Source organism: Molossus molossus, unplaced genomic scaffold (assembly GCF_014108415.1).
Source record: "Molossus molossus isolate mMolMol1 unplaced genomic scaffold, mMolMol1.p scaffold_m16_p_4, whole genome shotgun sequence".
In the NCBI taxonomy this organism is placed as follows: domain Eukaryota; kingdom Metazoa; phylum Chordata; class Mammalia; order Chiroptera; family Molossidae; genus Molossus; species Molossus molossus.
Window position 1 is genome coordinate 86,702,734 of NW_023425377.1, and position 248,485 is coordinate 86,951,218.

General features: G+C 35.3%; 2 protein-coding genes across 3 annotated transcripts; both read left to right on the top strand.

Annotated features, from left to right (window-relative positions):
* Positions 1-81,619: 81,619 nt before the first annotated feature.
* GLRA3 (glycine receptor alpha 3) lies at positions 81,620-230,569 on the top strand. Of its 2 annotated transcripts, XM_036240971.1 has the most exons (10): positions 81,620-81,738; positions 112,443-112,570; positions 126,060-126,127; positions 148,562-148,785; positions 164,232-164,314; positions 189,762-189,899; positions 194,965-195,179; positions 212,436-212,579; positions 215,019-215,063; positions 230,297-230,569. In XM_036240971.1, the coding sequence occupies exons 1-10, from the start codon at positions 81,668-81,670 to the stop codon at positions 230,567-230,569; spliced, it is 1,389 nt and encodes a 462-aa protein (XP_036096864.1). In that variant the 5' UTR covers positions 81,620-81,667. The 2 variants fall into 2 exon arrangements, with proteins under 2 accessions (XP_036096864.1, XP_036096865.1); XM_036240972.1 differs by lacking the exon at positions 215,019-215,063 and having other exon boundaries at positions 81,668-81,738.
* LOC118615768 (small nuclear ribonucleoprotein G-like) lies at positions 170,277-170,454 on the top strand. Its single transcript, XM_036240973.1, has one exon. The coding sequence runs from the start codon at positions 170,281-170,283 to the stop codon at positions 170,452-170,454; it is 174 nt and encodes a 57-aa protein (XP_036096866.1). The 5' UTR covers positions 170,277-170,280.
* Positions 230,570-248,485: the final 17,916 nt, after the last annotated feature.

Consider the following 248,485-nt stretch of genomic DNA (forward strand, 5'->3'; position numbering starts at 1 on the left):
ATGATCTACAAAATATGTTTTTTAAAAAACCTTGAACAGGAAATAATTTGCTAAATAAATGGATTTGAAGCGAAGCTGTTTTTGTTACAGTGTTTATTTGAAGCAGTGTTTCTATTGTGATTCCTAATCATTAGAAACATCTTTGCCTACATGCTTTGCATCCATTTCTCTTTCAGTAAGCAAGAAAAACAAAAAATACTATGAATTTCTAGCTTTTTTTTTCTAAGCTTTTAATTATTGTTTTGCTTTCTCTTTTCCTGATTTTATTTTTGTGTGTGTTTTTTTTCTTTTAACTTTATTTTTATTGTTTACAGTATTACAGTTGTCCCCATCCCCACCCCCTTTGCACCCAGCTCTTGCTCCCCTCTCCCGATCTTCATCACACTGTTGTCTGTGTTCATCGGTCATGCATATATGTTCTTTGGCTAATCCCTTCATCTTCTTTCTTCCAGTCTTACTATCCTCCTCCCCTCTGATGTCAGTCTGTTCCATGTATCCATGCCTCTGTTTCTACTTTCTTCATCAATTTATTCTGTTCACAAGATTCCACATGAAAGTGAGATAATGTGGTATTTGTCTTTCTCTTACTGGCTTATTTCACTTAAGCATAATATTCTCCAGGTACAACCATGCTGTCGTTTATACTGGTGAATGGTGTTCCACTGTGTAAATAAGTGTACCACAGCTTTTTCATCCACTCATCTACTGATGGACACTTGGGCTGTTTTGAGATCTTGAGTATTGTAAGTAACACTGCTATGAACATAGGGATGCATATATTCTTTTGAACTGGAGTTTTGGTATTCTCAGGATATATTCCCAGAAGTGGGTCAAAAGGAAATTTGTGGAAATTCCAAACTGTTTTCCACAGTGGCTACACCAGTCTGCATTCCCAGCACCAGTGCACTAGGGTTTTCTTTTCTCCACATCTTCACCAGCACTTGTTTGTTGATTTATTGATGGCAGCCAATCTGGTAGGTGTGAGGTGATATTTCATTATAGTTTTGATTTGTGTCTCTGATAATTAGTGATGTTGAGCAATTTTTCTTTGGAAAAATGTCTATTCAGGTCATTTGCCCATTTTTTAAATGGATTGTCTTTGTGGTGTTGAGTCGTATAAGTTTTTGACATATTTTGGAAATTAACCCCTTATCAGATGTATCGTTGGCCAATATGTTTTTCCACACAGTGGGATCTCTTTACATTTTGTTGATGGTTTCTTGTGCTGTGCAGAAACTTTTTAGTTTGAAGTAGTCCCATTTGCTTATTTTTCTTCTTTTGTTTTCCTTGCCTGAGGAGATACATCAGAAAAATATATTCCTATGAGAAATGTCCAATATTTACTTCCTATGTTTACTTATAGGATTTTTATGGTTTTGAGTCTAACATTTAAGTCTTGAATCCATTTTGAGTTTATTATTATGTATGGTGTAAGGAGGTGGTCTAGTTTTATTTACTTTTGCACATATCTCCATTTTTTCAACATCATTTATTAAAAACTATCTTTAACCCATTTTTTTTGTTCTTACCTTCCTTGCCAAATATTAATTGATCATAAAGGCATGGGTTTGTTTCTGAGCTCTCTCTTCTGTTTCATTGATTGATATTTCTATTTTTATGCCTGTACCATGCTGTTTTGATTATGATGGGTTTGTAGTATAGTTTGATATCAGGTAGTATGATTCCTCTAACTTTGTTCTTCTTTCTCAAGATTGCTGTGGCCATTTGGGGTCTTTTATGGTTCCCTATAAAGTTTTGGAATATTTGTTCTAGTTCTGTAAAATATGCCATTGGTATCTTTATAGGAAGTGCATTGAATCTATAGATTGCTTTGTGTAGTGTGGACAATTTTTTTATTATTGTGAATTATGCCTTTATTAATACATTTATCTGTATCTTTGTTTGAATTTCTGCCTACTCCCTAGAAAGAAAATTGCTGGGTCAAAGATTGTTAATATATTTTAAGGTCTTGTTATATATAAGACAACTGGTTTCCAGAAAGCTATTTTTAACACATTAAAATTGTTTTTAATAATTAAAATATATTAAATTCAAACATAGTCTAAAAAAAAAAATTTCAAAATCCCTCCCTTGTCAAAATACAGATTACACGCACTCGGATGGCATAATATTACCAGTCATGTACCAAGAATATAAATTCTTAAAAGTGCTTAACAAAAAATGCCAAAACTTCACAACTTCTAAACTAACAAGCAAACCCTAAACAATAACTTCTTTAAGAAGTAACACTCTAAAGGGTTAAACCTGTTAAATAAAGACGGAAATTTTTTAGTAAAAAAAAAAGAAAGAACTTACACTTTACTATGCTGTAAACTTGAAATCAATATAATATATATATATATTTTTTTTAATCCTCACCCGAGGATATTTTTCCATTTTTTGTACAGATAGAGTGGGAGGGAGAGAGGGGAAGGGAGAGAGAGAGAGAAACATCGACGTGAAGGGACACATCGAGTGGCTGCCACCCGCACAACCAACCAGGGCCGGGGACAAACTGCAACCGAAGTGCGTGCCCTTAGCGGGAACCGAACCCGGGTCTCTCCGGACTGCAGGCCGACGCTCTAACCGCTGAGCCAAACTGGCCAGGGCGAAATCAATATAATATTGAAAGTCAACTGTAATTTTAAAAATTTGAAAAAACATAACTCTCAGGTTTTCAGGGTTTAGTGTTGGCTGTGAGTTGGTCATGTATGGCCTTTGTTGTGTTCAGTGATGTTTCCTTTTTCCCCACTCTTCTGAGAGTTCTTGTTGTGAGTGGTAGTTGGATTTTGTCGAATGCTTTTTCTGCATCTAATGATGTGTTCATGTGATTTTGGTCCTTTATTTTGTTTGTATGAAATGTAATGGTTGATTTGTGAATGTTGGGCCAACCTTACATCATGGAAATAAATTTCACTTGATCATGGGAACAAAAAAAGTAGTAGCACTCCCAATCTTAATGTATCACAAGTTGCAGTTCTAACTGAATGTTAGTAAAATTTTTGACACTTTTACTTTCAATAAAGATATTTTTGTATACATTTTCATCAGCAACACCACAACCTTATATAATATGAAAGATTATTGATCAATAATCAGTATTATAAATTACAAAGTTGTAAGAAACTAGATCATAATTGTTCCCATCACAAGAAAGGATAATTATGTGATGTATAGAGGCATTAGCTCCTGCTATGATGATAATTATCTTTAAATATAGAAATATGTCAAAACAAAACATTGTACACCTTAAACTTAAACAATGTTAAATGTCATTAATATATTAATGTTTTTTTATTTTTTTATTGTTGAAAGTATTACAGATATCTCCCCTTTATTCCCCCATTGACCCCCCCCTCCCTGCTCCCACACCCCTCCTGCTTTCCCTAAACTAACATCTGTACCCATTGATTGTGCATATATGCATATAAGGTCTTTGGTTTATTTCTTCCCATCTTCCCCACCCCCATCCCTCTGAGGCTTGTGAATCTGTTCCATGCTTCCATGCCCTTGGGTCCATTTTGATCAACAGCTTATTTTGTTCATGATATTCCATAAATAAATGAAATCATGTGGTATTTGTCTTTCTCTGACTGGCTTATTTTGCTCAGCATAATCTCCCCAGGTCCCTCCATGTTGTCTCAAAGGGTAAGAGATCTTTCTTACAGCTAAATAGTATTTCATTTGAAATGTGATAATGAGGCTTTACGTTTCTTCTATATTTATTTGCATTTTAATGTCTTTTTCTAATTATTCTATTATTATAGTTTTTCAATTTCATGCAATTCTTTATCCATTAAAATTAAATATGCTTGTCACATGTACTGCACATCCTTTCCCAGTGTGTTATGCTGTGGCCATGTACAGAATAAATTATTGTTTTACTTTTCTTCTTTTAATTTCTTTAAAAGACATAAGACTCTTAAAAGGATACATCATAATATGGCATTGTGCTTTTTTTTTGTTGATATATGTAGCTATAGTATACATAATAAGAATCCTACAAAGTACAGGTAGGGTAAAAGGAACAATACTTTTGCAGTGTTCCTATATTTAATGTGTAGTAGTGTAATACTAACTCTAGATTGTGATAAGTTAAAGCTACACATTGTAGTCTCTAAAACAACTAGTAAAAATAAATAAAATAATTTTAAGTGTTTAATTTAAAAAGTTAATAAAGAAATAAAAATGTAATGCTTTAAAAATTCATTAACCCCAGAGAAAAGAGAAAAGGAGGAACACATTAGGTAAATAGAAGCAAATAAAAGGGCAGACATATATTCTACCATAGAAACAATGATCTTAAATTTAGATGGACTAAACATTCCAGTTAGAATGTAGAGCTTATCAGACTTGCTTAGAAAGGAAGAAAAACATATGCGGTCTTAGTGACAATTAAAATACAAACACAGAAATGGAAAGAAAATAAAAAGATGACAAATATATACCATGCAAGCACTATCTATGTGATGATTGCCGTGGCTATATTTAAATAAACCAAACCAAAATAGACATTAAAACAAGAATTATTACTGGAGATAAGGATTGAAATTTCAACAGAATTGGTCTATACAGCAGAAAAACATAAAAATTGTGGGTGTTGCTTAATTACACTACTCTTAAAAATATCAGCAAAAACCGATTTAGAGGGAGAAACAGACAAATCCACCAACATTTACATATTTAACACCACTGTTAGAAATTAATAGCTAAACTTGTCCTGGCCGGTTTGGCTCAGCGGTTAGAGCATCGGCCTGCGGTCCTGAGAGACCCAGGTTCGGTTCCCGCTAAGGGCGCGTACCTCGGTTGCAGTTTGTCCCCGGCCCTGGTTGGGTTGTGCGGGTGGCAGCCACTCGATGTGTCTCTTTCACATCGATGTTTCTCTCTCTCTCTGTGTTCCTCTCTCTCCCTCCCACTCTACCTGAACAAAAAATGGAAAAATGTCCTCAGGTGAGGATAAAAAAAAAAAAAAAGAAAGAAAAAAAAGAAATTAATAGCTAAACTAATACAGCAACAGTAAAGATATAGAAGATCTGAATGACATTGTCAAACACCTTTAACTGACATTGATAGAATACCTTGCCCAGTCTCTTAAAATGCACATTTCTTTCAAGTGTGTATGGAACATTCACTCACACATACTAAACACAGGATCACTCACTAAGACAATATATTTCAAAATATTAGAAAAGTTTAAAATATGTTATCTCACCATAACAAAATCAAATTCGAAGTTAATAATAAAATATCTAGAGAAAGACTTTAACATTTTAAAGTGAGCAGTATACTCTCAATTAATCCATGTGTCAATGACACCTCAAGAGAAATTTTTAAAATTATTTAAAAATAAATAGCAATAAGTAGCCCTGGCTGGTTTGGCTCAGTGGTTAGAACGTCGGCCTGTGGTCCAGAAAGACCTGGGTTTGGTTCCCATGAAGGGCATGTACCTTGGTTGCAGTTTGTCCCTGGCCCTGGTTGGGTCGTGCGGGTGGCAACCACTCGATGTGTCCTTTTCACATCGATGTTTCTCTCTCTCTCCCACTCTATCTGAACAAAAAATGAAAAAATGTCCTTGGGTGAGGATAAAAAAATAGTAATAAGTATTAAAACATATCTAAAATCTGTAAAATAGATCTATAACAATGTTATTATTAGTGAAACTAAACGCTATTATAAAAATATTTTTAGATATGATCAAGAAAAAAGAGTAAAACTTAAAGCAGGAAGAGAAAGGAAATAATAAAGAACAGAATAAAAAAATAGAAAATTAACTAAGCTAAAGTTTCTTCTTTGGAAAAATTAATAAAAATTATAAAACTCTAATGAAAAATAATCAAGAAATAAAAGCCAAAGCATACAATACCAATTTCAGGAATGAAAAATGTGTTATCACTTCAGATCTTACAAACATCAAAAAGATAAAAAGAGATACTATGAATCACTTCATGAAATAGATAATTTTCTTGAAAACATAGAATTTATTAAAAGTACTGTAAGATTATACTAAAAAACTCAATTTTCACGAATCTATCAAAGAAATTAAATTTATCCAAAACTTCTACACAAAAAAACTTCAGACTCAGAAGATTTCAATGTTGTATTCTAAAATCATTTCAGGAAGAAATAATACTAATAAAATTCCTTAAGCACAAGAGAGATGGAATTACTCTTATTTGTTTTATGAGGTAAGTTTAACTCTGATATCAAAACTTATCAAAAATAATAGAAAAAATTGGAAGAAGATGGTGGCGGGCAGGACTGGAGGGAGGGTGAGTGTGTGAGAGAGTGAGCTAGTGTGTGAGAAAGTGTGAGTGGACATGAAGGTGGATGACCAAACTCCTGCTATGCAGAGACAAGAAACAGAAGGTTCCTGTGCTGTGGATGGAGCAGCCGGATACCCTGGTAAGCAGCTCTTCAGGGTGCTTCTCCCTGCGCCATGGGGAGGTCCCACCATTTTGGAAGATCCCAGGTCTTCCCTGGGAAGAGGCAGTATGATCAGCTAGGGCCCAGCAAACTTAGCCCACCAGTGCATCTGACACCATCAGGCCAGTGGACACTGTGTCAACACAGCACAGTAGTGGAGCTCCCAAGGTGCTGGTTGCAGAAGCCATGGACAGCAGGGAGCCCAGCACCATTCCCCATGGTAGCACCCTGATCAGAGTTGAGATATACCCCCAGAAACAGAGGCTGGGGAGCAGACATCCATCCCCAGGCAACAGAAGCACAGACCAGCAGCTGAGACATATCCCCCAACACTACAGCAAAAGCTGAGCAGGAGTTGAGCCCCATGGGGCAGCAGCACTCTCCAGCCACCAGCAGCAGGACCTGGGGCTCCACAGAGACCTGTATGGACCAGCAGGTCACCAGAGCAGTGGGAAGCCGGAGCCCCAGAAAGACTGGTGCTATCCAGCTGCCCGCCTGCGGGAACTTCTGGGTGCAGGGGCACCAGAGAGGCCTGTGCAACCCAGCAGGGACTGTGCAATCCAGTTATCCATGGGAACTGCGGGATGCTGAAGCACCAGAGATGCCTGTGTGACCCAGCAGCCCATAAGATAGGCATAGAGCCGGGTCCCCAAAGGGACTGTGCAGGGTGCTGGGGCACCAGAGAGGCCTGTGCGACCCAGCTGCACATAAGATAGGCATAGAGGATGTGAAAATGGAGGCAGAGTGAATGGAAGCTACACAGATGATCTCTCAGGACCAAATGGGACTTACGACTAAAATAAAGACAAATCCTTGGAAAAAAGCAACAGAAAAGCAGCAGGAGAGGACAATATAACCAGGTATACTGGAAGGATCTGCAGAGGCATGAGAGGGTGGCAGGATGGGAGCCCAGGGACAGCAGCAGACTTAGCTGTGAGCAGCGCCCATAGGGAATAAAGACCAAACCCGCTACACAGTGCAGAGAGCCGGGACAGAGTGCTAAAATCGCCACAGCCACTCACCTGGGGGCTACGCCAGAGGGAGGGCAAACTGGACTGGAACTCTGTGGGGACACCCAGGAGAGTTTCTGCTGAGTTGTGGCCACAAAGGATAGTGGCCAGTGTGCTTCTTCCCAGAGCTGTGGGGAAAAGCTGCAGCCCCTTCCTTCTCGGAGATTCAGCCTTTCCCAGGTGAGGCAAAAAATGCAAATTGAGGCTCATTAACAACTAGCATCTATCCTACCCTCTGGAAATTCTCTTATACAGAACACCAGGGCTACATTACAAGGCATTGAGTAACTGAGACTACTAGCCACCAGGAAAAGGCTAGAGGATAATTAAACCTTGCTGGGCTTGCAAATCTACCCAGGAAAGTAAGACTTGACAATGGTGTTTAACGTGGGCCCATCCAGGCACATCCAAACTGAGTAGAGGGAGCCATAAACAGCAGAACAGCAACACACACAGAGAAAATGTGGCAGAACTCTATCGAAGATGAGATCAATGAAATGCAGTTAAGCAAATTATCAGAGGTAGAGTTCCCAGCAATGATCTTGAGGAAGCTCAACAGCATGAGTAAGGACATCAGCATCATGAGTGAAGATATAGAAACATTGAAAACCAACCAAGTGGAAATGAAGAATGACATAGCAGAAATTGAGAACACATTGGAAGGACTAACCAGCAGAGTAGAGGCAGCTGAGGACCGGATCAGTGAATTAGAAGACAGGGTGGAAAAAAATTAGCCAATCAGTAAACAAAAAGAAAAAACAATTAAAAAACAGGAAGACAGCTTAAGAGAACTGTGAGACAACTGGAAACGTAATAACATTTGAATCATAGTAGTCCCCGAAGAGGAAGAAAATAGGCAAGTGTTAAAAAATATATTTGAAGAAATAGTGACAGAAACCTTTCCTAACTTGGTGAAGAAAGAAGGCATTCAAGTTCAAGAAGCACAGAGAGCCCCAAGTAACAAGAACCCAAACAGGCCCACACCAAGACACATAATAATTAAAATTAAAGACAAAGAGAGGATCCTAAAAGCAGCAAGAGATAAACAACAGGTTACCTACAAAGAAAACCCCATAAAGCTCTCAGCTGTCTTCTCAACAAAAACACTACAGGCCAGAAGGCAATGTCATGAAGTAATCAAGGTCATGAAAAACAAGGATCTGAATCCAAGACAACTCTATCCAGCAAGGCTATCATTCAAAATAGAAGGTCAAGTAAAGAGCTTTCCAGACAAAAAAAAAAAAAGGCAAAGGGTATATATCAATACCAAACCAGCACTGCAAGATAAGAGGACTGCTGTAATTAGTACAAGAAATAGAAAGAAAAATAGAACCACACTAAACAAAAATGGCAATAAATAAGTACATATCAATTATCACCTTAAATGTGAATGATTTGAATGCTCTGATAAAAAGACGCAGAGTAGATGACTGGATAAGAAAGCATGACTCACATATATGTTGTTTACAAGAGACCCATCTCACAACAAAAAACTCACATAGGTTGACAGTGAAGGGATGGAAGAAACCTTTCAAGCAAACAGAAAGCAAAATAAAGCTGGGGTAGCAATACTCATATCTGCTGAAGTAGATTTCAAAATGAAGACCATAACTAGAGCCAAAAAGGCCACTACATAATATTGAAAGGATCTATCCAACAGGAAGATATAACCTTGGTAAACATATATGCACCCAATATAGGAGCACCAACATATATTAAAAATCATCTGGAGGACTTCAAAGGAGAAATCAAGAGCAATACAATCATAGCAGGGGACTTTAACACCCTGCTGACATGACTGGATAGATTCTCTAGACAAAAAATTAACAAGGAAACACTCTAAATGAAGAGTAGATCAAATAGATTTAATAGATATCTACAAAGAATTACACACCCAAACTGAAGAATTCACATTCTTCTCAAGTGCACATGAAACATTCTAAAAAATAGACCACATGTTAGTGCACAAACTAAGTCTCTGCAAGTTCAAGAAGATTGAAATCATATCAAGCATCGTCTCAGATCACAATGGCATGAAACTAGAAATCAATTGCAACAAGAACATGCAAAGACATTTGAAAACATGGAGGCTAAATAGCATGTTATTGAACAATGAATGGGTTACCATGAAGATCAAGGAAGAAATTAAAAAATTCCTAAAAACCAATGAAAATAAACACACAACAGCATAAAATCTATGGGATGCAGCGAAAGCAGTTCTGAGAGGGAAGTTCATAGCACTACAGGTCTACCTCAAGAAGCAAGAAAAATTTCTAATAGACTATCAAATTCACAACTTAAATAACTAGAAAGCAAACAAAAAGAAAACTCTAGAGTAAGTAGAAGAAAGGAAATAGTAACGATCAGAGCAGAAATAAATGACATGGAGACAAAACAACAACAACAACGACAAAAAAAAAAAAATACAAAGGATCAATGAAACAAACAGCTTGTTCTTTGAAAAGATAAACAAGATTGATGGACCTTTAACTAGACTCAACAAAAAACAAAGCGAGACAACCCAATACACAAAATCAGAAATAAAAAAGGAGAAATAATAACTGACACCACAGAAATACCAAGGATCGTTAACAAATATTATGAACAATTATACAGCAACAAATTTGACAATCTAAGTGAAATGGACAAATTTCTAGAAACACATAGTCTCCCAAAACTAAATCAAGAAGAGATAGAAAACTTTAACAGACCAATAACAATAGAAATTGAATATGTAATCAAGACTTTCCCAGCAAACAAAAGCCCAGGCCCAGACGGCTTCACGGGGGAATTTTACTGAACATTCAAAGAAGAACTAATACCAATTTTCCTCAAACTATTTCTAAAAATTCATGAAGAAGGAAGACTTCCAAACTCGTTTTATGTGGCCAGCATAATTCTAATACCAAAACCAGAAAAAGACACTACAAAGAAAGAAAACTACAGGCCAATATCCCTGATGAACATAGATGCCAAAATCCTGAACAAAATACAAGCAAATCAAATCCAGCAATGCATCAAAAAAATTATTAACCATGACCAAGTGGAATTCATCCCAGGAATGCAAGGCTGGTACAATATTCACAAATCAATAAATGTGATACACCACATAAACAAAATGAAAGATAAACATCATGTGATCATATCAATAGATGCTGTAAAAGTATTTGACAAAATCCAGCACCCATTTCTGATAAAAACGCTCAGCAATGTGAGAATAGAGGGATCATATATTGACATAATAAAAGCCATATATGAAAGACCTACAGCCAACATCAAAGTCAATGGGCAAAAAATAAAAGCATTTCCCTTAAGAACAGGAACAATACAAGGATGCCCACACTCACCACTCTTATTTAACATAGTACTGAAAGTCTTAGCCATAGCAATCAGACAGGAAGAAAAAATATAAGGGATACAAATTGAAAAGGAGAAAGTGAAACTGTCATTATTCACAGATGACATGCTACTATAAGTAGAAAACCCCAAAGACTCCATCAAAAATTTACTAAACTTAATAAATAAATTTGACAAAGTATCAAGACACAAAATTAATGTCAAGAACTCGTATTCTTATATACCAATGATGAACTCACAGAAAGAAAAACTAAAAAAAAAATCCCATATACCATCGCAGCAAAAAATTAAGATACCTAGGAATAAACTTGACCAAAGAAATAAAGACCCTATTCGCAGAAAACTACAGGTCATTGAAAAAAGAAATAGAGGAAGATATAAAAAAGTGGAAGCACATAACTTGTTCGTGGATTGGAAGAATTAACATCATTAAAATGTCCATACTACCCAAAGCAATCTATAGACTCAATGCAATCCCCAGCAAAATGCCTACAACATACTTCACAGAACTAGAACAAATACTTCAAAAGTTCATATGGAACCAAAAAAGACCCCGAATAGGCACAGCAATTTTAAAAAAGAAGGACAAAGTTGGAGGGATCACATTACCAGATTTCAGGTTATACTACAAAGCGACTGTAATCAAAACAGCCTGGTACTGGCAAAAAAACAGGCACATAGATCAATGAAATAGAAGAGAGAACCCAGAAATGGACCCAAGACAATATGCTCAATTAACATTTGACAAAGGGGATAAGAGCATACAGTGGAGTAAAGACAGTCTTTTTAATAAATGGTTGTTGGAAAAATTGGACAGCAACATGCAAAAAAATGAAACTAGACCATCAACTTACACCATACAAGAGAATAAACTCAAAATGGATAAAAGACTTAAATGTGACTCATGAATCCATATAAATCCTAGAAGAAAATGTAGGCAACAAAATTTCAGACATCACACAAAGCAGAATTTTCATTGATACATCACCTAAGGCAACAGAAACAAAAGAGAAAATGAACACATGGGACTACATCAAACCCAAAAGTTTCTGCACAGCAAAAAAACAACCACCAAAATGGAAAGGCAATCCAATCTATGGGAGAGCATAATTGCCAATGATACATCAGATAAGGGGTTAATTTCTAATATATAGAGAGTTCTCATACAGCTCAACAAAAGGAACACAAAGAACCCAATTAAAAAAATGGGCAGAGGAACTCAATAGACACCTCTCCAAACAGTACATACAAAAATGGCTAAGAGACATATGAAGAAATGCTCAACATCACTAATCATCAGAGAGATGCAAATTAAAACAACAATGAGGTATCACTCACACCTGTCAGAATGGCTGCCATCAACAAATCATCAAACAACAAGTGTTGGCGAGGTTGTGGAGAAAAGGGGACTCTAGTACACTTCTTGTGAGAATGCAGAGTGGTGCAACCACTATGGAAAACATGGTGCTACTTCAATAAGTTAAAAATTGAACTTCCATTTGACCCAGTGATCCCACTTCTAGGAATATACTCTAAGAAACCTGAAACACCAATCAGAAAGAATATATGTACCCCCATGTTCATAGCAGCACTATTACAATAGCTAAGATCTGGAAACTGCCCAAATGTCCATCAGTAGATAATGGATAAAAAAGCAGTGGTACATATACACAATGGAGTACTATGCAGCTATAAGAAAGAAAGATCTCTTATCCTTTGAGATGACATGGAGGGACCTGGAGAGTATTATCCTAAGCGAAACAAGCCAAGCAGAGAAAGACAAATATCACATAATCTCACTTATCTGTGGAATATAATGAACATAACAGTTTGAAGAATGGGGTAGTCCCAGAGACGTGGAAGTGGGTTACAGACTGACAATCCCCAGAAGAGGGGGTTAGGGGGGAGAGATAAACCACAGCATTTATATGCATGTATGCATGAACAATGGACAGACAACAAAGCTGGGGACAGGGCAGGGAGGGTGGAGTAGGGGGCTATCAGTGGGGGAAAAAGGAGAAACATCTGTAACAAAAATAAATAAATTAATTAAATAAAAAAAACAACTAAAAATACTCCAACTGAAAAATAAATGTTTATAAATTAGAAGATGCAATATTGCAAAGATGTAAATTTTTCTAAATTGATCCATAGGTTTAATACAACTACAATCAAAATCCTAAAAAAAAAAATTCTAATCATGTACATATGCAGAATACGCCTTCAGATTAGGTGTTGATATGTATTTTCATATTTCCTTTATATAAAGTATGCACCTGTGTGTGTAATTGTGGGTGAATTGTAACAGAATTGGACTTCAATTTATTTAACTGACTCTTATTCTGAGAGTGGAAACTGATGGGCCAAATGGATGCTAGGTGATGTCCTTGGCTTCTGTCCTTAAGACAGGATCAATTTAACACTGTAATATTACATATCTGTCCAGTGTTTGGATAACGGCTAGTAGGCTTTTGTACTGCCAACTGAATATCAGTTGTTGGGGGCCACCCAATGATCTACTTTTGGTCAAAATGCCTTCATGGGTTTGTCAAATAGAATTACAAATTTTGGGCACCACTCATCAATAACAGTCAATAAAATTTGTTTCCTCACTAATGTTGATTGAATACAGTGTCCACTTTGTTCTAGATGTGTGGGCAATATAAAAAATTTTTCAAGATTTCATTTGAAGCCACAAGCAGCCACCCTAAGTGTGAAAGACATTATTCCCATGCAATAAATGCCTTTTCCTGCTTCTGGAATAAAAAACTTGCATTGTATAATATTTCATAATATTCTCTTTGAACTTCTTTGATACTGATGATACTGGTGTCTATCAATATCGTGAGAATTGGGATCATAGTGAGGACACCCTGCTTGGAACAATGATCACCCAGAGCTTTTCCTTTTGCTTTGATATCTTTGAATGGGCTTCTATCTTGAAAATAGCCAATTGCTTAGAGACTATTAGAGTTATTAAAATGCCTCTTATCTGTGGACAATTCTAAATTAGGGGTCCTACTTAGGTTAAGTAACTCGATTTTCTCTAAAGCTTTCAGAAGTAATAGATATTCTATTATTACTGTATATGTAAATCTTTTTATTTAGACATGAAACCATTGGGATCACTACAAATTCTATAATCTGGGTAGATATTTGCCTCTGAAAAGGAGTCATATTCTAATGGTGAGTTGAGATCTGTTATAATGTATCCTGCATGATTTTTTTCTGGTTTCATTCTGAAAGTATGACTTATAAGCAGACAAGATTAAACCTAGATTTCTAGACATGTTTTAATAAATTTATTAGGGGTATTTTAATGAGTTTATTAGATTTTTTTTAACACATGGCAGTTAGAGAGTCATGAACTTCCCTTCTCCTAAGAAAGAAGGGAGGTAGGATTTAAAGTGTTATAACATGAATAGAAATGCAGAAGGGAGAAAGAAGTAAGATTTCATAGGAAGTAAGCCTTCTTACTGGGAAATATTTCATATTTTCAGTGGGCAGCTAAAATTGGCAACATAAAGGACCATTAAAGGACCATAAAGTTTAAGAAAGACCCTAAAAGAAATTATGTTAATAGAAGCCTCCAAGTTGGCAACTGCTGCTATCAGCTTTAGAACTGTGGTACTGGGTCAATAGAAAAAGAGTTGCATGATACTGATCAGTGATGATTCCATAAAGTTGACTTGGAATGTCAAGCGCTTGTTCAAATCTCTTAGATATGAATAGATATCAAGTTTTATGATGAGGTAGGATCATAGTGAGAGGTTTCTAAGGAGCTAATTGTTAAAGGACAAAATTGCTATGCATGCTTAAATAATCAAGTAAGAGATTTGGTTAAGAAAGACCAGCTAAGTCATACAGTTTTGGGCCAATTTCTGAAAATCAGTGTGATAGTCAAAATGTTAAAATCACCCCCTAAATTCCCTGATGTGCATACCCTTGTATAATTCCCTCCCCTTATATATAGGTGGATCTTTAGACATGATAAATGTCACGTTTGTGGTTAGATTTTGTTGTTATATTACATAAAAATATTTTTCAGTTGTAATTGAGGTCCTTAATTAGTTGACTTTGAATTATTCAAAAGGGGCATTAATCTGGGTGGGACTGGCCTAATAAAGTACAAGCCATAAAAGCAAGAGGACTCTTCTGTTAACTTCACAGAGAAAGAAACAGCTACATTAAAAACTGCCAGTGGCGAGCAAAAGTGGCTGCCTCTAGAAGCTGAGAATCTCAATGCTATAATCACAAGGAACTAAATTATATCAATAACCTAATGAGCTTGGGAGAGGACCTCAAGCTCCAGAAGAGACCTTCAGTGTGGCTAACACCTTGATATCAGTTTGTAAAACCCTGAGCAGGGGGTTTATCTGAGCTGTACCTGAACTCCTGACCAAGGAGCACTGTGACATAATAAATGTATGTTGTTTTAAGCACCTAAGTTGGTGCTAATTTTCTGTGTAGCAAATGGGAATAAATACCTCTGGGAACCTCTTTTATGTTATAGTCAATGAGACCCAGGAATCATCTGTGTGAACTCTTAGTTACTAACCTAGGAAAATTCTGAATTTTTGTAATTTCTCAGGAGTATGAAATTTACCTTCTTGGGATAAATTATATCCCAAGAAATCACTTTACTTGGACAACACTTTTACTTCTATGCAGAAAGTATTAGAGATAAAACAGTAACAAGATAGATTGAGTCAGTTACAGAGCTCAAATGAAATTTAGAGTAGAATAAAAGATGGTCAATGTATAAGATAAAAATAAAATATAGGAAAAGGTAAGAGTCTTCAGAATCCTACTTAAGGACTTTATTGATTTCCCCAGGAGAAACAAAGAAATGACTCTTTGACTATAAAAGACGCAAAAAACAAAAACAAAAACAGGAAATAGATTTATAGCTGTAAAACATTCAGCTTCATGGTCTATCAAAGATCAAAGAATATTTGGATTTGGTAGGGAATAACTATTAGATTTCTACTTCTGAGATTTTGAACTAATTTCTATCCCTGCCTTTGGATATTTTTTCTTCTTTTAACTTGCAGAATAAAAGTATTACAAAGAAGAACATTTCTGTATGAGATTTTTATCTTATTGATATTAGTACTTTTCTTGGTTCTGGTTTTAGCGGGTATGGTATAAGTTTGGGTAGACATTTGGAGGATTCAGTATTAAACTAACAGGTTTAGACCCTGGCTGGGTGGCTCCATTGGTTAGAACATCGTTGTGACACAATAAGGTTTCTGGTTCAATCTCCACTCAGGGTACATACAAGAATCAACCAATGAATGCATAAATAAGTAGAACAACAAATCAATGGTTCCTTTTCTCTTTTTCCCTTCCTCTCTCTCTTTAAAATCAATAAATAAAAAATTGAAACTGATATGTTCAGACCAGATAATATTGGAAAACAGCATAATTTATGCCTAGAGGTAGGTTACTTCTTAGACCTTCAACTTCTATTAAGAGTATAGGTAAATCAATGTTTATATATGACCTAATTATGCTTCTTAGACCTTCAACTTCTATTAAGAGTATAGGTAAATCAATGTTTATATATGACCTGATTATGATCAAGGTATCCTCAGGAATGTCCAGGAATAGCCCATCAGGAGAGCATATTTTAAAATAAATCCCCATACCACCCCATGTAGTTAGTGGAAGTGATGTCACAAAGAGAAAAGAATGTTTCTCAGTAAAAAGTCTGCAGGTGACATTGGGCTGAGCCATGCAAAGTGTTTGAAGGTTATCAAAGCCACAGGACAGCTGTTGGTTCCCAGGGAGAGGGTAAATAGGCATGTCAGGATATATGACAATGTCATAGGGCCTGTAAATAAAGAAAACTTACAAGAAAAATTGGCTTTTTATTGAATTTAGAGAAAATCATAAAGAGAAATTGGTCACTTGGTTTCTCCTTGGTGAAACTTCATTAATTTTTCTGCTTTATTGTTTTCCTTTTAGTTTCTCAGCTAAAACAGTGCAAGTATTTTCCCAATACTCTTTTTTTTTCAAGATATAATTCTTTCATTTATTTTTATTTATTTTTGTTACAGATATTTCTCTTTTTTCCCCCATTGACACCCTCTACCCCGTCCCTCCCTCCCTGTCCCCAGCTTTGTTATCCATGTCCATTGGTTATGAGTATATAAGTTCTGTGGTTTATCTCTATTCCCTCCATTCCCTCTTCTGGGGATTGTCAGTCTCTACCTTACTTCACATCTCTGGGACTACCCTGTTCTTCAGACTCTTATGTTCATTATATTCCACAAATAAGTGAGATCATATGATACTTGTCTTTCTCTGCTTGGCTTGTTTCACTTAGGGTAATACTATCTAGGTCCCTCCTTGTCGTCTCAAAGGGTAAGAGATCTTTCTTTCTTACAGCTGCATAGAACACCATTGTGTATATGTACCACTACTTTTTTTTTTTTAATCCTCACCCAAGGACATTTTTCCATTTTTTGTTTGGTAGTGGGAGGGAGAGAGAGGAACAGAGAGAGAGAGAGAGCAACATTGATGTGAAAGGAACACATCGAGTGGCTGCCACCCGCACAACCGACCAGGGCCGGGGACAAACTGCAATCGAGGTACGCGCCCTTAGTGGGAACCGAACCCGGGTCTCTCAGGACCGCAGGCCGATGCTCTAACCGCTGAGCCAAACTGGCCAGGCTGTACCACTACTTTTTTATCCATTCGTCTACTGATGGACACTTGGGCTGTTACCAGATCTTAGCTATTGTAAATAGTGCTGCTGCGAACATGGGGGTACATACATTCTTTCTGATTGGTGTTTCAGGCTTCTTAGGGTATATTCCTAGAAGTGGGATCACTGGGTCAAATGGAAGTTCAATTTTTAATTTTTTTGACGTAACACCATATTGTTTTCCATAGTGGCTGCACCACTCTGCATTCCCACCAGCAGTGCACTAGAGTCCTTTTTCTCCACACCCTCACCAACGCTTGTTGTTTGAAGATTCGTTAATGGTGGCCATTCTGACATGTATGAGTGATACCTCATTGTTGTTTTAATTTGCATCTCTCTGATGATTAGTGATGTTGAGCATTTCTTCATATGTCTCTTAGCCATTTTTGTATGTCCTGTTTGGAGAGGTGCCTATTGAGTTCCTCTGCCCATTTTTTTAATTGGGTTCTTTGTCTTCCTTTTGTTGAGCTGTATGAGCACTCTGTATATATTGGAAATTAACCCCTTATCTGATGTATTATTGGCAATGATGCTCTCCCATACAGTGGGTTACCTTTCCATTTTGGTGGTTGTTTTGTTTGCTGTACAGAAGCTTTTGGGTTTGATGTAGTCCCATGTGTTCATTTTTTTCTTTGTTTCTGTTGCCTTAGATGACGTATTAGTGAAAATTCTGCTGTGTATGATGTCTGAAATCTTCCTATTAGATAGATCCTTTCAATATTATCTAGTGGCCTTCTTTGTCTCTAGTTGTTGCCTTCATTTGAAATCTAATTTATCAGTTATGAATATTGCTATCCAGGTTTTTTTTTTTTTTTTTCCTTTCCATTTGCTTGGAAGAATTTTTTCCATCCCTTCACTTTCAACCTATGTGAGTCTTTTGTTGTGAGGTGGGCCTCTTGTAAAAAACATATATATTTGAGTCATGCTTTCTTATCCAGTCAGCTACTCTTGTTTTTTGTTGTTGTTTTTTTTGTTTTTTTTTTTATCAGAGCATTCAAACCTTTTACATTTAAGGTGATTATTATTTTTTTTTCTTTTTTTTTTATCCTCACCCGAGGATATTTTTCCATTTTTTGTACAGATAGAGTGGGAACGAGAGAGAGGAAGGAGAGAGAGAGAGAGAGAAACATCAACGTGAAGGGACACATCGAGTGGCTGCCACCCGCATGACCAACCAGGGCCGGGGACAAACTGCAACCGAGGTACACGCCCTTAGCGGGAACCGAACCCGGGTCTCTCCAGACCGCAGGTCGATGCTCTAACCGCTGAGCCAAACTGGCCAGGGCTTAAGGTGATTATTAATATGTACTTATTTATTGCCATTTTTGTTTGGTTCTATTTTTTTTTTCCTATTTCTTCTACTAATTACAGGCAGTCCTTTTAACATTTCTTACAGTGCTGATTTGGTGCTAATATATTCCCTTAGCCTTTTTTTTTTTTTTTTTTTTTGTCTGGGAAGCTCTTTATTTGACCTTCTATTTTGAATGACAGCCTTGCTGGATAGAGTAGTCTTGGATTCAGATTCCATGACCTTGATTACTTCATGCCATTCTCTTCTTGCCTGTAGTGTTTCTGTTGAGAAGTCAGATGATAGGCTTATAGGGGTTCCTTTGTAGGTAACCTGTTGCTTATCTCTAGCTACCTTTAGGATTCTCTCTTCATCTTTAATTTTTGGCATTTTAATTATTATGTGTCTTGGTGTGGGCCTGTTTGGGTTCTTCTTACTTGGGTTCCCCGTGCTTCTTGAACTTGAATGCCTTCTTTCTTCACCAAGTTAGGAAAGGTTTCTGTCACTATTTCTTCAAATATATTCTCTAACCCTTGCTCATTTACTTCTTCAGGGACTTCTATAATGCTAATGTTATTATTTTTCCATTTGTCCCGTAGTTCTCTTAAGCTGTCTTCCTGTTTTTCAATTGTTTTTTTCTTTTTTTATCCTCACCCGAGGATATTTTTTATAGTTTGTTCAGATAGAGTGGGAGGGAGGGAGGGAGGGAGAGAGAGAGAGAGAGAGAGAGAGAGAGAGAGATCAATGTGAAAGGGACACATCGAGTGGTTGCCACCCGCAAGACCCAATCAGCGCCCGGAACAAAGTGCAACCGAGGTACGCGCCCTTAGCGGGAACTGAACCCCAGGTATTTCCAGACTGCAGGCTAACGCTCTAACTGCTGAGCCAAACTGGCCAGGGTTCTTTTGTTTTTTTGATTGGTTGATTTTTTCTACACTGTCTTCTAATTCACTGATTTGGTCCTAAGCTTCCTCTACTCTGCTGGTTAGTCCTTCCAATGTGTTCTTTATTCCTGCTCTGTCTTTCTTCATTTTTACTTGGTTGGTTTTCAGTGTTTCTATATCTTCACTCATGGTGCTGATGTCCTTACTCATGCTGTTGAGCTTCCTCAAGATCATTGCTTGGAACTCTACCTCTGATAATTTGCTTAACTGCATTTCATTGATCTCATCTTCGATAGAATTCTCTTGTTCTTTTATTTGGGATTTGTTTCTTTGTTTCACCACTTTGGCTATCTCAGTCGGTTTTGGAGCCTGCCAAATTTTCCCTTTGGGTTTTGGTGTTCTGTTTTTGGCTCCCTCCACTGGGTTTGGATGAGTGTGGAAGGGCCCATGTTAAACACTACTGTCAAGTCTTGCTTTCCTGGGTAGATTTGCAAGCCCAGGAAAGGTTCAGTTATCCTCTAGTTTTTTGCCTGGAGACTATTAGTCTCAGTTACTCAGGCCTTTGGTATGTAGCCCTGGTGTTCTGCGTAAGAGGATTTCCAGAGGGTGGGACAGATGCTGATTGTTAATGAGCCTCAATTTGCATTTCTTTGCCTCACCTGAAAGGGGCTGAATCTCTGAGGAAGGGTCTGCTGCTTTTCCCCACAGCTCTGGGAAGGAGCAAGCTGGCCACCATCCTTTGTGGCTGCGACTCAGTAAAAACTCTGAGGACCCTCCAAATCCCGGGTGTCCCCACAGAGTTCCAGTCCAGTCCACCCTCCCTCTGCTGGAGCCCCAGGTGAGTGACTGTAGCCAATTCAGTGCTCTGTTCCGGCCCTCTGCACTGTGGAGCAGGCTTGGTATTTTATCCCCACGGGCGCTGCTCATAGCTATGACTGCTGCTGTCCGAGGGCTCCCAGCCTGCCACCTTCTCGTGCCTCTGCAGATCCTACCAGTGTCCCTGGTTATATGGTCCTGTCCCACTGCTTTTCTGTTTGTTTGTTTTTTTTCCCTACAATTTGTTTTTATTTTAGTTGTAATTCCCATTTGGTCCTGGGATATCTTCTGTGTAGCTTCCATTCACTCTGCTGCCATTTTTTCCAATACTCTTTCTGTTCAGTGTGTAAAATTGAGGAATTAAGGAAGAGTCTATAAAATAGATTTTGCAGGACAGTTCCCTGTTGTGGCTAAGTAGGATTCAACCTCGCTTTAAATTGGCTTTACTGTCAAACATCGATGTAAGAAACAGCCAATCTGTTGCCTCCATCTAGCACACGCCTTGACCGGAGATTGAATCCACAACATGGGTTTGTGCCCTGATCTGGAATTTAATTGCCATCCCTTGGTGTATGGGACGATGCTCCAAGCAACTGAGCCACACTGGCCAGAGCACTGTTGTGGTCAGTTTTAGTTTTACTCTTTCTTTATATGAAATTTCATATTTTATCCTTCGCTTTGTGCTGAAAGGATCTCTCTCAGCTATATTTCACTTTTCTTTTTACTCAAATCTTGTGGGTATGGTGGTTGGAAACCAGAGAGGAGAGGTCATTCTCTGAAGTCTGCTTAAGCTGCAGTCTTAGGCAGGTACTGCAAACATCGGTTGCAGATATGCAGCCTTCAGTAATGTCCTTGAACCTCCTCCTCAGGTAATACTGGGTTTTACAGGCGTTCTGCCCTTTCCAAGGGGTAGGTTTTTTCTTTTTTTCTTTTTCTTGTTCATCTCTCACAATTACAGTGTGTTCCCGTCTGTGCCCTGGAGCACTGGGTTTTGATGACTTTGCATATTAAGGGTTTATTTTTATAGGGCAAGTAGAGATGATGAGACTGGTGGATATTAGGCAGTGGACGATGTTTCACTCCCCAGACAGCACCAGGAGAGAATCTTTCTTAGGGCTTTTCTCCAATCTTTCCTGGAGGAAAAGCTTGCAAAAGGGTGCAAACTGACATTTGTCCATGTCTCCATGTGGCTTCCAGTTTCCAGCTTCCACGTTTACCCACATTCAGACTTTAGCAATTAGATAAAATCTTCTAGTGAATTCTTCTTACCAGTGTATGTGCCACTTAGCATCTTCTGTCTCAGGGAGGCAAATTCGTGGACCTGTCTTTCCTTAAGTGTACTTTTCACATTCTCAATTTTATTTTAATTTTTATCCACTGCAATATTTATTGTCTAATCAGATCCATCATTACATTGAATTAAAATTTTTTTCTTGTTGTAAGGCAGAGGGAAACACTGTCTAGTTCTCCATATCTTTGAGATGAGGTCAGAACCCAGCAGCTGGTTTTTATGCAATTCCTCTACCATTTTAGTTGAAGTAAATCTAAAGTATTGTCCAATACTGTGTTTTAAAGCCATTTTCTCTGGAAAGTCAGCTGACCACTAGCTGTGTAAAATAGTGAGAAGATTATAATGAATCATAAAATAAATTTGAAAATAATGCTGAATTCTAAGCTTCTGTTTCCATTTTTGCATGGTATTGTAATCAATTTCTGTGAACAAGGATGCTTATAAATAAACATAATAACTTGTCCTATTTTTTTGTTGTTCTTGTTAAACCTCACTGAAGATATTTTTCCATTGATTTTTAGAGAGAGTGGAAGGGAGGGAAGAGGGGGAGAGAGAGAGTGGGAGTCAAGGATGTGAGAGATCCTGAATGATCCTGACAGGGAGCTGGGGATCAAACCTGCAACCCAGGTATGTGCCTGTGACTGGAAATTGAGCCCCTGACCCTTTAGTCTGCAGGTTTATGCTCCAGCTACTGAGCCAAACTGGCTGGGGCTCATCCTATTTATTAATTATATGACTCATGACACTAATTTCAAAAACAATAAATTTATTTACATGAAATTAACAATTTTATGTTCCATATTTGATAGTAGGTAATTTGTCAACAATAATTCTATTTATAAGAATATCAAACCAGCCCGGGCCAGTTTGGCTCAGCAGTTAAAGCATCAGCCCATACACCAAAGATTCGCAGACTCGATTTTGGTCAAGGACATGGACCTTGCTTGCATTTTGGACCCCGGCCCTGGTCAGGGTCATGCAGGAGGCAACCAGTTGATGTATCTCTCTCACATTGATGTTTCTCTCTCTCTCTCACTCCCACTCTATCTAAAGATAAATGGAAAAATATCCTTGGGTGAGAATTTAAAAAAAAATATATATGTATAAAACCATATAATAAACCAACCTTTAAAATTAATAACATTATAAAAATCATAGTTTGACTAAAATCCCAACCTCAATAACATATGTTCGTATCAGAGGGGGAAATTTCATTTTAGGTTGAAATCATTGGTAATACACTGAGAAATATTCCCACTGATTCCAACACTGGATTACATTTATATATACATCTGTATATATATAAATATCTATAGATCTATATGTCAATCCATATATCTGGTTAATTTTTATAAATTAATCTCAGATTGAACATATAATAATCCAAATAGTTTTATATTTCCCTTTTTTAAAAAAATTCAAAGAAAAATATCTCTTTTATTTTACTTCTCAAATTTGACTAGCCCACAAGCTTTTCTGAAACATCAAAGGGAGCCTGTCTGGTGGGCCCAAGAGCACTGTCCCACGGACTGAGAGGTCCTAGCTTGATTCTGGTTATAGCACATGCCCGGGTTCAGGCTTGATCCCCAGTAGAAGGTGTGTGGGAGGCAGCTGATGGATGTTTCTCACATCAATGTTTCTTTCTCTCTCTCCCTTCCTCTCTAGAAAAAAAAAAAAACATATTAAAAAAAAACAGTCAAGCTCGGCCATTGTGGCTTACTGGTTGAGCATTGTCGAGCCATGCACCAAGATGTTACCAGTTCAATTCCCAGTCAGGGCACATGCTCAGGTTGTGGGACAAATCCCCAGTGGGGGGCATGCAGGAGGCGGCCAATTGATGTTCCCACTCATCAATATTTCTAACTCTTTCTCCCTCTCCCTTTCTTTCGCTCTAAAATCAATAAAGAAAAACTTTTTTAAAAAAATAGTCAAAGGGAAACAGATATGTGTGTGTGATATCTTTCTTAAATTATCAAGCCATGTCCAATATTGGTTTATGAGGTTGGGGAATGTTTAAGTGGAAAAATATCACTTTAGTTGATGCTGTTATGATATTAAAAGATATGGTTTATAAAAAGTTTGTTCCTTATTAAAATATGTGGCCCAGAGTAACACTGAATACAGTGAGCAGCACTGTTTATTTAAATGCATATGATGTATTATCCAACTCACTTAAAATAAATCCTCATTTAAATTTCAGAAGAAACATATTGTGTTAAATTTTTTTTCTTGTTAAAAATTCATAAATGTTTATCCTACAAGGAAGGATGAGTAAGAAGCACTTCATAGAAATACATTTTTGTTGTCACAATGCAATTAATGCATCGGATATAAGTTATCATTATTCTGACAAATTAAAAAAAGCCTATTGTCTCATTGCTATAGCTGAAAGTTATCCTAAACATCTAAACATTTAAAACATTCAAATCCCTTGTCTGGCTAGTGTAGCTCAGTGGTTGAGCATTGACCCATGCATCAAGAGGTAGCTGGTTCGATTCTTGGTCAGGACACATGCCCAATTTGTGAGCCCAATTCCCAGTGGGGGGCATGCAGGAGGCAGCCAAACGAAGTTCTCTCTCATTGATGTTTCTAGCTCTTTTTCTCGCTTCCTCTCTCTCTCTAAAAAAATCAATAAAGGGAAAATAAATAAATAAATAAATAAATAAAATAAAACATTTAAATCCCTAAAAAAAAAAAAGAAAGCATAAATGCCCAAGATCATCACAAGCACAATGACAAGGCTTATGGTGAGGGGTACATCACTTATTCATTAGCAGTCGCAACAATTAATTCTTGTGACCCAACTTAACATTTTCTCTCTCAATCTCTGTCTAGACTAATTTTTTAAAAAATTTCTATAGAGTTTAATAAAGAAATGAGGGTGAAAATATTCCTCCAAATTCCTGTATAGTATTATATATATATACATATATATATATAAATTTTTTATTATTATTATTTTTTTGTTACAGATGTTTCTTCTGTTTCACTCCATTGATACCACCCTCCCCATCCCCCCACCCCGTCCCTGGCTTTGTTGTCCATGTCCATTGGTTATGCATACATGCAAATAAGATCTGTGGTTTATCTCTTCCCACTCCTCCCACCCCCTCTTCTGAGGGATGTCAGTATGTGCTCTACTTCCATGTTTCTGGGTCTACCGTATTCCTCAGACTGTTATATTCATTATATTCTGTATATAAGTGAGATCATGTGGTATCTGTCTTTTTCTGCCTGGCTTATTTCACTTAGGATAATACTTTCCAGGTCCTTCCATGTCGTCTCAAAGGATAAGAGATCTTTCTTTCTTACAGCTGCATAGTACTTCATTGTGTATATGTACCACTACATTTTTATCCATTCGTCTACTGAAGGACACTTGGGCTGTTTCCAGATCTTAGCTATTGTAAATAGTGCTGCTACGACCATGGGGGTACATATATTCTTCTTGATTGGTGTTTCAGGCTTCTTAGGGTATATTCCTAGAAGTGGGATCACTGGGTCAAATGGAAGTTAAATTTTTAACTTTTTGAGGTAACCCCATATTGTTTTTCATAGTGGCTACACCAGTCTGCATTCCCACCAGCAGTGTACTAGAGTCCCCTTTTCTCCACATCCTCACCAGCACTTGTTTGATGATTTGTTGATGGCGGCCATTCTGACAGGTGTGAGGTGATACCTCATTATTGTTTTAATTTGCATCTTTCTGATGATTAGTGATGTTAAGCATTTCTTCATATGTCTCTTGGCCATTTGCATGTCCTGTTTGGAGAGGCGTGGATTCAGCTCCTCTGCCCATTTTTTAATTGGGTTCTTTGTCTTCCTTTTGTTGAGTTGTATGAGCACTCTATATATATGGGAAATTAACCCCTTATCTGATGTATCATTGGCAATGATATTCTCCCATACAGTGGGTTGCCTTTCCATTTTGATGGTTGTTTCTTTTGCCATGCAGAAGCTTTTTAGTTTGATGTAGTCCCATGTGTTCATTTTTCCTTTGTTTCTATTGCATTAGGTGATGTATCAGTAAAAATTCTGCTGCGTATGGTGTCCGAAATTTTGATGCCTACCTTCTCTTCTAGAATTATTATGGATTCACGGGTCATATTTAAGTCTTTTATCCATTTTGAGTTTATTTTTGTGTATGGTGTAAGTTGATGGTTTAGTTTCATTTTTTTTGCATGTAGCTGTCCAATTTTTCCGACACCATTTATTAAAGAGGCTGTCTTTACTCTACTGTATGCTCTTGCCACCTTTGTCAAATATTAATTAGGCACATTGCCTTGGGTCCATTTCTGGATTCTCAGTTCTGTTCCATTGGTCTGTATGCCTGTTCTTGTGCCAGTACCAGGCTGTTTTGATTACAGTGGCTTTGTAGTTTAACCTGATATCTGGTATTGTGATCCCACCTACTTTGTCCTTTTTTTTTTTTTTTAATTGCTGTAGCTATTCGGGGACTTTTTTGGTTCCATATGAACTTTTGAAGTATTTGTTCTAGTTCTGTGAAGTATGTTGTAGTTATTTTGCTGGGGATTGCATTGAATCTATAGATTGCTTTGGGTAGTATGGACATTTTAATGATGTTAATTCTTCCAATCCATGAACAAGTTATGTGCTTCTACTTTTTTGTATCTTCCTCCATTTGTCTAGACTAATGTTTATCAGCTGATTTCTAAGTTTAATATTTAACAAAATTATTTTTCACAGGTCAGTTGAGATTCTACTTTATGGATAAGTAAGATGGTTATAGCCACAATTAATATTAAGATTTTTTACTTTTAAAACATTTTTGATGGCCAAGAGACATATGAAGAAATGCTCAACATCACTAATCATCAGAAAGATGCAAATTAAAACAACAATGAGGTATCACCTTACACCTGTCAGAATGGCCGCCATCAACAAATCATCAAACAACAAGTGTTGGTGAGGGTGTGGAGAAAAGGTACACTAGTACACTGCTGGTGGGAATGCAGAGTGGTGCAGCCACTATGGAAAACAATATGGTATTACCTCAAAAAGTTAAAATTGAACTGCCATTTGACCCAGTGATCCTACTTCTAGGAATATACATTAAGAAGCCTGAAACACCAATCAGGAAGAATATATGTACCCCCATGTTCATAGCAGCACTATTTACAATAGCTAAGATCTGGTAACAGCCCAAGTGTCCTTCAGTAGACGAATGGATCAAAAAGCAGTCGTACATATACACAATGGAGTACTATGCAACTGTAAGAAAGAAAGATCTCTTATCCTTTGAGACGACATGGAAGGACCTGGAAAGTATTATCCTAAGTGAAATAAGCCAAGCAGAAAAAGACAAATACCACATGATCTCACTTAAATACAGAATATAATGAACATAACAGTTGGAGGAATGGGGTAGACCCAGAAACATGGAAGTAGGGTACAGACTAACAACCCTCAGAAGAGGGGGTTGTGGGGAGAGCGAAGAGATAAACCACAGAACTTATATGCATGTATGCATAACCAGTGGACATGGACAACAAAGCCGGTGATGGGGTTGGGGGGGATAGGGAGGAGGGTGTCAATGGAGTAAAAAAGGAGAAACATCTGTAACAAAAATAAAATTTAAAAAAAACCCACAAAAAATATCTTTGAGCATTCGAAAATGAGGACTTCAACTGAAGAAGGAGGGAAATAAAATTAAAACTTAGAGGCGGTATTACATGTAGCATCTAACCTGGCCTAAATGGCCCCTGGAGCAGAAAACTTTCGTTACTATCAGGGAACTGCCAAGTCTTGAGCATATTCATTATTGAAGATTAAACAAAATATGGTGGCCAACACTCTGTTTTTACAGATTTTTCTTGGTCAATCAAAGCATGCCCCGTTTTATCTTGGGAGAGCTACTACATATGGGTTACTTTTTCTTTTTGGTTTAAAGTGTAGGTTTTATAAGAACTACTTTCTGTATATTGAACATCCAATGTAACAACTTTCTCTTCTGTGTTGATAACTACACATGAATAGTTGAAATAATACATCTCAGTCATAGTTTCTAAGTGGCAGAAAGCAAGGCCTTGATCCCAGAGAATTAAGTGGGAGATAGGACAAGGGACTCAAGGTCTGGGCAGTTCATTATTTTTTTCCTAATGATACAATCTAGCACAGTGTTTTGTAGGTGTAGCTGTAAACAGGATGAGTTGATAGGAACTCAACTGGATCATTGTGGCCAACCACAGAGAAGAAATCAACATGTAATTGACCATATAGTGTATATAAGCAACGGCTAAGCCTCTCTTCCAGGAAGCAGAGCTTTAGATATTAATCCCCAGTCTCCTTTACTTGCTGCAAGTAAATAAAACTACATTTTGACAACTGCATCTTGTTTTTGAATAGAGCACCCCAAGTGGTGAACCCCTTGAGTTTGGTAACAGGATTATGGAGCTACGCCCAAACATGACTTGATAGTACTAACCTGGCCTATTACTTGTGATTTAAGTCAACATGTTGGCAATTATATATATATATTCCCAATTCTCAATCAAACTATAAATTTTAAGTTACAAATATATAGTGAAATAACGAAAATATTTTGGTCCTTATAATAGAGGATCTCAATAAGTATTTCATGAACATAACCAAAATTTTGCTATCATGAATATTGTGGCAGTTATTATTATAAAAATATTTTTATTTGTACCTGTAAGAGATAAGGTTGTAAAAGTTAATTAAAGGTTATTATGATGAAGTCGAGTAATTATAAATTTACAATATGAAAGAGTAGCATCTATTGTCACTTTATTTTCTTATCTTTAATTCCTTAACTGTAGTGGTTCAATAGTTTGTGATGTATTGCAGAGTAATAACTTATGTTATTTGGAATAATTTTAATGTTTAAGAAATATGTTTAAAATTTTAATTTAAAAAAATATATTTTCTTGACTTACATTTTATGAGAAAATAATAGCTCAAACATCAAAGTGCTAAATAGCTATTATAAGAAAAATATAATGACCTTTGTCTGTACTTTTGTGTTATTTAATTTTATTACTATGTAAAAAATAAATGCATCCTAATGCAGTGATAAACGATTTTTAGTTACAAGATAAGCAATAATGTTAACATGATGCAATACCTTATTTAATGTGTTATCTATTGAATTTGTGAATTTTTAGCCTAACATTTGTACCACAAAGTATTTTATTCATACACCATGTGATCACTGTTTCACTGAGAAGATGAACAATACCAGGATTTAGAAAGATTTCTTTTTTTAAACAAAAACCTTTGAAAGATAATTATTTCAATCAAATTATTTGACTTCAGCAAAGTTCCTCTCTTTGAAGAAATGTTCAAGTTAGCATGCTTCCAAGCAAAATATTTAATATTGAACAGTGTTTGGTTTTCAATGACATTAAGTCTGTGATGCCTTTGTTCATTTCTCAATTTGTTTTTTTATAGACTTTCACAGAAACAAAGGAAATGGTTGAGTGCGGTTGCTCCAACTCTTCAGTGAGGTGTTGTCTAAACAAATGCCCTAATATCCAAGTCATGTAACTAAAGGGAAGCACTGAAAGATTACCAACCAAAATATTTTCTAATCTAAACAAAATAAAAAGCAATTTTAGATACGCAAAATATTGCTTCAATTTTGATATTCAATATTGTTTTGTAGTGTTACATTATATAACAGTAGCACATGTGTTTTTTTAATTAATAAAATTATTTTTAGTTAAAATTATAAACTGTAAATAATATATATCAGATAAAAATAGAAAACAGCATTATATTAAGAGAGCAAAAATAAAAAAACTACATAAAAATAAAAATATTAAAAATGTTTAGCTTTTGAGCATCTCTCATGCACCAGGCACTCTTCTTTGTACTTGCTCCGAGCCAAACAGATAACCCCTGCCCTTGTAATGCCTAATCTCTAATGGAATAACAAAATTATCCCTTCGATATTCTCAGATTACTTTATGATTGCATTTCTCGTATTTATTATAGAAAGTTGGTTATGTGTGTCTCTACTGGATAGCAAGGACCAGTAATATTTTCTTTTCAGTTTTTATCAGCATCGCTCAGCACATTGCCTTGCACCATGGCATAAGGGAAGAGGCAAATCATACTTTACAGTTTGGGAGTTCCCTGTTATATTGAATTTGCTCAATATTTGTGTTTGGGTTATATATTGTTGCTTAAGAACATAACCTAAAACTTAGTCACTTAAAGTAATGCTTATATTTTGCTCACAATTTGTAAATCAGAAATTTGGAAAAAGCTCAGCAGGATACTGCATCTCTTAGCCACATGGCTTCAGCTACAGCTTTTTGGTATCTTGCAGCCTGCCTCTCTCTCTGTCTCTTTCTGTCTCTCTCTCTCTGTCTCTCTATCTCTCTCTCTCTCTCTAACCCGCTCTCTCTCTCTCTCCCCACATAAGGTCTCATCTCATCCTTCAGGGCCTGTCCATAAGGTATGGCTTCTACAGCATGGTGGTGTCAAGATAACTAGCCTTCTTACATGGTAAGTGGTTCTAACAGGCAGAAAGCAGAAACTGCCAGGCCAGTTAAGGGCTACACCAGGAACTGGCGGTGGTGTGTCACTTCTACCACATTCTAATGGTCAACACAACTGTACCCTTGATCCTTGGGCCAATTTTAGAAGTTTCCCAAACAATCCCAATAGGAACACAAAGCCTAAGCCCACATCCCCTCATTTTCTAGACTCTTTTCATAGGACAGTATATTATAGGCACTGATTGTTTTCCCCACTGACTTGCAATCAATTAGGGGACTCAAATATTTATTTAAAGAAAAACTTTACACATAGTAGAAGGCTAAATAATGGTGTTTTCTGGCATATTGTGAGTGCGTATATTCAGTTGTGGTTTGGTAAATGTATTCATATTTGTGGTGTTGTAGTGTATATTATCAACTTTGTATTATCATTATACAGCAAATTGTTCATTGCTCTCTGCCCTCTATCAATGTTATATTATTTATAAAATATTACTTCATATTAAAATCAATGTCTACTTGCAAAAAAAAAAAAAAATGTTTCAGTATTTTAAAAAGATATTATCTCAGAATGAAATCCGTAAAATTCACAAAAGATAGCAAACCAACCAACCAACCAATTAATTACAGTTTTAGAAAGTTAAATTTTCCTGAGTTCATAAATTTCAATGAATAGACAAAACTGTTAAGAAACAGAAATAAAAAAAAACACATCAGATTCCTTTAACCTTTTATCATTGTGTTATGCTTGATGGGAGATATCATAATGTATCTATTTTTATAGGAAAATTCATCAGAAATTCACAGAATTAAACGCACTGTAGTTAGCAAGACTCCAAATACCCAGTGAATGCTCACTAAATGGCACATGGTAATCACCACAATCAACAATCATACTGAATAATAACACAGCCTGATACATGTTTATAGTATATATTTAAATACTAATTTAAATACATTCATATTTGAAACTAGAACTTTCCTGTTTTCAGAATAAAATATTGCCTTAGCAGTTGCCTATTAGTGGAGTTATAATGAAAATAATAGGGTTAAGCGATGATTAAATCTAATGTTTTGCTCTGAGTATAGCTTAGTGTCGATACCAAACAATCGTAACATAGAATAAAGACACTTTTCAGAAATGATTTCAACTCCCAATGCCTGTAAATTTTCAAAGTTCTCAATGTTTTTCTCTCTAGTCTGTCAAAAATAATATACAGTGATACCTCGGTTCTCGAACATAATTCGTTCCAGGAGGACGGTCGAGAACCAAATTGTTCGAGAACCGAAGCAATGAAACCCAATAGGAAATAATGGAAACTGGATTAATTCGTTCCAAGCCCCAGAAAATGCCTATTTACTGGCCTAATTTGTATATAATATGTAGAAAAACATAAGTCTCAACAAGAAATAAAAGTGTACAGTATGTCTAAGGGTTAAATTCAGTGTAAAGCGTGACTCTCTCCACAAAGCGTGACTCTCTCTCTGCACTCACACTGATGACGCAAGCAAGGCGTGCTGGGCCGAATGAACGCCATTCGGCTCAACTCGGCTCATCTCGGAAGTTCGAGTTCCAAATATTTGTTCGGATTCCAAGACAAAAGTTTCTCGAATCTCCTGGTCGAATACCGATTTGGTCGAAAGTCAAGGCGGTCGAGAACCGAGGTATCACTGTAACTGAAAAGGGACCTGTGCCTGAAGTGGTTCTGCCTTGGGCTGGACTGTAGTGTGTGGGTTCTTGACCTCCCACAGAAAGATTTCCTAGTACAAGTCCAGGTGATTTTGAGAGAACATTTATTAAAGCTGGGGACAGTTTAACAAAGAAGGACCCAGGACAGAAGAAGCCACAGGAGAGAGCCAAGACCAGGCTGCTGTCAGCTCGCTGGAGGGTCAGAGAAACAGGGCCTTGGAAACTAGTTCAGCGTTAGCCCAGGATGAACTTCAGCTGCCCAATGCGCCCTGGTTGCAAGTCTCATGGGAACCATTAGAGTTCAGGAGAGAGAGAAAAAAGTACTCCGAAAGCAGATTAGCATTTTACGAGCTGTTCAAAGGTGGGGATTTTAGGAGAGGTCTCAGGGGAGGATCTCCATAAAATATTCATCAGCTTTTTTCAGGTGTATCTTTTCAGGGTTGTGGTCTGCACTGATTGGTCAGCACCAGGGCAGGGGGGTCATTAGTCATTGCAGCTGGTCCTGGTATTGCCCGCTTAATTTTGCTGCTTTTCTGGACCTGGAGCTGAAATACAGCTGAGGCCTAGATGTTATCTCTAGGGAAGAAACTTCAGGACAAGCAATATGAAAGGTCAGGAGGTCCAAACTGCATGACCAGGGATATGCCAGGGGAGGAAAGGCTACCCTGGGGGCTAGGTCCAGTGCCAGTTTTGCCCTTTGCTAGGCACCTGGGGCTTTCTGCCCTGGTGATCTTCTGTATCTGGCTATAAATTGTTCAACTATCTGTTTCAGTTTCCGCATTACATTTGCCAAGGAATTTTTCTAGCTTCTCATTTTCTGGCCTCAGATATACACAAAGATACTAATAATATTCTAATGGTGAAAAATAACATAAATGGAGGCACTTTAAAATGGAGTCGAAGCTGCCATCCCAAAATTGCCATCCCAGAACTGCCTTGCAGGCCTTCCTCTTAAACCTTGGGAATGTTAAAACAGGACAAAGTAACCTTTACACTGGGCCTAAAGCAACATCGTATCCCAAACAACTATTTGCAAAGATAACAAGAAAGCAGATAAGAAAGCAGATATTATGACTACTGGACTGGAAACTAAAGCATTCTTTAGAACTAGCATCAGCTATGTTAGCTTACCTGCACCTATAGGGATTCCTTCCTCCTACTGATGTTATTGTTTCCCTTCCCTTTCTTATATAAATACTCTTTGCCTTCATCTCCTAATTGGAACATTATTTGGGTTTCAGCCTGACTCACTGCTTCCTGAATAGATATTCTTTTTTTTTTTAAATCCTCACCTGAGGATATATTTTCCCCCATTTATCTTCAGATAGAGTGGTAGGGAGGGAGAGTGAGACAGAGAGAGATTGAGAGAGAAACATCAATGTGAGAGAGACATCAACTGGTTGCCTCCTGCACAACCCTGACCAGGGTCTGAGACTGAACTGCAACTGAGGCATGTGCCCTTTACTGGAATCAAACCATAGACTCTTTGGTCCCAGGGCAAACACTCTAATTGCTGAGCCAAACCAGCCAGGGCTGAATAGCTATTCTTTTTGGATTTCAAATAAAGGCTTTTTGCCTCTCACTTTGGCTTTTATTTTGACTTAATGGTATGTTTGGTATAAAGAAGATCAAACAATTATGTAAACATCCTTATATTTTAGTTTTGTTTTTTCCCTGATACTTTCCATCACTTTGATACAGTGATTATAAATTGTTCAGCTAATGTGTCTCCACTATGCATATAGGTGCTTTTGAGAGAGAATAAAATAATGGTAAACCTGATGATTAGTACCCCCAGGTTTGGCATTATTATTTGCTATTTTTATAGTATCTATCTTAATAAAAACATTCATATATATATATGTATATCTCACATTTGGCTATTTCATGCATAGTTATTTCAAATTCTATGACCTATCCAAAAAATGTCATATTGTTCCCTTTCCAGTATGTTGATACTGAAACCAAGGGTCCTCATAATTTTAGTCTGATTTAAACTGTAGTTTTAAAACAAATCTTTTTCTGCCTTTTCTCTCTCTCAGAGGAAGAAAGAGAGAGAGAGAAATATCAATCAAACCAAGACCTCTCAGTCCATGGGACATTGTTCAATCCACTGAGCTACACTGGCTGGGCTATTTTATTGTTCTTGATGAAGTAAGAAAGTCTGCATATAATGAATGAGTGGGGTGATGCATTAGAAGCTATGAGAGTGTAGGGGTTCAGGATAAGTTAGTCCAAGATGTACCTCAGTGGTATGTGAATTATTTTGAATTAAAGGCATCCAAGACACAGTCAGATCAAGAGAAACTTCTGCTCCATCCCCTTTAACTATCTAGAAGAATTTAAATTAGAGGCCTGGTCCATGATAAGAATTATCACCAGAAATAACTTTTTACCTACCTATATGGCAGGGCAAACTAATAATTACCAAACATGTGATCTCACTGCCATTACCCTCTGAAGCCCCAAGGTGCCTTACTCCATCCTTAGCTCAGAATGCCATGTAATACATCAATTTCCCTTTGTGTCTCTGAACCTCTCATGCATGTGGGGTTCTCATAGACATGTGTGTAAATTTGATTTTTCTCTTGTTAATCTATTTTACGTCTATATGGTTATTAGACCAGCTGAAAGAACCTTGAGAGTAGAGGGAAGTTTACCCCCCCACCCCCACAAAGGCTACTTCATATAATCAATACTTAATATTTCTGAGTTTCCAGGACACCTCTGATTTTTACATGTGTGATGTGATTAATGGATCTCACTGGAAAACTCAAAATTCTAGTTTGGTTTTGTTTTATTTTGCTATTTTGTATTTCAGCAATGTCATTTCCAAAGGACAATTTCTTTTATACAACATACAGACTTTCAGAGACAGATAAGTGAATTTTGTTGTTGTTGTTGTTTTTATTTCTATAAACATCTGAAACAATAGCCACTGCTATGGTCCAAAAGTAATTAAAATATCTCTTTCTCTCTCTCTCTCACACACACACACACACACACACACACACACACACACACACACCAAAACACAGAGTGCCAGATCCATTTTGGTTATTTTAACAAAAATTTTTTATAACACATGTTTAGTTCATTGGAGGGAATATTATAAATACTTGCTAATTGTATAAAATGTGCACTAGTTTTCTATTTCTGCTTAGAAAATTGCCACAAACTAAGTGTCTTAACAATTTTATTTTCTTCCCTTTTTTTTTTTTTTTTTTGTATTAGGAATCCATGCATTGATTATCCGAGTCCTCTGCTCATGGTCTCTTTAGACTGAAATCAAGGTGTTTGCCAGGACTGGGATCTCAGCTGACCTAGAGGTCCTTATCAAAAGTCATCCAGGTTTTCACAGTTGTAGGACTGAGGTTTCTTTTTCTTTCTTGCTGTTGGCCAGGGGTTGCTCTTAGTTCCTAGAAGCTGCTGCCCTCAAGTTCCTCATAGACCCTCTCATACTTCCAGTTTATCTGACTTCAGAAAGGTCCCAGCTCAGCTGAATAGATCAAGCTCACCCAGATAATCTCCTTTTTGATTAACTCGAAGTTAACTGATTTGTAACCTAATCACAAGAATAAAGTCCCATCATATTTACAGGTTCTGCTCATACTCAAGGTGAGGGAATTATACAAGTGAATATAACAGAGGGCAGGAATCTTAGGGACGAACTTAGGATTCCTCCCATAACAATGCACATCATTAATAATATGTTCTATTTCACTAATGCTTGTATAGAGAAATATCTCTTGCCAAAAGCAGGTATACCTCCTTCTCAGAAATGTTATTAACAGAGTTTGAAAGGCAAATCAGGTCCTTAGTTTGAAGAACCTGATACTATAGCAAGTGCATATATAGGAGCTATTCCCTCAGTCTGTCCCCAAATAGCCTATATTCAATATTTAAAGCAGTGGTTCTCAACCTTCCCAATGCCGCGACCCTTTAATACAGTTCCTCATGTTGTATGTAGTCATATCTGCATGTGAGCAGACCCGCCTGGAGACAGATAGAGGACCTGTCTGTTGGTTTCTAAGACCATCAGAAATATATGTTTTCCGATGGTCTTAGGTGACCCCTGTGAAAGGGTCATTCAACCCCCAAAGGGGTCGCGACCCACAGGTTGAGAACCGCTGATTTAAAGTAACTATATTATAGAAAGAAATTTGCAGATCTTACTAGAGCTTTCAGAAATAGATAGATAAATAAATAAATAAAGCATCATCATTGTTGTAACTCAGGAGATCGACCACACTCAGACTCAATTTTTCAGTTTTTGGGGTTGTTTTATTACCTGCGCAGGGACTGCAGCCAACCTACAAAGAGGAGAACTGCAGCCCCGAGCTCAGGGGGAGGGCTGCTTATATAGGGCAGGGGTCATTCAAGAGTTTAGCAGAGCAAGCAAGCTGCTTGTACAGAAGCGGAGGCAGTTAGCGATAAGCAGGAGGGAATGGAGGTGGGAGGGAGCTGAGGCGAAAGGGAACTGGGTGAACTGGGTCAGCATACATCTGTCCTGCTATTCATTCCATTATCCAAGTTTTAAAAACTAACAAATTCGAAACGGATATCAGCAGTCAGTCAGGTGCAATACACACATGTTTAACAGTTACAGTTTTATGGGGTAAAGGGAGCTTCAGTTTCTCCCTATCAGTTTCTTTACAGAGCATGCAGGACACTCTGGCCTTGGGGCCGTTTCTGTCCTCCCTTTTCTTGAAGGATGTTGCTTTTCAAATTCCCAGTGGAGGTCAAACTCTGGTTAATTTTTATGGGGCTAAAGCCCTCTATAACATTCCCTATTGTTCATCTTGCTGTCTCTGAGGTTGTTAATTAGGGCAGCTTAAAGACAAGTTGGATTCTAAGGACAGTGAGCTACAACAATCATCATAACCCATCTGTTACAGTGGGCTGAAGGTAAAGATACCATATGACAGACTCCTGGACCAAGTCCATCTATAGTGGACCCAACAGACCCATCCGTCCCCTCTGTGGTCATTTGCATAGTTCCCGATTATGCTAGCATGAATATACTTAGCATTTAACAGAACCCTCACAGTGGTTCCCTGCTCTGTGGAATGAGAACCATTAATTGTAGAAAAGAATAAACAGAAATCTCTGATACTACCCATTTTTCCTTGCCCGAACAGTGAATCAAAAGCACTATTGCATTTCAAGTCAAATAGTAGAAATTGATACCACACCCAAAGACTTGAAAAAAATTAAGTTTTGTGATTCTCATTTATATCCTCATCGAATTCACCAATAACAACCTGTAAGAAAACTTAGGTAGATCATAGCAGATGAGGGTGGTTTCATGTATTTAACCAGATGGCAGACCCATTCTCACAGTTGATGTGCCAAATGTGGTACATTTCCTAGAACAGAGAGAGCAACGTAGACTTTTCACTTGATATGTAGTAGTGGAAGGCACAATAAGGGTCCTACAAACATGTATATGTCCTAATCTCCAGAATCTGTGAAGATGGTAGGTTACATGGCATGGGAGAATTAAGGGTGCAGATAGAATTAAGGTTGCTAATCAGCTGACTTTAAAATTGGGGGTTTATCTTGAACTATCCAGGTGGGCCCAATGTGATTACAAGAGTCCTCAAAAGTGGAAGAGAAAGAGAAAGAACTGGCAGTGTGAGAAGGACTTGGCCCAACAGTGCTGGCTCTAACTATGGAGAGAGGGTGCAATGTGCCAAGGAGTGTGGGCAGAATCTAGAAACTGATAAAGGCAAGGTAAACCAATCTTCTCCAGTACCTGCAGAAAAAAATGCCCCAACCTGACATCTTAATCTTAGCCCAGTGAAGTCTCTGTTTTACAGAACTGTTGTTTGTGTTAATTCAAGGCACTAAGTTTGTATTAATTAGTCACAGCAGCAATAGATAATTAAGACAGTCATTACTAATCTAATGAATGCATTTCATTTCATTCTCCATCACGAAAAAAACTCAAAGGCATTCATTGAGATGGACAGTACGTAGTGCATGACCTTGCCCTAGGACGATGTTAATTGTGTTACATTCTGTAATAGTATAGTCTAAGAGGCCATGGTTATCTGGAAATTCTTTGAATTTTTTGTTGTTGGTGAGAACTAAGTAAGCAAGAAATAGCAAATACAGTACACCCTTGATTTTGCAGACCTTGATTTAATAGACTTTGGATTTTGTCCCTTGGACAAAATTTCTGGTCTGTATGTCATATGTGAAAATTAACACTCCGTTAATTTTGAAATGCTTTTAACCAAGATTTGCTTATAATTAAATTAACAGGTTATTTCTTATTAGTTCACCTTTATTTTTAACAAATTTTACTGAATAGGCCATATATTGGAAAAATCACTGCAGTAATTTCGCTGACATAAATATTACATATCTACAACTATAGTCTACATATTGAAATCCAAGAGTCACTGCTTGTAAACAATGTTCATCGAATGATTAGCACAAGATCACACCACATCACATGCAGTGATTGGTTCTGTTGTTGAGTGATGTGACTTTTTGCAGCAGTTTTAACTCCTGCCAGTGATGTTCCCGTGTGCTAAACCATGCCCCAGCCTTGTGTATTTGTTTACTCCTGGTGACGGGTGAATGCACCCATTTACTTGACCTATTCAGTATAAATGTAAAATGACTATAATACATATAGAAAATTTTTCTGTGAAATTAAACTTTTCATACATAATTTTAATTAAACAAATGCGTTTACATAAGTAAAAGCAGGTAAAGTAACTAATTTGTCAAAAATTTTTTTTTTTTTTCGTGGTTTATGCCCCTTGCAGGAACTGAACCTGGGACTCTCTGGTTTACAGGCCGACACTCAATTGCTGAGCCAAACTGGCCAGGGCAATTTGTCAATTTTTTAACATATGCATTCGGAAAACCTACTTTATTATATAACAGACTTCCGGTTTTAATGGACACCCCCTCGCCCAAATCAGTCCATTAGATCGTGGTTTTACTGTGCTCTGTATACCTTATTAAGCTGACAGCTTGCTAGAGTGAAGGGCCTGCCTTTTATGAAACTTAATGATGTGGTGCCTGCTGGGACTTTCTGCGACCAAGAAGGAGACACAGTGCTTGACAGACATTTTTGGATTTCTGGAAGACATATCCATAATGAGGAATATTGCTCTGATTCACTTATCAGATGACTTAGAAGGCTGACAATTTCAAGTGGCATCCAGAACAGAGAGCTCAGCATCAGGTATGAGCTGCAGTACAAACAGCTCTGCCACTTGGGCCATATAACCTAGCAGAGCTGATGATGCTTTAGAACCGGAGTCAGCAAGCAGATTCTGCAAATGGCTAGGTGGTGTATATTTTCAGCTTTGAGGGCCATAGGATCTCCACTGCCACTACTAAACTCTGCTGACGTAGTGCAACTGTTCAGTCCTGCCATTATAGCCAAACGACCGAACTCCCTTCCTGTAGTGCAAACACAGTCTCAGATAACACATAAGCAAGTGAGTATGGCTGAGTTCCAACAAAATTTTAATTACAAACAGAGTCCCTGAGTCAGGTTTGGCCCATGTATAGTTTGCTAAGCCTGCTATAGAAAAGAACATTGTATGGAGTCCTGGGAATACTCCAATAAGAGAATCATAGCACAGACCACTAGGGTTTTGGAATAAGACCTTTCCAACTTCGGCAGAGAACTGTACACCACTGCGGTATAATTTCTGGATTCAGGGCCTTAGTGTAAACTGAGTGTCTGATTGTGAAACATCAAATGACTATGTGAATTGAAACTGTCCAACCAGTGTTGATTACTGTTAGACCCATCATGCCATAAATTCCTGCCACATTAGCAACAAACCACTATAAACTGTGAAGGGTATCAGAATATGCCACCTCAAAAAAAAAAAAAAAAAAAAAAGGACCACTTTGGCACATGAGTTATTTTGAGCGGATCATTTTTGAGAATCTGCACACACAAGGAAAGCTGCAGAAGCAAAAGTAGACATTACCCGCCCCCCCTTTTTTTGTAAGGAAAATTCATATTTTTAAAGAAAATCTCTGTTGGTAAGGGCATCTCTTTCTCTGTACACGGAAGAGAAGGGTGACTTTAAATCACCTGAAACTCTTTATCAATGGAGAAAGCACCGACTTAACTATGTAACAAACCTTGCCCTTGTTTACCTTGCTTTTCCTGGTAATCTTCCATAAGTGCCCCTTTCACATGCCCTCTGGTGTGAATGAATCAAAACTATACCTATTGTTTTTTGTCAAGTCGCCAAGAGATGAAAAAGATTGAAAATTGGTTATTGAGGGCATTCTCAACTGGAGCAATAGCGCCCTCAAGGGTACAAAATTGGTTCTGGGTCGGGAAGGAGGGTGAATATGTGCAAAGCACATAAACAGATACAGATTACTCTATGGTGTTATAATTTAATTGGAGGGGAGTAATTAAGAAAAAATGTCACAAAAAGACCTTTTAGGGGCTAAAAGTGAATATAAGTTTGAGAATCACCAACTTAGGCTTACACTAGTCCTAAAAGAAATTTCTAATTTTAGTGGCTTAACATAATAGAATTATATTTCTCATGAATTGTATACATGTGAATCTTGCTTTCCTTTCTCATGATTCAGACACTCAAACTGCTTCTAAACTTTGGCCTAGACAGTCCCCAAGGCCTCAGAGACCTCATGCTCTGGGCTCAAAATTTAGAAACTTGCTATCATATGGTATATTGTCAGTGTCCTGTGTCCTCTTACCTAGAAGATGATGATATGCCCTGAACCCCTCATCTATCCATTGTACAGTTATGGAGCAGGGACCAGATATCCATAATAAAATGTATCTGACATTCATAGAAGAAAAGCACGTGAAAGAATAAAACCGAAGATGTGATCCTGTGGGAGGGTACTGTGAACACTTGCTCTGGCAGCTGCAGAATTACTTGACTAGACCCCAGCTCTACTCACTGAAACTAACGACCCAAAACAGTTCTCTATAAACCTGGACTGTACTGTGCATAGTCTTCCCTAGTTCGTGCTCCTGTACAGTCACAGGTGAGGTAGATATTAGTGCTATACACTCGGTGATGGCTTTGGCAGCCTGCTTAGGCAAGTTTTGGGATCTGATTACCGTTTAAGAAACAAAGGTCAAAGGTTTTCTATGCCAGGGATTTTATTTCTTTGGCAATAAAATCCTTTACAACTTGGAGAGGTTTTTGCTTTTAGCCAGTACTAGGTACCAGGAACCATACCAAAGCCCTTTCTTAAAAATAGTTTTTAAGTCTGTCTTATCTCTTGGTTCATTCCCCTTACACCCTTCACTTTCAGTTTAATGGTGGCTATCTTGAGGCCATCTCAAACAATAGTTTTAAAAAGAAAAGTTAGTCTTTACCATTTTTGGCTTTATGATTGAGTCGCTTATATTAACTGAAACATCTTTTTTTAATTAAAAATTTTATTTTATTTTTATTTTTTATTGTTGAAAGTATTATAGATGTCCCTCTTTTTCCCCATTGACCACCTCCTCCTCACTCTCACGCCCCGCCTGCTTTCCGCAACCTAATGACTGTGTCCATGGGTTGTGCATATATGCATATGTTTTTTGGTTTATCTCTTCCCACTCCTCCCACTCCCCATCCTTCTGAGGTTTGTTAGTCTGTTCCTTGCTTCCATGACTCTGGATCTTCTTTGGTCATCAGCTTACTTTGTTCATGATATTCCCTAAATAAGTAAGATTATGTGGTACTTGCTTTTTTCCTATTATCTTATTTTGCTCAGCATGATATTCTCCAGGTCCCTCCATGTTGTCTGAAAGGGTAAGAGATCTTTCTTTCTCACAGCTGCGTAGTATTCCATTGTGTAAATGTACCACAGCTTTATTACCCAAGTATCTACTGATGGACACTTGGGTTGTTTCCAGATTTTAGCTATAGTAAATAGCATTGCTCAGAACATGGGGGTACATATATTCTTTCTGATTGGTGTTTCAGGATTCTTAGGATATATTCCTAGAAGTGGAATCATTGGGTCAAATTGCAATTCCATTTTTAATTTTTTTGAGGAAGCACCAAATTCTTTTCCATAGTGGCTGTACCAGTCTTCATTCCCACCAACAGTGTACTAGAGTACCCTTTTCTCCACATCCTTGCCAGCACTTGTTTGAGGATTTGTGATGGCTAATTGTGGCAGGTGTGAGGTGATAACTCATAGTCATTTTAATTTGCATCTCTCTGATGAGCATTTTTTCATATGTCTCTTGGCTATTTGTATGTAATGTTTGGAGAGGTGTCTGTTCAGGTCTTCTGCCCATTTTTTAATTGGGTTCTTTGTCTTCCTTTTGTTGAGTTGTATGAGTATGCTATATATTTTGGATATTAACCCCTTGTCCAATGTAAATTGGCAAACATGCCCTCCCAGAGAGTGGGTTCCCTTTTCATTTTGAAGCTGGTTTCCTTTGTTGTGCAGAAACATTTTAGTTTCTTTTTTTCTTTTTTTTATCCTCACCCAAAGACATTTTTTGATATTTTGTTCAGATAGAGAGAGAGGGAGGGAGGGACAGAGAGAGAGAGAGAGATAAAGAGAGAGAGAGAGAGAGAGAAACATCGATGTGAAAGGGACACATCCAGTGGCTGCCACCCACATGACCCAACCAGGGCTGAGGACAAACTGCAACCGAGGTACATGCCCCTAGTGGGAACCGAACCCAGGTATCTCCAGACCGCAGGCCTACACTCTAACTGCTGAGACAAACCGGCCAGGGCTAGTTTTTAAATTTATTAATTTAACCTTTGTTTCTCTTGTAGTAGGCGATGTATCAGTGAAAATTTTATTACGTATGATGTGTGAGATTTTCCTGCCTACATTTTTTCTTTTAGGATTTTTATGGTTTCATGACTTACATTTAAGTCTTTTATCCATTTTGAGTTTATCTTGTCATGGTATAAGTTGGTAGTATAGTTTCATATTTTTTCATGTAGCTGTCCAATTTCCCAACACCTTTTACTGAAGAGACTGTCTTTTCCCCATTGTATGCTCTTATCACTTTTGTTGAATATTAATTGTGCATACTGTCTTGGGTCGATTTCTGGGTTCTCTGTTTTGTTCCATTGATCTATACTCCTGTTCTTGTGACAGTATGAGGCTGTTTTGATTACCATGGCTTTGTAGTATAACTTAATATCTGGTATTGTTATCCCTTTCACTTTGTTCTTTTTTTTCTAGATTGCTGTGGCCATTCACGGTCTTCTATATTTCCACATAAACTTTTGGAGTATTTGTTCTAGAACTGTGAAATATGCTGTTGGTACTTTAATAGGGATTGCATTGAATCTGTAGATTGCTTTGGGTAGTATGGACATTTTAATGATGCTGATTTTTTTCAATACATGAACACGGTATATGTTTCCACTTTTTTGTATCTTCCTCTATTTTTATTTTTCAATGTCCTGTAGTTTTCTGAGAACAGATATTTTACCCTTTGGTTAAGTTTATTTCTTGGTATTTTATTTATTTTTTTTGTTACAATAATAAATGAGATTTTTTTTCTAGTTTCTCTTTCTGAGTATTCATTATTGGTGTATAAGAATGCCATCGACATCTGGATGCTAATTTTATATCCTGCTACTTTGCCAAATTCATTTATTAAATTTAGTAGATTTTTTACAGCATCTTTAGAATTTTCTATGTACAATATCATGTCATATGCAAATAATAAGTTTCACTTTCTCCTTTCCAGTTTGGATCCCTTTTATTTTTTTCTTCATATCTAATTGCTGTGGCTAAGACTTCCAGTACTATGTTAAATAAGAGTGGTGAAAGTGGGCATCCCTGTCTTGTTCCTGTTCTTAAGGGAAATGCTTTTAGTTTTTGACCATTGAATATGATATTGTCTGTGAGGTTTTCATATATGGCATTTATTGTGTTGAAATATGATTCCTCTATTCCCACATTGCTGAGCATTTTTATCAGAAATGGGTGCTGGATTCTGTCAAATACTTTTTCAGCATATATTGATATGATCATATGATATTTATCTTTCATTTTGTTTATATGGCATATCACATTTATTGACTTGTGAATATTGTGCCAGCCTTGTATCCTGGGATGACTCCCACTTGGTAATGGTGAGTACTTTTTCTAATATATTACTGGATCTAATTTGCTGATATTTTGTTGAGGATTTTAGCATTTATGTTCATCAGGGATATTGGCCTATTTGTTCCTGTGTAGTTTCTTTATCTAGTTTTGGAATTAGAATTATGCTGGTCACATAAAGAGGGCTTGGAAGGCGTCCTTCCGCCTAAATTTTTTGGAGTAGTTTCAGGAGAATGGGTGTTAGTTTGCCTTTGCATGTTCGCTAAAACTCCCCAGTGGAGCCATCTGGACTGGGGCTTTTGTTTGCTGGGTTTTTATTGATTACAGCTTCAATTTCCTTAGTTGTTATTGGTCTGTTCAAGTTTTCTGACTCTTCTCAGTTCAGTTTTGGGAGACTATGTGATTCCAGAAAATTTTTAAAAATTTTTGCCTATGTTATCTAATTTGTTGGCATATAATTGTTCATAGTATTTTCTAATAATCGTTTGTATTCCTATAATGTCAGTTGTTACTTCTCCTCTTTCATTTCTGATTTTGTTTATTTGGGTCCTCTCTTTTTGTTTCTTGGTGAGTCTGGCTAAAGGTCCATCAATCTTGTTTATCCTTTCAAAGAACCAGCTCTTTGTTTCATTGACCTTTTGGTTTTTTAGTCTCTATATCTTTTGTTTCTGCTCTGACCTTTACTACTTCTTTCCTTCTACTTGCTTGAGGTTTTTCTTTTTGTTTACTTTCTAGTTTTTTAAGTTGTAGCATTAGATAATCTATTAGAAATATTTCTTGTTTCTTAAGGTAGGCCTGTAATGCTATGAACTTCCCTCTTAAGACTACTTTCACTGCATCCCATAGATTTTGTGTTGTTATGTGTTCATTTTCACTGATTTCTAGGAATGTTTTTATTTCTTTCTTGATCTCCTTGGTAAACCATTTATTGTTTAATAGCATGCTATTTAGCCTCTATGTGTTTGAGTGTTTTTATTGTAATAATTTCTAGGTTCATGCCATTGTGATCTGAGAAGATGCTTGATATGATTTCAATCTTCTTGAACTTGTAAAGACTTACTTTGTGTCCTAACATGAGGTCTATCTTTGAGAATGTCCCTTGTGCACTTGAGAAGAGTATGGATTCTGCAGTTTTGGGCTGTAGTTCTCTGTAGATATCTATTAAATCCATTTCATTTAGAGTATCATTTTGGGTCTCTGTTTTCTTGTTAATTTTTTGTCTAGAGAATCTATCTAGTGATGTCAGCAGGGTGTTGAAGTCCCCTGCTATGATTGTATTGCTGTCCATTTCTCCTTTGAAGTCCTCCAGAAGATTTTTAATATATTCTGGGGCTCCTATATTGGGTGCATATATGTTTATCAAGGTTATATCCTCATGTTGAATAGTCTCTTCCAATATCATGTAGTGGCCTTTTTGTCTCTTGTTATGACCTTCATTTTGAGGTTTGTTTTTATCAGATATAGGATTGCTACCCCAGCTTTTTTTCATTTCTATTTGCTTGGAAAATTCTTTTCCATCTTTTCACTTTCAACCTGTGTGAGTCTTTTGTTGTGAGGTGGGTCTCTTGTAAACAACATATATATGAATCATGCTTTCTTATCCATTCATTTACTCTGTGTCTTTTGATTAGAGCATTTAAGACATTTACATTTAAGGTTAATATTGGTATACACTTATTTATTGCCATATTTATTTATTATGGATATGTTTTTCTCTCTCTTCTTTTCTGCTTATGACAGCAGTCCCTTTATCATTTCTTGCAGTGCTGGTTTGGTTCTAATATATTCCCTTAGCCTTTTTTTTTTTTTTTTTTTGGTCTGGGAAGCTTTCTATTTCACCTTTTGTTTTGAATGATAACTTTGATAGATAGAGTAGTCTTGGATTGAGATCTTTGTTTTTATGAACTTGGATACTTCATGCCATTCCCTTCAGGCCTGTAGTGTTTCTGTTGAGAAATCAGCTGATAGCCTATGGGGGCTCCTTTGTAGGTAACCTGTTGCTTTTCTCTTGCTGCCTTTAAGATTCTCTCTTTGTCTTTAATTTTTGGCATTTTAACTTTGATGTGTCTTGGTGAGAACCTCTTTGGATTCTTCTTACTTGGGGCTCTCAGTGCTTCCAGAACTTATTTGCCTTTTTCCTTCACACAGTTTTCTTTACTATTTCTTCAAATATATTCTCTAAACCTTGTTCACTTTCTTTTTGTACTCCTATGATGTGGATGTTGTTATGTTTTATATTGTCTCACAGTTCTTATAAGCTGTCCTTCTGTTTTTTAATTTTTTTTTTTTCTTTTTGGTTTTCTGATTGAGTGATTTTTTTTTCCTACCCTGTCTTCTAATTTGATAATCTGATCCTTGGCTTCCTCTATTCTGCTGATTATTCCTTCCAATGTGTTCTTTATTTCTGCCATGTCATTCTTCATTTCTTCTTGGTGGTTTTTCATTTCTAATTGGTTGAATTTCATGTTTCTATATCTTTACCCATGCTATTGAGCTTCCTCATAATCATTATGCTGAACTCTATATCTGATAACTTGCTTAACTCCATTTCATTTAGCCCTTCTTCTGTTGAAATCTCTTGTTCTTTTATTTGGTGTTTGTTTCTTTGTTTCACCATTTTGCTGTCTCAGCAGGGTTTGGAGCCTGCCGAATTTTCCCTATGAGTGTCCATGTTCTGCTCATTTTGGCTCTCTCTGCCTGCTGTGGATGAGTACAGAAGGGACTATTCTGGACCCCAATGTCTAGTCTTAGAATCACAGGCCAAGCAATGATTCAATTATGCCAGAGCTTTTGCCTGCAGGCTGACTATTAGCCTCAGTTACTTAATGAGCCTCAGGTTGTAGCCGTCAGCTGAATGAAAAATCCCACAGGTGGGCAGCATAAGAGTATTTCCAGTGGGTGGGGCAATTGCTTTACCCTGGGCTAATGCTGCTTTGAGCAGAAAGTTGTTTTTGCAGTGTGGGATAATGGCTCAACACAGAAACCCAGGCCTCAACCTTCACAGTTCAGTCCCCAGAGACACGACACCCAACACCAAGAGCCTAAGCTCAAAGGTTTCAGAAGTTATTCTCTGTCTACTGGCTGACAGGTAGACTCTGGCTGTAAATGAGCCTCAGGTTGCACTTCTCTCGGGGTGATGGTGTTAAATTCTTGAGGAAGGGTTAGTTGCTTCTGCCCTGGGCTAAAGGTGCTCTGATGTGAAGGGGTGTCTTGAAGAATATGGTTACTGCTGCATAGGGGAGTGACTCAGCATAGAGCTCCTGGTGGCCTCCTTCCCAGCTCTCTCCCCAGTGCTATGAACCCCTGACTTTCCTCACATAGCTTCAGTCCAGTCCACCTTCCCTTTGCTGGAGCCCCAGGTAAGTAGTCGTAGCTATAATTTAGTGCACTGGCCCTTCAGGGAAGTGCCAGTATTCCCAGCACCTTTCCCTGACTGACAGAACCTCTGCTTGGTGATTTTCTCAGCCAGATGGTATATGGGCACCTTTCCCTGTTTTGCTGTTCTGTGCTGGGGAGTCAGCGTAGGGTTTAAACTCCCAACTTCTCAGAGGGAGCTTCTCACCACTAAGATAGCCCTCAGCTGCTGCCCGTGGGCATCCAGCCATCCTTTTAGTGCCTCTGCAGCTCAGATTGGGGTCCTCTTTATGTCCCTGGTTTATAAGGTCTCCAGCTGCTTTTCAGTTGGTTTCTCTAGATGACTTGTCTATTTTAGTTTTAATTCCAGTTTGGTCCTGGGAGATGGTCTGTGTAACTTACATTCGCTCCATGCCATTTTCCCTCTCACTGAAAAATCTTAATAGGGTGTATTTGTTGCCTAGTCTTGTTCTTGTTGTCTATAGTTTTTCCAAATTCCAAAATTTCTTTATTCTCTCCCCTTTTTGCTATTAAAACAGATAATTCCTGCACAAATGAAGTTATTTCTTAGAATGGTATTTTAAAGGCAGATAAAATGAAGCCAGCAACATCAAGGCTTTTACCTTTAGAATCAATATTTCCAAGAGCTTCAGGCACAATAAAACTTTGGTCTAGTTTTCCATATTTATGGCAGGTGATGATTTTAGTAAATACTTGTCGCATAACAACCCAGTTATCTAACAATGCTATCCTGAAATATTGTTTCTTAGTCTGTGGCTCACCACTAATAAATCGCCACATATCTACAATTAGTTGCTGTTACCTCTCGCCCAGTACTATTTTTATGTTGAATAGAGTAATTCTAAAGATGCATTAAGTAATAAATGAACAAAGGTGAATGCCTGGACATCACATAAACTAGAACAGCAGGAATAACATTTTCTAGGGGAAACACAATCAATGATAGATAAGCAAGTCCTTCATTGCTCATCACGTTCTAGAATAATGCTCAGGGATCTAGCAAGATGCCAAACTTCAGGAGAAATTTGGGGGCTGTGGGACTTTTAAGCCTTGAAATTGCAGCTTATAACTTGGCAGATGAATAAAAGGAATGATCTCTTCTGCTGCCTATTAAGATGAACTGCTTGAAACAGTCATCTCTAGCTGGTTGCCACAAATATTTTCAGGAGGGTTTACATGTGTGCTATCTCATTTGTTAGTTTGTCATTCTTGGTCAAATTACACATACCTCCTACTACTGTAACAAATAAACACCAACATTTTAAGTAAGTTAACATACTACAAAATTATCTCACTCTTATCAACAGAACAATCAGTTTTTACTATTATGCAGAGGCTGTCTTCCATGAAGTAATTCAGAGAAACAGTTTCTTTCATTGTTGATAGAAGTTAGAAAAGGGGGTGGGGGGAACAGAGCATGGATATAATTTCTCTTATCTTGGCCCAGAAGTAGCACTTATCACCTTGTCATGAAAGGTCTGAGAGTTTACCTTACACACAAGTTAACAAGTTAAACTGCCACAACTTCATGGATGCTGGCAGAAGACATGAGACTCCTGAATCAGAAACAAAGGACAGTTTATTACTTCAGTAGCAGCCATCAGAGTATCAACATATATTTTGTTCCTATTCTCTGAGTCCTCATTCCCAAATGGTGACACCAAGAGGGCCAGATAGTACCTGAACATATAGTGGGTTGTATTCCCTAGGAGAGAAACCCTGAGTTTTGGGAAGCTGAGTCTTTAATGGGCTGCAAGTATGCATACTATTTGCTCCAGTGGTATATACCACCTCTATGTAAACATTCCTGAGAAGATAGTGCAGAAGCAAAAGTCAGTGCCTCTGCTTGTAAAACATGGAGACATGAGAGATCCATAGATAATTGTCTACCTAGACACCCACCCCCACCCCCTTTCAACATCATTCTGGTTTCTAGAAAATTTTCCTATTCACTTGTGCCACTTCTCTATCTACTCTGAAAAAAAAAAATCTGACCAAAGCCTTCATTTTCTTATATAGCATTTAACAAAGGCTATTATCAATTAGGACTCCAAGCAACTAGATGTGGTCAACTGCAATATGACCTCAATCATGTATTTCAAGGTCCCAGCAGAACAAATCTCAGAAACCAATAGTCTATAATAGAAAGTCAGGGGGGTTTCTTAAATTTCTGCATTGAAATTGGCCCAATGCATTAATTCAGCAGGATATATTTTCAATTATAAGACTAATCCTTGGTTCTTAATGATAAAGTCAAAGGCAATCCCCGCCAGATCATTGAGGCTGGCCTGAATGCCTTCCAAGGCTCCGATGAGATGATTGATGACGTCAGCTGAAGTGGGCACATATTTTGTATCATCTTTGCTAAATGGATAATTCCCATTGTAGAGAAACATCCCACAGGGTGTACCTAATTAATAAGGCAGTTACATATCCAGGAATTTTCCCTGAGTAAACAAGAGCTGCCTCATTTGGAAAGATCTCTGCAGTTGTCTTATAGCTACCTGATCTCCTGGTATTGTTCCCCAAAACACTTGGAAGTTCCCTAATAATCACCATTTAAATTTAAGTAAACATATGTTTGGGTGAAAGGCAAATTAACACTATCTTCCATACAAGAAGTGAAGTCAGGGCACAAATTGTGACCCTAAAATTAGAGAGTTTTTAACAAATATTCTGCTTTAACAAAAACTCAGGGATCCCTCTACTATGTGGGCGGTCTATGTTTCTCAGGAGGCCGAGCTTCACAGGGCCTCCAACATGGCTTTCTGGATTGCTATTAAGCTTTAGAACTTCTTATTTATTTTGAATAATTGAGTCTAGTCATAGATTTTGAAGGGATTACTTAAGAGCAGTTAGTTCAACCTGTTCTGTTGTCCATGTCACTAGTTATATGCAATCATCTGTCTCATGGAATGACTGAGTTCCCACTGTGGTAATGAGGTTTGGAAAGGTATTCAGAAGTGATAACAATTGCTTAGTATGGGAAATAGAAAAGCTAGAGTCATCTTCTGCTGTTCCAATTGAATTATCAATGAGATTGGTAATCAAATTATGTTTGAGCCTTCTGTTGTTAAATTGTAGACCCAGCTGTCAATAAAATTTAAGATGCTTGCAACATTCTGTGACAGCATATATTAGGCAGTGTTCTCCAAAGAAACATAACATGTAAGAAGAGATTTATTATGAGAGATTGGCTTATGTAGTTATGAGGCTGAGAAGTTCTACAATCTGCCATCTCCAACCTAGAAGCCCAGGAAAATAAATGGTGTAAGTCCCAGTCCAAGTCCAATGGCTAGAGAGCCAGGATCAATGATGTCCAGTGGTAGGAGATGATGGATGATGTTTCAGCTCAAGCAAAGAGGATGACTTTGGTCTTTATTAACCTTCTGTGCTACTCAAATCCTCAACAGGGTTGAGGTTGAACCTCAACAGGTTGAACAATGCTCACCTGCATTTGTGAGGGCAATCATTCTATATTCAGTTTACCAATTCAAATATCTATATCATCCAGAGATACCTCTCATAGCCCAGTCAGGATGACACATAAAATTAACCATCACACAGTACATCAGGGCATTTTTCTTCATAAGGAAGGCTCCTTGTATAGTTAGAAATACTTAATGTAATTTCTTCTTATATCCTGGAGCCCAAGATGTTCCTTTTAAAGTGCTGAGGCTTCCCTCCTTCTACCACCCCTGTATTAGGTTTCTATGCTATGTAACAAATTATCACACATTTAGCAGCTTAACACAACTGCCATTTATTATTTCACAGTTTCTGTAGGTCTGGAGGCAGGGCACAACTTAACTGGACCTTCTGCTCAGGCTTCATCAGTTGAAATCAGATGTTAGTTTGGTCTATGGTCTTAGCAGGGGCTTCGCAAAGGGAAAATCTGCATCCAAGATCTCTCAGGTTATTGGCAGAATTTATTTCTTTGTGACTGCAGGACTAAGATTTTAATTTCTTACTGAAGACTACCTCAGCAACTAGAAGCCATCCACAGTTCTTGAAACCTCCACCCCTTGCTACACCGTAGCTTGCTTCTTCAAGGCCAGAAACACATGGCCTTGTAATCACCTGATGACATCCCATCACCTTTGCTATACAAGGCTATAAGGTAATATGGGAGTTAGGTAATTATGGGAGTTTGATCACCTTTGCTATCATAGGTCATGCCCACAATTAATGGAAAGGAATTATACAAGGGAGAATACACCAGAAGGAAGGTATTATGAAGTGCCACCTTATAGGCTATCCCCCACAGTTTATTATCTGGCCTCCAATGATTCAGGCTGTTTTTATATGCAACATACATTCACTGCCTCTCAAGGTTCTCAAAGATGTCACTTATTCATCAAGCCCAAAATCCAAAATCTTATCATCTAAATATCTTATCATCTAAATAAGGTCCAGTGCAAATAAGATTCCTGGCTGTAATCTGTTAAGTGCAGTTCCTAGGACACAATTCTTTACCTGTGCACTTGTAAAACTAAAGAGAAAGCCATCAGCAATATAAAATGGCGAGACTAACAAGATGACAACTATAGACAGAGTAAAGGAGAAAAAATTATTTTTCATTTAATCTTCTTATTTTTTTGCAGAGATTTTCCCCTGTAATAAAAGACAGATTAATAAGAGGAAAAAAAACATTTTATTAACATCTATCTATACCTCATATATACATGGGAGATACCCAAGAAAACCAAGTAACTGTCTGAAATGGCCCAAGCCACCACCTTAAATGTCATCTTTAGCTAAAGATAAAATGTTGAGGGAAGGTGGGGCAAGTCAGGGAAGGTGAGTGGAGAAAATGTTTGGAAAACAAAGGTTGCCTTGCCATTTACATGAGCATCTAGGGCAAAGAACTTCTCTCTGATAATAGATCTCTTCCTGGTACAGTCTCCCTTTCTAAAGTAAATGTAGAGTTTCTTTATAAAAAGGTAACTTCTACTCTGTTTTTGGAGCTTCTCCTGTGTCTGTAGTTTCTCAAAATAATCAATTCAAAATGGTTTTTGCCCCAAAGAGGCACATTTTCGGGTGGTATATTCTGCCACCCTTCAACAATCCCAGTAGAAAAAGGAGGTATATTGGAAGGTACAAAGTGTTCACTGGTTCATTAGATCTGAAATACATTTGGGCAAATGTTTGGCATTTCTTGATTAGTTTTTAAAATCTGAGAACAACCCTCCATATTATTGAACTCCACCCTCTGTGTTCTTTTTATTTTTTAAGAAAGGGAGGGAGGGAGAGAGAAACATGATGTAACAGACATACATTGATTTGGTTGCCTCCAAATGTGTCCTGATGGAATTATACCCGCAACCTAGGTATGTGCCCTTGACTGGGAATCGAACCTATGACCTTCTGGTACACAGGTTGATGATCCAACTAACTGAGCTATACCTGCCATGGCTGATTTCTTTCTTTTTTAAGGACACGTCTGAAGCTGAATAATTTTAGTAGTCTGATTTCTACCAGTAGAATTTTTGAGATCTGACAACTTCATTTCATTTTGTACTCTCTGTCCCTTCCATTCCAATAAACAGTGGGTTGGTTTTTGTTTGTTTGTTTTTAAATAAACTTCTCAAAAACTTTGTAGGTCTCCCTTGGATTACAATGAGGTTAACTCCACTTGACAAAATCCAACTCCACAGATCTTTCAAAATTAATCCCTTCCATTTTAGCTTCATGCTGAGCTGGATAAAGGTCAATGCCACAAAGCACCCTGCAGTTCCATGGTTGGGCTAAGAATATCTTTGAGGCACACGCTCAATCTATTCAAAGGGTCCTTTGTGTAAATGAATACTGCTTTTTCCTGAAGTTTTAGCAAAGTTGCATCTTCAGCTTTTTCTCTATGTCAAGATTTCAGAAGTGATATGTAAATTTTAGCATCTTTTGCTACCTTAATATGGTGAAAATTTTCCAAATTGATCAAGTCCTGGTTCCCTTTTTCTTACCTGTTTACACTCAATTTCTCTCCCTTGTATTTTACTGTAAGCAGAGAGAAAGAAACCAAGTGGCACCTTCAACACTTTGCTTCAAAATCTCCTTAGTTAATCAAACAAGTTCATCACGTACAAGTTCTACTTTCCAGTAACATCAGGAAACAATATTGCTAAGCTTTTTTATGCCATATACATGAAGAGATGAAAGTTCTGGGAAGCCCCTATGTTTGTCTGCTACAAACCCCAAATCCCTTTCCAGTACTATAGCTACATCTCTCCCTCCCCAACCCTGACCCCTATCATCCTCTACTCACACCCAAACCTTTTGTCTGAAAAATTCAGGTAGAAGAGGTACAAGGAAATTTTTATAAAACTTGCAGTAACCCACTACAACACCTAAAAGGGCACACATGGGCCACTATAAGAGGGCTCAGCAAACAAGTGTCATTTCATTATGACCTATGTAGGGGAGGAAGAAGCTTTTCTCTACCCTCAAAGTTCTTTCAGCTGGTCTAGTAATCAAATAGATTTGAGATGGATTAGCAAGAGAAAATAACCAAATACATATGTATGGTGAGACCAGCCAGTAAGCCAGGACAAGTGGAATAGGAAAACTGAGACAGATAGCTGAACAAACTGGCAGAGCAATTTACAGCCAATACAGAAGGTCACCTCCCCAGAAATAACGTCTAGGCCTCGGTTGTGTTTCAGCTCTAGACCCAAAAAGCAGCAAAACCAGGTGGGTGACACCAGGTACAGCTGCAATGAATAATGACCCCTGCCCTGACACTGACCAATCGGTGAGGACCACGACCCTGAAGGAGCACACCTAGAAAACTGATGAGTATTCTTTTGAAATCCTCCCTGAGACCTCCCCTAAGATTCTTGCCCACAAGAGAGAAATAAAAGCCTCAAGAGGAATGACTCCAGTGCATGATCTCCTCCCCAGGAGCATGCTGCCCAACCCCCCACCCCCAACTCCCTCCACACACACTTTCTTTCCAGACAGGAATGCATTTCCTAAACTTTAAGAGACTCCATGAGGCTTGCAACCAGGGCAGCAATGGGCAGCAGTAGTTCATCCCAAACAAACCCTCTGACCTGTCCCCAAGGCCCCTTTTCTCTGACTTCTTAGTGAGCCAAAGCAAACCAGCCTCAGCTCATTGGCCCAGCCCTTCGTAGTTTCACTGTCCCCAGATTTAATAAACATATTCTACATATACCTGTCCAATTTTCTCAACACCAGTTACTGAAGAGGCTTTCTTTTAGGCATTGTATGTTCTTGCCTTTAAAAATGAAACTAGACCAACAACTTACACCATACACAAGAATAAACTCAAAATGGATAAAAGACTTACATTTAAGTTGTGAAACAATAAAAATCCTAGAAAAAAATGTAGGCATCAAAATCTCAGACATCACACGTAACAGAATTTTCACCAATACATCATCTAGGGCAAGAGAAACAGAGGAAAAAATGAATAAGTGAGAGTACATCAAACTAAGAAGCTTTTGCACAGCAAAAGAAACCAGCATCAAAATGAAAATGGAACCCACTCTCCAGGAGAACATATTTGCCAATGATACATCACATAAGGGGTTAATTTCCAAAATATACAAAGTACTCAAAGAACTCAATTAAAGGAAGACAAACAATTCAACTAAAAAATGGGCAGAAGACCTGAAGAGACACTTCTCCAAACAGGACATACAAATGGCCAAGAGACATGAAAAAATGCTCAACATCACTATTCATCAGAGAGATAGATGCAAATTAAAATGACTATGAGGTATCACCTCACACCTGCCAGAATGGCTAATATCAACAAATTATCAAACAACAAGTGCTGACGAGGGTGTGGAGAAAAGGGAACTCTAGTACACTACTAGTGGGAATGCAGAGCGGTGCAGCCACTATGGAAAACAATATGGTGTTTCCTCAAAAAGTTAAAAATGGAACTGCCATTTGACCCAGTGATTCCACTTCTAGGAATATATTCTCAGAAGTCTGAAACACCAATCAGAAAGAATATATGTACCCCTGTGTTCATAGCAGTGCTATTTATACAATAGCTAAGATCTGGAAACAGCCCAAGTATCTATCAGTAGATTAGTGGATAAAAAAGCTGTGCTACATTTACACAATGGAATACTATGCAAGTGTAAGAAAAAAAGATTTTTTTACCCTTTGAGATGACATGGTGGGATCTGGAGAGTATTACGCTAAGTGAAATAAGCCAGTCAGAGAAAGACAAGTATCACATGATCTCACTTATTTGTGGAATATAGTGAACAAAATAAATTTATGAACAAAAAAGATCCAGAGACAGGAAAGTAGGGAACAGACTGACAAACCTCAGAGGGAAGAGGGGTGGGGGTGTGGCAGGAAGAGATAAACCAAAAAACTGATATGCATATATGCATAAGCAATGGACACAGACAACAGTGCAGTGAAGGCAGGAGGGGGGGTGGGAGTGGGGCTGGGGAGGGAGTCAATGGGGGAAAAAAGAAAGGACATCTGTAATACTTTAAACAATTAAGATACATTAAAGCAAACAAACAAACAAACATCCTCTAAAGTTCGCCTGGACTTGTGTTGTGAAATTTTTCCAGCACAATGTAAAAAAACCCCACACTACCAGCTGACTCTAGGCCGACCTATTCAGGGTCAGGACCCCTTTCCAGTAACAATGTGAATCACACATACATGAGAGAGTCAGAGACCTGATGCTTGAGAGTTTCAAAGACAGAAAGGAAAATGACATATATGACATTCTGAGCTAGGAATGAGATAAGGCACCTTGGGGCTTTAGAAGGTAATTTCAGGGAGAGCACATGTTCTGTAATTATTAATTAGCCCTCCCATATTTCTGGTTATAACTCCTACCATGGACCAGGTTTCTAATTTTCTAATATTCTTCTAGATAGTTAACGGGGAGTATGAAAGAGTCATCAAATACCTTGTCCATAAGCCCATTGTTGATTCTAGTTGGTATCAGAAAATAGGCCCTTACTACTAACATTTACGTGGGTGAAGTAGGGAATCTAAACAGCAGTGGCAGTTTATTTTATTAACCTAAATTGTTAGGAGGCAATGATGTAGCAAAGAACAAGAAAAGCGTTTGTTTGGGACCAAAGAATGTAATTCAGGGCAAACAGATTTGGGTGGCAACCCAAACAGTGTCCCACTAGGATGCAAAAGTCAGTGATTTTAAGTGGCAAAGAGAAAGCTTTGCATAGGTCATTCACAAATAATTTTAATTGGCACTGAGTGGCAGAAAGCTAACCTTGACTAAACATTATCAATTGCTAAGGCTATCGTTAAATCCATCACTGTAACAATTTGCAAGTGTTCTTGCAGTATTCTCAGAATATTTATGGTTCGGCCCAGTTCCAAAGTTTATGTTCTGTCAGATGAGGATATGCATAAGAACCATTTTTAATGGCCTCCTAGCTCCATTTTGTTATTATTTTTTTCTATTTTTGATGATGGACTCTAATCCTCAGAACTCTGTAAAACCAGTCAATTGTGTTTATGATTGACCAGCCAAGGCAATCAAAACATCCACTTTTGAAATGAAAATTTATTAGCAGCATAGTTCTTACAGCTTGACTATCTATCTATAGGCTATCATAAACATTAAATATAATTTTAAAACAGAAAGAAAAGTTAAACCCAAAGTAAACTCTAAAATATATTCAGATGTAGGGCAATGCAAAGCAATAAGAAATAAGGTTATGTTTTTTTATCCCACCATTCACAGATAGGTAAGATTTAATTAACATTCCATACACAAAAATCAGTGTGATGTTAAAAATATGGCCTTTGGAGTCAGACAGGCATGAGGCTGATTCAGATCTGCTCTCTGATGTTTGACCATAAACAAGTTACATAATCTCTTTGTTAAAAACAAAACAAAATTCAACTGAATACATTTTAAAGATCTTATTGACTTTATTCAATGATTCATGAATTGGGCAGCATCCAATCTGGCTGATAAAAAGGAGGTCCAAGGAGCTATACAAAATGAAAGACTTATAGTCAGAAGGGAGTGGTAATAAGAAAGTTATACTTGGCAAAAGAGCAGGTTGGTTATTGTAAGGTTACTTTCCTTTAGGGCATGGCCAGGGTCTCTTAGAAAGATTACCTAATGCTGATTAGGTAATTCCTGATTGACTGGTTTAAGTTTTCCACTGAAGCCCAAACAGTAATTACTTCTGAGTTTGGTGACTTGGATTTTAGCATAAATGACTCCATTTTGGTCCTGTTGTCTTGTTACTAACATCTCTAAGTTTCATTTTTCTCTTCTATATCATGGAGATCATATTGGTGACTCTCTCGTGAGTTCTTAACAGAGTAACATGAGATAGGTATGTGAAATTTTAACCTGGTGCCTGAAACATGGTAAGCAAACAATTAATGTTTGCTCTTATTTTTATAGTTTATCTAGTACATGTCAAGATTATGATGCTACCTACCATGATGTAAATGCCATACTTTTATATTAGCTAGTGCATATGCCTTTCAAAACTAAAAAGTATAGTTTTCTTATTTTTAAAAAAACATCCTAGAGAAAAAAACTGAAGTCAGTCATACACTGCACCAGTGGATTAAACTACTAGAATCCAAAGGCAGTTCTAATCTAAGTATCCTAAATGCAGATTCATGCAAAAAATACTGGAAGAACATGGGAACACACTATGCATTAGTCAGCTTAAACTGCTATGTCAAAATAGTATAGATTAGGTTGCTTAAAAAATTTATGTCTAACAGTTCTCAAGACTGGGAAGTCCAAAATTAAGGTGCTGGCAAATTCAGTTCCTGGTGAGGACCTTCTTCCTGGTTTGTAGATGGCCTCCTTCTGGCTGTGTCCTTACAGGGTAGAAGGAGAGAGCTCTTGTCTGTCTTCCTTTTCTTATGAGGGCACTAATCCCATCAAGGGCATCCCATCCTCAAGACTTCATCTAAACCCAATTACATCCCTAAGGCCCCACCTCCAAAATCATCACAGCATAGGTTAGGACTTCAACATATGCATTTTGGTGGTGGGGTAGGGAGTGGGGGTGATACAAACATTTTGTCTAAACACACGCTCTTGTAGCTTACATTTTCTATTTAACAAATTGTCATGAACATTTTTCCTTGTTGATAATTGTTCTCTGAAAACATGAAAAAAGTAATCTGGAGAAAGACATGGCTCAGGTAGTAGAGTAAAAAAGTCTGGAGGTACCTAATCAAATTTATTGTACAGGGGGACATGGTTAGGGCTGCATTTTAAATGGCTTGAGGCAATTCAACTGGTTTGAAATTTTTGATCAAATTGTTGTTTTAACAAGGAACAGCACTGGGAGCCAAAATCAAGAAGCTCTGGCAGAAAGTCAAGCAGGCAGGACACCTACTGTACAGTGTAGGTATAACAACTAAAGCACAGTGTTTATGTGAACACATTTTGGGGCTAAAATGATCCCAAACACAGGTCACGGGAGTGATAGACTTTTATTAGCAAGGGCCCATCAAGGGGAAGGAGACCCTGGCTTGCTGCTGTTCAGTGTTCTCCTTAGTTGAGGACTGGTTATGCTGAAACCTCCACTTGAGTCAAGTACTCTCAGGCAGATAGTACACTTACTATGAAAACAGGATCTGTCCAAGCTTCCAACTCCAGAAGCAAGGCATACAGGCACACTTTCCAATTTGTGTTTCACATTTCTTTTCAGATCCATCACTTTCTGTTGATTGAGGAGAAAAAATATTACATTTCTTTCAGATTGTTAAGAAAGCAGTTGTTACTGTCAATGCCCATATATCACCATCTTCAGATTCAAATGGCTCTAAAAGAGTATATAATCAACTACTTACATTTGTATGATGACTATTCTATTATCCTAAAAGATGTGGCTATGCACATGAATAGTAATTCACTTATTTGTTATGATAGTTATACTGTATTGTCCTCATATTCATAATATTATGCTACTGTATTTGCTCCAAAAGTTGAGAGCATTAATATATTATTAGCTTTTACTAAAAACTTTAAATAATTTTTCTTTATTGATTTTTTTTTTTTTTTTTTTTAGAGAGAGGAAGGTAGAGGGATAGAGAGATAGAAACATTGATGAGAAAGAACATCAATTGGCCTCCTCCTGCATGCTCCTCACTGGGAATTTTGCCCACAATCTGGTCATGTGCCCTGACCGGGAATCGAACCGGCGACCTCTTAGTGTATGGGTCAACATTCAACCAGTGAGCCACACTGGTCAGGCCTTTTACTAAAAACTTTAAAGAAAAGTTAAATAAGCTTAAAGATTCATATTTTAATGTGAGTATAATTGAAAAGGAAGTAAATAAATATTAAAGTGTCTGCTATATATGCAATTTATGACATCTTTTGGATAAAAATATTAGTTTTTAGGTCTTCTTATAGATTTATAAATATTACATTTATTTTCTAGATATAGAAAAACCTATTCTTGCAGTTTTATAAGAATATGCAATATATAATATCGTTGACTGGAGAGAATCCAGTAATAACAATAATATGCATCTGTTTTACCCAGAACAGCAATGGGAAAAAGAAAATGGCTAAAAAATGTAAAAAACATCATCTTTGTTTTGACCCTCAAATCTCATTTCTAATTTCAGAAATGCCCTTTAGCTATTTCTAAATTGAAGTAGCTCTTGGATAAATGTCAACATTTAGCAATACATTTGACTTTAATGTTCATCTATAAACATAAAGTATACTTTTACTTGAAAAATTTTAAAGGTTTTATCAGCCTGTAAATGTTCTAAAAAACATGCAATTTTAAAACAACCTGTAAGACTTCAATGAGAAGTCATGGTTCAATTTTATGTGATCCTATGCCTAAAAGGTAATATACATGAACTTCAAATACTGTTGAAGTAATTAATTTCAGAGAGAAATGGTAGATCATACTAACTATATTAAAGTCATTGTGAGACAGAATATCTTCTATATGCTATAGATTAGAATAAGACATGAGAAAACTCATGTCATTACTCACCACAAGTACTTACACAATGTAAGAAGCAAAAATTCAAGAGCACCGACTAAGATGGACTTACTCAGCATTTATTTTTGAAAATCTGTGGCCAACCTGAGACCTTTTTCTCACAAGTATAAAAAACTAGTGTACAAATAATGTAAGTAACTACCAGTAGTCCATTGTCTAGGGGAGAAGACAACAAAAGCAATGCCAAAGTTTACAGCCAGGGATGAGTTTGTATTGCTACAAATTTTACTCTATGCTACAGAAAAGTTAAGACACTCAAGGAAGTTTTTATAAGTGCTTTTCCATTGGTGAAAAAATTATGTGACATGACTGGAATATGCAGAAATTTGGAAAAGTGAGAGAATAATATTTTCCATGAATTTTTTTCTACAAGTAAACATTGGAGAACTTGGCTTTGAACTCAAGGTACTTGGAAAAATAATTAATATACATAAATTCTAAAATCTATATTACTTTTCCTAAATTATATGGCTAAAAATAGAGAACTACTTGCTTTTGATTTTTCTGCTCCCTTGTGTACAGAATATCCTCAGATGTAGGTGGTAATTTTTTGTTCTAGTTTCCTGATTTCTCTCTCAAAGGGGGAAAGAAATAAACTTAATTATTTGCAGAAGGAAATCTTTTTTTTCCCCCACAGGTCTCATTAGTCTGGCAATGAAAGAGTAAAAACAAGTGAACAAAGAAAATTCTCTAGCAATGCATGATTTTATTTATTCTTTAGGAATTCTAGCCTCTCTCAGTTTCTTCTTAGGTAATTTTGTGAGGATCCTGAAAGTGTCATGCACAATGCTTTAAGACACTAGTTGTCTTCATGACTACTGCATGTATTTTAGCACTTTCTCTTCTTTTGCTCACTGAATATCCCAATTATTGCTATTCCCCAAATGTCAACCATGTTGTCAGAACCCACTAGAGACACAGCTGCATCTGCCGCTGCCACAGATTCAAACATCTAACCCAGGGACTGAACTTGGTGCCAATATTTGACCTAATTATTGTCGACCGATAATACTGAGGACTCCACCAACTATGTCAGGAATGCTGCCAAATTTAACCTCCTTGTCTCCATCAATCAACACAAATGTTGTCTCTGATCTGTGTTGTCAAATTTTCAATATCTCACATTATAGAAAAACACTTACTCCTTCTCCCTCTGTCTCCCTCCTCTATTTCTCTCTTCCTCCCTCCCCTCTCTTATTTCTGTATTTTTCATTCTGTCTTTCTTTCATCTTAAGACACAGGAAACTGCAAGTGGAAAGCCAAAGAGGGTATTTATTTCTTGGACCTAAACTTAGGGGAGGAAAGACAGAAAGTAAATAAATAAATAAATAAATAAATAAATAAATAAATAAATAATCATTACCTATGAAGTAAAGAAAGTGGGTGGTGTTATAGAAAGCAATAGGTATGGTGGCTGCTTTACATGGGATGTGTCAGGGAAGCCTTCTCTGGGGAGTTTTTAACCTGAGACATAAAAGACAAGAGGAGTTAACCATGCAAAGAGTCAAATATTCCATTTAGAGGCAAGAAGCAAATTTAAAACTTTTAAGCAAAAGAGAGGTAAGTATTAATTAAGTATATTGAGTAACTGAAAGTTAGTTTATCATTTAATTTATATGACTTGACTCTACTCACTTCTACAGCGTACTTAGACCCTACTGTCATCTTGAAATGTTGTAAATATGCCTACATCTTAAAACAAACATGATTTAGGCTCAAGTGAGGTCCTCTTTACAGACCAAAATTTGCAGTAATTATAAAGGCCAAGAAATTTCTCAAAGCTGTGAAAATCCCCAAAATCTAAGATTAGTTTAGGCTTCTAAAATACTTTAAAGCAGAACCATAAAAAACTTCAGGTGTTTAGTCCAGCAGGTAAGAAGCTTACAAGTTGCAACTCCATCCTAGCAACAGGTGAAAAACTGAGCAACAGAAAAATCAACTCTTCTCAGATCCCAGAGAGAGGAGTGATGTTAAAGGGCAAACTGATGCCCCTACCCATGCCCCCACCCCCAAATTGAAGAGATCAACAGGTAAATACAGAGAATCACAACCTACTAGAGCAGAAACTCACCAGCAGAAACACCATGGGAACCAGCACCAGGGAAGGGAACTTGAACTGTAAATGATGAATTGTGGAGGCTCTGAGTGGATAAGCCTGAGAGATTAAAAACTCCAGGGGACCCAGAGTTATAGGAGGGACACACTCTTCTGTGAGTTTTACTTCCTAGAGCTCTACCAGGTTCTTATGGTGAATGTTAGAGAAAAATCCCCATGTGCTTATAGCAGGGGGAGAGGGGAAAGGAACTGTGTTGAAACACACCAGGTATTCTATTCTTAACTAGGTTTTCCCTCAGGAGAAACCATTTAACCAGAACCTAAGTTTCTGGGGTTTTAGCAAAATTTAACTGACCTGGAGAAATAAAAATATTAAACTCCAGCTCATTCTGGTCATCCTGTACAACCTAAGGGGTGAGAACAACAAAAAAAGAGAGATACACTTGTGAAATTCACAGTTCACCTAATCACAGGTCTATGAAATGCTTCCTCACCTCCTACCATCTCACCACTACATTACCAACAGCCTATTTATAGCAGTTTTACTATTACAAGTGAATACACTATTATGGTTGGAGACTTCGACACACTTCTATTAGAAATGGATAGATTCAACAGGGAGAAAATCAGTAAAGGCACAATTGAATTCAACAATACTGTAAAACAACTGGATATAATGGACATCTATAGTCTACTTTATTCGACATTAAGCAGTTCACGGGGAGGAATCCCTAAAATAGACCATTCTGGCCATGAAACACACCTTGACAAATTTAAAAGAGTTGAAATCATACAATATCTGCTCTCAGAGCATACTGGAATTAAACTAGAAATCAGTGATAGAAAGATAACTGAAAAATACCCCAATACATAGAAATTTTTCCTACCATGGAATTAGGATGATTTTTTTCTATTCATTCATTTATTTATTTTTATTACTTTATTTTTGTTACAGATGTTTCTCCTTTTCCCCCCATTGGCACCCTCCTCCCAATCCTGCCCTCCACCCCATCTCCAGCATTGTTGTATATGTCTATTGGTTATGCATACATGCATATAAGTTCTGTGGTTTATTTCTTCCCTCCCACCAAACCCCCTCTTCTGAGGTTTGTCAGTCTGTACTTTACTTCTATGTCTCTAGTTCTATTTTGTTCATCAGTTTGTTTTGTTCATTATATTCTACAAATAAGTGAGATCATGTGATATTTGTCTTTCTCTGATTGGCTTGTTTTGCTTAGGAAAATACTCTTCAGGTCCCTCAATGTCCTCTCAAAGGATTAGAGATTTTTTTTTCTTATAGCTGCATAGTATTCTGTTGTGTATATGTACCACAGCTTTTTTTTTATCCTCACCCATGCCCATTTTTGTTTTCATTTTTTGTTCAGATAGAGTGGGAGGGAGAGAGAGGAAGAGAGAGAGAGAAACATCAACGTGAAAGGGACACATCGAGTGGTTGCCCCCCACAAGACCAACCAGGGCCGGGGACAAACTGCAACTGAGGTACGTGCCCTTAGCGGGAACTGAACCGGGTCTCTCTAGACTGTAGGCCGATGATCCAACCGCTGAACCAAACCAGACAGGGCAATGAACCACAGCTTTTTTATCCATTCATCTATTGATGGACACTTGGGCTGTTCCCAGATCTTAGCGATTGTAAATAGTGCTGCTATGAACATAGGAGTACATATATTCTTTCTGATTGGTATTTCAGGCTTCTTGGGGTATATTCCTAGAAGTGGGATCACTGGGTCAAATGGAAGTTCAATTTTTATTTTTTGAGGTAACACCATATTGTTTTCCATAGTAGCTGCATCTGTCCGCATTTCCACCAGCAGTGTACTAGAGTCCCCTTTTCTTCACACCCTCGCCAGCACTTGTTGTTTGATGATTTGTTGATGGCAGCCATTCTGACAGGTGTGAGGTGATACCTCGTTGTTGTTTTAATTTGCATCTCCCTGATAATTAGTGACCTTGATCATTTTTTCATGTCTCTTGGACATTTGTATGTCCTGATTGGAGAGGTGTCTCTTTAGGTCCTCTGCCCATTTTCTAATTGGGTTTGTTGTCTTCCTTTTGTTGAGTTGTATGAGTACTCTATATATTTTGGAAATTAACCCCTTATCTGATGTATCGTTGGCAATTATGCTCTACCATATAGTGGATTCCTTTTGCATTTTGATGGTTATTTCTTGTGCTGTGCAGAAGCATTTTAGTTTGATATAGTGCCATGTGTTTATTTTTTCCTTTGTTTCTCTTCCCTTAGGCATTGTATCAGTGAAAATTCTGCTGCATGTGATGTCCAAGATTTTTATGCCTACATTTTATTCTAGTATTTTTATTGATTCATGAGTCACATTTAAGTCTTTTATCCATTTTGAGTTTATTCTTTTATATGGTGTAAGTTGGTGGTCTAGCTTCATTTTCTTGAATGTAGCTGTCCAATTTTCCCACCAACATTTATTGAAGAGGCTGTCTTGACTCTACTGTATGCTCTTGCCATCTTTGTCAAATACTAATTGAGCATATTGTCTTGGGTCCATTTCTGGGTTCTCTGTTCTGTTCCATTAATCTATATGCCTGTTCTTGTGCCAGTACCAGGCTGTTTTGATTACAGTAGCTTTGTAGTATAACCTAATATCTGGTATTGTGATCCCTCCTACTTTGTTCTTTTTTTTCAAGTTTGTGTGGGTATTTGGAGTCTTATTTGATTCCATATAAACTTTTGGAGTATTTTCTCTAGTTCTGTGAAGTATGTCGTTGGTATTTTGATGGGGATTGCATTGAATCTATAGATTGCTTCGGGTGGTATGGACATTTTAATGACGTTAATTCTTCCAATCCATGAACAAGGTATGTGCTTCCACTTTTTTATATCTTCCTCTATTTCTTTTTCCAATGACCTGTAGTTTTCTGTCAAGAGGTCCTTCAGTTTTTGGTTAAGTTTATTCCTAGGTATGTTAATTTTTTTGCTGCAATGGTAAATGGGATTGTTTTTTTAGTTTCCCTTTCTGTGAGTTAATTCTTATACAAGAATGCCGTCAATTTTTTGAAATTAATTTTGTATCCTGCTTCTTCGCCAAATTCATTTATTAAATCAAGTAGATTTTTATGGAGTCTTTACGGTCTTACATGTACAGTATTATGTCATCTGCAAATAATGATAGTTTTACTTTCTCTTTTCCAATTTGGATCCCTTTTATTTTTTCTTTATGTCTAATTGCTGTGGCTAAGATTTTCAATGTTTTGTTAAATAAGAGTTGCAAAAGTGGGAATCTCTGTCTTGTTCTTGTTCTTAAGGGAAATGTTTTAGTTTTTGCCCATTGAGTATGATGTTGGCTGTAGGTTTTTTATATATGGCCTTTGTCATATAAAGATATGATCCCTCTATTCCCACATTCCTGAGTGTTTTTATCAGAAACGGGTGGTGGATTTTGTCAAATGCTTTTTCATCATCTATTGATAAGATTACATGGTTTTTATCTTTCATTTTGTTCATGTGGTGTATCACATTTATTGATTTGAAAATATTGTACCATCTATGCATCCCTGAGATGAATCCCTCTTGGTCATGATGAATACTTTTTTGATGTATTGCTGGATCTGATTTACTAATATTTTGTTAAAGATTTTGGCATCTGGGTTCATCAGGGATATTGACCTGTAGTTTTCTTTCTTTGTAGTGTCTTTATCTGGTTTTGGAATTAGGCCTCATAAAATGTTTTTGGAAGTGTTTCATGTTCTTGGATTTTTTGGAATAGTTTGAGGAGAATGGGTGTTAGGTCTTCTTTGAATGTTCAGTAAAATTCCCTAGTGAAGCCGTCCGGGCCTGTGCTTTTTTTTGCTGGAAGTTGACTGATTACATCTTCAATATCCTTAGTTGTTATTGGTCTGTTCAAGTTTTCTGTCTTTCTGGTTCAGTTTTGGAAGATTGTGTGTTTCTAGAAATTTTTCCATTTTGCCTAGATCAGTGGTTCTCAACCTTCCTAATACCAGAACCCTTTAATACAGTTCCTCATTTTGCAGTGAACCTCAACCATAAAATATTCTTGTTGCTACTTCATAACTGTAATTTTGCTACTGTTCTGAATTGTAATGTAAATATTTGATATGCAGGATGTATTTTCATTGTTACAAATTGAACAGAATTAAAGCATAGTGATTAATCACAAAAACAATATGTAATTTTATATTGTAAAATATTTATTTCTAATTACAAATAAATAAAATTTTGCTTTGATGCAAGGTGTAGCATGGGTAAAAGTCTTAATATAACAACAGTAAACTACATTGCTACATTTTGTGACAGTATGTGTAAAAAGTCAACGTCAGTGCAAAGGTTGAGATTGCTTCTTTCTCACCAGATCAGAAATTCCCGGGACTGTGTTTTCAAGAGTACAATAAAAATCGTCTTCCACAATAAGCCTACTTCTGTATTTAGACTTGATAACCAACAAGCTGGAAAACCATGTTTCACAAAGATATCTTGTTGGAAATGGAATAAGAAGGCTCAACAGGATATAACTGCAAATACTTGATCCAGAATTTTGTAACTGGTATTGTAGAGAAATCAGTTCTTGCTGCATCGCTTTGAGTTCAATGAACTCCTCTTGTGCTGTCTCAGGAACATCTTCAACTGTGAACTGTGAATGGGCTTCTGGTAAGTGCAAATGGGGTGTCAGGTAGATTTGGGAAGTACAATGAAATTTTGTCTGCAAGCATGTGTATGTGTTCTTTCACAGAAATTTTCATCATAATCCTTTTGTCTGGTTCAATGTCATGTTCCTCAAAGGGAGCAGATAAGGTAGGCAACATGTAAATTTTATTTTCATCCATTTTTTTTTTTTTTTTGGCCAATGCTAAAGTTTCATTTGGAATGATCAGATCTTTTCAGATAAATCGAGGCATGTTTCATTTGGTCCTTGCATTGATACATTTAACTCATTCAAGATGGCAAAGATGTCAACCAAGTAAGCTATTTTCTGCAGTTCACTTTTAATGCTGAAAAGTGCTTCAAACTGCAGTCTTGCTTTCTGACTAAAGAATGTTTTGAGTTCATAATGAAGCTCAAAAACACGTTTTAAAACTTTTCCTATTGAGAACAATCTCACTTCAGTGTGAAATAGCAGAGCATTGTTTGGCGCATCCAACTTGTTGCATAGTTGTGAAAATAGTCCACTGTTTAAAGTGCTTGCCTTTACAAAATTGACAGAACTTATGACACTTTTACTCACCTTTTGTAACTCTTGTGGCAGCATATTTGTTGCTAATATTTGCTGATGAATCATATAATGAGTTCCGACGACTTCTGATGACTCATTCAGTACCAAGCATTGAAATCCAGATTGACATCATAGCATACCTGGAGCACCATCTGTGCAAACACCACAAACCTTTTCCCAAGAGATCTTATGCTCTTTCAGAAATGAACCAACTGTGTCAAATACATCATGTGCAGTAGTTGTCATTTCAAGTGGTTTGCAAAAAAGAAACTCATCTTTAAAGTTGCCATCATTAATATACCTCATGTAAACCAGTAACTGTGAACAGTTTGCAAAGTCTGCAGATTCATCAAGCTGGATGCTAAATATTGGAAGTGGAGCAGATTTAATTTTCTGGATTACCTGATCAAGAATATCAGCAGACATGTCATTTATTCTTCTGCAGACAGTGTCATTAGATAAGGAAATTGTACTCAATTTTGTAACAAATTCATCTCCAATCATAACTCAAACAATGTCTTTGGCCAATGACAACAGTAAATCCTCAGCAATGGTATGAGGGTTTATAGCTCTGGTGATTCTAAGTGCCACCAAATATGAAACTTCAATGGCTGCTATGTTTTGTTTGTGGTACTTGCCACCATTGTCAAGTCTGGCTTTCTTGAGTCCATCAGCTTTGCTCCTAAAATAGTTGGTATCCTTGCCATCAAAGCTTGGATGCTTGCTATCAAAATGGCATTTTAGTTTGTTCGGCTTCATAGATTTGGCTGATAGAACTTCACAACAAATAACACATTATGTTTTCTCAATTCCTGCTGCAATTTTTTAGGTAAAACCATACTGTTAAAAATCCTCACTATATATGTATTTTTTTCTTAACGTTCTTCTCTACACAATCCATTGTCATGAGATGGTTTGTTAATGAAAATAATATATAGCAATAGCTTTAATAGTACAAAAGAGGATACCTGGCATAGTTTAGTCAATACAGTTCATTAAAGTTTTCTATGATTTACCATTCTGTGTTGTTTTTTTTCTACATATATGTTACTATCACTAGGGGGCAGTATTCACATCAACCACAGCTGAATATAAAAAGACCAGTCAGCATCCACATTAAGTTCCCTTGGTACAGATATTATTATTATTTTTTTTTGCAGTAGTTGACAATTTTACAGTACATGATTTTACATTTACCCAGTAATTATAATTCATGAAGTGTCATTTTACCTCCAATACTGCTGCTTTCAACACATTAGCTGCTTTCAACAGAGTAGCTGCCTTCTACGCAGTAGCTGCTCTCTACACATGTGTGACTGGTCCACATAAGTACATTATGGTGCCAACCCTGTCACATACACCTGTATTTGTATGGGGTGTATGTGATGGGGTTGGCACGATGATGTCATCCTGCCGGATACTCGTATGTGGACGTATCAGTATGTGGGCGTATCTGCATATAGGCAGATCTGCCTGGAGATGGATAGAGGAATGGTGTCTTGGTTCCTAAGACCATGAGAAATATGTGTTTTCTGGTGGTCTTAGGCAACCCCTGTGAAAGGGTTGTTCCACCCCCAAAGGGGTTGCAACCCACAAGTTGAGAACCACTGCCTAGATTGTCCAATTTGTTGGCGTATAATTGTTCATAAAATGCTTTGATGATCCTTTGTATTTTTGTAGTGTCAGTTGTTACTGCTCCTCTTTCACTTCTGATTTTGTTTATTTGAGTCCTCTTTTTGTTTCTTGGTGAGTCTGGCTAAAGGTCCATCAATCTTGTTTAGCTTTTCAAAGAAACACCTCTTTGTTTCATTGATCTTTTGGATCTTTTTATTTTTTTTAGCCTCTATGTCATTTATTTCTGCTCTGACTTTTACTATTTCTTTCCTTCTACTTGCTCTCAGTTTTTCTCCTTTTTTGCTTTCTAGTTCTTTAAGTTGTAAGGTTAGAAAGTCAATTATAAATTTTTGTTGTTTCTTGAGGTAGGCCTGTAAGTGCTATGAACTTCCCTCTAAGGACTGCTTTCACTGAGTCCCATAGATTTTGTGTTGTTATGTGTTCCTTTTCATTGGTTTCCAGGAAATTTTTAATTTCTTCCTTGATCTCCTTGGTAACCCATTCATTGTTTAATAACATGCTATTTAGCCTCCAAGTGTTTGAATGTTTTTGTTGTAATTGATTTCTAGTTACATGCCATTGTGATTTGAGAAGATGCCTAATATGATTTCAATGTTCTTGAATTTGTAGAGACTTAGTTTGTGTCCTAACATGTGGTCTATCTTTGAGAATGTCCCATGTGCACTTGAGAAGAATGTATGTTCTGCAGCTTTGGGGAGACATGTTCTGTAAATATCAATTAAGTCCACCTTATCTAGTTAGTCATTTAAGGACTCTGTGTCCTTGTTAATTTTTTTGTCTAGAAGACCTATCCAGTGGTGTCAGTAAAGTATTAAAGTCACCCACTATGATTGTATTGCTATTGATCTCTTCCTTGAACTCCTCTAGAAGTTTTAAAATATATTTTGGTGCTTCAGTATTTGGTGCATATATGTTTACCAGGGTTATAGTCTCTTGTTGGATTAATACTTTAAATATTATGTGATGACCTTCTTTGTCTCTTATTATGGCACTCATTTTCAAATTTATCTTATCAGATATTAGTATTGCTAAACCAGCTTTTTTTTTTTTTTTTTAGTTTTTTTTAAATTTTGTTTTTGTTACAGATGTTTCTCCTTTTTTACCCCATTGAAACCTTCCTCCCCCACCACCTGCCCCATCCCCGGCTTTGTTGTCCATGTCCATTGGTTATACATATATGCATATAAGTTCTGTGGTTTATCTCTTCCCACTCCTCACCACCCCCTCTTCTGAGGGTTGTCAGTCTGTACCTTACATCCGTGTTTCTGGGTCTACCCTATTCCCCAGACTGTTATACTAATTATATTCCATATATAAGTGAGATCATGTGGTATTTGTCTTTTAATGCTTTGCTTGTTTCACTTAGGATAATAGTTTCCAGGTCCCTCCATGTTGTCTCAAAGGATAAGAGATCTTTCTTACAGCTGCATAGTACTCCATTGTATATATGTACCACTGCTTTTTTATCCATTCGTCTACTGATGGACACTTGGGCTGTTTCCAGATCTTAGCTATTTTAAATAGTGCTGCTATGAACATGGGGGTACATATATTCTTTCTGATTAGTGTTTCAGGCTTCTTATGGTATATTCCTAGAAGTGGGATCACTGGGTCAAATGGCAGTTCAATTTTTAACTTTTTGAGGTAATACCATATTGTTTTCCATAGTGGCTGCACCAGTCTGCATTCCCACCAGCAGTGCACTAGAATCCCCTTTTCTCCCCACCCTCGCCAACACTTGTTGTTTGATGATTTGTTGATGGTGGCCATTTTGACAGGTGTGAGGTGATACCTCATTATTGTTTTAATTTGCATCTTTCTGATGATTAGTGATGTTCAGAAACAAAGGAAAAAATGAACACATGGGACTACATCAAAGTAAAAAGCTTCTGCACAGTAAAAGAAACAACCATCAAAATTGAATGGCAACCCACTGTATGGGAGAACATCATTGCCAATGATACATCAGCTAAGTGGTTAATTTCCAAAATATATAGAGTACGGATACAACTCAACAAAAGGGAGACAAAGAACCCCATTAGAAAATGGACAGAGGAGCTGAATAGACACTTCTCCAAACAGGACATACAAATGGCCAACAGACATATGAAGAGAAGCTTTTTTTCATTTCCATTTGTTTTGAAATATTTTTTCCATTCCTTCACATTCATTCTGTGTGAGTCTTTTGTGAGGTGGGTCTCTTGTAGACAGCATATATATGGGTCATGTTTTCTTATGCAATCAACTACCCTATGTCTTTTGATTGGAACATTTAAGCCATTTATATATAAAGTTATTATTGATACATACTTATTAGTTCTCATTTTAATTTTATGCCCGTGTCCCTCTCTCTCTTTCTTCTTTTTCTTACAACAGTCCCTTCAGAATTTCTTGCAGTGCTGGTTTGGTAGTGGTAAATTCTTTTAGTTTTTTTGTTTGTTTGTTTTTTTGTTTTTATCTGTGAAGCTCTTTATTTCTCCTTCAATTTTGAATGATAGCTTTGCTGGATAGAGTAGTCTTGGAGTCAGACCCTTGCCTTGCATTACTTTGTACACTTCATGCCATTCCCTTCTGGTCTGCAGTGTTTCTGTTGAGAAATCAGCTGACAGTCTAATTGTCTCTCTCTTGCTTCTTTTAAGATTCTTTCTTTGTCTTTAATGTTTGCCATTTTTATTATGATGTGTCTAGCTGTTGGTCTTTGGGGTTCACCTTGCATGGGACTCTGTGTTTCCTGGACTTGTGTGACTTTTTTTTCCCACCAGTTTAGAGAAGTTTTCTGTTATTATTTCTTCAAATGATTCTCTATTCCTTTCTCTGATTCTTCTCCTACCAGTACCCTTATAATGCTAATGTTGTTACATTTTGCATTGTTCCAAACCTCCCTTAAACTCTCTTCCTGCTATTCAATATTTTTTTCTCATTTGTTGCTCTATTTGGGTGTTGTTGTTGTTTTCCTACCTTGTCTTCTAACTCACTGATTCTGTCTTCAACTTCTTCTAATCTACTATTGAATTCTTCTAAGGTATTTTCTTTCTTTTTTTTTTAATAACAGCTATGTCATTCTTTATTGTCTCTTGATTTTTATTCATAGCTTCTACCTCTTTTTTTAAGCTAATGTAGTCTTCACTGAGCTCTTCATAATTCTTATTAAGTTGCTTGTAGTTCTCACTAAATTGCTTGAGCACGCTTAAAATCATTGCTTTGAATTTTTATCTGACAAATTGCTTTTTCCATTTCCTGTAGTTCCTTCTCTGGTGATTCCTCCTTTTCTTACATTTGGGTGTTGTTTCTTTGTCTCACCATTTTAGCAATCTGGTAGTTCTATGCCCAGTGAGAGATATTGGAATGTGTAGGCAGGTTGGCATGTATCAAAATAAGGCTGCTATGCCTCCCAGATGTTTCGGTTTATGGTGCCTCTTGCCTGCTGTGGGTCCTGGAGAATTGACAACTGGTGTATGGTATTGGTCTGTTGTGCAGGTCTCAGCTCATCAATTCTTGCTGCATCTTGGGCTGGGGCACCATTCCTGATCAGGCTCTGCAGCTGCCACCGGGGATGGGTCCCAGCTGCAGATATGTGCTGTTGCTGCCTGGGGTGTGTGGGTCCAGCTGGTGCACTGCTGAGGTATGTGTGTTCCACTGGCACGTTTCTGGGGTTTGTGGGTCCTGCTGGTATGCTTCTAGTCTGCAAGGGTCCAGTCTGTGTGCTGCTGCAGTGTGTGGGTCCTGCTGGTGTGCTGCTGGGGTACACTGCTGTCTGGTGGGGTTCAGCTCCTGATCAGTTGCTGCTGGGCCCAAATGTCAGCTCCCAGTTTGCATTGCTACTGTGCTCTCAGCTCCCAATTTTCTGCTGCTGTTGGGGCCTGGGGATGCTCTGCTTCTTGGACTTTGCTGCTGCTGAGGGAGAAGCTCCACTCCAAATCTGCTGCTGCAGTTATTAGGGGCAGGTCTTGGCTGCCCTAGTCTTGCTGCTGCTTGGTCTGGGGCACCGCTCCTGATCAGCCTCTGCTGATGCCACTGGGGATGAGTCTCAGCTGTCAATCTGTACTGCTGCTGCCTGGGGATAGATGTTCTCTCCCAAGCCTCTGCTGCTGGGGTGGTCTCAGCTCCTGAGTCTCATCTGCTGTTGGGGATGGGGTTCCCAGTCATTGCTGCTGTGGAAGATGGTGCTAGGCTCCAGGGCTGGTTTCAGCTACTGCAGCAGGCACCTGGAAAGTGCCACTACTGTGGGCTGGTCCTTGTTGACACAGTGGGGTCAACTGGTCCAATGGTGCAAGGTGCTCTGGTAGACTGAGGTTGCTCAGCCCTAGCTGCTCCCCACTTTGTCTTCCCAGAGAAGACCAGGGATCTTCCAAAATGGTGGGGCCTCCTGGCCCTTCAGGGAGAAGCTAGCTGAGGAGCCACTTAACTGCGGTAGCTAGCTGCTTTTCATCCACAGCACAGGAAACTTCTGCCCCACATTTCTGCACTGCTCAAAGTTGGTCATCCACACCCACGTTCACTCACACTCTCTCTCATACTTGCTCATATTCTAACACACTCACCCTCACTCTGGTCCTGCCTGCCACCATCTTATCCTCAATACATGGAAATTAAACAACATGCTCCTAAATAGCACATGGAGCAAAGAAGAAATCTCAAGAGAAATAAAAAAGTATTTTGAACTAAATAAAAAACACAATTAAAATTTTGGGATGTAGTAAAAGCAGTGCTCATAGAAAAAATTATCATATTGAATTAATATATTAAAACAAAGAAAGCTATAAAATCAATACTCTAAACTTCCTGCTTAGGACACTAGAAAAATAAGAGCAAATTAAATTCAAAGTAAACAAAACAAAAGCAATAATAAAAATTAGAGTATAAATCAATACAATTGAAATGTTTGATGAATAGATAAACTATGGTACAGCCAGACAACAGACTATTATTCAGTGCTAAAACAAAATGAGCTATAAAGCCATAAAAATACAAGGAATAAACTTAAGTGCGTATTACTAAGTGGAAGAAGCCAATCTGAAGAGGCCGCATACTGTAGGATTCTAATCATATGACATTCTGGAAAAGGCAAAACTATAAACAGTGAGAAGTCAGTGGTCACCAAGGACTGGGAGGCAAAAAAGGATGGGTGAATAGGTGGAGAACAAAAAAATTTTTAGGGCAGTAAAACAATTCTGAATGATTCCATAATGGTGGATACATGTCCTTATACATTTGTTCAAACTCATAAAATGTAGACTGAAAGTGAACCCTAATGTAAATATGGACTTTGGGTGATAATGGTGTTCAAATGTAGACTCATCAATTGTAATAATGTACCAGTCTGGGAATGTTGATAGTGGGGAAGGCTCTGTATGTGTAGGGGGAGGGGGCATATGGAAAATCTCCATACCTTCTGCTCAATTTTGCTGTGAACCTAAAGCTGATCTAAAAAATACAGTCTATTACATTTTTTAAAAATTAGCATTTATGTTTGCTAGACATAAAACTAACTTAAAAAATCAGGGTCAATGCACTACACCAAATCTAGAAAACATCATATTAACAAAGAAAAATTAGTCTCAAAAGCTCACATATTGTATAATTCCATTAATGTAAAATGTTAAGAATAGGCCAATCCATGGGGACAGAATATAGATTAGTGATTACCAGGGAGTGGACACAGGGCAAAAAGGCAAGTGACTGTAAATGGATATGGGGTGTGTGAGTGTGTGTGTGTTTAAAATGTTCTAAACTCAGATTCTGGTAGTGGTTTCTCACTTATATGAATATACTTTAAAAAGCACTATGTACATTTTTAAAGAGTAAATTTTTATGGTACAAGTTTAAATATATATAAATTAAGCTATTGTGTTAAAAGTAAATTAATATAAGTCTCTTGATACAAACAGTTTTATAAGTGTGTAAAAATACAATAGTAATAGAGTTATAAGATTTTTAGTTAATAACAGTGGAAGTGACGAGAGGAATTCTAAAGAAGCCATATATTTTTGGAGGAACTAAAGAGTTAAAGAAAAATATATGAAACAGATTATAACTTTTATTTTCAAGATAAGCAGCTAAAGCTAAGTTAGAACAAGTACTTTGCCCAAGGTAGCAAGGAGATTAAGTGCCAATGTGGGACTTAAATTCAGGTCAGTCATATCCAATGCTAAAAATCTTGGCGTCTCAGCAAATAAACATATCTCTTATATTAAATCATATTTCTAGAACAAAAATTTAAAAATCTGTAAGGTGTTAAAATTAATCCTTTAAAAATATTTACACTTCTAACATTTTTCCTTCAGGGCATTGGAAAGGGAAAATGCATATTAAATATTCCGGATATTTAGAATTTCAAAAACATCCAGAAAATGTCTAATCAAAAATTCTTTGTAAACAAATAGAATACTAATCATTGTAACTACAGATTTTGAAACTGTTACTGTGAAACACTTGTTTGTATATGTAGCATCAAAGCTCTGATTCATTTGTTTTGGGCATCTAATTCAGGAACATCTGTTTCAATAGTACCTGTTTACTATGAAAAATAATCTTTGGTTTGAAAATAAGCAAATATGTAAATCATTCATTAGTTCTGTCACTATTAAATGAAAGTAAATTCACTGCCCTGGGTAAAAATAAACTACACAAATATTACCACTCAAATTCCTACTTTTTCCTGCTTCTATGCTTTTAAAGACTTTTTATCCTCCTCTTCCTATGAAGATTTCTGCTCTAATTTCCACACAGTCAAATTCTACAAGTGAACTGTGAACTGATTTCAAAGCTTTGTTAAATACCTCCTACTCTATGAACATTTTTGAATCTTAACATGCTTTCCATTTGGAAGTAATACATTTGAATTCCCATTGCATTTCTTACTGTTTCCTTTAATATTTACATTCTATGAGATACTATGAATATTCCTTTACATCTCATATATATAGATTGTACTTCCTCTAGGACAAGACTTGTTTCTTATTCACATGTGTATCCCAATAAGTACCTAAATTGTGCATATTATAAACTCTATATTTGTTGATGAATAAACTGTTTGAGAAAATAATTTGGAGGTACTCATACAATTTGTGACAATTTGATATAAAACATACAAAAATAGAGTGAAATAGTCAATTAAGTGCTCCAAATATTCCACTATTGAGGGAATTATGAGAAATTATCATCACAATTTAGAGAAAAATGATAGTCTAAGAGTTAAAATAGTAATACAATAAAAATAAATGGTAAAATAGTAATATAATCATAATAAATGATAAATAGTAAAAATCACAATATAATGGATAACATTAATCTTATTTATTAATAAGTTGTTCTCCAGGTGAACTGAGGGAACAAATAAACTCAAAGGTTGCTTTTAGTTGGTCAAGAAATGTGTCTAATTTGAAAAGAACACTATATGAAGAATGGGTTAAAAGTGATTAGTTAGGATGGAGTCTAGAAAAGGAACTAAAGAGCAGAGAATGTTTATGAATTTGTTCATTCATTCAACCAATATTTCCTAATTACTATGTGCCAGGCACTGTTGTGCATACAGATGTACATTGCCACTGCCTAACGAGGATATTCAAACAAAGGCAAACATCAAGTTATAATTTAATCTATGAAAGAAATTCATACTGATTTAGTGGTAAATGGGAAGATTTTGTTAGAGAGAGAGAAGGAGGGAGAGGAAGAGGAAGAGGAGGAGGAGGGGGAGGAGGAAAAGAAGAAGAAGGAGAAGGAGAAGGAGAAAAGAAAGAAAAAAGAGGAGAGATATTTATAATGCTGGAAAGATCTAGACACAGGAAACCCAAGAGGAAGAGCAGAGAATATATGAAATAAAAAAAACAGCTCATGTGACTGATACATAGTGAGAAAAAAGGGAGTAGTAAACAATGAGGCTGAGGAGACTGTCAATGGAAAATCAAAATTTTCTCAGCCCAACCTATCCAACATATGTTATTACTTAGTTCCTTTTCCCCCCAACCTATCCAACATATGTTATTACTTAGTTTGTTGATGATAACCATTCTAACAGGTGTGAGGTGGTATCTCCTTGTAGTTTTGATTTGTATTTCCCTAATAGCTTGTGAAGTTGAGCATCTTTCCTTTCATTGATGATTGGATAAAGAAGAGGTACATATATACAATAGAATACTACCCGGCCATAGAAAAGATAAAATACTGCCATTTGTGACAATATGAATGGAATTTGAGAATATCATGCTAAGCAAAATAAGTCAGAAAGAAAAAGTTAAGGACCATATGATTTCACTCCTGTGTGGGGTATAAAACTGAAAGCAACAAATGAATAAATGACAAATTAATAAACAAAAACTCATAGACTCAGACAAAAGTATGGTGGTTTCCAGAGGAAAGGGGGTGGGGGTAGTAAAGAATAAAGAGGGTCAAATATATAGCAACCAAAGATGATTTCACTTTGGGTGGTGGGCATGCAAGCAATATACAGATCATTTATCATAAAAATTTACATTTGAAACCTATGTAATCTTATTAGTCAATGTCACCCCAACAAATTTGATTTAAAAAAAGTGGTGTCATCTGATTTATTGAAAACAAACACACAAAACCATTAATATTCACAAGGGAAAATTAATCAAGGGCAATGGAAAAGCAAGCAGGAGAAACAACAGGAGGTTGTTGCTGAGATCTATGTGAGAAATTTTGTAGCCTGAACAAGGAAGTAGAGATAAATTACTGGATATTTCTACCACTATTCCCAAAAGATGGTCACCTGACAGCTAAATATCATTATTATTGTAATCCATTCAGTAGGTAGAGCACTATACAAAATATAAATTCACTAGCCTCACATACTTGATGATAATATCACTGACATAGAATTAATTCTTCTCCATCTGATTTATATTGAACAAGTGAGTTTTTGATTGTTTCCTAAATTAAAACTTTCAACCTTCCAGAGTGTTAATTCAAACATGTTAATATTCTAATTATTCCAAAGTGACATTACTTTTGGTAAATATTCAAACTGGCATTTTGATTTATACATAAGCTTTTGATGAGATGGCTAGAATGATCCAATGTTACTGAGCCTGATCAATGCTCAGTATACTATTACTAACATGATACTGCACTGACTTCAGACAAGTAAATAAGTCCTCTATAAATAGCAAATCAATTTAGCAATATGTACAAAATATTGTATGTTTAAGATCATTGGTAGTAACAACTGAGCATATAAACAAACTTTATCATTAGATTGAAATTGATTTACTTTTCTATAGTTAATATGTATTTTTTTTTATTGATTTTAGAGAGCGAGAAGAAGGGAAGGAGGGAGGCAGGGAGAGAGAGAGAGAGATTTCTTGTTCTACTTACTTATGCAGGCATTGGTTGATTCTTGTATGTGCCCTGACCAGGACAGAACCTGCAACTTGGCATATCAGGACAATGCTCTAACCAACTGAGCCACGTGGCCAGTGAATATGCATATGTTTTTGATACAATAGTAGAAACATACCAATAAAGATAACTCTATTGTAGTGGACATAATACTACACAATAATCCAGAAGCAGGAAATTCAAATTTGATACCTTTAACTTGTTGAATACAAGGGGTTGTAGCTATCACTTAGCCACATTATGCTACAATTGCTTCTTCTGTAATAGGAGAGCTTTACATATGATGAAAATTAACATCCCAAACAGCTCTGAAGTCCCACATCTTGGAAAATGTAAAATATCCACTAGTGCAAGAAAGAAATAACAAAGGATACAAGGAGAAGAACAGAGATTTAGTCATATAAGAATCTAGCTTAATTTGACACGAATGAGCTAGTCAGTTAGTGATTACCCATAGAATAGTCTTTTTTCCAAAAACACATTAATTTACCTACTAATCCAATCAGGACTATTATTCTTGGAAGAGTAAAATTTACAAGAATAGAGACCACAAATTTGTAGATGCGTGAATTCACTTGACTCTATATGCTAGGTTCTATGCTAAATAATGGCCATCATCCTCATTGTAGTGAAGTCAAACAAATAAATGAGGAGGATGGTAGCTTGTCACAAGTAATTTGAAAAAATAATCATAGTGCTATGAAAAATGGGTAACATAGGGATTCTAGTCATCTTCTAAGAAACTGATCGACTGATATATCTTAATTCGATAAAGTATAATATTCCTGTTTTCATATTAATGAGAAGAAATAGCTAAAATCATCCTTCCTGTTAAGCTATTATGTAACATAACTATCCAGATTAATGTAAACACAGAACTTTAAATATTATCCATAAATTTGCTTACTTAAGTAAGCATTCATTGATTGATTGTTTCCTTTGGGCCAGAGGATGAATCTCAAAGGTCACTTAGTTCAATTCCCTCAATAAGTATATATTTTAAAGATATATTAAATAAAAAATATTTTTATAAAGTAGATTACTTTTCCAAAAACATCCAGTTAATTGTGAAACAAGGCATGTAATCCAGGCCTTCTTGAAATAAAGTATGTGTTGTTTTTTGATTATTTGTGGTTTTTAAAACAATACTATTCAAAGAATGACCAACTAAAAAGCATTTGTACTTCATGAGTTTTCAAAGAATTCACTGCAATACTGAGTTAAAATTGTATGAACTTTCTCATGATGCAAATATTCATGGGCAGAATCAATGATATATTTTATGGGCTTCTGGAAGTTTGTGATTTAAATAAAAAATATGTAAAAAGAGTAATAGTGTAGTAATAAATATATAGAAATATATACTTTTTTTTTTTTCACTGAATGTAAATAAGCTTGTCTGCTAAGGAGTAAAGAGAAGAGAGTTTTGTTTCCACAGTCCTCATTTAAGAGGGTTGGAAGGTAATGACTTCTACTCTTCTAGTTAAATAGAGATTTACAGGATAATTAATATGTTAATTGCTGTTGAAATTTAATTAAAAAGAAAATGTTTGTGAGAAAGAGTAAGAAGCATTCTTGGCATATAGTTTAGTCATGGAAAAAGTTATGAGTTTAAAGTAGGGCTTTCAAAATAAATATTTGCAGGAGTTTTGGGAAAAAGTTAAGATTCAAGGAGTGAATATTTTGACCCTTGATGATAGCAATTAAAGCTACTGTAAAGATAGAATAGGTTTTAATTTCTTGAAATTCCATTATTTTGAGATATGTAAATAGCACACACACACATAATTTTCTTTTCCAGTCTTCCAATCCACATCCTCAAGTAAATTGTCACTGGGGTGGGGGGATGAAGAGAAAGAGCAAGTAGAGAGATGGATGACGGAAGAAAAGATGTATCAAATAAACCAGTTGTCTTTATTTGAACTTATTGTTAAGTTATGGAAAACGTGTAGGAGGAAACGGTGGGTAGCTTGTGCCTCTCAGTAGCCATTTCTTTAGATTTTCCACCTTCATCTTTTTAGAACCCTTATTATGATGGACGGAAACTCAACTCACTCCAGTCAACAATTCTTCCAGGCCAGAAGCTGGCCAGGGTTATGACAGGATTCTAGATGCAGCTGGTTCTCCTGTCCGCTGCTGTCCATGCACCCCATTCTCTGCTCTTCCCTAGTCCTTTCCATGGGCTTAATGCTTTCTGTTACATTTCCGTGTAAGGTCACAGACAAGGGGGTCACATCCGAAAAGACCTTTCGTTACTAAATTTACTTTTTCCCAGACGCGAACATTGGAGGTTTCCTCCAAATCGATTCTGCTACCTAATCCACAAAAGTCTCTGACTCTCCCAGCCTTAGCCCTGAAGTTTCCTTCCTCCAACCCACTCCAGTAGCCCTTTGGGCTCTGCATCAGGTACTCGCTGCTTTTTAAGAGGGTTGAAATGCTAAGCACCGCCTATCGTCAGGAGCGGCTTGTCACTCTGTCCCGCTGTGCAGTTGTGATTTGCGGGCAAGACCGCGTCGTCTGGCCCCGCCCCGCTTCCCTTTGCCGCGCTGTCTCGGGTTTTACCCAAAGGTGGAGAGGGGGATTCCAGCGGCGGCGCTTGGAGCAGGTGAAGAAGCATCTTCGTTCTGGCTGTTGCTGCTGTTCTTTCTCCAAACGTGGGTCTGAGACAGGAAAGGACAGCATTCTTCCTTTGCCGCTAGAACTCCAGTGAACTGTTGCCCAGAACCTAGGCACTTCATACATTTCATCTCATCCATTATTCCGCTTTCACTGTGTAAATCACCTGCACATTTGTAACCCTGTTAATGTCCCTCTGCTCAATGCTCAGAAGGGGTCGAAAGGGAATTTCAAGGGTTTGAAAGGCTGCCAGGGCCTCCGCCGACCGCGGGGAGCTGTCTGTGGTGCTGAAGCTTTCTGGGCGTTTGCCTCTCCACCACCACACCGAGTTAGCACATTCTCATTCCTGGCTTTCTCGTTGCCCCATGCCTTGGATAAGACCAATTTCAGGATCGTGAATATCTCTCCGTATCATGGCCCACGTGAGACACTTTCGGACATTAGTTTCGGGATTTTATTTCTGGGAAGCAGCACTGCTACTCAGGTGAGTCCACTTGTATTTAACAGTTGGAGAACTTATTAAAGCTTTCGTGCTAGGATGCAACCACTTGTTATTGAGGAGACCACGAATGCAATTAGTAGTTGCCTTGTTGAGAGCACTCCTTAAATTGTATTGTTTCATGTCTAAAGCATGTAGCAGTCTATCTATTGAGACCTCTAAAAACATGTATCTTTGCGCTATTTTCAGAAATTAATGCATTTTAGTAACTGGCATTTTATATTAATAACAGCTGAAATTATCCTAGAAAAGTTCTTTCCAAAGCCAAGTTTTCTTTCTTGAATTGCTATTTGAGCTTCCTTTTTCTAAGTAAATTATAAGTTCTGGATGTTACTCTCTTTTGGGGGGAATTAAAAGCATTTAGCAATTAGAAATGGAACATTACTAACTTTTTAAACCTATACTAATCAGAAATATTCTGAGCATTGTTGATATATCCAGAGGTTAAGTTAAATGAATAAAAATAAAGACCTTGAAGTGCTATTTTCTAATGAACTTAGCTCAGGTATCATAAATAAATCATTAGATATGTTGTATGTCAAGAATAATCTTTTTTGAGAATGTAGTATAATAAACCCATAGAATAATAATATTGTTCTGTGGCATGTCTTTTTCCTATCATGTCCAGTTATATTTGGTAGGCCTTATTTTTCCTTATAATTAATTTAAAGAGGAAAAGAGAGATTAGAAAAAAAAATTAGATAATTTAACCTCTGTTTTTAATTAAACAATGTATAAGCAAGATACTGCTCATATAGATTTTTGAACTATCAATATAAATTTTATTTTGCTATTATAATTATCATATTATAATTTCCATTTTATGGCTCAGAAGCTTTCAAGAGGATGAAATAAAATAACTAGAGTAAGTTATCTTTATACTGATTTCTATTTAAAGTATGTATTCTTTTCTGGGTTGCTAGGTCAAATTTTTTATCTTTGAGCACCTTAGAAAAGCATAGTGTATTTCATAAAAACTACCTTACAGAAAGTTACATTATTTTGAAAAGCCTGTAATAACAGGAACTAGTTATGAAGGTTATTATATTTCTGAAAATGTTGACTTTTTATTAATGGGCTGAACCATTGTAAACCAGAATATTTTCAGTGAAAATATCCTAATAAGACAGTACATTTAAAAAATTATATTTTTATTGATTTTTTAGAGAGAGAGAGAAAGGGAGATAGAGACAGAAATATCAATGTGAGAAAGAAACATTCATAGGCTGTCTCTTCCACACCCCCCACTGGGAATTGAGCCTGCAACACAGGCATGTGCCCTGACCAGGAATCTAACTGGAACCTCTCAGTCCATGGGACCACACTCAGTCCACTGAGCCACAGTGGCCAGGCAAGACAGTACATTTTTTAACTTTACAATTTTCATCAATTTTATATGTAGTGATCAAAGCAAAGAGTGTAAAGCTTTTTTACATTTATGGAAACTTCATGGAAAGGAGTTTATGTTATAAGAGACACTGGTCATTTTACTGTAATTACTTGTTAGTATTTTAGATAATAATAAGCATATTTATTTTTTCAAAAAATCATAAAATCTTAGTTAATAGATATTCAGATTTAGGAAGCTTGATGTTGCTAACTAAAATGTTTTGGTCAATATGGCCAAATCTATATCATTACAATTCACCATATTTGTTATAATATATTCTTAGATATGTAATCTTCATCACTAGAGCCTCTGATTTTTGTCTAGTTTTATTGAAATTCACAAAAATTGTATTTCAAACTCACAATCATGATTATAAGAATTTACTTTCATTAATATTAAATACTTTTTTAAAAATGTTTTTATGAATAATCCAAAAATATAATCCCTTGAAAAAGACATACCCAATATAGAAGTTTATATGATACATGTAGTTTTCATCAAGTTTTCTTCTTCTTTCATAAATTGAATAAAATTTTTCTCTATCTTAGACTAGTCTTAGATGAGAAATAGCTCATCACTCTGTGAAGAGCTTTAATCACATTCAAAAAAATAAATATCTTTATTTTCAGTGATGATCCTTGAAAGAAAATTTTCTATAGTAAAGAAAATGAAATTCCCTCAACTGGAAATCTTTTATAAAATAAATATCTTTATGGAAACTATATTTTGTTAACTAAGTCTATTTGTGATGTATTGAGCAAAAAGGACACATGTAAAGAAAAAAAAGGAAAAAATATTTAATAAAAATTTATAAATATATATTTTCAATTTAAAAATAGTCTTTCTGGGGTGATTTGGAGGCAAAAAAAAAACATATAGAAACCATCAATATTTATAATTAAATAATTTATGAGTACAAGCTTTTTTCATAGGTTTTTAAATATTTTTAAAATTTTTATTGAGATACAACATACATACAGAAAAGTGTACAAATGACAAGTTCCATATAAAGTTTCGCAAAGATAACACACTCATGTAATGAGACCATGACCAAGAAGTAGCACTGTCAACATCACAGAAACCCTCACTCTGCCCTCTTCTATCACCATATCCTTTCCCAGGCACTTCTTTGCCCAAAGATAATCACAATCCTGACTTATGCAACAATAAATATGTTTTTCCTGCTTTTGAACTTTATATAAATACTCATTTGAGTCTGCTTTATTTTTATGAGCATTATGTTTATGTGTTTATCCATATTGTTGCATGTAGCAATTGTTTCTTCTCATTGTTATATGGTCTTCCACTATAGGAAGACATCACAATTTATCTATTGTTGTATTATGAATGTTTGAGTATTTTTTAGGTTTTGGCTAGTGCTGCGATGATGTCTTTTGTGAATACATTCATTTTGGGGATTGTATGGGTTGGGTCCAATTCTTTCTCTTGAACAAGAATGGTTGGATCAAGGGGTGATTTAGTAGATACTGCATAGGTTTAACTGCAAGTTTTCCAAAGTAGTTGTACCTATATATACTCCTGCAAGAAATGTTTGAGAGTTTCTGTTGCTATTACTACTATAAAATTTGATCAGTGCAATATTATTATAAAAATTTCTAACATTTTCTTAGACTATTATTGCAAGCCCACAGATGATATCTTAGTTATCTTAATTAACTAGAATATCTTGATATTCTAGTTATCTTAATTTAGCATAATTTCTACTTTTCAGTAAATTATATTAAGCTAAAAACATCAAAACAAAAATATTTACTACAATAATATGATTAGAAGTATTAATTACCAGAATAACTCTGGTATAAGAAATACAATTATAAAAGAGGATTATTTAAAAATAAACAGTTCTTTTAAGAAAAAATAAGTGAGAAAATTTTATAAACGGACATAAGAAATCTGAATTTCTTATTAGGGAAATTTTTAAAAGTTTCACACTTTGCTCAGATATTGCTCCTTTTTTGACGCAATTCTTCTATGGCTTTTGGGTTCTAGTTCTCATATTAATAAAATAAAGAACAAAACACCAGTGTTCAGCTTTCTTTGAAATGTAGATAAGTGATGATTATGAAGAGTTTGAAGAAAAAATTCCAAAAGTAGGGGAACTGCCAACATTTTTTTGTTTAAATTAACTATTTTCATCACATACAATTTTGATTTTCATTTTTACAGTTTGATACCAACACATCCTTGCTATATGAATAAATTATGTTACATTATGTTAAGAGCCAAATGTGTGAATTTCAGACTTCATGACAATCACAAATAAAATATTTTATTGGTTTATTGCAAAGTCTAAGAAAAACATTTTAGCATAGAATTTCTTGTTTTTGATTTTGCTATGTTTTACAGGATAGAGAGAACCACCTTTAATGTTGGCTCTATTTTCTTATGTAAGATAGCAAAGAAAAATATACTTTAAGGAATAAACTTTTCTTACTATGATTTCTTATATTCAGGTGCAGTAGCAGTATTCTATATAGTTTTTAAAATATCATGCTACATATGATATATGCTTCTTTCCTTTGTGTCTCTAAATAGTGATACATTTTCCCAAGTATAGAAGGACCATGACCCAGTTTTCTAGTCAATGCCTCAAGCAGTTTTCCCTACAGATTCAGAAAACAGCTTATAAACTATTCCTCTTCTATATATCTTTTTTCTCTGTTGATCACACAAATATGTACTGAGGGAACTCAATCAACAAATGTGTGCTTCATATGTAATGTTAAGCAATTCAACAAGATTTCTTTACCAGAATCACTACACAAATATCTGTGCTGGGTGCAATTTGGCTAGGAATAATTGGGAAATTACCATCTTTCCCAACATGAAACTTAGAATCGAGCAAGGAAGAAAACACAAAGAGCCAAGTGAAAAAAGCTAAACACAACAATGTTGGGGGAGTGTGAGATGGGGAAGCTATTCAGAGGGATTGATACTTGTCCTAGATCTTCTAAGATACTTGTTCCATGGACAGATATAAAATATCAAGAAAGTATTTTATGCACAGAAATGATAGGCCTATAATATGCTTAGGGAATGGTGATGGTCAAATTCAGTTGGAATTCCAATTTATGGTTTAAAATTATATTTTAATGGCAACAACTATTGAGATGGCTTCAATAATAAACCTGCAGAAATATGGAGGAGTCACCACTTCCTTTCACAGTGCAATATTGGTAAAATTTAGAAGCAAATAATTTAATTATGACTGGATAGTTATTATTACAGGAATGGTCTTGTAACTTGACTCAGAAAATTTCTATAAGCTCCTCTCTTTCAGAGGTATAACTTACTTCAAAATTATAATTAATCATAAGATAGCTAATAGTGCTTAATAATAGTAAGAACTATGTAAACAAACAACAATGACAAAACTACAAGAAGAAATAATAATCTGCTTGTTTTAGAATTTGGAGACCATGTTTGAATCTTTTATTCAAAATATGATCTTTTATTTTATTATAGTTATTTATTTATTTCCTTATTCCTTTAACTCTATTATATAGATCTTATTTTCTAATAATTTTGCAAAAACAATTAAAACAAAATAGTTGGTGGACTACCCAAAGATGGCCTTCATGACCTTTTAGAAAAGTTATTAGATCAGCTAATTATTTATTTTTCAATATTAGTTACAGTCGATGTTATTTCATATTAGTTTCAGGTGTACAGTAAAGTAGTCAATCATACGCTTTACCAAGTGATTCCCCCCATATTTCCAGTACCCATCTGAGATCACATATAGTTATTTTAATGTTATTGAATATATTCCCTATGCTGTAATTTATACCTCAGTGACTATTCTGTAACTCTCAATTCATACTTCTTAATCCCTTTACCTTTTTTCACCCAGTCCCCCAAACCCCCTCCCTGCTGGCAACTGTCAGTTTTTTCTCTGTTATCTATGAGTCTGTTTTTATTTTGTTTGTTTGTTTATACTGTTCTTTGGATTTCACATATAAGTGAAATCATATGGTATTTGTCTTTCTCTGCCTGACTTATTTCACTTAGCATAATACCCTTTAGGTCTATCCATGCTCTTGCAAAAAGTAAGATTTCATTCTTTTATATAGACAAGTATTATTCCATTGTGTATATGTACCACATCTTTTCCCACTCATCTATTGATAGGTACTTGATTGGTTCCATATCTTGGCTATTGTAAATAATGCTGCAATGAACATGGGTGTGTATATATTCTTTCAAATTAGTGTTTTGGGTTTCTTCAGATATATACCCAGAAATGGAATCACTGGGTCATAAGGCAGTTCCATTTTCAATTTTTTGAGGAAATTCCGTACTGTTTTCCACAGTGGCTTCACCAATCTACATTAACATCAACAGTGCATGAGGGTTCTCTTTTCTTCACATCCTCACCAACACTTGTTGTTCATTGATATATTGAAGATAGACATTCTGATATGTATGAGGTAATCTCTCACTGTGGTTTTAATTTGTATTTCTCTGATGATTAGTGATGCTGAACATATTTATCTATATCTATTGACCATCTGTATGTCCTCTTTGGAGGAGTGTCTATTCAGGTCCATATTTGCCCATTTTTTAATTGGGTGGTTTGTGGGTTTTTGTTGTTGTTGTTGTTGTTGAGTTGTATGACTATATATTTTGGAAATCAACCTCTTATCAAATATATCATTGGCGAATATCTTCTTCCATTCAGTAGGTTGTCATTTTGTTTTGTTCTTTTTTTTTTGCTGTGCAAAACTCTTTAGTTTGATGTAGAAAATATGGTCTTTTTAAAGAAATAAAATCAGAGGATTTGAATTGTTGAAGAAAAGAGGACATTGAACTTGGTCTGGGGTGTTTTGAGATGCTAGCAGCAGATCCTGATATCCTGCTACCAGCTGGAATGCAGAAACAATGTTTGAATGGTAGATGAACAGTCACAGTATATGAAGGTGACCATACTTGTGTAAAGAAAAGAGAACAGAGAAAATAGTTTTATATAACAAAGATAGAACATTTAGAGAAGGGCACAGAGATGAGGTACTCGGGAGCTCTGAGCTAAACTGTGGAGGTGAGATTGATCATAACAAAATGACAAGGTCACAGATTTATTGGTTTTATCCTGTTGATGCCAAGAATGTGCTCTTATTCAATAGCATATATCTTTCTATCACTTTTCTGTAAACACTTCCAATGGTCTAATTTCAACTAATCTCCTAAACTAGTCCACCATGGATAATACATTTTATTCACTTAAATGTTTCTAGGTGATTTCTAGGGAATTATTTTGGAGGACATACATTATTTTCTTTTCCTTACTTCATGGAGCATGTATAGTGGATCCTCCTTGATTTCCCCACCAAAACTGTTTCTTATCTTTGTCCATACGTTCATCTTTTTACTTGGATTAACAGTAGTTATTGAAAATAAACTTATATGTAGATAAATGCTATGTGGAAATGTGGGTTGTTTGTCATTCCACACTAGGAAAATGGTATAGCTGTAGCTTTTCCTTGCTTGGGGGAGTGTATCAGGAAGAGAGACAAATGAGTAACCTTCAGAGAACAGGTTCTAGAGTGAAGGTAAGCATTCCAAGACAGGATTGCCTGTTTAGCCACAAACAGAAAGTGTGTGAATAGCTGTTCAGCCACACAAAACAGAGCTATTCTACCAACTGCACGGCAACCCCACATATTTTAAGTTTTAAATCCTCAGATGTTGTCAGAAGAGGAAACAATGTTTTTAAAAAAGAAGAAGCAATTTCATCACAGTAAAGTTCTTAAATTCTTTCAGAATCTCCATACTAGAAATGTTTTTAGGAGGAAGTATATTATCAGCACCTCTCAGACAATTTAATGCACAGTAGTAGCTTTAGTGTTACAAATAAGAATAGTGTAAAATATTAAAATTATTAAAATCCTCTGTAAAGAGTTTATTGAATGGAACAACTTCCAATGCAAATGGTGAAGAATTTTCTATGATTGCATACAAACATTTCCCATCACAGTTGGGAATTCAGGCTAGACCCTGAGATAGTCCTTATACCATTATACAATAATTACTAACATAGGATGACTAAATTTGAGAATCTCTCAAAAATATCTCTAACGTGGTCATCTCATAAACTTTATTTTCTAATAATAAAGACCTTTTTATCTCAGATGGAAAACATTTATCAAATAATTTCATCAATAAAAACTAAAACACCATATATATATTCCTCAAAAATATTTGTCTTTGTATATTTTATTTTATTTTATTTTATTTTATGTTTGCATCTTCACTTAAAATGACCCTTCTGCTGGTGGAAAGTGTGTTTTCATTTGAGACATGATTTGAGTCGATAACCTTTTCCATCTAGCTACTCCATGCGCGAAGCTTGATTGCTCCAGTTTCAGAGTTCCTACAGCATTCTACCTGAATTTCTCTATTAGAAATGACTATATTCCAGGCAGTGTGCAGAGTATACGTGGGAAACAGAACCTCAACTTTTAACAGTAAGCCACTGTAGAAGGAAAACAGGGCTTTATTATGTTCAAACATGTATTTTAGATTTTCATGCAAATCTTCTCTCTTCCTCTTAACTGCAAGTCTCATGAGGATAGGATTGTTTCTAACTTTTGTTTTACCTTCATAATATTTCATTCAATGTCATGCATGGAATGGAATATATATATGTTTTATAAATGAGAAGATTTTATACCCCAATATAAGATAAAACTTTCTCTCACCCCTCTGGGGTGCTATCACCCCTGATGAGAATACAAGGTATAATGGTTGATACCTTTTCATGATGCTACCTAGACTAGAGTTGTATAGTTTTACCATTTAGGATCATGACCTAAAAATAAAGAAAGTATTTACTTGTTTTGGATTTTATTAGAGCTTTGCAACTTTATAAAATAAACAAATAGTTGTCATCATTTATCTATTGACATTCTTTAAGATAAACTAATTCTAAAGGCATTAGAGAACTTTGCAACATATTTTTTTCATAAATATGTATGGTTCCCAGAAAGCACTGGGCATTCTATCAATTAATTTCAAATCACTACTGCCCCCATTAACATCAGTTTTAGAAGATATTCATAATTTTACACAACTATTTTTAAAAAGAATCTTGGAGATGGTATCATTATAGCTTATTTATTTATTTTCTTTGATGTTTGCCTTGTTTTGTTTTAGCTTGGTTTGGTTCTGATTGATCATACAGTTCTTAAGGTGGGGACCTGGGAGAAGATAAGAGGTTTGAACCTCAGTGAAACGACCACTCAAATGCCTTGTATCCAATGACTGGGAGGAAAATGTGAATTCCATCTGTCTAATTTCTACTCAACTCACTTTACCTTCTCAAAAATCCTTATCTGATCCTCCCCAAGTCTAGGTGGGGATATCTAGTTTTTCTTTCTTGCTGGCTTTCTTTTTTTCCTTCTTTCTTTTATTATATTTATTGTTGAAAGTATAACAGATGTCCCCCTTTTTTCCCCTCATTGACCCCCCTAGTCCCTGTTCCCACCCACCTCCTGCTTTCCCCAAACTGTTGTCTGTGTCCATTAGTTATGTATATACACATACAAGATCTTTGGTTTATTTTGTCCCAACGCCTCCTCTGCGTTTCCAAGTACCTCGTGCCTTTATTATTGCACATATCCAAGGGGTGTGGTAATTGCCAGAGTACTACCTCTAGTTAAAATTGTGACATCCTTGAGGGCAGGGACAGTAACATATTTCTAGTTCTATTCCCAGAGCTTAAAAGAGTGTCTAGTACACTAAAAGGGCTCACTAATTTTGGAATAAAGCATTGTTATTTGTTCCCCAAAAGCAGATTGACAACTTCTAATAAGTAACACTCTTTAGGCATAACTAAAAACCACTATACTGTCTTTCTCTGCTTCTAGCATTCAAGAGGTAATTTGGTACTTCATATCTTCTTTACTCCTAATTTTGTTTGTGGTAAGGTATTTACCATTTGCTTGTTATCTCTCTTTGAGTTCACTGAAAAATTCTAGGAAAGAAAGCTACATTTTTCTCATTTCCTCCCTCCTTACCTATGCCTCACTTGTTTCTGTTTGGGAACTATACCCACCTCTCCTAAAGGGACCAGTGCTGAGCTGTCATCCTGTGAGAGCTGATTCTTTCTTTTCTTTTAAAATATTTTTTTATGAATTTTTTAGAGAGAGAGGAATGGAGAGAGAAAGATAGAAACATTGATGTGAAAGAGAAACATTGATTGGCTGCCTCCTGCACACCTCCTACTGGAGATCAAACCCACAACCCAGGCACGTGTCCTGACCAGGAATTGAATTGGGACCTCTCAGTTCATGGGACAACGTTCAATCCACTGAGCCACACCAGCTGAGAATGAGAGCTTATTCTTTTTGAAATATTGAAAAAATGGAAATAACATTTCATATAATAATTGTTGTAGCAAATAACTATTAAGTATATATATCAAATATTTTATATACATATATAAAACTATATCTTTAAATCAATATATAATTTTAATTATCTATTTTTTATAAGATTTATACAACAGAAAGAGAACACATAATTTAATGACCATCCTAAATAATAAATATATAATGCATAGTCTCAATGGATTCTGTTTGAATTTCTATTATTGTACCTATCACAGTTCTGGGATCATAATCACTAATGAGTTTTTGATTCTTTAGATAAATTGAGAACCACTGATATCACAGAATATTTGTTTTTCTCTTTTAACTTGTTTATTCACATACATTTATTTTTTAGGCCCAAGAGATTTTAGAAAGAGTGGTTAAATAAGTATTTCTTTTTTGTTGGCAATTTTAAAATGTAGTCATAAAGAACTACCACAGATAATAACAATGATAATATTGAGGGAAAAAACAAACATATTTTTAGGAATGGAAAGGAGTGTAAATTCTCTACAAGGAAGAAGGAAATGTAAATGGGTCTTAAACAGTGGGTAGAACTTGAGAGGGGAGAAAAGAGGGAAGAGTATTTCGAGCAGGAAAAGGATGGTTAGCAGAAAGAACAGACCAGTTTCCATGTGAAATGGGGGTGACAGCAAGTTTCATAGCAACATTGCTATCAAGGGACCCCACATTTTTTTCTAATTAATTCATAATTTACATTATTATACGACTAACTTCCAAAGAAAAAAATATATGACTATTGTAGGGTGTTAGAAAAAAATCACCAAATGTTTATTAAGATAACTGGAATTTGAGGCCTGAAACTTAGTTATTGATATATTGAATAAAACAAAAATCCAAGAAAAGAAGATTTATGACTTTTCATAGTTTTATAAACAAAGTTACATCTGTCATAAGGGAAAAAGGAATGAAATATGTAATGAAATGTTGACTTCCCCAAACTTAGAAGCAATCTATCTCTATAAATTATGAGTATGAATGAACCTCCTGTGTCCTTGACTTGCCTCGTATTTTAATTATTGAAAATAATAGAGTTAAAAGAGGATTATATGGATAAAACTACTAGAAATCTTTCTGCTTTTGGTTGTTTCTTTGTAATGACATGGAAAAACTTTAAAAGGTTATGATATCCTTTCTCCCCCTTTAAATCCTTGAAATTTAGGGTATCTCTTTCTTCCTGAAAATCTTTTTTTTTTTTTAATTATTATTATTTTCTTTATTGAATTTAGGGAGAGAGGAAGGGAGAGAGAGAGACAGAAACGTCAATGAGAGAAAATATTGATTGGCTGCCTCCTGCATGCCCCCAAATGAGGATTGGGCCCAAACCTAGGCATGCACCCTAGGTTTGAGTCCTGAATTGAACGAGCGACCTCTTTGTGCATGGGTCGACCCTCAAACACTGAGTCACACCATCCGGGCTCTTCCTGCAATTCTTAAAGTGAGAACCGTCAAAGACACTGACTCTGCTGCAGACCTTAGCTCATGTCTCCTGAAACTATGGCAAAGAATTAGGTTTTTTTGTGAGCCAAAATATTGTCACTTAAACAATAGCAAGTGAACTTCAAATTTTGCTCTGTGTGTATATGTACAATTATTTATGTTAATGTACAGCAACGATTACACTGGAAAGAATAATTGATATAAAAAATTTAAATTTCTAGAGGAAATAAAACTTCAAGCTCAAAAAGATAGTAAAAATAAGATGAGATTTACACCTGTATAGGAGACAGCTAGTGTATTTCACAGTTTTCTTAGTTATTCTTGCATTCTGTCCCTCTGTGCATGCATTTATGTGCACATGTGAAACAAGAAAGAATTTGGAGAAAGAAGACTCAGGATCGCGTCTCAGTTTGCCTTTGAAGAGCTGGGTGACCTTTCTATAGACTGAGTGACTATATTTAATATGCCACTTAATAACTATAATGAGCAGAGCTGTATCCATCTAGATAGCATTTTTTTGTAACTAACAGTCAGAAATGTGATCATCTCTCTTTTACAAAAAATATGTACTTAACATTAAGCTATAATTTCTCACTTCATTTAATATCAGTAGTCCTTATTCCAAAAACCTATTTTTTTTCTAAAATCCATTACAATGGTAGATGTGTGAGGTGTTAAGTGGCAAGAAAATAAACAAGGGATGAACAAACTAACCCTTTATTGCTGTGTTAGTTCAGAATAGGTTCATTTGTGAGTGATGGAAAGCACACAAAAATATTGGTTTAAGAAAGATTTATTTTCCTTTCAAAAGTAAAAAAGAGAGAAAAGGAAGAGGAGGAGAAAGAAAGTAGAGAGAAAGAAAAAAGAAAGGAAGGAAGGAAGGAAGGAAGGAAGGAAGGAAGGAAGGAAGGAAGGAAGGAAGGAACCAAATCTGGAATGGGTGTTTACAAATCCTTTCAATTTTTTTATTTTATTTTTTTAAGAAATCTAAATTTTTTTTATTGATTTTTTTTTTTTTTTTGAGAGAGAGACTAAACATCAATTTGTTCCGCTTATTTATACATTCATTGGTTGATTCTTGTATGTGCTGTGACTGGGGATCGAACCTGCAACCTTGACATATCAGGATAAGGATATAACCAACTGAACTACCTGGCCAAGGCACCAATCCTTTCATCTTATTGCTTTGCCACCCTTAATGTGGTGATCCAAGAGAAATGCTTGGACTCCAGTCAGCACAGCTGCCTTTCAGCCTCCAAAAAAAGAGGAAAAGTCTTCTCTTTAAAGGCACTTCCAAGAGGCTGAAGATTTTTCAGTTTCCCTAGCAGCTTTGTGTGTCCATGTGGCCAAGTTCTGGCCACTGAGTGGTAAACAGAAGTGGCAAGTATAACTGCTTGGAAGTGCCTTCAAAGGGAGGCCCAGAAGCTCCAGGTTATGTTTTATATTCCATACTGTGGAAATCAGTGTAACTGAGACAGAAAAGGAACTATTCTCAGTAAGAAAATATCATGAGCAGATTATGTTTTAGAAATATCACTAAAGAAATAATGTGGAGAAATTAGAAGAAAATATGTTGATGATGGGGAGGGGCAGAACAGGCATCAGGGAAAGAAGCGCATAGTCAACTCAATAGGACCTCCCAAAACTAGAGGGAAGGGAGCAGATATGAGAAACAAAACGAAACAAACACAAAGCTGTTCTTTTAATTGGAGGTGAGAGACAAAGAGAAAAATGTCTAGGATATTCCTCATAATTATACCTTTAGTAACCTGGTGAATAATAGGACCATAACAAGAATAGAACATAAGAGGGACAATTATGTAGAAAAGTATCATAAGTTAAGTTCCAGATATGTGTAGTGAAGCTGACACCTATGAGATGTCTAGTTAATGAAAAACTTCAAAATGGAGGTGGGATGACAGGACCTGGGAATGGATGAGATTGTTGGCTAGAATTCTGGGGCAGGGTTTTCTGACATTGTGTTACACTTGAGCATACATGGCTATTTTATCCCACCTGGGGTAAGCAAAAAAGCCTGGTGATTTACAGAGTCATCAAACCTGGCTCTAGCTGCCCCAGGCCCTATTTCACTGAGGGCTAAGGTATGGATAACACAGCACACCTGTTATCACTGCAGCCTGCAGATGCAGAAAGTCCTCCCCCACTCTGAGGGCATTGCTACTCAAAACGTGGTTTTTGTACCCTGGCCGGTTTGGCTCAGCAGTTAGAGCGTTGGCCCATGGACCAGAGAGACCCCTGTTTGGTTCCCACTGAGGGCACGTTCCTTGGTTGCAGTTTGTCCCTGGCCCTGTTGGGGTTGTGTGTGGTGACGGGTTGATGTTTCTTTCTCTCTCTTCCTCCCTCTATCCCTCCCGCTTTATCTGAGGATAAATGCAAAAATGTCCTCGAGTGAGAATTTAAAAAAAAAAATGTGGTTCTTTTTTTTTTTTTTTTTTTTTGCGGGTATAAGTGTATTGTTTATTTTATGAACGCATCAATAAAAATGCATTTAATAACAGGCATAGATATTGTTCAAAAATAAATGGAGAAAGTTAAAAATTAAATCCACCCATTTCTTTCTTCTGAGACTTTAATGTAAAAAAAAAATCAGAAACACAGATGGAACATTAAAGTGCACTCTTACACTCAAAGATGATATGGTTGTAACTTACAACATTTTAACATACACATTGAAAATTTAATAGCTTAAATAATAATATTGAGATTTTTTCAAAGGAGATTCACAGATATCATCTTCTATTTCATAATACAAATAAACTATGAATTACTGCAAGTATTATCCCTAATTTAAAATGCACAATTTGAAGTTTAAATTGTTTAATATTGTTACCCAAGATTGTTCACAGTTGGGATTTATACCCTAATTTTTTGGTTCTAAATTCTGGGTTCTCCCCCTACAATGTCATAATAGAACATCTAAATGTTGCCTCTTCTCAAACCATTTTTAAAAAACTATTCTTTTGAAATTTCCTTCAGAATCAATTTATGAGTCATGAAAGAAAACTAACTTATGATAATGTACCAAAGATCTCTAAGATTTTTCTGAGAAGTAACTATTTTTTATTTCCAAAAAGCCTTGAGAATATAAAAATGGATAAATTATTGATGACAGAAAAATTCCCTGGTCACAGAGAAAGGTAGCTTTCTCTTTTTATCCAGTTACCTAGTCAGTAATTCAATGAGTATTTATTGTTTTGCCTACTCTGTACAAAACACTGCATATAGTAATAATTAGGAGGGACAAAAGTTACCTCACTGAGTTTACAATGAGTGCAATGGCAGATAAGAACAAAAATAAGCAATTAAAATAAAATGTGATAAGAAATCTAACAGACATGATACTGTTTCTAGAAGATAATATTGCAAGTGCTTTCAAACTATGGAAAGAATAAGTGTGTCTTTCCAGCCATATATAGTGCAACAAAAGAGTAGAGAGTCTAAGCATATAGGTATTGAAGTTATATTCCTTGGACTTCAATATCTTTTTTTTTATTTTTTATTTTATTTTTGTTACAAAAGTTTCTCCTTTTTTACCCCATTGACACCCTCCTCTCCCTCCCCCCTGCCCCCGTCCCCAGCTTTGTTGTCCATGTCCATTGGTTATGCATACATGCATATAAGTTCTATGGTTTATCTCTTCCCACCCCCATCCCCCCTCTCATGAGGGTTGTCCGTCTGTACCCTACTTCCATGTTTCTGGGTCTACCCTATTCCTCAGACTGTTATATTCATTATATTCCATATATAAGTGAGATCATGTGATATTTCTCTTTTCCTGCTTGGCTTGTTTCACTTAGGATAATACTTTCCAGGTCCCTCCATGTCATCTCAAAGGATAAGAGATCTTTCTTTCTTATAGCTACATAGTACTCCATTGTGTATATGTACCACTGCTTTTTTATCCATTCTTTTAGTGATGACACATGGGCTGTTTCCAGATCTTAGCTATTGTAAATAGTGCTGCTACAAACATGGGGGTACATATATTCTTTCTGATTGGTGTTTCAGGCTTCTTAGGGTGTATTCCTAGAAGCGGGATCACTGGATCAAATGGCAATTCAACTTTTAATTTTTTGAGTTAACACCATATTGTTTTTCATAGTGGCTGCACCAGTCTGCATTCCCACCAGCAGTGCACTAGAGTCTCCTTTTCTCCACACCCTCGCCAACACTTGTTTGATGATTTGTTGATGGCGGCCATTCTGACAGGTGTGAGGTGATACCTCATTATTGTTTTAATTTGCATCTCTCTGATGCTTAGTGATGTTGAGCATTTCTTCATATGTCCCTTAGCCATTGTATGTCCTGTTTGGAGGGGTGTCTATTTAGTTCCTCTGCCCATTTTTTAATTGGGTTCTTTGTCTTCCTTTTGTGGAGTTGTATGAGCACTCTATGTATATTGGAAATTAACCCCTTATCTGATGTATCATTGGCAACCCATACAGTGGGTTGCCTTTCCATTTTGATGGTTGTTTCTTTTCCTGTGCAGAAGCTTTTGAGTTTGATGTAGTCCCATGTGTTCATTTTTTTCCTTTGTTTCTGTTGCCTTAGATGATGTATCAGTGAAAATTCTGCTGTGTGTGATGTCTGAAATTTTGGTGCCTAGATTTTCTTCTAGAACTTTTATGGATTCACGGTCACATTTAAGTCTTTTATCCATTTTGAGTTTATTTTTGTGTATGGTGTAAGTTGATGGTCTAGTTTCATTTTTCTGCATGTAGCTGTCCAATTTTCCCAACACAATTTATTAAAGAGGCTGTCTTTACTCCACTATATGCTCTTGTCACCTTTGTCAAATATTAATTGAGCATATTGCCTTGGGTCCATTTCTGGGTTCTCTGTTCTGTTCCACTGGTCTATATGCCTGTTCTAGGGCCATACCAGGCTGTTTTGATTACAGTTGCTTTGTAGTATAACCTGATATCTGATATTGTGATCCCACCTACTTTTTCCTTCTTTTTCAAAATTGCTGTGGCTATTCGGGGTCTTTTTTGGTTCCATATGAACTTTTGAAGTATTTGTTCTAGTTCTGTGAAATATATTGTTGGTATTTTGATGGGGATTGCATTGAATCTATAGATTGCTTTGGGTAATATGGACATTTTAATGATGTCAATTCTTCCAATCCATGAACAGGGTATGTGCTTCTGCTTTTTTATATCTTTCTCTATTTCTTTTTTCAATGTCCTGTAGTTTTCTGCAAATTGGTCCATTACTTCTTTGGTTAAGTTTACTCCTAGGTATCTTAATTTTTTTGCTGCGATGGTAAATGGGATTGTTTTTTCAGTTTCTCTTTCTGTGAGTTCATCATTTGTGTATAAGAATGCTGTTGACTTTTTGACGTTAATTTTGTATCCTGCTACTTTGCCAAATTCATTTATTAAGTCTAGTAGATTTTTGTTGGAGTCTTTAGGGTTTTCTAAGTATAATATTATGTCATCTGCAAATAATGACAGTTTCACTTCCTTTTTTCCAATTTGGATCCCTTTTATTTTTTCTTCATGTCTGACTGTTGTGGCTAAGACTTCCAGTACAATGTTAAATAAGAGCGGCGAAAGTGGACATCTCTGTCTTGTTCATTTTCTTAAGGGAAATGTTTTTACTTTCTGCCCATTGAGTATGATGTTGGCTGAAGGTCTTTCATATATGGCCTTTATTATGTCGAGATATCATCCCTCTATTCCCACATTGCTGAGCATTTTTATCAGAAATGGGTGCTGGATTTTGTCGAGTGCTTTTTCAGCATCTATTGATATGATCATGTGGTTTTTATTCTTCATTTAGTTTATGTGGTGTATTACATTTATCGATTTGCGAATATTGTACCAGCCTTGCCTCCCTGGGATGAATCCTACTTGGTCATGGTGAATAATTTTTTTGATGTATTGCTGGATCCAATTTGCTAGTATTTTCGCATCTATGTTCGTCAGGGATATTGGCCTGTAGTTTTCTTTCTTTTTTGTGTCTTTTTCTGGTTTTGGAATTAGAATTATGCTGGCCTCATAGAATGTGTTTGGAAGTCTTCCTTCTTCTTGAATTTTTGAAATAGTTTGTGGAGAATGGGTGTTAGTTCTTTTTGAATGTTCGGTAAAACTCACCCATGAAGCCATTTGGGCCTGGGCTTTTGTTTGCTGGGAGAGTCTTGATTACCTCTTCAATTTCCTTAGTTGTTTTTGGTCTGTTCAAGTTTTCTTTCTCTTCCCGGTCCAGTTTTGGGAGACTGTGTGTTTCTAGAAATTTGTCTATTTCGCTTAGATTGTTGCATTTGTGCCATATAGTTGTTCATAGTAGCTGTTAACGATCTTTTGTATTTCTGTGGTGTTGGTTGTTACTTCTCCTCTTTCATTTCTGATTTTGTGTATTTGGGTTCTCTCTCTTTGTTTCTTGGTGAGTCTAGCTAAGGGTCCATCAATCTTGTTTATCTTTTCGAAAAACCAGCTCTTTGTTTCATTGATCCTGTGAATTGTTTTTTTAGTCTCTATGTCATTTATTTCTGCTCTGATCTTTACTATTTCCTTCCTTCTACTTGCTCTGGGGTTTTCTTTTTGTTTGCTTTCTAATTCTTTAAGTTGTGAGGTTAGACAGTCAATTAGAAATTTTTCTTGTTTCTTGAGGTAGGCCTGTAGTGCTCTGGACTTCCCTCTCAGAACTACTTTTGCTGCATTCCATAGATTTTGTGTTGTGTGTTCATTTTCATTGGTTTCCAGGAAGTTTTTAATTTCTTCCTTGATCTCCTCGGTGACCCATTCATTGTTTAATAACATGCTATTTAGCCTCCTAGTCAGTATCCTTGGTTATATGGTCCTCGCAAGCTGCTTTTCTGTTACTTTTTCCCGCCGATTTGTCTGTGTTTTAATTGTAATTTTAGTTTGGTCCTGGGAGACTGTCTGTGTAGCTTCCATTCAGTCTGCCACCATTTTGGAATCCTTCAAAAATGTGGCTCTTGAACCAGCCAATAATCATCATCTGGGAGGTTATTAGAAATACCCAATACATTAAAAATATATATATTTTTTAAGAAGAGTAAATGTGGACTCTGAATTCCACCTCCTACTTTCTGAACCTGAATCTGCATTTTTTCAAACCCTGCAGATAATTCGTTAGCACATTCAGGCTTGAAAAGCACTGTTTTAAGAACATTGACTTCTAAGGGATGAGCAGAATAAGAGGTGCTGGAAAAATAAAGAGAGAAGTTATGATAAGTGAAAAAGGCAAACATGGAGTATGTCACAGAACCTAAAAGAAGAGTTTTGGAAATGAAAGAATGATCAGTATTGTCAAATGCCGTAAAAACAGAAAGAAATACGGAAGATTATTTGTAGCCTTCTCAAGTGCATTTTGGTATAAAAATACATTTACAAATATGTTAGCATAACATTGAATGGTGAGTTAAAGAAAAAGAACAAATATAGGTTCCCTTTTTCCAAGAGGCTACCAGAAGGGGAAGTAATGGTGGACGCAAGAGATAGGCAGCTTTTGATTTGTTTGTTTAGTTTAGTTTTTAAAGTGGGTTTAAGCTTGTTTATAGCCTGCAGGAAAGAAGTCAATGAATTAGGAAATGTTTTGGAAGAGACATGATAGGTACAAAGAGAAAGGGCAGCATCACTGATAAGATAGCTTTTGAACCAGAAGAGAGTGCTCAGTCTTTCTCTGGGACTAGATAGGAGGTTAGAATAGATGCAGAATATGGTAAGCTATAGACATATGAGTTGTGATTTCAGAACTGCAGTTGAATGCTCAATTATCTCCGTGAAGAAGGAGGCAAGGTCGCCTTCTGAGATAAAGATAACAAGGAAGCAGACAAGTTTAGTCTGACTCAACACTTAAAATCACAGAACTACACCATTGCAGGCTGCGCTCCTAGTCCATTAGGGGATTCAGTCCAGCCCCCACCGCAGCAGATGCCCATCACTCTGCATGGGAGGAGAATAAAGTCTAGAGACCTGATCTTTATTCAGGCTTCACTAATTCAGGTGGCAAAGCCAGAGCAGAGGTAGAATCCATATCACCTAATTCAAATCCATGGCTTATTTTTTACAAACAAGCACCTTTAAAAGGTGAAATGTGATCTATTACAATCACAGTAAGATTTTTTAAATTAATGTTTTTATTGAAAAATAGATAAGTGAGATCCACTTTCAAAATGTTACTCTTTGTTCTCACCCATGAGCAAGTTTGGCAGCGTTGACATACATTTTGTACTCTCACTGTGAACCCTTTTTTTTTTACATCTTGAAGCTGGCTAGCCTTTTCTTACAAAACATTGTTTTTAGAGGTTTTGTTATGCATGATGAAAGGAAATGACTTCTATAATCTAGAGGATATTAAAATGGTTTTGTATACTGGGAAACGATAAACATTTCCCCCCAAATAACTTAAGCATATACAAAGAATGAAGGAAAAAAGAGGGGAGAAAAGAAACAGAGGTGCTGAGCAGAGGGCAAAAAGGGGAGAAGAGTCTCAGTGAGTAACCTCAGCTAAATATTAGCTTTAAGTATAATGTTAATACCAGGAAATACATTTTGGTGACCTCTTCTCTCTCTTAATTTCTAGAAAGAGTATAGTCCTATAAAAACCTTGATGTATAACGTAATTTTCACTAGAGGGAAACTGAGTAACACCATACTTATTGCTATATTTACCTTTCCTTACTACTACCAATTATAATAAAATTTTTTTTGGTTTATTGTTTGATTCCTGCCTTTGTTCTACTCCATTTATCCCTTTTTTTTTTAATTGATTTTTTTTTTTTGAGAGAGAGAGAGAGAGGAAGGGAGAGAGAGATAGAAACATTGATGTGAGAGAGAAACATTGATTGGGTATCTCCTGCATGCCCCCTACTCAGAATGGAACCAGAAACCCAGGCATGTGCCCTGACTGGGAATCGAACCAAGACTTCTCAGTCCATGGGACAACGCTCAGTCCACTGAGCCACACCAGCTGGGCTTCCTTCTTAAAGGAATATAATAGTCAGGCAAATATGGACTTCCTGCACCTCAGGAAGAAAAAGGTCTGACCTGTCTTGAATAAACTTAAGCCAGAACATTGAAAGGTGACAGTTATAGTCACACAAATGGAAATATCTACCATAATCAGAATGAGTCCGTGCTGTGCAGGTTCAATATTATTTAGGAAAAAAAAAAAAGCTTAGTTTGACTCCATTTTAATATTCTGTGTACATCCCTTTGCAGATTCTGAGACTCCAGAGATTGGTGCTTTACAATGTCATGCTTTTATATCCTGAGTCTTATTGATCTGGAGATTTCTAAAAATTTATTTCATTAACAGGCACTGATGCAAACACAATTAATTGAAAATAGAAAGTAAAGAGTTCAGAATAAAGTAATAGTATTTTTGCTGTAGTTTTTTGTTTGTTTGTAAATATTGGCAGTTAAAATTGTAAGTGAAAGGATGATTTCTGTATCATTAATCTCTGGGTGGTGGATTAAGGTGCCATTTCCCTTATTTTACTGTATTTCTATATCTTTTGTACAATGTACATATATTAGATTAAAATAAGAGTGTTTTTTTTTTTTTTTTTTCCCCACCCTGGCTGGTGTGGGTGAGTTGGTTGAGCATCGTCCTGTGCCGGAGAGGTCCCAGGTTGAATTCCCAGTCAGGGGTTGCAGGCTCAATCCCAGTAGGCAGTGTGCAGAAGGCAGCTGATCAACGTTTCTCTCCCTCTCCATTCTCCCCTCTCTGAAAATCAATAAAAACATAATTTTAAAAAACAAATACAATAACATTAGGGTGCTTTTTTAAAAATCAGCTTTGTGTATATGTTAAAGCTCTGTGAGATGTTTTACTTTAAACGTTATGCAACAGTTGAGTTCTGTAAGACTGAATGCCTGCGTAGAAGTTATTTAAGGAAGAGCAGTGAACAATTAAGGCCTCTACAACCACACATTTGCAATGTGACTTTCAACCTCTCTTAATGAAGTAGTTTCAGCCACAAGTTAAATCCATAAACGGGGATGGGTCAATCAGATTACTTTTCTTCCATGGTACTTAGTCTTCCTTGATGTTTGTCTATATTTTCTACACTTGGGTTTCATGAGATACTACCATAACCACTCAGGGCACATCTACATAAATTAGCTTCAGTGAATTTCTCTTTATTTCACTTTAAAATATCCCTGATCAAAAGAGTCATGGTATCAAATGCAAAATCCCAACACTGGCATAAGAGGTTGGTTGGCATTTTTTGAAACATGTGTGTAGATTATGATTTGGTTTACTAAACTTATCTGTGTCAAGGGTGTGCCCCTTTAAATCTCCATTTTTATATTGGCAAAATAATTTATGGCTTTCCCAAGGCGAAACAACTAGTTCACGACGAAACTTGAACAAAATGACTTCCATTTAATTATCTTGAGCGTTCAGCACACAACCGGAACTGTTTAGTCCATTGTAAGTAATTTTCAATGTATCTGAAATACTTAATTAGTTTTTTTTAAAAGACATGTCATTAAGAAGCTACAAATCAGTGAGTTAATTAGCTCTGTTACAGCTGTTTAGTTCTTTTAGTTGAAATAAGGTGATGCCGAAACTATGAACTATTACCCATGAGAATAGAGTTTGCTTAGAAGTTAATAAAAGTTTCCATAGAGTTATAACAATTACCATGAAATTTGAGCACAGCATTTTGAAAGTGTTTACTAAAAATAAGCGATTTTTATGATAAAAATATGTTTTGTAGGTAATACAAAAAAATTGTATAAAAATAAGGTTAAGAAATCTCACATGACTGCATTAACTAATCCTTTGTAATCTGTTTTTACTATTGAATGGAGTCTTCCCCTAAACCAATAACAATATATTAACCCTTCACATACAAACAATATGTAATTTATCACTGATGACTAGCAAGCACTGAGCACAGACACCTCTAGTAAGCACTAATGTGTATAATCACTAAATGTCAACATCACTGTAACATTGGCTAAAAAAGCAGATATAGACCTAGCCCTATGTATTCTTCATCTAGCTGTTCATTTGTATCCTTTATATATTCTTTGTAATAAATCAGTAATCTAGTAAGTAACAAAAAAAGGCACCCATGACAGTGCAATTTACAACTCTGCATTTGATAGATAATGATTTTCTGACATATATAATTTTGATGATTTAACTTATACTCTCAGATTTTTATATATCTTTACTTTTTCTACTTCTAAATACTTGTTCTATGATCTGCCCTGATTATTCATTAGCATCCTCCTAACTTAAAAGGACAGAAGGAGAGAGACACTGGACCCTCTCTAGTATTAAACATATACTCTAAGCATGATTATTGCTATATTCTGATGTTTGACCTCTCCATCATTATATTTAGATAATTTGTTTCAAAAGTATTTATTCTTTAGTTACTCTGGATGCTCTAGATTACTTCTGGGGCCATTAAAACAAACCAAACAGTCATTATATTTGCTTAAACAGTAGACCTTACAAATTAAGAGATAAACACTGATTGATTCATTCAGTTAAAAGTGACCATTTCAATTGTAACAAATGCTACCAATGAGACATACAAACTTGAGAAATATTTTACAAAATCAGAGAAAATAGCCATGACTTCCTGAGGAAATGATGCTCAATCTAGATTTAAAAAAAAGTAAGTAGAAGTTAACCAGGTGAATAGAGAACCAATGAGCATTCCAGGTAAAGGTAATGGCTAGTGGTAGGTTGTACCAGAGAAGCTGAAGAGACATGATAAGATGTGGTTGGATTATGGATCCAAAATAGAAGGTAGTACAAGTCAGATGGATATAATATGATAAATAAAAAGAGGAGTCAAGGGTTATCAAAGATTGTCATCCTGAGAAATGGAAAGATGGAGTTGCCATTATCCAAATTCAGAAAGAATGAGGAAGGAACAGGTTAGTGTGACAATAGAAGGAGTTCGATTTATGTTTGCTTTTGTTGGAGCACTAAATTGCTAGCGATCTGTGATTATTTTATTCTAGTTTCAAAAACTGAGATGATTCTAAGCTATGCTTAACTTTCTCCTAAGGCTTCTATATTTCTGATTCATTCTTACTCGAAAGTTGTAATTATTTGTGATCTCAACCAGCTTAGAGGAGTTCACCTCTTTGGTTAGTCCTTGATTACAATTTCTATCCCTTTAAATCTGTAAAGCTTTCAAACCTTGTGCACAGATTAACCACTCAGCTACTATGAAGTTTATTATCACCCCTAAGGAAAATGCTGATCTAAATACTTGGCTCACTTCTTCGAGATTTTTAGCCATGTGATTTTTCACTGACTTTAAGTCTCCAATGCAGATTTAAAGGAAAGAAAATAAATCTTGTCTAGCTGCTTTTAGTGGAAAGTTTGATTTGACTTAAAAATCGGCTTATATATTTAGTATCTGAATGCCTTGGGGGCACTTACCTGGGCCCCAGAGAGCTTACCTCAGTCATTTCCTTTTCTTAAACAAGTGTTACAACTGAACCAACATTTTCAGTTCTTACTGTGATTGCAGGATGCCCTTCAATAATAACTATCAGGAAACTGTGAAAAAATATAGGTTTATTACTTATGAGATCTGGAAATTACATAACACACCTGGGGTCACACAGAGAGGTCACAGGTAGAGAGAGAGAGAGAAAAAGAGAGAGAAGTGGCTGAAGTTCTGATTTTATTTGGGTCCAGGGTGAATGCCTAGGGTTTGGTGGGCTCACTATTTACTGGTGAATTTAAAACACAAGAGGGAGATTTTAAAGCATGGGAAGAGAAAACAAGCAAGTAGCCCAAAGGGTCGGTTATTGAAATCAAGCAAGGTCTCCAACACAAAGGAGCCTCTCTTTCTAGCTGTGTGGCTGGCAAAGTGCTCATTCCAGATACTCTTTGAAGTGGATTCCTCTTTGAAATGGACATCCTAGCAATCAAACCTTAAATCAAGCAGTTGGATTACCAGAAGGGAAAAAAGAGCATGTCAGGGATCACACAACACCCCATCAAACTACAGGTAGAAATGAGATCACTTTATAAAATGATAATCGTGTTTCATAGGCACACTGCTTGCAGTGGCAAGAATCAAATCTTTGTACCCTGAGGATTTCTAGTTCATTTTTGGTTATTTCTCTGAGTCTCCAGAGATATTCTAGAATGATCCGTTTATAATTTTCCACTTTGACCTCCTTTTAAAATAATTAATATCACACAATCAACTTGAAGCCTGTTTTGCTGCACATGTCTTGTGGCCAACGAGGGTCCCTTTTCCAAGGTCAAAGTGTTTTCATGTGAAATGCTCAAAACCTCACCTATTCCCAGGTATTTCTGTTTCTTTCTCTTCAGTTCCCCTTAAAGAGACTGAAGACATAAAAAAAAAAGGGGGGGGCGATGTTCATCTTGTGTTTTATTTTTCAAACAGGGGCTAGAAATATAAATTGCTGGTATGCCTGCAGCTCAAACATTTCCAAATAATAACTGAATTTTTTTTCCACAAGGAATTGTAACCCTACAGTTGGGCTGGTTTATGGAGCTATAAAATACATGGTAAACTGTTTTTTCTCTATCATAGCCCAAACCTTCTCTGCCTCAGGAGTCTGGGCACTGACTTACTACCTACAGGTCACCCTTTCTTCTGCGAAAATCAACTCATGAAAATAAGTGCATGGAGATGTGTGGCCGCATGTCCCAAGGCTGTTCTCAAACTCATATTGAGTTTCCCAGCTACAACTTGCACATTTTCTCTCGATTTCAAGGTACATTTAGCAAAGGTAAATAGGTACTGACAATTATATTAAATTTATCTTAAAAACATCTATATTTAGTGGTTGTTTCTGTCCTCCATAAGCAAATTTATTTTACCTCCTTGTCATTGAAGAGGAAAGGAGGGAAGAGGGGTGAGGAAAGGACTTACCTTTTTTGATGAATTTTGATGTTTCATTTCAATGCTTAAGAAAATAGTTTTTTTTCCAGTCTCTCAGGAATTGAAGTCTCTGAACTTTCAAGTAGCATGTCTTTATAAAAATAAGAATATGTAAAATACTTACATGAAAAAATATTCATTGATGGGAATGTGTTTAAGCCCACACACAGTTTCCAAAAAAAGTTAATAGTAAATTCAGTACTTGGTACAGCATAGAAGAGCCAAGTGTAGGAGGCAGGCAAATTATCACAGATTTGGAGATTTTCATAAATAAAAGACTTTAAAACAATTTAAATCTGCTTCTTTCAAAAGCAACCTGCTATAAATTTGACAATTTTGTTAAAACTGGGAGGTTTAGCTAAAAAATGGACTTGATGGTAAAATTTCTTATCCAAATTCATTCTAAATTAATCCTACATTTCTCCCCACTGCCTCCTACTGGCCTGAATTTTAACAACTTAACACACAATACCATGTATAGATGATGTGTTGTAGAATTGTGTACCTGAAACCTGTAACTTTGTTAACCAGTGTCACCCCAATATATTTAATAAAAAGAAAATAAATAAAACAATGTGTTTGAATGTGTATGTCCAGATGAATTTAAAAATTAGAATAAGATTCCAGGTTAGTCATACATAGAGCCTTATGTACAAATTATTCTGAGCTCTCTTAAATCACTATGCTTCTCTGTAGACTGTTTTCTAGTAATGTTCATTTGATGCAAAATCAGATAATACAGTAACAGGAAGAAAGTTCTAGGAGAAATATACCAAAGCAGGAGTTGTAGGTGATGGAAAGTGTTTCCATATGCACAGCCTCCACCTCTTTCAGAAAAAGAAGGGATAGACTATGTAGAAATGCTTTTAGCCAATTAATTACTCAATATTGTTTTGCTGACAGTACTTCCTTTCGAGTCAAAATTGTAAGTCTTTAGAAATAAAATCAATTGTCCAGAAGCAATTGGATGACTCTTGTGCCAATGAAGGAAATGTAACTAGTAAAGAAAATTGGAATAGTTCTCTGGTCAGGGTTTTCTCATTTATAATAGGTATTCTGCAGAGCTTGGTGGTGAATCCCTCTTATAAAACGTGAAGATTTTGCTCATAGTGATAGAAAGAAAGGAGCAAGCCAATTTTTATCTTTACTGTAATCTCACTTTCCAGCTTCTGCTCATAGATACTTCTGTAGACCCCAGATGAGACTACACAGAGTAATCTACTGAACCGTGACCACATGAAAGTTTCAGATTGTGTCCTGTATGCCTCAGCATAGTGCTTTGCTCCTAATAAATTATATGAGAACTCAAAATTTATTGTTTTTTTAACTTTATTTTTATTAACTTTGTTTTTATTGTTGACACCATTACAGATTTTCCCATTTCTCTCCAAATCTTTGCCCTCCTCCGCCCAGCCCCCATCTCTCCCCCTATCCCTCTGGCCCTCACCACACTGTTGTCTATGTCTAAAGGTATTTACATATATGTTCTTTGGCTAGTCTCTTCACCTTAATTTATTGTTTCAACATTTAACAGATATTTAAATGCATTTTGACGTAAGAAAGGATAATTTTATGGAATAGAAAAGCACTACGATTTTTTAGCGAACTTTTCTCAGTTCATAAAAGGCTTATAAAAGCTTATGTATTGTATTTTAAAAAATAATGTTACCTATCCTCATTCCATCCCAGTTCAGTATGTATTTTATGCACTCCTCCCAACTCAATAATCAAATTATAGTTGTGATTTTATTAATTTTTTTTTATCCTCACCCGAGGACTTTTTTTTTTTTTTTTCATTTTATCTTCAGATAGAGTGGGAGGGAGAGAGGCAGAAAGAGAGAGAGAGAAACATCAACTGAAACCGAAGTACATGCCCTTAGCGGGAACCAAACCCAGGACTCTTTGGTCCGCAAGCTGACGCTCCAATGGCTGAGCCAAACCGGCCAGGGTGTAATTTTATTAATTTTTAAGTACTATGTATCAAAAGAACCATAAATTCTTATTTAGTATAAATTTACAGTAATTTTTTCATTTTTAGCATTAAAAATAAAAGGTAATACTATATTTGACTCTAAAATATGTAACATTTATTATAGAAAGTACATGATTTTAATAGATTTTGTTGTGTGAGATGAAATGGCTTGCCTTCCTAAGATTATTTAATGGTGATATATATCTTTTATCTTAGACTATGGTAGTGATAAGAGGTGTTGTGTTTGCTTTCTATCAGCTTATTTTAATTATTAATTGCATAAACAATGAAAATTTATTTTTTAGTGGAAACTATTTCAAAGCATTAAAAGGCTTTATAATAACCTTTAAAAAGTTATTTAATATTTATTTAACCTTTAATAAGGTTAAATACTGAAGGTATGTTATATATATAATTCCTTTCTTTTTTCAAACTATTATAGGCATGAGTCCAGGCTCTTTGGAGGCATTAATAATAGTTGTTAAATAAATAAATGAATGAGCTTATGAATAATAAGATTCTAGCCCCCTATAAAATTAATTTTTACATATTCCTATTTCTGGTGAATCAGTGTCATGATCTTTGCATAATATATTTGAAAATATATTTTTGGCACTAAAAGCATATTTCAAATGGAATTTTAAAAGTACTAATGTCTAACTCATAGATACAGAGAACAGACTGATGGTTGCCAGAGGGGCAGGGGGTGGGGTGTTGAAGATCTGAGTAAAAAAGGTGAAAGAATTAAGAAGTACAATTTGGCCGTTACAAAACAGTCATGGGGATGTAAAGTACAGCGTAAGGAATATAGTTAATAATATTGTAACTATATATGGTGTTAGGTGAGTACCAGACTTATTGAGGGATTACATCATAAATTATATAAATGTCTAACTACTATACTGTACACCTAAAGGTAATATAATATAGAATGTCAACTGTAACTGAAAAATACATATAAATTTTTAAGTACCAATGTCAAATAAAATTTCAGGAGGGCATGATTATTGTATTAGTTCCATTATTGTTTTTTAAATATGTCAAAAGAAATAAAGATTAAAAAGATTGATAGCAATAAATTATTAACCTTAAAAGATCAAGAATTATTTAATCTTATTGAAACAATAATAAACTTGTTTTTGTTATATAGTTATTCAAATAATTTGAGATATTAAAGCAAACAAAAAGTGCTTGGTAATAGGCTTTGAAATATTTGGAACAATGCAAAGATAATGTGTGTGTGTGTGTGTGTGTGTGTGTGTGTGTGTGTATGTGTGTGTGTTTGATGGCAGAGGCTCATTACTCATTAATGATGCAGAGAGATGATATTGGATGGTCTTGCTTCCACTCAGGCGCTTGGCATATCCCTAAGAAACAGGTAGAACACAGCACACAGTTTCTGCTCTATCTTCAAAATATTAAAAAATCAAGTGCAGAACTATCCATTGGTAGGATCACATCACATTAACCACAGAACATCTCTTTATATGTTGATTGTATAACGCTGTGACCTTCCTGTAGGTGTCCAGAATTCCAGAGGTCCTTCAGTAACATGAGGACACATTACAGAAAGTACAAGCCGCATATTCTACCAGCACGCCTGTTCCTACCACTGCTGGAGTGTGTGGCAATAATAAAAGAAAGAGCGTATACAGAGGCCCTCTCCATCTCCACTGCTGGAAAACATTCAGTACTTTATTCCTCACATTAGTTCAAATATTAAACTTTTATAACGGCTTATTACAATGGATACAGTGGTTTCTTGATAGGAGATGAAAGTTGTAATTTTTTTACAATATTTTTTATTCCATTGTAAGATTAATGTTTGAACACTTAAAAAATATTTTAAAATCAGTTTAATAAAAGCTATTAGGAAAAGACAGATGTTTTGGAAGGTAGGTATTATATGAGTGCAAGAAATTATTATTAAAATTTAGCTTTTGTACAGGGTAGAGCAAAAGTAGGTTTACAGTTGTTCATATGAAAAATTATACAATTAAATAATAATACAAGGATAAACTCTGTTTTACATACCACTATAAACTTACTTTTGTCCCAACCTGTAACCTAAAATATGGACATGCAGCAGAAATTTTGATTTTATGTGCTGTCCTTCATTAAGGTATCTGATACCATGGGAGTAAATGATACAGTTAGTTATCCAGACAGAGAGAAGAGGAGCAGCCCCAGAATGGCACTGAGAAGTGTGGATCTTTAAAGCACAGATACAATAAAACAAATGTAAAAAGGAGTTTAGGAAGACACTATTTGAGCAGTGATGTAGTTAACACAGTGGCCTCTAGAACAGGGCAATAATTAATATGTACTGTTAGTTGTGATATTATGCTTTCAGAAATATCATACTTCATTATCATTGATATTGAATTTTAAATTTGTGCCCATGAATTCCTAAATATATGTGTGTGGTAGACAATTTAATGGTGATAGCTCTAAGTCCCATTGTCACGACTTATTAGAAATACTGACCTGAAACCTATATAATTTTATTAACCATTGTCACCCCAATAAATTCAATAAAAAATACACTCTTAAAATATATAAACTAATTCTGGCAGGAGAAATTTAATAACTTGATACTGCTGAGATCAGGTAGTGACCACTAAGTTTCAGGGTTTGCCAATGCTCTGAGTTGAGTGACAGGGCTGGGAGGATGTGGTGACTGACAATCTGCAGGAAGTACCATCGGTTTAAATATATCATTTCAAATACGTGTGATTGGAAAGTTGGCTTCACTTCCTTAAACAAAGAGTAGATGAAAAGAGTCATTTTATGTTAGTAAGAAGCCCCAGACCTTCTGTGGACCAACCTAGATAAATGAAGAATCAGATGGGGGTGCAGCTACATGTTTAGGCTTCTAGGATCAGCAGTTGCATAAAAAGGAAAATGAGTGAAAAAATATAGTAACCTGGACACGGGTTCTCATTGTGTAGTAATCCAGGTGCGTATACCACAACTATGGTCATTTATCAATCTTGATGAACAAATGTTAGATCTGAACAAAATGTACAGTAGATGAATGACACAAAGTGAAAGAATATATTTAACAGGGTATGTTACTAATATAAGAGGCAATTTAAAGAAAAGAACATGCTTGTTGAATCTACCAAACAGAAGTTTTATTACTGTTGACAAAAATTTACAGAACCTAAAAGAAATGTTTTTCCCTCAATAAGAGCAATAAGAATTGTATTTCACAGTTGAATTTTTATATTTTCTTATGCCTGAATCATTGAAGATACTTTAGCTAAAAACTACAATCAGAAATCAAGTTCGGGTACATGCAAATTTTGAAAGCCTACTCATTTGTCTTTGTTTCCAGACTTAACAGAAAATAATATTAACTCTGACCCTTGGGCAAAAAACTTATGAAACCTTGTAACACTGACTGTAAACCCATAAAATACGTACCTGTCATTATCACATTCACTGTATAGCATGTAAAGTTTTTCTTTTTGTTTTCAGAGGTATTTTTTGCTTAGCATATTAATTTCATATTTGTAGGTAACAATGGTTAGGAAGACTTTTTTGGTAAAATCTCTGTTTTTTTGTCATTTGTAGTTTGGTTGCAACAAAAGAAACAGATAGTGCAAGATCTCGAAATGCTCCAATGTCACCTTCTGATTTTCTGGATAAATTAATGGGGAGGACATCAGGGTATGATGCAAGAATCAGACCCAATTTTAAAGGTAATTGTTCTGCTTTCTACTATATATGACATCTGTTTTAAATATGATTAAGCAAGATACATTTTAAAAATTGATTCCACCAAAAATTCTGATGCTTATTTCAGAACATTATATATTCAGAATATTTTATATATATATATATACACATACACGTGCGTGTGTATATAGTCTCACTAACTACAATGGAATAGTCTCACTAACTGGAATGAAAGCTTCTTTATAGCTGACAATAAACCTCCCCATATTTTAAATCCTCCATAGAAGGACTTTCTCATATTGTGGAGAATCAAATACCTGTTGAATTTATGTACTGGAGAAGGGTATGGATAACTAAAAGCCACTGATAACATTTAAGAAACTATTCTACCTACCCAATGTTTTACTTAAATTTATAGGAAAGAGTGTAATTATCAACTTGAATAGTCTTTATTATTTTTCTGTTTAGTATAGTAATATGTGGATACAAGTTATTTGTGGATAATCCAGAATGGAAATATGTCCTGCAATTGAATCTATGGTGAAAGAATCTATATCCCTACTTATTTAATATCTCTTAAATATTACTGTGTTTAATTAAATATAATTAAGTTATAAGAATACACACTTTTTCATGGAATTCAGTTATTTATACTCCTAAAAAAATCAATATTCTCTACAATAATTAATTTTCCTAAATTTATCTCATAGGATTAAAAAGATGATTGCTTAACAGTGGTATAAGAATTAATTAGAGAGGATTAATAAATACTAAGAATGGGTTGCAGGAGAAAAAATAGGAGTAAAATTTGTTGATAATTTATGAATAGAAAATTATGAATTGCTTCAATTTACAAATGAGTTCAACATTTAAATTATGGTTTGCAAGTATTTATTTGTTTTTAAAAATTTTGATCAGTAGTCCAGTTGGTGTGGCTCAGTGGTTAAGCGTTGACCCATGCACCAAGAAGTCCCAGTTTGATTCCCAGTCAGGGCACATGCCCAGGTTGTGGGCCAAATCCCCGGTGGGGACATGCAGGAAGCGGCCAGTCGATGTTCTCTGCCATTTTGTTTCTATCTTTCTCTCACTCTCCCTCTCTCTCTAAAAATCAATAAAGAAAAAAAAAGAGAATTTTGATCACTAATATTAAAAAAAAAATTTTTTTTCTTTATTGATTTTTGAGAGAGAGGAAGGGAGAGAGAGAGAGAGAGAGAGAGATAGAAACATCGATGAGAGAGAACATTGACTGGCCACCTCCTGCATGCCCCACACCGGGGATCGGGCCCACATACTGGGCATGTGTCCTGACTAGGAATCGAACTGGAGACCTCTTGGTGCATGGGTCGACGCTCAACCACTGAGCCACACCGGCTGGACGATCACTAATATTTTTAACTGCAAAGGAGGAAAACACTACATGCAAATTGTAAAAAAATAGTAGTTTAAAAAAATTTTTTTTTTTATTGAGGTTAGAGAGAGAGAGGAAGGGAGAAGGGGAGATAGAAACATCAATGAGAGAGAACATGGATTGGCTGCCTCCTGCATGCCCTCCTTGGAGATTGGGCCCACAACCTGGGCATGTGTCCTGACCAGGAATTAAACCAGCGACCTCTTGGTGCATGGGTCGATACTCAACCGCTGAGCCACACAGGCTAGGCAAAAATAGTATGATTTTAAGGAGTGTCATATTCAAATAAAAATGAGGAATTTCAGCATGTGAGTGTCTTCACAAATTGAAGGAAAACAGTATTCTCCTACGAAGATTGTCCTTAATAAAGTTATTGCTTATGCCAGCTTTGTGTCTTTCTCCAAAACAATTCTTTCTCTTTCAAAAACAATCTGCTTTCTTCTAGCATCTGTGTCTAACACATTCCCACTCATACCCTTCACTCTTGTTTGTTCTTTCTATATTTAAGGAGAATTGTTTAGATTTGTCCTCTAAATTACCCTTCGACATTATGTAGTGTAATCTGTATACTTTTGGAATGTTTAGGAGCATTTTAAGTCTATAATTGTATTATATGGTCTCTTCATAGTCCTCTTTATTCTAAATCATTTTCTTTTCATGTGAAGTCATGGCATCACAGGTTGATAGGCAGATGCTATTTTGTATTTTTAGCTGTTTGTTTTATTTATGACAATAGTAAAAACCATGTATCTCAACCTGGCAAACATTAAATTGTCTAAAAAATATTGATGATGAAAAGTAGCAGCTCCTTGTCTTGACAATCCTTATGCACAGTTTTACTTCTTCGAGGCAAAATAAAATTCGTTACTTCTGATGAAATCTGATCTCTGTTTAGGCATCTTAGAAACAAGGCATGAGATTCTTTTGCACTAACTAGACTGCTAATTTAATGTCTCCATTCTTACATTCTACCTCTTCTGTTTTTTCTTTCTGAACAATCATTTCTCTTTTCTTCTTGCAGGAACAATTATGTCTGTTCATCTTAGTTCTCTTTAAGCCCCTAGTTTTCTACTGTGTGAGAAAAAACACTCTATAGTTCAGGAAGGATTGAGTGGATTTGCCTGGGTGCTGAGACAGGTTTAGTCTGGTGTGTAGAGAGAGATGATTTTCTGCTATTTCTCTCTCTGGAAAGGAACACCTGGCAGAGACCTCATTGCCCTGGCCAGAGCACTGCTTTCAGTGAGCGTTAAGTATTGACTAGGCTTTGGTCTGAGGTCCTCCAGATGCCTAAACAGAGAAGACTTTAGTTTTGAGGTACTGTCAGGAACCCGAGAATATTTTTCTATTTATCTTCAGATAGAGTGGGAGGGAGAAAAAGGGAAAGAAGAAGAAACACCGATGTGAGAGAGACACATCAACTGGTTGCTACCCACACAACCCCAACTAGGCCCGGGGACAAACTGCAACCTAGGTACGTGCCCTTAGCAGGAACTGAACCAGAGACTCTCTGGTCTGCAGGCCGACGCTCTAACTGCTGAGCCAAACTGGCCAGGGCTGTCACTATTTAACTGCCTTTACTCTTTACTACACCCTACCCCTTTCCCTCTGGTAACTACCATACTATTGTCTGTATCTATGAGTTTTTGTTTGTCTCGTTTGTTCATTTGTTGCTTTTAGTCTTATATCCCACATATAAGTGAAATCATATGTTTATTAAACTTTCTGTCTGCCTATTTCTACCTGAAAATGTTGAAAACATTTATTCACAAAGATATGTGCACCCTTATGTTCACTGTAGCATTATTTATAATAGACAAAATATGGAAGCAACCTAAGTGCCAATCAACAGATAATTAAAGTAGTGTGGTACATGTATACAGTGGAATATTCCACAGCCATAAGAGAAGATGAAATACTGTCACTTGTGAACACATGAATGGATCTTGAGAATATCATGCCAAGTGAAATGAATCAGACAAAAAAGTTAAGATCCCTGGGTCATTCTTAGCATATTAGCTCCCTTCTCCATGTAGTCCTACATTTATTTTAGGCTTTGCTTTGCTTTCTTCTTCCTTTTATATTTTGTCTTTATAAATTTCCTCCCATTCTCTTTGATGTGAAATGTTTGGTTTCATTTTTATTTGGAAATATAATTTTTATGTCTTCAGAGAGAAAGGAAACTGTTCAATCCCCCTCTTGAAATATAAGCTTCTGGGAGTCATTTGGTATTAGAAACCTATAAAAGTACATTCATAGATGAGAAAATATTACTTCACGAGACTAATTTCCAGCTTTTCCTAGATTTTTACTTCTTTCCTTTGACCCTGTTGTTTGGGCTCTCAGTTGGTCTTTGATAACCCTGGAGTCTCATTTGGATCCAGGCAGAAAGTACTCTTTCAGCAATTACCTGATTATGTCTTCCTCCCAAACACTGACTGCATTTTTTTTTCACTCTATCTCCAATGACCTTTATCCAGAAATAACATTGTTTTCTTTCCAATATCTTTGTGGTTTCAGTCTTTTCATCTGTAATAGTTCTCTATATTAATCCCTTTCTCCCACATCACAAATTCAGTTTTTAAAGTCATTTCTGCTGCAGCACATTCTATCCCCAGAACAGCATGTGTACCTAATACTTACTCATTTCCTGCCTGTACTTTTTTTTTTTTTCCCCCCAAGGAAAGTGTTAGCATTTCCTTCATCCATTTTAACTATTCCTATTCATCCAGATTCTGTTGTTCTTAAATATAATTCACAATTATTTTTTAAGTTATATCTCTTACTTGAATTTTTACATAATAGAAGGTCATTTTTACCAAGAAGAATCTCTTTAGCAATAAGCTTTTCTAGCATTGTAGATGTTCACCAGGAATATTCATAGATTTGGATTCTGCTTTCTGAATTTTTAGGTTTTCTTATATTTTTATTTTTAATGTATTCTTTCTATAGTAGTTATTTATTTTTTATTTCAAAACAATCTCCAACTAATAAAAGATTTGCAAATATTTGCTGTATTTTCCCAAACTCCTTGAAAATAAGTAGTTGACCTGATGCCCTAATACTTGAGTGTATCATACAAAAAAGAATATTCTCCTAAATAACCACCATCTAACCATTGAGACATCAAATTAACAGGCTTCCTTGCTACCATGTAATTTGTGGACCCCCATTCAAACTGTATCAATTTTCTGAATAATAGCCTCATAGTAAAATAATTCAGTTTAGAATCACATCTTATATTTTATTTGTCATTTATCATTGTCTCCTTTAGTCTGAACCAGAGATTATTCTTTCTATGACTGTTATGATCTAGGCATTTAAATAATAATATTATCGCTTAATTAACAGAATGTACCTCAATTTGCATTAGTCTAATGTTTCCTCATGATTGGGTTCAGGTAATTCATCTTAACAGATATATCACAGAAGTAATGCTATGTTCCAATTGCATCTTATCAGATAGTGGGCCGTCTTAATTTTTACCATAACTGGTGATATTTACTTTGATAAGTTGGTTAAGTTGGTGCTTTCCAGGATATATCTTTATAGATATACATATATCCAGCAACACATACATATTCACACATACAAACATATAGATTCATGCATATATTAATTTACATCTAGATATTTACTTCTCTATTTATTGAAAACCATGCGTTCACATTGATATTTTCAATTCCATGAGTTTATTCTAGTTTCTGAGTTCCCATATTTTTTGTTGTTGTTGTTTTGCATTTATCTTCAGATAGAGTGGGAGGGAGAGAGGAGGGAAGAGAGAGAGGGAAATATTGATGTGAGAGAGACACATCATGTGGTCACCACCCACATGACCCCAGCCGGGGCTGGGGACAAACTGCAACCCTTAGCAGGAACCGAACCCAGGACTATCTGGTCCACAGGCTGATGCTCCAATTGCTGAGCCAAACTGGTCAGGGCTGAGTTTCTATATCTTAACTTCCTCATCTGACAGTAAGAAACCTGGCTCCCATTACCCTTAAAGTAAGGTCTGCTTCCACTACCTCTCCCGCATAAATGCCCTAGGATCTTGTTCAGTCTAACTCCACAGGCCAGGATGCCCCCATGTGGACACAATTCACCCCTCCCTGGTTCTAATAATCCACACCAGGCTGCCCGCCAGCCCACCCCCATGGCAACATTCTTCTCACTTACTCTGGCTCCAACATCCTGTGCCATGTAAGCTTTCTCCATGGATAGGTTACACTCCTACCCATGCATCCATCCCCCGCATGGAAGCCTATCTTATACTGCTCAGCTGAATGGCTTTAGGACTGGAGAGGAAAAGGAAGGGGAAGAGAAAGGGGGAGAATAAACTGAATCCTATTTTTATGCCATGATTTTAAAATATTTTCCAACTATTTAACAAATAATTTAAAAATCTGGATCGAAAGTCATCAAATGTGCTTTTGTTAATTAAAAAATAAAATATCTCTCCATATGACATGACTACATAAAACATATACTTATCCAAAATAAAAACAACTCACTAAACATAATTTTTTTTTAGAGTGAGTCTTTCAATTGCATTCCTTGTTTTTAAAAAGAGTGAGGCTTTACTACAACATTATGTTAAAAATTACTTAGAATCACTTTCATAAATGCTTGGGTTACTGTTTGTCTCTTTGTCTCCTCTAGAACTGCCTGGTGAACAATTTTCCCCAATATGAATAGCGATAATATAATTTCCAAGGCTTTGCATTGTACTTTGCCATTTTACCTTTATCTATCTCTCCTTTTTTTTTTTTTTTTTTTTTATCCTCGCCCGAGGACATTTTTCCATTTTTTTTTTTTGTTCAGATAGAGCGGGGGAGAGAGAGAGAGAGAGAAACATCGACGTGAAGGGACACATCGAGTGGCTGCCACCCGCACGACCAACCAGGGCCGGGGACAAACTGCAACCGAATTACGTGCCCTTAGCGGGAACCGAACCCGGGTCTCTCCGGACCGCAGGCCGACGCTCTAACCGCTGAGCCAAACTGGCCAGGGCTACCTTTATCTATCTCTGAACTTAAAAGCCATGTGCTATTTCTTTAAGAAAATCTCAAAGAAAACATGCTGCTAAAAACTTCTGTAACTAGTGTCATTTGCTTTTCAGGCCAATGATGGCTAATGTAATGAACAATTTAAAAGCACAGTTTACCATATGGATGCTATCGCAGTTATTGGCTCTGTTGCTAAACATAGCAGTGGATTAGACAGATACAACAGCTCTTGCACTGCCATGTAAAAGCAGCAGCTTGGCCAAAGACTGCTGAAATAGGTGCTCTCTGTAGCGGCAATACATTTACAATCTCCTTAGAGCTTCATTCTCTACATAATTTTTAAATATACACGTCAATAGCAAGGGTAGAAAAACTACTCTAAGATTGCTGCCTTGATCTAACACAGACCAGAGCTGCAAGCATAGAATATCATGCTTTATAAACATGATAGTACTATGTCCCTTCCCTTTCATTCTTTGTAACACCTCTCCACTGTCACTGTTCTTGGTCACAGCCATTCTATTTCCCTTCTGTACTATTTCAATAAATTTCTATTTTCTCTGTTTCTAAGCTTTTGCCATCCATGGTTATTCACCATGTTGTGTTGGTTCACCACACTTGCATGATCAATAATCTGTAATGGTTCTCTCATAAATGTTCATTAAGTAAATCCCACATACCTTGGTGTCACATCGAAAAGATTCCACGATTTGGGCCAAGACTATTAAAAAACAATGGTTTTTGTTTCCAAATTGCTTCATATTCTAATATGCTTCTAATAAGATTCTTTAAAATTAAATAATTTCTATACATGTGACATATCTGTTTACCAATGTTGATATCAATATAGATGTATATATCTTTCAAGGAAGCATCTTCTCTATTTTTAAAATTTAGAATTAAGGTTCGGTGCCTGAATCCATTCACCCTTCTTTCTGCGTATGAAGAAGAGCAGAAAGAAAAAAGAAAGGTGAATGGATTGAGGCACCAAACCTTAATGAGAACCAAATAGCACTTAAGTATGTTTCGATAATCATGTGAGGAACACACCTGGTAACTGATGGATTAAACAATAAAGCTCAGACCTGAGATCACTCTGATTTACGTTACTACCACCAAGCTGACTTTCTGCTTTTAAGAAGAGCATTTTACATCTGACTGGAGGCATATTGCAGGGGCAAGGGCTGGAATCTTTCACGTAATGTGAGGCATCAAGTACCCAAATACTAGTGAAAACCTTCATTAGTCACTTCCTTTGACCATTACTCTTCTGTGGAAACATATCATTTTTCTTATTTTATTAATCGGCTCTACTATTCAAGCCTTTGATCAACTTGAGATGCCAGTGTGACATTTTAGGGAGAGTACAAAAATATCAGAGGATATTTTAACATAGGGCTTAACAATACTTCTTTCACTCTCAGTGTTATATGGATTAAGTGATATCTATGAATCAGACAGCACAGTATGTGGTAACAAGAGTAGTCAATAATTTATTGATTCCTATTCATTTCTCCCCTGCTAGATGATAATTTCTTTGTGTCCTCTTCAGTTTTGTGTGCAAAGGTTTTAGATATTTAGTAAAGAGTGAATACATGGATCTTATAAAATTAAAAGTATTGGTTTAATGGTGAATGTTAAATTAGGCTGTTACAAGGAACTTCTAGAATAGTGGAGTGAAGATCCAGGTAAATTCATTTCTCCAAAAAAAGCAACAAAAACACTGGCAAAACAATCATAATTAAACTTTAAAACTATAAAAATTAACCAAAAGCTTGCAACACTATAAAGATGCTACTGAAGGAAAAACTGATGAGTTTCTCCTAAGGATAAAGGGCGTTTAAATATGCCCCACTAGCCTTGAAAACCAGCCCCATCTCAACCACAAAAGCTGTGAAATTCAGCAGCCTAGCAGCTACTAGAGGGCAGACAAGGTTTAGAGCTTCTCAGAAAGGCCATCCCTAACTGCTGTTTGACCTGTCTGGCTGTTCTCAAAGAGCGTCCCATTCAGAGGGCTTGTCCTAATTTTACATTGATTGGGAACACCGTCAGTGGAAAAATCCTACTACCAGGCCATTTGTGGGAAATGACTTAAGGAAATTACCAGTTGGGCAAACAAGAACCCAAACAAAATTTTAAAACTGGGGAAGGAGATGCCTGTAGGCAGCCTTGGAAAGTTCTGATATATTCTTGGGGATCTAGAGGCTACACACACAAGTAAGGCTGAATATGTTTCCAGAAAAGTCTTAGGAAGGCCCTAATCTCTAGCTGACCTGAGACTCTGTGCAAGCAGGAAGTGAAAGGTAAAGTGTGAACATCAAAGACATGTCCCCAAACACAGAGTCCCTTGGCAAAGGGTGGAAGACTTATTGTTTCAAGCCATTAAGGAAATCTCTGATGAACCACTGGTTGACCAGTAAATTCACAGAGCAGAGACCTCAGTGGCTGCACACTCTAAACAGATTTTATGGTATTAGTTCAGGTGTCATTAAATAAGAAACAACAATAAAACACCCCCAATGACAAAACACTGCGAGTTGGAAGTAGGAGGTCTGTTTTCCAGCTTTTCTTTTTTTTCTAACTTTTTATTTTATTTTTTTATTAATTAATTTTTGTTACAGATGTTTCTCCTTTTCCCCCCACTGATTCCCCCTTCCCCTCCCTCCCTGCCCTGTCCCCAGCTTTGTTGTCCATGTCCATTGTTCATGCACACATGCATATAAGTTCTGTAGTTCATCTCTCCCCCACCACCCCCTCTTCTGGGGATTGTCAGTCTGTACCCCACTTCCACGTCTCTGGAACTACCCCATTTCTCAGACTGTTATGTTTATTATATTCCACAAATAAGTGAGATCATATGATACTTGTCTTTCTCTGTTTGGCTTGTTTCATTTAGGATGATACTTTCCAGGTCCCTCCATGTAGTCTCAAAGGATAAGAGATCTTTCTTTCTTACAGCTGTGTAGTACTCCATTGTGTTTATGTACCACAGCTTTTTTATCCATTCGTCTACTGATGGACACTTGGGCTGTAACACCAATCAGAAAGAATATATGTACCCCCATGTTTGTAGCAGCACTTTTTTCTCTAATGTTTATTAATTTATTTTTATTATTTTCTCCCCTACACACCCACCTCTCCCATCCCCTGGAGCACTGTTGTCTATGTCCATTGGTTATACATACATGCATAGAAGTGTTTTGGTTTATCTCATCTATCTCCCTGCCCCCCTCCTCTGAGGTTTGTCAGTCTAAATAATACTCCTTTCTATGTCTCTGGGTCTATATTGTTCATCAGCTTATTTTGTTCATTATATTCCACAAATAAGTGAAATCATGTGGTATTTGTCTTTCTCTGATTGGTTTATTTCGCTTAGGATAATACTCTCTGGGTCCTCTCAAAAGATAAGAGATCTTTCTTTCTTACAACTGCATAGTATTCCATTGTATATATGTACCACAGCATTTTTATCTACTCATCTGTTGATGGACACTTGGGCTGTTTCCAGATCTTAGCAACTGTAAAGAGTACTGCTATGAACACTGGGGTACATATATACTTTCTGATTGGTGTTTCAGGCTTCTTAGGATATATTTTTAGAAGTGAGATCACTGAGTCAAATGGCAGATCAATTTTTAATGTTTTAAGGAAACACGATATTGTTTTCCATAATGGCTGCACCAGTCTGCATTTCCACCAACAGTGTACTAGAGTCCCCTTTTCTCCACACCCTCTCCAACACTTATTGTTTGATGATTTGTTGATGGTGGCCATTCTGACAGGTGTGAGGTAATACCTCGTAGTTGTTTTAATTTGCATTTCTCTGATGATTAGTGACATTGAGCATTTCTTTATATCTCTTGGCCATTTGTATGTCCTTTTTGGAGAGGTGTTTATTTAGGTCTTCTGCCCATTTTTTAATTGGGTTCTTTGTCTTTCTTTAGTTGAATTGTATGAGCACTTTATATATTTTGGAAATTAACCCCTTATCTGACATATCATTGGCAATTATGCTCTCCCAAATAGTGGGTTCCCTTTTCGTTCTGATGGTTGTTTCTTTTGCTGTGCAGAAGCTTTTGAGTTTGATGTAGTCCCATGTGTTCATTTTTTCCCTTCTTTCTCTTGCCTTAGATGTTGTATCAGTGAAAATTCTGCTGCGTATGATGTCTGAAATTTTGTTGCCTACATTTTCTTCTAGGATTTTCATGGATTCATAATTTACGTTTAAGTTTTTTATCCATTTTGAGTTTATTCTTGTGTAAGGTGTAAGTTGGTGGTCTAGTATCATTTTTTGGCATGTAGCTGTCCAGTTTTCCCAACACCATTTATTAAAGAGACTGTCTTTACTCCACTGCATACTCTTGCCACCTTTGTCAAATATAAATTGAGTATAATGTCTTGGGTCCATTTCTGGGTTCTTTCTTCTGTTCCATTGATCTATATGCCTGTTTTTGAGCCAGTACCAGGCTGTTTTGATTACAATGGCTTTTTAGTATAACCTGATATCCAGTATTGTGATCCCTCCTACTGTGTCCTACTTTTTCAAGATTGCTGTGGCTATTCAGGGTCTTTTTTAGTTCCATACGAACTTTCGAAGTATTTGTTTTATTTCTGTGAAATATGTTGTTGGTATTTTGATGGGGATTGCATTGAGTCTATAGATTGCTTTGGGTAGTATGAAAATTTTAATGAGGTTAATTCTTCTAATTTTTGAACATATATGTGCTTTCACTTTTTTCTTGCAGTGCTGGTTTGGTGCAAATACATTCCTTTAGCCTTTTTTTTTTTTTGTCTAGAAGCTCTTTATTTCACCTTCTATTTTGAATGATAGCCTTGCTGAATAGAGTAGTCTTGGATTCAGAGCCTTGTTTTTTATGACCTTGATTACTTCATGCCATTCCCTTCTGGCCTGTAGTGTTTCTTGTGAGAAGTCAGCTGAGAGCCTTATGGGGTTTCCTTTGTAGTTAACCTGTTGCTTATCTCTTACTGCCTTTAGGATTCTTGGTCTTTAATTTTTGGCATTATAATTATAATGTGTCTTGGTGTGGGCCTGTTTGGATTCTTCTTAGTTGGGGCTCTGTGTGCTTTTTGAACTTGAATGCTTTCTTCCTTCACCAAATTAGGGAAGTTTTCTGTCACTAATTCTTAAAATATATTCTCTAAGCATTGCTCATTTTCTTTTTCTGGAACTCCTATGATGCTAATATTGTTACGTTTCTAATTGTCCTACAGTTCTCTTAAACTGTCTTCCTGTTTTTTAATTGTTTTTTTCCTTTTGGTATTCTGATTGGGTGGTTTTTTTGTTTGTTTGTTTGTTTTTTACCCTGTCTTCTAATTCACTGATCTGGTGCTCAGCTTCCTCTACTCTGCTGGTTTTTCCTTCCAATGTGTTCTTTACTTCTGCTATGTCATTCTTCATTTCCACTTGGTTGGTTTTCAATGTTTCCATATCTTTACTCATGGTTTTGAGCTCCTTACTCATGCTGTTGAGCTTTTTCGATATCATCGCTCTGAACTCTAACTCTTATAACTTGCTTTATTACCTTTCATTTATCTCATCTTCAATAGTTTTCTCTTGTTCTTTCATTTGGGATTTGTTTCTTTGTTTCACCATTTTGTCTATCTCAGTGGGTTTTGAAGCCTGCCAAATTTTGTCTGTGGTTGTTGATGTTCTGCTGTTTGTGGTTCCCTCTACTGCAGTGATTCTCAACCTTCCTAATGCCATGACCCCTTAATACAGTTTTTCATGTTGTATGTGGGCATATCTGCATATAGGTGGACCCGCCTGGAGACAGATAGAGGAGAGGTGTCTCAGTTTCTACGATCGTCAGAACTATGTATTTTCTAATGGTCTCAGGCGACCCCTCTGAAAGGGTCATTGGACCCCCAAAGTAGTTGTGACCCTCAGGTTGAGAATTATTGCTCTACTGGGTTTGGATGAGTGTAGGAGAATCCATATTAAACACCACTGTCAATTCTTACTTTCCTGGGTAGATTTTTAAGCCCAGGAAAGGTTCAGTTATCCTCTAGCTTTTTGCCAGGAGGCTATTAGTCTCAGATACTTGATGAGCCTTTGGTTGTAGCCCTCAACTGAATCAAGTACTCCCTCAGGTGTTCAGGGTAAGAGGACTTCCAAAGGGTGGGGCTGATGCTGGCTGTTAATAAGCCTCAATTTGCATTTCTCTGGTCCAGCTGGGTGGTGTTAAATTCCTGATGGAGGGGCTGGTGCTTCTTTCCATGGCTCTGGGAAGGGGCTCTTTGAGTAATATGGCTACTGTCCTGTGAGGGTGTGATTCAGCAAAAACTCTCAGTGCCCTCCAAATCCCAAGTCTCTCCACACAATTCCAGTCCAGTCTACCCTCCCTCTCCCAGATCCCCAGGTGAGTGTCTGTAGCTAATTTAGTGCTCTTTCCTGGCCCTCTGCATTGTGGAGCTGGCTTGGGATTTTAACCCCAAGGGAGCTGTTCTCAGCTAAAACAGCTGCTATCCTTGGGCTCTCAGCCAGCCCTCTTTTGCCTCCACAGACCTACCAGGCTTGATTCAGTGTCCTTTTTTTCTGTCCTTGGTCATAGGGGTCCTCTCCAGCTGCTTTTCTATTGCTTTTTCCTGACAATTTTTCTTTATTTTCGTTGTAATTCCAATTTTGTCCTGGCAGATGGTCTATGTAGCTTCCATTTAGTCTGCTGTCATTTTGGTATCCCACACATATTTTCTAAAGTATTCAATTAAAAACAAAAAAGGTATGTGACATGCAAAGACAATAATATAGCCCATATGTTGTGGAAAACATCAATAGAAACTCCCTAAAGAGGCTCAAATGCTGGACTTACTAAATCTACTTACTCATTTTACCCAGCCATTAGAAATATATTCATCATGGAAACAGACCAAATGAGGTTAATGACTGACCAACATCTATGTTCAAAGGAGACCATGAATTTTGATATGCAATCCAGATTTTTTCACAGTTATAAGTTTTAAGAATCTTTGTTATACATATATTAAAAAAATGTTCTTTATAAAAAATGAGGAGCATGAAATTATTTGAAAATATTTTAGGTAAGTATCTAAATAGCCCTTATGTTGTAATCTCTTTTTCAGGCCCTGCAGTTAACGTCACATGCAACATATTCATAAACAGCTTTGGGTCTATTGCTGAGACAACCATGGTAGGCATGTTTCCTTTGTAACAACTTTCATACCAAAGTAACTGATAGTCACATTATTTTTTCTGCTAATATTATTTAATTTAAACCAAAATTAATATAATGAGATTTTAAAAGACAAAATTAATGCTATAATTAAATTACAAACAACTGCAGGTAATAATGTTTCATTTAGAGATGATACATATAGAATAAATGTAAATAAAAACAAGATTGACTTTTCAAACTTCAGTAATTAAATACTAACTCTCATATTAAAACTAAAATTCTATCATATAAATTATTTATTCCTTTTCAATGCTTTTTAATAATTAGACATAAGTCTAGGAATAAACAATTTCATGTTTAATTATCTTATATAATTAAAAAATGTGTTCATAATATTGTTTTAAGTATTCCATTTGATTACTTTCCCAAATGAATATAATATTGGCTCAAACATCATAAATATTTTGCAAATTATAGTGTATGCCTTAATTTAACTATACTTGCTGAACAGAGATTTCATTACTATGTAATTGAGAACATTTTACATAATTATTAAAGTCAAAAAATTATCATTACAGACCCAATTTATTCTGTTTTGAATTTTATAATCTTCTCTATAGATCATGTATCTCTTCTTTGCCCTATAGCTTTTATTGTGCACTTTAGCTACGATAAAATGCATGCATAGTCAAATGAACCACTGAATATCTATAAAATTGTCTAGCAGGAAACTTTTAAAAATTGAAACTATGTCTGGCAGTTCTTAAATTACCTAGAATTATACTCCACTTCTAAATTTAACAAATATAATTTGCATTAATTTTCAAAATTGATTTGAGCTGAAATAGGATATAAAATACTTCAAATTTTATTAGCTTCCACAACCATTGTGTACAGAATTATTCTCATTTTATATCACAGAATAATTTGATGGTGAGTTTCTAAGAAAAAGTAATCTAATGTGCAAATTATTCTATGGGTGTGTGTGTAGAGTTTTGTGTGTGTATGTGTGTTGAGATCTATCTCAACAGGAGGAGACTTTATTCAGGCACAATTTAAAAGAAAAAATGATCTTTTCATCATACATGCAGTATTTAGTCATTTAGTGGCATCTCTGGTTCTATTCAAACAAGAAAAGCTTCAGTGGAGAAAACTGACCTCATATATTTGGGCATTATATAGAATTATTTTAACTGTAGTATATAACTTAACATGAATGTGTGTGTGTGTGTGTGTGTGTGTGTAAACACAGAGAAAACAAACATAATTTGCTTATATAAGCACAATGTAGTTTTGGTGCAATTCTGACCCTCAAGTGATTACAGTTCTGTTTTAGACCTTGACATATTCTGGATTCTAGTTGAATATCTGGTCAATGTATATCTGCATTTGTACATATACACTCCAAATCATATTGAAGATAAAGGAATCTCTGCTGGCTTTTTTTTTTTTTTTTTTTTCCTATTTAGACTTCCCAAATTGCATTTCTAACCCTGGCAACTTTTGCATTTTAATTGCTACTATATACACTGTACAATCCTGAAAACCTGAAAATATGTTTATGTTTTTTCATTGGCAAGATTGTTTCCGCAAAATATTTTCAACAGCAATAGTCAGAAAGGTTTACAGCCTTGCTTATCCTTGTGGGGTAGAGGAAGGGACTTGGAAACAAGAGAAAACATGGCCAGATTTCTTTATTAAAATCTGAAAGATTGTCAGATTTCTGAAAACCTCTGCTTTTTATGACATATTCGTGAGCCTACCACTAAAGGTTTATAACCACTAAGTGATAACACACAATCTATGGGATGACTACACCAGCTAAATTTCTTACCTTTAATCGTTTTACACAGACTTTCTTGATAGAATTATATTATACAGAAAGCTTTCAGAATATTGCAAATATACTCTCACAGTGATCCTCACTGTTTTATTTCTTCCCTTCTCTAGTGTAGAAATTTTTTAGTCTTACATATTCCATCGTAATGAATTTCCTTTGAAATCATTTAAAAAATCAACTACTCTCTTTTTCAGATTCAATATTTGTAAAAAAAAAAAATTAATGTTATCAAACAAATTGGTTTACCTCTATGTAGAAATAGAGAAAATTAGAATGTGCTATTACATTCCTATCTTAAGAATAAACCAATGTGATTTAATCATCATTTCCGCCATCACAACTCTGCAAGCTAAACTCTATGTCATTGTATTATTTGCCATAATATTGCTTATTTTTAATAAAAGTATAATTTTGTTTAAAATTTTTTCTCTTTATTAATTTTTAGAGCGAGAGGAAGGGAGAGGGGCAGAGAGACAGAAACATTGATGAGAGAGAACATTGACTGGCTGCCTCCTGCACACCCCTCACTGGGGATCAGACTCACAACCTGGACATGCACCCTGACCGGAAATCGAACTGGCGACCTCTTGGGGTATGGGGTCAATGCTCAATCAGTGAGCCACACGGACCAGGCAGTTTCAGAGTATTTTAAACATTCTTATTCTTATTCAAATATAGTTTACTTTTATCTTTATAATACAAATAAACTAATTCATCTAAGATAATGTCTTAAAATTAAAGGGATAGAGTTTCAAATTACCTATAATCATTAATGAATACCTTTACATCTTAGAATTAATATCTCAGTAAAAACTTAGTAATTCTCCCAATTTATATATATCTGCCTAACAAAGTCCATAAGTGTCTTCGATGTCTTTATTGACCAAATATATTAAGTTCCCTCTGTTGGTCTAGTCTCTAACCTATTATATTTCTCCCTATTTAAAAAATCCAGCTTTATTCCCATTTGAGGTAATTATTTGACTCTTGAGAAAGTTTCTCCAGTAGATATTTTTTCTTTAGTCATTTTTTGAAAGTTATGTAACTCATTAATATATTTTGTATCTTCTTGCACCAAATTTTAAAAATACTTATGTACAATTTTTAATAGTATAAACTCAAATTTTTTAATGGTTAAACTCATTTTTTCCCATTGTTTCTCTCACTTAACATGGTGCCAACCATTCTCACCTGAGGACAATTTTATTATTCTTGACATATGGTCATCAACATTTTTTCTATAAATACTATGGAAATTCCAACCTTCCCTATTTCCCTCACATTTGCGTTGTATGTCATTATATATAATGAGATCCTCTAAGGACTTCAGCTTCCATTCCAAGCTTGCATTCTTCTTCAGCAGACAACAATTTATCAACTATTAGAAACCACAGTTCTTAAAATTTTAAATGAAATTTGGTTACCATCATCAGAGTCATCCTCTTTCTTGTTCTGCAACATGGCCTTGCTGACAGAGGCTCACCCATCCTGCCTTTTAAACCTGTGGTGACCAAAGGAGCTCAAGAGTGTTTTTATTGCTTCTATGAAGGGAAGTTTAAGATCTCTATATTAAGTCAGTCTTAAGTGAAACACACTCCTGCAAACCTGTGATGAGTTGTGGATAAGGCTTATATGCTAGGATAAAAGCTTTTGTAAGTTGGACTTATTAACAAATTAAAAAATGTAATTAATTAATTTATTTTTGTTACAGATGTTTCTTCTTTTTCCCCCACTGATTCCCCCCTCCCCGTCCCTCCCCGTCCCTCCCCGCCCTGTCCCCAGCTTTGTTGTCCATGTCCATTGTTCATGCATACATGCATATAAGTTCTGTGGTTTATCTCTTTCCCACCACCCCCTCTTCTGGGGATTGTCAGTCTATATCCCACTTTCACGTCTCTGGGACTACCCCATACCTCACACTGTTATGTTCATTATATTCCACAAATAAGTGAGATCATATGATACTTGTCTTTCTCCATTTGGCTTGTTTCACTTAGGATGACACTTTCCAGGTCCCTCTATGTCATCTCAAAGGATAAGAGATCTTTCTTTCTTACAGCTGCATAGTACTCCATTGTGTATATGTACCACTGCTTTGTTATCCATTCGTCTACTGATGGACATTTGGGCTGTTTCCAGATCTTAGCAATTGTAAATAGTGCTACTACAAACATGGGGGTAGATATATTCTTTTTGATTGGTGTTTCAGGCTTCTTAGAGTATATTCCTAGAAATGGAATCACTGAGTCAAATGGAAGTTCAATTTTTAATTTTTTGACGTAACACCATATTGTTTTCCATAGTGGCTGCACCAGTCTGCATTCCCACCAGCAGTGTACTGGAGTCCCCTTTTCTCCACAACCTTGCCAACACTTGTTGTTTGATGATTTGTTGATGGCGGCCATTCTGACAGGTGTGAGGTGATACCTCATTGTTGTTTTAATTTGCATCTCTCTGATGATTAGTGATGTTGAGCATTTCTTCATATGTCTCTTAGCCATTGTATGTCCTGTTTGGAGGGGTGTCTATTTAGTTCCTCTGCCCATTTTTTAATTGGGTTCTTTGTCTTCCTTTTTTTGAGTTGTATGAGCACTCTATGTATATTGGAAATTAACCCCTTATCTGATGTATCATTGGCAATGATGCTCTCCCATACAGTGGGTTGCTTTTCCATTTTGATAATTGTATATTTTGCTGTGCAGAAGCTTTTGATTTTGATGTAGTCCCATGTGTTCATTTTCTCCTTTGTTTCTGCTGCCTTAGGTGATGTAACTTAAATGTGAGTCATGAATCCATAAAAATCCTAGAAGAAACTGTAGGCAACAAAATTTCAGACATCATACGCAGCAGAATTTTCACTGATACAATCACCTAAGTTGGACTTTAAAAGAAAAAAAACTTATGTATATGTATGTAGTAGTTTGGGCATGTATATATAGCAGTATTTAAAAATAGATAAATTGACTGAATCTCCTATCTTCAGAAAACAGATGGCTCTCCATCTTGTTACAAATGAGTTGGAGAATTGCTCTGCTATGTGCCTTAAGTCAATATTTACTCACTGAACCATTACTTTTCACCAGTTCATCTAGAATAAAGTATTATACCAAAATTTCAAAAAAACAGTGAGCTATTTTGGTATGAGTTTTTCAAGTACCTGTATACAGACATGTACAGTGAGGTTGGGTAAGACTGTCTGAGAGTCTCTTTCAGCTCACAGAATTCTCAAACTGTAGAATTTTTCAATTTTCCACATAAATGGTAGGTGCACACTATGATAATGATAGGCTTTTTAAAATACTATTTTATTTGGCTTTGCTAGGATGGCATTTGACTCATTCTGATTTATCAAATAGACATCTTTGACATTCTACAATTTTAAAGTTACCTTTAAATTCTGTCTTCTAAATATATATATATGCATGGGCATTTATTTAAATTTATTTTTATTATAGGCTCTACAGAGCAGCAATCCACTCTGATATGTTCATCACTAAACATTAGCAACTAGGATAATTCTCAGCACAAAGTTGCTCTTAAGTATATATTGTGGAATACACTGCACACACACACACACACACACACACACACACATTCTAGTTAACAAAGAGTATTTTTTCCAAGAAGAAGACTTTGTTATTGTTCCCTTGACACAAGTGGATAAACTCTGTTTTCTTACTTTCCCATATGATCAGATTTTGCAATTCTGAGTCCTGGTCACTGTCTTGAATTGGTGCTACAGTCTCTAAAACATGAGCAAAATATCTAACTGTACAATTTTATTAATATTGGCTAATAGTGCCCAAATGGATTTGACTTTTTAATTCAACTCTTCACATGAATTTTATAATCTTTCCTCAAAAAGCATTTGCTCTGCCCGGGCAGTGCAGCTAACTGACTGAGCATCAACCCATGCACCAAGAGTATGCCAGTTCAATTCCCGGTCAGGGAACATGCCCAGGTTGTGGACCCAATCCCCAGTGGGGGGCATGCAGAAGGCAGCCATTTGCTGTTCTCTCACATTGATGTTTCTATCTCTCTCTCTCCCTTTCTCTTCCTCTCTCTCTAAAATCAATAAAGAAAAAAATTTTTTTAAAGCTTTTGCTCTTTCAACTGTATTGATAGAGCAATAAATTCATTAAAAATGCTAAAATTTTGTATGGAAATTTCTCTATGATAAGAAACTGGAGTTCCTATTATAGTGCTTATGATGATTGAAGAATAATGTTCAAAAATAAAAAATATTAAGATGCAATTATTTCAAGTATCAACTAGGTTTCACAGTAATTTTTTTTTTCCATGACGTTTGGAAGGAAATGTTGGTTAATTTCAAACAAAAGTCCATCTTTTCTGTCTTTTTGTAACCTTTCCCCAAAATAAGTTGGCTCATTGTATCTACTACCAATGAGTTAAGTTCTTGTAAAGGTACCTTCACTTTATGAGTGCCATAATAGTATTCAGAAACTATTTCTGCATAATTCATGTTTCTAGATTCAATAATGTAGCATATGATTAGATAGATGCTATTCCATTTCCTTTTAAAATAATCTGAAAGCATCCTGCTATCCTTTTAACATTAAGATTATGTCTGTTAAGATCTTTGCCTCACTGTTTTATTTTTCTTACTTTGAGTAATAGGTAAAGCCTAGCCAAATATAGCAATGACATTGGTCTGAAAGATTTTTTAATTTCAAGCATGAGTAACTGGTGTCTGGCTGTCTGAATGTATTCTGAGCTATCCTTTATAAGCATAAATCAGAAGCAGGGCATATTTATGGGAACGGTTTCAGAAAGATAGGTATGCATGAAGGTTACATACCCCGGTGACCCCATCGAAAAGATGAATAAATCTCTGCCTGGTGCAGTCATCCACAGGATCATCCTTATACTCACTGATTCTCAAAAAGAGACCATCTGCAGATACCAAAAATATCACAAAGAATGCAATTGTTTTCTTGTGCTTTGATGTTGTTAGAACAAACACATTGTGTAAAAGCATATTTACAATTCTATGGGGGAAGAGCGCCAAGGGAAATGGATGATAATGACAAGAGGAAAAAAAGTGTATGGGGAGGAGGAGAGTCAGCACATACTTCTGTATCTTCTCTTCTTTATTGGAACATGTATCTGTGCAGAGTTTCTTTCATTGTAGCTAAGTCGATTGGAAGGTTAATTGTATTTTGTTTAGGTATTTGAAATATTTGACTTGGGGAAAAATGAGGAAGATTATAGGGGTAATTATAATGTAAAAGACATATGTCACTTCTTTTAACCCTCCTCTCTCTTCTTTCTGTCAAGCTGATGTGTAATGCAAGGTGACAATTATCTGCATGGAATCCTCTCAAGAGGAAGATAGGGTACAGCATTCACTGTTGCCACATCAATTAAGCACCTTTGTTGGCCACCTACCATCACATAGAAATGATCTGATTCTTGTGAATGGTTCCTAGCAATGGTGTTCATCTTCATGGTATTGATCATTCTGCACCTTTTTCTCAGAGAATTCGATTTTCTAAAAGAGTATGTCATCTGATGACTCCAAAATGTCATCTGAAGCTCTAAATATAAAATGGGCAGCAAGATGGGGAATTGTGTTCCTTAAGATGATTGGCATTAGTCATAATTATTTTCTTAGTCGTGGATTTAACATGTCAATTAGTGTTAAATACTTGGCAATCAATTAAAATTGCAGATAACTCTTCAGCTATGATGCTGAACCACTGACAGATAAATAAGTGTGTTGACACTGATGTTCTCTAGAGCAGTTAGAGGACACGACACGTCGCTGTGGCTGTGATAAAACTAACAGCCTACCCATGCTTCAGATGGGCACAAATGAGCCAGATTGACAGGGACCTGGGGCTGTGCTACAAGTGCCTGTCAAATAGAACAGATGCAGGCAAAAGAGTTAAGCTGTTCTTGTTGCTTAGTGAGTCAATTAGAAAGCGGAAAATCACTACTTGACAATGATATGTGTATCTATACACACACACACACATATAATATATATACATATATACAAATATACATCTATAAATGATAAAGAAATGAGTTTAGTACTTTAAGATTTTGTTTTAAACATGAGAAAATTATTTTTCCTTCAATCTCATCAAGAAAGCTTGAGAACAAACTGTTGGTTTTATGGGAGAGTATAAAGAGACATTTATTAGCATGTATGTATCACTATAATCTGCATTGTCTTCTTAAAATTCTCTTTGCGACTCTCTTGGAATATTCCCAGCACTCCAGATACTAGCTAAAGAGTAAGACAATCTTGCCACAAAAGTCTACTTAGGTTTAATTAACAAAAAATGAGTTTATAACATATAGCAATGTGAAGCAGATACATTTCAAATATTCACAGCTAAGTACTGGGCAACCTTTATCTGTGAAACCCATTTGATATATCTACAGATGATAATGAAGTCTTATTTTTCTTCTTAGGGTAGGAAGACACTCAGGAGTTCTTGCTCCTCTATTAGGTCTTCCAGCCGTTTCTGAGATTCTTCTCTCCATGGACTTTTGGAACCAGTGAAGAATTCCTCTCTACTTTCCCCTAAAGAATTCTCACCTCCTCTCTTCAATGGAACTGTCCCCGCCCCTCTAATGGTATTAGCCAGTGATATCCCTTCACTTCTAGACTTCCCAGAATCCTAGGGTCTGGCACTTGAGGCTCCCCTTCCCCAGAAGTGATAAGAGAATAGCCAGATCCTTCTCTGAGCTGATAAAATTTAACACTTTCCTTTAGTGGAAGTCATTTTGTTTGCTTTAGGTTGTTCTTTTCACTGTGTTTAATTTTTTCTAAAGTAATTTCTTATCCTCATCAGGGATTCCTGGGGTTTCTGCTCACTCAGTCTCTCAATGATCATTTAGCTTTTTAATATACCCTGTATTATATGCTTGTTAAATACACATCCCAGAAGCAACTACTGAAAAGGCTAAAGATTAATTTTCTTTTTTATTGAATTTATTGGGGTGACATTGGTTAATAAAATTACATAGGTTTCGGGTTACAATTCTATAAAACATTCTCTATATATTGTATTGTGTACTTTCCGCCCAAAAGCAAGTCTCCTTTTGTCACCATTTATTCCTCCATACCCTTTTACCTCCCCACACCCCCCTTTCTAACAGGTAATCACCATGCTGTTGTCTGTGTCTATGGGTTGGTTTCTTTGTTTGCTTAATCCCTTCACCTTTTTCACCTAGCCCCAAAGGCTAAAGCTGTTGGATTCTAAATATATTTTGCTCTTTATCACATTTTAACTTGCACTAAATATAATTGCTATTCCTCACCTATGCACTATAAAATTAAATATGATTAATCAAAACTTGACAGCAGACACAAAGAGAAATGAATATACTCTCATTCCTTTTTCACTTTGCTTTTCTCTAAGGCAGTATTTCTTAACCATTTTTGTTTTTCATTTTGCCTCCATTAGGAGTCTCTGTAGATATCTTTTTCCCTAATTGCCTTCCCCATGAAATGTTAATTCTTCCTCTATAGTGTATATCTGTTTATATACTCAATGTATATTTCTGAATTATACATAAAAGAAGTAAGATTTTTTTCCCACCCACCAAAAACCAATTATTGCTTTCTTGGGAATAATATTGTTCTCACAGAGAATGTGTTCTCTAAGTACATATTTATAGGAGTGCTCATGAGTACACTTGCCCAAGGCCAATATTTCTATCCTCCTTGTTTGGTAGCATTTGGAATAACAGGAGGAAATGGGTCAGAAGCACTGGGTATTCTTAGGAAAAAGAAATACATTTGTATGCCCCTAGCTATTTGCAAAACTATTAATACATGTGGATTAGAGACTAAACTATATTCCCTCTTTATTAATATGAGTATCTTCTTTTTTATAAGATGTTATTTTTCAAACTTTATGTGGCCCTTCCACATACATGTATCTATACTAACTAAAAATACATTCAAATGTGTTTCAAATTTATTTTTCCATGTTTGATACAAAGGTTAGATTTGTTTCCTTTTCTACTTCTGTGATAATGTTAATATTTTCATTTTACTCATAGGTATATCATTGCATTATATCTTTCACTATTTGATAAAATTGTTCTAAAATGTTTCCCATGGAGTTTATTCTTCAAGCCTAGTCAAGTGGCAATAAATGTTTATGAAATACACCTAATACATATGACATTACTCTCATGGCTTAGCCAGAGGAATGTTCTGTAAAGTTGTATTTTACTCAAAAATAGATCGATAGATGATAGATATACAGATAGTAGACAGATAAGCCTCTCTTTTCCCTAGTTAAGGTTGTATAAGGCTAATTTTATCAAGAAGAATCTGTGCCTTGGATAGATTCCTGAGGGAAAAGTTATTCACAAGACACTTTTAAGAACTGCGTGAAAACTTGACCAAGAACTTGAAGCTCAATCCTCCTATTAGTAAAGCTTCCAGCAGAGAGATGCCCAGGGCCCACATACCAGGCTGCTCCCACTCCTACTCCCATAAACCTGAATATGGCTTGGGGGTAATATTTCCAAAAACTTGCTTGGAGTTTTCCAAATCCTCCCTAGTTTTATCATTTTAATACTTGAAGTTTCACTCTTTGCCAAGACAGACCCTAATATTCACATACGTCATCCTGCAAGAGAATGAATATAATGTGCTTCCTAGTTTAGTAACCCAGAGGGCCATCCTTTGAATCTAATTTTCAACCACACAATTCTTACCCATAAAACTGCAGAAGATAAGATAGGCTGTGGGAAAAGTCATGACAAATCCCTGGCTCTCCAGCAATGCCTTATCCTAAGAATGTAAATTTCTGACATGGATTACTTTTTCTTTAAACTTTCAATAGAGACAGAAGCAAGCAGCCCAGTTCTCATTTCTTGAATCCTTTATGCCTTTGGAATTATATTTTGCTCTGGCCTTTTAGCACTTGGCCTGCAAAATCATATACTTCATTTTAGATGGTCACGTGTAAGCATTTCAGTTAATTTTGTCACTGATTTCCATGTGCTACTAGTGTCCTCTCTTTCCGGGATTGAAATATGCAAGCCATGTTCAAAGACAAACTGGCCAAAGAATCCCTGGTTCTCATTCTTGCAACTTACTGCTGGTGACAAAAATTAGCCAGTTGGTGTTCAGTGGCTATAACTACTTCACTGTCCCGGCCCATGTGGCTCAGTGGTCCTTTGTCCTGAAAGGTTGTGGCTTCAATTTCTGGTCAGGGTACATACCCAGGATGTAGGTTTGATCCCTGGTTGGAGCAAGTATTGGAGGCAACTGATTGGTGTTAGTCTCTCACATTGATGTTTCTCTCTCTCTCTCTCTCAAAATCAGTGAAAATATAATCCTTGGGTGAGAATTTTTTAAAAAGTTTAGTCTTTTGCTGTCAGGTTTAAGTGTAACTCAGGCTCCCAAAGGTCAGAGCTTGATTCTATTTCCTCTTGATCAAAAGATCTGTGAATTCAAGAGCAAGTTATCTATACAGTCAAGACACAAAGGCAATGCATTGTAGTCACTGATTCATAGGAATTCTAAAGTCTAGGCAAGCATAGCCCTCCAGTTACATGACAAGGGCCCAGTCCTCTTTCCTGCAAATGATTCTTCCTGGAGCTTGACTTCATCATTTGGGCTCCTGGTTCTGTTCTGAGTCATTTTTACTTTTCTGTAAAAAATTGACAATGCTTGCTGATCATTTGCCTTTCATTCCACTTCCTGCCAGTAATAATCTGAGAATCTTACAAGCTGTTTGCACTTTGAACTGTCCTTGTTCATTTTAATAGCAGCTGATGATGCTTCTACTAGTTGAATTATTTTACCATTTTTGTGGGCTTCCTATGTGTGTTATCATTTTGTGAGCTTCTCTACCTTGGACTGGAAGTCAAGACTTTGTGGAAAAAGATTCCTAATATGCATAGAGACCATTTGTTCTGGTTGAGAAAATTTATGAGGTAACTATTAAATTTTCTGAAATATAAACAGGGATTTCACAGCCACATCCTTGAGATCTTTACCCTGAGTAAAATGACATTTTCAAGATTTTGCAGGGAATCTCCTTAGCCAAATACAACAGTTGATTCTTTACAGAACATGCTAATTGCCTTTCATTTTTCATAAGTGAAAGACAAGGAAACAGACTTAAATTGTCAGAACATTACTGAGAAGACAGTGTTGTCAAACTTCATTTTATTTTATTTTTAATTTTGTTTTTGTTACAGATGTTTCTCCTTTTGTACCCCCATTGACACACTCCTCCCCATCCCCCAGTGTTGTCAAACTTCCTGCCACCAAAAACAAGGGTGGATTTTTTCCATCCTCTAATAACAATTTCCTCCTCACGCTCTCAGCGTTCACAAAAATCTTCAGAACCCTTCAAGCTTCTGCCTGCTGTCTGGTCCCAAAGTCCAGTGCACATGTGTTAAGTTTTTTCTTACTGCAGCACCCATTTCCAGTTATGTAATTCCATTTCAGTTATTGCTGCACAACAAACTACCCCAAAACTGAGTGCCTTATAAAAACAAACATTTTAGTATATTTCCTAACTTTGTAGGTCAGGCATTTGGGCAGGTCTCCTGGGCCTTTTCTACATGGTTCCCACAGAAGCCACTCAGTGGAATTAGGCTGGTGGGTAGGTATAGTACCTGGGAGAAAATAACCTGCCACCCTAAAAGAGGCCTTGACTTTGAAATGGTCAAGCATTTGTTGTAAGCAGTGTATCATGCAGTGAGAGCTCACGGTCTGGAGGAAAATTAGTGAGATCTCACTTTTTGTTTCTGTCCTTTAAACTGGGACTGGTAAAGACAACTTATTCCATGTGTTCTCATCAGTTAAAATAAGTTTTTCATCATGAAACTATTCAAGTATAAACAGAAATATAATTTATAGAGGAAATAATATATCACTAGATTCAGAAATGGACTTTAGGACAAAACTATAATGTAGAAATAAAGTAATCACATTTAAGTATTTCTAAAAGTTTTAACATCTGCATTGTGTTAAAACTATCATAGGATTTGCATTTCATAAAGTATTTATGTCCTCAAATTTATAAATTCAAATAGAAGAGTATACCTACTAATTGCCAATAGTAAAAATACATGGAAATTTGACAATTTATCTTTTGCTCACGATGATACCCTATACCCAAATACTTTTAAATATGGAAGTATAATCACAAATATCTGTAAATATAGAAATATTAAAATGTGTTGGTGTTGTCAACCCAAGAAACAAAATGCCTAATAATTGCTTATATTTTCTTTTTATTTCTGATTTGGGTGGTTGCATATGTACCATTTAGGTAAATTACTTAAGAATAACTTGTGGCTTTGGCCAGTTTGGCTCAGCAGTTAGAGCGTCAGCCTGCGGTCCAGAGAGACCCGGGTTCGGTTACCGCTAAGGGCACGTACCTCAGTTGCAGTTTGCCCCTGGCCATGGTTGGGTTGTGTGGGTGGCAACCACTCGATGTGACCCTTTCAAGTCGATGTTTCTCTCTCTCTCTTTCCCCCTCACACTCTATCTGAACAAAAATGGAAAAATGTCCTCCGGTGAAGATTAAAAAAAAAAAAAAAGAATAACTTGTGGATTTTTAAAGTGGTTATTTCATTTGATGCAGAAGAAGCAAACATTTCATCTATTTGATGTTTGAAAATGTAAACATCTTGAAGTCTTGAGACTTCAAGAATTATCTTAAATGCAGCTGCAATATTCAATAATTTTTTATGAAAGAACCTAATTTCTGCCCTGGCTGGTTTGGCTCAGCGATTAGAGTGTTGGCCTACGAACCAGAGTCGCAGGTTTGATTCCGGTCAAAGGCATGTACCTGGGTTGGGGTTCTGTTCCTAGCCCTGGTCAGGGTTGTGAGGGAGGTAACCAATTGATGTGTCTCTCTCTCCACTTCCCACTCTATCTGAAGATAAATGGAAAAATATCCTCGGGTGAGGATTAAAATAAAAAATAATAAAAAGAATCTAATTTCTCTGCATCTTTGAAGTGCAGTTAGTAGCCTCCATGCAGCTTCTTGGCCAATCTCCAAATCAACAAATGGCTAGTTAAAAATTATCTGGATTGCTCAGAAGGAAAACTCATTCCAAATTCAGTTTAATTTAGTCTTGAACAAAGATCATTTAACTCACTAAAACTTTTCCAAATGGAAACTTTTTTCTTTTAATCGTCACTCTGTACTATTTCAGAATAGATAGTATCCAGTATACGCCCTCATGAATCACAACACGCCAAGAGACTAAAAGGTTTTTTTTTCAGAAAAACCACTAAAAATTTAAACATCAATTAAAATGTAAAAGTGTGATTACAAGCCTCAGTGTTAAGAGCAATTTGAAAATACCAAAAATATTTATTGAAATAATTTATTGACATGAACAATTTTTCTACTGAGATCAAATGTAAAAACAAACACAACAAAAATTCTTTGCCAATGACATCTGTTCCTTTGTTTTTATTTATTAAAGCATGTCTTTTCTCCAAGTCCTAGCTGCTAAGTATTATTAAAATAATGTAATAGTTCTAATTATATAATTACATAACTATTATGTTATGTAATAGTTCATTAACATTATGAAGGGAAGTATAGAGATTGCCACAAAATAATAGATGTAGGTGTATGATTTAAACATTTGTAGGTGTAAAACTAAAAACCTCACCATATTTAAACTGGAAACACGTAACATAAGGAAACCTAGTTTGCATAATTTACTTACTTTAGTAATATTTGATGTTGTATAGGCTCAGAATAAATCTTCCTTTGTTAGTTCTGTAGTATTAGTCTAAAATTACATATGGTAGTAAAATCAGGCCTGATTTGTGGGAAGAAACTAAAAATATTTTCTGACAGTGTCAAATTTTGCTATGATGAAAAATACTTGTAAGATGAAGATGTTAGGCCTAAATATATTCCTGAAAACTTACAAGCAAGGCAAATTTTACACAACATTGTTTTTTAATTCCAAATTATATTTAAGGCATGTAGCTTCATGCCTGAAAGTTAGTAATTATTCAATTAGCAACAATTATTGATTTCATCTCTTATGTTGATTGTGACTTTATATATTATTATAAATATGGCATTCACTTCCAAAAACATTTGTCTTCAAAATGACATCACCTTGCATTTATAATTCTCTCAATGAGAACTTTCCAATTTTTGTTAATTCAACAGATGAACTCTATGTCCTCAAATACACTTTAAGAAAACATGTAAAATAAACCTTGGAAATATAATGCTAAAACCACATATTGTATGATTTCATTAATATAAAATATTCAGAGTAGGCAAATATATAGAGATAGAAAACAGATCTATTTAGAGATTTCTGGGGACTGGAGGGAAAGGATAATGCAGAGAGACAGCTTAGTAGGTACAGGGTTTCATTTTGAGGTGATGAAATGATATAGAAACTAGATAGTAGTGATGGCTACACAATATTATGAATGTACTAAATGTCACTAATGGTAAGTGCTATATGTATATATTTGACCAAATTTAAAATAAAGAAAAAAAAACACATATGATAAAGTATAACAGTTTACATCAGACATTCAAGGAAACACACTAGTTGGAAGATCTTAAAAAATTATTTTATGGTACTCTTATCCATCCTTTAAAGTGTGAAGTGTCTCTCAGCTATCTTTAGAAATGTTTCTATTAGTGGGTTCTTTGAATTTCTTGTTTGATTTGAGGAGCTTTTATAGTATTGATTAAAATATGATATTCCAGAGACTAAATAATAGTTCATTTTCCAAAATACTTTTTCCCTTTTTATGACCTTAGTCATACATTTCAGTAATGCAACAACTACTGTTTAATGGAAGTCCAAAAAATAAATAATAATAAATGGATCATTGCCCCCATTCATTAAATATACACATTGCAAATTCATAAGTGCTATGTGTAAATCAATGGCCATGTTCATTGAACATGCAAATTCAGACAAGTGAGCACATTTGATGTTGGATATAAATGATATACATTTTTCATAAATGGAAATAATGGTAACAGAATTTCCAAGTCTATGTTGCCTAAACCAGACGAAACACAGAAACTTTCTTTATCTACATGTTAGAATACAAAACAGAAGTCGGTAGCTATTTATTCCAACTTGACTCAGTTTGTTCATGCCTGGATTTAGAGGCAAAGACCTGCACAGAGCCCTTTAGGGATTGATTTGGGCAGATAGATGAGGCAGGAAATTGTGTTATCTTCCCCCCTTATTGATGGGGTTGTTGGCTCAATTCGCTATAAAGGAGAGGGAGAGTTCTACCGGGCTGTCTAGCCCTGTTTGTGAGAAGGCTGAGAACTGGGCATAAAATCTGCAAAGGGGAATTGAGTAGGATTGCAAGGAGTGAGCTTTGGGAGGCAGAAGGGTGCCTCTAGATAAATGGTGTCTTGCAGAGCATTGCTATGAGCACATTAAAGCTGAGAATAACTCTTACCTTACAATCAAAGAGCTACATAAGTCACTATTTTTCAGTGAAAGGAAGCACTTACTGGAAGTCTGGGCTCTTTGCAGGTCTTCGCCTCTAAATCCAGGCATGCACAAACTGAGTCAAATTGGAATAAATAGCTACTGACTTCTGGAATAATACTCCAATGAACTAGGTTTACCGGTCCAGAAATTCCCTTCCAATGTAAGCACTGGGCATGGAATCAAGTTGTCCCTGTACAAGACGGGCGTTAAATGCATGGGCCCACTCAAACGCAGGTTTTTTCAATAGATTTGGCCTTTCCTCTCCTGGTTTCTCATGGTGGATTCAACCAACTCAGGATTGAACAGTGTATTTACACACTCCTAACTACCATTTCCCAACCACAGATGGAAAATACTATTGTTGATCTGTGGTTGGTTGACTCTGTGGATGCAAAACCTGTGGACAGGAAGGCTGTCTGTAGTTAAATTCACGGGGGTAAAGAAAGAGTTATACCTGGATTTTCAATTACTAGGGTTGGCACTCCACACCATGGTGTTGTTCAAGAGTCAACTGTATAGTTTTTTATTGTTTTTAGCAGGGGTTTAATTTTCAGTCTTGCTATTGTTTGTGCCTCATACTAATTCATATGTTGAAATCCTATCCCCTCAAAGGTCATAGTATTGGTAGGTGGGACCTTCGGGAGGTGCTTTTGTCTTGAGGATTGGAACTCTTACCACCCTAATCTCAGACTTTCAGCATCCAGAACAGTGAGCAATAAATGTTTGTTGTTTATAAGACATCTGGCCTATGGTATTTTGTTATAGCAGCCTGAAAGGACTAAAATAAATCTTATATATAAAAAGAGTTTATTGAATGAGACACAAAGAGTGTTATTTCATCAAATCAACAGACTTCTATTCTGACCGATCCTGATAAATTACATGAATTTTAGTAACTAATATTTTCTTTAGATACTATTATAAAAGAGACTCTCACATTCTCAAAAACAGGGATGGATTTTGTTTAAATTTATTTTTCTACACATATTTGAGAGTCTACTTAACTTTGTATTTCCAGAATTGTTACATAACAAGGTTTCCTTTGAAAATAATCTTCATAATTTTAAAATGATTCTGCCCTGTTCCAGAGAATAATTAAACATATGGATAAATAAGAAGTCAGGGAGAGATTTCTGATAGCCTTTCTGAGTTTTTAAGTAGTTCTTATAAAATGACTTTTTCCCCATTGGTTTAGTAACAGCAATGAAAGTCACTTTCCCAGTGGGCCATTATTTCAGTCAGAGACCCAGACAATGACCCTCCCTGTGGTGGAGATCATAGAGCATATGGTGCAGGCAATATGGGGGATGTTATGGAAATGACATTGGAGCAGTTATTCCACCTCTGAGTATTAGTATTCTGTACTTTGTAATACATGGAAACCTATGCTGTGTAGTACTTTAGAATTAGAAAATCCTATAAAATTAAACCAGCAAAATGATTATCAGGGAGTTTGCCCTTTGTTCTTATTTCTTTGCAAAAAGAAAGCTATTTTCTGACCATTTTGAATTAGCCAATATCTCTAATTAGGATTCCTAAAATAGGAAGAATGTTGAGTTATTTTTTCACTTGGCTAGAAATTCGGGGATGTTTACCTTAAATATTCTACCCTCTAGACTCTAGAGTGACTGACAAAAACAATCTATTGTTCAAGAAACTTCTTCAAAAAATGAGAAAGATAATGTACCCAAATCCACTTAAAAAGACAATTGTATCAGTTTCTCATTGTTGCTGTAGCACATTGCCACAACTTAAATCCAGTGGCTGAAAACAACACAAATATATTATCGATTTAGGAGGTCATTACCAACTCTGTCCTAAAATGTTATGATTCCATGTAAGCATCAATGCAACTGCCTTAGAAGACTTATGAATTCAATATATGTCTAGGGATTAGAAATGTGAAGTATAAATATTGATTTTACTCTCAATATAAATTATCTCATATTTGTTACTGTCTTTCTTTTTCTTTTTACTCCCATGTAACTGTTCTATGTGTCCATTTAAAATATTTTTGCATATGCTGCATAAAATTCTATTAGTCTCTGTTTTGCAAAGCTGTTTTCTTCTCTAGTCCATGGTCTTCTATTACAAGCAAGTTTTTTCAAATCAAGTTGCAAGGACTTCTTTTACAGTGGTATGTCATTTTATTTAGCCTTTGCACATTTTCACAAACAATCAGGATTCAAAAATATTATAATTGGTTGCTGGGTATAAATGAGATATATTGGCTGCAAGCAATCAGCCTTAAAAATTATTTTTGAAAGGCTGAATTTGGTTGTGTAACAGGGAAGCTTCTCAGCATAATGTTCATTTGACTGTTAAAACTTCAGTTTCTAGGTTTTCAGGAGATGATTATTTTTTAGTTTTGCTTTGGACCGTGTCCCTAAACCAATACTTAAATGTGTTAGGAAACAAAGATATTTTTGGTTATTAACAGAAAGAGCACAATGGATGTAGGTTACCATTTGGCCTTGGTTGGTGAAAGTTGATATTTTTTTTCTTTTGTGACTTAGAAACAGAAAATGAGGAATACTTGGTGTCTTTTTTAGTTCACTCTTAGAGCAAAGAGTGTTCCTGGGAGATTTGAAACTGTGTTTATAAAGTTTATCACTAAATTAATAATGTAAAGATAAAGAGATTCAGCCAAATTTTATCACACACTGAAGCTTAAAAGTACTTTTAGCGTCACTTGGGAAATGGCTGCAGAGTGTTCTCAATTAATAAATTAGTTACAGCATAAAAATACCTCAAATCTATCTATCATCTATCTATCTATCTATCTATCTATCTATCTATCTATCTATCTATCATCTATCTATCTACATCTTTTTTTCTTTATTGATTTTAAAGAGAGAGGAAGGGAGAGGGAGAGTGAGATAGAAACATCGATGAGAGAGAACATTGATTGGCCACCTCCTGCATGCCCCCCCCCCCCAACCTGGGCATATGCCTTGACCAGGAATCAAACCAGCGACCTCTTGGTGCATGGGTCAATGCTCAACCACTGAGCCACATCAGCTGGGCTATATCTTTCCAAAAATAATTTTTATTGATTCTTTAGAGAGAGAGAGGAAGAGAGAGAGAGAGAGAGAGAGAGAGAAATATCCATGTAAGAGAGAAACATCGATCAGCTGCCTCTTGCATGACACCTACTGAGGATCAAGCTGGCAACCCTGGCATGGGCCCTGACCAGAATTGAACTGGGACCTCTTAGTCCATGGGACAATGCTCAGTGCACTGAGCCACACCAGCCAGGAGACAGATAGATTGTATATATAAATAAAATCTTAAGAATCAGTCCAAAGGGAAATTCTTTACTAGTCAGTTATTTTTTCCCTGGCAGGTATCACTATACCTTGTCTTGTTTTGTTTTAGGTAGGGCAGAGAGAAACTGACTTGAGTCCAATCACCAATTCCTTTGGTGGCAGTTAGGGCTGAGGTATAGAAAGCAGAATGGCAAAGGGACACAGCAACTGGCCATCATAGAGGTGTGCTTCATGGTACTCTGAACTTGAAGCTAGGAGAGGTTGACCTGTCCCTGTCTGGTAGAAGCTTGTTCATATATTCCCATTTATAGATTCTAGATCCTTATGGCTGGTGAGATTACCACATTGTCCTAAGCTTTGTGGTAAAGAAGCTGAAATGAACTCTGCTCCACTGGCACTGGTGAAGATACATGGGGCTCCTAGCAAGTAGAAAACATATAATCTGGTGTGTAGCTTCAGTTACAGTTAGAAGATAGAAAGGCTCTGGCCAGTTTTGCTCAGTGATTAGAGCTTCGGCCTGCGGTCCAGAGAGACCCAGGTTTGCTTCCCGCTAAGGGCACGTACCTCGGTTGCAGTTTGTTCCCGGTCCTGGTTGAGTCCTGCGGGTGGCAAACACTCGATGTGTCCCTTTCACGTCGATGTTTCTCTCCCCCCCACTCTATCTGAACAAAAAAATGGAAAAATATCCTCGGGTGAGGATTGAAAAAAAAAAAAGAAGATAGAGGACTCAGTGCAGAAAAAAATGACTGAGGAAACATTTAGATTTGTTATATTCACTACACACTCTGAAGCCATCTACAGGGTCTCATGTTATGGAAGCGTTCTTTGTGATTACTTGGTTACAGTATTCTGACAACTGATATTTTAGTATTCAAGAAATAGAAAATAGATAAAAACTGGTATTCAGTTTCTCTGAATATCTTCAGCCTATTTTCCATGCAAATGAAGCCTTCTAATAATGTTTACATGACTAATGCTTGTAATGAAATTGATATAATTATTTGCTCATTTAAAAAAATCTAAGGGGAAAATTGTGTATATAATGTCACAGGCAAAGCTTATATCCATATATAGTGTACAAATACTACACAGACACCCAGCAATCAATCTTGTAATTTTACCCATTAGTCCAGAATTTGTGAACAAGAATTTGGCTGAAATCAGTGACTCTTGCCCTTTTTAACTTCACTATTAAAGATCTAATTCAGAAATCTCACTAGCTAAACCTTCTTTAAAAATTACTGGCAATAATTTTTTTTTTTTGTTACAGATGTTTTTTTTTTCCCCCCACTAACACCGTCCTCCCCCTTCCTCTCCCCCCTTTGTTGTCCCCAGCTTTGTTGTTTATGTCCATTGGTTACGCATGCATGCATATAAGTTCTGTGGTTTATCTCTCCCCCCAACCCCCCCATCTGGGGATTGTCTATACCCTACTTCCACATCTCTGGGACTATCCTGTTTTTCAGAATGTTATGCTCATTATATTTCACAAATTAATGAGATCATATGAAACTTGTCTTTTTCCGCTTGGCTTGTTTTGCTTAGGATAATACTCTTCAGGTCCCTCCATGTTGTCTCAAAGGATAAGGGATCTTTCTTTCTTACAGCTGCATAGTACTCCATTGTGTATATGTACCACTGCTTTTTTATCCATTTGTCTACTGATAGATATTTGGGCTGTTTCCAGATCTTAGCTATTGTAAATAGTGCTTCTATGAACATGGGGGTAGATATATTCTTTCTGATTGGTGTTTCAGGCTTTTTAGGATATATTCCTAGATGTGGTATCACTGGGTCAAATGGCAATTCAATTTTCCATTTTTGAGGTAACACAATATTGTTTTCCATAGTGGCTGCACCAGTCTGCATTCCCACCAGCAGTGTATTAAAGTCCCCTTTTCTCCACACCGTCACCAACACTTGTTGTTTGATGATTTGTTGATGGCGACCATTCTGACAGGTGTGAGGTGATACCTCATTGTTGTTTTAATTTGCATCTCTCTGATGCTTAGTGATGTGGAGCATTTCTTCATAGGTCTCTTAGCCATTTGTATGTTCTGTTTGGAGAGATGTCTATTTAGTTCATCAGAAACAAAGGAGAAAATGAACATATGGGACTACATTAAACTCAAAAGCTTCTGCACAGCAAAAGAAACAATCACCCAAATGGAAAGGCAACTCACTTTATGGGAGAGCATAATTGCCAATGTACATCAGATAAGGGGTCAATTTCCAAAATATATAGAGTGCTCATGCAGCTCAACAAAAGGAAGACAAAGAACCCAATTAAAAAATTGGCAGAGGAACTAAATAGACACCTCTTTACTATTCTTTTATTTTTTTCAAAATCACCTGTTACTTTTCCCAAGTCACCTATTTTATGTAACTTACATGCTATATTAAATATGAGAATATGTGTCTTCATTATCAAAAATTATATATAGTCATTTTTATAAAACACAGCTTTCAAGAAACTTTTTGTAAAGGCAATCCAGAGGCTATTAGATACCTACTAAAAGAAATGGTTCTAGAAAATAAGGGCAAAACTGAAAATATTTTATTCTGGGTATCTAAAAGCAATCCAATATTTTATTCTAATAAACCAGAAGAGTGAAATTTGAATACAACCACAAAATATAAGCATGATAAAATTGTGCCCTCCTGTGACCTCTTCTTTGGAGGCATATGGATCCCTGAAAGCCTCAGAAATAAAATGACTCTTGTTGGTAGTAATGAGTGATGATTGCGTGGGATGAAAGCTCACGACGATGTCAGTGGCTTTTGTTATAATTCAAAGAAGCCCCAAAATAGCACATAAGATTCTAAACTCTTTAAAGTCGTTTTTTTCTTTCTTTTCTTCTTTCATCGTAGGATTACAGAGTGAATATCTTTCTTCGTCAGAAATGGAATGATCCTCGCCTTGCATACAGTGAATATCCTGACGACTCATTAGATCTAGACCCTTCCATGCTGGACTCCATTTGGAAACCTGATCTGTTCTTTGCCAATGAAAAAGGTGCCAACTTTCACGAAGTTACTACAGACAACAAACTGCTGAGAATTTTCAAGAATGGAAATGTTCTTTATTCAATTAGGTGAGTCATAGACTTTGATTCCTGATTCTAGTGAAAAAGAGTGGGCTTTTTGTTTGATTTTGGTGAGTGTTTTGAAATTTTTGATTAACTGCTTTCATTGTTCCACTTAAATGCCTTTAATGTACCATTTCCAAATATATCTAATGAAGAATAGCAGACTCAAGTTTTAGATCCAGAAACTGTGTGGATAATTCTTGGAAATGTGCTTTTTTAACAAGTAGCCCAGGTTATTAATCAGTCAGATTGGTGGGTAATTTAAACACAAATTGAATGGTAGCCAAATCATACATTGTGATTATATTTTTATGTATGCATATTCCTTTAAATATGTATAGGTGAAGAAATATTAAGATTTGTTTGATTGAGATCCATTTACCATAAATTCTTTTTCAGGTATATAAATATATTTAGATTTCCTGAGCTTCTCTGACAATTCTTTTTAAAAGATCTTACTTACATTTTAGTTATTTATTATAAATTTTTTAGAAGACCATGTAGTCTTTTAAAATGAATAACAAAACGTAACAATAATTAATACCAAATCAGAAACATCTTGCTAATATATTGTTTTTCATATTTTTCTATTTGTTGTGAATATATTTTCTTTCAATACATTTATTACTTTCTAAGAGTGAGAAGGTGACATTACTATGAATTCACACTTTCATTAGATTTCTGAAAACTAACTAATGTATTAATATAATCCTGAATAATTCATTACTATATAAGACATAAAGGAAGATTTCAGGTCTCATCAGTAATTTAGTCCTGTGCTCCTATATGAATAAATCACTTAACGGTAAATCCCAGGTCTAAGCAAGATAATTTGAACCTTTTTGAAAAATTACTGAAAAGTGTAAGACTCAAAAGATAATGGGAAGATAGAGCAGACATATTTTCCACTATTCCTTCTACCAAGTACAACTAAAAACCCTAGATGCAATTTATAGACCAAATCTAAAGAGACTTTAACAGTAGACATAAGAAAACCAAGGACTTTGGTACCTGAGAAACAACATAAATTCACAGAGTATAATAAAAGACCTAACACTCAGGTCACTCAAGTCTCATACAGAGAGGGAGAATGGGGTATAGAGCTGCTAAAAAAAAAAAAAAAAAAAAAAAAAAAAGAGGAATTCAGGACTGAAATATTTATAAATTCTACAAAAGTCATAAACCTACAGATTCAAGAAATTGAATGACTCCTAAAGATATTTATACCAAGTCACATGATAGACAAATTTTTGGAAACTAAATAAAAATTTTGAAAGCATTCGAAGAATAGCAACACTTTACCTGTAGAAGAAAAACAAGTAGAGTGATAGCAGGTTTTCTCATCAGAAATCATGGAGGCCAGATGAAGTGACACGTTTTTATAGTGCAGAAAGAAAAGAACTGTCATCCTAGAATCTTGTATCCAGCGAATATATCTTTCAGGAATGAAGGGGATATCATGACATTCTTAGATGAAGAAAAACTAAGTGAATTTGTCACAAATAGACCTATCCTAAAGGTCTATCTACAGAAGTTTTCTAAACAGAATGGTAACAATAAAAGAAGGAACATTGAAACACAAGAAGGTAGAAAGAAAACAGTAAGCAAAATATATGAGTAAATACAATAATAGACTTTTCTTTTTTTTGTTATCCTTACCCGAAGATATGTTTGTTTATTTTTAGAGAAAGAGAGAGAAAGGGAAAAAGAGAGAGATAAACATCAATGTGAGAAAGGAACATCCATTGGTTGCCTCCCACAGGCACCCTGACTGGGGATTGAACTCACAACCTAGGTATGTGTCTTCACCTGGAATCAAACCTGCAACCTTTTGGTGTATGGAACAACACTCCAACCTAGTGAGCCACCTGACCAGGGCTAGATTTTTTTCTTTTCATCTTGAGTTTTCTAAATTATATTTGACAGTTGAAGCAAAATTATAACATCAATGTAGGGCAGAAATTAAAAGTAACAAATAAGAAAATATTTTTTAAATAAATATATAGTCAGAAATTAACAACACTGGTAATATTTAGTGTTGTCTAATACTCTTTTTTTTGTGGGCATATGACTTGATATTAACTCTTTAGAAAGGTGGTTTGTTATATGTAAAAATAGAAAATAATTTATTCTTCAACTCAGCAATTTTAATTTTAGGAATTTACATTACTTATGTATTTATGTATATATAAGGTAATTTACACAGATGCCACTTCACTACAGAAATGGCAACAGCAAAAAAGTCCCTTAAATATTTATTAATAAGAACAAAGCAGAATACAATGATAGTCCCATATCACAAAATATTCTGCATGAGAGAGACCTAAATTTATTCATAAGAGATGGCCTCCAAAATATATTCAAATTCAAGATAAATATTTTATGTTTATTTTTACTTAAAGCACTCTGTATGTGTAAGCATAACTGTATATGTAAAAGTGCACATCTATGCAAATCCATGCCAGAAGTTCGGAAGGATGCCCAACAACTGGTAGAAAATAACCAACTATGGAAATGAGCAGTTGAATTTAGGTAGAACTAAATATAAACAGTAGATTTTATTCTATGTGAGTTTACATTACTTGAATTATTCAGAAAGTCTTATGTATTACTTATATATTTTGTGATGGGAGCTCAAAACCTGAGGTCATGATCTTTGACTCCTCTTTGTTGTAGAGTCATGATGGATATCAGGTAATCCATGACAGGGTGCAAATAAAGCAAGTTTAATTTTTTTCCTGCTAACTTGAAAATTAGCTATGTGAAAGTTATGATTTATTTTAATTATAGGGTACTGTTTCATTTCAGACAGATTTTGGCTGGAAGAATATATCACCAGATAACATGGAATAATCATTTTGCAGTTATAATGCCTAGAATATTTCCATTGGTAGGATTGAAATACAATATGTGTGTATCCTATATAATTATAAATATTTAGTTGTTTTGTTATCATTTTATTGAAATTGGAAAATTGTGTCATCCACTATGAATTGCTCACATTTCTTCTAATATTTTGAGGAAAGTTATGGTACAATTCAGAATTGCAGTTTTGTCTTTTCGGTATGAATTCAGATGAAACAGATGATATCTCTCAGTTCCTAATTTTTGTTTGCTATAACCTGGCTCACACGATCAAAGACTAAATTTGTTTTTTTATGAGTTGTTTTTGGAAATCTCACAGTACTTTGAAATCTTCAATTGGCAAACAGTCTCTTTGTTAACAAAAGTTGTGCTAGAAAAATAATCTCATTTAATTTACAAATGGAGCATCTGTGATGTTTCACCAGAGATCTGGCTTTCCCACTTATTTAAAGAAAGAAGCAGAATGTCCTGGCAAACCTGACCTATTTAACTTATTCATTTATCTGTACGTTCTTCTTCGATCCACTAAAACAGAGAAATAAACTAAATAAGGAACAAAATGATATTAAGACACAGGAGGATGAAAGTAATGGAGAAGAAGACTGACAGATGGATGATGACAACATGCTTTAGGAAGCTTGAAAATGAATGGAGAACTGACTTAACAGACACAGATAGCTGAAACCTAAGCCGAAGTGGGAGACTCCAAAAGGGAGAAAATAATATCCTCAAACTTTCAGAAAGTTGAGAAGCTAGGACTCCAGAAAGTATGAGCTAGAAAAAAGATCAAAGAATAAGACTTGATTCAAACTTTGTAGAAACAATGGTGAGCCCTCTAGTCCTTATGTTCTCTTCTATATCCTTTAGACAAGGGGCTGCCTTTTTGCCCTTTGAACTGGGCAGAAAGCAGGACAGAAAATCTCAGAGAGGTTGTGCCAAGAGCTTCAGGAGTAGGAATCCCAGGCACAGCTGCCTCTGTCATAAGGCAGCATACTGAGAAAATGAGGATCACATGAGGTCCACTGAATGGTGATACCATTGTTCTCCCTAAAATGCTGAAAGCCAGACCTGAACTTCTACTGAGCAGTAGGCAGAAGAATACTCCTCTGAAGAAACTAACCTGCTCAACAGAAAAAATCTCCAGATACTGATAGTTGGGGAACTACCCATGAAATGTCTGGGCAGCCATGTTTCATCCTACAGGTAAGACCATTACTCAATGAAACATCTGCTACTAACTGAGCTCTGAATAGTTTTTAATGCTTCATTCTTATATGTAAACAGAGCATGAGAGCATCTTATAATATTAACAATAATAAAAAAGAAGTAGAAGCCAGAAGAAATATGCAGAGGAAATAAAGAGAAAAGAGAAGAAAATTAAAGAAACAAAAAGAAAAGAATGATTCAAGAGAAAATGCAGGGAGCAGAAGAGACCACTAAAAATAAAATTTCTGGACAGATGAGACAAATGGATACATGAAATAAGATACTTCTAGGAAAGGAAAATGGAGTCATTCAGAGCATAGTAAGAACAAATGGTAAATGAACATGGGGGAAAATGGTAGAGTATTTGAAAGATGAAGTGAAGAAGACTCCCAAGAAGTAGAGTCCAGATACAAGAAATAGAAAATAGGAGAGAAATGATATGAAAATCACAACTTCAGTAAAGATTCAATAAATGACTAGAAAAAATAAATGAATAAGTAAAATGAGAGATATTTTTATATAAAATAAGAAATTGATAGATTACCTGCTGTGTTTTGCCATAGAGAGGGACTTTGTAGCTCTGATAGAGAGGGCGTAGAATAAAAACTGAAGTGATTGTTAAAATGAGACAATTAATAACAGCAGGGAAAACAAAGTGCTATACAGAAGCTGTATTATAGCAAAATACTCAGCTTAACCATAAACATAATTACTTATTCATAACAGTATAAACATCAAATATTAAGTTAACTATAAATGTTTATATAATAAAATTTTGAGTATAGCTAGAGAGTTTAGAGTACAAGGAGTGTGGTACAAAGAGAAATAAATTCTAATTTTTCTTTTTTTTTAAACTTCTCTTTATTGTTGAATTTATTTCAGATGCTTTGCCTTTTTTCCCCCATTGAACTCCTCCTCTCCAATCGCAACCCCTCCTACCTTCCCCACACTATTGTCTGTGTCCATTGGTTATGAATATATGCATAGAAGTTCTTTGGTTTATCTCTTCCCGCCCTGCCTCCCCACTTCCCTATGAGGTTCATCAGTCTAACAACCAATTTGTGCTTCTTAATTCCTTCATCTTTTTTACCTAGCCTCCCAACCCCCTCCCATCTGGCAACCAACAAAAAGTTCTCTGTATCTATGAGTCTGTTTCTGTTCTGCTTGCTCATTTTGTTTGTAGATTCAATTGTTCATAGATATGTATTTATTGCCATTTTATTGTTCATAATTTTCTTCTTCTTCTTCTTCAAGAAGACCCTTCAATATTTCATATAATACTGGTTTGGTGGGGATGAACTTTAGCTCTTTCTTGTCTGGGAAACTCTTGATATGTCTATCAATTCTAAATGATAGGTTTGCAGGATAGAGTAATCTTGGTTGTAGGTCATTGCTTTTTATCACTTTGAAAATCTCTTGCCATTTCTTTCTGGTCTGTAAAGTTTCTTTTGAGAAATCAGCTGACAGTATTATGGGAGCTCCTTTGTAGGTAACAAACTGCTTTTCTCTAGCTGCTTTTAAGATTCTCTCTTTGTCCTTAACCTTTGGCATTTTGATGATGATGTGTCTTGGTGTGGACCTCTTTGGGCTTGTCATATATGGACTTTATTATATTGAAGTATGTTTTTTCTAAACCTAATTTAAGATTTTTTTTATCATGAATGTATATTAAATTTTGTCAAATGCTCTTTCTGTGTCTGTTGAGATACTGTTATTTTCATTACATTAATGCAATATATCTCATTTATTTATTTATTTGAATATGTTGAACCATCCTTACATCCCAGGCATACATACCATTTGATCCTTTAATGTGCTTTAGGATTCAGTTTGCTAGTATTTTATTGAGAATTTTTACATCTATGTTTATTGGGTATATTGATTTGTAGTCAATATACTACAATAAATTTGTTGCAGAAGGATTAGCATTTATTCTTTAAATGTTTGTTTGGTAGTATTCATCAATAAAACTGTCTGGTCCTGGGTTATTTTCATTGGGAGATTTTTGATTCTTCATTCAGCCAATGAGTCTGTTCAGATTTTCTATTTATTCATAATTCAGTCTTGATAAGGTGTATGTTTGTAAGAAAATTTTTTTTCTAGATTTTATAGTTTGTTGGCATATATTTGTTTATAGTACTTCTCATGATCCTTTGTATTTCTGTAGTATCAAATGTAATGTCCTCTCTTTCATTATAATATTATTTGAGTCCTCTCTTTTTTTTAGGTTTACCTAATAGTTTGTCAATTTTGTTTATCTTTTCAAAGAACCAATTCTTGTTTTATTTTAATCTTTTGTATTGTTTTCCTGTTTCTCTATTTCATTACTTTTGCTCTCATCTTATTTTTTTCTTTCCTTGTGTTAACTTTGGGCTTAGTTTGTTTTTCTTTTTCATTTCCTGAGGTGCAGAGTTAGGTTATTTATATGAGATATTTTTTGTTTTTGTTTTTCTTATTATTAAATTTATTTGAGTGACATTGGTTAATACAATTATGTAGGGTTCAATTGTACAGTTCTATAAATCATCTATATATTGTATTGTGTCAAATCTCCTTTTGTGACCATATATTTGACTCCTTTACCCTTTACTACCTCTTTCCTACCCCTCTTTACTATGAGCATTTCTCTTAAAATTCTTTTGACTGTGTTCTGTTTAGTTCTGGTTTGTTGTGTGTTTTCATTTTCATTAGCATCAAGATACTTTTTAATTCCCTCCTTATTTATTTATTTTTTGATCTATTGATTGTTGGGAGTATTATTTAACTTCGATGTATTTGTGAGTTTCCAGTTTTACTCCTTTTATTGGTTTCTAGTTTCATTTCATTGTGGTCAATAAAGATACTTGGTATGATTTTAATCTTAAATTTGCTAAGACTTGTTCTGTGAGCTAACATATGATCTAAGAAAATCTTTCATGTGTATTTGAGAAAAAAATATGTATTTATTTATTTATTTTTTTGTGTGGGATAGAATATTCTGTATGTGTCTTCAAGATCCATTTGGTTTATAATGTTATTCAAATCTAATTTTCTATTAATTTTCTCAGAATGATGAATCCATTTTTGAGAATGGAGCATTAAAGTACTTAACTATTATTATTATTATTATTATTATTATTAAAATTTTTTAAAATTGATTTTAGAGAGACAGGAAGGAAGAAGGAGAGACAGAGAGAACATCAATTGGCCGCCTCCTGCATGTCCCCCACTGGGGATTTGACCCACAACCTGGGCATGTGCCCTGACCAGAAATTGAACCGGCCACCTCTTGGTCCATGGGTTGATGCTCAACCACTGAGCCACACTGGATGGGCCCTAACTATTATTGTATAAATGTTTATTTCTCTCTGGGCTCTGTTTGTTTTTGTTTTACATATTTAGATACTCTGATATTGGGTGCATAAATATTTACAATTTTTATATCTTCTTAACTTCTTTATATTATATAATGACCTTTTTTTCTTTGTCTTTTTTTAACACATCTTTATTGTTGAATGTATTACAGATGTTCCCCCCTTTTTTCTCCACTGACCCCCTTTTTCCCAATCCCAACCTCTCCTGCCTTCCCCATACTACTGTTGGTGTCCATTGGTTATGCATATATGCATAGAAGTTCTTTGGTTTATCTCATCCCACCCTCCTTTCCCCCTTTCCTTTGAGGTTCATCAGTCTAACAAACAATTTGTACTTCTTAATTCCTTTATCTTTTTCACCCATCACTCCAGCCCCTGCCCATCTGACAAGCAACAAAAAGTTCTCTGTATCCATGAGTCTGTTCTGCCTGTTCATTTTGTTTGTAGATTCAGTTGTTAATAGATATATATTAATTGCCATTTTATTGTTCATATTTTTGTTCTTCTTCTTCAAGAAGACCCTTCAACATTTCATATAATACTGGTTTGGTGGTGATGAACTCCTTTAGCTTTTTCTTGTCTGGGAAACTCTTGATATATCCATCGATTCTAAATGATAGGTTTGCAGGATAGAGTAATCTTGGTTGTAGGTCATTGCTTTTCATCACCTTAAATATCTCTTACCACTCCTTTCTGGCCTGCAAAGTTTCTTTTGAGAAATCAGCTGACAGTATTATGGGAGCTCCTTTGTAGGTAACAGACTGAGTTTCTCTTGTTGTGTTTAAGATTTTCTCTTTGTATTTAACCTTTGGCATTTTGATGCTGATGTGTCTTGGTGTGGACCTTTTTGGATTCAACTTGTTTGAGACTCTCTGTGCTTCCTGGACTTGTATGTTTGTTTCTTTCACTAAGTTAGGGAAATTTTCTGTCATTATTATTTCAAATAGGTTTTTAATTTCTTGCTCTCTCTCTTCTCTTTCTGGCACCCCTATGATGCAACTGTTGGCATGCTTAAACTTCTTCCAGAGGCTCCTTACACTATCCTCATTTTTATTTATTTATTTATTTTATTTTTTTCTTTTTGCTGTTACAATTAGGTGTTTTTTTGCTTCCTTATACCAAACCGATGGCTTGCTTCTTGGCTTCATCTACTCTACTATTGATTCTCTGTAAATTATTCTTTATTTCAGTTAGTGCATTCTTCATTTCTGACTGGTCCTTTTTTATGTTGTTGATACTCTCCCTAAGTTCCTTGGAGTTCTTTCTAGTTCCTTGAAGTTCTCCCTAAGTTCTTTGAGCATCCTTATAACCAGTGTTTTGAACTCTGAATCTAATTGATTGCTTATCTCCATTTTGTTTAGTTAGTTCTTTTCCTGGAGTTTTGTTCTGCTCTTTCAATTGGGACATGTTTCTTTGTCTCCTCATTTTGGCTGCTTCTCTGTGTTTGTTTCTATGTATTAGGTAGAGTTGCTATGTCTCCTATGCTTTTGTAGGGTGGTCTGTTAATATACGTGTCCTATAGGATCCAGTGGCACAGCCTCCCTAATCACCCCAGCTGGGCCCTGAAAGTGCACCCTTAGTGTGGACTGTATACCCTTCTGTTGTAATTGAGTCTTGATTGCTATTGGCACGTCAATGGGAAGGACTCACTTACGCTGATCAGTTTCAAGGACTGGCTGTGCCCACTGACCACTGGCCTCTGACTACCTTGGATGATTAGCTGTGCAGAGGCCCACCACACAGAGCAAGACTTACTTCAGCAGGGCTCTGGTACCCACTGAGTCCATTTCTTGAGTGTGTCACTTGTGGAGGTGGTTGGGTGGTGGTGCTTCAATGTGGTCTGAAGCTGTCCACTGGGTGTATTGGCTCTGAGGCAAGGTCAACCTCTGCCTGTGTTCTACCCAGGGCCACCCAGCATAAACTACAAAGTGATCTGCAGATGGTTGCTTCTTGTGCTGGGCTTGGAGATGCCCAGGCAAAGCCAAGCTGTGAACCAAGGCTGGCTGCTTCTAGTGCCAGGCCTGGGGCCACTTAACGAGAGCTTTGTGGCTTGCTGAGACCAGATGCTGCTTGTTTGAGGAAATTTAGGAAAATCTGTAACAGGATTCAAGACAGGCCAATCCTGTGGTAAAGCCAATGGAAACAGCATGGGTGGGCCTGCATGTTGGGTGGGGTTGGGCCTCAGGAAATCACCAGTGCGGGGGCCCACAGTGTGAGCCAGGTTGCTGGAGTCACAGATATGGCGGCAGTCTGCTGCTCCAGGGAAGGCTCACTAAAGGAACAACGTCCTCTGACAGCAAGTCTGTCCAGGACAAAGCTGTCTCTCCAGCTCTTGCCCCAATGCCAAAAAACTCAGTTTTTCCTCATATGTCTCTGGCACCTATCAAGCTGCCTCCCCAATGCTAGAGCCTGGAGGGACCGAGTCCAAGTAAGTCTATGCTAGGGCCCTTTAAGGGGAGCTGCCTGGAGCTCCAGCAGCCGCAGCCTCCCTCTGCCTCAGTTCCCACTGGTTTTTCCAGCCAGAAGTTATAAGGACTTCTGTTTCTGGCACTGGAACCCTGCGCTGGGGGCCTTGAGTGAGATGGGGACCCTTCACTGCTCAGAGGAGACCTTCCCAGCTGAGGTGTCCCTTGTGACTTTTATCCACCACACGTGGGTGTGGGACCAGCCCATCCGCACCTCTGCCCCTCCTGCCAATCTTCATGTAGCTTCTTTAATTTCGTAGTTGTAGGACTTCTATTCAGCTTGGTATCAGGCGGTTCTGAATGATGTTTTTTCAGTAGTTTAGTTGTAATTTTGATGTGGTTCTGGGAGGAGGAAATAGGACATTTACCTACAGCGCCATCTTGACCAGAAGTCCTCTAAATTCAACTTTTATATGGTAGGAAATTAATAGACAATTAAACAAATTTAAAAAATTAAGCGTAGCCTTGTCCAGGTAGCTCACTTGGTTGGAGCATTTGTCCCATGCACTGAAAAGGTTTTGGGTTTGATCCCTGGTGGGGTGCGTATGAGAAGCAACCTGTCGGTCTTTCTTTCTCTCTCCTTCTTTTCTCTCTAAAATCAACAACAACAACAACAAAATCCTCGGATGAAGATTAAAAGTAATCAAGCATAATGTAGTAATTTAGATATATGAATGTAAATCTTTGACAAATATCTAAGGAAAGGCTGACTCTGAGGAGCTATCACGAGTAGTAAGGGATGGGTGGGGCAAATGCACAGCTGTTTTTTATATGCTTTATACAACCATTTAAACTTTTAAATGATATAATTAGGTTGATAATATTCAAATGAGGTACTTTTTAAGTTGGGCTTTGGAGCCAGACACATGACTTCAGACTGTGATGTTTGGTATTGATTTTACTTTGTTTATCAAGTTAGCCTATTATTTATTTAATGGGTGCTGACTGAGGACACAAGACTCCTGACACAATTGATTACTCACTACCAGCAAGCAGCACAAGCATCTCGGTGTGTGTCTCACTCCCCCCTTGTCCTCAAGTCTCACTGGAACCTTGCAACAGGTCCAGATGGATGTCATACATACTGTGGGTTGTGTCATGGCTCTACAACACTGAGTCTGGGGAATCCACTGCTTTTATAGCAAGTTACAAGCAAACCTTATCTTTGTCCTCGGAAACAACGTTGTCACAGCTCTCAAAATCAGCAGCTGCATTAACAACCCTGGGAAATGGCAAAGGTGAAAGAATAGTCAAGGCCTTGTGGTCTTGGTACACCTGCCCAGATGTCACCAAGCCTCCACAATTTACTAGTTGTGATTTGGAGCAAGTCTTTTTACTTGAGAAAGGTTTGTTTTTGTTTTCTAATTTAAAAATCAGCTGTATTGAAGTATAACTGAAGTATAATAAATTATAAATATTTCAAGTGCAAATTGATACATTTCAACATGTGTATTATACATTCATGAAATGACAAGTACAATCAAGATAGTGAATGTATGTATATATCACCCTCAAAAGTTTGCTCATGCCCCTTATAATCCCTGCTCCTCAAACTCTGACTTACTCCCCCATTTCAAAACGACCACAGATCTGCTTTATGTCACTATAGATTAGTTTTCGTGCCTGAAATAATATATGTAAAGCACCTAGCATAGGACCAGGCATATAATAGTCACTGAAGTTGTAATTTTATCTCTCTAAAAAGAAAACAAAAATTAAGCCAAACAAAAAAATGAAAACACAAAATCAAAAATTTTTAAAAACACACTTAAATACTGATATTTTCCCCAAATGAGCCTTGTATGGCCTCTTGCAAGTTATTGATCAATCTAGGCCTCAGTTTTATCACTTATAAAATAGGGATGGTAATATCCTCATTACATGGTAATGGAAGCACATCATAGCCAGTTGAATCTTACCTACTGCTTACGTTACTAATGCTAGTAATACATACTGATACCACCAACTTTACTAATTCTATTACAGAAGTGTTATTACATTAACAATCAAATCACAGGAAGAAATTTTACATCAAAACTGCTATGCACAATGACTTGTCATAAAGCAATTTCAATGTTTATTTAAGCTAATAATCACTCTTTCTTTGGCATTCAGTTGTGAAACGAATTAAAGTTTACTTGTACAACATGTGTTTATTTTTTGAACATTGACAGGCATTCATTTTTTAATAGAAAAAGCAAACTTATTTCAATAGATGCGTTTTAAGATACTGTTTACTCAAGAGAAATCAATTTATAAAGCAATAAAATGTGTGTGATAAGGAGAATTTTGCTTGTATGTGATTCTGTACATTTTTCTGAAGAGGTAAAGGGAGCATCAGCAATGCTGAGATTGCATTGGTGATGGGTTGATAAGCTTTATGATCATCTCTGCAATCAGATGATGACAAAACTCAAAATTAGAACAACTACTTCTAGTCTCTCTTCTTGTGTTCCAACAATCTAATCTCTGCGGAGGGTACTCTTTGTACAATCACTCATAATAAAACACAAATAACTCAAGTAAAAACCATGGGGAAATGCCTTATATTTTCTAAAGTTTTATTATATTTCTCTGATTTCTAATAGTGTATGAAATGTTTACTTGTTGTGTTATAAAAACATACAATTTAAGAAGTCGCATTAATTACAGAACCACTTTACATGAAAAATACCCCACTGCCTTTGCAAGCAGTGTACTTAAAGGTTAAGGGCAAGAATTGAGAGCAAGACTCCCAGGGTTGCAAATTCAGCTCTACTAGTTTCTGCTTTGTAATGTCAGGTGAGTTAACCTCTCAGTTTCCTCATATCTAAAATAGAGATAATATAGTTTGCCTGTCTTGCAATTTTTAGTTATATATATATATATATATATATATATATATATATATACACACACACACACTCACACACACACAGTATTTAAAATTGTGCCTCTACATAGTTAACACAATAGATGTATTAGCTATTATATTACAGATAATAGTTCAAAGATAAAAATAGAGAAGCAATCATCCTTATAACACTAAATTTAGAAATATTAGGAACTAATGGCAATACTTATTTTTATAAAGAGCATAAAATAGAGTGAGGAACATTTTTTAATACTTCAGTTAATGGTTGAGATAGATACCATACTCTATGCAATGCTTGCTCAAAAAATGGGCAATAACTCAATTTTAATGAGGTCACTTGTCATCTTTTTTTTTTTAAACATTTCTACTTCACTAAGACAAGACTTATTAGGACAAAATTAAAAATGCCATATCCTGTTTATGTCTCTTGTCCCAGAAAGAGAACTTAGTGTCCTTTCTTAACACAAGAAGATACTCATTTCCAAAGCAGTAGAATATGATTAATTGCCTTCTGATTTCGTTTTCTTTTGATGTGGTCAGGACAAATTACAATTTATATGTAATGTTTTGATGAAGAAATTGAATATCACACCCACCAAATTGACACATATTTTTCATTCATACACTGTTAAAGAAACAATTGTGTCCTGTCTTAAACAAAAAGAGTGTCAATAAACAAATGTTTTTCAGGATACGATTTATGACGAGTTTTAGTGTTTTTCTTTTCCAAATATTTTTTTCAAGCACTTTCTTTTATTTTTTTTAAAGAATTATGTAAGGTCTCTCATTTTATGCCAGAAAAATCACCAGGATATGAATTTGACATCACATGCATGGTGAGAGCCAGGCAAAGATTCTCAGAATGCTATTTACTTCCGTACAAAAGGTCACCGAGTTAATTCTCCAAGCCAACACTTGGAACTGGCTGGCCAGAGGGCTTTGGATGTCTGGAAAATTAATGTGCATACAGTCAAAATGTACTTGTGCACGCACCTCTAATAAACCCTTTCACAAGACAAAGAACATTGTGTCCAACTGATTTTACAATTGCCTTTTTAAGACAGAACTTTGCAAGTCTACAAGATCATACTTACAGGCTCAGTTAACCTAGTTAAGCCAAGAGAAATTGCTTTTGAAGCATGAACTGTATGAATTATTTTAGTGTGTTATGGACTCTGACTGAAATGAATTGTCAAATGATCCTCCTGGGACTCTTAAACATTTAGCAGCTTCACATGTCTATTCATTTATGTCTCTCAAAGTTCATTAGATCTCACCAAGAGTATTCACTGTAGAACACACACCGTTATAACTTGAAGTGCATGGGCTATATAAAAATGCTTTTGGAGAATGTGGTTACATTTACTAGAGCTGATGATTATTTTTTTTGTTAAAGCTTAAATAGTTTTTTATATGTGGTTTAATTCAGTCATCTTTATGCCCATCCTATATAATTTTGGGGAGGGATATGTAGGGAAGGCTGAGAATGTTAGAATGTACTAGTAATCTTTAATAACTAATATCTATTGAGTGTTTATTGTATGTCAAGCACTTTACATGTATTAAGTAATTTATTGCTCACATCTCTCCAGAGTGAATCTGTTATTTCATTTTAGAGATGTGAAAACTGGAACATAGTGAGGTGAAGTAATCTGCCTATGGTCACAAAGTTTAAGTAAACAACTCTGCCAAGGGTGCTCATTAATATACTCAATTTCATTGGGAATACTTTCAATAAAAGGGGCTGGCCAGAGAGTTCTCAGAAAAGAACTTGGTTTGAATAAACTTGGGTTTGTTTAGATCTGGGCCTATTTTTCTCAGGCCCAGGAACTACAAAGTCTTAGTTATCCCTGATGATATCATGGTAATAAACTTTTCCAATAAAAAACATATTCAAGAGTGATGAATGGTTTAGAATGCCAACATTCAAGTACTTTCTAGAAGGAGGAAAATGGTGTACACTGTCCAAGTTGCGTTGTGTGAAGCCAAATCAGAAGTTTGTTTGGTGAGCCTGGAATGATGTCACATGGGTTCTAGAGGGCCATTTCTTGACCCTGATAAGACCTAGTGACGTGCCCTAGTCCCACAGTGGGAAAACCCACACTAATACCTAGAAATTTCAAGTCCTCCACATTCAGAGGTTATTCTTCTACTGAATACTGATGGATGTTCATTGACAATCTTTTTAATACAGTTACAAAGATGACTGAGGGTTGTCACACAGGATTGTATCTCTGCACCTGGCCTTTCCATGTTCAGAACCCCAATTCCCGGGATATGTTTGCCTCCTCAACTATGCTGTCCATGTGATATTGGGGAAGTGTATCTTTGGGCATTTGGTATTAATTTTATAGAACTTACTCTCAAAGTTTTTTATTTCTGAGGGTCCTTCCTGGAAATACAGACTTCTCTTAGACATCCACAGCCCTCTTTAGAGGGGAAAAAAAAGATAAATAAACAAACAAATAAATAAATGTGATTGGATGTTTAAATATACTGCTTTTCTTCCCTTTCTCCATAAAATGGATTTCTATGTAAAGGTATAGGTGTTTCAGAGTAAATAACATACCCAAGTTGCAGCAAATTTTATTTGAATAGATGTTAGTCACCACCAATAGTAACACTGTTTTCCAATTTTACCCTGTACAATATGACATTAATATGATATCATAAGTTTCTTTTAAGAATAATTGCTTTGAATTCCTTTAGATTGACATTAACACTCTCCTGTCCAATGGATCTCAAGAATTTTCCAATGGATGTGCAAACATGCATAATGCAACTGGAGAGTTGTAAGTATGAACAACTTACATTTTCTGAATGCTTTGAAAATATAGCAGATAGAGTGTTTTTGTATGTATTCTCTACATAATTTGTTTTTGTAATTCTTTTTGTCAGACAAACACTAAATAAGCATGGTATCTTTCACCAGGTATTGAGAGTCATGATGTCTATCAACACATGCACTCTTTACCATGATAAAGAAAGAAATTGAGGACCTAGGAATAATAGTTGTTAAGCCTGAAAAACAGCTTTATGTCTCTGTTCAAATTGTCAATGATAAAGAGAAAATAATCATTAAAAACAAACTATCACTTTTCACTGAATACTTGCTATAGACCAAATATGATGCATGTATTATTTTTCATACAATGAAGGTATTGTTATTGCCATGTTTCTAGCTGTGAAATGGTCGTTTCAAGCAATTGAATTTTGTGCTCCAATTGGTGGAAGTTGTTACAACCAACCATTTGGCTCCAAAGTCTATGCCACTCTGAACCATTATGTGGCTCCTCAGCAGAGTTTACTCTGCTGGGTGTGTGATATATATTATCTTAGGGAAAAAGAAATTTCTCACACTTTATCAGAGATCCATCCAAGCTTGCAGATGTTTCTTTAAATGTATTCTTTTAAAGTGGATCCAAATGCATCACTGATTAATGTCAACACATAAAAATTTCAGGTCCTTTTGTTTCCTTGAACTTATTTATATAATCAACTCCAAATAAATTGGTTTGTATGTTTAATTTTAATGCATTTACAAAAAGTAAATAGTATTCAATATTTTTTCCTATGATACTATGTTATATCTGGGGAAAAAAAAAAAGTGTAATTTGATATATTCCTTGAGGAAAATTTAAAGGTGGATCTTCAGGCCTACAGGCCTCAGAAGCAAAGTTTGTAGTGAGGTGCAGCTGTCACTAGATGGCGTGCTTCCTTCATGGGGGAATGCGGCCATCCTTCTACTTTGAGTTCTCCTGAAGGAAATGGGAATAGCTATTTCTCTGATAATAACACCTTTCTTGTTAAATTTAAATGCATTACTTCAATAAGTAGTTTTTAAATAGTATTCATATCCATGGCTTAAGAACTAAATTAGATGAAAGGATAATAAAATAATCTAGTTTTAGTGGGGGGAGCTATTTAGCAATAAAAATGAGGAGGGATAACTAAAGACTCCCAGGAATGTAAAATTTTTAATCCATATTATGAAGGCATTTTAAGGACGTTCTGATTCTGTATGTTGGTTTCAAAATTAGGTGCATGGGAAGATATTGAGATAAAAATCATATGCAAAATAGTCTAAGACAAACTGGTACCCTAATTATTAAACCAGGGATGCTAGATATTATCCAATAGGCAGTGAGGAGCAGTCCAAGATTTAGGAGCAAGAACATGATTTGGTCAATATTATGCTCTTAAAGATTCTTTCAACCAAATAAACCAAGGTCATTTAAGAAGGTTTCATAAGGCAGTTCTATTTTTTAAATTTTGAGGTAACTCCATACTGTTTTCCATAGTGGCTGCACTAATCTGCATTTCCACCAACAGTGCACTAGGGTTTCCTTTTCTCCACATCCTCACCTTTGATAATAGAAATTTCTCTTAAACCAAAGAATTTATATGCATATTGACACAGACTAATTGACACAGACATTAGGTTGGGGAAAGCAGGAGGTGGGTGGGAGTGGGAAGGAGGGGGTAAATGGGGGGAAAGGGGGACATCTGTAATACTTTCAACAATAAAAAAAATGCATTTCTCTGATAATTAGTGATGTTGAGCAGTGATTTCACTTCTGGGTACATATCTGAAGAAACCCAAAACAACGGTTAGAAAGAATGTATGCACTCCTATGTTCATTGCAGAGTTATTTACAATAGATAAGATATGGAAACAATTCAAGTGCCCACCAGTAGATAAATGAATAAAAAATGTGGTGATACGTGTATACAATAAAATACTACTTGGCTATAAAAAGGAATGAAATCTTACCATTTGCAATAGCGTGGATGGACCTAGAGACTATTATGCTAAGTGAAATAAGTCAGTCAGAAAAAGGCAAACACCATATGATATTATTTATATGTGGAATCTTAAGAACAATATAAACAAATAAAAAAGAAACAGACTCGTAGATACAGCAAACAGACTGATGGTTGCCAGAGGGGAGGGGAGTTGAGGGACTGGGTGAAAAAAATGAAAGAATTGAGAAGTACAGATTGGTAGTTACAGAATAGTCATGCGGATATAAAATGCAGCATAGGGACTACAATCAATAATGTTGAAATAACTATGTATGGTGCCAACCAAGTAGTGGAAATATCAGGGAAGGGGAACATCTCGAAAAGCATATGATTTACTAACCACAATGCTGTACACCTGAAACTAATAGAAAATATTTAATGTAACCTGTCATTGGGGGGAAAAAAAAGTTTCATGGTACTCCAACCCAAAAGAATAAAAAAAAATAGGGACAAAGTAGAATGATGTGGAAGGTAGAAACATTAGAATTGGATACTGTAGGGGAGGCAAAATTTTATTTTTACCCTTTTAAACTTTTTTTATCTGGGCCTGAAAATTAGACATATAAGACAGGTTTACAGGAGAAAAGAACACAAACCTATTTAATATAAGTTTTATGTAACATGAGATCCCTGGTAAGGAAATGAAGACTTACAAACACAACAGAATTTTCACTGATACAACGCCTAAGGCAAGAGAAACAAGTAAAAAATGAACACATGGGACTACATCAAACTAAAAACCTTCTGCACAACACAAGAAACAATCATCAAAATGGAAAGGGAATCCACTATATGGGAGAGCATAATTGCTAATGATACATCAGATAAGGAGTTAATTTCCAAAATATATAGAGTACTCACACAACTCAACAAAAGGAAGACAAAGAACCCAATTAAAAAATGGGCAAAGGGCCTAAATGGACACCTCTCCAAACAGGACATACAAATGGCCAAGAGACATATGAAAAATATTCAACATCACTAAATATCAGAGAGATGTAAATTAAAACAACAACATTCTCACACCTGTCAGAATGGCTAGCATTAACAAATCATTAAACAAGTGCTGACAAGGGTGTGGAGAAAAGAGGACTCCAGTACATTGCTGGTGGGAATACAGACTGGTACAGCCACTATGAAAAACACTATAGTGTTACCTCAAAAATTAAAAATTGAACTTCCATTTGACCCAGTGATCCCACTTCTAGGAATATACTCTAAGAAACCTGAAACACCAATCAGAAAGAATATATGTACCCCTATGTTCATAGCAGCACTATTTACAATTGCTAAGATCTGGAAACAGCCCAAGTGTCCATCAATAGATGAGTGGATAAAAAAGCTGTGGTACATATACACAATGGAATACTATGCAGCTATAAGAAAGAAAAATCTCTTATCCTTTAAGACAACTTGGAGGGACCTGGAGAGTATTATCCTAAGCAAAACAAACCAATCAGAGAAAGAAAAATATCACATGATCTCACTCATTTGTGGAATATAGTGAAGAAAACAAACTGATGAGCAAAATAGACCCAGAGACATAGAAGTAGGGTACAGACTGGCAGACCTCAAAGGAAGGGGTCAAGGGGTTGGAAAGAAATAAACCACAGAACTTATATGCATGTATGTGTAACCATGGACATAGACAACAATGGTGGGGCTGGGGGCAGTGATTGGGAGGAGGGGGAAAAAGGAAAAACATCTGTAGCAAAAATAAATTAATTTAAAAAAACACACAATAAAATAGAAACTTGGTAAGTCCTAAATGTTTTCACACAAAGAGAAGCAGTTGTGGAAAAATAACTAAAGTAAACGGGAGGCTAAAAGAATATGAGTTATTTTTATAAGGTCTATATGTACACAGTTCTCTTGACTTTGATTCTTCATTGAAGAATCTCCGTTGAGTGCATGGGTCCGACACTCAACCACTGAGCCACACCAGCTGGTCAATGGTAACAAATATTAAAATGCACCAATATGTTGTCAACTAAACACTTTTTAAAAACAACATGCAAAAACGTTGGGGAAAAATTCAAATCAGAGAAATATTTTTTAAAAATCCAGGATAATAATTTTAATATTAGAAAAAAATAAAATACAGGAAAAAAATTATAAGACAAACACTTGAGTAACATGCTGGTAAAGAAATAATACATAAAATAAGGTATACTAATTATGAGAATGTCTTCCATATACTTCCAAATATATAAAACAAAAGCAGGCAGAACTATGATTTAAAAAATAGGTAAAGCAATAATCAGGTACAAATATTTGAACAGAACAATTAATTAGGATGTAGATAGAGAGAAATTTCATAATTTCAATTGTTTGTAGCAAACAAGAACATTTACAAAGATTACGTAGTAAGCCATAAGAGACGCTTCAATAAATTCTAAGAATCAACTCATGATAGAACGTGATCTCTGACTAAAATGCAATGTAATCAATAACAATATAAAATTCCTATAAATTACTAGATATTAACATAAATTATTACACATGACCATACAGTAATGTGTGTAAAGTAATACCATATACTAAATGACTGTTTAAAGAAGAAATAAAGAAAAACTGGGTACTAAATGACAGTGAAAGTACTAAGTATCAAAAATTTTGACACACTGCTAAAGCAGCTTTGTATGCTAAAAATGTATTGAGCTAGGCATTCCATTCAAGAAGACCAAAAAGGACTAACATAAGGTGAGCAGAAGCAGGGTGGAGGGGCGTCAATGGGGGGAAAAAGCTGGTACTTCAACTAGTCTAAGAAGCTAGACACACCTTGAGAGAAACTCTTTAAGGAAAAAAAAATTAGGTTGTACATAAAAAATACAAATGAAGAGATGGAAATAATGGTAGATATGTTAGATTAAAAATTTGGAGCAACTCCGTCTTCCAATCATACCCACTGATCTGGAATAAGAAAAGAACCTCAGGCAAAAACATTATTTGATTAAGAAAATAAAAACAAATGCATCTAAATAGCTAAATTCATCATAAATTAATGAAAAATTCCAAGATCTGAGACAATAATGAAAAACAAAAAAACAAAGAAATTAGGAACTTTTTCAGTAATTTGCATAAGAATTGAGCATAAAGAGCTCAGTTGCTTAGAGCATCATCCTCACACACCAAGGTTGTGGGTTTGGTTCCAGGTCAGGGTATATATAAGAGTCAACCAATGAATGCATAAGTAAGTGGAAAGACAAATTGATGTCTCTCTCTCTCTTACCCCTCCTCTCTCTCTAAAATGAAAAAGCAAATAAATAAAAATAAAAAGATGAATCTCCCAAGATTTCTCTCAATCATGAGAATTGAATACTGCTTTATTTACATGAATTAGAAGAGAACAAATGATTCATGGGAAAAGTAGTGCAGAAATTGTGCTGTGTTTCTAGTGAAAATACATATTTAATTAGAAATTTAGTTTAGATCATGGGACGTTTGGGAATAGAGCTTAAATTAGGAATGGTTGTGTAAATATAGAGGAATAAAGTTAGAAATATTGCTTGGAGAAATGAAAGTAAGTGAGATTTCTGAAGATAATGTTTAAAATGAAGACAAAAGAAAGCAAAAAACAGCATCACTGAGTTTAAGGAAATTGGGGAACAGAAAGAAAAAGACAAAGACAATAAAAAACGCTTTGTAACATTTAACAATATGAATAATCTAGTTTACTCATGGATATAGAGTCATATAGCATTTGTCCTGAACTTCAAAAAGATTAGAAAACTAAATTACTTTCTTGTAATATTTAAGAATAAGTATATATTTATTAACTTCAATTCAAGTGGTATTAAGCACAATGACTTATTCTGCTGCCATTTAAAAACAAAATGAGGCCGGACATACCGCAGGAGCTAGGAGAGGCCATGGACTACGTTCGGAGCTGCCTTTGAGTTCACTTAGACACAATGAGCAAAGCTCACCCTCCCGAGTTAAAAAAAAATTTATGGACAAGAAGTTGTCATTGAAATTAAATGGTGGCAGACATGTCCAAGGAATATTGCGGGGATTTGATTCCTTTATAAATCTTGGGATAGATGAATGTGTGGAGATGGCAACTAGTGGCCAACAGAACAACATTGGAATGGTGATGATAAGAGGAAATAGCATCGTCATGTGAGAAGCCTTGGAACGAGTGTGAAGAACGGCTGTGTTCACCAGAGAAATCAGCTGCTTCCACATGTCCCCTCTCCACAGCACCTGTTCTACGACAATATAAAAATTGAATTGTGTCCATTTTTCACATTGACTTTTTGTTAAATAAACTTTTGTGTTGGTCAAAAAATAAATAAAATAAACAACAAAATGAAATAACCACAGTAAAACTGAAACTTAGATTAAACCAGGAAGCTAAATCTTATCACCAAGGATTCCACTGAAGCCAAACGAAAGAATGTAACCCCATTTATATATTCCAATTTCAGACATTTTCCTTATCAAATCTAAAGACCTGCCCTATAATGTGCTTTATCCTCAAATCTCAACAAAGTTTATCTGACCATTTTTATAAAAGTTAGAGGTTCAACGTACCATTTATTCCTCTGGCTAGAGCAGTCTTCATTCAGCCTTGCAAAAGAATTCTGGAATAAATGCAACGAATGCTTGCTTTTAGGTGTACAGAAATCGTCTTAGTTTCATGTATTTGTCTTTCCTTATAATACTTATATTTTACTCTCAAGTTCAGCCAGAAAATACAGGCCAATTACCATGACAACTTGCATCCTCAAAATTCACATCACCTAATAAAATATCAATAAAAATGTTAATTCACATATGCTACAGAGAGAGAATTCTGCAGTGAAGCCATACTTTTTATAAAATGCTGTATTTAATTTTTAAAAACAGTATGTAATGTTCATGTGCAGCCGTTGTTAGTAATATGTAAAATTGAGTGACATGTCTAGTGAAGATTAAGTTAAATATTAAAGTGATCAGTAACCTTCATTCTCAGGAGTAGGTTGTTATTAGTTTATTCAAGTTCAGGATCCATTGCATGACTTTGTTTTTCTAAATTGGCTGAATAAAATAAAACAGAAGGCTGTCTTTTCAAACGACAAGTTTTGATTAATATCAGTTTTATTTATAAATGCATCTTGTTTGGTTGTTTCATAAGTAGGTAATCTCTGAGGGAAGAAAACAATTATATTATGACTTATACCATGCCCCCAAGGAGTTTACAATGAAAATCAGTGTGCAGGAAGAGAGTTAAGAAAGAAAAACTAAAGATTTATTTTTTAGCCTTTACTTTGTATAGTAAAGTAAATTTCTAAATGAGCAATTTTTTTCTCCAGGTGATAAAAAGATATAAAAGATATTTTTAATCATAGAAGAAAATTGTATAATTTTTAGAATAATAATAAAACTTTGTTGTTTATTAAAGATAAATATGACAGGATATACACAAATTATTACTATATTCATAAACGGTCTAATTATATATTTCATATCCAAACAGGAATGTAGGTAACAAAAGACGTAAACATCACCAGTGTGAGAAAGTTAAAGAAAATTTAATTATTCAGGTTGAAAAAGACAATATAAGGAAACAATTTGGTGCAGAAAGGACTTTTTCCACAAAGAATAGGCTAAATCTCTAAATACAGAAAAAATATTTTTAATGGTCAATTTGAAGAAGAAAGTTCTGACAACAATTTAAAAAGTTTTTCAAAATATGCTTTGTTGGGGTTTGGATAAAAATATCTAAAGATAGATGAGGAGTTTTTGCTTTTTACGTTTCCAGATTCATTTCAAAACCATATCTGATTTGACTCAGACTGGTTATTCTGGAATTTAAGTTAACATTAGTAAAGGCAAAACGTAGAGTTAGCAATAATTATTTCCTAGTCATCTCTACTATTATTCAAGCTCCTCATAATTTAAACAGTGAAGATATTACTCAAAATAATACTATGCCTTTTGCTTGGCTAGTCAGGGATACAGACAGTTCTCATTTTCTGAGTATGTATTACTTCAGTCTCTGCAGTTATAATGTTGATTAGAAAGCAAATTTTCCCAAGAGAAAAATATTCACTAATAAACTACTTATAAAATTAGTCCCCACTTAAACACTCACTATTATATCCTACTTAACACCATGACTATTTTCTCCTAATTTGTCCACATCTTTGTAGGCTGAATCTTTGCTGATTATCAAATATTCTAATTATATAACAATATAGTAAAAACACGGTGTAGTTACACGTCTTATAAAAAGATGATGTCATATAGTTTTATGTTCATTATACATAGTACCTGATTTAATCATAACTACAACTTAATGAGACAGGTCTTATTTCAGCAAACTATGTGCTCCATTGCTACTCCCTAAGTAGAATACAAAACTCAGGAAAATGCATTATAACCTTAAATTCTTCACTAAGAAACTACAAAGACTATGTAAATTCATTAATTTTTCAGAGACTCAATTTTCTCTTTTGCAAGATAAGTGAGCTACATTAGATGACAACAAAAGTTCCTCAAACACTAGGATTCAATAAATTCTAAATATACAAGACCACAAATCTGACATGTAAAATTAAAAAAAACATAGCATCTAGAAACCATGGTGTATTTACAAAAAGAGTCCAGAGGAAATAAGGAAAAAAGTAAGTAATAAAGTTTGGAAACAATAACTTTTTTTCTTAAGGCACAAAAGAGCATGATTAAAGAGTTTACACTGATAAATTGGTAAGATGGACTTTATTTTCTTAATTTATTCTTTTTATCTGTATATATATATATATATATATATACTTTTTTTTTTTTTTCTTTTTAATTCTCACCTGAGGACATTTTTTCATTTTTTTTGTTCAGATAGAGTGGGAGGGAGAGAGAGGAAGAGAGAGAGAGAGAAACATCGACGTGAAAGGGACACATCGAGTGGCTGCCTTCCGCACGCACGACCCAACCAGTGCCGGGGACAAACTGCAACTGAGGTATGTGCCCTTAGTGGGAACTGAACCCGGGTCTCTCTAGACCACAGGCCAACACTCTAACCGCTGAGCCAAACCAGCCAGGGCTAGCTATTCTTTTTATTTTATCCTCACCTGAGGACATTTTTCTATTTTTGTTCAGATAGAGGGAGAGGGAGAGAGAGAAATATTGATGTGAAAGGGACACATTAAGTGGCTGCCTCCCGCATGACCCCAACCAGGGCCAGGAAAGAATTGCAACCGAGTTATGTGTCCTTGACCAGAATCAAACCCACAACTCATTGGTCCAAGGGCCAACGCTCTAACCACTGAGCCAAACTGGCCAGGGCAAGATAGACTTTAAAAGTATTTTAATACAACATGGAGGTCAAAATTCGGTAATCATGAATAGTGAAGACAATGGCCACAAATGCAAAATTTATACCTTTTCCTCTGGGGCAATTCTAGTCATAGATTCCTCCAAATGGACTCTTGTTTGTGTGCTATGTATCCTGCTCACATTCCAGGAGGGTTTTTTTTAAAATATGTTTTCATTGATTTTTTAGAGAGTGAGGAAAGGAGAGGGAGATGGAAACATTGATGTGAGAGAGAAACATGGATGGGCTGCCTCCTACACACCCCCTACTTGGGATTGAGCCTGCAACCTGGGCATGTGTCCTGACCAGGAATCACACCAGGCCCTCTCAGTCAATAGGGGGATGACCTCAGTCCACTGAGCCACACACTGGCCTCCAGGAGGTTTTAAAGTCTTCAAGTTATTTATAGAAGGCCTAGTCAAAGTTTTCAGGATCTCAGAAGTCTCAAGTGACCTACTTCTTCACAATATACCCACCTGTAGTCACTGGTTCCAAGCAATTTGTTGATTTCTCTGAGTCTAAATCAGGGTAGAAGGAAAACTCCAGACTCAGATCTGGAAAAAGGAAAGACGGAAAAAAAAAAAAAAACCTATGAAAGTGTTAGCAGTTGGCAATAGTGAGGAGGAGTTATACCATTTTCAGCGTCCAGGCCTACTAGAGAACTATTGATTTAAAATGATAATTATAGCCCTCGCTGGTTTGGCTCAGCAGTTAGAGTGTTGGCCTGTAGTCCAGAGAGACCCTGGTTCAGTTCCCGCTAAGGGCATGTACCTCAGTTGCAGTTTGTCCCCAGCCCTATTTGGGTCGTGCAGGAGGTAGCCACTCGATGTGTCCCTTTCACGTTGATGTTTCTCTCTCTTCCTCTCTCTCCCTCCTACTCTATCTGAACAAAAAAATAGAAAGGTGTCCTTGGATGAGGATAAAAAATAAAATAAAATAATAAAATGATAATTATAATGAATCTATAAATGGGAGGACTTTCTGCATTATGCCCTTAACATGTTAATCTGATGCAAACACACTATCAATAGAAGTTACAAATATTTTCTAGAAATAGTGACTTCTGTTTTCTAAGTCATTAGTAATTTCATACCTTTTCCAAACATTGCTATTTTGGAACTGATGGACCGTATCTGTGAGTAGTCTGGACACAAACAATGGTAAAAGTAGATGTAGTTCACATTGTCATTGGTGATCAGACCTTCTTCCTCAGTCTTGTTACAATCACTGTTTCTGTCATTGCTATTAAAAAATTAGTCATGATATATCCTTTGAATGCAAAAACTTTCTGTTCTAGAGTTAGTTTTTTACTTTTATCTAAAATAATCGGCATTTAGTTAGTAAGTTGTGAATTAGAACACTCAAAAATATCCCGATAGTGGGAATTAAAACACAGCTGAGTTATTTAACAAATATTAATTTTGTAAATAACATAGGAATAATTCAAACTGAGTTGTCTTCTCTTGAACATTTTAATGAGTGTATTGAAGTGATGGACATTTTATAATATTTCACCTTGAAGAGAAATTTATAATGTAATTCTCTGGTATTTACTCAGTCATGTTAAAATTTCTGCTATTTAATAACAATGATCTTCAAATGCTTCTGGGAATAAGAATCTAAACTGGGTCTTCTTGCTAATATTATGTAAGACTTCCTTTCCAGAGGATTGAACGTAGTTTTGGTTCTTGTAAAGGATTAGTTACACTAAAATATCAGGCATCAAAAAACCCTGAGATCAGTCAAAAGATTATTATAATGCCTTCCTATTCTCTACTCAAAACATTACACGACTTTAAGATATCGCCAAATTGATGTTGGCTCATAGACTCTGTTATCGTTTAGGTCTATGAAATAAATTATTTCACAAATGTGAACAGATCTGAATCTCCAGCCTTCTGATAGCTAGACAGTATTTTTCCACAAGTCTGAGTTTATTTCAAAGAGGTACTCAGACAAGCCCTCTTATAACCTCTCCTAGGGCAGAAATCCATCCACTCCTCATTAAAATGAGCTCATATCAGATCATCTTCTGATTTTAGTTGCGATTTCTCATAAGAACTTTAAAACACTGGATGTCCAATGTATGTTAATTTTCTGCAGTTTTGAGAAAGGTGAAAAAATTTTCCAGTGTAATTGTCATTTAAGAAGCGCAGTTAAATCACAAATTATATTTTTACCATTATCCTAAGAGAAAGAGGGAGAAAGATTCAATCAGTGGTCTATACTAAAGTGTTTTAGAAGTCTTCAAAGACAAGTGAATCCAAAGTACTAGCAGAATAATGGTTATGGGTTAGTTACAGAGATTTAGAGAAAGTGTAATCCCTAGGAAGATAATTTAGCAGGTCTATAACTGAAACCACATATAACAACCTGGATTATGGTAAGATTATTCACATTAAATATACAAATTATGAATAAAAAAGTTTTAATGAAATACATTTTGACATAGCAGTTGTTTCTTGTCAGGTCAATAAAATTTACTTTAGTAATATTTCTTCTGGCAATAATCAGCAGGCATGTGCCAAGTTTGAACATTTTCTTCTTTTTGTTTTTAAAATTCCAGCTGCTAGTCGAAAACATAAGCATTTGCAAGCTGGGTCAAACCCAGGAACCTCTGTGTCTTTCTCTCCCTCTCTTTCTCTTTCAATAGAGGAAACTGGATCAAATATGATTCTAGTTCATTTTTAAAACTAAATGTGAATCTATAATTTATTAATAAATCTCAAAACTCAGTTTAAACAATTTCTGAGCTCACATTCTTCCTTTGAATGAGTATTTATTTTATAGTATACTACTCATGGTATAAAGTACTTAACAATAACCTCATTATTTTTTTTTTCTTTTGTAGTTTTCTAAGCTGTCTTTTAAATGACCAAAGATCATTTGATTTTATAAAGTGATAATGTAATATATTTGAATTATGTCTTCTTAAATCAGCATGTTTGTACTAGAAAATTTAAACACTAGAAACTGAAAAATAAAAACATATGTTAGCCTCAACTCAAAATCCTCTTCACTGCTATTCACTTTCGTTTGCTTAATGAGCCCTTTTCTTTTATCTGCTGTGTGTGTACACACACACACACTATATATATACACACACATATGTATGATTATATAAATAAAATATTTCAAACATAAAAGTACAGATAATTTAAAAATAATTTTTTACAAAACATACTAACATTGCCATTTTGCTTCAGATTTAACGGTTTCTTTTCTAATCTGACATGTAAAATCATATTCCATTCTATCTTTACCTCCCTGAGATTGAGCCTTCATTGTTCTGCATACTTAGTGACCATTACTCTTTCTTTGTTCTGTTTTCTGTTTAAATGCTCTCTGATTTTATGAGATTATCTTTTCATTTTTATGTATTTGCCTTATTTTGTATATGTCCTCAATATTTTAACTTTATGACACTTTTCATAATACGAGGGTTGTAAATATAAGAGTGTAAGTAATAAAATCTTTTTTTAAATTAATTATGCCTCCCATATACAAAAAATACAGAAATATGTATTTAACCCAGGAATTTTATAGCACAGGTGTGCTTACATTTTAAATACAAGTAGATTGTATTTTTGTGTAACTCATTTTCTAAGTGTATAGAAAATGTTTCCATTATCAATTATTAAAAGTGTTTTCATATTAATTTAAAATGTCATTTTTACCTTAAATTTCCATATATGGGTCTGATTCTGGACACTGTTCTGCACCATCTCATTGGTACAGAGACTCCATAAACACTATAACTTTATTTGTATATTTTGTCCTCTGTTAGGGAGGTCTACTTCTTGACTTTTTTCTTGAATTTATTATGGTGACATTGGTTAACAAAATTATATGGATCTTAAATGTACAATTCTATAATACATTATCTGTTTATTGTATTATGTGTTCATCACCCTAAGTCAAGTCTCCTTCCATCACCCTTATACCCACTTCTTGCTTTTTGACTTTTTACTTTTCAAAACTGCCATTGTCCTGCATATACTTTTATACTTTGGGTTAATTTCAGTTGAAAATTGCATTAGAATTTTTATTTAAATTGCATTGAAACTGTAGATCAATAATGGAAAAAGAATATTTTCACAGTAATGAGTCTGACCACAGCATGTCTCTATCTTTATTGCAATCTTTTCTCTTCTGATAATGATTATTTAATTTTTACATTTTTAATTTTCATACTATCAGTTGACCCTGCTGTGTAGGCTATACATTTTTTTCATCAAGAAAATAATCTCTATATAGTTGAAATTGCTAAAATACTTGATAATTTTAGAGTTTGGTTTTACCTTTTTGTTGAAATAGGTAACTTATTTCAGCCATATATTTTTACCGATATTGTCTTTGTCTTGAATGAGAGTAACTTTTAGCAACAAATATGTTTTTTGGACAAAAGTCAATCAAAATACTTGCTTCTTTTTAAGAATCTTTTTAAAATTATTTGCCTAATTTAGATGCAGGACAATATGCATTTCACTTCAGTATAAGTTATCTAATTCAAAACAAGCTGCCCATCAATATAATCTTCCCTTAAGGTAAAGTATTCCAAAGCACAGTTCTTAAATTTAAAAAATAAATGCATTATTTGAGACCTTATTGTTTCTTCTTTTCTATAGTAGGAATTAATCTCAATGTGCTCCTATTTAGAAACTTTATTTTTATAAATCCTATTTGCTAAAAAGCTTTAGAATCTAAAATTTTAGTACTCTATTTATAAAATAATTTTGATTAAATATTTTCAACCCATTTTGAACAGTGCAACCAAAATTTAGAGAACCAATGTACCAAAAGTTCAATACTATTGCAGAATATATAAGTTGCTTTACAAATAGTTTTTTAGATAGTCGAGCTTTTTAAAAAAATTAACTAATGGCAAGCAGTAGAGAAAATATGTTGTGCCATTATGATATATAATTTTAATTTAACATTGGCTCTGTCACACACAAAAATTATAGTTTAGTTACTCTGTCTTTTTATTAAAAAACTTGTAAATTTTAAAAGCTACTACTTCTTTTTCATTGATAAAATTTAGCAGAGTTTATGACTAAAATAAATCATGCATATCACAACTAATCTCAAGAATACTACAGGTCCATAGATTTCTTAATTTACAAGGAACATTGTTTTTACAACAATGATGAGTTCCAACAAATATTTTATTCAGCTCTATCACAAACAAGTGACATTTATTTTCAATGTTAAACTTTTTAAATGAAATTAAGAGAGACTTCACAATAGGATTGACAAAATAGTCAGGTATTTTATCTCCAACATATGTAATTCCAAAAACATTACTTGGATTACAGAGTTGGATTTAAAAATTAAGCTCATTTAAAATTAACTTAATGAATTTTCTCTAGGAAGCAGGAAATGAGACTGAAACAAAAGCTAACATCATTTAATGTTTGCAAATTTTCTGTTATGCACTTTGCCAAGAAAACTTGATATCAAAAAGTGACATTGATTCAGGAAAATATCATTTGCTCTAAATAAAAATTTGTTTTTCATAGAGTGATATGTAAATGCTGCCCCTGCAAATGCACATATGAAATGCTCATCTTTGGGCACTACTTTCTAAAGGACTGTAAATTCTGCAGTAGATGCTGATGTATTTTCAGTCATTTTTGTATTGTGACTTTTATGTTAACCATGCTGTCCCTATAGCCCCTTTTCCTGAATGTTAAATGTAAATCACATTTTATTCAAGCTGAACTTTCACTATCAACTTTCTTGGTAAATGTCAATTCGGTGCTTCATTTTTAAATAAATATGAACTTTTATTTCCTTTAGCCCATTGCTGCCAGAAGGGTTTGTTACAAAATAGAGTGTTACCAATCATAGAATTAATATGTTTGTAGGTTTCAAAACATTTAGATTGCTTTCTATAGGATCCACAGCGGCACTGCTCAGTTTTCACTTATAACATACTGTTCCATGACACGTGGACACTCCGGGACACTTCACAGATGTCCCAAATTTGCTCATCAAGTGGCCAGCAAAGGGAAGAAAGTTGAAAACGTCTGCCACTACTCAGATCAGGAGTTGGCTGCCCTTAAAATAGTGTTAGTTTCTGTTACTTAAAAAGGTCTGATAACAATAGATGGACCATTGCTAATGTTCGCTGTTTTACAGATTTAGCCTAATATGTAAACGTTAAAATAGTCTTAGACTCCCTTATACCATGGGAGAATCTCGAAGTAAAATTGAAGATCTACCAAACCAATAATGATTGATGTTTTATTTTATTTTCAATTTATCTTTATTGTTGAAAGTATAACAGATATCCCTTCTTTCCACCTCTTCTACCCTGCTCCTCCCTCCCCCAGGCCTTCACCACACTATTGTCTGCATTTTAAAACAATGGTTAACAATAATATTTCATCTAAAAATAAAAATTAAAAACTAGAACACATGATCTCACTTATATATGGAATATAATGAACATTACAGTCTGAGGAATACGGTAGACCCAGAAAAATGAAAGTAGGGCACAGACTGACATCCTTCAGAAGAGGGGGTGGGGGGAGTGGGAAGAGATAAACCACAGAACCTATATGCATGTATGCATAACCAATGGACATGGACAACAAAGCCGGGGACGGGGCGGGGGTGGAGTGGGAAGGGGGGTGCCAATGGGGTAAAAAAGGAGAAACATCTGTAACAAAAAAACAAAAAACAAAAACTAGAACAAGTGCTAAATCAGAGAGAACATGAGAAAAGAAGGAGTAATCTAGGGTTTTCTTGGCAAACCAAGATGTATGACTAGCCTTCTTATAACCAAATTAATTATTGACTAGGAGAAAGGAAGAAAAAGAGAAATCCTTAAAGAATGAACATTTTCTCTTAAGACTACGCTCCCAGAAAGACACTGTCATCTTTCACTGGTCAAGTTGAATTGCTCTCTCTCGAGTCCAGCCTAATCAGATGGACTGAAGGTGTCATATGTAGACACATTTTCAAAGAGTTGAAAACAAATGCTCCTTTATTTTTCACATCTAAAAATGGTAAATATTTATTTTAACACTGCCACATTTGAATAATTGTTATATCCCTTTGCAAGGCTTTGTCTGATTCTCCCTCTGCTCCCACCCTTCAGGGTAGTTCAGGGCCCTTTCCTGCCCTCTCAGAGACCTGCTTGTTTCTGTAAGACGCCATCGCCTGTCAGTTGATCTGTTTTATCGTCAGCTACCACTAGACTATGAGCCTCTTGCCTGGAGCCAGGTCATTTTGTGGTTCCCACACCTTACGAATGTACTTACATGGATTGGCACTCAGTAATTATTTGTTACACTAAAGAATTAGGAAAATTAATGCCAAGGCCACATTTCAATAATAGGATTATTTGGTTGAAATATTTGAATGTCTTTATTGATGAGATTTCGTTTGTTAAGTAGACACATTTTTTAGAGCAGTTTTAGTTTCACAGCAAAATTAATAAAAAAACACAGGTTTTTCCATTTGCATCGCTGCTCCCCCACACATGCACACTCATTATCAATACCCCATGCTGTTTATTATAATCCGCAAGCCTATATTAGAGTTCACTCTTGGTGGTGTACATTCTCTGAGTTTTGACACATGTATAATGTGTATCCCTTATAGTATCATACAAATAGTTTCATTGCCCTAAATGTCCATTGTGTTCTGCCTATTCTTTCTTTCCCACAAGCCTCTAATAACCATAGATTTTTTTGTTTTACTGCCTCCATAGCTTTGCCTTTTTTATTATGTGATGTAGTTGCAGTCGGTATGTAGCCTTGTCAGATGGGTATCTTCCACTTAGTAATATGCATGTAAGTTTCCTCCATGTCTTTACACGGATTGCTAGTTCATTTCTTTTCAGCACTGAATAATATTCTACTGTCTGGATATATCAGTTTATTTATTCATTAACCTCCTGAAGGGTGTCTGTGTTGCTTCCAAGTTCTGGCAATTATGCATAAAGCTGTTATAAATTTGTGTGGACATGTTTTAAATTCATTTGGGTGAATACTAAAGCATGATTACTGGTAAGTGTATGATTATTGTTAGAAAGCACCAGACTGTTTTCCAAAGTGACTGTACCATTTTTTTATTCACTTCAGCAATGAAAGAGTTGTTTTGCTCCGTGATCTTATCAGTATTTGGTGTTGTCATTGTTCTGTATTTTGGCCATATCAATAGGTGTGTAGTGGTATCTTGTTTTCATTTGCAATTCCCTAGTCACAGGTAAGAATGTTCTAAATGATTATAAACTCTATTTTCTGATGCCTTAGAGACAATCTCCTCTCCCATATTTTAGGTTTAATTCTAGTTTAAAATAACTATTTTCTTATCTACTGAAGTGAGGGAGAAGTGAGAAACTGGAAATCTGCATGCTTTTCTCAGAGGGCCAGAAAGATTCCAAGGATAAATGACAATTATTTTTTTCAAATATTACAAACTTCTACAGTGTATTAATTGCGTATCTATTTAACCCATTTTTGGTGCTTCAGATTATGATTATTTAAATAAATATGTCAGGAATGTATTTTTTATGATGTTTGCATGCAAAAAAAAGTACATATTTTTAAAGATTCTAAATAAATCCATTTCAAGCTCCCAATTCACCAAAGCTGATTAAGTTCCATATTATTATTTTTTAGGAAACCCTCTCCCATATAGTGTAATGAGAAACAGTGTCTAGGCCTATGGGAGTTTTGAACCAAAGTCTTTAAGGCTATTATTGCTGTGCTGCTGCTTCTCCTCATGGGTAGCAGTGACACTACCAAATGCTGAACACTGGGTAGCATTCTGCATTGCTCACTTACCTTTGATCTTAGCCAAAATGCTGAGAAGCCGTGGCATTACCCACTCTGGATTAGTCCAAGATACCACTTAGGAAGTTTAGGCTCCAGATGCCTTTTCTGCATCTCTCAAAATTACACCTACATTTTATTTTCCAGCCACGGATATCCACACTGCTGCTCTCCATTTTATGTTCTACCACCCTAACAGAGCTACTTGCAATTATCAGTTTTCTTTTTTAATGTTTATACTTACTTAGATCTCTTTCTAAACTTTACCTGTGATTCCTCTGATCGGTCTTTCTATAATAGTACCAAATGTTTCTTATTCTTTTAAAAAATGTTTTTTTTTTCTTTATTTATTAGAGAGAGAGGAAGGGAGAGAGAGAGAGAAATAAAAACATTGATAAGAGAGAACATCTATTTGCTGCCTCCTGTATATCCCTCACTGGGGACTGGGCCCACATCCTGGGCATGTGCCCTGACCGGGAACCTAACTGGCAAGCTCTTGGTTCATGGGTCGATGCTCAACCACTGAGCCACACCAGCCGGGCTCTTATTCTTTTATGGTGCATTTTAATTGGATAGATTTGCAAAGCTATGTTTGATTATATTGTGAAATCAGTGGTCTTGGAAAAGGCTTTGGATTTCATCTATTTTAATTTACACAATGATTGTGTTTCTTATAACATTCCTGGCAAACGATTTCCCAGCCTCTACTGGAGGGAAACTTGTTATTTTACCCATTCCACTGTCACAATTCTTTCAGAAAATTCTTACTTACGTTTCGTGAAAATGTGCCTTCTTGAATTTTCTATTTTATTGATGACTTTTCTGTCTCGTCCTTTCTTTTTCTAAGGCATTCTCTAAGATTCTTTCTATAGTTTTTTTTTTATATTATTGCTTTTAGTAATCTCAGATAATCTATAACTCTAATATAATCTATAGATAGGTGATGTTTAAATGTATATCTTCAACCCAGATCTCATTTTCAATACACAGTTCTACAATTTCAACATATAAGTCAATGTTGAGACTAGTTAGCATAGCATCAACACTTGCATCTCCTAATAGCATCTCAGCGTACCCTAAAATAAACTCATCATACACACACACACACACACACACACTCTTCCTCTTTTTTTCCTTCTTTATTTGTAATTCTAGAATTCAAGCTATGCTACAAGCCACATACTATTTTTGTACTGAAAAACACGCTAGTGACTAAAACAGAATGATCTCTGCTTCTGCGAAGTTTAAATTCTAGGAGGCGAGGTAGACAGTAGACAAAATTAAAACTTGATCAATATGTACCATGTCAGGCAAAGATAAATTCTATGGGAAAAATAAAGAGGAAAGGGTGACCACAGATTGATGTAAAGACAAGTATTTTATAAGATCATCAGATAAGGCTACCCTAATGACATGAGATATAAGCAAAGACTGTGGTATAGCTATTTATCAGTGACTTAGACTGAAAACTTAAAAAAATTCTAACTTTTTATTCTCCCTTAAATATATATTTAATTGATTTCCAATTTTGACAATTTTTTAAAAAATTAAAATTGTTTTTGAAAAGGCTTGTTTGCATTCTTGAGAAGACAAAGAAAAATATTCTCATTCCACTAGGAATGTAAATAAGAGGTAATATTTCAGTAAATTAGAATCCTCATTTCAGCACAAATAGGTTAAGAAATTTTCTTCAAAAGAAAATTTGTTTAAATTAAAAAGAAAAGATTAGGTATCACCTCACACCTATCAGAATGGCCGCCATCAACAAATCATCAAACAACAAGTGTTGGCGAGGGTGTGGAGAAAAGGGGACTCCAGTAGACTGCTGGTGGGAATGCAGACTGGTGTAGCCACTATGGAAAACAATATAGTGTTACCTCAAAAAATTAAAAATTGAATTGCCATTTGACCCATTGTTCCCACTTCTAGGAATATACCCTAAGAAGCCTGAAACACCAATCAGAAAGAATATATCTACCCCCATGTTCATAGCAGCACTATTTACAATAGCCAAAATCTGGAAACAACCCAGATGTCCATCAGTAGACAAATGAATAAAAAAGCAGTGATACATATACACAATGGAGTGCTATGCAGCTGTAAGAAAGAAAGATCTCTTATCCTTTGAGATGACATGGAGGGACCTGGAGAGTATTATCCTAAGCGAAATAAGCCAAGCAGAGAAAGACAAGTATCATATGATCTCACTTATTTGTGGAATATAATGAGCATAACATTCTGAAAAACAGGGTAGTCCTAGAGATGTGGAAGTAGTGTACAGACAGATAATCCCCAGAAGAGGGGATTGGGGGGAAAGATAAACCACAAAATTTATATGCATGTATGCATGAACAATGGACATGGACAACAAAGCTGGGGACATGGCGGGGAGGGAGGGGAAAGAGGATATCAGTGGGGGGAAAAGGAGAAACATCTGTAACAAAAATAAATAAATAAATAAATACAATTTAAAAATAAAGAAAATTAGCTTAATTTTGGTTAGTAACCTAGGTTAAAAATTTTTTAAAAGGTTAATTTTACTCTGATTTATAAACCTTTTTCTTTTTTTTTTTTAGGTTGGCTTATTGTATTAAGAACATGTAGAATGAGATCTATCCTCTTAACAATTTTTCATGTATAATATTCTATGTTGATAAGTACAAGATTATACAGCAAATCTCTAGAGCTTGTTTATCTTGTCTGACTAAAACTTTATACTTATTGATTAGTAATTCTCATTTCTCTTCCCCAACCCCTGGCAACCACCATTCTACTCTGTGATTCTATGAATTTGACTACTTTAGATAACCTCATATAAGTGAAATCACACAATATTCATCTTTCTATGACTGACTTATATCACTCAGCATAATATCTTCAAGGTCCATACCTGCTGCTATAAAAATTAAAAGCAGGAATACCATGTGATCTGGTAATCCCACTTCTGAACATTTATGCAAAAAAATTGAAATCAGGACCACAAAGAAATATTAGCCCTCCTGTGTTTACTGCAGCACTATTCACAATAGCTTTGGTATAAAAACAAACCATGAGCCTATTGACAGATTAATGGATAAAGAAAATGTATATACATACAAAAGAATGTTATTCAGCTTTTAAAATAAGGAAATTCTGTACTATGCAAACAACAACAAAACATGCAAAAAATCTTTTCTTTAGTTTCTGAAGGTGGCAGTTCCTTAAAGGTTAGTTGCATGTGAAATTGGAAACCATATTAATGAGCTCTTCATACTCTTGTAAATTAAAATCCATTTCTCTATCTTGCATTTTAAATGCGTCTTCTACCTATGCATGATTTTAACATCATGCTTTGGTCGTTTAGAAAATAGTAGCTTAATGAGTTATTCATATTTTCCAAACATTGGCACATATCACTGTACTATATTGAAAGGTCAGTTTTATTAATGTCACCATGAAGCTCATCAAAAATCTTTAAGTATTGAGATAATAACTTTTTTAAAATTCTAATTATGACTTGAAAGAGTAAAATCTATCATTGATAACAGATATTATCAGTCATTACCCTGAGCATGATGGATTCACTCATTTGCTTTATTTTTAAGCAAATTATCTGCCATGTACTTAATCTTAATAACTACACTTTGCCAGACATTGTTTCCCCAACCCAGTAAAAATGGTGTTTCAAAAAAACCAGCTGGTTTAACCTGCAAATCATGCCAGTGCTTTTACTTGAAAGAATTATCATATTATAGTATGCAGCTGTCATGTTTGATACGTATTTTTCATTTTGACACACAGAATAGTAAAACTTATTTATATAAAGGTTAATGTTGATAAAATTATCCATTAAGGTTCAAGAACATTCTTAAATAAAAGTGCATTGTTCCTGCTGTGATATATGGTAGTAAAGAATACAATAACTTCCACTGCCTTTAATTATGCTGAAGCACTAGAACTTTTACCCACCATTGTTTTTTTGGTTTGGTTTTGTTTTGCCATCTGGGCACATGTCAACACAGTGAAAATGGTAAATTATGTCTTATGATTATGAAAGCAGTTTTGACCTTGTAAATTCCATGAAAAGATTCTGCTGGAATAATGTTTCTAAAGCACAATTTTTCTCATGTCACCTCCCTGCTCAAGAGATTCAATTGTTTAATATTTTCAACAATAAAGAAATTTTTTTTTTTAAAGATTAAAACAAATAATTCAATTGTTTATCATTGCCCACAGGGAATTTTAAAAATTGAACTTTTCAACCTAGAATTTAAACTTAATACCATCTTACATTAGTTTATCTTTTCATTCCATATGCTCCTTTATGCAAATTGGCTCTAGACAAAGGAAGTTATTGTTAGACCCGTTATAAATCTTGGGAGTTTGCAGTTTCTTTCAGTGGATGATACTAGTTCCATTGCCTGCGCCTCACCTTCTCTCACATTCTTTATATATAGGTCCTGCCTTTTCTTAAAGTCCAACTAAAATGAGGTCTAAGTGGCCACCACAGATCTCCCTTCTGAAGGCATACACAACTTTGTACCTCTCCCACGTCACTTATTTTCTACCTGGTAATAACCTCTCATTCCCTGAAGCCCAGTAGGATGCCTTACATACAGTTGGTGCTTAGTAAATACTTGTTGAAGAAACAAGTGTTTGCATTGAGCTGTTCATTTACATGTTTCATTGCAGCTGCCAGATGAGATTTCTAGCTGAAGTTGGGGTTAATGTTCCCTGAATAAAATTCTTTTTGCTGTGAAGCCTATTATAGTACAAGGCCATTCAACTCATAGCATTGATCTCATTAGCCAGTCTGTTCTCCTTAACATTCTGCCAACTAAAAGCATAAAGACATTAAAACACTGTGAACTGTATAGAGTATTGTTTTTTTAAAAGTTACGTTTGATGGCTTATTGAGGTAAAATTCCCATTTAGTTGTTATTATTATTATTAATTATTATTGGATGTTGGCTAAATTACTCAGAATATAAGAATTACCCCTTAAACATATCATCTTATTATTTTTCTTCTGATTTCAAACTTAAATATTTATGGACCGTAATGAAGTATAGTTTGATTCTGAAATACACGTACCTAAATCATTTTGTGTGGATTATCAGTTAACACAAGAGCAAGCTAAATATGCTGCCTATGAATTACATTTGAGATTAACAAAAGCTTGTCTTTGAAGGAATTTCAGAAAGCTAGTTTCTTTTCACAGAAGACCCTAAGAAAAATCTAGAATATAAAAACAAAACAAGGTTTCAATTCATTTCTCCATTTATCTGTCTAAATTGGGACAAAATTTTTCATATTTTGTTTTTAGTGACTGCAGGTATGGAAGGATAAGGTGCATGTCTTACCTGGAAGTAAATAATTGGTGCTTATTTTACTATCTTTTGAACCTTGAGAAAAAATGTGTATATACTTTCTTTCTAGGTAAAATGGTATTTATAATGGATATATCAAAGAACTTATAAGTAAAAGTAAAAGCCTTCTGTTATTAACAACCAAATAATTAACTGAAGGAGTCAATGAAATATATTCCAGTATAAGCAAGTCCAGCATAAGTCCTTGCTGTGCTAAGTCCAATGGTCTAGAGAAGAGTCTTGCAGATTCCATATCTTGCATATCAGTCTGGAACCAGAATTCAGATGTGCCCTTGTAGTCTGGATGACTTTACAAACTCAATCAAATAGTGCTTGCTCCATAATAAGCTATTACTCTCATGGTACTGCTGCTATTAAGTTGGACAGCAGAACCCCAGAGAATCTAAGATCTAATTACTGATGCCCTTGCTACTACTCTCCCCATTGCTAGTGGGGCGCTTACTGCTAGATATTCCCAACAGTTGGTAAGTGGAGTTGGGTCTCTGAGTTCAGTCACTCCTACCACAGCTAGATCTATTCAGCTCTTCTGGGGGAAATACTTTTCCAGATATTGTGGGAAGCGGAAGGGTGATCAGTTCCCTTCGCTACCCATTGCTCTGTTTAGCCTAATGTGCTCCACGCCAGCTGATTCTAATAGCTTTCAGAGCCTCTCCTTTACAATCTAAGCTTCAGGAAATTTTGTTAGGGACAGTTTCCCTTGTTTGTTGCATCTTGGAGCTAGTGCTTCTGCCTCCTTTACCTGACCACTTGGATTAGTTCAGAGGCCAGACGTGCTTCCTCTCTTTCTGCCTCCATGGAAGTTGTGCCTTGTAGCAAGTCTTCCCCAAAGGTTCCATTCACTTTGAGCTCACTTTCTGCAGCAGTTTTCAAGTGTACATTTGAACAGGTTCCCATTCAGAAGAGGAAAAAGATAAAATTCTGCTTTTTCTTAACTACAACTCCAATAGAATTATAAAATTTTAATTTGCTAAAAGATGCCTACTTATTAAATATTACGTTAGTTCTATCCTGAACTCACTCAAATTAGTACAAGCATTTCCTCCTCCACAAACCATTCTATGTAGATTTTCTTCGTACTCTGATTTTTCCTGAAAAGCAGACATTTCTATTTAAAATATTATTTTGATCAATCTGGGACTTGGAACATAGAAGCAAATACTGTAAACTAAAATAGTTGATTATTAAATCAAGAAAGGTATCAGCTCTGGTACTTTTCTCCCACAGATGTTATAGTTGAGGTCAATTTCTAATCAGTGACAATTTCAGTTTTTGTTGAAAGAGTCCTGAATTATTTTTTTCTATATTCCTTGAGTTCTGGCTAAGCAGTGAATTCAGAGCCCAAGGAACTCAAATTACAAGAGAAAGTTTATTTATAAAGTCACGGAGGTAGAAAAAGTGAGCCAGCTGGGTTGCATGGGCTCAGGAAACAATATACAGAAGCAAAAGAAGGGCCCTTGGAGTTTAGGAAAAAGAATGACAGAAAGAGCAAACCTGGGGTAAGGAGGGAAGGAAAGGCATGGGCATGCTCCAGAAAGAAAGGGGACTTGCTGGGGAAAGAATGAGGTTGGAAAAAGTGTGTGTGTGTGTGTGTGTGTGTGTGTGTGTGTTTAAGAGACAGACAGACAGACAGATAGAGACCTGAGTAATTTGAGAGAAAGTGAGGGGAAATCCAAAGGAGTAGAACCAAAATTAATTATTGAATTAATCCAGTCATTGCATATACCAAGGAAGGAATGTATATGCATATCCTTTAGGGTTTCTACATGCATGTTATACTTATTAGTAGCTTACTGCATTTTATTGCATTATTTAATAAATATTCCATATGAATAGATTTTAACAGACTTGTGAGATGGAATATTTCCATTGATAGACTTAAGGTGACTTTTTGGTCTCCTCATCCCATGTAAACTGTACAAGTAGTATGTGTATTTTTACATTTCTTTGACTGCTATATATATTTTTATTATGTTTTGCCTAGTTGGATACACAATGAATGACCTCATTTTTGAATGGCAAGATGAGGCACCTGTACAAGTGGCAGAAGGACTCACCCTGCCCCAGTTTCTGTTGAAAGAAGAGAAAGATTTACGATACTGTACTAAGCATTACAACACAGGTAGGGGCTGACTATTCTTCATTACATCTACAATTTGTGGTTTTATGATAGATGTTTCTTTTAAAAATATTTTTTTTTCCTTTATTGATTTTAGAGAGAGAGGAAATGAAAGGGAGAGAGAGATAGAAACATTGATGAGAGAGAACTTTGATTGGCCACCTCCCTCGTGCCCCCCACTGGGGGTCAAGCCCACAATCTGGGCATGTGTCCTGTCCAGGAATCGAACTGGTGACCTCTTGATGCATGGGTCAATGCTCAACCACTGAGCCACACCGGCCTAACAGATAGATGTTTCTTAATTGTAGTGTTAGATTAATTATTTCCACTGTGTGTAGCTCAGTGTTTCTCATAGTAATAAAGCAGAACATGGAAACTTACAGATGAGATGCTTTGCCTTATTGCCTATTGTTATATAATCAGTTTTTATGGGACCAAAGGAATGCTTGGTGTTTAATTATGTTTACAATTTTTTTCATGTGAAAAGCTTAAAATTACAAAGTAATGGTGTTTCATATAAAAATATTCCTTGAATTTTGATGTGAGTGATAAAATGTCCTTTTTAGCCCCTCTTGGGAAGTAAACATTGTGTTTGCTAACAAAATGAAAGAAATTGCTTTTTTATTTTTTAAGAAGTCAGTTGCCTAAACATTTGGCCACAATTTCATGCATTTTAAGGTATTGTTACTTAAATGCCTACTATTCACACTGACACAGTACCCTTTTGCCTTTGAGGATAGATGTCAAATGTAGTTACCCATATCAAGCATTGAAAGATTCAATGTGGTAGTCATACATTCATGAGATCTGTCCACTTCTCTCATCTGGCATGGGCTATTCCCATAATATATATTCTTTCTAACCTATTCCTACAAATTCTGTTAAACTGTCCTCAGTGAAGGCATCCCTCCAATGTGGTTAGTGCATGGTCTCCCACTCGCATCAGCTGCTGCCTTTATAAATTTATTACATTAACTTATTCCTCTTGGACTCAGCATTTCCCAGAACTGTGATAGAATCTTTTACTGTGAAAGGCTGCAATCTTTTTTATCTCCTCAATCAATTCACAGACTCTGATGAAAAAGTCACTGCCATTTTCTCACCCCTTACCACATTTCTTCAGGGCTGAGGCTGATAAAAATTTGGTAGAGCGCTCAAGATTAACATCTTAACACAATGATAAAAAAGCAGGCTGTTCGATACCAGTGTTCTTCCTCAATTCTCTAGGGGCAGCTGCAATGATAAAGAACTTTCACAGGAATGTTAGAAAATCTCTAGAGTTGGTTTCAGGCAGTGGGTTAGTTTCTTCGGGCTGCTGTAACTAGGTGGCACAAACATGGGAGTGTCTCTTGCCCATCTCTCTAAAACCTTCTTCTACCTCTCTCTGCCTTGCCCTGTAATCTGACTATAGTGGCTGACTTTCTCATGTTCACCATACTCATTGCTCCTTCAGATCCTTTGTACTTGCTCTTTCTTCTATACATAAGCCTCTTCCCCCAAATTATCCTATTACTCTCATATACTTCAGGGTTGGTCAAATATCAACTCCTCAAATGACTCTTCATTACAAGCACCTGCTAAGTACCCAAATCCACTCTCCTTCCTCTTCCTGCTTTCACTATTTGAAATTATATCTTCAGTTTACATGTTTACTTACATATTGTCTGTGTCTATCATTATTGTAAGTTTATAAAGCTAAGGATTGTATCTCTTTTCATTTCTGTACTTCTGGGGTCTGCTGAAGTACACAGATGCTCAATAAATGTTTATTGAGTAAAATAATAGAGTGGATTCAAACAGGGAAAATGTGTCTGTACACATGAGAATATTAAAACCTGCCCCCACAAGGAGGTGGGGGAGGTACAGTTTTGCTCTTAACAGAAAAATTTTCTTTTAGATCTATATTAGCAAGAATGCTTCTCCTCTAGTTTTACTGAGGAATAATTGACATACAATTATAAGATAATTAATGTACCATGTAATGATTGATGTATTTATACACTGTGAAATAGTTCCCTCCGTTGATTTCATTAACATATTCATCACCTCACATAGTCAACTTTTGTGTGTGTGTGAGAACATTTAAGTTCTAGATTCCTAGCAAATTTTAATTATACAGTACAATGTTATCAATTATACTCACCATGTTAAATAGTACATCCTCAGATTTATTCATCTTATAATTAAAGAATGCTTTTAAAAAATTAACTTTGAGATATAATTTACATACTATAAAATTGTTTAAAGAATATAGCTCAAGCTATATTCCTTCACTCAGCATAATGTTTTTGAGTTTCAGCCTTGTGGTAGCATGTTTTAACACTTGATGAATTCTTAAGGATTTTCTATATGTGAGATAATGTATTCTGCTTTTAAAAATAGTTTTACTACTTCTTTTTCAATCTAAAACTGTTTTATTTAATTGTTTGCTTAATTACCTGGCTAGAACCTCCCAGTACAATGTTTCATAAAAGTGACAAGAGAAGACATTTTTGTCTTCTTCCAGAACTTAGTGAGAAAGCTTTCTGGTTTTTACTATTAAGTGTGATGTCATCTGTAGGTTTTTCATAGATGCCTTTTATCAGGTTGAGAAAATCCCTTTCTATTTCTAGTTTGTTGAGTGTGTTTATCATGAAATGCTGTTGGATTTTTGACAAATGCTTTGCATCTACTGAGATGATCATATAGATTTTGTCTTTATTCTGTTAATGTAGCATATTACATTTGTTGATCTTTGGATAGTAAATCAAACTTGCTCGCATTTCATGATACATTTTACTTAATTATGCTATATAGTTTTTTCCATATGGTGCTGAATTCAGTTTGCTAGTATTTTGCTGGTGGTTTTGCATTTATATTAATAAAAGATATTAGCTCTTTCTATTTTTTTCTTGTAATGTCTTGGTCTGGTTTTAGTACCAGGGTAATATTGAGCTCATTCAATGCTTTAAAAAGTGTTCCCTGCTTTCTATTTTCTGGAAACATTTATGAAAGATTGTTGTGAATTCTTCTTCAAATGTTTAATAGAATTGAGCTGTAAAGCTTTCTGATCTGGAGTTTCCCTTTGTGACTTTTTTAAATTAGTAATTCGTCTTTACTTCTTATAGGTCTATTCAGATTTTCTATTTCTTCTTGAGTCAGTTTCCATAACTTGTGTCATTCTATGTATTTTCCCATTTCATTGAACTCATTCAACTTGTTGGCACATAATTATGCATATTATTTGCTTATAGTCCTTTTAGTTTCTGTAAGGCCAGTAGTAATGTCCCCTCCTTTATTTCTGATTTATAGTAACTTAATTCCTTTTTCTTTTTGGCTTGACCCATCTCGGCAAGGATACATTTAATTGCAAATTAAAATAACAGACAACCCCAAATAAATAGCTGTAATGCCATAAAATACTCAAAATACAAATGTGCTTTAAAAAGCTCCTTAGTCAATTTGTTTTATTAGTGTTACAATGTCAGGATTTGTACAACTCGTTCATTTTTCTCTCTAGAACCACACATATATACCATTATATTTTTTCCCATTGATAGTCATAAAAACACTTTTTAGAAAGAAAAATTACAGCTTTTTTCTTGAGAATCATATGAATTTTAAAGAATTTATTCAAAGTACACAAATGGTCAGTAATTATTGCTGATTATATCATGAAGTTATATGAATTATTTGTTATATCATGAAAATACTTTATTATTCTTTCTCTATTTTACTTCATTATTTTAAAGAAATACTTTAAAAATTGTATATTTTAAAGAGTTTAAAATTTAAAGGAGTTTCATATTTCAAGAATAATTAGGCATTCTGTATGTATTAGATAAATTGATAAAAGGATCATGTATAGCTTAGATATATGTTTCTGACTACTAGACACTTAAGTGTGATATTTAACTTTCCCAGAGTTTATGAAACTCTGTTAAGACTTATAAGCGCTGGAATCTCATTCCTTCTGCCTGCAACCTGAACCATGTATTATGGTAGTATGTGGCTCAAGTCACAGTAGTAGAAGTTTTGTACTGAACACTCTACTAGCAATTTCCCAGATGTGCTCTTTACTTCTTTCTTATCATAGTTAGATTAGAGAATGTCCCTTAATAAAAAAGCAGTTTATTAACTCTCTGACCTTACCCTAGTTTAAATAATGAGAGAATAAAACAAAAAGTTAGATGATTCAGATAAACAACTAGTTTAAGTAGTGATAATGTGGTAATGGAGTAGGGCATAGAACAAGGGGATAGGCTGCAATGTCAACAAAATGTTTAATTAAACCACAATTTATGTCTCTATTAATTACTTACTATAATATAAACACAAGGGCATAAATATATACAACAAATGTAGCTCTGGTTTCTTTTTAGTAAGCATGTTTTTAAATTATGTTTGAAATTATTAATGGGAAATAACATGTTTTCCTATTTGTTAGCATTAATAGTTTCCACTTTATTAGTGCATAAAATAACTTACAGAAATTGCATTTAAGGAATTATTCAATTTCAATTATACTTATCCATTAGCAGTGACTTTAAAGTAAATGTAAAGGCTTCTGGAACAAATAGTACCTGGCTCTAAATAAATACTTAACAGCACCAGAAACAGCCAATAAACAAGAAAAAAAGCCACTGAGTAATTTCTCCTATCAATCTCAGAGATAATTGTTAGAATCAAGAGAAATTATAGATCTTTGAGTAGTTTGACAAGTACAAAGTACTAATCAAGTGTAAACTAATAAGAATACATGCCCTGGCTGGTTTGGCTCAGCGGTTGGAGCATTGACCTGCGGACCAGAGAGTCCTGGGTTCAGTTCCTGCCAGGGGCACATACCAAAAAAAAAAGAATACATACTATTTCCTGAAATGGTACATTCTCACATTATGGTGCTTATAGATGCTAGCAGAAAAATGAGAAAAAATATTTTTCAGAAATGGACTTGCATATATGATTTAGGATCCCCTTTCATTGTCATGGAAAATTTTAGGACAAAATTATGAAAAAAATTGTATGATATTTGAAGCCATAACAAAGACCTACTTTCACCAATTGCTGCATTTATTTTATGACCAATCAGGAAAGTTTACGTGTATAGAAGTGCGATTCCATCTTGAACGACAAATGGGATACTATCTGATCCAAATGTATATTCCCAGTCTCCTGATTGTTATCCTGTCATGGGTTTCGTTCTGGATCAATATGGATGCTGCTCCAGCCAGGGTAGCTTTGGGAATAACTACTGTGCTGACTATGACCACACAGAGTTCAGGATCACGAGCTTCCTTACCAAAGGTAAGTGTATTCATTGGACATATACATATATTTGCACAAATATTTATATACACATAAGTTGTATACATCTATATAATTACTGGATTTTGTCAGATCTTTTTCTATTGTGCTTATTATTCATTACTGATTTTTAAGTAATATATGAGCAAGGCAGAAAAATTTGTAAAACACAAAAATAAGAATTGATATATATTGCCAAGTTTTCCATCAGAAAAATTTATAATAATTACACTTTCACAAGTATTGTATGAGAGTGCCAATATTGCTGCACTCTGAGTTACTTTGGGGTATATTTTCACCCCCTCTGGCTTTTAAGTAGTAGCCACAGGTCAATAAAAAAATGCATATTTAATACCACAATTTTAGTCCATGCTGAGCTGCCAGAATTAAAATAAACAATTTCCTTTATGAGGTTTGTAAAAGACCCCATCTTTTTTCACAAAATATGCTGAAATAAAACATAGTAGCTCTTTTCATCCATTTAGCAACATAACAATAGAAAATTATTTTCTTCTCAATGACTTCTAAAAAATGTCTACTCTCTAAATTAAAGTAATCCTATCTAACTTCCAACAAGATTCACTCTTTCCATTGTAATGACCAATAGAGATATAATAAAGTTGTATCCTCTGTTCTTGTGCATTTGATGCTATCTAATTGCCACGCCAATTAAATTATAAATGTACAGTCATAGCTCCCTTGATCCTTATTGTGAATTGCAATCTATGTTTCAAAATATTAGATTAAAATGTCCAAATAAATAAAAGTTGATAACAGGACACTATATTACTAAAAATGTTATTTAATATAGGAAGAACTTGATATTTAACAATGTTCACACTGCCTTGCTAAGATTTAATAGGTGTCTTTCAAAATAAGGTTTATTTTAAAACACTGAATTGTATTTTTAAAATTATACGTATCAACTAATTTTTATAAACTATTATCTAAATGGAAATTGTAAATCTGCATATAAGATTAAACTAATTCATCTCAAGACTTATATACACACGGTGGCCAACAGTAAGTTTACAGTTGCATTGTGACATTCTTTCGAGTTAATAAAGCTATTGTAATAATCATAACCTGTATGTCTTTTTCCAGACGAACAACTGTAAACCTACTTTTGCCAACCCCCTGTATATATCTAAATGTCCCAAGGGCTCTCTAAGTAATAAGGTTCAATAGTCAATTTGTGAAGGAAATTGACAGTTTACTTATTGATTTTCTTTAGGAGCTAAACAGAAGTCAAAGCTCATTTTTTCTGTAGTTGTCAACCAGGAAGAACACAAAATGCTTTATATTTGGAAGCCTCAGCTTCTAAGAGACACAACATAAAGGCATTTGGATACAGAGATCAAGTCACAATTGGGAGATCATGAAAGTTTGAGTGGAAGAAACAGAAATAAAAAACAATAAATTATAAAAATAAGACACAAGTTTATTTTAAATAAAAGGAAAGAAGGATTTGGGATGGATTCAAACTTTTTCTCAAAAAATAAAAAATATTTTTTAAAAAGCAATTATTTCACCATAATCTCAGGGGAAAAATGTATTTTTAAAAACATACTTTTATTGATTTTTAAAAATTTTATATATATATATATATATATAAAGAGAGGAAGGGAGAGAGAGATAGAAACATAGATGTGAGAGAGAAACATCTGTCGGCTGCCTCCTACAGCCCCCAACTGGGAATCAAGCCTGAAACCTTGGCATGTGCCCTGACAGAGGATCAAACAGGGACCTCTCAGTCCATGGGACGATGCTCAATGCACTGAGCCACATCAGACAGGCAAGAGTAAATTTTTAACTATGAGTTCAATTAAATACATAAATGTGTAGAACACCTTTACATTTCTCAAATCATAGAGCCAATGACCTTGAAAATGAGATAACATTTAATTCTGAGCCATCAAAAATAGTTGATTAACACATATCATTTTAGGCTTTGTGGATAGTTCAGGAATGAAAGGTTCCTCATATTCAATTATGTACATTAGAATTCAGGGAAGGCAGATGGTGAATAGCAGAATAAACAAGAACTAACCTATTGGATGAAATCATTTAAGAGTAGAACATTTCTTGAAAATTCTGACTCCATGATGGGGTGGAGAGGGACTAGAAAGGTGAGATGTAATGGTCTCACATGTGCATTTTAGAACAGATGTCTGAAACCATGGACCTTAAAATCTGCTATTCTCAATCTGCTATTCTCAACTTCAAAAAAGAACTCTTAGATGCCTGAAAGACTTGTCTCTCAATCACCATATTCCTACTGACAAAAATCTGGCAATAGAAAGACAAATTAAATTCAGGAAAATAATAAGGATTATCAGACATAGGAGGAAGAAACAATAAATCATAACTTTATGGTAATTTCTTAGTGTTTTGTCCAGGTTCTGTGTCAATACATCTCTTGTAGAATATAAAGTATTCAGAGTAGAAAATCTCAAAGAACATGCTTTAGCCAGCATCTTGAAAACTACAGAGCCAAGAGTCCTCTCTGATAATAGCCTCTACAGTGGAATGATAAATTAAGCATGTAATAACCCAGAGCAAGATGACGCCTATGATTCATTTCTTAGACTTGAAACTATTTGGCATTTCTGCACTGCCTTCATTAGTGGCCCCTTGAGGGTAACAACGCATTCTCTTGCTAGCAGCTTTTCAAAGTTTTATATTTTGATGAACACTTCCTAACACTGTGTACCTGGAGAGTGAATGAGAAAAAGTGGTGGTGATTGTGGAACCATATTATGAAGTGTTTTATAGACCTTGGTAAGGATTAAGTTTATTGGGGGTGGACTTTGGAAGGATTTTAATAAGAAGTGTGATCTCTCTGACTTCTATGTGGAAATCAGATAAAGGGGTAGAGGTGGAAACAGAGCAAACTATTATAGTCCAGAGCAGATGGTGATCTGGCTAGATTGGTAGCCGCAGAGGTAGATAGTAGCAGATGGATAGAGATAGGTAGATCTTTTTTGAGAAGGTGTATTTGGAAGTGAAATAGATGTGATTTGCTTATGACATTGGGCATTGAGGATTGATGAAAGGCAGGAGTGAAGTGTAGCATTTGGGTGAGTAACTGGACAAGCAGTTGTGATAGTTACTGATGGGGAAGTAACTGATCTGTGGTTGAACATGTTAATTTTGAGATGTTTATAACTACATGCAAATGCCTAAAAGTCAAAACTTCCTAATTTCTAACATCAGGGACAATATAGGCTTGATACTTTAGGGAGTAAACTGTAGCTAGATAGGGAAGCAGACCAAAGATAATTTTCCCAAATATAAAAGAAAACCCAGAAAAAGGAGACAAAGATGTATTTGTGGTTGGCCCTCCTCCTCTGTTTGGAAAAGGACCTGAATATTAGTCTCCTCTCTCCTTTCTTCCCCCATGGCTGTATCTGCCCCATATACAGAATAAGTTATTCAGTTTAGTTAAAAGTAAGACTCATCCTAAAACTTTTCTCTCAAACTCTTTCAGATCTCAACATTGTGTAGTATTTTTAAGATGTGTAAAAACAATCTTTTCTGACCCAGCTGGTGTGGCTCAGTGGTTGAGCATCAACCCATGCATCAAGAGGTTGTCAGTTTGATTCCCAGTCAGAGCACATGCCCATGTTATGGGCCAAATCCCCAGTGGGGAGCATGCAGGAGGTGGCCAATTGATGTTCTCTCTCATCAATGTTTCTATCTCTCTTTCCCTCTCCCTTCCTCTCTCTCTAAAATCAATAAAGAAGAAAAATAAAATAAAAATTTAAAAAGCAATCTTTCCTGGGAGAATTAAGTTTTAACCGGAGTAAAAAAGGGGATAGTAGTAATCATTTAATTATTTTTTAGTATAAATTTGATTTATACTAATACCTTGTTCTGATCTTGGAACTAGGAGAATTCTTTTCTTTATTAAGTATAGAGATGGGTGAAAAATAAAGAGAAGGGACAAATTTTCATTTTAATTTAGAAACTGTGGGTTCTAGAAAGAACCTGCGACAGGGAACTCTGGGAAAATTAAGGGTATTCTGCAATATTACATACACTTTAACCATTCTTTTCTGCTTCGAAAGAGCAAGTATTTCCTGTTAGAGACCTACTTCCATTCCTTTTTCATTCTATTTCATAGGGACCAGGTAAGGTTTAGCTTTGGTGTGTGTTTTCTGTTTTTTTCTCATTCACAGAAATACGTATCACCATGAACACACTAGTTAAGTCTTTTAGAAATGAGCTTCAAACCTATTATCATATCAAAGACCTTTGAACTTAGGATGGTAAACACAGAGATATGTGCACATGTGCGTGCATGCACACACGCGCGCGCACACACACACACACACAATTAGCAGAGGTGGGGGAATCTCTAGATTCTAAGTTCTCCCAGGCCCTAGCTCTGAACACAATATATTATGATTTGTGGTGCTGTAGGCTCTGTTTAATACAGCTATATTGCAGTTATTCTGCATAACAAACACTCTCCAAATCTAAATGGCTAACTACATTTATTCTTGCTCAGAGGCTTGTGCATTATCTGTGCTTCTTCTGGGCTTCTCTGAGATTGGCTGATTCAAGATGGGCTTGGATTTAGGCCCATCTGTGTGGGCCTGTGAAGTGGGTACAGGTCTGCTCCGTGGGTCTTCCCATTTTGGGACCTCAAGTACCCGTAGCATGTTTTTTCTATGGAAAAGTGCAGGAAAGCAAGAAGGCAATCAGAAACATGCAAGGCTTCTGCTCAGAATTGGCATACAGTCACGTCTGTTCTCTTTCCCTAAGTCACACTAGGGCGGGGGACTGTACTCCACCCACGGGGAACCCTAGGAGAGAAAGGGAGGAAAAAAGGATTGTCAACAAATGAGCTATCTACCTTAGGGACTATGATTCACTGAAACTTTCTATCTCTTTTCTTAGACCAGATTTTGTCATATCAACAAATACTCAGGAAAACAAGAGGGGAAGAAGGGATGGAAAAAAGAAATCAGGAAGCTTCTGTGTGGTTTCTCCCAGTCTGCCCCCACCACTATGGACATCTCATTCAGCAGAAAGCTACTAATCATTTAAAAATAAATGTTGCAGAGAATACAGTAACTGATGAAAATTGCAAATTCTGCACCAAAAGCTGTTTATCTAAGTGATTTTCTCTCACCCTTTCCCCATTTAATTTGTCATGAAACCCAAGAGGAGTAGCTTTTTGAAAAGAACAAACTGTCTTGTATGCATTTTTATCCTCAGAGACTAACTCAGTACATAGTATGTGTCTATGAAGTAAATATCATGCAGATATTTAAAGACAATGTGAGCTTTTAAACATGTGCTTAAACTTAGTACTAAACTTTTAAACATTTACTTAACTTGAAAAGCAAGAGTATGTCATTTTTTTCATCTCTCTAAAGAGAATGTGAAAACTTAACTTACGCTCTACTTATGCAGAACTGCATTTTTCTACTGAGAATCACGAAATTCACAAAAAAGAATTTAAATATTGCATATATCTTCCTTACAGAATAATAATACATAATAATACAAACTTTGGTTCTTAGAAAACATAAAGATGGATTTTATATTAAGTTTTTCTTTACCATAAAATGCCAACTATAGACGTGTTTGCAACTTTTAGAAAATATAAACTGAATAGTCTTTTTTAAATTTTTTATTGGAATATCATGATTGGGCATACAAGGATCTATATGTGATAGTACATTGAAAAAAAACAAGAAGAAAAATGAAGAATTTCTATTCACAATTGTGTTCTTATCTAATTAGTATTCAAAATATATGTTATTATTCTCAAAAGAATACCCTACAGTTTTAAAGGAGAGAAAGCTGTCAGTGTCAGCAATGATGGAAATGGAGGAAGAGGGTAATCAGGTTTTCCTATTAGCATAGCAATGGGTAACTGTTGTTCCTAGAAATAGTTTGGTCCTCACCATTTAAATGCAAGATTCTAATATCTATTCAAAATATAGTTAACCAAAATTACTTCAGTCAAATTTAGTACTAATATGATGCAAGTGGATTCATTTTAAATGTATTAATATGACAAAGCACTTAATACATAAATTTAACTTTATAATAGAATTTTGATGTGGGCAATACATTTAATTAAAAAAAAACTTTTCATTGAACATATTACTAATTTGGTTCCATATTACACTCATTTAAGGAAAAGAGAGAAAAAGAAAAAGGCACAGAAAATAAAAGAATTGGTTATTCATAACATCTCTGTTAAAATCACAAGACATAGTACATATGAACATGACCCAATCTTATTAGTGTTTTGCAAATAGATAATTCCTAAACATAAGTGTGTTCTATAATAAGAGGAATAGAAATTGATGGACGTATCTGGCTGTACGTTATATTTTAAAGTCTACAATTAATTACTGGGCTTATTAGAGCTCATTAAGCTGAAAATGAGCAATTATCAAGCATGTCCTCTGTAGCTGATGTTTACAAAGAACCTCTGCATAAATTCTTAAATCTCTAAGTGTGATTAGAAAGAGTATACAATCAATCACAAAGTTTAATGTATTTTTGAAATGATATAATGCAATGCAATGGCTTTGGAATCAAAGTCAATTTAAAAACAAGAATGTATAAGCAACTTTGAGATATTTTTACCTAAATAATGTCTTAAATTTCCTTTACCTCATTCACATACATTCTAAAACCATACCACAGTAATTTCAGGTATACAGCATAATAATGGTTGTAAAACTCCCCCTTCCCAGTAGAATAAACAATTCGGTCCAAAATCAGTGTGGAAATGTATCTAACAGGCTTTATGTCTTTGTGATCTATGTTTGAACTTATAAATAAAGGTGTTAGACCTCAGAGAAAAAGGGAATAGGAAGGTATATTATTACAATAAAGGTGATGTTATAAAAACACAAAACATCTAATACAAAAATGCAAAGGAGAGAGAAGTCACAAATGCAATGCAACCTTAACTGTGCAGGTCAAACAAATCAATATAACACCGGTGACTAACAGCACACACCTAAGAATCATTTCCAGCAACAATTAGATTTTACAGTTTCATCTAAGTGTAAACATGAGGCATGGCCTATAAAACAGATGACTGTAAAGCTCTCAGAGCTGCAGCAGAAATCAGAAATAACCAGGTGACCTTTCAAAATCCCTTCACTTCCTTTAAAAAACATTTGTATTGATTTTGGTGAGAGAGAAAGCGAGAGAGAGGGAGAGAAACATGGATGTAAGCATGAAACATCCATTGGCTGCACAGTCGAGATCAAGCACACAAGATGGGCATGTGCCCTGACTGGGAATGGGACTCACAACACAGGAGGACACCCGACCAACTGAGCCACATTGGCCAGGGCTCCCTTAGCCTTTTTGGTTGCACTTTTCTTATCTGGTGGCTGGAGAGATTAGTCAAGTTTATCACTTTGGAAATAATGCAGCTCTGCTGTTACGATTCTCTGTTACATTTTATCTCTTAAAATAAAAACCTTTATGTGGAAAATAAATATGGTGTTCTAAGCATCCTTCATTTGCTAAGGATTACAAAGCTCATAACCCATATGAACATGACACCAGTGGGATTGTGCTTTTGTGTCACCCTCCAGGATGACAAATGTCGAAGCTACAACATCCTGTGCTGTGTGATACACTGCTTAGTACTCCGAGGAAACAGTCCTCCCGACAGTTCCTTAAGCTTTTTGTTTTTTGTTGGTTTTTAAAATGTTTATTTATTTATTGATCTTAGAGAGAGAGGGAGAGAGATAGAAACATAGATGAGAGAGAACATCAATTGGCCGCCTCCTGCATGCCCCGCACTGGGAACCTGCCCTGACCTGGAATCGAACTGGCGACCTCTTGGTGCATGGGTTAACGTTCAACCACTGAGCCACACCAGCCAGGCTCCTTTAGCTTTTTAAATATCGGCTTTGCTGCACTTCAACACCAGTTTTTAAAACATTATTTATTCTTTGCCCTTGTTCTTATTTCTTTCCCTCTCTGGCTTTGGGTCTTAAAAGAGGATCAACATGATTTTGAGATTAGTATTATTTTTCTCCTATAAACATTACAAAGTGCAAAATTCTTCAACAGGTTTTATACTAGAGAGAAAGGTGGTATTAAGAGTACTATGACTTGGGGTTTACAAAACCAAAGGTTAATAAATGTGATCTGAAATAAAATTCCCAGAACAAAAAGCATAACACAAGCCAGAAAATGTTCAGCCTGTCTCAGAGAAAAAGCATTGAGCTATATAGTTGAGTCATTTGACCATTTCACAGCCAGAATTACTCATCCCAGTTTCTTAGTCAAATTCTTAGAATTGTCAAATTCTAAGAAACTGGGAGAATCTGCCAGGATTGATTGTTAGTAAAGGAAGAACACATCACACAATTCAAGGGGCTATTTAACTTATCAAAAGAAATATATTGTGATTTTTTTTATACCTCTTTCTCAATAAAAAGAAAATTGGATTGAAAAAAGAATTGACGAAATAATCACTCTCAAGTGATTCCTTATAGAGTGCCTCCAGGTGGGTTTATAGGAGATTTTGTGATTCAGACTCCTAGTTTTGGTTTTTCACTTTCAATTACAGTTGACATTCAATATTACATTAATTTCAGTTGTACAACAGAGTGTTTAGACATATACATAATTTACAAATTGATCCCCCTGATAAGTCCTGTACCCATCTGGCACCATACAGAGTTATTACAATATTGTTGTCCAAGTTCTGACTTAATCAATTTCTTAAACTTAAATTTAAGTTGTGCTGCTTATAAATGCATTTTATTTTTATTTTTTGAAGGAAAGAAATTATTTTAATCTGAAGAAACTGTAAAGGTATTTTAAATTTCTATTTCTGGATTGATTAACATTAGACTGACTAGGTTATAATGCATAATTTAGTAAGTATAAGTTGCCATAATTATATGGATGATAATATAATAACTATTTACTCATCAATGCTTTGTGATCTGTGAGCTGTAGTCTAGGTCATTATGGGTCCCCGGAAGCAAAACTTTTGACCATCTGTGTGTGGAGTGGGGTGAAGGCATGATCCTGCAAACCTGTCAACTGCAGCCTATGGTGCCATGCTAGGAATCCAGCTAACCCAATGTACTTGTTTGGGAATATAATCTGTTGCCACTCAATAATTTTATCAAAGACTAGTATAAAAGTAAATTTAGTGATGAAAGTTTGTCTGATATATATGTAATCTATATATTCCTCTGAATTAGCACAAAATAAAATGACTTTAGAGATCTACTAACTGGACTCTTTTTCTTTTTTTTCCCTCAGTATTTTTTCTTTCTTTTCTTACTTTCTTTCTTTTATTTTATTTTATTGTTGACACTATTACAGGTGTCAACATTCCCACCCCCACCTTTGCCCACCTCCACACAGCCCCCACCCTCCCTCCTCTCTGGCCATCTGGATTCTATTTTTGTATTTCCTTCCAATTGATTTTACTAAACTTTGACCTGACACTATGGTGTGAGGAAATTTTTGGTTGAAGATCAGGGAAGTTTCTTTCTCTGTGTCACACTCAATTAACAACTTCCTTCTGTAATGCAGTGAGTTTTGCTCTTTAACAAAGGTGCTTTAGTTTTCTATTCAAGATATTGAAACCAAGCAGGGGTGATCTTGGTCGTTGTTTTGCAAAATGGAAGAATGAGTTAATAGACCAAGAATAAGCGATGGGAAAGTTTATTTGAAAAATAGACTCCCCACAGTGGGAGGCAACCCAGTGGGCTGTCCATGAGACTCTCTCTGTTCTCTAGGGGTAGATAAATACTTTGCTGGCCTCTGCTCAGTCCTTTCATACATTTTAAATATTTTTTTTCCACTTGACTGGATTCATCCCTAGGTCATCTACAGGGCCTTAGTGGCTTCTCTTTTATAATAATTTCAACTTCTCCCAGACTATTAGTGAGGAGGAAGGAAACACCCTTGGAGCAACCTTATGCTTGCTTTTGGTTTCTCCCCCAAAGCCAATGATTCAGCCATCCTGCTGCCTTGCTCCCAGCAGAATTGCCAGCACTATATTCTTAAAAAATTAAATTTCTTGGAATTATATAATCAATAGCTGTTCCCTCCTTTGCTTGAAACTCGCCTTTCTGTTGTTTTGTTGTTATGAAATTGACCTGTGCTCCTTCCAGGAGCTTCTATTTTGCATTTCCATAAATGGGGGCTGGGAGTTTCTGACCTTGAAGGCAAAATTTTGCCAGGTTAATTTTAGTTTTTATTTTGAGATCTGTAGAGTCCGAATAAACCTCCAGATATGCTGTGTACTCGGTTCTACCTGTGTGCAGAGCTCCAGGTCTTCTCAAACTTCCCACCTATCTCAGCCTTCACTTCCCGTGGTCCCGTCTCTCAGTCTCTCACTGCCTAACCTGCCTCTATCTCTTGAATATTGCAAGCGGTGATCAGATTATAATCCATTCTCGTCCTCAAATCTGTGCTTGTAGGATCCTTGTTTTTATTTCAGAAGTACAAACAGTAGTACCTGCTTTATCCACTCCCTCAGCTTCTGAGGCTGGCTTTCTCTGCCTTCCACACACAGGGTAGGTTTGTTCTTCTTCGCTCTGTTGTTGATGGGGCTGCTTGTGAGTAGGCCTGATTAATGAGTTTTGAGCAGTAACCTGTGCCACTTCTCACCTGGAGTATGTATTACCAAACGTGAGCCCAGCAGTCCCTGGTTTTCCTCTACTGTGGTCATTGTCAATTTTCCAACTGAGGTCAATGACAATAGTCCAGAGTCACCATTAGACTCAAAGTAGATTTGGAGTGCCTTTTCTTGTTTCCAGCCAGTGATATTTGGGGAATTTGTTATTGTATCTTATTCTAGCTTGAATCCTCCTATGCACACTTTCTTGTAACGCTGGAAGCGTAGATGTAGAGAAATTTATGCTCAGGTAAGCTCCCTGATCATGGCTGCTTCCAAGGGTCAAAGTGATTTGGTTCTAATCTTTATAGTCAAGATGACTGATAGTGATAAAATCCAATTATGTAATATTTTTATTTGGAACACAAGAAACAGGCTTTCTTTATTTTCAAATGATAAATAACTTTGCAAAGCAGAATGAATTCATTTTTTTTTTCCTGAAAAAAAAAAAAAACAAACATGATATGAGAAATCTACAGAAAATAGGATGTTTACATTACTTTCCCTGCATTATAAAGCATTTTTTAGGAATGAAAAAGGCAAGGCCTTGCAGTAATCTAGCTCTGCACACTCAATTTATCAAGCTCATCTATTCCTGAATTATTATATGACAAGTAGGCAGTGATCTTATAGCTCACAAAAACACTCATTATAATTAATGTAAAAACAGTGTTGAGGAGACATGCACTGCACCTCAGAGGATGCAGCTTCCCTGATCTACTGTTGCTTCCCCAGAGCAACTAGTTTGTTATTATATGATAAGTACAATGCTCATGTCACCTTTGCTACCTTGTCTGCTAGGAAATTGATAATTGATTGTAGGATCAAAACCAAAAAGTATAGAGGAGTTTACAACATGTATTTTGTGTACTACTTGACTTTTAACTATCAGATAAAAGTTAAAGAGGCTGGAATGTTAAGACACAGAGATTTAGTCTTCCTTAGTGTGTTCACAGTTGTAAATATATAATGGTAGCTTGAATAGAGGCAGCCTAATAACTAGATGTACAATAGTAGTTAATTTTATGGACTCTAGGGGGCTGGTTAGTTGTATTTAAGTACTAGCTTTGCAACTTGGTAGCTATCTTAGTTCAGGCTGCTATAACAGAATACCATAGACTGAGTGGCTTATAAACAACAGAAATTTATTTCTCGCAGTTTTGGAGTCCAAGGTCAAGGTGCTGTCAGATTCGGTGTCTAGTGAAGGCCCCTTCCTGGTTAATAGATGTGGACTACTCTAGCTGTATCCTCTTATGGTGGGAGGGCTGAACTCTTTTATAAGAGTTCTAATCTGTCCTTAGGTGTTAGCTTTCAACATCTGAGTTTTGAAAGGGCATATTCAGTCTCCAGTTATAGCTAGTGACAAGTTATTTTACTTAAGTAAGTTATTTTATTGTGTCAGTCTCCACAACTCTAAAATGGGAATAGCTTCCTCAGTAGTTGTGAGGATAAAAAGTCTTACTATTGGACAACTATTAAAAATAAACAAGTACTTCTATGGACATTATTAAGAGCACTCCCTGTTATGTTAGCTATTAGAACTACTTCTCTAATAGTAAATAGCCAATAATTATAAATCACCCCAATGGTTCAATCAAATCAACGTCATCCAAGAACCTATAGTATAACAAGCAACATGCTGGGTCCTAGAAATACAAAGATAAATAAGATCTGACCTTTGTTTTACCTCATAGCATATATTAGCCTAAAGGAGAAAGATCCATAAATGAATAATGTTAGTACAGTGGGTTAAGGTCAGTAATTTAAAATGAATCTTATCTGTCTTACTCATCTCTGTAACTACAACACTAAGAACAGAATTTGAGTACATTAATGGTGTTCAGAAAATGTTGAATGAAAAAAAAAGTGAATAAATGCATGTAGTAAGAAAGGTAAATTGGGAGACAATCATGAAGGAATTTATACACCATAAAACAGATTTTGGACATGTATTTAACGAGTAATACTGAGGAGAGATTGTTGCTTAAAATAGAATTAGGGTTCCAACAGCACAGTGGATGATGGGACTGTTGGCAAGGTGGTCCAGCAGCATGAACTGAATTGGAATGAAACTGCCCCAAAGGTCAGACAGCAGGCAGTAGAGATGGGAAGAAAGTGATAATTCTGAATTACATGAAGAGTGTGTTACAGGTCATGAATATGTTACCAATGTGTTGGAGTAAGAAGTGCTATCTTCATTTAAAGTTACTAATCCTAGAATTCCAAACTACACAGGTGTAGAATTTGCTGTACTTAGAGGGCCAGTGAGGATGAAGGAGGAGAAAAAGAGTTGAAATAGGTGAATGGGGTAAGATGAGAGAGTGAGGAACACAAGCTTATAAGCCTCAGCAGTTGGGAGCTATTGGCAATGAGCAGAACCTTGGCAGACACGAAGGATGTTTGCATATGTCTGTGGTCATTGAAAACATTCGTTGGATTAATTTGGAAATTAAATTTCTGTTTTAATTTTTTTGTTTCATGTCAATATACATTCAAGATGGTAAAGAATACACACATACGTTATGACTCATATTCTAGGAATAGTATAGCTTGAGACAGTGCCTTTGCAAACAGAATTACATCTTCTGTTTGTATGTATTTGCAGGCAACCAGAAGTTTCTGGCATAATTGCAGAACTTACAATATTTTAATTTATACTTTACAAACAGATGGACACAGAACAGCACTCAAATAAAATGAGGGCATGATCTCAGTAGAGATTATTCTGATCAGAAGTCATGTTCAAGATGACTTCTTTTTGAAAGAAAATCAATTGAATCCAAGTTACTGACAAAGCATTACTCCAGAAAGTGAATCTTTATATGAATCATCATCTATGATTCATTATTCCCCTGCATTTTAACATTTTTAACCTTCCTTGATCTGTCCATTTACTCAGCAAATATGTATGCACATGCCAAACACTCTTGTCGTGGTGAACAAAACAGAGACACCATCTGCCCTCAAATAATTTATAGTTTAAACAGAAATAGAACAAGAAATAAGCAATTACAATGCAACATATTCAGGTAAGCACAAGTGAACAGACTTGGGTAGTGTTGCCTGAGACCTGCAGAGCCAGCTGGGAAAGGTGGTAGGGAGGTGTTTCCATATTGGATTTGCTTCTCCCTACACCATAAGTTTCCCCAAAAGAGTGAGCTGCTTCCCTTTTAAACCACAACCTATATTTGATCAAGATTTCTACCGGCTGACATTTGACAAAAAATGACTTCACCAAATATTAAAGATGATGAGAAAGAAAAAAAAAACACAGAAGATACAAATAGTATTGAAATAGTCAAATATCCAACGTGTCAAGTTTTGTTCCTGAAGAAGGAGGTAGTACATCTTTGCTTACTTCTAGCCTGACTTTTGCTCTCCTGGGACCATATCTTCTTGGAGAAGGAACACTTATTTCTATCAGTGGGAAAGCAAATTTCTATATAACTGTTCATTTCCTAGGAAAAAGAAAAAAAAAATGCTTCCCATAAATACCTTTCATTATTATTTCTAATACTTGACAAAAGAGATATTTTTTCCCACATCTATTTTACATGCCTAAAGTAAACAATAAAATTAATGATATCATGCTGTTCCATAAAAGGTAATGTTTTTACTGGTGCTGCTTGCATGGTATAATACTTTAGCTGTGTAATGCATGCACATGTACAATAAGAAATGACACTAAAACACAAAGGGAATTTACATCCTTGAGCAATTGCCATATACAGCAAATCCCTCTCCAGTTAACCTGAGATGAAGACTACAGCAATTTCTAAAAGTTACTGAATTTGTCTCTCCAAAGAACTTAGGTCCATATGAGTCTGTTTCTAGGAAATAGGAGTTTATCTCTGTTTTTTACTCTCCCCCTTCTGTCATTTCTTAGGATTTCTTCTCCTAAAAATATATATATTTTTTATAATTCTCTGTTCTTTTAAATTTTCTCTTCCTTACCTTTAAGGTGGTCAAGACCCATACCTAGGGAGGTGGTCAGGGTCGAGGAGACTAGCTGGGGCTGACAGGCATCAAGGTGATGGTCTAGACCAAGACAGCCAGCAAGGTTTTGAGGTGTGAGGCCAGAACCAATGAGGCAGCTGAGACCAATGACACTCAGGTGGGGGTGGCCAGCAGAATTAAGGTTTTAGTTACATACAGGGTATATAATCAAATACATGTTGAAGATAATGCAATACAATTTATTTTTCACTGTCAGAGAAAGTGTTACATATATGGAAAGGGTAAAGGCTAGAATGAACTCTTGGGAATTGAATTGGAACTTGAAATACCAGTATCAATTCATGTTTTAAATATAGACAAATAAATAGATAATAGATATGTTTATATATATAATATAAATAATTATATAAAATGTATAACTACATATAAAATATATATAGTATTGTTATATATATTGTGATATATCTATATAAAATATATAAAAAATATAACACTATAAAATATATAGTATTATATGTTATATATAGGGGTATATTTATATATAAATATGTATATATATTTTATATATACAGAGGTTGGCAAAAGTAGGTTTACAGTTGTGAGTACATGAAAGTTTATACTTGTATTATTATTTATTTATTTATCTTTTATCCTCACCCGAGGACATTTTTTCATTTTTTGTTCAGATAGAGTGGGAGGGAGGGAGAGAGAGAGAGAGAAACATCGACGTGAAAGGGACACATCGAGTGGCTGCCACCCACACAATCCAACCAGGGCCGGGGACAAACTGCAACTGAGGTACACGCCCTTAGCGGGAACCGAACCCGGGTCTCTCTGAACAGCAGGCCGACGCTCTGACCGCTGAGCCAAACTGGCCAGGGCTGTATTATTATTTATTAATTATTATATGATTTATTTGTATTACAACTGTGAACCTTTTTTTTTTGCCCTTATATCTCTAATTCCTAGCTCTGGGCCTAGAAAAAGGGCCTACAAACCGACACTCAGGAAGCAGTGGGCACACCCAATGACCAGATCTTGGTCTCTAAAAACTGTTCTTAACTAAAGAAAGGATTATAGGAGAAAGGGCTTAATCAAGAACTAGAACAGAAAAAAATACAAGATGAGTTTGGAATACCTTGTGCCAGAAAGTAAGGATGTACTCAAATCATGATGGATATATGCTAAAAGAGAATATATGTGCTAACTTCTAGGGGCTCCTACTGACCCAATCTAGATAAGGTGAATATCAATATAAATAATGATGTTAATGCATTGTAACCCTTTGAATAAAATTGTTATTCTTAGTTCATAGTAATGTAAATAAATAAATGAGTAATCAAATGTGAGAGAGAGACACTTCCCTTCCTATATAATGCTAACTAAGAAATATAGATGGAATAATGGAATTAGAAAAGCATTACTTGTAAATCATCATTGTAATAATTGATTCAGGAAACTATCATCAATGTCTAGAAGGTGAACATTTAAGGAATAAAAGGATATCTATGTAGTTTCAAATCATCTCCACACAAGTGAAAATTAATAACTTCATGGTAGAGAAACTTAGTAGAAAAACCTTAACCCACTGATCAACTTTAATTGCCTCCTGACCTTGTGAAGAACAGGGCATCACAGTTCCTATTTAAATCTCATTACATGAGTCTAAAATGAAGAAATATCAGATAAGCCAACAATAAGTGACATTCAAAAAACAACTGGTCTGCACTCATCCGGAATATCAAGGTCACAAAAGGCAAGGAAAGACTGAGCAAATGTTCCATATTGAAGATTAAAGATATATGATGACAAAATGCAATCCATGAATTGTAGATTAAATGCTGGACTAAGTGAAAAAATATTTTTCTGCTATAAAGGACGTTATTAAAACAATTGGTAAAATAGGAATGGGTTTTTAGGATTAGATGGTAGTGTTTTATCAATGTTAATTTTCTGATTTTGTTGGATGTATTAGGGTCAGTAGGAGAATGTTCCTTTTCTTTACAAAATACACTTAAGTATTTAGGGGTAATGGGCATCGTGTCTGCATATTAGACTCAAATAGTTCAGGGAGAAAAACACAGTTATAGACATAGACATAGACATGCACATACACATAATAATAGAGATATATAGACAAATGTAACCACATGTGAACTACAGAAGTGGGAGTTCTTTTTACTGTTCTTGCAACATCTGTAAGGTTAAAATTACTTCAAAATAAAACACTTTTTAATGAAGAAAATATGAAGCTGAAAAGGTAAATAGCATTATCTATATTTCAATATTACTTAATAATTTTTCAAGCATTGGACTACCATGAAGGTATATTTTAATGTGACATCATACTTTTCAAGCATTATACTGTATGACCCTAAAGGTCAAGTTACATTTCATCTTATTTTTTCTTTCATCATATATATGGTCTAGTACCTCATTTGAAACAAAAATTAACGAAAATACTTGTTTTAATAAATGAATAATATATAAAACTTGCAAAAGTAACTACTAAAAATTCTTAAGTGTTGGTGGCATTTCTTCTTTCTTTTTTTCCAAGCTGATATATAAATGGTATAATTTAGAATCAGACATCCAGTTTTATTCTCAATGGAAGTAATAATGCAATTCAATTTGCTCACTCTTTCTTTCTCGGCTAGGTATCATACGTCAAAGCTATTGACATTTGGATGGCAGTATGCCTACTTTTTGTGTTTTCAGCACTTCTGGAATATGCAGCTGTAAATTTTGTATCAAGACAACACAAAGAGCTTCTGAGATTTCGACGAAAGAGAAAGAATAAGGTAAGCAGTTAAATGCATTGGGTTCACTGGGATACCAACTTGCAGTAAGAAGTGAATTTGTTATATTTAATAAGATGTGCAGAGAGGAAGTGGAGACTGGGGACCAAATGATATGACGTTTCTTTGGTTTTGGGTGATTGAAACTTAAATTGTCACAAATAGCTTCAGGAAGAAAATGGCAACATCTAGCTACACTGGACACAGCCTATCTAGTGACATGAGAACTTTATCATCTTCTTTCTAGTGTATTTCCTGACATGACACCAATTTTTGCTTTCATTAAAAAATGTATTATTTTTTTATTTGCTATGTTATAGTGCTTCTGATGATTTTACTGGACTTAGTCATCAAATATAGCTATTAAACTTTTTCCTGTTTTTGAACTAATTTCTTTGTTTCCATCCAATATTACCTATTTATTAACATTTTGATGTTCATGTATGTGGTCTTTTTCTATATATATTTTTAAATTTTAAAAATATTTCTTCTGAATTCTCATGGGAAACACAATAAGGTGTTATTTTTGTCTGACTATCACCTGATAAATGAGACCCAGAACAACTGTTCTTTAAAACATATTTGGAGACCACAAGAAGTTGTAGAAATAATATCTTAATTGGATTTAGATGTACAGGATGGAATTGTTGCTCTTTATTAAGACTTGTAATGTCATCTCTTTTTACATATTTTTACATAAATTTACATAATTTTATTCAACCCCTTTCCTTTTCTGTAAGGAGGAGTTTCTATTAACTAGAATGTTTATTACTTTACTTTATTTAATGTGAATGAGCCAACTAATATTTTGAAAGCAAATTGATTCTTAAGCAATAGAGAAATATCAAAGTCCATATAGTGTGCATTTTTAAGGCTTTACTTTTTTAAAGGATTCCTTCTGATTTCTGAATTATTGACTATGATATATAGATTCATAAAACCTTTTTTAAAATGACTGACTCATTTTTTTACCCCTTTATTGATTGATTTTAGAGAGAGAGGAAGGAAGAGGGAGAGAGAGATAGAAACATTGATGAGAAAGAATATTGAGTGGCTACCTCCTGCATGCTCCCCACTGGGGATCTCGCCCACAACCCGGGCCTGTGCCCTGACCAGGAATCAATCCGGCAACCTCCTGGTGCACGGTCGATGCTCAACCGCTGAACCACTTCAGCTGGACGATTCACAAAACTTTTTAAATCACTAGGCCATGATCCCTCAGTTCTAAGCCTACTCAGTATTAATCATCTTCTAAAGCAATAACTTATTCATTCATTTCGAACTGACTTCCCACATCATCACCTGCTCCAATAAATACCCAATTCAGTATAGCATGGAAGAAACATCAGCATTTCAACACACTGGGTAATGCATTGGAGAATAAAAACAATGCCAGATCTTGCATTTGATCACATTTTTAGAAAAGAAAAGCATATAATTTTTACATTAAAACATATTTTGATGGGAGATTAATTTTTTTAGTTTATTTTCCCTGACCTTACCCCTATTGGTTGGTTTTCTTATACTTTTCTCATTCTTCCTCACTCCCCCTTTCTCTTTTTTTCTCCCCCTATTTCTGCCTCCCTTACTACCTATCTGTTCCACCTTTTTCTCTTGAGACCTGGTACTGGCTGAAATACTTTAACAGGACAAAAAAATTCTGTATCACAGGGCTGAAACTCTTGCCTTTCCCCTTAATGGTTAATGAAGACACTTTTTCCTTCTAATCTCCTCAGTAAGGCAATACTTTATTTCCCCTCTCAATTCGCTTTGCTTTTTTTCATATACTTTCCATTTCCCTACTTTTTTCCTTCTTTCTACAATTTAAATTTTATCAACCTAGTGCTGTAAACATTAGAAATGAGAGGTGTTACACACGTGGTGTCCAAATGGGGGCTGAGAGCTCAGACATTCTCTACTCCCACCACACATCCGACAGTATCCAGTGGGTAACATAATAGACTACAGATTACTTTCTCCTTTCTGGTCCCTCCTTTTAAAAAATTATACTTACTAAAGCAGCTCTTTATTCGGCTTTATGACCTGTTAGGATGTCGGGATACAGACATTTGCCATTCCTTCTTCTTTAGCACAAAGAAAGACAGCAAGATTAATTTTTCTAGTGATTGGCACTCTAGGAGAATGCAGAAATGCAAAACTAGTCATATCTTATTTTCTAATCACTATTTGAAATAAACAGGGAGCAAATATTCTAATTAAGATTTAGTTCAAGAAATAAATGCTAAAACCAATTATTTTTACTTTTAGTTCATTTCATACTTCGGGGAGTAGATAACTTGCATATGTGAAAATCTATTAATTGATATGCATGCTTGTTGAAGTGATTTATGCAATTAAAACTAATTGTGCATTATATTTAATCATGTATGCCTTGATTTTCTGGTTTCTCAATCCCTCTTGGTCCACTTTACCTTCCCACAGACAGAAGCTTTTGCATTGGAGAAGTTTTACCGTTTCTCAGACACGGTAAATTCACTTTCTTCACTCAAAGTAGAGGAATGTGGTCATCAGTAAAAAAAGCAAAAGCATATTCTGCACCAGGCAGTGTTTGGTGGGGAAACACAGCCCCTTGCATATTTAAAGCCAAACAACCACTGTCCCCCTTCATTTAAGAATACTCTTTTTCTAACAATTCCCCAGTCAGTAAAAAGATATCCTCTTATTAACCAAGTTATTTGATCAATCAAGAAGATTTTTAATATATTAAGCAGAAATATTACATATATCTTATTATAGTCTTCGTAGAAGAATGCTTGGACAAAACTAGTTTCAAAATAAGTGGGAAATTTATTTATCCAAAAAGTTTAAAAGCAGCCCCTCTTACAATATAAGCTGATGAACAAAATCGACCCAGAGACATAGAAATGAATATGGTTCAGACTGACAAACCTCAGAGGAGGGGGTTGAGGAGGATGGATGAGATAAACCAAAGAACTTATATGCATACATGCATAACCAATGGACATAGACAACAATCCTGGGGGCGGGGATAGGGAGGAGGGTGTCTGGGGGAGGAGGAGAAACATCTCTAAAACTGTAAAAAAAGAAATTAATTCATAATAATAAAAAGAAAAAACATTTTTATAATAAAAACTAAAACAACAGCAAAAAAACCAAACAAACAAACAAAAAAAACAGCCCCTCTTGCCAGAAAACAGAAATCTAAATATAAGGCAAAACTAAGAAGCTTTATTCATCCTATGTATCTTTAGAACTCATTTTGAATATTAAGATATGTTGATTCTTTATAGTAAATGAGTAATTTTGGTCTTGATAGTGGTATCCTTTAAAATGCTTGATTAGAAAGAGATCACAAGGACACATTTCCAGATTCAGTGATTGAATTTAAGCTTAACAAAACCAAGAATTTAGCCTAAGAAATTATATAACAGTAGCCGGTCTATTAAACTAAAATTTCTGAGGTAAAGTGTTTTTAAAAATCCTCTGCAGATGTTCCTACTACATGCCTCAGTTAAAAATATACATAATATTAGATGAATAGACAAGAGACATAACATTAGATGAATATTTAAATAATAGTTCTCTAGACCTAGTATTTTTTAAAGCACTGAAATATTCTGTTATAATACATAATCACACAATCATTTTTCTTTCCTACTAGAATTACATGTTTGTTCTCAACATAGCTAACCACTTCTCTTTCATTTTTCACCTCTAAAAATAATTTTTTAGCCGGTTTGGCTCAATAGTTAGAGCATCAGCCTGCGGTCCAGAGAAACCCGGGTTCGGTTCCCGCTAAGGGCACATATCTCAGTTGCAGTGTGTCCCCGGCCCTGGTTGGGTCGTGCAGGTGGCAGCCACTCGATGTGTACCTTTCACGTTGATGTTTCTCTCTCTCTCTTCCTCTCTCTCCCTCCTACTCTATCTGAACAAAAAATTAAAAAAAAATGTCCTCGGGTGAGGATAAAAAATAATAATAATAATAATTATAATAATTTTTATATGATCCAATTACCTTTACTTGATTATCTTAACTGTAAATTTGAAACATTTTTAGTTGCATTGAATTTGTATAATCATATATAGTATCCTCTTTGGGAGAGGTATATATTTAAATTTCCAGTAACTAAACAGTTAATACTTATAGGAGCTTTAGTATAAAAGATAAATATTGCTTTACAAAACTATGCAAAAAAAATTCTGATGAAAAATCAGGTTTACCTCAGTAACAGTCAATGCTTAATTTTTTGTTAAAAAAACAAAATGATTTGCAAATATATTTATTGACAATTAAATGCATCCGATTTATTTTATAATATCATTGTGAAAATTTTGGGTTATTTTAACTTTTTAAAGACTTTTCCCTTCAACTTTATAACTCTCTGGGCTGACCAAATTCATCATTAAAAACAAACAAAAAACACCTATGTTTAAAAATAGTTTGATCAATCTAAATCTTTAAATCACGTAATCAAAATTACTCTAAAAAGTCAACCCTGTGCCCTTTCTTTCATGAGTACTATTGGTTAACCTGAGGATTTTGGTTTTTTTAGAACTCTAATTTGACAGAATAGGCAAAATACAATAGCCTCATTATAAAAAGTTTGTCACAAGGGACCTTATACTGATGTAAATATTATTCCTGGAAAAGTTTTAACTTGGTTCAGCATTGACTTACTCATTGTAGACAATCTTTATACCTTACTTTTTCCTCTGTGAAGGTTCAAGTGAACCTTCTATTGGGAAAGAAGAAAAGTTTGCTCTTGTGTACAGATTTCCCCACCCCACACTGTCATAGCCTGCTGTGTGCACATTACCCACTGCTCCTGGTCATGGCTGCTTATCCCTAGGACTGTGTACGCTTGGGTGAATGCATGATATGAAAGTATTTGAGTTAGAAATTACTTTTCCATGTATGGTATCATTACATTAGTCTTGGAGGGTTACTAAGACATGCCAAAACATTTCTGAACATAAGTGATTTGTTGAGAGATATGGATGATATGGGTTTGCTTCAATGCATTTCATGTAGCTTTTTCTGTGTTGCAATATAATGTAATGGTGCAATGGTTTGCTGAGAGAAAATGCATTCACACTGTATTCTAGTACCTCCATCTTCCTATTTATTATGGCATATTAACTGTTATTTATATATACAGATGAAATAAGCATGGACCATTAGTTCTGGATTTTGAAAATAATTACCAAGTTTAGGCACAATTCTTATCTTTAAAAAATAACAATATCATTTACCGTACTTCGACTATCTGTACAAAACATCATTATTTTATTTACTTATGTATTTATATGTGGTATTACTTAAAAAATAACTCAAGATATCTTCTAAAAAGGACAAATAATAGATTTTTCTGCCTTATACATTTTGTCAGCTCTATAGACTTAGGGCAAATACAAATATACATGTGCTCTATTTTGGTTGAGTGGATGAGGATTCACAGTTGAAAACAGTATGACACCCATTACACTAAACTATTTAATAAAGTTTTCATTCTATTTATGCTGTTTTCCAGAATATAAGATATTCTTTTAATAGGTAAGTGTTTCCTACAAATTTTTTTTTATTCATCTGAAGACAAATAGTTTCCAACTAATTTCAAGCAAATTCTATTTTAATGATTCTAATATACATGAGTTAGAAATTTCATCTTTTCCAGGAAAGTAAAAATTATAAGAATTTAATTATTTTTTGCAAACAAGTATTTAGAGTTTAGGTTCAACACAGCTATTTTTTAAAGCTATAGTGCCTCTGAAATACCTATTTAGGAAGATAATATTCAATAAAGTAATATAATATTTAATTTAATTTTACATGTATTGTAGGGACTTTCATCTCAAAGTTACAGTATGCTTTTTACACATGCTGTCTAATATATATATATATATATATATATATATATATATATATATATATATATAATTTTGCGAATCATCATGTAAGGATATATTTTCCATTGATTTCTAGAGAGAGTGGAAGGGAGGGAAGAAGGGGGAGAGAAAAACATTAATGTGAGAGAGACACATTAATGGGTTGCCTCTCACACCTGCATCCCAGGTATGTGCCCTTGACTGGGAATCAAACCCATGACCCTTTGGTGCAAAGGCCAACACTCTAACCACTGAGCAAAATCAGCCAGGGCTGTCTATTATATATTATGTCACTCCATGATTATGAGTTGGCACTGAAACTCATATTATGCTAGAAATAGATATATAGATCATTTAAAAATGATTTAATTAATTTCTCATCGATCCCCTAAAATATATGCATTGAATTTTCATATTTCATCTAAAACATTCATTTTTAAGTTGACATTTTACCTTTCAACAATTTCCAAATTATTTCTAAGTCTAAATTCAATATGCTAGCATAAACTTGGTTAATTCATAACTAATTCATATCTCATCTATAATAAATGCAAGGTTTTCCTAGGAGCTAGATTTTAAATAATTTTACATTGACAATTGACTTGCAAACTTTAAAGTATTTTTAACCTCATTTGTAATTGCATTTTTAAAACCCCTCTGTTTTTAAATACTATAGAAATGTATATAGATGTATTAAGCTGAATATTTTATTTTAAACTAATACTTATTTTAGAAAAACAATTTAAAATTATTCACATATTTCATCTTACCTTAAAATTTTCTAAGCAATGATAATTTTTTCCAACAAAAATAAGTCACTATATTATTAGTATTTTTATTTTAAAAATACACACACTTTTAAATCATGTAACTGAAATTAATAACAATTTAAATTTTCTCTATCTGCCACTTTCCTATTTGGCAATTAAATTTACAGGAAATTGCCCTGGCCGGTTTGGTTCAGCGGTTGGAGGGTTGGAGCGTCAGCCTATGGACCAGAGAGTCCCAGGGATCGGTTCGCTGGGGTCACGTACCAAAAAAAAAAGTTACAGGAAATTACTTAAACAAAAAGATCTTAGGATCATTTAGTTTACATCTTGATTATATAAAATAAGACACCCCAAAGGTACCTACAAGGGAAGAAACATTAAGATAAAAATAACATATCTAATGTTGCTGTATCTCACAACAATTCACATAATCATTACTAACACTCCTAGATGCTTAATGTTTTGTTACCACTCATTGAAAATCTTCATGCCTTCACTACTCCCACACCCCCATAAGAATTTTTTTGTTGTTGTTATTTTTGAAGACAAAGAAAAGGATAGGAAATTCTTACCTCATTTTAGATAGATAGATAGATAGATAGATAGATAGATAGATAGATAGATAGATAGATAGATGATAGATAGATGATAGACATAGAGATATTATACACGATGATAGAAATGAATGAAGCAATTCAACTAAATGACTATATCTACACTCAGATTTTTAATCTATAATATTTCTAGCTATAATATGCAAGTTATATAAATCAGTCTTTGTCATAATTCTCTAAATAAAATGAAAAGCATTTAGAATATTTCATAATATAGTATTGATGCTTAATAACTGAAACATTTCTCTCATTTCCAAATTTAGTGAAAAGAGGTCCTTCTGTAGAAAGAATTGTCCACTAAATAAATGACTCTTTACCTTCTTCATTGTCTATGACTTAATTAAAGCATATTAAGAGGATTTACTTGTGGGTAAATCAACTATTTCCTCAATTTTACCTTTTTAATCAGCCATGTTCTTGAGCTCATTTCAATTTTTTTCTACTTAATTTTAATTTTATTTATTTATTTTTTTGGTATGTGCCTCTAGCGGGAACTGAGCCGGGGACTCTCTGGTCCGCAGGCCAATGCTTCAACCGCTGAGCCAAACTGGCCAGGGCTACTTAATTTTTATTAATACCTATATTTTGAGTTGTAAAGTGCATTAATTTTATGAACATTCAATATTGGCCAACATATAGTGTCAGAAATTTTAGAGGTCTGTGTAAACACCTTGCTTTTTGGGATATCAGTTCATTAGAAATTTAAGCTGAAAATATCTCCGGAAAACAAAATTATTTCAAAAAAATATTTGAGTGTTATTTGAAATAAAGAATATCACTGTACATCAAGACATACATAAACACAGGATAATTTTGTCACTGAGTTTACAAAGAAAGGGAATAGTCACAAAATGATTTCAATTTTTTTTCTTTATTGATTTTAGAGAGAGAGGAAGGGAGAGGGAGAGAGATAGAAACATTGATGAGAGAGAACATCAACTGGCTGCCTCCTGCATGTCCCACACTGGGGATTTGGCCCACAACCTGGGCATGTGCCCTGACCAGGAATAGAACCGGCGACCTCTTGGTACATGGGTCGATACTCAAGCACTGAGCCACACCTGCTGGGCACAAAATAATTTAATACACTTTTTAATGTAGTAATCTAATACTAATGATGAGCTATTAGAAATGCTTCACCCATGCTTAAAATTGATACTTGAAGTGGAGCCTTTCAGAAATAATCCAATAGGCCATTTTTTTAAGTCACATGACCTTTTAGAGGTCCTAGAGGTCCTTACTTTCTCTCATCCTCTGACTGCCTGGGGTACAAATTGCAGCTGATTCTAACACAGCTGAGATCCTATTTCTGAAGCTATATGATGACTCCATGTACCTCATCTCATGGGCACACCTAAATTATTTGTGCTGTTTCATGGAACGTATTGACAATGCGCAAGACTCCTTGATTGGAGAAATTAGATTTGCAAAGAATCCTAGCAGTCATACAGCAAACCCCATCTATTGTGACAATAATAGAGTGAGCCTAGAGGGCAAAATTCTGTTTCCAGTTTTACGCTGTTGGCTAATTTTTAAGTGAAACAACAGTGCAAGGCCACTGAGGAGGAAGGAACTGGATTGGCCTCTTTTACATAGTACATTAGTGCTAGTTCAGTGTCTGTGTATCTAAAATATCCAGTAGTAAAATGATTCAAGTTGTTATTCATTATTTCATTTTATATTTTGTAATTATACAATTTTCATAATAATACAATTATAACAAATGGAATATTAATTGTACAATAATAGCAATTTGAGTGTTATCAGGTGTTTTATATATTTTTTTCTCACCATAAAAAAGTCCACCAGATAGTGCTGTAATCTTCTTTTTTTGGAACTAGAAGCCACGAGTCTGAGAGCTAAGTCATTAAGACTATCCAAACTCCTGGCAATAAATGATGAAGCCATGGAATCACTTAACTATCATAAAACATTTTCATTTTGAATATCAATCTTGACTCAGATTTTAAATTTGGACCATCTAATATATTTATGACTACATAAAGTATTTGAAAATTATGTGCTAAAGCACATTGTGCTTTTATAATGCAGATAACCAATTTATTTTTATATTTTTAGAACATAAGTGCTCCTCAACATCTTGTTTTCTTTCACCATTGCCAGGAAATAAATATTTGAACAAGACATTTTAATGAGGGAAGTGTCTTTAATGAAACTAAAACTCACTGTTTCTCCAAAATTCATAGGCAAGTCATTGGTGATGAATTTGTAAGTGAAATAATATTCCAGTTGCTTTTGAAAGCAATAATGCATTAAATCACATTATATAACATAATTATTCAAAGTCTGGATTCTAACATTTGTCTATGTCTTGTAGTAAATTTTAAAATGGATAAAGAAACAGGTTGTATAGTCTTGCATACAGCCTTAACTAGAAACAGCCTGACTTAAAACAGGAATTGTAATAATAATAATAATAATAATAATAATAATAATAATAGTTCAATGCCAACACAAGGGTATGTTTTTAAACTACCACTTAAAATGTAAATTAGAAAATGTTAGAGGAATTCAAAAAATGTTACATCGTTACAAATTCAAACTAACTGGGATAGCTGCACAGCCTCTAGGAAACCTTTGTTTCTACAGTTTGTGCATTATAATCACCTACAGACCTTGCTGGAAATGTAGATAATTGGGACAGCCTAAATGCTAATGAGTAGGGATCTCTGCAATGGAGATCTAGGAAACTGAGTCTCAGCAATCCCCCCCAGTGACTGATCCCAAGGCAGGTGTTTGTTATGTAGACCACAGTGGGAGGAACAGTGGCCTTGCCCAGACTATCATTATTGCATGCACATAGAAGGATAGTGATTTTACAGACTGTTGTCAGTTTTTATGAGGGACTAATGCTATATAAAGATGATTATGTTTAAATTGTTCAAATGTGTCATTTTCTATTAAAACCAATGTCCAGATGGGAAGTAGCTTTGTTCAGTATAGCACCGTAGGTCTGATTACAGGTTTCAGGGCACCATCTTGCTTGCAGGACAGAAATAAGCTTTAATCTCATATGTCATTCACTTAACTTTTAGAAGGATAAAAAACAAGAGAGACAGCAAATAAAGTGTCTTAATTGAATTAGGAGGCCTCACAGGTACTCAAGCACACAGGACTTTTTGTTTCCTTACCTGCACAGGGCATGAATGGATTCCTAATTTATTTATTTTTTCTTTTCTTTATTGATTTTTAAAGAGAGAGAAAGGGAGAAAGGGAGAGAGATAGAAACATTGATGAGAGAGAACATCAATTGGCCGCCTCCTGCATGCCCTCACTGGGAATCGGGCCCACAACCTGAGCATGTGCCCTGACCGGGAATCGAACTGGTGACCTCTTGGTACATGGGTCGACACTCAACCACTGAGTCACACCGGCCAGGTGATGGCTTCCTAATTTAAAGAAATAAATGTAGTATCATAAGCAGCAATGATCACTACAGCTAAATGATGCAAATGTGATCATGGACCCAGAACCATTATATCAGGTAACACCAGAGAATAACCTATGCCATGGGAGAGACAGAGTTGTGTCACAGCATTGTTCCTGCCCCACACACTTCCACCACCAGACACCAGATACCTTTCTAAGGCATTCCTACTTAAACTCACTCTGATAACACTGACCTAGTAAACTAGCCAACCGTCACTTCCTTGCCATCCTGTTTTCAGTAATAAATGTTTCAATTGCTCATTCCAATTTCTATTTAAACTACTGCCCTGTGGGTAGATGAGCTATGTATGATATGCCCTTCCTGTATTGTGCTGTTGGAGGATTTATATACTGGTCGTGTTTGAACGTGATTCTGTGTCCAATGAGATCTATTCCAGGGCCCAAACTGATATAAAATGCCTTGTTCCAAGCCATTAATAGTATTTTCAGCTGTGGCTTTTGTTAACAGTGAAAACAAAGCCCAAGATGGACTAGTTGTCTACTGCCAAAATTCATTAAATCTTCCGGGAGCTATGGGCAAAGACCTTCAATATTCCATCTGCTGGCTGTGTGTCAGTGCTTGTTTTTGGAAGCTTTAACCCAAAGGCAATTTTTCTTTTGTTAATATTCAAGACAAGCTCTCACCACATTGATGGATTCATCAGAAAACAGAGGAATATATTACAGTTTCATCCATTGCTGCATGGCCTGGACACCACTATGGCCGCATCCATGGCCAGTCTAAGACATCTCTCTTGGCACTCTTGTCTCTTTCTGAGCTAGCAACTTGGAGGGCATTAAATGACCTAATTTCATTGTACCCTAGAATTTCTGTAAGAAACTATAGCTCCCAACATGGGAGTCTTTGAATATCCAGATATTGCTCTGAGATCAAGAACCAATTCTTTTGTTGCTGCCACAAATACTGTTCTCAAGTCAGCCCATATGTGAACTTACCACACTCTCTTAAACTACAGTTATTCATTCCACTGCAGGTACGGTTTGGTAGCTCAACCGGAGATTCCATCCCTGGTTCGTTGTCAGATAGGTACCTTTTCACGAAAATAATGTAGTTTACCCGAGGTCCTCTTCTTAACTTGTTTCTGATTATACCATTTTTATTTTATTAGGGATCTTAGATTGTAATGCCTTTTTGACATTACCTATAACACGGTAGAAATCTTAGGCCTACATATAGTCTGATGCTCTTCAGATCCCTTCAGTTTGGGGGACTGTTTCTACCAGAGCAAAAGAGAATGACACTAGCCATTATTCAGATAGGTTATACCTGCTCACAGCATCAGGGAGTTTTCTAGTCTAGAATTCTAGCAGCTATTTTAAGAAGCCTCTGTTGAGCTTTTTCCAGAAACTCCAGTCCATGTGTGTTTTGGTAGCAGGTACCTCTTCAGTGGATTAATTTTAAGGCCTCTGAAAGGCAGCTTAGGTTATTGCCCACCTGAAATCTCTCATAGTTTGCCCTTGTTCCTCTTTCAAATTCAGTCTGTCTTCTAGTCACGTTACATAGTGACTAGAAATCCAAAATCCCAACAGAAATCCAAAATCCCCGTTATATTTAAAATAGTGCTATAAGCTGTTTTTCTCATAGTGGGACCCAGAAGAAACAGCAGTTTGCCCATCATTGTTTGTGAGTTGTCTCTAGTAGTTTGCCCAGATTACTTCCACAATCTAGACTGATGGGACTGGGACCTGAATTTTTCCTGCATCAGTTAGCTACCTTTACCTAGTCACATGGGCCACTGCAGTTACCAAACCCTTCCTTGACTCTCTCCTCAGAGAGGGAAACTATCATTTTTCATTAACCAACTCACTTTTGACAGTGATCTGGAACAAGCTATTTCCAACCAGGTTGTGCAGTATACTGGAGAATTCAGATTTCCTTAAGGGGTGACAGTAAGGTTGTAGTTGGGTCTACCCCACAAGAAGACACACTGTTTTTGACTGTTTTTAGATTCAGATGAAGTGGAAAAGCTGGAGTCAAATCTGTAAAGCCCACCAGCCTCCTCTTTCTGGAACTCTCAAATGGTGTTCACCATGCCCATCATGGTGGAGGCTGAAGGAGATACATCCATCTTTAGGGAACCCAAGGAGTCAGCCTCAGAACCCATATAGTTTTATGTAGGCCAGATGGAAATGTTGTAGAGAAAATTAATGAAGGATTAGCACCCCGCTGCCACCATTCCTTTAGTCAAAGCTGAGAGCTTCCTTTATTTGCCTGAAATTTTGTACTGTTTACTAGTTACTACAGAGGAAGGTTTAGGAAATTCTAAGGGCTCTCATTTGAATACATCCAATTACATCCGGAATAAGGAACAACTGCCCAAGATCAGGCTCAAGCCAGAGGTGGCAAGATTATTCCTTCACATGTTACATTCCTTTTCATGATATATTTAGCCAAACACAATGCCGCCTACTCGATATGTCTTTGTCCCTTATTTTTCTATCTTCACTCTTTAGTATGGCCATGATACGTACTACCACAGCATCACTATGCCTCCTTCTCTGTCCCACCAGCTTTTCTTTTGCTTTTAACATTGTTTTCGCACTCTCCAGCAGTATTACTGTACATCGTGCACTGGCATCCAGTAATCCCCAAAACCCATGTTCAGCACTCCCGGACATTCACCCTTAACCAAAGCATAGCCTTGGAACCCTATTCTGAATTAGGCAAGGAGATCCCGGCTTTCAAGGCATGTTCTTTGTTTCAACTGCCTTAACGGATGGAGTAAATTCAGCAACCCATATAAATGCCTTTTGTCTCCATTCCCCACTGGCATCACTGGATGTAACTTCTGAGGTGAAAGCAGCAGACTGAACAGGGGTCTTTAAGGGAAGCAGCTGCAGGAACTAGAACAGATTTCCTTCCTCTCAGGGGGCAACAATATGCCAGGAAATCTCTCTTAGAAATCCTGTCAGTTTTCTTCTGTGTCTTTAAAGCCACCTAAAGAGAGCTAATAGATTCACCTCTGGCCATGACCTTTCTTCTAAATAGCCCAGGTATTTTTTTTCTTCCATCAGTAAAACCTAGCATGGCAGCAGCAAAAGCAAATGTACCCATGAATTATATATACCCTTCTGCTTTCCCAAAAGTAGAGCCACATGGGGAACCGTTGCCTGAGGGACTCTCCTAATCACAGTGCATACCAGAGTGTGGGTCAGAGGATATGGTTTGGGTAGGCTCTTTTTTTTCATTATCTCATGGCCAGCCAGGGTTTGCTAGTCCCCCAAACGGCTGTTCTATTTCACAGCAGAGAGAGTACCAGGCAGCTACCTTTCTTAGTATAGATTCATACCACCCAGGTCTTCACCCACTCCAAAAAGGATCATTGATTATATATGCCTGTCAATACTTCCTGAATGGCAACAATGCATCCAGTTGGGAGTTAGCATTCACACCAAACGTTGCTTTTCATGCTGCAGCTCCTAGGTCAATTAACCTAAAGATCCTGGGAAGCATGGAAACCTTGCTCTTCTTCTTTGAAGAAGGCTCCTGTATTTGCCTTCTTCAAAATGGTACCTACAAGCCACATATGGCTATTGAACGCTGGAGATGTGGAGTCTGAATTGAGGCACGTGAAAGTATACGCTGACATCTAGGACTTAGTATGAAATAATGTGAAATTTATCTTTAATTTTTACCTTTAGCAAATATTTAAAAAAATATTTAGGACATATTGAGTTAAAGAACATGGCTTACTAAAAGTAATCGTAACTGTTTTTTTAAGTTGTTAAACTGTAACTAATATAAATTTAAATTTTAAAATCACACACATGGCTTCTAGCTGTGGCTTCAATTATATTGGATAGGGCTGCGCAATATTTACTACTTTCCAGGGCCACTTGATTTGCGTGGGGTTATAGAGAAGTGACATCAAGGTTAAGTGCAATGTCCTTTAAAGTCCCAAGTGCACCGGTTTTTTCAGTCTTGAGCGCAGGCTGGAGAAGCCGCTTGCTTTCCTTGCTCTTGTTTCTTGCCCCACCCCACCCCCCACCGAGTAGTTTCAGTTTCACAATCAATTAATAGGAGACAAGGAATTAATTGTATCTTGAGCCACTCTCCCCTCAGTTTTGTCACCCTGATTCCTTTCAGTTTTATTTTACTGATCATCCTTCTGCCAACTCAACGAAGGGATAAAATGACCTCACCCACTTGCTGATAGTAAGATTAATCCCCAGTTATTTTCCACAGAGTGTTGCTACCTCAAACCCAGGGTGGATCAGTATCACATTCTGATCAGAATTCCCTCTCAACCTTTGGAGTCTAAAACAATCTGAGAAGCTGCCACCACTGCTGAAATTTGGGGTTCAAATTGTCAAGCAGACCATTCAGGCACAGTAGTCTGTAATGAATACATAACATTCATTCAGTCCCACAGGAGCCGATGAGGCAGGCCTCACAGACCCAGCATCTGCCTCAAATCTGGAGGCCAGCAATTATTCAAGAGCACAGTTCCTTTTGCCCCTCACCCACAGGGACCTGTAGATTCAGCTGCCACAGACAACAGTCAAGGCATGTGTATGTGGTCACCTTGACACAGAGAAGCCACCGCCTTGATTTCCCACCAAGCTTGCATACCGTCTGGTCACGTAGGCCTCTGCATGGCCTCCCCAGCGCAGGTGCCTCCTTCACTGCCTAGGAAGCAAAGACTACATTCCCCACGGAGCTTAACTCTGTTGTTTTCAAGGAAGTGATGCTGGAAGAATCAGAAATCACTCTCAGCAGTCCTGAAACAACCCAGGCCTGGTGTTAACTCTTTATTCACAGTCAGTTATGTGGAAAGATACAGTTGAGAAAAATACAGTTGTTTACTAAATATAGTAAATCTTAAACAATTGTGTCTGTTTTGAGGTATGGGGATCTCTAACGGTATGAAAATATTAAGTTCTCCAGAACAGATAGCTAGAAAGGTTGTCAGTGAAGGAAGGTGGTTAAGAGATACAAACTTCCAATTATAAGATAAAAAAAACATAAATAAGCACTAGGCATGTAATGTACAACATGGTGACTACAGCTAACACTGGTGTGTGATATATAAGAAAGTGGTTAGAGAGTAGATCCTAAGAGTTTTCATCACAAGAAGAAATTTTTTCTTTTAATTTTATCTATCAGCGGTAATGTATGTTAAGTAAACCTATTTGGGTAATCATTTCACTATATATATATATATATATATATATATATATATATATATATATGTTAAACCATCAGACTGTACATCTTAAACTTATACATTGATGTATATCAATTATTTCTTAATAGAACTAGAAAAATAGATAGCAGATACTACTTTACTAAACAGAGCAGCTAGAATCCTAAAATCTTAGCATTTTTGTAATCAGTCTCTCAACTGGTTTCACTAATATGTCAATGCCTCATTGTAAATGTTCATTGAGAAGTTATATTTTATCTTATGTTGAGATAGATTTTTAAAAAAATACATGGGTCGATGTTGTTTAAAAGGCTATTTCAGCATTCAGCTGGTTTGAACACAAGTGACCTAAGTTTTTCTTCTGGAATGCAACACCAGCATAATTTAATAAATTATAAGGATACTATTTCAGCACTTACATAAGAACAGTTTAATTCCTAGTATATTTACTTTTTTAAAAAGTATAGAGAATTCGAAGCAAATAATAAGTTAGCCTTGAAATTTCCATAGAAGCTAAAAAAATGGCCAGCATAAATGAATATTCTTATTGAAGACTACTAGAAATCAATTTTCAGTTTTCTGCAAGATTACAGCAGCAATTACATGTGATTTGGATCATCAGTTTTTATGTCATACTTGTTTTCTCAAAATTCAATTACACATCTTACAGTTGAGATACTTTCCATTTTTAGAATCCATTTTAATTTTAATTTTTTATTTATACATTTTGTAATATATTGTTCATTGACCATCTATTTGCACAAACCCAATATAATTTTTCAAGAGTTTGAGTACTTATTTTTATACCATATTTCACCATAAAAAATTATTTCCATAAGAGGCTAGCTATAACAAATTTGTAAAATGTCATCTTTTAAACATTCAATTTTAGTAGCAGAAAAAATTTAATTAATTAGCAGCCATATACTGTTACATTCCAAATAAATTTGTCAAATTTAATTATTCATTAATTAATTTTATTATAAATTAGTAACAACCATATTTTCCTATCATGAACACTTTTTATAAATCATAATTTTATTAATAATATTTTTCTTAAAAATTTGCTTTTCTTTGCATGGACATATATAGAGAATTCTCTTCAATTTGCAACATTGAAGAAAAAAGTAGCAATATTTTTTAGGACAAAATAATTTATAATTTTCTTTAACATGAAATATACTTTTACCAAATTTTATTCATAATTTAAACTAAAGTAATGCACTTGAAAAGTAACTGTATATAAATCAGAATATGTGACTATCTTATAGTCTCCCAAATGGGTTAGTATAAAACATAGAAGTAGCATTAAGTGAGGATAAAAAAAATCAAGTAATATTGTTGAGCTGAACTGTATTTTCCAATAAAGTAACATCAACTTATAGGAAATAATCATTAAAAAATTTGCCTCCAGAAAAAATAAAAATTTAGTTAATTATCCTGGTATTTTCTCCTTTGACATTATATATTTATCAATTTTTACACTTAATGCAAAAAATTTAGTCATGGACCTATATAATATAATATCCCAATAGATTCTTTTTTCTTGCTCAATTGATTTAGATATTCTAGCAATATGTAGGTAACACCAGTCAGAATGGTTAGGTTTTCTATTTAAACATATCATTTGAGAGTTTCATATTTCTTAATGGACACACCTATGTGATACACATCCATTCAATCAATACAACTTGAGTGGGGAAGAAATGAGGTTAATCTTTATAGGGTTATCTTTTCATTATAATAATGTTAACATTTATCACGATAAAGCTAAGTTATGATTCTGAAAAACCTGTTATATATGCTCTATTTCATGACTAAAGTGTTTTCTTATGTTTTTCTTATGACAGGATGATGAGGTAAGAGAAAGTCAATTCAGCTTCACAGCCTATGGAATGGGACCATGTCTGCAAGCAAAAGACGATGTGATCCCCAGGGGCCCAAACCATCCTGTGCAGGTAATGCCGAAAGGCCCTGATGAAATGAGGAAGGTCTTTATCAACCGGGCCAAGAAGATTGACACCATCTCCCGAGCCTGCTTCCCATTAGCCTTTTTGATTTTTAATATTTTCTACTGGGTTATCTATAAAATTCTTAGGCATGAGGATATTCATCAGCAATAAGATTAAGTCTCTGGGGCCATGCAATTGCAGTCAGTTCAAAAGGAAGTGTCTTTGCCATAGGTGTGTGTGTGTGTGTGTGTGTGTGTGTGTGTGTGGTGTACAAATAATGACTATTGTATTAAAATGCATAGGGGAAAGCATTATTATAATTTGTTATACAAAGTCATGAAGCAAATTAAGATTCTTTTAATAGGTACTATATACGTATTTATATATTGTAAACGTTTTATTTCATATTATTTTATCTGCTCTTTCATAGTAAATCACATAAGTGGAAGTAGCACTGCCAAAGTGTTTGTATGTTATATAATATCACATAATAGTACATGTGAAAACTACTTTGGATCCTTTCATTTTTAATTCAATAATAATAAATCTTACAAGAGTAAAATTTACACAATAAACTTTATAAAAACAAAAGGGAAATGTTGAAAATAAAAAATAGTAGCTTGAGGCTTTAAAATATTTTCTCATACTATAGTTACAAATAGAAAAGTAATCAGTTAATTCAGTGGAAAACTTGTTTAATAGTAATAGAAAATTGTATATACAAATACAATCAGACCAACATATAATAACAAAAAAATTCAAATTAAAAGATTAAAATAAAAAAACCTTTATTATTTAGATATTTAATTGTTTAGACTATTAAATTTCCCTCTTTGGAAATTTAAAACAAATGGTTTAAGAGATCATATTCTGTAAAATATCTACTTTTCTTGACTTTATATATCTATGAATGAAGGTGAAAATACTGAAAACAGCATGATTGTGTTTAAATAAGTGTTTTAGCTACATATCTGTGTATTTTTAATTATTGACAAACAGTGAAAAATTCAAGCCAGTACCCTTTTTTGTTAGATTTTTAATAGTTGCTTAATTGTCTGTACATAATTATGTTAATGTTTTGATATAATTGAACAAAGTTCAGTAAGATTTTTATATTTGAACTTAGAATGAGACTTTAAAATTCAATGGGATTATAGTATTTACATTTTGATAAAAATGAATATAATGGATACAAAATTGAATTTATGAAATATTTTTTAATAATCAAAGTTTTTCTATCAAAGTTATATGATCTTCAAACTCCTAACTCCAAATGTAAGGAGAGAAGATTTTAATTCTAAATTATAAAAGTTAATAATTTCTATAAAGGGAAGATTGACATTTTTTATATTTCTGAGTCAATTTCAATATGTAAGCCATTCACTAGATGTGAATAATTTTGAATAAAATTTTTACGTAAAAGTTATCAGCAACCCTATGGAATTATTTTAACTATAAGGGGGTACTAACTCATTTTCTGCAGTGTAATTAAGTGCAAATATGTGACAGGGTCCTTGATTAAAAGGAACCAAAGTCTGTTCCTTTTTCAGTATTGCTATTTTTTTTTTTTATCACTAATGTTGTATTTGTAAAAAGCCCTAGAATGCTTTTTAGATATGCGTGATTATTGGTTAGATTCACTAAATGGAAACTCAGTGTACTAAGTTACTAACAGAGGAAGTTTTAAACGTTAAAAAAACGATGGACTGAAATTTAAGAGGAAAAAATAAGCCAGTTCTTGAACCAGGTGGTAATCTTTTCTGTCCTTGAACCATCTCAAACTAAAAGCAAGAACTGCCATTTAAAGCTAAAAATTTCTCAATTTTATTAAACTATGGTCTATATACTTGTGTTTTTTAAAAATAACTTAAAGAAAATAATGTATGTTCAGCAATTTTTGCTAATAAAAGACCAAATTTCCCTTGTTTATAAAAGTTTAAAACAATATTTTAAAAAATCATGTTTGCCACTGAATGTAAATGCCACAATGTATATGTACCTTAGTTATTTTGAGGACTGTGCTCCTAAAAGTTAAACATGTGCTTCTTCATTTAGTGTGTATGACCAAAAGCAAGAAAATATATTCTTGTTATAAGTAAGATAGGTTAGAACAAGACACATTGTTTGTTTTCTCGGAGGACAAGTGGGGTCGTTGGAAGTAACGATAAACTACATGGTCTTAACATTCTCTGAAATGCTTGAGTACACTTTTCTATACTTTATACATCTTAATTCTAAAGTCCTCCATCATTGATTAAATTGAGTGAATTCTGTCAGAAGCAAACAAGGATTATAATGAACGTATGTTGCAAAAGAAATTTACAGACTTCTCTTGTTTCTATATTTGAGAATATATAAAAATTTTTTTTTTAATCTAAAACTTGGGATGTAAAAATACTAGCCATGAGACAACCTGTCAGCAGGGTTCTTGGCATGGTAAGAATCTATTTCAAAAAAATATTATATTTTGCTTAGGCATATATACTTATCATTGTCTTAGCACACTAAGAAAATGCTGTGGCAGCCTCTCTCAAATGCCAACAGTGAGGAATCTGAATCCAAAAATGTTTAAAAGAATGTGTCCCATCTAATGAGCATGTCTAAATCCTTTCCAACTGGAAAACTACATTGTAATTAGCATCCTGAGTGTGTGCCTCAACAATCTCCCTGTCAAACCCTAATTATTTAAAATTAAACCAATGAGAAAACTATTAATATCAAGAAAATAAAAATGTGTGAAGATACACTAACTATCCACACATAAGTTGCAATTCTAACGTGGATATTCTGAAGTATTTTGAAATAGCCACATTAGAAAGTTTGTAATTTTTGTATAGTGCGTGAAGTTTATTTCACTTTTAAAAATAATTATGTATTTCAACCACTGAAATATGTAGTTCCATAGTATATGAATTTTGGGGGAACCTTATACCTTAGCATGTATGTGTCATCTGTGTCTGTCTTTCCAAATCATTAGAACTAGAGTTTAACTGTAGTGGGGACCTAGAACATATTTTATTAAACAGTAATAAATTTTATTGAGTAAATATAGATTCTAGAAAGAAACTGGAAGCAAGAAAGCCAGGTTTTAAAACTTCTTCAACCTTTCTGGGTGTTTTTCCATGGCAATTACTCATCTGGAGGGCCCATCCAACCCCTAGCTCCTGTATTTAAGGATCATTATGAGTATTTATTCCGTTATCAATTCCTGTTCTATGGATATATTCAATAATCTCTACCTAATTTTTAAATTATAACTGCTTTACAATCTGTATATTCCTAAAATATTCATAAATATATTGGGTTTATGAATTTCCAAGATCTTATGGAAGATAATGAAAATTTTAGAAAAATAATGTGAAAAAAATAAGCCAACATAGTTCACAGAAGAAAGCAAGTAGTGAACTACTCTATCACTCTGTGCAATGTAAATAGTTATGATTTTAAGAGAAAAATAGAGATCTCTTTCCCACCATCATCTTTTCTGAATGCCCTTCATCCTATTTTAAAAAATATACCTTTCTGTTTTTAACCCGATAGACCTCAACCTGCTAGTCACTTTGTAGAACTGAATATTATGTTGGCAGCTCAATTTTCCTTTCATCTATAAAGTACTCATTCCATGAAATAGACTCGAGAGAATATGGGATTGTCAGTATTAAAAACAAAAAATACTCTCAATATTGCAAGTAAGAAATTGGCAATACTTAAATTCACATGTGTCCCCTAACAACTTAGAGACAGCTCTCAAAGAAACTCTGAGAATGAAAATTTGCCATGGTCCTAGACCAATAAATCATTAACCATCCTGGAGGCCATATCTCCTACTTCAAAAATAGATTCCACATACTTTGCAACTCAGATAATAGCAAAAGTTTTCAGAATTTATCAGCATATACCATCTGTACTTCTCACCTAGTTGATGATGAACTAGTGAAGAAAACCGGTCATTCCACCTGACCACTGTGGCTCAGAGGTTGAGTGTCAACCCATGCACCAAGAGGTTGACGATTCGATTCCTGGTCAGGACACATACCCAGGTTGTGGGCCAAATCTCCAGTGGGAGGCATGCAGGAGGTGGGCAATCGATGTTCTCTCTCATCAATGTTTCTGTCTCTCTCTCCCTCTCTCTTCCTCTCTGTCTGGAATCAATAAAGAAAAAAAATTTTTTTTTTTTTTTAAAAAGAAAACCAGTCATTCCAAGAAACAACATAAACTAACACACAGTCTATCAGTATTCATTAATGCTGAGAAGGCAAAGACCACAAAAGCATGGACTTAATTAAAACACATTAAGAGAAAAATAATGTTTCCACCCACAGGTCATTTTCATTTTAATAGTGTATTCAAGAAAATGTAATCAATGGAAATGTAACCTATATTAGTCAGAAATGGACTTAGTGACTCAGAGAATATTTTGCATCTTTGTAATTGCAAGCTTGTTTTTTGAATTATACCCACCTATTTAGCACATTTATGATAGCTACATCTTGCTTGTTAATTTGGTTGGGTATTCAGTTTTTGAACTAGATAATTTTATTGCCTGTGTTTGGCTTCTGGACGGAATAATATGCTACTAGAGAGGTACAGAAACTTTTAGCACCATTAGCTCTGCCAGACAATAAACATATCTTGCATTGTCAGTTGCTGGCTTCATGTGCCCTTCAGAGAAGAATTTAGTTGGAAAAACAGCATAATTCTTTTAAGTGACAGATTTTTATATCTCTTAAAAATGTACCCCAAATTGTCTGTTCTACTCAAGAAATATTAAAGGACTTTCTAGTGCAGTTTTTCAAACTATTTTGACAAGGTCACTTTATGTAACTGAACCTGTCTGAATAACGGGCAGTAGAAAGGTACGTCCTTGAAGAATTAGCATTCTAGAAAAGACTGAAGTTTGGAATATAATGGCAGTCAAGTCTTGTTCCCCACACTTCCTTCATGAATCTTCACTGCTTCTTCTGTTTAGGGCCACAGTGCCATTCATAGCACTACAGGAACAATCATGTTTATCTCAGTGATCACTGTACTAAAACCTTTCACTACACACAGCCATTCTCCCCAGTTTCCATGTCATATTTTAGACCCTGAAGTTTATCAGCTTATCACTTAGACATTTTAAAGGGATTCTAAAAATGGTAAGAAGAATTACAGCTTGTAGCTGTAAGACAATATGGCGCTTCTTAATACATTTTACAAAATACAGTGTTTATAAATAAATACACAAGTTCCTCCCTGAGTCCAAATGAAATACTTGTAATTCCAGGTTGCAATTTTAATCCTTGGCAGATACATTGAGTTTTATTTTCTTATCTGTGTACTACAAAGAGTGGTAAATCATTGCAATCCCATTGAACATTTTTTTTTTAAATTGTTCTTAATTGATTATAGAGAGAGAGGAAGGGAGAGGGAGAAAGAGAGAGAAGCATTGATTGGCCAATTGCATGCCCCCCAACTGGGAATTGGGCCCACATCCAGGGCATGTGTCCTGACCGGGAACCAAACTGGCAACCTCTCGGTGCATGGGTTGATGCTCATCCACTGAGCCGCATGGGCCCAGTGCACTCCCATTGTTTCATAAACTCTTCATAAGTAAATAAGCAGCTTACACTAAGAATAGTATTGCTTTAATTAACTTTGAAATTAAACTTTTATCCCAGCCCCCATTCCTCTCTCAAAACATATTGATACTAAAAAATAAACTTTCACAAGGAGACAGCTGCTATTTTAAATACTTAAAAAGCAAAGGTATGCATATTCTTCATGACAAAGGTGTTTGCAGCCCATACATAAAATATAACTTTCTAGGATTTAAAAATAACTGGTACAAAAAAATATTCTGGAGTAGCTTTTCCCAAAACGCAGGCCACATGGTAGAGAAATTCCAAACTAGCAACTAGGATTGTCTCACTTTTTTCCTACACTTTACAGCTTAATCTGCCTTCATCTCTTTCCTCCCCCCACCCACAAACACACACATTATTAATGGGTACATTCCTCCAAAAGGAAAATGCAAAAAATTGAACTTTTCTAGACAAAAGTCCATAATTATGTGCTTTGATTTGCAATATAAATGGGAAATATGAGCAGTGCAGTCATTTGATTTGGCCATCTCTCTCTTTTTTTTTATCCTCACCCAAGGACACTTTTGCATTCATCTTCAGTTAGACCAGGAGAGAGAGCATGAGGGAGAGAGAGAGAGAAACAGCGATGTGAGAGAGACACATTGACTGGTTATCACCCACACGACCCCAACCGGGGCCATGGACAAACTGCAAGCGAGGTACGTGCCCTAGCCAGAACCAAATCCAGGACTCTCTGGTCTGCTTGCCGACATTCTAACCACAGAGCCAAACCAGCCAGGGCTGATTTGGCCATCTCTTAATTACAAAGCCATAGTTTGCCTCAACAAGACATGAACAAAGCTACATGGATCAAATCCCCCCACCCCCAACTATTAACAAAAGAATTCTGAAACACTACTTAGACTGTCTTTGAAGATTAAAGATTTGTCAAACAGTTCTTCCAAAAGGCAACTACTAATAACTAGTAATATTGGATAACTTTATAGTGTTGTAGGCAGTTTTCTCAGTATTTTAAAAATTTTATCTTTATTGTTGAAAATATTGCAGATGTCTCTCCTTTCCCCACCATTGACACCCTCCTTCCTACTCCTGCTGCCCCTTCCTTCACTGCACTGTTGTCTGTATCCACTGGTTATGCATATATGCACATAAGTTCTTTGGTTTGTCTCTCCCTGTCTCCCAACCACCTTCCCTCTGAGGATTGTCAGTCTGTTTCCTACTTCCATGTCTCTGGATCTATTTTGTTCATGAGTTTAATTTGTTCATTAGATTCCACATATAAGTGAGATCAGGTGATACTTGTCTTTCCCTGATTAGCTTATTTCTCTCAGCATAATACTTTCCAGGTCCCTCCATGTCATCTCAAAGAATAAGAGATTTTTTTTCCTTACAGCTGCATAGTATTCCATTGTGTATATGTACCATAGCATTTGTATCCCCTCAACTGCTGATGGACCTTTGGGCTATTTCCAGATTTTAGCAATTGTGAATTGTGCTGCTATAAATATAGGGGTGTATATATTTTTTTCTGATTGGTGTTTCAGGCTTCTTAGGATATATTCCTAGAAGTGGGATCACTGGGTCAAATGGCAGTTCATTTTGAATTTTTTGAGGAAAGTCCATATTGTTTTCCATAGTGGCTGCACCAGTCTGCATTCCCACCAGCAGTGTACTAGAGTCCCCTTTACATCTTCACCAGCACTTGTTTGATAATTTGTTGATGTTAGTTATTCTGGCAGGTGTGAGGTGATACCTCATAGTTGTATTAATTTGCATCTCTCTGATGATTAGTAATGTGGAGCATTTTTTCATGTCTCTTGGCCATTTGTATGTCCTGTTTGGAGAAGTGTCTGTTCAGGTCCTCTGCTCATTTTTAGTTGGGTTGTTTGTCTTCTTTGTTGAGGTGTATGAGTACTTTATATATTTTGGAAATTAACCCTTTATCCTATGTGTCATTGGTAAATATGTTCTACCATACAGTGGGTTCTCATTTCATTTTGATTCTGTTTTTTTTTTTTTGCAGTGCAGAAGCTTTTTAGTTTGATGTAGTCACATTTATTTATTTATTTATTTTTCCTTTGTTTCTCATGACCTTGGCAATGTATTGGTGAAAATTCTGCTACATGTGATGGCTGAGATTTGCTGCCTACATACATTTTATTCTACGATTTGTATGGTTTCACGAGTTACATTTAAATCTTTTATGCATTTTGAGTTTATTCTTCTGTATGGTGCAAATTGGTAATCTAGTTTCCTTTTTTGTTTTTGGCATGTACCTGTTGTATTTCTTCAACACCATTTATTAAAGAGACTGTCTTTTCACCATTGTATGCTTCTGATTCCTTTGTCAAATATTAATGAGCATAATATCTTGGGTTGATTTCTGGGTTCTTTGTTCTGTTCCATTGATCTATATGCTGTTTTAGTGCCAATACTAGGCTGTTTTGATTATAATGGCTTTGTAGTATAACTTGATATCTGGTATTGTGATCCTTCCAACTGTGTTCTTCTTTTTCAAGATGGCTGTGACTATTTGGAGTCTTTTTTGGGTCCATATTAATTTTTTGGAGTATTTGTTCTAGATCTGTGAAATATGTTGTTGTTATTTTAATAGGGATTGCATTGAATCTGTAGATTGCTTTGGGTAGTATAGTCATTTTAATGATGTTGATTCTTTTAGTCCATGAACAGGGTATATGCCTCCACTTCTTTATATCTTCCTCTATTTATTTTTTTAGTGGCCCGTAGTTTTCTGAGAACAGATATTTTGTCTCCTTAGTTAAGTTTATTTCTAAGTATCTTAATTTTTGATTAAAATTTTCAGCAAACTAGGAATAGTAGGATTATACCTCAACATATTAAAATCCATATATGACAAACCTACAGGCCACATCACACTCAATGGACAAAAACTAAAAGAATTTCCTTCAAGAATAGAAACAAGACAAGAATGCCCATTTTTGCCATTCTTTTTCAACATAGTACTGGAAGTCTTAGCCACAGCAATCAGACAAGAGGAAAAAATAAAAGGTATCTGGATTGGAATGGAGGAAGTCAAACTGTCCTTATTCGCAGATGACATGATATTGTAGGTAGAAAACCCTAAAAACTCCACTAGAAAACTGCTAGATTTAATAAATAAATTTTGCAAAGTTGCAGGATACAAAATTAACATCCAGAAATCGATGACATTTTTAAACATCAATAACGAACACTCAGAAAGAGAAATGACAAAAAACAATCCCATTTACCACTGCAACAACAACAAACAATTCTCAGTATTTTTTATGATTTACACATAAGCAAAATAAGAGGATATTTTTAAAGGTTGTGGGCTAATATTTTTTAAATAGTGGTTTTAATTCCTGACTATACATAATAATCCTTAATGCATTTAAAAAAATATATACATGTTATGTTTGATATAGGAGATTATGATCCAATCATTGATTAAATAAATATTTGTGGATAACCTTCTACATACCTGGCGCTGTTTTAAATGATGAAATGTAGTATGTTTGGAGTAAGGCATTAAATTCTGGATTATCCATAAAGGTTCACAAAGGAGAACAATGTAAACATATGTAAATCAATTTTCTGATAAGATTCAATTCTACTCTGAAAGTTATATAATTTTTCTTTCTTCAAATTCACTTTAACTATCTTTCATTTACCTCCTTAGAATGAAAGATAAATCTTTGAGGTGTTTCAGTTCAGTGTCAGAAGTTTCATCATTACATTCCTGGTTTAAAAAAAAAAATAGCCACATTCTCTTAAAACTCTCAGAGAAACAGATAGTTTGTTCCTCTGAGAGCAGCCTGGTCAATTGTGACCTAGCTCTAAATGATTTTTTAAAAGTTACTCTTTATTGTGAAATGACTTTTACTTCATAAATTCCCAATGCCTCTACTCCACTCCCTTCAGAGAGCACATCATATATGTATTCCTATCTGCTGCCTCTGTTTAGGCTCAATCCCCTTTCAATCCTTTATCACTAGCTTCATTTTTATTTAACCCATTCATAAATACCCTTTAAGTGTTAAAGAATGATGAAATGTTTTCAGGTTAAAAAATAATGGAATCTAAAATTGTCTATAAGGTAAATAGAAATTGATAAAAATTTCTATATACATTGTTTGTAGTATATAACTTTAAATATCTTTCTATGACAACAGTAATTTTAAATTAAGTATTTAAAAACATTCACAATATGAATGTATATAAAACCCTACAAAATAATAATTTTAAAAAAAACTATCAGCCAAGCATAATTTGTATTTATAGAGTAAAACTAATACACATATAATAATTTAAGTTGTTTTAATAGTTGACTTATCTCCAGGGTAATTTTGGCAAAAGTGTCTTCAAACAACCCCACTTACATACACATTATTCAATCTGGCTTGTTACTGTAAATGAAGAGGTAAGACACTGTGGGTTAAAGACCCACAGTTTGAACATGCTTAAATAATTTTGCCCTCCTTCATTTTCAGCTCTATGTATTATGCAATGGCCATTCCTTAGATTTGTATTGTAATGTATGATACTGGGGAAAAAATAGCGTGAAGTAGCCTGCTATTCTATGACCATTATATAATATGTTGGGGAAAACAAAATGAAAAGATAACGTGCCAAATATTTTTAATGTGTGACCATCTTAATGTCATATACAGTGATTTATTATTAGTGAGCCAAGATGTTTAAAAGACTACCAAAAAAAGTATTGCTATTTTATAGTGTTATTTTTCTGTAGATTTAAAACATGTTTTCCTGAGTCTGCTGTCTGTATGTCTTCCTGTCCAGATGATGTCATATTTTTTTAGGAAATTATGCTAAAAGTATATTTAATAAGTATGCATGGTTTTAACAACTTGTTTCTCCTTTTATTATCTTTAGTTCAATTCTGCAGCGAACAAACTCTCTAATCAGAGTCATTAACTCATGTACAGTATATGGCATTTATCATGTACCCATAAATAATTTGTTTAAAAACAATAAAAATTAATACTTTACAATAATATGGATACCTCTGTTGTCCCATTTTTTTCCTTCTAAAGAGCAGATTTTATCAGTGTCATGTTTTCTTGGCAAAAGTCATACTACATTTCTGTTCTGATGGAAACAATTGGATCTAGATTAAAAACCAGTAATATATGATTCAGAGAAGCCTTAATATATGCATCTTATTATAGGAAAACTATAATAAAGATACATTTCTACTAAGTCAGAATGAGAGAAGATATGTGACTATCTAGAAAAATGACTTGGCATTATTCTATATACACTTTCTGTTTATTTGAAAGCCTTTTTCTTTTTTTAAAAAAATACTTTTTTTATTGATTTTAGAGAGAAAGGGAAAGGGAGAGGAAGATAGGAACATCGATGAGAGAGAACATCGACTGGTTGACTCCTACATACTCCTCACTGGGGATCAGGCCCACAACCTGGGCAGTGCCCTGACCTGGAATTGAACGAGCGACCTCTTGGTGCATGGTTCAACACTCAACCAGTGAGCCACACCAGCCAGGCGAAAGCCTTTTTCTTAAAACCTGTTTAGCGAATAAACCACTTTACTTAACTTCCCCATAGAGACCACTTCAAAATGAAATGTCAGGTTGCTTTGTTTTGTTTTTAATCTGGAATTTCAGCTTGTTTTTTCCCTCCACACAGTTAGGGTGGAGTTTAGTGATAGTGTAGTACTAAAGATTAAGGGAAAAATTAATATATAAAAAATTCAAGAAAATGCTTCAGTATGATATATGATAACTTGTCTCTCATCTTTGGAATATCTGTAATTTATGTCTTCATATATTTATTTGACTGCATAAGGTTCAGGAAAATTGATAGATTGAGAATTCCTTGCCAAGTTGACATTATGATTTTACTTGATAAGTTGGCCCTTCACTAACTGATTGAGTTGCACCTGAATGGTTCATATGATGACATCAGCAGAAACTCTTGACTGAAATGCTGGCATAGAATTAGGCAAGGTCATCTGTAAGTACAAGAGCTAGGGCTATCTATAGGTGATATATGCTTAAACAAAATGCATATAAATAAGCATAATGTGATTATTTAATGGTGAGCTATGCTTTTTGAAAATCAATTTTTACTACCAGGGTTTAAAATATTTAATTGTTTTCATTATACTCATCATTTTCAATACCAGTAAATAGGTTGTTTTCTTTAGATGTCTTATCACAATGTACTCTTGTGGACAGCTGCTTTCTTCTTGATAATCTGATTTTCTTTATATTCCTAGTGTGTAATTTTGTACGTTTACATTGTTAATTACATAGAAATAGTAAACTGGAAAGAGGCATAGTTATGGAACTATAGTATACTATAAATATTCAGATAGTTTTGCTTTTCTGTTTCCTTGTATTTGACCCCTATGTGTTGTCTTATCAAGTTATTTCAGTAGATATGCTCTTTACCCAACAGTGTACTGCTCTGAAAAATTCACCCAGTCACACTGTTGATCAGAAGCTGAGCTGTGAAAGAAGGCTCTTTCATAGTCTATTCTGTGACATGAGGAACGATTGTCTGAAAATTTGTCCTCAAAACAATGAATACTAGATAGAAATCAAATGACAACATTTACTTGTGTAGCCTAATGGCTCTTGAATTTCCAAACAGGTCTCTGTGTTTAAGCCATCAATAAAAATGTCAATCCTTTGAGTTGATGTCAGATTCTATTTCCTTCTGGGGGGAGTGGGGGACTAAGACTCTTCTAAATGGTCAGTTACAGAAATAATTGTCTTTATAGATTTTTATAGGGTTCTCTTTCTTTCTTTCTTTCTTTCTTTCTTTCTTTCTTTCTTTCTTTCTTTCTTTCTTTCTTTCTTTCTTTCTTTCTTTCTTTCAAATCACCCGAGGACATTTTTCCATTTTTTTGTTCAGATAGAGTGGGAGGGAAGGGAGGAAGAGAGAGAGAGAGAAAGATCGACGTGAAAGAGACACATCGAGTGTCTGCCACCCGCACGACCAACCAGGGCTGGGGACAAATTGCAACCGAGGTACGTGCCCTTAGCAGGCACTGAACCCGGGTCTCTCTGGACCACAGGCCGACGCTCTAACCACTAAGCCAAACTGGCCAGGGCGATAGGGTCTTTTCTTAAAATAAGTACTTCCACCCCCCCAAAAAATCTTTGTACAGATTGACCATGTTTGAAATACCTATTTTATGAAAGATTATTTTATAAGTATAACTTTGTGACTAAGTGACTAATAATAATAATTTAAAAAGGAATAGACTATAAGAGGGAAATAAAGTGAATGTACTCAAATTCCAAATTATTTAAAACAGAGTAGAAAATCAAAAGGCATGGCTTATTTTTTTTTTGAATTACCAATAAATTGCTGTTATAAAATTGATAGTAGATTATTAAATCCTTTGAAAGAAATGTAATTTTAATCTGTTACATTGCATTTAATAAACACCAGAATGGACACTAGACATCTACCTGGTGATAATATGTTATCTCTGGGTGCTTTCTTTGTTCTCATTATTATCAACAAATCTTTTTGAGTCGCTACTGATTAGGCCATGGAAATCTTAATGAGCCCAAACAGGAAGGCTTTCTTCACGTTCAGCAGCAAAGCAAGGAAGGAAATAGCATCTGTAGGAACCATGTGTCATGGACAAGAAGCTTATTTTATGCACACTTTATGTTAGTACCATTTTTAGGTAATCAATAATCTCTAAACAATACTCAATCTTTTCTATAATTATGGAATTTAAATTGATGTCTTGCACCTAGTAAATTAAATATTTTTACATTCAAATTATTGATTTGTTTTTCCATTTTTGAATGAAAAAGTAATAAAAAAAGTGCAGTTGGTACATTGTTGTAATTTACTTTGAATTTAAAAAATCAGAACCCATTTGCTGATGCTGAATTGGTTAAGTTAGAAATGTCATTTTATATTGTCTGTGAGAAAGTTAACTAATAAAAATATTAGGATAAAGGAAAAAAATGTTATTTTATATTATAAAAATACATATAGGTAAAATAAGTTCATATGACTTACTCACCTACTGGACAATATAATTTAGTTACTAAAAATAAACTTTAAAAGGTAATATTAATGTGTTAGTATTTAATATTGTGAATGTATGTTTATTAACTGTTACATAGGTATTGTTTATGCTAAACATAGATATTTTTTAATGTGTTATATATTGTTTTCTTACACGACAGCATATGACAAATTTACATGCCATTATTAACATGTTTAAACTCCTAACTGATCAAAAGGTTTGATACTTAGAAATCAGAAATATAACAGAATATAAAAGGTAATATGCCATTTTATTATTATTTTTTCCTCTGAGTTATTTCCTGAAATGGCCTGTTCTTAGTATATACTGAAAGATTTTCATCAAATATGAAAATAAATCACAGATATTAACATGATATATGCTGTGCACCCTTATTTTAAAACAAGTTTCTAGAATTATCTAAAGAACATACCAAGACCTGGAATTTTTCTTAAATTATTCTTAAGTTAAACATATGGATCACATTCATAACATATATAAGGCTATTATATATTTAACATTACACATTCTTATATCTTATGAGTGTGAGTCACTCTGGGCCTAAACCACAGGATGGTTTCCTCTTATTGGTTTGGAAATTGTAAATGTCATCTAGAATGATGAGGCTACTTTCACTAGTGATTGAGATAAATCTTGTGGCATAAGAGTGTATAGAAGTAAAAAAAAAAAAATTATGCAAGTCAACATAATCCCACTCTTTAACAGCTTTATTAAATAGAGATCTCAGAGAAAACCTACTCAAAACTTTTACTTTACAAGTAATAAAATGGAACATAAAGACATAAGTCCATTTTGCTCAACACTCCTTACTGAACCTGAGAAGGATGAAAGCCAGAGTTCCACTCTCAGTTGGTCCTTGTTCTGGAAGCAAAAGAGCCCTGGTTTGCTGCGATCAGAAGTTACAAGATAAATATTAACATCTTCCTTTTACTATAAAGTTTGAGAAAAACTATATGATGAAATGTAAAGTTAAAATGAGTTAAAAGTATGAAGTAGAAATAGAAAAGAAATTTCAGTGTTATGGAAGAAAATCTGCTATGGGTATCCATTTTGTTGTCCAATCTCCCTAACATTTCTTTAAGGGTTCTTGTTGGAAACTTGGTCTCTCTTGAGCTAATTTAAGAAGCATAAATACAGGATCGGCACTGCTGAGGATGTATATCAATTTTTAAATCAAGAAAATAGTTGTAGGGGTCTCATTATCATTTATATACTAATATTAAGTTCATGTCCCACTTCCCAGTACTTTATTTTATGTCAACTTGACCACCACTGACTAGAAGCCAAAAGGTTTGAAATGCTATATGTACAGGTAACTTGACATAAAATGAGCGACAAAGAGAGTTCTTACTTAGTCTTTCCATCATCCCAGCATATGAAAAACCTTTATCTTAAAACACTGACATAACTGATTTAATTTCCTTGACAGGGTGAACTGGCTACTAATACTGTAGAATATATAGCTCCAACATGTCAAATATTTAAGAGAGATAAGCCATGGGCAATTAAAATATGATGTCAAGATGACTAAGTTTTAGTTCACATACCCGTCATGTTGTTTGCCTGTTTCAATGTATAATTTAAAATCTATATTTTCAAAGAAGCAATAATGTCTTAATTGTGTTATTTAAACCATAAACCAAAACTTTGTTAATTTGGATGTATTCTTTCACTATTTATTTCTGGCTTACAATATATGGTTACATTTCATTCTTAATATTAACTTTTATTTAATAATAAAAATAAAATGATTTGAATTACACATTCAAAACTTTGATCTCATGCATAAATCTTTAGTTTTGAAAAGCATTTGGATAGAATTCCTTTATTCATCTCTGTGCTATGTCATTCTGAAGAAAAATAAAATATATTATAAATCAGCTGTTAACATGGTCAAATTATAATTTAGAGAAAAAATGATAAATAATTAATCTACCCCTTCAACTTCAGAATAAGTGAAAAATATAGGACTTGTCATCAGCCTTGAAGACAATGATGAGTCTGCTAAAATTATACAGAACCATGAATTAGAGAAAGTGAACATAAAATTATTTGAATTGAACTAATGTTTAAAAGTTAATTTGTGTGCCTCTGTGCTTTTGATTATTTGCCCTATGTCTTTCTTTGAGTATGTTTATTCTTCAATGAATTTATGATAAGTTTATTGCTTGCTTGATGTTCAGTATAAAAGTTGAAACTATAAGTTCACTTTCATTTTTTTTTGTATATTTATTAATAATAAAATTTCCTTAAGATATTACTGCAGTTTATAAACTCTGCTTTCAAACATTTTCGAAACCTGAAAAACAAGCACATACATCAAACTATCATCATGGTTGAAATAAATCACAAGAGTTCTCAATTAACAAAATAATTTTTATGTGACTCTGACAAGTTAGAAACTGTTACAATAAGGTCAGTTTGAGTTTAAATGAAATGTTCTAAGAAAAATATATTGTCTTCCTATGCCTCTTCTACATTCTTACTTGCACTATGTCATCGTCAGGTTTTAGAATTCAGAGGTCAATAGTTTCAGGGTTCCTGCTTAGTGAGGGACACTTAGTGAGATGTTGGTCCATCGCACAGCAGCCTAACCTGGGGGGTGGCCTAGCAGTAGTCCAGTTACCTTTGAAACAAATTAATTTTCTCTAGTGAAAAAAGAGTGCTCAAGTCCAAATATATGTGGATTCTCTTTTTTTTTATAAATGCTGAAAGTCCTAACTTTCTATTTAGTATAAGACCTGTTTAGTCACCCAGACCTTTCCCTAATCCTAGTAAATGTCACTTCATACAAGAAACCATGAATAAATAGTTCCTCATAGACAACAAGACTAATATTTTTACAATCTCTCTATTAATGGAGTTAAATTTTTTGTAATGAGCATCAGGAGCCATAGAAAACTCACAGGTAGAGATGGGCAAAGGGGTGGGGGAGTAATAGGGACACCTGTAATAGTGTTAACAATAAAAATAAAATTTAGAAAAATAGAAGTCAACCTTGAAAACTCACTGCGCAGACAGATCCAGTGTAGTCATATAAGCAAAGCTAAATTTAGCTTATATTGCAAGATTAACTTGACCTGGGACATTGCTACTTATGCCTCTGGAAAGCATAAGCAAATCTTGAACTGTTTCCAATGTTAATATGAGGTAATCACTGAAAATTCTAATGTTATAACTAATAACGGAAGAAAACAGTCGCTGTGTTCTCACTATAGAGATGATTTTATAACAATTTACCCCTGAGCCTCATTCCATTCTGTATGAGAGCTTTCAATTTACAAACTGTCCTTTTCGGGTATGTACAATAAACTTTTACTGATTACTAAAAAAAAATATATATATATATATATATATATATATATATATATATATATATCTCATGTTCTCCCAATTTGAATTTTTAATACTGCATGACTGTAATTCTTTAGTTTATATGTATGCATATATATGCATTAGAACTACATTTTTTTATAACAGAAACTTTATATTATTTTTGTAACCTCAACGTTAAGTACTTATTTAATAAGTGATCAATTAATATATACTTGTTTTATAAGGAAATATAGAAACATCATTGTAGAAATTGAAGCATATGATGGATTGTCAGTATGCTCATAGCCTAGTTTCCTTAAAAAGTTCCTTAGAGCCCTGGCTGGTTTGGCTCAGCGGTTGGAGCAAACCCGAGAGTCTTGGGTTCGGTTCCTGCTTAGGGCACGTACCTCCATTGCGGTTTGTCCCCGGCCCCGGTTGGGTTTGTGTGGATGGCAACCACTCAGTGTGTGTCTCTTACATCGATGTTTCTCTCTGTCTCTTCCTCCCTCTCTCCCTCTTGCTGTATCTGAAGATGAATACAAAAACAAAAGTTCCTTACAGACCCAGCAATTTCACTTCTGGGTATTTATCTAAAGAAACTCAAAACACTAATTCAAAAAGATATATGCACCCTTATGTTCACTGCAGCATTATTTACAATAGTCAAAATATGGAAACAACCTGAGTGCCCATCAATAGGCATGGTACATATATACAATGCACATTATGTAACTATAAAAAGAGTGAAATCTTAGCATTTGCAACAACATGGATGGACCTGCAGGGTATTATGCTAAGTGAAATAAGTCAGTCAGAGAAAAACAAGTACCATATCATTTCACTTAATATGTAGAATCTAAAGAATAAAAGAAACAAACCAAACAAACAGACTCACATACAGAGAACAAGCTGATGGTCATCATATGGGAGGGGAGTTGGGGGGATGAGTGAAATAGGTGAAGCTATTAAGAAGTATATATTGGGCTCTGGTCAGGTTGCTTAGTCGATCAGAGAATCATCCCAATAAATCAAAGCTGCAGGTTCGATGCCTGGTCGGGCACATACAAGAAGCAACCAATGTGCAGTTGGTCCCCGGCCCCTGTTGAGGTTGTGTGGGTGGCA

Coding starts and splice junctions, on each gene's coding strand:
- GLRA3 (XM_036240971.1), top strand. CDS start 81,668: ATGGCCCACGTGAGACACTTTCGGACATTAGTTTCGGGATTTTATTTC. Junction 212,580..215,018: donor GACGAAAGAGAAAGAATAAG/GTAAGCAGTTAA, acceptor ACCTTCCCACAG/ACAGAAGCTTTTGCATTGGA. Junction 215,064..230,296: donor TTTACCGTTTCTCAGACACG/GTAAATTCACTT, acceptor TTCTTATGACAG/GATGATGAGGTAAGAGAAAG.
- LOC118615768 (XM_036240973.1), top strand. CDS start 170,281: ATGGACAAGAAGTTGTCATTGAAATTAAATGGTGGCAGACATGTCCAA.